Raw genomic sequence first — 288,358 nt, 5'->3', positions numbered from 1 at the left:
GGCCTCAAATTTGCAGTCCTCCTACCTCAGCCTTCCAGATAGCTTGGATTACAGGTGTGTGCCACATCTCCTGACTCCAACATGGTCTTTAAATTATTGCCTGTTTGGGGCTTTCTATCTTGCTTTCACCATCAGAGTAACTTTTCTGTACCTCTTTAGGCTTTTTCAAGTGTAGATCAGCTGTCTCCTGGTAGTCCCTGCCCAGGTGTGAACTTTGACTGTTTCTCTAACCCTGCTTCTCAGTTAGTACTCCTCCAGCCCATTTCTGATGGCCAGAAAATTGTTGTAATCTTTCCCCCACTGCCACTGATGGGAACTATTTAGAGTTTTAGGTTTATATTCTTAATTTCCTTCCTCTTATCTTATGGATGCTCAGGTGTTAGAGTAGACAAATGTATTCCACCTTCTTCACAGGGAATTCAAACCCACAACAGATTATCTGTGTATTCCATCTGTAGATCAACATTTGTGGACTATTTTTTTTTAACATTTATTTATTTTTTCTTAGTTCTAGGCGGACACAACATCTTTGTTGGTATGTGGTGCTGCTGAGGATCGAACCCGGGCCGCACGCATGCTAGGCGAGCGCGCTGCCGCTTGAGCCACATCCCAGCCCAATTTGTGGACTATTGAGAATGGCAAAAGCATAGGTTTGGGAATCTGATAGATTTAAATCTGAATTTTGACTCCATGTTCTTATTCAACTCAATTATAACCATAGACCTTAATTTTCTCCTTTGTAAAGGAGATATAATATCTACCTGATAAAGTTCTGAGAAAATTCTTTTAGAACCTATATGTACAGTATCCAACACAGAAGATGGCAGAGGGTAGATGTCAAAAATAAGAATGATTGCTTAATGGGAAAAGGTAACAAATGTGATTGAAAAATTTCTGGATTTTTTTTTCTTTTGCAGTGCTGAGGATTGAACTCAGGGCCTTGTATACTAAGCAAACATGCTACCACTAAACTATAGCCACAGCCTCTGATTATAAAGATTTGAATCAGGTTTTTAGAAGTCCTTGAATGTCAGAATTTATTTTTGTTGACAGGGACAAACCTTGGCAGGTTTGTGAGCAGGAGAGTGACTTGATTCCAAAGAATTTTCCAGATCTTTCCTTCAGTCTGGCCTGAGAAGGGAGCAAGAAGGCATTGGCCCAGCAGCTCTTGGGTTAAAATCTTTCTCTGCATCTGAGTTATTTGTAACCGTTGCCATGGCAACGAGTTTGGCAAGCGAGCCAGTGCAGCAAGCTCCTGACAGTGAGGAGGGAAGGGCAGCAGGAGCAGATGGAAGATTTGGAAGTGGGGGTCATCTGTGACCAGCAAAGCTTTCAGCTCTACATGAGGGTGAAAGTATCTCAGGGAGAATAATTGAACATTGACAACTCTCCTGTCCAATCAAGAAATTAGAGATATTTCTGATGTGAAAATAGGCTAAGAGAGGTCTGGTAGCTGACTCGAAGCTGCACAGCAAGTCAGGGGGATAAAGACAGAACTAGAAGGTTTTTTTTTTTTTTGGAGGGGAGGCTCAGTCTCATGAAGCTGAAGTATAACACACCTGGAGGACCTATTTGGAAATATTTCATTCACCTTTCTATCAACACACATGTGTATTTTAATTGCTTGTGTCATTCATATGGGAAATCTGGGATCCACAGTAGTTTATAACTGACTCGGTGTCATACAGCAATTTTGATGCTGACTTGAAATTAGAACCAAGAGGCTTTGGACCACCCAGGCCTGGGTACTTCCCAAGGAAGTGGCAGTCTGGGATTCATGGTTCAGAGAAACCCTTCTCTATTGATTGCCAAGATAGGGCCTCCCAGACAAAGAATGATTTGACTTCCTTGGCCCCTTATACCCCCAAATCCAACACCCATGTATTCAGGTCACATCTTCCCTTCCACATTCCTCCATTACATGTATGTATGTGTGTCCTGTTGCCTGTGGAGAAGCTGTCGTACAAATGTAGGCCCAGTCCCATCTTATCCTGGCCTAAACACAACTGCCACTCCCTCTCCAAATCACCCATAGCACTCAGCACTTCCTGTGTGTTGTCAAAGATAATTCATTCCTCACAATTACCATTCTCTGTCTGTCAACTTAGCACTGGAAACCTAAAGGACCAGAGAAAGATAATTTGACAGGCCCAGAGTCACACAATGAATCTTAGCCTGAATCCCTCCTTCAAAAAGGTATTTCTGCCCATTCTATCTCACATAGATGTCTCAGCCTTCTTCCTGACCTTATCTTTGTCTTACCCCCTTGAACTGGTGCAATACATTTCTGTGTTCTCTGTCATATATGCAGAATAAACTCCTCCTGTCTCTCTCACCAAGTCCATTTGATTTTCCTCCTTTCTGTTTGTCAAATCTCCCTTATTTCCACATCCTCTGCCACTGCCCTGCTGCATCCTCAATATCCTTCATGTGAATGATCCCAACACTACTTCCCAGTCTCTTTCTTCCAGACTGGCCATTCATTGTATGAATTCAGATGCGTGAATGGTTAGATGGTGAATGAAATATGGGATCAGCTCTGTGATTACACACTCACTCTGAAGGACCTGTATAATGTCACTTTTTGTCTGGCAGTTTTCCCTCTTTCATGGAAATTTCCTTCTGTATATAGATTTCCAAAAAGAAGATGGCTTAGGCTAGATGACACAGGGTGAGTTGTCCTAACAGTCTAAACCAACCATATATTGAGCAATGAGGCACGAAGGAAGAAAAGGCACGTGGAATGAAATTGAAGGGACTTCTGTGGTAGGTGCTATTTTTCCTGCCCCATAGCTAAGAAAACAGATATAAGGACACTAAGGTGACTTTACAAAGCCACATAGAGAAGCATGGTGTGGTGGAACTCCATCTCCGGTTAACTCCAAGTTACTTCATACACCTTCTTGTCCTTTCACAACATTCCCGTTGAACAATAGGATGGTGGTAGTTAATGATATAATCATGGCTTAAACTCAGGTCTTAGAGAATCAAATACCAATAGAGAGGAGAAAAAAGAAATCATATCCTAGAGACCTGCTAAGACTTTACTCAGTGGGGTTCCAAGAAGAATGGGGAATGGGGGTGGAGTTAGAACATTTTTCAACATCCTATTACCTACTTAGTTTTCTCTATAAATGGCCTCCTAACACTCAAACAGAACTTTACATAGAAATTATTAATATCCTATTTTACCTTTGAAAAAAATCTGAGTCTGGTAGAGAGAAAGAAGCTTATATTAGTTTAGGCTCCCAGTAAATGGCAAGGACAAACTTGAATAAGTGTGTCAGACTCAACAGTAGAAGGGGAAGAGAAGAGACTCAGAAGATAATGAAAACAACTGGGAAAATTTTGGCTTGGCCAAGAGGGGCTTGCCCACAGGAAGTAGTATAACTAGTGCTTGCCCACAGCAGTAGTTATGCCTGGAAAGGAAGGGTAAGGTCTGTTAGTGGATGACCTAGAATTTGAGGTTCATATTGTGTATTTTCTATTACAAATAGTTATACACACACAGACAGACACACACACACACAGACACACACACACACACACACACACACATATATATACATACACATACACAAACATAGACAAAATTTTCTGATTCTAAAATTAAAGCTAAGTACATTAAAATGTTTGTTTTCAGGGGGAAGAGGAATGAGAGTGGGGCATGAGAATTCTGGAGAATAAATAAAATGAAGAAACACAAAAATGAAGTGAAGACCTTTGAATGAACTAATACTAATAATGTGCCTGACTTAACTAATATTAGTAACCTCACCCTCTTTCCAGAAGTCTCACAATATCAAAAAAATATTATTTCTCTAATAGTGATGCAATTCATTTATAAATATTTAGGAAAGAAGAGTGAGGTCAACAAGGTGGTGGAATCATCCTTCTGAAGAAGCACTAAGTTTGACAATTACCTATGGATGAGAATACTTTTTTGGGAGTCTGAGAGTCCAGTGGCATATTTAGAGCAACAAATAAGAGTATAGATGCATTGAAGAAAGTAATAAAACTGATATGATTTTATTCACCTTATTCCTCACCTAAAGCAGCATAGCTCAGAGTAACAGAGAACCTCTGTTCCACAATTTCTCCCTCAAGGGAAAGTAAGAACAAAATGAGAATTGCCTGGTACTCTGACATTTGCAGGATGCTGCCCATGATGCCCACTTTTTCTTCTCTCATAAATATTACTCAGGTGATAATATATCTGAGAGGTTGGTAAAAGGTAAGAGGAGGAAAAGAGGCCACAGACCCTACTAACCATTCCTTGGACTCCATCAGGAAGTCATAACATGAACCTCAAAGGAGAGCTCACCTACAGACACTCTCACCTGGCCCATGTATATACCAAATGCTTGGCATATATATCATCCTTCTAAGGCCAGCTGCCCAAGCATTCTCCCTTGAATGGCAAGAATAAGTATCTTAGACAGTTCAATTCTACACAGTTGGGATAAAGCACAGAAGTTTGAGCATATGAGAGCACCATGCTACAGAAAACAAACAGAAGGCTCTTAGAACCTAGCCAGTATGTAAGATCAAGAGTCGTGATACAAGCTCAAGAATTACCTCTGACCAAGGAAGAAAAAGTTTGGAGCAGACATCTAAAGCAAAGGAATGAAAAAACTTAGGAATTCCTAGCTGGATTGACTGGTGATGGTGTTTTCCTCTCAAAGTCAGTCAGCAAAGATATATAATATAATTTCTTCTTCAGATATGAAAAAAGCAACACGAGACTTTGAAGAATAGGAAAAATCAAGGAAACATGACATTGCCAAAGGAACACAATAGTATTCTAGCAACTAACACCAAAGAATTAAAAATAATTGTTTTAAGGAAAGTCAGGGGCTGGGGATGTGGCTCAAGTGGTTAGCGCGCTCGCCTTGCATGCGTGCAGCCCTGTTTCGATCCTCTGCACCATGTACAAACAATGATGCTGTGTCTGCCAATAACTAAAAAAAATAAATATTAAAATTCTCTCTCTCTCTCTCTTTAAAAAAATTATTAAAAAAAGAAAGTGAGTTACAAGACAGCAGAGTTATACAATACAACAATAGCAAGAAAACAATGTTTGAATAAAATGAGAAGTTCAATAAAGATATAGAACTCATTTAAAAAGTAGTACACAGGGAATGGGATTGTGGCTCAGTGGTAAAGCACTTGCCTAGCATACGTGAGGCACTGGATTCCATCCTCAACATCACATACAAATATATAAATAAAATAAAAAATTTTATCAACAACTAATAAAATAATTTTTTAAAAGTACCAAACAGAAATCCTGGAACTAAAGAATACAATAAACAAAATGCAAATACAATAGCACATTTGATCACAAAGAAGAAATGATTTGTGAATTAGAAGACAGGCCTTTTCTAATATCCAGTAAGAGAAGAAGAAAGAATGAAGAAAGTCTGTGGGGTTTATAGAAGACTAAAAGTAGAGCTAACATTTATATTATGGAAGTTCAAGAAGTAGAATAGAGAAAAAGGGGGTAGAAACCTTCACTATTTTTTAGGAAAAAAGGTCTGAAAACTCCCCAAATATAGAGAGAGATGGACATCCATATATGCACATGGAGTTCAAATAACCACAATCAGTTTTGACTCAGATAATACTCTGAGATATATTGTAATTAAACTGTTAAAAATACAAAGAGAGACTTGAAAGCAGAGTGAGAAAAAATGGCTCATCACAGATAAGGGACAGTTTATGAGGTTATGAGCAAAATTATCAACAGACACTTTATAGGTATGGTGAGAATAAGGTGATATATTCAAAGTGCTGAAGGAAAATTATCCCAACCCAGAATAGCAAGCAAAGCTATCATTCAGAAACAAATGAGAGGTTGGGTGTAGTTCAATGGTTTAGTGCTTGCCCAGTATATATGAGGCCCTGGGTTTGATTCCCACTACCACCAAGAAAAAAAATGAATTGAAAAATGAAGATAGTTCCAAACAAACAAAAGCTCAAGGAGTTCACCACTATTAGACTTGCCTTACAAGATATGTTAAATAGAATTCCTCAAGCTAAAAGAAAAGGGTGCTAAATAGTAACATGAACATACAAACACTCTGGTAATAGAAAGTACATATTCCAATTCAGAATACTCAAATACTACAATGGATGTGTTGAAATAGCTGTATCTTTAGCACAAAGGCTACAGGACAAAACTATTTGAAATAACAATAACTACAATGATATGTTAATGGATATGCAATATAAAAATATAAATATTATATCATCAAAAACATAAAATGTGGAGGAGTGGAGTAAAATTGGTTTTCATGCAATTGAAGTTGTTTAAGTATCTTGTTAGAACTAAAAAATGTTTTATATAAACTTCATGGTAACCACAAAGCAAAAAACCTTTTGGACATACACAAAAGATAAAAATTAAGGAATTAAAGTATAGCACCGGAGAAAAACATCTAATCACAAAGAAAGACAACAATAAAGTAACAAAAGATGAGAAGACTGTTTTAAAAATGACATTATCGGGCTGGGGATGTGGCTCAGCGGTAGCGCGCTCGCCTGGCATGCGTGCGGCCCGGGTTCGATCCTCAGCACCACATACCAACAGAGATGTTGTGTCCGCCGAGAACTAAAAAATAAATATTAAAAATTCTCTCTCTCTCTCTCTCTCTCTCTCTCTCTCTCTCTCTCTCTCTCTCTCCCCCCCCCCAAAAATAAAAAATAAAAAAATAAAAAATAAATAAAAATGACATTATCAAGTTCTTACCTATCAATAATTACCTTGCAGATAAGTGGATTAAATTCTTCAATCAAAAGATATACAGTGTTTAACAGATTTTTAAAAAGATCCAAATATATGCTGCCTGCAAGAGGCTCACTTCAACTTTAAGGACAAACAAAGTGAAAGGATGGAGAACTATATTCCACACAAATGAAAACCAAAAGAGAACATTATAGTAGACAAATAGACTTTCAGTTAAAAATTGTAGAAAGAGATAAAGGAGGTCATTATAAATTGATAAATGGGTCAATTCATCAAAATGATAATAACAACTGGAAATAAATATGCACTCAACATTGGAGAAATTATATATATATAGAAAATGTTATCAGATTTGAGGAGAGGAGTAGACAATACTAAAATCCCAGGGGACTTCAATACTCATTTTTCAACAATGTATAGATCTTCTAGACAGAAAATCAATAGGAAAACATTGGAGTAGACTCAATATTAGACCAAGTGGACTAACAGACCTCTACAGAATATTCCATCCAACACCAAGAAAATATACATTCTTCTCAAGCACACACAGAATATTCACCAGAATAGATCAAATGCTAACCACATAACAAGTTTTAACAAATTAATAATGCTCAAATCATATCAAGCATCTTTTCCAACCACATTGGTATAAAACCATGAACCAGGCATATGCCACCATGCCTGTAACCCCAGCGGCTCTGGAGGCTGAGACAGGAAGATGGCAAGTTCAAAGCCAGCCTCAGCAACAGTGAGGTGCTAAGCAATTCAGTGAGATCCTGTCTCTAAACAAAACACAAAATAGTGCTGGGGATGTGGCTCAGTGGTCAAATGCCCAAGAGTTCAATCCAATCCTGGGTACTCACCTCAAAAAAAAAAAAATGAGGGCAGGGGATGTGGCTCAAGCGGTAGCGCGCTCGCCTGGCATGCGTGCGGCCCGGGTTCGATCCTCAGCACCACATACAAACAAAGATGTTGTGTCTGCCGAGAACTAAAAAATAAATATTAAAAATTCTCTCTCTCTCTCTCTCTCTCTCTCTCTCTCTCTCTCTCTCTCTCTCTCTCTAAAAAAATCATTCATTCTGCTTTAATAAAAAAATGAAGCATTTTAGAAAATTCACACATATATGAAAATTAAACAATGTGCTACTGAACAACCAAAAGGTCAAAGAATAAATCAAAAGAAAAATTTTAAAACATCTTTACACAAATGAAAATACAAATACAACATACTAAGACTTATAAGCAGCAGAAGCAATTCTAAGAGGAAATGTTATATCAATAAACACATACATGAAGAGAAAAGAAAAATTTAAAGGAATAACCTAACCATACACCACAAGGAGCAAGAAGAACAAACTAATCCCAAAGTTAGCAGAAGGAAGAAAATAACAAAGATCAGAGCAGAAATGAAGGCAATGGTGCCTAGAAAATAATAGAGAAAAAAATCAGTGAAACTTAGAGTTAGTTTTTTGAGAAGATAAAACCAACAAACCTTTAGCTAGACTAAAAAAATAAAAGAGAAAGGGAAGACTCATATAAAATCAGAAAAAGGAGACCTAATCACTGATACCAAAATATTGTAAAATGATCATAAGAGATAACAACAAATATGCCAATAATATAGATAACCTAGAAGACATGGATAATTCCTAGAAACCTACAATCTACCAAAACTAAACCATGAAGAAGCAGAAAATTTAAACAAACAAATAATGATTAAGGAGATTGGAATGGTAATTGAAAATCTCCCAATAAACAAAAGAACAGGATTCTATACCTAGAAAAAGCTCCACCAGAAAACATCTAGAACTAGTAAATGAATTCAGCAAAGTAGCAGGAATATAAAATCAACACTCATAAGTCAAAGGCATTTCTGTATAGCACTGACAAATTCTCTGAGAAGGAAATGAGGAAAACTACCCCATTTACAATAACCTCAAAAAAATACTTGGGAATCAACTTAATGAAAGAGGTGAAAGATCTATATAATGAAAACTACAGAGCCTTAAAGAAAGAAATCAAAGAAGACCTTAGAAGATGGAAAAATCTACCTTGCTCTTGGATAAGCAGTATTAATATTATCAAAATGACCATACTACCAAAAGCACTATACAGATTTAATGCAATTCCAATCAAAATCCCAATGGCATTCCTCATAGAAATATAAAAAGCAATCATGAAATTCATCTGGAAAAACAAGAGACCCAGAATAGCTAAAGCAATCCTTAGCATGAAGAGTGAAGCAGGTGGCATCACTATACCAGACCTTAAACTATACTACAGAGCAATAGTAACAAAAACAGCATGGTATTGGCACCAAAACAGACTGGTAGACCAATGGTACAGAATAGAGGACACAGAGACTAACCCACAAAATTACAATTATCTTATATTAGATAAAGGTTCCAAAAACATGCATTGGAGAAAAGATAGCCTCTTCAACAAATGTTGCTGGGAAAACTGGAAATCCCTATGCAACAAAATGAAATTAAATCCCTATCTCTCACCATGCACAAAACTCAACTCAAAGTGGATCAAGCATCTAGGAATTAAACCATAGACTCTGCATCTAATAGAAGAAAAAGTAGGCCCTACTCTTCATCGTGTGGGATTAGGCACCAATTTCCTTAATAAGGCTCCTATTGCACAAGAATTAAAACCATGAATCAATAAATGGGATGGATTCAAACTAAGACGTTTCTTCTCAGCAAAAGAAACAATCTGTGAGGTGAATAGAGAGCTTACATCCTGGGAGCAAATTTTTACCCCTCACAAATCAGATAGAGCACTAATCTCTAGGGTATATAAAGAACTCAAAAAGCTAAGCACCAAAAAAATAAATAGCCCAATCAATAAATGGGCCAGGGACCTGAACAGACACTTCTCAGAAGATGATGTACAATCAATCAACAAATATATGCGAAAATGTTCATGTCTAGCAATTAGAGAAATGCAAATCAAAACTACTCTAAGATTTCATTTCGTCAGAACCGAAGCTATTATAAAGACAAACAACAATAAGTATTGGCGAGGATATGGGGAAAAAGGCACATTCATACATTGCTGGTGGTGTTGTAAATTGGTGTAGCCATTATGGAAAGCAGAATGATGATTCCTTGGAAATCTGGGCATGGAACCAACATTCGAACCAGCTATTCCTCTCCTTGGTCTATATCCAAAGGACTTAAAAACAGCATACTACAGGGACACAATGTTTATAGAAGCACAATTCACAATAGCTAAACTGTGGAGCCAACCTAGATGCCCTTCAGTAAATGAGTGGATAAAAAAAAATGTGGCTATATACACAATGGAATATTACTCAGCAATAAAAGAGAATAAAATCATGGCATTTGCCAGTAAATGGATGGCATTGGAGAACATAATGCTAAGTGAAGCTAGCCAATCCCAAGAAAACAAATGCCGAATGTTTTCTCTGATATAAGGAGGCTGACTCATAGTGGGGTAGGGAGAGGGAGCATGGGAGGAATAGATGAATTCTACATAGGGCAGAGGGGTGGGAGGGAAAGGGAGGGGGCAGGGGATTAGCAAGGATGGTGGAATGTGATAGACATCATTATCCAAAGTACATGTATGAAGACATGACTGTATACAACCAGAGATATGAAAAATTGTGCTGTATATGTGTAATAAGAATTACAATGCATTCCTCTGTCATTTATTTTTTTAAAAAATCAATTGAAATTTTTTAAATAAATAAATAAAATAAAAGGATCTGATTGCTTTACTGATAAATTCTACCATGTGTTTTAAAAAGAATTATTATCAATCCTTCTCAAACTCTTCCAAAGAATTGAGGAGAAAGGAACTCTTTGAACTCATTTTATGAGGCCAGCATTACCCTGGTATCAAAACCATACAAGGACATTACTGGAAAATTATAGACCAATATCCATGATCAACACAGATGCAAAAATCCTCACAAAATACTAGTTAACTGAATCCAACAGCACATTCGTATCTCAGATGACTAAGTAGGATTTATTCCTGAGACACAAAGATGGCTCTACAAAAGCAAATCAATAAATGTGATACATCATCAGAATAAAGAATGAAAATCATATGATCATCCTGATAGGTCAGAAAAAATCATCAGAAAAAAATTTTAACATCCCTTCATGACAAAAACTTTCAGAAAATCAGGTATAGAGGAAGTGTACCTCAATAAAGTTCAGATCTGACAATCCCACAATTAACATAATGCTAAATAGTGAAAACTCAAAGCTTTTTCTCTAAGATAAAAAATGAGACAGGATACCACTCTCACCACTTCATGATTGTGAAATTAATCCCTTTTATAATCACTACAAAAAAGGAATAAATTTAACCAAGGAGTTGAAGAATCTGTGTACTGGAAACTATAAAACATTGATGAAAGAAATTAAAGAGTACACAAAAATGGAAAACATCCCATGTTCCTAATGGATTAAGTATTTTAGACTGTCCACATGGCCAAAAGTGGCATATACACTTAAAGAAATCTTTATCAAGGTTCCAATGCCATTTTCACAAAAATATTAAAAATAGTTCTATTCATATGGAACCCCAAAATACCTTAAATAGCCTAAGCAATCCAGGCGTCTGTAATCCCAGCGGCTCAAGAGGCTGAGGCAGGAGGATTGTGAATTCAAAGCCAGCCTCAGTAATTTATCGAGGTAGTAAGCAACTCAGTGAGATCCTCTCTCTAAATTAAATACAACAAAGAGCTGGGGATGTGGTTCAGTGGCTAAGTGCCCCTGAGTTCAATCCTTGGTACCAAAAAAAAATGGCCTAAGCAATCTTGAATAAAAATATCAAAGCTGGAGGTATCATAATACCTGTTTGTAAAAAGTACTACAAAACTATAATAATCAAAACAGACAAATGGATAATGAAAGAGAATAAACCTACACATATATCCCAGAAATAAACCTACATATATATGGTCATCTAATATTCAACAAAGGTACTAAGAATACTCAATGAGGGAAAGATAGTCTCTTCAATAAATGGTATTATGAAAAAAAATGGATGTCCATGTGAAAAAAAATATATTGACCTTTATCCTGTACCATACACAAAATTCAACTCAAAATGAATTAAAGAATTAAACATACCATGAAACTCCAAGAAGGAAACATAGGGGAAAGGTTCATGACTCTGTTTTTTTTTGGGGGGGGCTGTAACACCAAAAGCATGGGCAATAAATGCAGAATTAAACAAGTGAAACCATTTCAAACTAAAATGTTTCTGCACAGCAAATAATCAACAGAGTGAAAAGGCAAAATACAGAATGGGAGACAGTATTTTCAAGCTATATATCTGATAAGAGGTATACTATACTTTTTGGTGTGCTATATAAATCTAGGTAAGGAACTCCTGTAACTCACTAGTGTGCATGTATGTGTGTGGGTGTGTGGGGGTGTGGGAGAAATATAACCTGATATTAAACATGGAAAAATTTCAAATTAGCATTTTCCCCTTTTATAGTTTCACTTTGAAATTTTCAGGCTTACTCAAATGTTCCAAGAATATTCACCCTATTTTGCCAGGGAACACAGAACTTACTCCTTCTATCAAACTACAATTGTCTCTCCATCTCCTCCTCCCATACTCTTCTGTGTCTTTGGTAACTACTATTCTATTCTCTATTTCCATGGGATCAGCTTTTTTTTTTTTTAATTCCACTATGAGTGAGATCACGTAGGATTTGCTTTATCTTACTCTGTTTATTCCTCTCTCAAATATTTGTGTGCTTCTTTTTACTCTTGGACCTTTTGAGAGTTCATTAGGGTCAGTTGCAAACACGATGCCCCATTACCCCTAAATAATTTAGTAGTATTTTCTAAATCAAGGAATTACCTTACATAAATAATCAAAATCAGAAAAGTTTGAGGTATAACATTATTAAATATATAACCTATAGACCTTATGAGAGCTCACCAATTTCTTCAACAATGTCCTTTATAGCAAAATAATCCTGTGAATAATGTATATTTTTTGAGGAATCCAGGCTAGCAATTTTTAGACTGTGCCTCATTTGAGTTTTTCTGTTGTGGCCTTATGATTAGATTCAGGTTATGCATTTTGGCAGCATTATTGAGGCCCCTTTAGGTCACTGGGGAGTGTCCTTGAAGGATATTTTGAGACCCCAGCCCCTTGCTCTCTTGCTCATTGTTTCTTGGTTGCCATAAGGTGAAAAATTTCCTCTGACAAAACGAACACTTCCTCCTTTTAAGTTGATTATCAAGTATATTGTCATAGTACTAGAAATCTGACTAACACAGGTAGAATTATCACCAATGTGATCTGTGTCCTTTTCAGTACATCACATAAGGAGACATTCAATGTGTATTTGTCCTATTAATGGTGGTGCTAATTTTGATCACCTGGTTAAGGTAGTGAGCACCAGATTCCTTCACTGTAGTTATTGTCATTAGTATCTTGTGAAATGCTGCGTTGCACTTAGATGGGTATTCTGTTACTTGAAATTGAAACCATCAGTTTTCACGTTCACAGACAATTCTCACCAGAAATTATTATGGGCATGGTAGTCAAATGGTGATTTTCAAATGTCACCATTCTTTTGACATGCATTGGCTTTCCAGAAAAAGAGATTTCCTTTCTCCTACATGTATTTATTTATATTCTCATGGACCCATGGCTGTCTATTTTTATTTTATTTTATTTTATTATTTTTAAAAATAATATTTTTATTTTATTTTATTATTTTTCTATTTTTATTTTATTTTATTTTATTATTTTTAAAAATAATATTTATTTATTTATTTATTTATTTTTAGTTCTCTGTGGACACAACATCTTTGTTGGTATGTGGTGCTGAGGATCGAACCCAGGCCGCATGCATGCCAGGCGAGCACACTACCACTTGAGCCACATCCCCAGCCCAGCTGTCTATTTTTAATATCATTCTATATTTTGAGGCTAAAAGGTCCCAGTTTTTGCAGTCCTGGAAATTCAACCTAGCAGTGATCTACTATGAGCTGTACTCCCAGTCCTTTTAATTTTTTTTTTTTTAATTTTGAGATGGTGTCTTGCTAAATTGCAATCTTCCTGTCTATAAGCCTCCCAAGTCTCTGGGATTATAGGGCATGCAACACCAGGCCTGGCTTAAATGTCCCATATTTGATCAGTATGATAGGTTGACTCTTATGTACTGTCCACCCTGTTCCCCTATTTTTTATTGAACAATTAATGTTTTCTGGTACCACAAGATGCTCCAGGTCCATCTTGCACTTTCTGGGTCTCAACCTTGGAATCAGCTATTTTTTTTTTTGTCTTTTGTTTGTTTGTTTGTTTTTGTTTTTTGGTACTGGGAATTCAAACCAGGGGTGTTTTGCCACTGAGTTACATCCCCTCCCCTTTTCATTTTTAGTTTGAGACAGGATCTCACTAAGTTGTTTAGGAACTCACTAAGTTCCTGAGGCTGGCTTCAAACTTGCAATCCTCGAACCTTAGCCTCCTGAGTCACTGGAATTATAGGCATATACCACCATTCTTGGCAATAATCAGCTAATTTTTCAAGTGGTCCTGCATCTTTTCAGTAGAGAATAATTTTTTAAAACCAAAATTTGGTCATCAACAAGTATAACTGTATTTTAAGAAATTTCTTATAACTTGGAAAAATATAAAGCCACACTATTGAAAACAAAATGCTCTTTGATGGAAGTTTTGGAAGACAGAAGAGATCCACCTGTAAAAAGTTGTTGGATGCTGGTATCTTCTCAAAGCAAGTTGCTTTTTGGGATGTGGTACTACAGGGATTAAGAGGAGCAGAATTGGAGATGATTGACAGTGAATCTGGGTTGGAACATTTGAAAGGAAAATAAGTTAATAACTTACATTTAGTGACAACTTACTGTGTGCCAGACAGTGTGCTGATAGCTTTATAAACATTTTATCTGATCCCTTACAGTCATTCTAGAAGGCAGACTGAGGTTGACTGGCTGGCTAGTAAAAACTGAGCCAAGGCAAAAACTTAGGGAGGGAGGAAGATGGTGGGAGAGGACATTGATAGGGAAAAAGAATGTATCTCTGGGTTTTGGAGCAGGCAATCTAGTATCAGACTAGGAATTTGACTGAGTCTCTTGTCCCAGCTCTGTTACTCACTGATTGTGAGGTCTAGGGTGGCCCCATATTATTTTTGAATCTTAGTTTTATTATCTGGATACCTCACATTATTGTTAAATAATGATTCCAGAAGCAGATTTGTAAATCCTACAGTGCTACACAAATAGAAGTGGTTACTATTTGCCTGACCTCATGAGCCTAGATTCTCCTTGTTGACCAGGAACATAATTCTTTTTTGTGGTAGTGGTAGTGGTGGGGGAGGGTGCCAGGGATTGCACATAACCACTGAGCTACATCACCAGCCGTTTTTTAAAAATATTTTACTTAGAGACAGGGCCTTGCTAATTTACTTAGGGCCTCACTAAGTTGCCGAGGCTGGCTTTGAACTCATGATCCTCCTGCCTCAGCCTCCTGAGCTGCTGGGATTACAGGCATGCACCATGCCTGGACATATTATTTGGAAATGTAGTTGATATAGATCAAGGACCTATGTCTTTTTTTTCCCACATGCCAGGGGATTTCTCAAACATTTCTTTCATAAGTTTTTTTTTTTTTTTTTTTTTTTTGCAGTGCTGGCAATTAGACCCAGGGTCTCATGTATGCTAGACAAGCACTCTTCCATTGAGCTATACCCCCCAGCTCCCTTTGGTAAATTTTAAGTTAGTTAATGCTAGCAAACTTAACATAACTTACATTTCTTATGTAATGCCCTTGTGTAATGCCCTCTTCTTGAATTTGGGCTAACCTAGGTACTTGCTTTGTTTCAGTAGAATATGGCAAAGGTGATAGGATATAGTCAAATCATCACATGGGGATTTGACTACATAAGAGTGTGACTTCCAATTTGCTAGCAGATTCTTTCCTTTATTCATGTTCATTAAACAAGTTACCATATTGGAAAGGTCCATGTGTCAAAGAACTAAAACCAGTATCCAGCTAGAAACTGAAGCTTTCAATCCAATAGTCCTTGAGGAACTGAAACTCCATCAACAACCAGGTAAGCTTTGAAGTGGTTGCTTTCTCTTTCAAGCCTTTTGATGAGACCCTAGTCCTGGCTGACTCTTTGCTGCCTTGTAAGAGATCCTGAAGCAGAGAACCCAGATTAGCCAGAACTAGACTTAACCAAAAAATTATGAGATAAATAAACGTCATTTTAAGAGAATCTTGTAGTCATTTGTTACATAGCATTAAATAGCTAATACAGCAAATGCATTTTTATATAAGTTCCTTTAATTCTCTGTTTGCTCCAGAATTTCATAGAACACTGTACTTTCTCTCCCTTGATCCAAACTTGAACTCCTTTTCTTCCTCCAAAACCTTTTCACTGTACTTTCTGGAAACCTCAATTCATAATTAAGAAGTACCCTTAAGGAATATAAAATATTTGCAAAAACAGAGAGACATATCTGGTTCCTAGAGGGTCAGGTTCAATATTTATAAAGACAACAAATCTCTCCAAATCATCTTATAAAGTTAATGCAATACAAATCATTTTAACTGATATTACATTTAAAATGTATCTCTTTAGAAGATAAACAACCAGAAATAATGAGGACAATTCTGAAAAATGTGTTATGAGTCTTACCATTTATTGAAAGACATTGTCAAACTATAGGAATTAAAACACAGGAGTACTGACTCAAAACTGACAACTAGATCAGTGAAATGTAGTAGCACATTCAGAAAAAAATTCAACTTATAAAAAATTTTCTGCATTGAAATGATATTTAATTCACTGGTGAAAAGATGGATTATGCAATAAACGATGTTGGGATAACTGGCTTATGATGTGGCAAAAATAAAGTTGGATGTCTGTCTCATTCATTACATCAAAATAAATTTAAAGTGGGTCAAAAATATAAATTATTCAAAAATCACCTGTGCTTTATCTGTAATTGCCACACATGGAAAAAACAAATGTTCAACAGTAGGCGAATGGATAAACTATGGTACAGTTGCACACTGGAGGATAACTCAGCAATATAAAGGAGCAAATTCTTGATACAAGCAACAATTGGAATGAATCTCAAAATCATTATGCCGAGAGAATGAAGGCAGATAAAAAAGAACATGTACTTTATGATTCTAGTTTTATACAGTTCAATAGCAGCTAAAACTATATAAAACTGATAGAAGTAAGAACAGGGCTGGGGATGTGGCTCAAGCGGTAGCGTGCTCACCTGGCATGTGTGGGGTGCTGGGTTCAATCCTCCGCACCACACAAAAATAAAATAAAGATGTTGTGTCCACCGAAAAATAAAAAATAAATATTAAAAAATTCTCTCCCTTAAAAAAAAAAGAACAGTAGCACTTTGGGGATCAGGATGAAGCTTTTATGTTTTTATTAGTGCCTTGTAATTATACATAATAGTGGGGTTCATTGTGATATTTATATGTACACATGATATAATATCTCCAATTCATTCCCCCGTACCTCCCTTTTTCCTCTCCTTCTCCCTTCTCAACCCCCTTCCTCTACTCTGCTGGTCTTTCTTTGATTTATTTACATATGTTACTTTTTTTCATTGGTGCATTATAATTATACATAAAAGTAGTATTCATTGTGGCACATTCATATGCTTTTATAGCATAATTTGGCATATAGCATAATTTTAGCAAAATGAATTGAACATTGAACATTTCATTTAGGAACTGAGTGTTTAATTGTATGTAAATTATACCTCAATTTTAAAAGATTGGTTAAAATAATACTCATAAATTATAGAAAAAATATGAATAAATATTTTCATAGTCTACAGTGGTAAAGGTCTTTCTTGTTTTAAGACAAAACCCAGAAACTATAAAAGAAAGGATAGATGTTGTTTTCAGTTTATTTTGTCTTATTATATTATGCTATTAAATAAGTAATCAATTTACAGGGTGGGATAAGCTGAATCATGATCCCCCAAAGTTATCCACATCTTATTCCCTAGAACCTGTGATATGTACCTCACATGAAATAGAACACATTCCAGATGCAGCTACATTAAGGATGTTGAAATGGAAAAATTATCTTTGATTATCCATGTGGTTCCAATATAATCAGAAGGTCTTTAAGAGAGGGAGGGAGAAAGATTAGAGAACAGAGAAGACAAACAGGGTCAGAGAAGGAAACAGTTGAAGCACACCTGTGTCAGAGAACACAGATTTGACGATGCTATGCTGCTGACTTTGAAGAGGGAGAAAGGGGTCACAAGCCATTGTTTCTAATTTTAAAAATATTTTTATGCAACTATAATAATTCCATCAACAGGGAATCACTTGAATAAACTATGTTGCATCCATATAATGAAGGATGCATGTGAAAGGTAGAGAGGAAGTTAGAAACGGATGATGGTCTAAGAGAACTTTAACTTAACCTTAAAACTTTGAAAAAAATTTAAAGACTTATTCCTGTACACTTGAATAATTTAAAATTATTAAAAATGTAAAGGTGAAAAGAAAAAGTCTGTATCTATATGCCTTTGAAAGGTATCACAAATATAGAATGGCTAGGTGCAGTGGTGCACACCAGTAATCCCAGCTACTTAGGTGGCTGAGGCCCAAAGATTGCAAGTTGCAGACCAGCCTGAACAACTTAGTGAGATAGTATCTCAAAACAAAACATAAGTGGGCCTGGGAATGAAATTCAGTGGTAAACTTCTGGCTAGCATGCACAAGCACTGGGTTTGATTCTCTGCAGTAGAAATAAAAAGTAAAGTGTGAATAGAAAAAGCACTTGCAAATAGTGTTCTGTAGTGGGATCTTATTTTTTATTATATAAAAATGTATTAGTAGAGAAAATATATAGCAAAGAAGTATACCAAACTACTAATAATAGTTGTCTTGGGAGTGTGGGATTTTGAAGGAATTCTCACTTTCTACATCGAATATTTATATAATGTTAAATTTTTATAACATGTATTAATTTGTAAGCAGAAAAAAATTGAACGCATGTGTTTTAAAATATCCTCACCACCATATCCTTAACTAGTCGTAGTTCTTGAATGGAAACATCAGAAATGACTCTGGTTAACTGTAGTAGAAAATGAAATTATTGGAATTGGAAGATGTGGCAGTCATTTACTCTTTGCTTAATTTCCCAGTCCTCCTAAATTTAGATTGGGTCATGTGATTAGTTCTGGCTAATGGGCTGGGTGTTTAAGAAATTATGCTCAATCCTCTCACTCTCTGTCTTGTTTTTTCCTGTGGCAATCATGGAGGGCTAATGTGCTAGATCAGTCAACTACAAGATGTGTGGAGCATCCATCAGCCTGGATCCCTAGATTATGCTTGGAAGGGAGAATTCTAATATACATTAGACCTGCATTAGATTTTATATAAGCAATAAATAAACTGTGTCACATCATTGAGAATTTTTTTTTTAATTATCAAAGCATAAACCTACCTATCCTGAGTAATAGAAAAGGATATCAGGTAATCCACAAAATCCATGAGAAACACCTAGAGAACCAGGTAGGACCAGGAATCAGGGATGGAACAACATGAACCTAAGGGTGGCATGGCCGCTAAGATATTAACTACATGAATGATCTGGTAGGATAATGCTGTTACCCCCATTATCTGCTAAACACTTGCCACTATGCACCTAGTCCATACCATCCCTTCATACTGTACTATCAGATTCTTAACTTTGCAACAGCTGCCTTGAAAAAAAAATCACTCAATAACTCTACACATTTTTGTGTCACTCCCTTAACATTCAAAGTTTCAGGCAGGATCATGTGATTGGTGATGCTGAGTCCCCATGCCCAGGCACCAGCTACCAGGGGATGGAGAGAAACATGTGTCCCCTACTTTCTGGTTTTGGTAGTGCATGGTGGAACCCGGCCTCCAAGCCTGTCTTGGGATTCTTCCCAAATTGGAATTGGGTTTGAATGATGAGCCCACTCCAGTCTACATCTCCTTCACAGGCAAATACTTCACCTCTCTGACTTAACTGAAACTTGCATCTCCCATGAAAAGAGGAAATCTGACTAATCTGCCAATTCTCTAGCCAATAATATCCTCCACTCATACACCTTATTGTCCTTCCATCACAGCCCCAACACCAGATGAACACAATTCCCCAGTTTCCCTGTGCGAATCCTGGGCTCATAGGATTGCTCAGATGGGAGCCATTAAAAATTCATGATACCCCATGTCTCATGATACCCGTCTCACAACCCTGTTTGCCTAGTAATTTTCCAAGTCTTCATGGCAGCTCTAAGAAATGTCCATTATCCTCCTTCCCACAATTCCTTTTCACTCTCACTCCCAGCAGATGACCTCACCTCCTACCATACTGCAAATAGAAGACACCAGACAGCAAGGTCCTTAATTCCTCGCCATAAAGTATGTACAAACTCATGAGATCCCTACCTAACCACCCCTCACTCCTTCCCTTCTGTCACAGTGGAAGAGATATCTTTTATGTAGTTGCTGACTAATCCTTCCATCGGAGCTCTATGCTCCATTTTCCTCTAATTTCTCTGGAAACTTGATATATCAACTCCTTTTCTCCCTCCCTCCTATATCTTCAACCTTTCCCCTTCTTTTATTCTGCCTTTGAACATGTTGAAGTCTCTTGAATCCCTAAAAAACAAAACTAAAAAACACTGCCTCTGTTTCTTTAAAAGTCAGAATTTAATTTATCATGTGATCCAGCAATTTCACTACTAGGTATGTACCCAAGAGAAATGGAAACATGTGCAAAAAGACACTTGTACACTGGTGATCATAGAAACAAAATTCAGAACAGCCAAAAGGCAGGGGAAAAAAAACAAATGCCATTCAACTGGTGAGTGCATTTAAACAAAATATGGAATATCTAATATACAAAATGTAATTCAACAATTTAAAACAATAGAGTACTGATATATGATATATTATGACTAAACCTCAAAAATGGGTCAGTAAACCAAGTCAAACATAAAAGAACACATAGAAAATGATTCCGTTTCTATGAAGTCCCCCCCCCCTAAAGGGCAAATGTATAGAAATGGAAGTAGATTCATGATTACCTGGTGAGATGGAAAGTGAGTGAAAATGGACACAAGGGATGTTTTGGAGGTGATGGCAATGTTCTGAATTGTAGAGCATTTTAGTGATGGTTGTACTACTCTGTAAACAAGATAAAATTAGTTTAATTGTATACTTGAAGCAGGTAAAGTTTATGCTATGTAATTATACCTCAATAAAGATACTTAAAAACAAAACATGGCCCCAGTGCCTCATTGCTCTCTGGCTTCTGCTCTCTCTCTCTCTCCTTTCTGTCACACGCAAACAGTTTGAGAACATTGTTTTACTCCTGTCCTCACTTCCTCACCTGACATTCACTTTTGTATTCCATGTCCTCTATTATATATTAACCCATTTCATTTTGCCTTTTACTCCTTCCTCTTTAATCCATTTTAATTTGCCATCCATTCCTACTACTCCATGGAAACTGCTCTTTGCAAGATTCCTAGTGATTTTGTTACTAAATCTGGTGGATGGCTTTCAGACTTTGTTTTATGTCATATTTGGCACTGTGGACCACTCCTTCTATTCGGAATGTGATTTGCCCTTGGTTTTGGTGACATATACTCTCTACTCTTGGGCCACTACTACTGAGTCACTTGTAGGCTCCTCTTCCTTTGCTGGTTCCTTAACTGTTTTTATTTTACATTTTGTTAGGTTATGTCTAAGCCGTTTTTTCTTCTTACTCTGTACAGTACTGGTAGTCAATCTCATCCATTTCTATGGGCTTAATATCCATCTATTTGCTAATGGCTTTCAACTCTATTGCTTCAGCCTACCTTTCTTTTCTGAATTATAGATCCATGTGTTCAGCTGCCAGATGTTCTCCTGGATGCCTCTTTGGGTATCACACTGACACTTAAACTTCAGAGGTCCATCTTTTGTTTTTCTATTAATATATATGTTTTAGGTAACACATAGTAATTATACATATTCATGGGGCACAGCATGATATTTCAATATATGCATGCAACATGTAATGATGAGATCAAGACAATTCCCACATCTATCAACTCAGACTTAAATCATTTCTTTGTGTTGGGAACATTCAAAATTATTTCTAGGGGCTGGGGTTGTAGCTCAGTGGTAGAGCACTTGCCTAGTATGTGTAAGGCACTGGGTTTGATCCTCAGCACCACATAAAAATAAATTAATTAATTAAAGGCATTATGTCCATCTACAACTAAAACAAAAAATATTTTTAAAAATCTTCTCTATTAGCTATTCCAAAATATACATTTAATTGTTGCTAACCATACTTATACTATTATGTGCTATAAAATATTATTTCTCCTTTCCTACTGTGCCCCATACCCATTAATCATCTTGTCTCTATTCTTGCCTCCCACACACCATCTAAAATTGAATTCAGTGTTTTCCAACCTGAAACCTTTTTCTCTTAGGGTGTTCTCTTTCTCAGTGAATGGGTCCCTCATCTCCCCAGTACCTTAGCCATAGTCCCAAACTTCATTTGACTCACTCTGTTTACTACTACATATAATCCATTTACTGATCATGTTGATTTTTAAAATCTCCTAAATATTATCTAATACACACATTCAACTTAGGAATTGGTGGACCCTGGAAATTTTCAATTCAGTATACATGAATATACTGAATTGCAGGCAAAATTTGGTGTGGTAGGTAGAGTAGCATTTTTCTGGGGAGTGCAGGCCACAGTTTTCATCACATGCTCAGGCTGTGACTCAGCAAAAAGATAAGAACTTTTTTCTAAATCCAATCATTTTTCTTTAAACACACTACCACACTGACCAGATGTAGTTACTACATGAAAATCTCCCTATAAGAGCCTTTCTGCTGTCTTAAAGCTGCAAATTGAGAGGAGATCTTGCTGAGGTCATGAGGTCACTAAATCTAGCAGTGCTGGGTGTACTCTGCTCAGGGGGGCTCCTGATTGTAGCCTAAATCCTTATTCCCTTTCTGCCCACAGGTTTTTTATTCTCTTTTCTTTTTCCTCCCCTCTCCCACCTCTCTTTCTTCATCTTCTAGTCTCTTTTAACTCTTTCTAATTTCCTTCCCCAGCTTCAGCCTCATGCTTCATTAACAGAGATAATAGAGTAATCAGATCTCTGACACACAAAACTTGAAGCCTCTTAAAGGTAAGACTAAGGGCAGAAATCACCCTGCTCATTGAATCTCATTTGCAAAGTCCTCAATACCCCCTTTAAGTAAGAAAAGGGGCCTGAGCTTGAAGGTGTAGTGTCAGAAGTAGGGAAACCTTAGCCCAAAAAATAGCTGTACTAGGCTAGGAGAAATATGTGAGTCAAAAATTTTAACATTTTTGGGGGGCTGGGGATGTGGCTCAAGCGGTAGCGCTCTCGCCTGGCATGCGTGCGGCCCGAATTCGATCCTCAGCACCACATACCAACAAAGATGTTGTGTCCACTGAGAACTAAAAAAAATAAATAAATATTTTAAAAATTCTCTCTCTCTTTAAAAAAAATTTAAGATTTTAAAATCTATGATTAAAACTCCAAGTTTGGAAGATTTAAATTATCTAACCCAGTCTTCTCTTCACCTCTCACAAATGGTCCTTGATTCCTATCTTTTCTTCAACCTGTATTTCCGTCAAGTTCTGTTGGCTCTACATAAAAATATATTCTATTTTGTTTCATTGATCAATGTGTCCATTCTTTCTCCAATACAACTCTCTCTTGTTTACTGTCACTTTACAGTACTGTAGCTGTCTTGAAATTAGGTAGTGTGAATCCTTTGGCTTTGTTCTTTTCCTTCAGTGTCATTTATTTTTTCCACATAAATTTTATAATCTTTTTTTCTAAATATACAATGAATTTTGACTGAAATTATATTGAATCTGTCTATATATTAAATAAGGAAGAATTGGCATGTTAACAATATTATCTCTTCTTGTTTTTGAAAATGGAATAGCTCTCCATTTATTTAGATCTTTGATTTCTTATTTTTAAACAACCACCATTATCATTTTTAAAATATATTTTCTAATTGTCCAGAGATCTTTTTAAAATTTGTTTATTTTTATGTGATGCTGAGAATCAAATCCAGTGCCTCACACATGCTAGCCTAGGCAAGTGCTCCACCACTGAGCCCCAGCCCTAGCCCCAAGATCTTTGATTTCTCACAACAGTGTTTTGTAGTTTTCCATATTCAAACCCTGTACATATTTTGTTAGCTTTATACCTAAGTATTTTATTGTTTTGCTATTATTTTAACTAGTTTTTTAAAATTTTCAAATTTTAATTACTCATTCCTGGTACATAGAAAAGCAATCAATATGTGTATTGACTGGTATCTTGCAACCCTGTCATATTCTCTTATTTGTTTCAGGAAGATTTTTATTTTTTTCTTTTGTTTTAGAGTTTGTAAAATCCTACAAAATTTGATAGTTGTATTTTTTCTTAGTACTGGAACTGAACCCAGGGGTGCTGTACCACTAAGCCACATCCGCAGCCCTTTTTATTTTATATTTTGAGCCAGGGTCTTGCTAAGTTGTTGAGACTGGCTTTAAACTTGCAAGCTTCCTGCCTCAGCCTTCTGAGTCACTGGGACAACAGGTGTGAGCCACCATACCTGGCAAGTTGTAATTTTTTCATTAATGTATTATTATTATTGTTATACATAATATTTGGGTTCATTTTGACATAATCATACAAGCATGGAATATAATTTGCTCCAATTCAGTTCCCAGTACTTCCCCTTTCCCTTCCCTCCTCCTTCCCCCTATTCCCATTCCTCTACTCTACTGATCCTCCTTCTATTCATAGTTTTTTTTAAATTAGTGCTTTATAAATATATATAAAGGTGTATTTCACCTTGGTATATTCATATGTGTGCATAGCATAGTCAGGACATTTTCATTACACTGTTACTCTTTTTTCATCCCCACATCATCTTCCTCTGATCCACTGCTCTTCTATTTTAATGGGACTCCTCCACACCCTTTTACCCTTATTTAGGTCTAGCTTCTGCATTTGAGAAAACATTTGACCCTTGACTTTCCGGGTATGGCTTATTTAACTTAGTGTGATGTTTTCCAGTTCCATCCATTTTCCAGCAACTACCATGATTTCATTCTTTTTCATGGTTGAATAAAATTCCATTTTTATTTATCCATTCATCTGTTGACAGGAATCTGGACTGGTTCCATAGCTTAGCTATTGTAAGCTATGCTGCTTTAAGTAGTGATGTGCGGGGCTGGGGATATGGCTCAAGAAGTAGTACTCTCGCCTGGCATGCGGGCAGCCCGGGTTCAATCCTCAGCACCACATACAAACAAAGATGTTGTGTCCGCTGAAAACTAAAAAATAAACATTAAAAAATTTCTCTCTCTCTCTCTCTCTCTCTCTCTCTCTCTTTTTCCTTAAAAAAAAAGTATTGATGTGCCTATATCACTATAGTATACTACCTTTTACCCTGCACAAAAATCAACTCAAAGTGGATTAAAAACCTAGGACTAGACAAGAAACTGATAGAAGAAACATAGTGTCAATACTCCCAACATATTGGTACAGGCACTGACTTCCTTAACAAGACTCCTGAAGTGCAAGAAATAAAACCAAGAATCAATAAATGGGGATAGTATCAAATTAAGAAGCTTCTGCACAGCAAAGGAAACAAGAGCAGCAATAGAGAGATCCTACAGAATAGGATATCTTTGCCAGCTGCTCCTCAAACAGGGGATTAATATCCAGAATATATAAGCATAAAACACCAAGAAGAACAAATAACCCAATTAATAAATGGACAAAATAAATAAATAGACAGTTCTCAAAAGAAAAAAATATAAATGGCCAAGAAATACATGAAAAAAAATGTTCAACATTCCTAGCAATCAGAGAAATACAAATCATAACTACATTGAGATTTCATCTCACTCCAGTCAGAAAGGCAATCATCAAGAATACAAATAATAATAAATGCTGGCGAGGATGTGGGGAGAAAGATACACTCATACACTGTTCATGGGACTGCAAATTAATATAACCACTTTGGAAAGCAGTCTAGAGATTCCTTAAAAAGCTAAGAATGGGCTGGGTGTGATATTACATGGCTGTAATCTCATCAACCTGGGAAACTGAGGCAGAAGGATCCCAAGTTCAAAACCAGCCTCAACAACTTAGCGAGATCCTGTCTCAAAATAGGAAAAAGAAAATAGGGCTGGGAATGTAGCTTAGTGGTTAAGCAACCCTGGGTACAATCCTTGGTAACCTCCTACAAAAAGGCTAGGAATGGAAATGTGGAAAGAAAAGAAAAAAATTACAAACAAAAACAAAAAATAAAAAAACTAGGAATGAAACCACCATATGACTCAGCTATTTCACTCCTCAGTATTTATCCAAAAGATAAATTGTATTTTCATTGTAATTTAATTCAAATATTTTTAAAGCTTCTTTGATACCTCTATGACCTATGTATTATTTAGAAATGTGCTGTTTAATTACAAAATGCTTAGAGAAATCCCAACAATCTTTCCATTATTGATTTCTAGCTCAATTCCATTTTGGTATGAGAACATATTTTGTATGATTTCTATTCTTTTAAATTTAAGATGTGTTTTATGGCCCAAAATGTGGTTTGTCTTAGCAAGTGTTCCATGAAAGCTTGAGAAGAATGTGTATTCTGCTGTTGTTGGATGGAGTGTTCTATAAATGCTAATTAGTTCAAGGTGATGAATAATGCTATTTAAGTAAAAATATATTTGAAAATTGTCCACTTATCATCTTTCACCATTACTATCCTAGCTATCATGATCTCACAACTGATCTCATAACTAGGCTCTTCACTGGTGTTTGTTTCCAGTTTTGTCAGCACTACAACCCTCTCTCGCATATAAGATAGAATAATTATATAGAGGATCATATTATACCCAGCTCAAAACCCTCCAATGACGTTTCACTGTAACTAGAATAAAATCTGAATGCCTTCTATGACTGACATGGCCTTACATGGTCTTGATTCAGAAGTTTTTTTCCTGTCTCATGTAAGTGTTGCCTCTTGTTCTCTCTGGTCAGATTTCTTTCTTGCACCAAGCTCCTTCTTACCCCAGGGCATTTGTCCTTGTGTTTCACTCTGCCTGGGATGCCATGCCTCTAAACTCTCATGAAATGACTGTTTTTTTTTTTTTAAATCATTCAATTTCCCTTCTACTCTCACATCCATGGAGAGTCCTTCATTGATTAGTCTATTTAATCTTATTCCCTAGTCTCACTCCATTCATTTCCTTAACACTTTGAAATTATATTATTCCTGTTTTTGGTTGTTTATCATCTTTTCTCAAACTTTTTTAAAAAATTTTTTTAGTTGTGGATGGACATTTTATTTTTATATGGTGCTGAGAATCAAACCCAGTGCCTCACACATACTAGGCAAGTGCTCTACCACTTAGCCACAACCCCAGCCCCTTTTCTCAATCTTCTTCACCAAGTAGTTAGCACTGAGAACAGTGTCTGCATCCCCCCCCACACCCCCCCCATCAGGGACTAAACCCAGGGGCACTTAACGACTGAACCACATCCCCAAACCTTTTTTAAAATATTTTATTTAGAGACAAGGTCTCGCTGAATTGCTTAGTGCCTCACTAAGTTGCTGAAGTTGGCTTTGAACAGAGCCTCCTGAGCCACTGGAATTACAGGTATGTGCCACTTCCCCCAGATACCTTACTCTCTTTGATGTCAGGACTGAGGCAGGTGGGGAAGGGAGGAGGAGGGCAAGTCTAGTCTCAGGCAAGTGGAGATAGCCAGAATGGGAAGAAGGAGTGGAAAGAGAAATGCAGACAGACTGTCCTTCATATTTTTGCCTTCTTTATTGGCCTGGTTTTCATTACTGTAATAAAATAGATTCCCACAATTTTCTGTCTTTCCTTCAGTAAATCATTAAATTCCAAGAAATTAGGTTTCATCATATGTCTACACCTTGGCTAAAGGTAAGTAGTTCCACCAAAGTTGCTTCTCCACAAAATTTTTGTTGTTTCTGCCAAAAGTATCACAAGTGTAACATATATTTTAAAATAAATTTATGTATGTTTATGCTTTATATCTGGAAAGAGTAAGTTAAAACTTAATCTTCTTTAAAATACAAGGTTAAGAATGACTATATGAAAATTCTATTAAAATTTAATTTAAAAAAAGTTAAAAATGATAACATTTAGCTGTACAACTGTATTTGCTGAGAAACTTTTTTTTAAAATTATAGTTGTAGATGGACAGAATACCTTTATTTTATTTGCTTATTTTTATGTGGTGCTGAGAATTGAACCCAGTGCCTCATGCATGCTAGACAAGCACTCTACCACAAGCACTCTACCACTGAGCCACAGCTTCAGTCCCATTGCTGAGCAACTTTTAATGTAATTTGTTTATATATAAAAATTGAACTATATCAAATAAAGTATGCAACTAGCAATTTATTTAACTACATGACAAAAATAATAATCTAAAGTTTTAGAAATATCCCAATTTTGATTTTTATAAAAAAAAATTTAAAATGTATTTCTTATAAGTTTTTTTTTACTAAACTTAACTTTTTTAAAGTTTTACCTGATATGAGAAAAAATTTTTTTTGGTACTGGGGATTGAACTCAGGGGCACTCAACCACTGAGCCACATCCCCAGCCCTATTTTGTATTTTATTTAGAGATAGGGTCTCACTTTGTTGCTTAGCACCTCGCCATTCTTGAGGCTGGCTTTGAACTCATGATCCTCCTGCTTCAGCTTCCCGAGACCCTGGGAATACAGGCATGCACCACCACGCCCGGCAATAAAACATCTTTTAACATAACTAGGTAGTCTTTCAGGTATTATCGAAATTCTTTTAGTTCGGCACTTGACATAATTAATAATGAGCTGACTTTTGCAGAATTAAATTTAAACTGTTTATAATTTTCAAAAGTTGAGTAACATAAAAAGGCAATGAAGATAAACGAATTAGTTAATTTGCACAGAATGGACTGGACACACAGGCCAATGCTTGCAATGGAACTTTGAGAATTAGCAGTCAAAAGAAAGTCTTCCACGGTTCTATGACTGTAGACTGTAGCTCAGTGGTAGAGATTTTGAGATTTTTGGTTTTGGGGTTTTTTGTTTTGTTTTGTTTTGGGTTTTTTTTTGGTATAGAGAATTGAACCCAGGGACATTTTGCCACTGAGCCACACACCTTATCCTTTTTATTTTCGATTTTGAGACAGGGTCTTGCTAGGTTGATGTGGCTGGGCTCAAACTTGCAATTCCTCTGCCTCAGCCTCCTGAGTTGCTGGCATTACAGGCGTGTGAACTATACCCAACACAGAGCATGTTCTTAGAATATGCAAGACCCTGGGTTCTATCCACAACAACAAAAAGAAAAAAGAAAAGGAAGGAAAGGAAAAGTGGAAGGGGAAGGGAAGGGATGAGAGGGAGGGAGGAACAGAGGAAGAAATGAAAGAAGGAAGAAAGATCTTCCTCCCTAATTTATCTTGGCTTTATAGCACTGATCTTGCATATATTTCATGTGTCTTCTGCAAATTCAATGTCAATGTTATTCATACAATACCCAAGACAACCCAGCTAGACAAATTGAATACTCAAAAATAAGATTTTGTTGAGTAAGTTTGAGCTTTAGAGGGTCACACACCATTGTCAGTTAGAATCTTTTTTCTCATGAAGGACAAACTTTCACCCCTTTGAGGACAACATGACCTCTGTTGAGAATGCTTGCCCTAGAGTAATTTAGTTTTGAGTGAATACAGTAAGTTAGAATAAATACTAGCATGCTGAGGGGTGGGGATGGGGAAGAAAAACCAGAAGTATTTACTAGAGACCAGCCCTTTCTGACAACAGAATGGAGAGATAGCAAGCTTTTCCCTAAACTAACAATTTCAAAAATGTCTTTGTCCAACATATCACTACTAAAGCATTATGTTGTGAATTCCTTGTTATTCAAAAGTTAGTCAGCTCATTGTTCACTACTCAAAAACAATATTATTTAAATCTTACATATTATTTCCACTCCAAGGCCAGGAATTTCCTTTTACATTTCTTTGCAACCCCTTCCAGATATGCTGCAGGCTATGAACTAAACTATACATTTCTCCACCATTCAAACACTATATATTCTACTATGGGGTGAAAATGAAGAGAATGGAAATAAATGTATACATCTGCATTAAAAAATATCACACATACTCAGGCTGGGTTTGTGGCTCAGTGGTAGAATGGTTGCCTAGCACATGTGAGGCACTGAGTTCGATCCTTAGCATCACATAAAAAAATAAATAGAATAATAAAGGTATCCAATTTTTTTAAATCACACATACTCATATGCAAGGAGATACTAAGAATGATTATAGTTCCTGTTACAAAAACCAATTCAAAGAACAGAGTTTGTGTTTATAACTTTCCTTTCTCTCTATTGAATGTATATGTGCCTTCTTGCCTTTAATAGTCATAGCTGGTCATAGTCACTTTTGAGGTAGGGTGAGGCCCTTTAGGGTTCTTCATGTATATGGCTACTGTATTCTTTAATTAATATTTATTACTGGACATTGTCAGGATGAAAGCACCCAGGTCATAGCCTAGAACTCACATATAAGGTAAATTGAGCCCTGCTTCACCATGTCCAATAATCTCAAGCACGCCTTTTCAGACAAGTTGTGCCTTATTCTCCTAAAGGACCCAAGAACTCACCTCCAAAGTGTTTTAGTGGAATCTGATATCTCAACTTCATTGGGTTGTGTAATCTGCCATAACTTTTGCTACTGGACATGGCAATGCTAGGATCATCCAGTGAATCTTCTAGGTCCCAAACATGGCATTGATTCAAAGCCATGAAGTTCACCAAATGACCAGGTGGGAGTTTCACCCTCTTACGAATCAAAATGTTTGCAAAGTTTTGCTAAAGTCATGAGAGGTGTCACCTCCATTTATACCATTTGTTTCTTAGACATGTGTCCTGTTTATGAAAGAAACAGTATCATGTATAGGCGGATGTTAATTCACAATAAGGGGAGCTAGGGAAGAATAGAGTTCATTTAGATTAGACAGAGGGGAGTGAAGGGAGGGAAGAGGCATGAGGTAAGAATGATAGTAGAATGAATCAGACATTATTACCTTATGTGCATATATGATTACATGACCAGTGTAATTCTACATCATGTACAACTAGAAGAATGAGAAGTTATACTTCATTTATGCATGATGTGTCAAAATGCATTCTACTGTCATGTATAACTAATTAGAACAAGTAAATTTTTTTAAAAGCCGTATCATGTATTGGTCATTAATGCAGGGAGTGTACTGAATTCTAAAATGGCCCTCAGAATACATAAAGTTTTGTTCTCGGTCATCCATGAGCCATCCACCATTTTGTAAGGTCAATTGTTTTTGTGTAGATTGAGTATGTGATAATAACAGGGAATTCCATAGTCATGAGACCATTATTTATTTCACTCTGAATATGTTCCATAATCTGAAAAAAATATATATGTGATATTTCAATGACAATAAATTGAGAAAATTTAAGGATGATGGTGCTTGTAGAAACCCTATAAGCATGGAAAGCAAATCTATTCCATAATGCATTATTAATTCAGCAAAAATAAGTTATACTAACAATGTGATTGAAGGGGTCCAATTTAATACCCATGTCATTGAAGGACTTGTTTGTCTCACAAGGAATGGCAATATACTGGGGGCTTCTACTCCTGAGGGACTGGGCACTCAGTGTTGCTGGTAACCAAGTCAAATTAATAGAAGGTAAATCTATGTTGAGCCCATGCATAACACTCATCACTTCTACTGTGGCAATTTTGCTCATTGGCTCATTAAACAGACACTCTGGTGTCTGTAGAAGGAGGTTAACACAATTCCACACACTGGGTCATCATGGTCTTTTTGGTAAGCATTCACATGGGACCCAAATATTCCCACACAGCCCATTCTGTGAGATTTGTTCACTTACTCCTCAATATATACATGGGCAAAGCAATTAGAACTGTGTCCTGAACACAATGTGTGCTCACTATGTGTTTCATTGCATTATTGTTACTGCTATCAGTTCTCCAATCTTGTTTCTTCCTGGTCTCTGACCATCTGGCCTGACTTAATTGATATTGATCAGTGCTCCAGGCTAGGTTGCTTTCTGGATACAAAGATCTTTACTTCCTATCAGGGTCACATCAGTGGGGTTGTAGTGCCATAGATCAACTTCTGACCAGTTCTTAGTTATCAGGCCTGCTCTGGAATTCTTTTCTTTCTCAAGAAGTTGTTTATCTGAAAACTCCATATAAGGCCTAAGGCATGAGCCTAGGGAGCTAAGCAATTCAGTCAGCCCTTTGGTGAAAGAACATTGTCATTGCCTGCCAAACTTACCTTTGGTGAATCAGCTGGCACATGCTCAGGATGGGTGGCTCAGGTTGCAAGGTCATTTGGGATTCATCACTCTGTGTTCAAATTCTACAAAAACCCAGTAATTTAATTTTGTTGAATTGATTGTGAGGTGGCAGCGGTTGTTTCTCAAAAAGATAGTAGTTATTTGATGAAGAGAGCATAGATTTTGTGCCAAGATGCTAGGAGCTTATGCCTTGATTCTCCAACTGGGACTTGTCATACACCATCCTAATCTGTCACTCAACACATTCAACCAACACGTCCTACTGACTACACTGTTCATGCGCTGTGCTGGGTGCTGGGTGTTTTTGTTATTAACACATGGCCAGTCTGGGGAGGGAAGCAATGACAGCACTGAAGAACCACAAATGGCTGTGGGAGCCCAGAGGAGCAAGAGATCAGCTCTCCCTCTATGAATAAGCGTAATTAATCACAGATGGTGTATGCTAGAAATGTCCACACAAATGCATGCAGGTGCATTTATACCTACAAATATAGGCATTTTATGTTACAATTGATAATGGATATGAGTCAGCAGTCAGTGTGGTGTGTGTGGGTGGAAGGAGCCTGTGCCTTGGAAGTTGGAGATATGGTTTAACCCACCAGCTCCCTTACAAGGTTCCTGTATGCCCTCAGACACATTTCCGCCCCCTCTCTGGCCTTGTGTCTTGCTTATAAGAAGTGAGCAGTATTCATTCAGTGTCCTGGTTTCTGTAAGCATCACTTTGGATGGTGAGTGTGGAGCACCCAGGTCATACCTGGTACATAGTAGGTGCTTCATGAACAAGAGCTACAGTGATGGGAATGGGGTGACATTCAATGGAAAAGTATCTTTAATTATTTTTATCTTTATTTTTATTTGTTTATTTTTATGTGGTGCTGAGGATCGAACCCAGGGCCTCACACATGCGAGGCAAGAGCTCTACCACTGAGCTACAACTCTAGCCCCTGGAAAAGTGCTTTTAAACCAGGCCTGGTGCACTGTACACATAAGCATGAAGCTTGAAGCCTGGCATGTACATCTATGGGGGCCCATTTGTGTATGCAGGAGGCACACATGTAGAGATGACCACATGTCAAACTGGGCTCTGGGTTTGAGGGCAGGACAGGGGCCAGCTTCAGCCAAGAGACTCTTGGCACAGGTAGTACCATGGGGCAGGGTGACATGTCCAGTGGCCTCTGCCTCTACTCTGAGAAGCAGATGTCGGGAATCAGATCAGAGCCTACCTCAAGGGGAGGCTGCCAGTATAGAAGTAATAGAAGGAAGCCTGAGTTCCAGGCCTTCTGGGGCAGCACTATGTTTGGGACACTTCCCACCTGTATAGAAGGAACACTGAAGCCAGGCAAGAAGGCCTATTTTCAGTTTTGGCTTTGTCTTGTATCAATTGTATGACCTGGGAACACTCTGCTTCTCTCTGGGCTTCATCTTCCTCATCCATAAACCAGTGATGATAATGGCCACCCCACTCAGCTATTGTGAAAATTAAATGAGGCTACACATGTGGAAGCAGATGGCACCGTGACTGTGCATAGTAGTCTAATAAATGGCAATAATGACAATGAATGTTTTTCCTGCATTCCATTTCCCAAGTGATCCTCCTAGCAAGCAATACCTGTGCTAACAAGCCCAGACACAGGGCCAGATGCTGGAAAAATGTATCCCTTTATGCAGCCAGCACGTAGAATGCGCAGGAGACTATACCCCGCTGCTGGGAAGAGACTCATGCCCTGTGAGAGTCAGAGATTAGCCAGAACAGAGAGAGATGGAGTCTAGGCTTGGTGACTTGACTATAAGGCCTTCTTGGACAAGATCTTGGAGCAGGAGCTGGATTTTGGAAGGGAGTTGGGGAGACAGAAAGATGCAGTAAAGGGTGAGGACACAAGCTGCCAGCGTGATTCCTGCCATGAGTGCAGGGTCAGGGGCAGCATCAGCCCTGAGTTGGGGAGAACAGGGACTCAGGGTGGATCTCTCAGGGGAACTGTCTGTGCACAGGATGGACGCCAGATGACAGAGGGACAGAGGAGGGCAGCAAGGTGGGTAAGAGCAAAGGCAAAGAGTCATGACAATGATGAAGATACCTGTCAATCAGGGGCAAAGGGGGGTCATTGTGATGTGCTGAAGAAGTGGACAGATATGGCTGGGCCTGGAGGACCAGAATGAAGCTACTAGGTTGCAGGAGCACTTGGCTTATGGGAACTATTAAGTGGCTGTGTCAAGAATGAGTATCTGGCAGTGCAGAAGAGCAGGGGTGCTCAGAGTCTGATTACATCCTAACACTGGATTCCACCTACTCAGAACACAGGCAGTGGCTCTCCTGCCTGGACCACCTCAGTCACCTTACCTGAATGTATCAAACCTTCCCTACTTACTAGCCCCAATATGAGAGGCCAGAGTCACCTTCAATGAAGTCTCTGAGGTTGATTTTCCTATTACTGTGTTGGCATGGTGTACTGTGGATGTTCATAAGGTGATAGACTGTCTGGCTCTGAATGTGGTCCTGAATTTGATTCACTATGTAGCATGTGTCCACACCAAAGATTTTTTGTGTGTGTGACAATGAGGATTAAATCTAGGGGTGCTCTACTACTGAGCTTCATCCCTACACCTCTTCATTTAAAAAAAAATAAGACAGGGTCTTGTTTATTTGCTGATGCTAGACTTGAAATTGCAATCCTCCTGCCTCAGCCTCCTCCAGGGATTACAGGCATGTACCACTTTGCCCAGCTGCATTAAAGATCTTGACATAAGTTAGGTGGCTAGGCCAGACCTAAGCTAAGAAAAGGAATCCTAGGTGCTGATGGTTGGGGGGGGGGCTCTTTTGTGGTGCCTACTTGCTTCTTTAGGTCCTCACTCTGCATCTCAATTGAAAGAGCCTTATTTATTGCATCATGTGGGCTCCCTTGTTCTGTAAATAGGTATTGGTATTAGATGGACTGTGGGCAGAGCAAGAATGTGGGGGTATTTATTCCCATGCCTCCCTATATGCTGGGTCGTGCTCTGGCTTCAAAACTCTCCTAACATGTCCATAAATTGCTGTGGGTAACCTCTTTCCATGGCTGTGACTCTCACCACATTCTAATAACCTCTACTGCTCCTTGACCTTTTAGTTCTTAGAGGTTTAATATCTTTTAGCAGATGCATTTGTGGGGTATTTGACCATGCCCTTGAACTCCCTTAACACTGCTCACCTCTATGTATTATATCCCCATTAATGTGTCTGCAGTTTTCCCATTGAGAAGGCCATCTGCTTTTAATAGCAATGTGACTGTCACAGAGAGTGAATGTCACTGAAAAAAAGGAAGGAGTAAATGTGTGAGTAGAGGAAATAGTGAGTGAATGAAATGTGAGTAAATGCATGAATGGATGAGTAAAGAAGTGTGAATGAGGGAATGACTAAAAGAGTCAATGTGTGAAAGTTTCCATTTTTATCTCTCTGAGGGCAGTGAAGCCACACTGGCCAAATCCAGCTTTCCCCAGGATCACTGCTGAGAGTGGAAGGACCATGGGAAGACAGGGAGCATAGGCGCCCTGGAGGGTACCTTTGCAGGACCCTTGGGGCAGAGAGGCAACCTGGCTGCCAGGCTTGCTTCAGATTTCATCCAGAGGACTAGGAAGGCCTGGCTGGCTTCATCAGAATCACTGCAGGAGCTTTCAGAAACAGATTCCTGGGCCTCAAACTTCTGGCACCAGGTACACTAGGTTGTGGTAGGGCCCATGAATCTTAATCCTTAACCAGCTTCTGGACTCAACGTCTAACCAGGCTGGAAACCACTGAGCACACCTGTACAGATCTGCTGAGATGTGAGTGGACAGGCACAGAGAAGTCCCCCAGTTCAAGGGGCCACCTCACAGATCTGTTTAGCATTGGAGGTCCTGGTTGATTTCAACCTGCTGACCCGGAGAGGCGGGGTGGGGGACAAAGTGGGGAGAGAGACACACAGACTGCATTCAAATTGTGGGCTTGATGTTCCCCAAAGATGGGATCATCAAAGTAAGTCACTGCATGCTCTACTTTTACTACCCCATCTTGAAAACGGAGGAAATGTGTTAGTCCACAGCTGTGTTAGTCAGCTTTGCCTCACCATAGTGAAAACCTATGGCAGCTAACTGTGTGTGTGTGTGTGTGTGTGTGTGTGTGTGTGTGTTATGGCAGCTAACTTTATAAAGAGAAAAAAGTTTATTTCGCTTTATTTAACTCCCAGTTTTGGAAACTCAAATCCAAATGGCGTAACTTGGCACACACTGCCCCTTGAGCACAAGCAGGAGCATGCAATTACATCTCAAACAGTAAGCCAAAGATGAGAGAGAGAGAGAGAGAGAGAGAGAGAGAGAGAGAGAGAGAGAGAGAGAGAGAGAGAGAGAGAGAGAGAGAGAGATTGGCCTCTCATTAACCCTTTTCAGGGCATATGCTCAATGAGCTAAGGATTTTACTAACCTCCAGCTCCTGAGGGTTCCACCACCTCTCAATATTACCACCCTTGGAACTAAGCCTTCAATCACAATAGACCCTTGAATAGTATTCCAAGCACATCCAAACCATAGCAAAGGTCCAGGATCATTGGTGAGAATGTGAGAAAATCATTCCTTCCAAATTATTTGGTGCACAGTGATAAAAATTTGAAGAGAATTGTAAACAGAATTTATTTAGCACTCATGAAGATCAAAATGCTTTACATAAATGCTATTATTTAATTCTCATAAACACTGTCTATGAATCAGGGCAATTATGATCTCTGTGCTAGAGATAAGAAGACCTAGGCTTACAGAGAGTGCATTAAAAGTCCAGGGACACAGGGCAGCAGGAGAGACCTGGGCCCAAGGGCCATCTGAGTGTTGCAGCCTGCACTCTTAAGCCCTAAACTATAAATGGCAGCTCCCTCCCCCTTCCCCTTAAAGGCTAAAACAGAGGATAGAACCAATCCTGTGGGGATAAAAGAGAACAAAGAGCTCTGAAAGGAAGGAAGCCCAGGGAATGTATGTGAGCAGGCACCTCAGAGAGTATGGGGGCTCAGTTTGTCCCTCAGCTTCCTGACAGCAAAATAGTACAGAGAGGTAGGGTAGCAGAATTCCCGAATTATCATTTTCTGGATAAAAGGAGGCTCACAGACATGTCTAAGTGCACACTTACCTTGGACTAAAATTCCAGGGAAATTGATCTTGTGACCAGCTCAGGACTTATCCTGGAGCATAAATTCATCTGTGATTTCATGGGACAACAAAAGGTTTATTCAAAGGTTTATTCTGAGCATCTCACTTTAGAAGCAGAGGAAATAAGAAATTCTAGCCCAAGTCTCCACAGCAGTCTTGCCAAATCCTCATTCTTAGCCCTCTCATACCTACACTTCACCATCTCCTCATCTCCTAGTGCACTGAAAATAGACAACAGACAGCAATGTCTTCAACTCCTTGTGGTAAACCACCTACAAATTCATGAGCATCTCTAATTGTCCTATTATCACTCTTCCCTTTAGACACAGTGTAAGAGGTGCCTTTTTTTCCTGTTGACTAATCCTTCCATCAGTGTTCTGTTCCCTATTCCCTGATACATCATTAGGAACCTTGAAATATCAGTCACCTCTCTCACTCCTATATCTTTAGCTACTCCCTTTCTCCCAACTCAGCCTTTAAATATGTTCATTTATCTTGAATTATTTAAAAAACTGCCAAAAATGAACTAAACAGACACCATTCAAAAGAAGAAACACAGATGACCAACAAATATGTGAAAATGTTCAACATCATTAGCAATTAGGGCAATGCAAATCAAAACTATACTGAGATTTCCTGTCACACCTGTCAGGATGGCAGTCATCAAGAATACAAACAATAATAAATGCTGGAGAGGATGTGGAGAAAAAGGAACACTTTCACACTGTTGGTAGAATTGTAAGTTTGTATAACCACTGTAGAAATCAGTTTGGAGTTTCCTCAAAAGAGTAGGAATGGACCTGCCTTAAGACCCAGCTATACCGCTCCTTGGTATTTATCCTAAAGAATTAAATTCAGCATACTCTTAATGATACATGCATATCCATGTTTATAGCAACACAATTCCCAGTAGCCAACTTATGGAACTACACTAGGTATTCATCAACAGATGAATGAATAAAGAAAATATGATATACATACACACACACACACACACACACACACAATGGAGAATGAAATTATGCAATTTGCAGGAAAATGGATGGAACTTAAGAGCATTATGTTAAGCAAAATCATCCAAACTCAGAAAACCAAGAATTGTATGTTTTCTCTCATATGTGGAAGCTAGAGAGGAAAAAAGGGAAAGAAAGGTTGGGGGAAAATTTGATGAAAATTGAAAGGAGGACTGGGGATGTGGCTCAAGTGGTAGCGCGCTCGCCTGGCATGCGTGCGGCCCGGGTTCGATTCTCAGCACCACATACCAACAAAGATGTTGTGTCCACCGAAAACTAAAAACTAAATATTAAAATTATCTCTCTCTCTCTCCCTCTCTCCCTCTCTCCTTAAAAAAATACTAAAAAACAAAAAAAGAAAATTGAAAGGAGACCAGTAGAGGAAAGTGAAATGGGGGAAGGGAAGAAAGGGAAAATATTGGGGAATAATATTGGCTAAATTATATTGTTATATCATGTGCATGTACAAATATGTAACAATAAATCACACCGTATGTATAATTATAATACATCAATAAAATATGGAAAATAATAGACATAATGCAAAAGAAATTATATATTTTAAAAACACCAGTAAGCTGGCCATGGTGGTTCACATCTGTTATCCCAGCTACTCTGGAGGCTGAAGCAGGAGGATCAAAAGTACAAGGCCAGCCTTGGCAACTAAGTGAGACCATTTCATAATTAAAAAATAAAAACCAGGCTTGGGAAGTAGCTCAGTGATAGAGTGCCCCTGGATTCAATCCCTAGTGAGTTCAGGAGAAATACAAAGGAAGAGATAAAGAGAGGCAGATAGGAAAATGGGTTCCTGGGCAAGTTCCTGGGCAGCAGAGCATAAACAGCAGCTGCAAGGTTTTGCTGAGAAACTTACAATTTTTTTTTTTTTTAATCAGGACCTACGTGACCTAGAGTCCATAAGAATTCAAGACATAAGAGAGAGACTTGGAGTCTCTCCAAAGAAGGAAAATGCCTTATCAATACTTTGATTACACTAAAGGTTGCATGAATACCTCATGGACACTGAATGCCTTACCCAGGATTGGGCAGGGGCTGACTTCCTTAAATGTATAGATTCATATAAACTTTTAGACAATAGCTATTCACTGATAACTCTCTCTGGTCCCCTCCCAGTCGTGAGAGCTTTGTTTTTCTTTGCTTTAATATATTCTTATACTTTGCTTTCACCCACTGCCATTCATAAATCTCTTTCTTTGAATTCTAGAGACAAAGAACTGACCCAGCTCCACACTATATGTCAGACTAGTACAAGAAAGAAAGAAAGAGAGAGAGAGATTGGAAGTTTTAGAGTCCATTTTTATGACAGTAGGGTGAAGAACTCCATGGTCCACTTTCCAGCATATAAGCAAACCTGATGAAAAGATTATTTAAAATCTCCAGAAATTGTCCTTCTTCAATTGTATATGCAGTAAATGAAGATGCCTTTATTCAAGAAAATCTACTAAGAGAAGGTAGGAACAGTGAGAGTCTGTGTTTTTTAAGCTATAACCCACTCCTTCCTCTTTCTCCTGGACTCAACTTGAAGGACGATTTACTGGCCAGAGAGTGCGGGAATGGTTGTGACCATCAAAAATTGCCATATGTAACAAAATATTACCATATCTCACCTGGAGAGACAGGCTACCAACATTTTTCATCCCTTCCAATTTTGAGTTGAAGAGGAACATGTAGTCAAAAGGCAAGGGGGCTCTCTTCTTCAACTTTAGAGTAGACATATCTTCCAGGCATAAAAGTCCAGGACTACAAGTAGACCAATCAACTTCACACAGACCCACTCATGGGGCAGAAGTTTCACGCTGGGAGAGGCAAGCTGAAAAGACAAGATTCTGTCCTGCTGTGTACCCAGAGTAGTGGCTTGGAGATTTTTTTTCCTAGGGGGAAGGTCAATTCATAAGAAAATGAGTTCTAAAGCTCTCCCCAAAGGAATTAACTTTATTTGAAGAAGAACATAAAGAAATCAAAGACTAAGGATATTAGAAAACAATTGCTCTTCTTAATTAAATGCCATGAGGAAAAATCAGGACAGAATGGGAAAAAACACTTGCAAACTGTTGTGGTTTAAATATGAAGTGACCCCAGAATCTCATCTGAGAGACAATGAAAGGGTCAGAGGTGAAATAATTAGATAATGAGAGTTTTAACTCAATAAGTGGATGAATATCCTAATAGGGATTAACTGGGTGGTAACTGAAGGCAGGTAGGGTGTAGCTGGTGGAGATAGGTCACTGGGGGTGTGCCTTGGGATTTATATTTTGTCCCTGGTAAGTGGAGCTCTCTTTTTCTCTTCTTCCTGATTGCCACGTCCTGAGCTCCTTTCCTCTTCCACACACTTCTGTCATAGTATTCTGCCTCACCTCGGGTCTAGAGCACTGGAGTCACTTTTCTATGGACCAGGACCTCTGAAACCACAAGTGCCAAATAAACTTCCTCCTCTACATTGTTCTTGTCAAGTCTTTTGGTTATGGCAACAGAAAAAGTTGCTTAAGATTCATCTGACAAGGAATTAGTATCCAAAATATATAAAGAAACCAAATAACTTAATATCAAAAGTTATAATAATAATAATAGTAATAATAATAATGTGACTGGAAAACGAGCAAATGTGATAAATGACATTTCTCAAAAGAAGATATACAAATGGCAAACAAGTTTACAAAAGTGCTATCAAAACCCAAATTAGACATCACTTCATCCCAGTTAGAAAGGCCATTACTGTTCACATAATAACTATGTGCCAATTAAAAAATGCAAAAATAACAAATCCTAGTGAAGATGGGAAGAAAAGGGAATTCTCATACACTGTTGGTGAAAATGTAAGTTAGCACACCCATTATGGAAAATAGCATGAGATTCCTCAAAAATTAAAAACACAACAACCATATGATCTAGCAATTCCACTAGTGGGTACATATGCCAAAGAAATGAAATTCGTATCTGAATTCCCATGCTTATTTCAGCACTATTCATGATAACCAAGATATGGAATAAACCAAAATGTTTGGCTATGGATAATTGGATAAACAAAATGTGGTATGTAACACAATGAAATATTTGGCAATAAAAAATGAATGAAATCCTTATTTTTTTTTTGTGGCAACATGGTTGGAATCAGAGAACATCATTTTAAGTGAAATAAGCCAGGCACAGAAAGACAATAATTGCATGATCTCACTCACTCATGGAATCTAAAGAGGTGATCACATGGCAGTAGAGAGTAAAATAGTGATTACCAGAGGCTTCAGAGAGTAAGGAGGGAAGGAGTAAATGGGGAGAGGTTGGTCAACAGTTACAAAGTTAAAGTTAGAAGAAATAAGTTCTGACTTTGTATTGATCATTAGGGTGATTATAGACAATGATTTATTGTATATTTCAAAATAGCTAGCAAAGCAAAGATTTTTTTTTTTTTTTTTTTTTTTTTTTGGTACTGGGGATTGCACCACTCAGCCACATCCCCTGCTCTTTTTATTTTTTATTTTGAGACAGGGTCTCATTAAATTGCTTATGGCTTCACTAAGTTGCTGAGGATGACTTTGAACTTGTGATCCTCCTGTCTCAGCCTCCCAAATTGCTGGGATTACAAGAGTATGCCACCATGTCCATGCCCAGTACCAGAGAGAATTTTTAATGTTCTCACCACAAAGACATGATGAACTTTTAAGGTGATGAATATGTTATTTACCATGATTTGATCATTTTCTCAATGTATACATTACATTGTATCCCATAAATATGAACAATAATTAGGTGTCAATCAAAAATAAAATTGAAAAACATATCAGTTGAGCATATAAGGGTTTATTTCTTTTTCTTAATTGTACTGCTGTAGATTGAACCTAGGTCCTCATTCATGCTAAACAAGTGTTTTGCCACTGAACTACATCCCCAGGCCAAGGGTTTATTTTTGAATTGTCAATTCTATATCATTGATTTATATGTTTATCTTTTAACCAGTAGCACATAGTCTTGATTAGTGTAATTTTGTAGTAAGTTTTGAAATAGAGATGTATAAATTCATATTTGCAAAATTGTTTTTTTTTGCTATTCTGGGCATTCTGTATTTCCATATGAATTTTATTTTTTGAATAAATTATACTGCATATATGTGTGGCATGCAACACAATATTATAAACTACATATATAGTAAAATGGTTACTATAGTGGAAAAAATTAACATATCCATCATCTCACATAATCACTTATTTTCCTCCATATAGGAAGAGCAGGTATAATCTCTTTTAGTCAAAATTCTAAATGCAATACATTATTGTTAACTATAGCCCTCATATTGCATATTAACTCTTAATTTGCTCATCCTACATATTTGCTACTATGTAGTTTTTAACCCATATCTCATTTCCTTCCCCCAGCCCCCAATCAGTGGTAGCCATTAATTCTCTGTTTCTATATATTTGACCTTTAAAAATGCTACATATAAGTCAGATAATGAAGCATTTTTCTGTCTGTATCTGGCTTATTTCACCTAGGATAATGTTCTCCAGGTCCATAAATGTGACAAATGGCAGAATCTCCTCCATTTTAAGGCTAAATAATAACCAGATGTGGTAGCACATGCCTATAATCCCAGTGACTCGGGAAGGAGGCTTTGAGGGAAGCCCCAGCAATTTAGCAAGACCCTGTTTCAAAATAAAATAAAAATACAAATAAATAAATAAATATACAATAACATAAATATTAATAAATATATATAATTAATGCATATATACACAATAACAGAAATATGAAACTATCACTTGACAAATACCATAGGAATAATTATTTCAGGCTAGGTTCCTCAATGGATGCTAAAATGAATGAAAATATGATAGAGAACAAGACATTTTAATAGACACAAAGTATTTTGCAATATATTTAGTAATAACAAAGAAAAACTACTTTTTAGTAGAAAAACCTGGCAGATATCACCTTAACCAAGTGATCAAAAGAATTAGACAGATGGACAGCATTTAATCTCTAATAATGATGTACTGAAGAGGGCACAACATCACTTCTGTGGAATTTTTGCTAAGCATGCATAACCTGTATTTAAACATGAAGAAACATCAGAGAGACCCAAGTTTAGGGACATTCCACAAAATAACCAGCCAGTAGTCTTCAAAAGTATAAAGGTTGTACATATAAAGAGATAATGAAATAAAAGAGATACAAAGATCAGAGGAGATTAAGAATACATGACAGTATGGGATCCTGGTCCTGACATTAACAAATTTTGAATAAATGCTGTAGATTAATTAATAGTATTGCATCAATGTTAATTTCTTCTTTTCCTGAATTGTATTGTGGCCATGAAAGATGTTATCATTTGGAAAAACAGGGTGAAATGTATTTGGAAATGCTTTGTATTGATTTTACAACTTTTTGATAAATCTGAATCTATTTCAAAATGAACATTAACATTTTATCTAGTGCCGCATGCATGAGGGTTTGAGCCTCAGCACCACATAAAAATAAATAAATAAATATATTGTGTCCATGTACAAATAAAAAATATTTTTAAAAACATTTTTATCTAAAAATGAATGAATAGACTTACACTTCCAGTAGCATAGGTGAATACAAGTTCTTTAGGGGCCCTCTTAAAAAAAAAGATTCCAGATATTATGCATTGTACTTCTCACAATAGGTAAATGAGCTTTCCTGTCACTACCACCACTGCCAAATAATGTAAGCTTGGCATGGGATAAAGTCAGGAAAGTAGCGTTCTGGGTGTAATATTGTGTGAATATCTAGGAGTCATCCACTAAGGGCAAAACCCTCAGTGACAGGGAGCCTGGCCAGAACAAGAAGTCCAAAGCTCTGGAGCAAAAGTGGCAGGGAACTTGGAAGGATTGAGTTACCATGAAGGCTCAGTCCTCTAGCAATGATTTCTATAGATATTGATTATTGGAACAATAATACATAGGAAAGCTAAGTCTGAAAATAACTCAGAGCAACAACATGGGAGAGAGAAATTTAGGTGGTGCTAGAATGGGAATACTCACTTCCACCGGCAGATTTGTAGGAAACCATTTGAGGAAGAAAGGTAGACCCATAGAAATCACAAAGATAAATGGAACATGACCTCATTATTACCAAACATCTCCTCCACTGGTGAGAATTAATAGAAACAAGAGAAAAATACTTGTAAATCCTCAAGACAATAGAAGTTGGAACTATCCAGTCATAATAATGTACGTAATGTTTTCTTAAATGATATGTTTGCAAAGATAAGCATACCATAAAAATCAATAAGCAATGAACAAGCAGATTTGAAAAACTGAATTGAATTTCAAACAATGAAAAACATAACTGTAGAAATACAAAAAAGTGTGTTGAGGGCTGGGGCTGTAGCTCAGTGGCAGAGCACTTGCCAAGCATGTGTGAGGCACTGGGTTTGATCCTAAGCACCACATAAAAATAAAATAAAATAAAATAAAGGCATGCTGTCCATCTCCAACTACAAAAAAATTGAACAAAGTCCATTGATTAAAGAACAGATTAGAAAGGGTTGAAAACATAATTAGTGAATTAAATGATATACTGGAAGAATTTATTCCAAAATAACATAGAGAGATAAGGACATGTAAAATATTAAAAAGAGTTTAAGAGACATTGAGAATAAAATGAGATAGTTTAACTAATATTTTGAATCTCAGAAAGAGAAAATGGAGAGTCTGAAAGAGGCAATAGTGATTTCCTAGTTCTGACAATGCCAGGATAGGCTATTTAAGCAACTTTTCTACTGAAATTAAGGTAAACAGAAAGTATACGTTATATACTCTCTCTCGCTCTCTCTCTCTCACACACACACATACACACACACACACACACACACACACACACACACACACACACCCCTATCATCTATCTTTATGTTTCATCACAGAACCTAGAGAGATAAGGAGGATATCCAAACAATAGAGAGGTTTTTGCTCTGAGGATTTTCCTCACAGTCACACTTGGGCTTCTGTTTAATGGTGAAGGGAATGGAAGTGAAGACTCTGCTTCAGTCTCTGGGGATGGTGAGACCAGAAGAGACCCTTCTCACATTAACTGTAGACTTCAACTATCTATAGCATCAAGGTAATGACAAATAAAAACTAAATTCCTTTCTTAAACCTCAGGGGTGGGGAAGAGGCCACAGTGGCCTGTTGACAAATGAGTAGATGTCTAGCTCTTCTCCAATTCAAGATCGAGGGCAAAGAAGACATCTTCACAGAAATGACAAACTGAGACAGTTAACTACCACCACACTCTGACTAAAGAAAATGCTAAAGAATGTGCTTCTGGAAGAAAGGAAGAAACGCCAATGGAAAAATTTGAGGTGCAAGAAGAAATAAAATCAAGTAAGGGGCAAATGTGTGGACAAATATATGTAACCACTGATTACACTAAATGGCAATATAATTATATGTATGTTGGGAGGGAATAATGGGAGAGATCTGGAACAAGGGTAAAGGTCTGATCAATTTTTATTGGTTCTTTTTAGTTATACATCTTTATTTGTGATTAATTATACATCTTTTTAGTAGAATCCATTTTGATATATTTATACAAACATGGAATGTATCTTATTCTACTTAGGACCCAGTCTTGTGGATGTACATGATGGTGAGATTCACTGTGGTGTATTCATGTATGTATTAAGGAAAATTATGTCAGATTCATTCCATTGTCTTTCCTATTCATTTTCCCCCTCTCTTTTCTTTATTCCCCTTTGTCTAATACAATTAACTTCTATTCTTCCCTTCCTCAGGCCTTGTTGTGGATTAGCTTCCACATATTAGAGAACACTCTACCTTTGGTTTTTGGGGAATAACTTATTTCACTTAGTATTATAGGCTCCAGATCCATCTGTTTACTGGCAAATGTTATAAAGTCATACTTTTTAAAGGCCAAGTAATACTCCATTATGTGTATATACCATATTTTCTTTATCCAGTCATCTATTGAACGTAGGTTGGTTCCATAGCTTAGCCATTGTGAATTGTGCTGCTATAAACACTGATGTGGCTGCATCACTGTAGCATACTAATTTTAAATCCTTTGGATATCTGCCAAGGAGTGGAATAGCTGGGTCAAATGGTTGTTCCATTCCTAGTTTTCTAAGGATTCTCTATACTGCTTTCCAGAGGAGTTGCACCAATTTGCTGTCCCACCAACAATGTACGAGTGTACCCTTTTTCCCACATCCTCACCAACATTTATTATTGCTTGCAACATTTATTGTTCTTGATTGTTGCCATTCTTATTGGAGAGTGAAGAAATCTCAGTGTAGTTTTAGTTTTCATTTCTCTAATAGCTAGAAATGATGAATATTTTTCACATGCTTGTTGACCATTTGTGTTTCTTCTTCTGTGAAGTGTCTGTTCAGTTCCTTTGCCCATTTATTAATTGGGTTATTTGTTTTATTGGTGTTAAGTTTTTTTTAGTTTGATTTTTGGCTTTGATGAGATACACGGTAACCAGTAAAAGAACAGAAACAGGACCATAATTCCAAACAAGTAGAGAGGAAAATGGAGTAATAAAAATTTAATTGAAGAGGAATAAAAGGCAACAATGAGTATAAAAGAAACAATTGTTTCTGAAGAGAGCATACAAAATAAATTTAATGATTTAAATCCCAATATATCAGTAGCCACTTTAAAAATAAATAGACTTATATGTTTCAGTTAAGGGATAAAAATTATGTGGATAAAACATACAAACAAAAATCCCAAACAAAACAAAATAAAAAATGAAGTCTCTAATCTGATACAGTGATCTCCAAAGACCTTCAGTACATATAATACTTAATGGAAAATTAATGGAACTTTATTTCATTGAAGTCAAGAACAAAATAAGGATGCTTCTCTCTTCCATCTTGATATTGTAGCAAAGGGTTTGACCTATACAAAACAAAAAAGAAAAAGGAATAAAGTGTACAGAATCAGAAAATAAAAGACAGACTTATCACTTATTATTTGATAAGATTGTTTATGTAGAAAAACCAATAGAATCCACAGAGAAATTACTAGATCTAATAAGATAATTCACCAGGATTATTGGATAAAGATCAATATATAAAAATAGTGCCCTTATAACTACTAATAAGCAATTAAAGATTAAATTTTTAAAGAGACTGATTCACAGTGGTAAAACAAACCTATTTCCAGTAATAAGGAAGAGAAAACAGATATCCCATATATTAGTTTTCTATGTTGCATAATAAGTTATGATAAACTTAGAGTCACATGACCCATAGATTAGGAGTGTGGGCATAGCTTACTAGATCCTCAGTTTAGGGTCTTACAGGCCATAATCAATGTGTTAGCAGGGCCTGTGGTCTCATCTCAGGCCCAGAGTCTTCTTTCAGGCTTACGTAGTTGTTGGGTGAATTCAGTTCCTTTCTGTTAGAGTACAGAGGCCCCTGTTTTCTTTCTGGCTATCAGCCAGGCACTCATTCTAAGCAGTTAAAGGCCATTCTCGGGTACTAACTATGTAGCGGTCTCACAACATGGAAGCTTGCTTCTTCAAAAATCAACAGGAGAATTTCAGTTCAGTCAACACTGACAGAATCTTATATAATGTAATATAACCACAAGAGTGATTATCTATTACTTTGGCCATATAATGTAATATAATCAAGAGAGTACTCATATCTACACTCAAGAGAAGGGAATTATATGGGGGATAGAATCCAGGGGGTGAAAATCTTGAAGTCATCTCAGAATTCTATCTGCATAGTTAAGAATAAATCTAACAAAAAATGTGCAATTTTTTTTGAGGAAACTATGAAACATTATTAAAGGACATCAAAAAACCTATCTAAACTGGGCATGATGGTACACAACTGTAATTCCAGCAAACTGGGAGGTGGAGGCAGAAGATTACATGTTCCCGGCCCACCTCAGCAGCTTAGTGAGGACCTATTTCAAAATAAAAAAAAATTAAAAAGGACTGGTGAGGTAGCTTAGTGGTAAAGTGCACATGAGTTAAATCCCCAATACCAAAAGAAAACATAAATTAAAATGATGAAACATCATTTCATATCCATCACATTGGCAACAATTTAAGTCTTCTAATACAGGATATGTGAAACAATACAAACCTTCACATACTGCTGGTAGAATTACAAATTGCGAATCACTTCAGAGAGCAGTTTGCCATTATTTGTTAACACAAAAGGTGTATTTGCCATATTACCTTCCATGTTTTATGCTATATAATTTTGCTCCTGGTTACTTTCTATAGAAAAACTCTCCTACATGTGATCAAGGAGAATATATGAAGATATGCACTTCAGTATTATAATAGTATAAAATTGGATAATGTGTTCTATGCCTTTCAATAAGTGAAAAGATTAATAAAAATGTGGTAGAGACCTATAATCAAATACTATACAGCAGTTAAAAATGAAATGGATCCATATATTATCAATATTTTTTAGTTATAGTTGGACACAATACCTTTTTATTTTATTTTATTTTTTTATGTGGTGCTGCGGATCAAACCCAGGGCCTCATGCATGCTAGGCAAACACTTTACCGCTGAGCCACAACTCCAGCCCCAATATATTATCAACATTTAAGTGGAAAAAGTTTCACAATAACATATATTAATATATACATATATGCAATAATGTTTATAATCTGAAACTATTTCTGTAAAATTAAAAAACACACAATAAAATACTTCATTGCTTCTAGAGACATAAATATGTGTTAATAGTATTAAAATATGAACACTAAATTCACAGTAGTGTTTGCCTTCAGGTAGAAAATGCGGAATAGTATTTTTTTTAAGAGAGAGAGAGAGAAAGGAAGAGAGAATTTTAATATTTATTTTTTAGTTCTCGGAGGACACAAATCTTTGTTTGTATGTGGTGCTGAGGATCGAACCGGGCTGCACGCATGCATGTGAGTGCGCTACCGCTTGAGCCACATCCCCAGCCCCGCAGAATAGTATTAAAGACAGAGAAAAGAATGCTTCAACATACCTGCAGGGGATATGTGCAAAGATCCCCACTGAATGCCTGAAACCACGGAGAGTACCAAACCCTGTATAAACTATGTTTTCCCTATATGCCCTAAAGTGTTACCACCTAGTACCAGATTTAATCTGTCCTTCCATGTTTTATGCCATGCTGCCTCCTTTGTATCACCACTCTTGCACTTTAGGGCCATTATTAATTAACATAAGGGTTACTTGAACACAAACACTATCATACTATGACAGTCTAATATGATAACTAAGATGGCTTCTAAGTGACTAAGGGTCAGGCAATGTAGACAGGGCGGATATGCTGGACAGTGGGATGATTCTTGTTCCAGGCCAGTGGGAGAAGGGTGGTGCAAGATTTCATCATGTTACACAGAATGGCATGTAATTTAAAATCTATGAGTTGTTTATTTCAGGAAATTTCCTTTTAATATTTTCAGATAACAGTTGACCATGGGAAACTGAAACTACAGAAAGCAAATCTGTGGATGGGAGCAGCTACTGTAATGGCTTTTTTTTTTCTTTTTTCAGTATTAGGAATTGAATCCAGGGTCTCACATATTCTATGCAGGTGCTTTACCACTGAGCTACACCCCCAGCCCTTTATATTATTTTTATTTTGAGACGGGGTTTTGCTCAGTTGCCCAGGTTGACCTCAAATTTGTGATCCTCCTACCTCAGCTTCCCTAGGAGCTGGGATTACAGGCATTTGCCACACAAATTAATTGATTTTCTCATTAAAAAAAAACAGATTTGATGTAAAGGTGATAAGATAACAATAACTGAGAACCTTGGGTGGTGTGTATACGTGGTTTTTATATTGTTCTTTGTACTTTTGTGTATTTTTTAAGTTATAAAATAAAATATGTCATAGAAGGCAAAATTATAGAGATTCTTCCCAAATGATGCTGACAGAGAGGGTCACATTTTGGAGCCAATTGCAGGATGTTTGTGCTGAGCAGCAACCAAAAGTGTAAAGGGAACAAAAGGAAAAGAAGATGATATGCATAATCACCACACTGTTCCCATGGACACGCTTCTCAAGTATTCTTTTCTATTTGCAAATCATATTAGTCCTCCCAAAGCTCAAAATGATATGATGAGATGACTAATACACCATTAATATTCCTATGTGTTCTGTGAGGACAAAATTATCAGGTTCTGGGCAGCGATTTTATAAAAATGTCAAATTTTATAGGAAGATAAAATACATATATACAAAATTATTGAAAACCTTGCATATTTAAACAATTTCCAAGAGGGTACTTATTAGAGTAGAAGCCCTGTTATCTGATAAAGCTAATGGGAAAAGTCAGCAAAGGATAGAGTAATAGATGTGACACATTAATGAATTATATTTTTCATTTTGTTAAACATATAAATGTACATCACTCATCAATCTTTATTTAAAGATCAAGGCCTTTTCTTTCTGTAAGGTTTCACTGATTGGCCTTTGGCCTCATTTTTTCTGCATAAATCATATCCATGGTGGATTAAATATGAGTTATAGTTTTTATTTCTTCAAAATTGAGATAGAACTTCACAAGGATTCTAAAGCAATTTGAGAGCATAATCCTTTCAGAATTTTAAGTTACTTAATGTTTAGTAATATTAAATATTTTCATATGCTTATGTGTTAACCATACACCTCCTTCAGTGAAATGTCTCTTCTTTTGTTTATTTTCTAATTGGACTGTCTATTTTTCCCTGATGAGTTTTGAGATTTCTTTATAAATCTTGCATTTGTCTAACCCACATTTAGTATGATCCCATTTAAAAAAATGGATTTGCTTTTTTCAAGTGTTTCCAAAGCAGCCAACTTAGTTTTCATAGAAACTACTATTCTCATTCTTTTTTGGGGGGGGGGCGGTACCAGGGATTGAACTCAGGGGCACTCAACCACTGAGCTACATCCCCAGCCCTATTTTGTATTTTATTTAGAGACAGGGTCTCACTGGGTTGCTTAGGGCCTCAACTTTGCGGAGGCTGGCTTTGAACTCATGATCCTCCTGTCTCAACTTCCCAAGCCTCTGGGATTACAGGCATGTGCCATCACACCTGGGCTCATTCTTTTCATATTACCAGTTTATGTACTATTTAACTACATTATGTTATTACAATTACAAGTGCAATGGTACCCACAGTTTTGGGAATAACAGAACTGATTCTTGGTAATCATACAATCTACTTCATGAAAGCAGGGCCTACTTGAAAGAAGCCTAACAGCTGTGAGAATTTCTTACACTACAGGCATCATTTAGAGTGTTTCTATTTTTTAAAAAAGAGAGAGAGAGAGAATTTTAATATTTATTTTTTCAGTTTTCGGTGGACACAACATCTTTGTTTGTATGTGGTGCTGAGGATCGAACCCAGGCTGCACACATGCCAGGCGAGCACGCTACCACTTGAGCCACATCCCCAGCCCTAGAGTGTTTCTATTGAAGAGCTGTAGAGAATAAGTTAATCTAATATTAATTAAGATAGCTTTGAGCAATCATGCCCATCCTAGTGCTTGAGTTGAAGTAGCACCCTGTCTCCTAGAAATAGCTTGGCCATGCAAAGCAGTCACACTCCCCTGGGTCTAAGGTGAGGTTGAGCCCTATATCTCAGGGAAATGGTGCCTTGACCATCCAAAGCAGTCTTGCTCTCCTGATCCTGAGCTGAAATGATGTATTGCCTCCTGAGGAATTGGGGCCTTGGCTGAGTTGAGCAGCTAGGCATCCTGGGACTGAACTATCATGCTACCCTATGTCTAGGGAAACAGAATATTACCTAAGCTGAGACACTCTACAAGCCAAATAACATCCCTATAATGAACTAGCCCTATGAAGTCTAAGCTGGTGAGGCAACCTACTCCCCAAGGAGCAGAGTCATTGAGTCATTGTACTTCTCCTTGGACCCCAGATCCCGGCTGAGTGGGGCCTTGCTGTTGTTGCACCTGACCTTAAACAATATGGGATACTCCTATATACCACTATCCCAGGGCCCACAGTCATCACTACAAAGTGCTTCATCCCTTGGGACCTAAGTTTCCAGTATACCATACTGGCTCTGGTTCCTGAATTGCATCTATAACCTGCTCCCTGCACCGAAACCTCCAGAGTGCTCTTTCTTCTCTGGATTCAGGCTAGTACTGTGCCACCTTCCAGGGTCAGAGTCACAGAGTCTGTCAGCAATCTACATTCAATTTGGCCTCAGAGAGTGAATCTATAACTCAAGACCAAGGTACCACAATACATTTATGAGATCCTAAGCCTGGGATCACAGCTCTACAGCTGTTCTGAACACCTATGCCCTGGAACCCAATACCACTGCAGATGCTTTTAGGCCATGTCAGACCCAACACCAAGAGAAATTAAAGAAAACATCAAATCACAGAGAAAAACAACAAAATAAGAAAAAAGATATATATAACAATCAGAAAACAACAAGATGGCAGTAGAAAGTCCTTAATATTAATAGTGACCTTCTTTGTTTATTTAAAAATGTCAATGTCATGAAAGACAAAGAAACACTAAGAAACTGTTATAAATTTTTAAATCTAATAAGATGATAATTAAATGTAATCCTTGATTCTGTATTTTCTTTTTCCCATAAGTAATATTAGTGGGACAATTGGTTAAAATTTGAGTTAGGTATGTTGATTGGATAATAGTATTATATCAATATTCATTTCTATTTTGATAATTGTACTCTGGTTATGTATTTGTAGATGTTCTCATTTCTAAGAAATATACACTGAGCTATCTAGGGATAAAGTTGCCCCAGGCCTGAAGTTTATGTTCAAACATTTCAAGGGTATGTGTGTGTGTGTGTGTGATTTTAGATAAATAAATACATAAACAGATACATAGATAGTAAAAAATAAAATGGTAAAATGTTAACATTTGGGGAATCTTTTTTTTTTAAGAGAGAGTGAGAGAGGAGAGAGAGAGAGAGAGAGAGAATTTTAAATATTTATTTTTTTAGTTCTCGGCGGACACAACATCTTTGTTGGTATGTGGTGCTGAGGATCGAACCCAGGCCGCACACATGCCAGGCGAGGGCGCTACCGCTTGAGCCACATCCCCAGCCCCATTTGGGGAATCTTAATGAAAGGTATACAGAATTCTTTGTATTTTTTGCAACTTCTCTGTAACTTCAAAATTTTATCAAGCTGTGTGCGGTGGTGCATGCCTGTAATCCCAGCAGCTCAGGAGGCTGAGACAGGAGGATTGCGAGTTCAAGCCAGCCTCAGCAATAGCAGGGAGATTAGCAACTCAGTGAGACCCTGTCTCTAAATAAAATGCAAAACAATGGGGCTGGGGATGTGGCTCAGTGGTTGAGTGCCCCTGAGTTTAATTTCCAGTACTCCCCCCCAAATTTTATCAAGGGAAAAAATTAAAAACTCAATAATAAGGGCTGGGGTTGTGACTGAATGGTAGAGCATGTGTGAGGCATTGGGTTCAATCCTTAGCACCACATAATAATAAATAAAATAAAGATCCTTGGGCTGGGGATGTGGCTCAAGTGGTAGCGTGCTCGCCTGGCCTGCGTGCGGCCCGGGTTCGATCCTCAGCACCACATACCAACAAAGATGTTGTATCCGCCGAGAACTAAAAAATAATAAATATTTAAAAAAAAAAAGATCCTTCAACAACTTTAAAAATTTTTTAAAAACCCTCAATAATAGGGTTGAGGGTATATCTCAATGGTAGAGCATGTGCTTAGTTTGAGCTCAATCCCCAATACCAGAAAAGTTAAAAAAACAAACAAACAAACCTCACTTGTATGATTTTACAGCATGTTAAACATACCACAAAGAGGTTTAGAGAATTGGATATCAAAAGGGATATGCAGCCAGGCATGGTGGTGCATGCCTGTAATCCCAGCAAAGAAGGAGACTGAGACAGGAGGATAGGAGTTCAAAGCCAGCCTCAGCAATGGCAAGGAGATAAGCAACTCAGTGAGACCCTGTCTCTAAATAAAATACAAAATAGGGCTGAGGATGTGGCTCAGTGGTCAAGTGCTCCTGAGTTCAATCCCTGGTACCTCTCCCCCAAAAAAAAGGAAAAGCAGAAAATATCTACAATATATCATAGAGAGAAAGAAAGAGGTTACAAATATTACAAAGTTAAAAAAGACCTGGAGGACAGTGAGGTCTAAGATATTTCTAATTGGAATTCCAGAGATACTTGGGAAACTACAAAAGAGGCAATATCTGAAGAGATAATAACGGAGAACTTTCCATAAGTGATGATAAACAACCGGGCATGTGCCACCATGCTTGTAATCCTAGCAACTCCGGAGGCTGATAGCAGGAGGACAGCAAGTTTCAGGCCAGTCTGGGCAACTCAGAAACCTTCAGCAATGTAGAGAGATCCTGCCTCAAAATATAAAATAAAAAGGGCTGGAGATGAAGCTTGGTGATAAAGAAGCCCTGGGTTCAATCCCAGCACTGAAAAAGAAAATGACGATTAACATCAACATCTAGAATACTCTTCAAATTTCAAACAGGACAAGTAAAAAGAAACTTAAACAAGAAGAGAAGATCTTAAAAGAAAACAGGGAGAAAAGATAAACCAACTACAAAGGGATGCCAAGTAGTTTGACTTCTGACTTGTTAATAGTGGCATTGGAAGTCAGAGAAAAGTAAAATAATATTTTCATTGGGCTGAATAAAAATAATTGGCTACCTAGAATTCTAACTCAACAAAACTGTCATTCAAGAAAAACAATGAGATAAGGATAGTTTCAGACAAACCAAAACGGAGTTGTTTTCTTTTTTCACCAACAGATTTTCTCTAAAGAAAATTTTATTTTATTTTATTTTATTTTTAAGAGAGAGTGAGAGAGGAGAGAGAGTGAGAGAGAGAGAATTCTTAATATTTATTTTTTAGTTCTCGGCGGACACAACATCTTTGTTTGTATGTGGTGCTGAGGATCGAACCGGACTGCACGCATGCATGTGAGTGCGCTACCGCTTGAGCCACATCCCCAGCCCTCTAAAGAAAATTTTAAAGGATATATCTCAGGCAGAAGAAAGATGAATGCCACACAGAGGGTCTGGAGTGAAAAATCAATGTTGGATAAATATAATGTTAACAAATGAATAAAGCTAAAGGTTAATAAATATTGATTATATAAAACAAAACAATTCCTAATTTGTGGGAGAAAACAAAGTACATAAAAAACAAAACACCACACAAAATATTGCATTTACATTGAAGTATGATTGGGATTCTAAGTGCTCTAAGATTTTGTATGTTTAGGGAAGGATTAGAGATACTATAAACCTTGAATTTTGTTAAAATTCAGATTTTAAAAATACTTAGCATAAGCACTGAAAGAATGAACACTGAATGTAAAATTTCTAAACAAGTACAGGGAAAATAAATATCAAAAAGATTGAAAAAACCTAAATTCAGGGTTGGGCATGCAGCTTTGTGGAGGAGTGCTTGTCTAGCTCTTACAAGGCCCTGGATTTAATTCTCAGTGCTGGAAACAAACAAACAAACAAAAAACCCTAAATATAAAGAATGGAAAACTGACAAAGAAAAAGAAGCAGGACATGTAGAAGGTAAATGAATTGATGGCTGAAATATAAAATAAGCCCTTCATTTAAAGAACAAAAGTCACACTCAAGTTTTTTGAAGTCCATATAGGTGCCCATAGAATGAAAATCCAAGGATGAAAAAGTTATACAGTAAACCCCCTTTATATATTGTTTCATTTATTGTAGACTCAGTTACCTGCAGGCAATCACAGTCTAAAAATATCAAACAAAAAAATTCCAGAAATAAACAATTCATGAGTTTTAAATTACATACTGTTCTGAGTAGTGTGATAAAATCTGGCACAGTCCAGATCCATCCACCCAGGAGGTGAATCATCCCTTTGCCCAATGTATTCACATTGTTTATGCTACCCAACAGTCAATTAGTAGCCATATCAGGTAGTTGATTGACTTTTATTATAGTATATTATAATAATTGTTCTATTTTATTATTAGATATTATTGTTCATGTTTTACTGTGCCTAATTTATACATTAAACTTTACATTGGTACACATATATAGGAAAAAATATGGAGAAATACTTCCAAAAGATTCTGAAAGTAGTCGCCACCAGTAAGAAAGACCTCATCAGTCAGGCGTGTTGGCACATGACTACAATCCCAGCAGCTCAGGAGGCTGAGGTAGGAGTATCTGGGGTTCAAAGCCAGCCTCAGCAACAGCAAGCTGCTAGGGAACTCAGTGAGACCTTGTCTCTAAATACAAAATAGGACTGGGGATGTGGCTCAGTGGTTGAGGGCCCCTGAGTTCAATCCCCAGCACCCCCCCCCCAAAAAAATAGACCTCACCAGACAGGGCTGCCCAATCTTGAAATTCCTAGCATTCAGAATATAGGCCAAATAAATCTCTTTTCCTTATAAATTACTTACTTTGCAATTGCAGCAACAGAAAATAGACCATGACACTAGATTTAAAGAAGACCACTAGGGCTGGGGATATGGCTCAAGCGGTAGCGCGCTCGCCTGGCAGGCGTGCGGCCCGGGTTCGATCCTCAGCACCACATACCAACAAAGATGTTGTGTCCGCGGAGAATTAAAAAATAAATATTAAAAATTCTCTCTCTCTCTCTCTCTCTCTCTCTCTCTCTCTCTCTCTCTCTCTCTCTCCCTCCTCTCTCTTTAAAAAAAAAAAAATAAATAAAAAAAAAAGAAGACCACTACAAAAATGATAAAAGGTTCAGTTCATGAAGAAGATAGCTCAATTCTAAACTTGTTTGCTTTAAACAACGTTGATCCAAAATACATAAAGCAATACAATATCTAAAAATACACTTTACTCTCATGTATATCTAAAAAGAACAAAACAATTTTTAAATGGACAAATCTAAAAGGAGAAATAGACAAATTTCCAATCATAATGAGATGTACTGTGTGGGAATGGTACAATATCTTGGTGACTATAGATAAAATGGGCAAGAAAGCAGAAGGAAATAGAAAATTTGAACATCACAATTAACACTCTGGTTCTAATTAGTTTAGCTAGAACATTGCATCTAACCACTAGAGAATATACTTTTCAAGCTCACCTGAAGCATTTCAAAAATTGGCCAAATTCTAAATTGTAAAATTAACATCAACAAAGCTTAAATGATTTGTCATACAAGCACATTCTGTGGCCACAATTTTGGTTATAAATCAATTAAAAAATTAGAAAAACCCTACACATAAGTAAATTTTTTTAAATTTTTATTTATTTATTTATTATTTATTTATGGTGCTGGGGATCAAAATCAGGGCCTTGCACATGCTGTTTGAAGGTTCTTATTGCTCAGCTACAGGTGGAAATCTAAAACCATACTATTAATTCATGGGTCAAAGACAAATTATGAGAATTAGAAAATACTATATCAAAATACGTGGCTGGGCACAGTGGTGCCCTTCTGTAATCTCAGCACTTGGGAAGCTGAGGCAAAAGAACCGTGAGTTCAAAGCCAGCCTCAGCAAGTTAGCAAGGCCCTAAGCAACTTAGCAAGATCCTGTATCTAAATAAAAAATATCAAAAGGACTGGGGATGTGGCTCAGTAGTTAAGCACCTCTGGGTTCAATCCCTAGTACCGAAAAAAAAAAAAAAAGCTAGATGTAAGTTGTTTGTTTGTTTAATATTTTTAGTTGCCAATGGACCTTTATTTTTATCTATTTATATGCAGTGCTGAGACTTGAACCCAGAGCCTCACACATGCTAGGCAAGTACTCTACCACTGAGCCCCAATTCCAGCTAGATGTAAGTTTTGAAAGATTGATATGTGCCATAAATGCTTACATTAGAATATTTAAAAGGGTAAAACTTAGAAAAAAAGAACAAGAAAGACCAAAGGGAAAAAGAATACAGCAAAACCCAGAAAATATTGAAGAGCAAAATTTAATAAAATAAAGATACAATTGAGAGGATAAACAAATCCACAAATTGATAATTTTAAAAGAAAAGGATATACAAACATCTCGCACAATTGGTCAAGGAAAAAAAAGAAGTGACACAGACAATATTAAAAATGAAAAAGGAGAACATGACTCTAGAGGGCAGAGAGCAAATAGATAATATTATGAACAACCTTTGACAATAAATATAAAAACTTAAATTGAATAGATAAGTCCCTAGGAAAACATGACTTACCAAACTTTATTCAAGAAGATAGGTAAAACATAAATGGCACTAAACCATTGAAAATCTCAAAGAGTTGTTTAGAAATCTTCACATAAATACCAGGTCATGACAGCTTTATGGGGAAATACTAACAAACACCCAAGAAAAAAATATTTCTAATTTTATTGAAAGTCTTACAGAGGATTAAATCATAGAAACACTCCCCAGCTCTTTTTATGAGGCTAAGATAATCTTGATCACCAAATAAAATAAAGACAAAAAAGGAAAATTATGGATTAACTTTACTTATGCACACAGGTGCAAAAATCCTAGACAAAACATTAGCAAGCAAAATTTTTTTAAAAATTTTTTTAGAGACAGAATTTTTTAATATTCATTTTTTTAGTTTTTGATGGACACAACATCTTTTTTTTTTTTAATGTGGTGCGGAGGATCAAACCTAGCGCCCCGTGCATACCAGACAAACGCACTACCGTTTGAGGCACATCCCCAGCCCCCCAAATTTAAAACTATAATAAATCAATGTAAGAAGCTGCTAGGGTTTGAATGTGTTCCCTCCAAAATTCAGGTATTGAAATTAATGGCTAATGTGATGGTATTAAGAGGTGAGTAGGTAGCTATGATGGTTTTAACCCCTGTGAACAGGAGCAAAATGCTTATAAGACAGGCTTCACATAGCATTCAGCCAGCTTGCCCTTCCACATTCTGCCATGTGAGGACACAGTGTTCCTCCCTTCCAGGGAAGGTAGCAACAAGGCAACATCTTAGAAGCAGAGAGCAGCCCTCACTGGACAAGAGGAACCTGTTGGCTGCTGGCAACTTGATCTTGTACTTCCTAACTTTCAAAACCATTAGAAACTGATTTTCTGATTCTTTTGTTTTGTTTTATGGTACTGGAGATTGAACCCACTGAACTACACCCTCTGCCCATTTTATTTTTGATTTCAAGACAAGTTCTCGCCCAGTTGCCCAGGCTTGTCTCAAACTTGTGATTCTCCTAATTCTGTGTTTCATCCCAAAAGCAAAGGGGGCAGTAAGACACCATGTCCCTAAATGCCCTAGGTTTGTTCCCCAAACCGAGCAACAAGGAGATGAAGCTTGGGCTGGAAATTCTAGATACATATTATCTTGAAGGACATTGGCTTTCTCTTATGCACACTGGGAAATAGGGCAAGTTAGTGTTATCTTTAGAAAGCTACTTTCTTGCATTTACACCAGGACAGTTGCTCTTTGGGATGCTGACTGTACAAGCAAACCAAGCAAGTTAATGATGATGATGCCACTACTTCTGCAGTCTAAGATATAAAACCCCTCTTTGAGTGGGGATAGATGCAGAACTGAGGGCACTGTGGAAAGGATACATCTCACTCCTTCAACTGGCCACCACAGGACAAAACAATATGAAGAAGAGGAGGTACTGCTTGGCAAAATACCTTTAGAGGCAGAGGTGCTGTCAGCCTGATGACACTGAATTCTTGAAGCAGTCTCTGATCTCTTGTAAGTTTTCCTTGATAAATTACATGTCACCCATGTTATCTCCAGGCACTTTCTTTAGCCTGTCAGCAATGTATCCCACTGCCCTGACACAACTGGGCCGTGGACAAGACACTCAGCCTCCCAAGTTGCTGAGTTGCCATCACACCTACCAGTCTGTGATATTTTGCTTTCGCAGCACAAAATAGACTAATACATAAAGGAAGCAGCATTTATCGAGGAAATGTAAATCTGCAACATTGTTTTAGTGTTAGTTTATAGTACATTTAACTACATTGTCAAAATAAAGATGAGTCTTCATAATAAGCACACAAAAGTGGGTTGTTGGCACATAGATATTCATTTTATTATGATTTTAAAACCATTTATATGGTTTACATGCTTTTATATATATAATATATTTCATACCAAATTGCTTTTCAAAAGCTATGGTTAAAAAGAAAATTTTTGATAGATGTTACTATATACGAATTAAAACTTTGTCTGTACCAAAAATATCCAGTAAAAAATATTTGTACAACATATATAATATGCAATGGACCCCTATACGCTCCTTAAAAATCAATGAAATGTCTTCTGTGTGGGAAAAATGGAAACATAAACATTAAAACATTTTAACCTGTTCCTACTCCTTCACCAACATATCCATCCAAAGAATCCCTTACTATGCCCCATCAACAACCAGTAGTTATGCTTAGTGTGTACTTTACTACGTAGATTTTAGCTCAACTCCATTGTCCCCCACCAAAAGGAATCTGATTTCTTGAAAGGTAGTTGGCACCAAATCATACAACAGTAAAAATGCAAAATTAGCCAAAAACATCAGAGAACAAGTTTTCCCTTTTTTCCTTATGCTTTTATTTAAAATTTGAGTTTCAGAGACATCTGACATTAGTGTGGGAAAGAACAAAGAAGCTTTTGTGAATGAGTAATAAGGTGAGATTAGCCCACTTCTATCTGCAAACTTCACTCAATTCTTAAGCTCACAAGCTTCAATAGCCCCTTATTGATAACTTTAAAATTAGGAGCAGGTAAGTAGATACTTTTATAATACCAAACAACACTTTTAGATGCAACTACCATCAGCTGAAACCAAGACAAGGCATCAGCAGCATCATTAACAAAAGCTAAAAGAACAGATTTCCCCCCTCTCCCATCCCCCTGGAAGCTAGAGTTGCAGGCACATGACCTAGTTTCACCAATTGGGTGCTCTGGAATCTTAAATTGTCTGAGGTCTATCTTACAATGCAGTATTCCTCCCCTCCCCCACCATCCCCAGAACTGGTCTTAGAATGAAGGAATAGAACCTTAGTGGAAGTGGTATTTCTCACAGATATACTTAATTGCATTTCCAAAGCATTTCCTTGCTGTTCCTTGATACTTACAGCTCTGCTTTTTTTAGAGATGTTAACTCCCAAAGGTGATGCTTCTACCAATTGGAAGCTGAATTTCCCTGACAATTTTGGGCTCTTTATGCTATTGAACAAGCAGACATAAAAAAGAGCATTTATGGTGTTCACTTGGATGATCAATCTTGATTATAAAAAGCAGACATATCTGGGGTTGCCCAGGAATTGTTATATTTAGAAGTAAAAATTAATTTAATTTAATTTTATTTTTTAAATATTTATTTATTTTTTTTTTCAGTTTTTGGCGGACACAACATCTTTGTTTGTATGTGGTGCTGAGGATCGAACCCGTGCCGCACGCATGCCAGGCAAGCACGCTACCGCTTGAGCCACGTCCCCAGCACTGTAAAAATTAATTTTAAAAATCCATAGCAACTCAATAAGTTTAGGACCATCAAGGAATAAAAGTTGAGTCACCCTACTATTTGATTTGCTGTTCCAAGGTTAAGAGGAACACAAAATGACTAGAAAATGAAGAAACGTACCATTTATAGTCTTGTGGCCACATATAAAAGCAATAATTGTAGGCTGTACCTGAATTTGCTTTCTGTTATGCCACATATGTTTTTTTTTTAATATTTATTTTTTTTTAGTTCTCGGCAGACACAACATCTTTGTTGGTATGTGGTGCTGAGGATCGAACCTGGGCCGCTTGCATGCCGGTCGAGCGCGCTACCGCTTGAGCCACATCCCCAGCCCACCACATATGTTTTAACAAATTTTTTTTCCTTCTTTCTTGCCCCCCCCCATTACTTCAAGTGGAGGATGTTGGTAGTGAGAATGAATATTATAACTTATTCCACATGACATAGTATTGCATCAAAACTAGAGAAGGACTGAACATTATTACCCAGAGATCCTAGAACCAGAGCCAAATGCAAAAAAAAAAAAAAAAAAAATTGAAGAGGACCCAGAAACAGATCCACACAATTCCTGCCTATTGATTTTTGAAAAAGATGCAAAAACAATTCAATGATGGAAAGAGCCTTTTCAACAAACAGTGCCAGAGCAACTGAATATGCATAAGTAAATAAATGAACTTCAAACTAAACTTCAAATCTTACACAAAAGCTAATTAAAGTGGGTCAGAGATTTAAACAAAATATAAAATAATAATCTTAGATGAAAACATAACAGAAAATCTTCAAAATCTGGAGCTTGAGGAAGTATTTTTAGACTTGAAACAAAAAGCATGTTTCATAAAAGGAAAATTTCAATGAATTGGATTTCATCAAAATTAAAAATTTTGCTCTGCAAAACACCTTATTAAGAGGATGAAAAGACAAGTTATAGACTAGAAGAAAACATTTACAAACTGTATATCAGCTAAAGACATATCTAGAAGTTATAAAGAAATTTCCAAATTTAGCAGTAAAAAGTAGATAATCCAATACAAAAATAGCCAAAGACATGAAGAGACAGCCGAGCATGGTGGCACACAAATACCTGTAATCCCAGTGACTCAGGAAACTGAGGCAGGAGGATCATGAGTTCAAGACCAGCCTAAGCAACTTAGTGAGATGCTGTCTCAAAATAAAAAAAATAAAAGGACTGGGAATGAAACTCAGTGGTAAAGCACCCTGGGGTTCAATCCCCAGCACCAAAAATTAAAATTAAGAAATAAAAGATATGAAGAGACATTTCACTAAAGAAGATATATAGAGGGCATATAAATATATGAAAAGATGTTCGAATTATTAGCCATTAGGGAAATGCAGATTAAGACCCTGAACAGATAGCACTGTACACCTATTAAAACATCTAAAACAAAAACTAATGACAAACCAGTACTAGCAACAATGTGGAGAAACAATCATACCTGCATTGCTGATAGGAATGTAAAGTGGCCGTGACCACTCTGGAAAATAGTTTGAAACTTTCTTATAAAGGTAAACATGCAATTCTCGCATGACTCAGGAATTTTATTCTTGGATATTTATGCCAAAGAAATGAAAAGTTATGTTCACATAAAAACCTGTATACAAATGTTCATATCATCTTTATTTCTATAGCAAGAACATTGGAAACAATCCCAACATCTTTCAATGAATGAATGGATGAACAAACTCTGTTACATCCATATAATGAAATAATATTCAAGAATAAAAAAGAATGAATTATTGATTCATACAACAAATTGTTGGATATCAAAATCATTATGCTAAATGAAAAATAGTTTCAAGTGAGTTATGAACTCCCATTTTTACCCCAATTACAGATTGCAGAACTCACTTGAAGCTAATGCATGAAATATGATATGTCAAGAGCTTTGTAAGGTTTTGAACAACCAATAAAAAAAATAAAAAATAAATGAAAAATAGTTCTAAAAGGTCACCCAATATGATTCCATTTATGTAACCTTTTTGAAAAGATTGAAAGTATAGTTATGGAGAACAGATGAGATGTTAGGGGATGGGGAAGCGCTGGGTGTGATTAAAAAGTCATAGCACCAGGGGGCCATTGTGGTCATGGAATAGTACTATATATTGATCACAGTACTATATGTTATAGCAGTGATGGCTATACATATATACATATTTTATGCCAATGTCAATGGGGGAAACTGAGTAAAGATCTCTTTATACTAACTTTTAAAATTCCACTGAATCTACAGTTCTTCCAAGAGAAAAAGTTTCTTTAAAAAAATAAAACTGGTTGCTTATGAATCAAGCTGACCTTCCCTGTAACACTAAATGCCAAAAGACAATAGATTGATGTCCTTGGTTTTGAATGGAAATGGTTGATGCAAGAATTTTATTTAAAAAAAAAAAGAAGAAAATTGTCTTTCATATGTGAAGGAAATAGAAGGATGTGTTCAGTTTCATTTGTTTATGTTACAAGATATTTTGAACTCCTACTCTGTGCCAGATAACATGCTAGAGATAAAACAGTGAACAATTCAGATATGTTTTCTGACCTTATGAAGCGCCCCAAAATTCTTATAAGGTGGACTTCCAATAAGTAAGTAAAGAAGCAAATGAAGAGGGGCTAGGGTTGCGACTCAGTGGTAGAGCTCTTGCCTGGCATGTGCGGGGCACTGGGTTCAATCTTCAGCACCACATAAAAATAAATAAATAAATAAAATAAAGGTATTGTGTCCAATTACAATTAAAAAACTGGCCTATATTCCATATATATGAAAAAATATTTAAAACAGATCAATTTCATAAAGGAAACAAGTAGTCATGATTCAGAATAACATGGGGGAATCTCATTTAGAAGATGTGACAATCACAACTGGCTTTCTGCCCCAAACATCGTCATCCTTTTTCCTTGTTAACAGATACCATTTTTCACCACAGAGGCTGAGAAATTAAACACTTTTCCAGCCTCTCTTGCAATGAAAGGGTGGGCATATGACCCAATACTGGCCAATGGGATCTAAGAATTCTGTTGTGAGCCTTCTTGGAAAGGTTTATTCCCTGATAGAAATGCAGATTTAATTTTTGTCTTTCCTATTTTTGGGTGTGGTTTATGGGAGTTTGATATCTGATGCTATGACAACCACCTAAGAAGACCAAGTAGAAGATAAAGTCCAAAGGATTTTATCCTGTTGGGCCACCATTTGCCTGGTCCTTTATATAGGAAAAAAAGACTTTTCTTGCAGGTTTTTGTATGCCTGTTGAAAATTCAGGCTTGGAGCCTTCAGCAGTGCCCTGGACAATGAAGACATATGGGGAGCACTAAGGAGACCCTAGGAACACACCACTGTGTCATTCCTCAAGTCCCAAGATTCCTAAGCCATCTACTTTCTTTTTCCTCCTTTCAGAAACTTTCTATGCTTGTTGTATTCTATTCACAGTTTGTTAGTTCCAAGAGGAAACACTTATATACCCACTGCCTGGGTTCTAGAACTAATATTCAGCTACATTTGTTTTATCACACATATCTATCCATCAACCTATCTAATTTTTATGCATTTCAAAGTAAATTGGAGACAATAATATATTTTATTCCTAAGTACTTCCTTATGCAGAAAAGATAGTGATTTTAGTACATGTTAACCCCATTGAAATGAGTAAAAAACTATAAAATAGGGAAAGTCTTTTTTTTTAAAAGAGAGAGTGAGAGAGGAGAGAGAGAGAGGGAGAGAGAATTTTTAATATTTATTTTTTATCTCTCGGCAGACACAACATCTTTGTTGGTATGTGGTGCTGAGGATCGAACCCGGGCCGCACGCATGCCAGGCGAGCGCGCTACCGCTTGAGCCACATCCCCAGCCCAGGAAAGTCTTTATCAGTTAACAATGAATAGATCAGAAACTTTAAAACATATACAAGACAGTTTGGTAAAAGCAATGACTAGCTTACAATTCAATAGAAGCAAAATAGGAGCTCATCTAAAAAGTAAAAGATATTCCCCAGAAGACATATGAAAATGTCCAAAGACAGCATCAGGGATTTGGATCAGAAGAAGGCCCTCAAGACCAATGCCAGCGAGCAAGCCAAAAGACTATAGTAACTGTAGCTTCCACATGTGAGCCAATTGACTGAAGTCTGACCCCAGCTCCTATTTGCTGCAGATGATATAAAAAGTGGAAGGCATCAACACAGAAGATCATAAAGGAGATCACTGAACCAGGTAGAGAAGTGATACTCTGTCCCAATTTATTGCAGGCTAGCATAATAAACATTGGAACATCAGGAATGTCCTTCTTGTACCGTGGACTCTCTGTTTTCTGCGGGCAATTACATTTACGACCTGACACAGGAGCTCCAAACCTCAGACAGCAGGAGCCTGAAGCAAGAATGTAATGAAATGTCACTTTACTAAGAAATTTCAAGTCATGACAGACATTGACAACTATACACCATGGCACTGGCACATGGAGTAAGTAGAGGGGACTGGATACTGATTATTTGACAAAACAGTTTAAACTTCATGGCATATGACTACCTTTTAGTAGCTCATTTCATATTCCTCATGTCCCAGTTGAAGTCCTCAGCAAGGCAAAATAAAATGTAATATATAAATTTCTTCTTTTCCCCTTTGTATGAAATACCATCTCAGAGAGAATCTGCCTCTAATGCCAGTAACAGATGAACAGAAGCACCTTCTTCAGAATGAGCAGTCAGAGACAAATCATGAGTTCATGAAAAGACAAAAATTTAAGGGAGGAGACCAGTCTGAGGAAATATTTACCTTTAAAATAGACTTGCTTCAATACATAGGTGATAACTTTAGAAATTTGTAACTCAATACTCTTGATGAGATTTAAGAGGTTACTTCATCTCTGAAGAGGAGACTTAGTTTCACATGAAATTTGTGCTTACTGAATTTGGAAATTCAATAGAGATAGTGAACAGTACATTGGATACTGACACAAAACAAGTCACTTAGGTAGAACACAGGTTCAAGAAATTATTTTGAGTTAAAAAAAAAACAAGAGGCAAAGATAACAAGCCAAAATAAAGGTAACATTAAAGAATTTCATGGGTAAGGAAAACTTTTTCCTATACGAATCTAGGCAGAAAAAAACAGGTTAACCACAAAGGAAAAGAAATCAGGTCACCTTCTTCTCTTCCATGCCACTAAATGTAAAAAGATAATTGAGAAATACATAAGAATTGTGAGGGGGATCCAAGGTTCTGACCCAAGAATTGTATATCCCACCAAGATGTCACTCACAGATGATTGCAGATAAAAGATACTCAGACATACAGGGATTCAGGTAGTATACACATTCATTTCCTCTATGCCCACTCGTTCTTTGTAGAGAAACTTTCCTGGGTACAGGCCATAGAAAGTATCCCCAAACACCTGGTTACAGCTTCTTGGACCAATGCTGAACACATGCCCCGAATTAAGTCAGAGTATCCTGAGAACTCAAAATAGGATTCTAAGGGACTGATCAAGAAAATAGCTCTGAGCACTTACATTAAAAGGTTATTTAGTATCAGGCAGAGAATCACTGCATTGTAAACCAATGAGATTCTCTCTCTCTCTCTCTCTCTCTCTCTCTCTCTCTCTCTCTCTCTCTCTCTTTATCTCTCTCTCTCTCTCTCTCTCTCTCTCTATATATATATATATATATATATATATACACACACACACACACACACACATACAGGTGTGGGTATGTATGTGTTTTTTGTCCTTGGATCCTGGCTCATAACTCCCTCCACAAGGCAGTCATAGAAACTCTGATCTTCCCTCACCCTTTTCTGAGCTACCTTGTCTGATTGATAGTTGATGATAAGACCCCTATTTCAGAAATTCTATGCCATAGTTAAGAGGAAGGAATGCTGCACAAACAGGATAAGAAGAATCTGAACAGATAGCTTTTCTGAGTTTCCCTACCCAGTCTACCAGCATTATATATGCAATGAATTCTCCATAAAAACCCAAAATTACAGGGTTAAGAGATCCTCTAGATAGTTATCACGTGGAGGTTTTTGGAAGGTGGCATGCCCAGAGAGGACATGAAAGCTCTGCACCGCTTCACAGATATCTTGACCTACCTTGACCTCTTCATCTGTATCCTTTTTTAATACTCTGTACAAAATAATAAATGTTAATGTTTCCCTGAGTTCTGTAAGCTTCTCAAGCAAATTAATCAAACCCAAGGAGGGGTTTGTGAGAACCCTGAAGTATAGTTGATGGGTCAGATGCACAGTAAAAACAACGAGGGGCTTGTAACTGGCATTTAAAGTGGAGAGAGAAGCAGTATTGGGGACTGAGCCCCCAACCTGTAGGATCTGACACTATCTCTCTATAGATAGTGCCAGAACTGAATTAGATAAGAGGACACCTGGCTGGTGTCCAATGCTGCTGAATTAATTGGCAGATTTGTGGAGAAAACCCCTTACCCATCTGGAATCAGAAGTGATCTGTGTTGTGAGTTTAGTTTTGCTATTCCAACTCAACCTGAAAGTTGAAATTATGATAGAACCGTATAGTTCTGAGAGGGGAAAATCTGATTTGCAGAAAGAAGCAGAATAGAGCCAATCCAGAGACAGAAGAAAAGACAATACTTCTTTCCTGTCCTTAGCTGTCTACAGAGGTTGTATGTTGCATTTGCTTTATGGAACCCCTTTTTGTCACATTTCATGTTTTATTTCTGTATTGGTTAGTGTTGTTAAAGTTCGAGTAACAGAAACAAGTTAAGATTTATTTATGCAAAAAAGAGACTATATAAGGATACATGAGTGGCATGGGGAATCCAAATACAGGAAGAAACTGGGCCTCAGGAAGGAACTATGGTCTTAAACACTGTAGAGAACCCAGGAAGATGTCTTTTTCCATTTCCAATATCTGCTGCTCTATAAATATTTCTTCATTTTTCTACTTCCTATTGTCAATTTACAATGCTTCTGGTCCACAAGGTGATTACTAAAATTATTACCAACAGATTTAGAGATTCCATCTCCTCCATCATTTAAGACAGCTCTCAAACTAAAAGACTGGAATCTATTAGACTCGATACCAAGGGCCCCAGAGAAAGGACTTATTGGTTCTGTTTGTATTAGATGCACATTCCCAGTCCAATCATCTGTGTTCAGAGAACAAGGATATGTGTACAAATTTGGAGTCTGGGATGACACACCTGTGGATCCAAGGCCAGTCCAAAGCTCTCCTAAGAGACATTGTATTAGTCCATTTTATGTTTCTAAAAATGAAATACTTCAGGCAGGCTAACTTAATAAAGAAAAGAAGTTTATTTAGCTCTCAGTTCTATAGGTTTAAAGCATGGCACCAGCATTGGCTCAACTCTGGTAAGGAGTTCTTGGGGAGAGCATCATAACACAGGAGTGCATGTAGCAGGCCGTCTCAAAACAAGAAGCCAAAGAGTGATTCAGAGATCAGCCTTGTTCTTATAGCAACTTGTTCTACAGAGAACTCAGGGCTCCCCAAAAAAGCTGGCTTAATTCTTTTTTCAGGTAGCACTCTTAGTGACCTAATTACCTTGCACTAAGCCCCACCTCTTAAAAGGTCCACCACCTCCCATATAGCCACGCTGAGGACCAAGTTTCCAATAGATGAAACTTTGTGGGATACATTCAAATCATATCCAAACCATCGCAGGTTTGGGATTGTTTTAGTTCCAAAAATGAATATATTGACAATAACAAATGCAGTGATGATATGGAGAAATCAGAACCCTCACATAGTTGGTGGAAATATCAATACATGACTCATATAACTCCACATGATGTACAACCACAAGAATAGGAAGTTATATTCCATGTGTGTATGATGTGTCAAAATACACTCTACTGTCATGTATAACTAAAAAGAACAAATAATAAGTTAAAAAAATTAAATTGATAAAATAGAAAAGTTTGGGATGCACCTCAGTTGTAGAGCACTTGCCTAGCATGAGGCTCTGGCTTTGATTCCTAGAACTTCCAAATGTTCATGAATTGATGAACAGGTAAAGTATATATTTAATAATTTAATATTATTTAGCTATGGAAAAGAAGGAAGTACCAATGTATGCCACAAATTGGATAAATCTTGAAAATATGCTAAGTAAAAGAAGCCAACGTAAACTGGATGTGGTGGTGCACATCTGTAATCTCAAGATGCTGAGGCAGGAGGATTGCAAATTTGTGGCTAGCCTGGTCAATTTAGCAAAATTCTGTCTCAAAATAAGAAATAAAATATCTGGGGTGTGTCTCAGTAGTAAAATGTCCCTGGGTTCAATCCCACTACCGGAAGAAAAATAAGAAACTAACATAAAATACCACATATTGTAAGATTTACTTTGTATGCAATGTTCAGAAGACGGAAATACATAGAGATAAGAAGTGGTAGCTGGGGACTGGAGGAAAGGAGATATGGAGTGACTTTAAAGGGATACAGAGTTTCTTTATGGGATGATAAAAATGTTCTAGAACATTCAATAGCTAAAACTAAGGATTGGTGATTATTGTACAACCTTGTAGATACACCCAAAACATTGAATTATGCACTTTAAAATGGTAAATTTTATGGGATGTGAATTATATCTGAATAAAAAAAAGTATGAGAAAAAATAAATAATGATAGAATCCTTTAAAACACATGCTTGTTCTGAGAGAGGGAGAGAGAGAAGGAGAAGGAGAAGGAGAAGAAGAAATCTAAACAATAAAAATCCTATAAAGTAAAAAGTAGTAGTTTTCATATCCACCTCTTAGGAGTAGCTATTCTTAATAGTTTGCTGTACATTCTTTCAGACCCTTTGTTATGCTTGCAGAATGTGTATATTATCTCAATGAATAAGTTTGGTGAGGTTTAATTCTTTCTCACAATGATCAAACAGAGGAATTGTACTAAATGCTGATGTTTTTCTGAGCCTTGTATGAGTGCTTCATTGTGTTAACCAAAGCCTGTGCCCTATATTGGGAGCGGTGTTAACAACAGATGTACTGCTGGGCAGAGCGCACTTGTAGGTGGCCTTCTGAAGGTGGGAGAATTTATTTTGTTTCAGGGTCCATAGTTTCTTAGATACCACCTTGTTTCTGCAGTCCAAGGACTTCTCCTCACATGTTTGTCCTTATTTTATCCTTTAGGCAAAAACCCTCAGCTCTCTTTTGCTACATATTTCTATTATCTCTAAGCTTGGAACAACCTCTCCTTTAAGATGCCTTCATATTTTGTAACATATTTTGCCTACTTGTGTACTTTAAGGGTTACATATACTTTGTCTTTTCAATCATATCTGCCTTTTCCCCTCTGTCATAGATTCCTTTCAATTCAGAGTCTAATGGAGTAACTCTTCTAGTTTGCAAGCACTGTATTACTATTTCTATTTTTTTTTCTTTGCAGTACTGGGGATTGAACCCAGTGGCACCCTGCCATTGAGCTACATCCCCAACCTTTTTAAATTTATTTTTTGAGACAGGTTCTCACTAAGTTTCCCAGGCTGTCCTCTAACTTGCAATCATCCTACCTCAGCCTTCTAAATTGCTGGAATGATGGGTGTACTATATTTCTAAAAATATATCATTTCTGTTACTTCCAAATATTTGGGTAGAAACAGGATGCTAGAACATGCTCAGTCCTCCACATTGATCTACTCTCCTCCACAGTGTTTTTTGACTTGTCTTTTCATTCATAAATAATACTGGAATATTAGTTATTGCAAGAAACAAAACTTGATTTATTCTAATGAAAGAACAAATGGGATTTACTGGAAGAAGTATGAAATAACTCACAGAATCAAATTAAAAAACTGAACAATTGAGCCTTAAAAAGGACATAAATCAAGACAACTTCTAGGATCTAGGTATAATAGAAAGGATACCAATGTTGAGATGAATCAGTTCTAAATATCCCCCCCTTGTGTCATTACATTCAAGTTTCAAGTTCCTGAGAGATTCTTATTGGCCTAAACTGGGTCACATGCTCATCCCTTCACCATGGAAAATAAGAAAACTTACTGGGCAGATTCATCAAGAGTGTGTGCAATTATCTGAGTGGGTAGTTCTTAGAGGAAAAAGGAGTTGTCACAAAAAAAGAATAATACATGTCAATTTTGCACTTAGGCAAAAACAACATTGTCCATCACAGGCCATTCCTTTTCTGCCTGATAGTTTTCCTATGCATACAGTTTCAAAAATGCCTCCTAATGCAACAATTCCATTTGAATTGTTGCTGAAAGTGACCTACTTCCTCTAGCCATGTGAAAGAACACTCCAGCTGAAAGGACACTCACCCTTTTATCATAGAAAGTCAACAATATTCTCCACTGTTACTGCATCTAGGGTCTTTGGGTGATGTCCTTTTCTTCTCCAGCTCCATCCTGATCCCTATTTTGTATAATTTATGGACTAAATTATAAAGTTCACCACCACATTAATCACATCTTAAAAGATAATGGAGTTTTAAAAAGTAATTTTAAAACATGTAAGTATATACACACTTATAATTAACACATACAGTGAAAATATTCAAGTGGAAATCTTCATTTCTAAAACTGGTTAGGAGGTTGCAGTTGGTATTTATGACTTCTTCCTCCACTATCCATTCTAAATTCAGAGCCATTAGTGGTCCTGCCTGTAAGGTGTTGCTCTAGTCTTACATTAACTTTTACTTATGAATACAGTAGCAGCAGGAAGTGCCTCAGAGGATTGATTCTCTGAGTGACTTCCTATTACAGTTTGGATCTTAAAATGTCCCCAAAGAGATCATGTGTTGTTAGGCCATGTAGCAATGTTCAGAGCTAAAAAGATTGGACTGTGAGAGGTGTAATCTCATCAGTGGATTAATCCACCCAATGGATTAATTAATCATTTGAATGTACTATTGAGTGATGACTGTAGCAGGTGGGACATGGCTGGAGGAAGTAGGTCACTGGGGTAGGATCTCGGACTATATCTGACCCTGGCCTCTTGGTGTCTCTGTCTCTGTCTCTCTGTCTCTCTGTCTCTGTCTCTCTGTCTCTCTCTCTCTCTCTCTCTCTCTCTTCTGTTTTCTCTCTCTCTCTCTCTCTCTCTCTCTCTCTCTCTCTCTCTCTCTTTTCTCTCTCTCTCTCTTTTTCTCCTCCTACTACTTTCCAGCTGCCATAAGCTGGCAGCTTTCCTCTACCATGCCTTTCTACCATGATGTTCTGCCACTCCTTAGGCCCAGAGTAATGGAGTTGACCAACCATGGACCGAGACTTCTGAAACCACATGTCTGGAATAAACATTTCCTTCTCTGAGTTGTCCATGTAAGGTATTTTGGTCTCAATGACAAAAGGATGACTAACACAAAGACTTCCATACTCATCCCTGCATAATTGGGCAGTAGCAACCCTATTTCCCTTTGATAGAGCCAATTATGCTAATCTAATCAGTAATTCCCTCCTTTTTCTTCTGGCCTATTTTCTGAGTACCATGAGAAGTTGAAATAATTAAATGGCTGTTGTCAAATGTACTTCATGTGGAGCATTACTCTCTTAAGTACTAAAACCTCTAAACTGGAGGAATTCAGACTCACAGGCATAGGAAGCAACATTTTTCCAAGTGATACATTAAGGGTCATAGTGAGGGGGATTGATTGCTCCTCATTTCATCTCTTGATTCCTCAATCCACATGTTCTGGCTATGAAAGAAAAAGCACCATGTAATATCAGTTACTGTAGGATAGCACCCCCAACCTTTCAAAGTGTTCTCTCTCAACTGGTATTATAACTGCCCTTTCCATTCCATAAGACCAATTGTTTTGGGGTGCTAGAATATGTGGCAAGACCTGCAAATTCTATAAACATTGGTTTATCACCTGTTTCTGCAGGGAGTTCCTTGGACAATCATAATGGTGAATGAGTTATTTGACAAGTCTACAGATGATGAGATTTGGAGAACTGTGGTGGGAAAGGAAGGTCAATTCATTCCCAATATAATGAGAGACATTCCAGTGACAATAAATCACTGCCTTCTCCATGAGTGAAGGAGTCTAGTATAATCAACATGCCACCATAGAGCTGGTTTATCCTGTCAAGCCATAATCTCTCATTGGAAGCTCATGACAAGTGACTATGATTAACAAATTGGTCACTCAGCAAAAACCAATTCAACCTTATGAGAAGTTGGTCTTTTGTTGATGAGCCCATTAAGCAAGCACAGGGTGGCAAGGAAAGGGTCATCTTATGCTGTGTCATCTTGTCTACCTGATTATTGAAAACATCTTCCATAGTTGGGGACTTTGGTGAGTATTCTCAAGTTACAGAAACAATCTCAGGTACCTAGCACACAGGCTCACAACTGTAGTCCCAGAGACTTGGGAGGTTGAGGCAGTAGGATCACATGATTGAGGCCAGCCTGGACAAGTTAGCAAGACTCTGTTTCAAAATTTAAAAATAAAAAATAAATAATCTCAAACTCTGGGATCATTGTAACAATTCTATATTCATGCCTTATCTCCAGATTTCTATGGCATCAAACCTCTAACCTTTTTCCTTCCCAGTTCCTGATCCTCCAACCAAACCCTTAGAAATTGCCTATAAATCCATGTAGATCCACACTTCTATTTCTCATCCTGGCAAAATGGACAACCAGATTTGTTCCTTAATTTTATGCCCACTAAGTAGATATCCCTTCACCAAGATTATTTGGAGCTATGCCTATAGCAGTTTATTTCTGACCAATGCCAACTTGGCCCAATTGGTTTTCCTTGTTTTTGTTTTGTTTTTGAGATAGGGACTTGCTGTGTTGCCCAGGTTGACATCAAACTTCTTGGCTTACTGGATCTTTCTACCTCCGCTTCCCAGGTAGCTGGGACTACAGGTGCATGCTGCTACACCCAACCTAGTAGATTTTCTAAATTCCCATATAATCTGATCAGAGGTAATTCTTCATGATCTAGTAGGTATGGAATCCAGGGAGCATGAACTACTTATTCATGTAACTTACTTGTGCCTCCAAGGTCACTTGAGCCAAATCTTGTATTTATTCCCCTCTCATTATGGAATACAGATGAGTGATATATTTTATCACTTGGTAGATCAGAAAAGATTCATGAAAGGTATCTTAGATTGTATGCCTCAAGGTGTCCTAGAGGCAGGCATTGAATCTCCATCAAAGCAAACCCAGATATGTTACTACAAAAGGAGGTCAGGGCTTGATAAAAAGGGCACAACTTTTCTCCAATACCTTAAAAATGTCTCAGCTGTGATTCCCCTCTCAGGGCCTTCTGTTGGATCCCTTTCCAGTGCAGATTAAGCTTTTATTTTATTTTGTTTTATTTTATTTTTTTCTATAAAGGAGATTGTAGAAAGAGTCTGGATGGATTTCAGATTTCCCAGTAACTACTGTGCTCCTATCTTAGCACAATGGACAGGGAGCGAAGAGGAAGCGAAATTTCTCAGGATTCATCCCATCCTACCTGAAAAAGCCTGGAATGCACAGGTTTCTGGAAGATTGGGAATGTCCCTGTCGTTTCAGCTCCCAGATTCATACTCTCAAGCTAGCTCACACTCCAGCAATCACCTCTGGCTATTTGTCAAAATTTCTAATTTAGGGGCTGGGGATGTAGCTCAGTGGTAGTGTGCTTGCTGAGCATGAACAAGGGCCAGGGTTTAATCCTGAGCACAGCAAAAGAAAAATTTCCAGTTTAATGTAGAATCTGCCCCAGGTAAGCAAATGCTTGAGTCTTCTGTCTCCCTGAGGGCTCCTATCTTTCTCTAAGTTATTTGGCCTATGACCTCAGTTCTCAGAAGGGTTCATGAATAGGATGTTGAGTTTTTACTTCTTATTACATTAGGAACAATATCTTTCTACTTCCCTATGTAACCAAGTTGAAATGGGAAGTTGTCTGAATGCTGAAATTTGAATTTCATACAATTTTCACATCATAAAATAGTTTAAATTTTTTTTCAACCACTTAAAAAGGTGAAAAAACATTGTTATCTCATGAATTGTACAGAAACAAGCAGGAGGCTGGATGTGGCCTATTAACAGTAGTTTGCCAACCTCTGATGTCATGCTAGTTTCTGGGTGGTCATATAACACAGTGCTGATCAATGAGATGTCAGGAAAGGTCTGCTGAGGATCTTCCAAAAAAAGTGTCCTCATTCTTAACGAGCAACACTTACAAAAGGAAGTCCAGATTTTTCTTTTTGGTGATGTCTCTCTGGATGTAATTCATAGAACTTCAGCTGCCCACCTTGAAACCATGAGGCAAAGGGCCTAAAGTTCTCTTCAGGGGAAGAAGTCAGGAAGCTGAGGATGGCATAGTAGAAAGATGAAAGGAATCAGAATCCTTTATGACATTTTTGAGCAGCTATAATAACAAACACTGGGGCCATCCTACTTCTAAAATAAGTTAGATATAATAAAATTTTATTATCATGAATTATTATCTTCTTGTAGGTTCTATTTTCTGTAAAACATTCTAACTAAAATAATGAGTCAAGGGCTGGTAGTGTAGCTCAGTGGTAGAGTGTTTCCCTAGCATGAGCAAAAACCTGGGTCTAGTCACCCAGCACCACAATTAATAAGTTAATTATTTAAATAATCAGTTAAAAATCTCTTTCACTTCAATAAAATATAATAGCTATGATTTCTGAAATGACCTATCTTTTGTCAGGCATGTTGACACACACCTGTAATCCCATCTACTCAGGAGGCTGAGGTAGGAGAATCTCAAGTTTGAGGCCACCAGGGCAACTTAGCAACACCTGTCTCAAAATAAAAAGACTGGGCATGTAGTTCAGTGGTGGAGTGTCCTTGAGTTCAATCTCCAGACCCACCACAACAAAAAAGACACTTTTTATCACTGTGCTGGGCATCAAACCTAGGGCCTCACAATTGTGCTTACTACTGAGCTACACCTCCAGCCTGAATTCTGCTCTTTGAAAGACACTGTTGAAAGAACAAAGTGATATGTCACTGAGAAGGAATGAACATTTGCAAATCATACACTTGATAAAGGACTTAAATCCAGAATATATAAAGAACTCTCAAAACTCAATAAAAAATAAACAACCCAAATAAAAATAAAAATGGGGTCTGGGGCATAATTCAATGGTAGAGCACTTGCCTAGCATGTATGAGGCCACAGATTTAATCCTCAGCACTGCAAAAAGCTTTATTTATTAATTTTATTATTACATTTTATTAGATACATATGACATTACAATGATCTTGACAATTCAAACATTTGACTCAATTGGGGTATAATTTCTCATTTTTCTGATTGTAGAGATTGCAGAATCACACTGGTCATAGAGTCACCTATATACATACAGCAATCATAATGTCTATTCTATTCTGCTGCCCTTCGTATACCCCCTTTCCCTCTCCTCCCCTCCCATCATTTCTCTCTATCCAATCTAATGTTACACACTTTTTTTCTCTTTTTAAAGTTGCAAAAAGCTTTTTAAATTAAAAATTAAAAAAATTAAGATAAGCAAATTTTAATTGTTTAACAGACACTTCACCAAAGAAGATATACAGATAGCAAATAAGTACATGAAAATGTACTCAATGTCTTTAGCCATTAGGGTAATGCAAACTAAAACTACAAGGGATACTAATACTCCCTAACTAGAATGGCCAAAATTAAAAAGACTAAGCAATTATTGGAGAATGCAGAAGAATTGGAACTCTGATACATTGCTTGTAGAAAGTAAAATGGTATAGTCACTTTGGGAAAGAGTTTGGTAGTTTCTTTTTTTCTATTTTTTTTTTCAGTTGTGGATGGACACAATACCTTTATTTTATTTATTTATTTTTTTATGTGGTGATGTGGATCAAACCCAGTGCCTCACATGTGCTAGGCAAGTGCTCCACCATTGAGCTACAAACCCAGTTCTGGTAGTTTTTTTAAAAAAGTTAAATTATTCATGCAGTCCTAGGTTTAATCCCCAGCACCATAAAAATGTTAAGAATGTTAGGAAAAATATATATTGAAGAGACAAAGATTATCCTTTTTTCTCTGACCTAATAATAAACAGCTATGCCTGGTGAAATAAAAACTTAAATATATACGTGCCATATGATTCAACTATTTTACTCCTAGAAATTTACCCAAGGAAAAATGAAAGTATATTTCCACAGAAAAATTTGTACAAGACTATTTATAGGCACTTTACTTTTAGCAGTTTCAAATTAGAAACAATCAAAAGGTCCATCAATAAGTGAAAGGATAAACAAATTGTAATATGTACATATGATGAATTCTACTCAGCAAAAAACAAAAATTTAATGAACTACTGATAAAATAGCATGAATGAATCTCAAAGTATGCTGAATGGAAGAAAACAAAAAAAAATTACATACCACATGGCTCCATTTATTGAAAAATCTGGAAAGTACAAATTAATCTATAGTGACAGAAAACAGATCAGTGGCTGCCTGTGGATGGGGGCAGGGTGGCAAAGGTGGGAGGGTGGAATTATAAACAGTAAAAGGAAATTCTGGATGGTGATGGATATACTCATTATTTTGATTTTGATATGTATGTATATGTCAAAACTTAACAAATTGTGCATTCAAAATACATGCAACTTATTATGTATCAATTAGATCTCAAGAAAACTGTTAAATTTTAAAAAATCTTGGGCTGGGTCTGTGGTTCACTTGCCTAGCACATGTGAGACACTGGGTTATATACTTAGCACCCCTACAAAGATAAATAAATAAAAATAAAGGTGTTGTGCCCATCTACAACTAAATACACATACACACACACACACACACAAACACACACACACACATAAATCTATACTGAGGATGATGCCACACACCTGTCATCCTAGCTACTTGGGTAGTTGAGGCAAGAGGATGGCAAATTTGAGGGAGGTCAGCCTGAGCTACTTAATAAATATATATATTTGATATAATTATATATTTAATAATATATAAATATTTATTAAATATAGATTTATTTAGCAAGTAGATATGTATACTTAATAAATAAATATATATACTTATTTATTAATTAGCCAAGACTGAACTTTCTCAAAATTTGAAAAAAGTTCAGTGATACAGTGCTTGCCTAACATGTATGAGGCCTTGGGTTCAGCTCCCAGTACTGCAAACAAAATTTTGCTTAAACAAGTTTGTGGGTTTCTATCACTTTTAACAGAAAAAAAATTAAATAGATGCAATCCTCATGTTAGGTAACAATATTTAAATGATACACTTAAAGAACTCCCTTTCCCTAGTGGTAGAATGAGTACATTGATTAATCCATCTGCTCCCATCTTTGAATCTGTCTTGGGAGAATTTCTCTGGCCTGTTGTCCTCGTTGATTGCATGGGAAATGATTGTTGGGGAGAATTCTCCTCCTTGGGATTATGTCACTTTATTGACCTATTTCTTTCTTTCATTCTTTTTCTTTTTTTTTTTTGTACTGTGGGTTGAACCTGGGGCAATGAATCCCTGAGCCACATCCCCAGTTCTTTTTTTTTTTTTTTTTATTTAGAGATAGGGACTTGCTGAGTTGCTTAAGGCCTTGCTAACTTGCTGAGGCTGGCTTTGAGCTTGTAATCTTTTCCCGCATCAGCTTCCTGAGCATCTGGGATTATTTATAGGCATGTGCCACTGCATCCAGCACTATTAGCCTATATCTTCTTTGCAGATTCAGAACTTCAGAAAATATGACCTGAATTTTAATCCAAATCACTTGTTTAAAATATATACTCCTGAACTACAGAATCTGAATGAATGGGAGTAGGGCCTAAGAATCTACATTTTGCCAAGCATTTTTGGAAATTCTTTTGTTAAGGCATACTTCTGTTAAAACAACAACAATGGATTAATCTTAAATTGTATATCATGCCTTATGACATATAAAGAAAAGTTCAATTTAGGCTTTAATATTATTTCATCTCATACTGATAAATCTCTTTAGAGACTGCTCTAACCTAATGTCTCTCAAACTAGGATCCACAGTCTTTTGGGGATTCAAAAATGTAATCTCAGCTGTCCATAAATACTTTATGAAGAATTTTAATTTTGTATTTTCCCTTCAATGATAATTTAAATACAATAATTACAAGCATATTCTAGATTTGGATGACTACCTTATAATCCAGTACAGCCGTATAATTTTAGTACCCACATTGCTGTTGTTTTTTATAATAAGGTTGGTACCAAAGCATATTATTTCAGTTGTTAGAAGTATAACAATGTCTATGCCCCTCTGTTTCTAGCTAGTGATGTACTAATATGTCCCAGTCCTTGTCTCAAAGTATAGGTATAGGAGCTCCTTTCTGACACCAGTAAATGTCTAGGGTGACCTGAAAATGACCTTTCAAGTTCTATAGATAAAGGTTCTCATACATTGGCTAGCTGATTGTGGTGTAAGGTCTTGAAGCACAAACAGTATATTTCCATTTATGTGACAAGAGGGTAGTGAGGAGACAAGGTCCTGGGGTATAGCCAGGACCACTATTCCCTCATACAATGCAAATGCTTAGGATGGATAGGTCTTCAAGCACAAGTAAGGTGATATTTCCATTCATTAATTGGATGACCTTGAGACAGCCCTTGCCCATGATACTGGGTTTGGTTCTCTGGTCCCAACCAATGCTTCTCATGGCACTCATCCTCCTGGTTCATCAGCATGGTCCTTCTCAGGCTACTAACCATCTATGTTAGTATATTCAGTGGCAGGTCTAAACACACACACACACACACACACACACACACACACACACACTTTTCAGTCCCCATCACACAACTCTTTCCAAGATCAAAAGGAATGGGTCATTTTCTATAACTGGAACAAAAAAATTCTGTTTGGTGGTTTCAGGGCTGATTGAATCAGCAGTCAAATGACATCATCAAAGGCACAGGGGGCTTTCATTCTTTTTTTTCCTCTGCCTTTCTCTGCTAACAGCTTGTCTTGCTTCCTGCTTATAAGATGGCTACAGCAGTACAGGCATTACATGCAGACTTGACAACGTATTAAGAGGGGATTTCCTCCTATACATCTCTTTTTATTTCTGAGAAAAGCCTTTCCCAAAAGTCACCTAGGAGACTTCCTCTCAGGTCCCATTTTGAACAAAGCTGTATCCTTCAAGGGATTTGTTCTTTCTTTCTCTTTTGTGTGGGTTGGTGTAAGGCAGGTTGTTCCCTCTCTACCTTGGAGTATGTCGGGGGATAGCTTTCTAAACTAATTCCTTATGAGAAAGTTACCTTGGTAGATTATTTTATCTGGACTTGCCCCACTTTCTGACTACACTTTGTTTATAGTAGAGGGGCCCAAGTTTCCTTACCACATGCTAGGAAGTAACTATTTAGTGATTACTCACAGGGTAGCCCCAAGTTTCACAGCAATACTCAGTCCCCTTTTCCTGTTGTTACCCTTGTTTTTTGTTCTCTTCTTTTTTTATAATGAGCAGCAGTAGTGGCTACCTGGTAGGATTCAGGGTAGCAGGATACTGAATTGAAATTCCTATAGTCTTGCCTTCCTCACCCATTACAAATTAGAGATTAGTAAATTGCTAATGTAAGAGTCACACACCAAGAAGCAATAAAAAAAACCCTACAGCATCCATTCATTTAGGTCATATTTCTGGTATATACCAAGAATATCTCATATGGTTTCCATCACCATTTCTGATCTGGCCTGAGTATCCCAAATATGTTTAATAAAAGTCAGTCAAACTCCTCTGAGTGTGGGTCTCCCCAGGAATGGTAAGACTGCTGAACTTCTGCATTCCATTTGATGGAAATACTATTGTCAACAAATGTAAACCTAGCAGGGCTGGGATGTAATTCAGGGAAAGACCACTTACCTAACATGCATGAGGCCCTAGGTTTGATTCTCAACACCTCAAAAAAAAGTAAATTTAGGGGGGAATTTATATGCTGAAATTTTTAGGCAGAAGTTCTATAGAATTTAGAGCTTTCTTAGTCATCGTATCTTTGGAACCAAGTGGCTACAGCCAGGAAATACACTGTGGTTCCTGACTTTAATCCCCAGTTATGTTCAGGTGTAGCTCATCAAGACATCAAAAGCAATAACATGCTGAGAAAAGTATGAAGCACTCCAAAAATCTCTCTTTCCAACCACCACTACTACCCGCTTGCCCACAGATCACCCAAGTGATAACACCAGGCTCTCTAGACAAGGAAGGTAGGAAGGTATATTCCAGGGACAACACCAATTGCTTTCTCTGCCTTGTACTGCTCCCTGAAGTTCCCAGTACAGTCTCTCCACTCCTCAGGCATTTCTAATTTGCTCCAATCTTGCAGCAAAGTATTAGGGCCCTGCAGGGAAATGGAGCTCTGGCTCAACCCACTTTGCCTTCCTCTACTTTGCCCCTAAAATGAGGTAGCAATGACTAACTTGATACCACGTGACACCAAGCGGCCCCTAACTGTCGACAGAAGTTATTTGCTATTCATTTTGGGTGTGCACTTGAACCCACTTCCTCTGGTTGGGGACTTCCCCATCTTATGATTCTTGGAAGGTGGCAGAGCCCATCTCTCTCTCTACAGACAAGAGTGCCACATTCACTCTTCTCCAAAGCTAGGATTCTGGAGTACAACCTAATCAAGTCACCCTAGACTTTGTCTTAGGAGTTACAGGCAAAGAATTGAGCACTCAGAAAGTCTTTCACAGGAAGTGTTAGCAGCTGCAGCAAGACAGAGCTCCCTGCAGGGTTACAGCAGTGAAAACTGGAGACTGGATTGCTCTGAGGTGCTACAGTGGGCTCCTCACCAGACAAGTTCTACAGCGTGGTTTAAGTGTTGTTCCTGGCTATAAACCTGCTTCTCCAGCCCGCCTACTGATTCTGGAAGCTGCCCAGTATCCTTTTAATGCATTCCTTTTCTGCCTAAATCATCCAGATTCCAATTCTGTTGCATACAATCAAGGGTCTAGACTGCTGCACAGCTATGCCTCCTTTAAGAATTTGGCTTACTTCTGAAAAGTTCTGAAGGACTTTGTCCCCAGGGACAGTTTTTTTTTTTTTTTTTTTTTTTTTTTACATCGAAGGGGATTCTTTGCAAATGTCCATTCTGTTATGAATACTAAACATAGAGACTGTATGGCTACCCACTCTTTTCCTGCAGTATCTATTTTAGCACCCATGAGCATGTATGTTCTGAGCAATGCTGGAAAGCCCCTTTCAAAGAGTTCTTGCCCTGGTAAAAGACTTTGTAATGATTCTTGAAATAAATAGATTCATGATGTTCTTTATATAGTAGACTTGATCTCTGTGAACGTATTATTTTGAAATGAGGATTTAAATTGTTCTTTGGCAGGAACTGAATATTCAAATGTAATGAATTTAATTGATTATGAGTGTTTCTTTTGAGATGATGCAATAAGTGCTTGGTATTGGCTGCTCCAGAGTGTGCTGGCAGAAAGGCTTTCAAAGTTGAGTTTGGTACAAATGAAATCTCACTAGAACTACTTTAAAGGTCCTATCTCCAAATATAGTTTTATTTTGAGGTATTGGGGTTAGGGTCTCAGCATATGAAGTTTGGAAGGATATAATTCATCCCATAACTAGGGAAGTCATAGTTCCTCTAATATTCTTCAAGCCTTTTAAAACTTAACCTACCAGGTTTAACACATGGGGTGTAGCTGTAGCTGCTTGGCTCAGGAGTACAAGACTGGAGCTTAACAGGGCAGCCCAAGTTCCACCTTCATGAGATTCTTCTCCCAATACCAATTACTGTTCCTCTTAGGACCATTGTTGGGTAATTCTGTTTTGCCTCCAGAAAGCTCCAAAGTGAAACATAATAAGAAATTAATTAAATTAACTCCAAGTTCCTTGCTAAATCTCAGGCTGTAAAGTCTATCCCCATGGTATTACTCATGCTAAATTATGCCTGGCCACATTATCCAAATAGAGTTCAGCAGAAGTTGCATGTTCAGCCCATGTTCCAAATAATATATAAATGTCCAAAATTTGAGCAATATGAAATCTCTCCAATTGTGAGATTTTTAGGAGAAAGATTAACTCCAAAATTCCAGAGAAATTTAAGTTCAAAATTATTTTCTCCCCAGTTCTGTTTCTGCTCAGTCTCAGGAGGATTTTACTCTGAGATGTGGGGAGAGTCAAAGTTCCCTTAGCAACTGCAACCTGGGCTGATGACCACTGGAATTGGTGATGTTGTTGCAGGACCTCCAAGACAGAAATAACCCAACACTAAGATTCTCATATGTCCCACTTTCTAAGAGTTCAAAAAGTTAGTTGGGCACATAATCTTTCCCCAGTACCAGTGGCACATGTACAGAACTTTGAAGAAAATAAGTCCATGAAGGAACCAGACAAATCCAGTATGTAGAACATTTTGCAGAACAATTAGCCTGGTATCTTTGGCAAGTCAGTATCATTAAAAATGGTGTCTGTACTAGATTAAAAGAAATTTAAAGGACATAAGAGATAGATACAATGCATGGTCTGGGTTGGGTACTGATTTGTATGAAACTGTGAGAGACATTTTTAGGTCATTTGGAGAAATATGAATAGAAGCTGGGTGTTAGACAAGTGGAAATTTTACTGAAATAGCAAAATGAAGGTTGATGACTAAAAAAAATCAGTCTGAAGAACATTGTGCATAGTATGTTTTCCATTTGGTAATAAAATAAAAGCATGCAGACACAAACACGCACACACTCTAAATTATGCACTAAGGTCTTACAGGGTTGATCTCTGGGTGATGGAAATTTTATTTATTCAGTTATTTATTGTATTTGTGCCTGTCTATATATTCTAATTTTCTACAATGAATATGTATTGCTCTTGTGTTAATAAAAGGTTATTTAAAAAATTCTTATTAGTCACCAACAAACCTCACTCCCTGAAGCAGTTATTCCAAACAAAATTATATTACTAGAAACTAGTATAAAATATAGTCCAGACCCGTGGTGCTGTCAGAAAGCAAATTTTACAGTGCATGCAGTGATATCTTGAGAAAAGAAGGGTAAACATAGCAAATGTGAGAGAAAGAGGAAGTTATCTTACTTTCTTTTTTGCATTTCTTTTTCTATTACTATCATAAAATACCCGAAATGGGAAATTTGTAAAGGGATTTATTTAGCTCAGTTGTAGAGGCTGAAAGTCCAAGCTCTGGAGGCCCCATCTGTTCAGCCTCCGGTGAGGGCCACATGATGGACAGCATTATGGCAGGACCACATATGAAAGGGAGATGTCACATGGTAAGACAGGAAGCCAGAGAGTGTAGGGGTCAGACTCCCTCTTTTGTAACAGTTCACTCTTATGAAAACTAACTCACTCCCCAAAACCAGCATTAATTACTTCTAAGAGCAATATCACCAATGACTTTATTACCTTGCACTAAGACCCACCTCCTCTTAAAACTTCCACCACCTCCCAATATCTCCACACTGGGGATCAAACTTTTAAGACATGAACCTTTATAGACACAAAGTTTATGCAAACCATAGCAAGCTTTGACAGGTGACAAGTTGGGTTGTGTTAGTTGTCTAATTGTTTGCAACCTCTGAGATTTAACTCTGCCTGAATTAGTTTGTTTGTTTCATAAGAAATATCTATGAGTTTCATTTATTTTATTTTTAAAGTATAATTATTTTTCATAGATATTTTTTTCTTTTTTAAAATTTGTTTTAATTAGTTATACATGACAGTAGAATGCACTTATATACTTTGGTGTATCATACATAGATGGGATATAATTTCTCACTTTTCTGAGTATACATATTGTAGAATCACATTGGTTAAAGTATAATTGTTAATACCTATTAATTGTACAAATCAATGGAGTTCGTTCTGATATTTCCATACATGCATACATTGTGAGTTGATCATGTCCATCTACCCTTCTTCTGACCCTCTCCCTTGGCCCCCTTCCCAATCCCTAGTAATCCCTCTTCTACTTTCAGGTCACTTTTTAAAAGTTTCCACATATGCCATACTTGTCTTTCTAACTCTGGCTTATTTCATTTAACACAATGTCTTCCACTTCCATTTTCCTGCAAATGACAAGATTTAATTTTTCTTTATGGCTGAATAATACTCCATTGTGTATGCCACTCAGTTTGCCATATAGGGGATATGAGTGGTTTCTATCCATTATTACTATTCCCTCTCTCAGAGAGGGGAACTAGGAACATTTCTGTGTTTTGGGAAAGTTAGAGAGGTGATACCCCTAGTTCTCAGGTCATCCTCAAAGCTTCCTTATTCAACATCCAGTCTATTTAAAACCTCTTAAATCCCCATCTTGAACTTTTTGCTCCTGTCATCCAAACACTGCCCTGAGGATGGGTTTGGTTTGGTGACACAGCCTTCATATCCTCCTGTAAGCATCCACACCCTTTTGGAGTAGGCATAGCTCCAAGCATGGTTCAAAATCTTGCTGTTGTTGGGCTGGGGATGTGGCTCAAGCGGTAGCGCGCTCGCCTGGCATGCGTGAGGCCCGGGTTCGATCCTCAGCACCACATACCAACAAAGATGTTGTGTCCGCCGAGAACTAAAAAATAAAAAAAGATTAAAAAATTCTCTCTCTCTCCCCCCCTCACTCTCTCTTTAAAAAAAAAAAAATCTTGCTGTTGTAGTTTTCTATTGCTACCTTAACAAATGATCATAAAGTTGTTGGCTCAAAACACACATTTATTGTTTTGCACATCTGAGGTCGGAAGGACACAAGTCTTATGGGGCAATAATCAAGATGGTCTTCTTTCTTTCTGGAGGCTTGAAGAAAGAATCTGTTTTATGCTCAATTGCTCCATTACCAGAATGTAGCTCCTTATGACTGTTGGACCAATGTCCTCATTTTCTTTCTGGCTAGAAACTGTGGCACCCTATGTTTCCTCATCTTTGGGGCCCTCCTCCGTCTTCAAAGTCAGCAAACATAGGTTGAATCCTCTTACATGGCTTCTCACACAACCCAATCTTCTTCCATTGTTGTCCACTTTTAAAGACTTTTTGTGGTTAGGTTGGATAATCTCTCCCTTCCCAAGGTCTTTAATCTTAATTCAGATCTATAGATTCTCTTTGGCTGTGTAAAGTAACATATCCACAGGTTCCAGGGATCAGGACTTGGCCAACTTTGGGGAATCATTAATATGCCTACTACACTGCATTCTCTGCACATAGTCTTCTTTTGATCTTGGATCAACATTTCTCACATTCAGTCTTGTGCCTCAGTGATTGCTGCCAATTCCTCTTGCTCTGGAATTTCTTGAAGCCTGCGTCTTAGTGGTGGTTTCCTCTGTACATCCAATGTATTATACTTGATGAATTACCCTCAGTGGAGTCCTAAACCTACATTCAGAAGCTTCTGCCCTTGGGTCCTGGTGAAGAAAAATGCCTCTGTTTTGGGCTTGTTGCCCTTGCGAAAGCTCTTTGAATTTTCCAGGCCTTAAGTAGAACTTTAACAATAGCAGAAACAGTTCTTTCTGTCCACTCTGTGGCTCCCATTTTCCTTTGAAGCAGGCTTAGCTGTTTCCTCTTTCTTTTTAATTGTGAGAAATGTAAAAACTACTGAAAAAGTACAAAGAATATTATAACAAAACCCATATTCCCATCACTCAGAATTGTACATACTTTGTCATATTTGCTTTCTACAAATAAAAAATCTTAGATATAAAGCTAAAATTTCTCATTTAACCACTACCTGCATTGTCATCCTTTCCTCAGGCACCCACTGTGACCTGGAGTGTACTCTCATCCATTTTTGCATTTTATAAACATATATATATGTCCATAAACTATACGTGGTATTTTTGTGCATATCCATTTACATAATTGTGTCATTTTTGTTCAATATTATGCTTTCTTTTGATACCTATCCATATTGCTATATGTAGATCCAGCACCACCTCTATGTTGTTCCATTGTGTGATATCATCCCATTTTATTTTTTTACAACATTTTGACATATTGCTCTCCATAATGGTCAAACAAGACAATATTTCCACCAGCACTGTAGGAGTGTGCTTAGTTCATCCCATTCTCCCCAACACTTCTGAAAGATTTTAAATATTTGTCAGTCTAATGTGTAAGAAATGATACATCATTATTATTTTAATGTTCATGTGGGAAGTATTGCTCACTTTAAGCTTATTTCCTGACACGTGAAGTTCTGTGGCTCCCCAGGCTAAGCAGGAACTGAAACTCAAACCCCTAGACCCCATGTCAGTTCTGACTCCCTTATCTTCACCCATGTCTTTTTCTCCTTTATGAATTCTTTTTATGTTTCTAACTCCTGAAAACAATCTTCTTCATATGTTTTCAAGTGTGGATGTTCATTTTTTAACTTCAAAAATATTTCATGAAAAGATAGAATAAAGTGTTGTAAATTCAAACAAACTAAAAAAAACATAACCAAACTGCAATGCATAAACCTTAATTTAATCATGTTTTTGTTTAATCTATAAGAAAACATTTGAGGAACAATTACAGAAATCTAAATATGGTCTGGATGATAATAGGAGATGATATTAAAATATTATTGATAACATTATTGTTCATGTCTTAGATGTGATAATGGTTTTGTAGTTATATAGGAGAATGCCCTCTCAAGATGCACACTGAAGTATTTAGGGGTGATACAGTCAATCCTCTTTCAAAAAATTAGAGTAGTTTAAAAAATTAGATAGATTGATAGTGTCGTGGTGTAGATTTTTTTTTTGTCCCCATTTCCTGGTGTACAACTCCTAAAATACTTGGAATCTCTGAAGTGATAGTGTCTTGGTGTGCTAATAGACTGCCTGATAACTGGCACTCCCTAAGTGGTTTCAGGATCTGAGCTGGTCACCTGAAAGACCAAGTTAGGATTATAGGGTTGAGATTTTCATTCCCACCCCTCAACTTTGAGGAACGGGGAGGGCTGAAGGTTAAGTTGATTGTCAATGGCAAATGATTTAACCAATCAGGCCTAAGTAATGATTGATTCTTATGGAGGCCTCTGGGGCTCAGAGATTTTCAGATAGCTGCAGAAGTTCCTGGAGGGTGGCACACATGAAAAACGCATGAAAGCTCCACACCCCTTCTCCCATGCCTTGCCCTAGGTATCTCTTCATCTATATATTCTGTAATACCGTTTATATGAAACCAGTAAATTTAAATAAGTATTTCTGTGAGTTCTATAACTCACTGGAGCAAATTAATCAAATCCAAGGAGGTGACTGTGAGAAACTTGACTTATATCAAATTGCCCATAATCACAGATAAAGTCACTTGGGACTTTCAACTGGCATCTAAAGGGGGGGGGCGATCTTAAGGACCAAGTCTTCAAAAATGCAATCTTTCAATAGGATCTGACACTATTTCTAGGTAGACAGCATCAGAATTAAATTAAAGAACACTCAGCTTGTATCCTCTGTTTCAGAATTGCTTGGCTGCTAATGGAAAGAAATCCCCACACCTTTTAGGGTCACAGAACTCTGTTAATTTTGTGTGAGAGTCATGGAAAAGTGGTTTGTTTTTTCAATAGTGTTAGAAAAAACATGACAAAATGTTAACAATTGTTGAAACTGAGTGGTGGCATAATGATATTCATTGTACTAGTTTGAATTTTTCTATATGTTTGATATTTTTTCACAATAAAAAGTTAGGACATGTTTTTTTTTCTTTTGGGGATATTTTACACTAGATTTCTAGGTATTAGAAATAGGGCTGATGGCAGGTTTTAGTAAATGGCCAAATCACCATTTTGAAACAGAAACTCACCGAACTTTTTAACAGTTTAATCTGCTTGTTAGGTTGGTTTTCCAAATGAATTTTTAGCACTACTTTTTTCTAGTTCAGTGAAGAATGTCATTGGTATTTTGACAGGCATTGCATTTAATCTATAAAATGCTTTTGATAGTATAGCCATTTTATCAATATTCATTCTGCCTATCTGTGAACATGGGAGGTTTTTCAAGTTTCTGAGGTCTTCTTCAAATTCTTTCTTCATTGTTATATAGTTTTCATTGTAGAAATCTCTCATTCTTTGGTTAGATTTATTCCTAGATGAGTTGTTTATTTGTTTTTTGAGGCTACTGTGAATGGAATTGTCTTCCAAATTTCTCTCTCAGCAAGTTCATTTTTGTTATAGAGGAATGCTATGATTTTTGTATTTTGATTTTGTAATCTGCTGCTTTGCCAAATTTGTTTATTATCTCTAGCTATTTGGTGGAGTTTTTTTGGATATTCTAGTATAGGATCATATCATTTGTAAACAGTGATAATTTGACTTCTTCCTTTCCTATTTTTTAAACTTTATTTTATTTATTTGTTTTATGTGGTGCTGAGGATCGAACCCAGTGCCTCACATATGCAAGGCAAACACTCTAGTAACCGAGCTACAACCCAGCCCATTCCTTTCCTATTTTTATAACTTTTATTTCCTTCTCTTGCCTAACTACTCTGATTAGAATTTCTAGCACTATATTAAATAGGAGTGGCAAGAATGAACATCCTTGTCTTTTACCAGAATTTAAAGGAAATATATTCAGTTTTTCTCAGTTGCTATGAAGTTGGCTTTTGATTTTTCATATATAGACTTAAGATGTTGAAGTAGTTTCCTTCTATCCATAGTTTTTTTCAGTTTTTTTTTTATCAATAATGGGTGCTAAATTTTGTTGCAGACCTTCTCTGCATTTATTGAGATGATTAAGTGATTTTTGTCTTTAATTCTATTTATATGAATTACATTTATCCATTTGTGTATGTTAAATCATCCTTCCATATCTGGAATAAAATCAAATTGGTCATGATATAAAGTCTTCTTCTTCTCCTATTTATTTATTTGTTTCTTTGTTTATTGTGGTGCTGGAGAGCATACATGCCAGGCAAGCACTGTACCACCAAGCGACATCCCAGCCAATCTGCTTAATATGTTGTTGAATGTGATTTGCTAATATTTTATTAAGGATTTTTGCATATAAGTTCACCAAGGATATTGGTCTGTAGTTTTCTTTCTTGATGTACCCTTGATGGTTTTGGTATGAGTATGATACTGATTTCATAGAATGAATTTGGAAGTGTTCCATCCCTTTCTATTTCATGGAATAATTTGAGGAGTATTAGCATTAGCTCTTCTTTTTTTAAAATTTTTTTGGAGTTGTAGATGGACAACATGACTTTATTTTATTTGTTTATTTTTTTGTATGTGGTGCTAAGGATCAAACCCAGTGCCTCATGCATGCTAGGGAAGCACTCTGTCACTGATCCCCAGCCCCAGCCCTGGCATTAGCTCTTCTTTAAAGGTCTGATAGAATTCAGTTAAGAATCCATCTGGTCCTGGTCCTTTCTTTTTTGAAGCTTTTTTTATTGCTTTGATCTCAATTTAAGTTATTGGTCTGTTTAAGTTTTCTGTCTTCTCGATTCAATTTTGGCAGGCTGTATGTAGAAATGTATCTATTTTTCTAGATTTTCCAATTTATTGGAGTATAAGTTTTCAAAGTAGTCCCCAAGGATCCTCTGGATTTCTGTGATGTCTGTGGTGATATTTTCTTTTTAATCTCTAATTTTATTATTTGGACTTTTTTCTTTTGGTTAGGTTGGCTAAGGACTTATCAATCTCATTCATTTTTTTCAAAGAACCAACTCTTTGTCTCATTGGTCCTTTGTATTTTTTTATTCTGAATTTCATTGATTTTTGTTCTGATCTAAATTATTTCCTTCCTTCTATTAGTTTTGAAATTGGGTTGTTCTTCTTTTCCAAGGGCCTTGAGATGCATCATTAGGTTATTTATTTGGGATCTTTCTGATTTTCTTAGGTAGGCACTGATAGCTATAAACTTTTTTCTTCAAGTTGCCTTCATAGTGTCCCAGAGGTTCTGGGATGTTGTGTGACTATTTTCATTTCAGTCTAATTTTTAAACTTCTCCCCTGATTTTTTCCATTATCCATCCATTATTCAAAAGTGTATTGTTCAGTCTCCATGGACTTATATAGTTCCTATAGAGTTTTGTGTTCATTTCTAATTTTGTTCCATTATGATCTGATGAGATATAAGGGATCATATGGGGTTTTTTTTTTGCATTTGCTAGTAGTTGAAAATGTGTGTAATATACCTTCCCTCTCCTACATCACAGCTAGTCTCAAATGTGCTCAGAACACTTACAGTAGTCCACAGTTGAGAAAAATTATCTAACACATAGTTTACTTTGTAATAAAGTATTAAATATTTCATGTACTTTATTGAATAATGTACTGAAGTGAAAAACAGAATGGTTGTATGGGTACTCATCATTGACATACACTGCTGAAAGCAGACTGATTCTGAAGAATGTTTGAAGCATTGAACTAAAATTAATTGCTGGAGGACAAGGATGCTACAGTGACAGTTTCATCAATTACTCTTTTGGACCTTGAGAACAGCTGGTAGAAAGCATAGGGTCATCAACACTTGTTGATGGATATAGGCACAATATTTTTCAGGAAGATAACAAGTTTTGACTGGACAGTTTGTTTCTTCCTTTCATTATGTATTTATCTATATCAAGAAATAATACTGTATCCACCTGTCAGCTTTTGTGAGTCTGTTGCAATTGACTTCCTCTTCTTGTAACACTGTAGGTCACTGTTGATAGTAGCAAACATCTCCCCCACACCCCTCCTATAAATTCTTTTGCTTTTTGTTTTTGTTTTTGGTACTGGGAATTGAACCCAGGGGCACTCTACCACTGAGCTACACATCTCCAGCCCTTTTTCTTTTTTATTTTGAGATAATCTCACTAAGTAGCACAGGCTGGACTTGAATGTGCCATCTTCCTGCCTCAGACTTTCTGTGTTACTGGGATTACAGGAGTGTGCCACTATACCTGATTTGCTGTAAACTTTCTTGATGCCTCCAGTATAACTTTTTTCTTGGTCTCAAATTTTTAATTTCTTTCTCTTTTTTAAAATTTTGATGTGCTAGTTCTAGCCAACTACTTTACCACTGAGATACATCCCTAGCCCCTTTTAAAATTTTATTTTGAGATATTATTTCACTAAGTTTTCCAGGATAGTCTCAAATTTGCTGTCCTGCTTCAGTCCCCCAAGTATCTGGAATTATAGACATGCACCATCATGCCTGGTTTTTCTTCTAGTTTGATCAGTTTGTCATTGGAAATCTTTGTTAGCTTCAATGCCAACAAGCTCATGAATCTCTTTGTTAATGTCCAACTCTAGATGTTCCCAAGCCCTAATATCTAGTTTTCTATTTAATTAACAGCAGAATCTTTGTTAAAGCCTTGAATGTGTTCACATATGTCTTCAAAACTTTCTTCCAAATTCTTCTCAAGTAATGCTGTATGACTTCTTCCCATGCTGCAGCAATATTCCAAATAGCAATTTGAATGTTAAAGCATTTCCAAAACTCTCAGAATATTCAGCCAGATTCAGCCACTTCAATAGCCTATGCAAATGTTTGTCATCCTTTGGACACAGCTAGTGTACCTTGGTCCATTGGTCAAATGAGTGTAGTTGTATTCAGTGGCAAATGCACAACCTTTACACAGGATGCATGTCATTGATATGCTGTGTTTGCCCTGGAACAATATATAGGATCAGAAGAATCTTGAATGGGATGTGGTTTTGCCTGCAATACTCACTTGACTGCAGAAGGCTGATGTCATTCAGGCTTTCTTGTTATGATGATAATAAATGGAAAGTGTACACTTGCTCACATTCTTGAATGCTCTAGAATTCTCTGAAAGGTAGACTAGGAAAGACTTTAATTTGAACCCTGAAACACTTTCACCCCAAAGCAGTGTTATACTGTGTTTGAATCCTAACACTATCTTGGATTCTTTGTGGATGTATGAACACTCCAGCATATGCTTGCATAACAAGGTCATTTTATTGACATTAAATATTTCTTCTGGTGAATTTTTCTCATCCACAATTATCCTGTTCAGCTATTCCTTAAAAGGCTCATCACCTTCAGTACTGACACTTGTTGACTCACAGCTGACCTTCACTTTAGGAAAGTCACAATGCATTTTAAAATGTTGGAACCATGCATAATTTGCTATAAACATTTTCATAAACATGGGATCATAAAACATGTTTTTAGTATACCAAAAACTCACCTTTGCCTGGATCATCAATAGACTAAGTGATATGTTCTTATGTATCTGTCACGTATCCACATGACACAACATTTTTCTATATTATCAACCAGCCTAGTTCTTCATGATGACAGTAGATTTAACTAATACTGATGTGTTCACTGCATCACATTCATAAGAGGGATTCACTTTTTATCATTTAATATGTTTGAGATCATCAGTTGTGAACATCCTAACTCAGGCAATAGTCATTCCTGGCTTCGCTTTCAGGCTGGCCAATTATTTGAGTTTCATCTCAAGAGTAATCACCTTCCTCTTCTCTACAGAAGCAGGAGACACAAATGGCCTTTTGTTTGGACATGATAGTATGAGAAAACATATAACTCGATATAAAACAAAAATGCTGGGGGCTGGGACTATAGCTCAGTGGTAGACCACTTGCATAGCACAAGTGAGGCACTGGGATCAATCCTCAGCACTGCATTAAAAAATAAATAAATAAAATAAAGTTTTAAAAAATGCTAGCAACACAGTGTACTGTACAGTATCAATTGTTTACCATTGTGGTCATGTGCATGGCAAGAGAATTATATCACATATCACTGTCCCAGAAAAATATCAAAATTCAAAAGTCAAGGTTGGGGATGTAGCTCAGTGGTCGAGTGCTTTCCTATCGTGGCCAAGTCCCTCAATTCAATCCCTAACACCATAAAAAATTCAAGCTTCAAGTATGGTTTCTACTGAGTGAATAGTGCTTTCCCACTATCATAAAGCTAAAAAAAAAAACAAACAAAACCCTAAGTCATATCATCATAAGTCAGAGACCATCTGTAGTTTGAAAGAAGATGAGAACAGATATGAGAAAATAATTAGGAATGTCTGACCTGATGACTACTACTATTTTTAATCACAGTGTGTTCCTTTCTTTTTCTTTCTTTCCTTGCTTTAGGTGCTGGTGATTGCACCTAGGGTTTCACACATGCTCAGCATGCACTCTATCACTGACTATACTCCATATACCTTTTCTTTAATTTTGCTTTCAGACCCAGCCATTTGTTTTCCTAACTCCTCTATATTTTGCATTGTGAAGTTAATCATAGTGACAGTTATGCAATGAATAAATTTCTGAATCCTGCAAAAATATCCACTGTTCAACAATTCTTGTCTACTTTCACCTAAGCAGAATTGGATAATTCCACCAAGAGGTATTCTCCCACTAGTCAATATCTGTCCGAGGCTTAATCTATAATTGGCTTGTTTGATTCCTCTGTAACAAGTTTCATCTTCCCTGTTACTTTCTCTTAGAGTCCTAACCCCATACATGTCATGAGAATGTATCCATAAAGACATGCCATACTTGCTTCTCCACTCATTATTGAGTTGCCTTGATATGCATGATGCTTTACAAAGATCTCCTAAGTCTTCCCTTCCTAAATATGTCTAAATATTGTGTACCGGGCTGGGGATGTGGCTCAAGCAGTGGCGCGATTGCCTGGCATGCGTGCTGCCCGGGTTCGATCCTCAGCACCACATACCAACAATCAAAGATGTTGTGTCTGCCGAGAACTAAAAAATAAATATTAAAAATTCTCTCTCTCTCTCTCTCTCTTTAAAAAAAAATATTGTGTACCCACTGAAAATGATGATATGTAATAATTTCCTATTGCTGTTGCAATAAATACCACAAACTTAGATGCCTAAAAATATAAATTTGTTCTCTTACTGTTCCATAAATCAGAAAACTAATATGGCTTGACTGGTTTCTCTACTATTGGTTTCACAAAGCAATAATCAAGATATCAGGCATCTGGGCACTCATGGGGAGTTTAATTTGAGTTGTTGTTCAAATCCACTCTTTATGCTGATAGGACTGAAGGCCCAGTTTTCTTGTTGGCTGTCAGCTGGGGACCATTTTTAACGCCTAGAGGCTTCTTCTCCATCCTGGCACTTGGTCTCTTCATTTTACACTCGAAATCTCTCCTTCTACCATATCACTTTCTCTGCCTTTAAGGGCTCAGGCTAAAATGAGACTGGGCCTATGTGGATAATCCAGGATAATCTCTCTATTTTAAAGTCTGTGTCTTTCTTTTACTTTTGAAAATATTGACATTTATTTCCAAATTTAAATGTTTAATAAAGTGAGGACAGTGGTTATTTCTTAACATTGTAACTATACACACATCCATAACATGTATATGAACATATATATAAAAGATGTATGTGAATATATGAAGACAGATGAACATTGTTCTTCGTTGTGAGAAAACTGATATTTTCAGAAAACTGATATTTCCATTGACAAGGAAACAAGTCATGGGTATCTACTAGTTCAGCTATTAACACTCTTTAGATATACTGATTTAATAGAACGGAGAGCATCAAAGGTAAAAACTTTAGAAGAAGGAAACAAAATCATTACTAATTGACACATTAAGATTGAATGATTGAAAAGTTGTGATCTCTATCTTTTTTTTATATCTGCAGAATCTCTTTGTCATGTAATATAGCATATTCACAGGTTCTAAGATTAGACTTTGAACGTGTTCTGGGTGGGGTGCCTACCATGTGATTTTGCCCAATTGATTTAAGTGTGGACTCTGTAAATGGCACCTTTAGAAGCATATGGCTCAACAGCATTTTAGATATCAACTCTCATTACTAAAATAATTGGGCTTTTTCCCCTATCTTTTCTTGGTCCCTTTGAGACCCAGAAAAACCCCTATGACCTGGTAACAATTTAAATATCTCCTCACTTTATAGTTAAATCTTTTTAATACTTATTTTTTAGTTTTTGGTGGACACAACATCTTTGTTTGTATGTGGTTCTGAGGATCAAACCCGGGCCGCACGCATGCCAGGCGAGTGCGCTACCGCTTGAGCCACATCCCCAGCCCTATAGTTAAATCTTTAAGACCCTTCAGATCTTGATGTATCTTCTTTGCTCTTCATCTATGTTTAGCCTGTTCCCCAAAATCACTTTTTTGTATGAGAACCCCTCTTGTTCTCCAACTTAAACAGCATATCTTTCTGTATGTTTTTCCTTTCATTCTCTCACTGTTCTTTGTTCTAACAGAAAGAACAAAGCTTACCTTTTTTCCCTAACATTTTATTATGGGAAACTTCAAACATACACAAAATTAAGGAAGATACTATATGAACTACTATAATGTATAGTAGTATAATGAATCAAGCACTTGGCTTCAACAATTATCAGCACCTTGCCAATTTTAATTCATCTATTTATGCATTTTTTTCTAGAAAATATTAAAGCAAATCCCAGACACTATATTATCTCCTTCACAGATAAGTCAGCACAAAGTATTGTTTTAAAAGAAATATATTACTTCCTTGATTTCATGAGTAAACCATATTCCTAGAGAAGGTGGTGTTTAAAGATTTTTTTCTTGCTTAGCTTTTGGAATTTTAATAATTTTATGACTTGTTTCTCCACCTTGATGCAATAAATTGATATATCTTTTGTATAAGTTCTCCCATCCCATTATCTGTACCTGATAAAAATCACCCATCTTACTAAATTAAGCCCATAGTCTAGGTCTTTAAAATTCCAAAATCATTGTCATGGCTTATGTAACTAATAAATCTAAAGCCAACCTGTGTCTATGTGAAGGTGATAGTAGGGGAGTGAGTCTAGGATTCTGCAGATATGCCACAAAAATTCAAGAAGGCAGCTCCTTCATAGCTTTTTTGCTTTCCTCAAGAATGAGCTAGCCTGGGGATGTAGCTCAATGGTAGCGCAGTTACCTAACATGTACAAGGCCTTGAGTTTGATCCCCAGCACTGAAAAAAAAGGCAACAATTCAGAACAAAATAGAGGTAGAATGCCACCTATTAGAACATAAGAGATATAATCTTACTCTTTAATATTCTGTGGTTCACATGGAGTTTGACTAATTTGACAGTTTAAAGTTCCAACCTATAATCCTAGCTGAGAAATAGGAAAAAAGGAAAAAAAAATTCAGTCTTCTGATGGTGAAAAGTCCTAATTATTGAAGCTCTTTTTGAGGTGAACCTTAAACAAGACTAAAATATTCTTTTCCTAATACTCCAAGCCCTGCCTTAAGCCACAAAAGCATGGACAGTCTGTTCTCACTCTGAGTCCAGATAGGCCTGGCTGCTTTTAGACAACAACCAAAGTGTAAGGTCAAAAAAGTCTGAGAACTGTTCTTTCTAAGGCTGCTATTAAAAACAGCTATTAGTTGGGTGTGCACCTGTAGTCCCAGCTACTTGGAAGGTTGAAGCAGGAGGATTGCTTGAACCCAGGAGTTCAAACACAGCCTGGGCAACATAATGAGACCCATACCTGTACAAAAAAGGTAGACACCATAGACACCATAGACAACAATCATCATATAAACTGCTGTAAACTCTCAAAATCAATGATGTGCATGGCCAGTACTTTATATGGCTCCTGCCCTTATGGGGGAAAAGGCAGCCATAACACCTGTACATATTACTTACCACATTCTCATAAGGATAATTGTCTCCCTCAAATGCCAGCCATTGGATCCATTTACCAAGATTTCTGCAGCCATACACAGTGGAGTCTCTCTAAAGGTAATGTAATCACTCTATTGTCTTCCCTGAATTTGGAACGAATTGAGAAATCGGCCCAGAATTCAAAGAAGGATAAGAATATTGAGATGGACTGTTGACAAGGCTGGCTTAGAGAATAGGTCCATGGTCTGCAGCCTGAATCAGTTTTCTAACTTGTTCATTCCAAGCCTCAACTTCTGCACCCTTCTCAGAAGATTCATGGATCTCTAAAGCAGATCCTCACCTTTCCAATGGCAGAAAGGATACTCATCTACCTGCAAGTCTCTTTATCATTGTGAGCTGACCACAAAGAGGATGGAGAGGAAACACAGGTATGCTAAGGGCAAGAGAACTCAGCAGAGGTTGAGCAACAAGCACTCAGTTGCATTTTGGAGACTTCACCAATCAATTCATTGTGGAGAGGAAGTGAGGAGTGAAAGTCAGGGAGGTGGGTGCTGGGAAACTCTCTTTCAATACTTCTGAAGGGCAGAAGTTTCTATTTAATGGACAAGTGGGAGTACAAAAACTGAAATACTACTTAACTGATGGATGTGGTCAAAGGGAAGAACCAAAAGAAGTATCCCTTTCCTGAGAAGGCAGGGATTTCTGGTAGACCTTACATTTTCATTGTATGACTAGAACAAACTGGGAACAGAATAATGGGTAGAATTGGGTTCACAGTACCCAGAAGGGATAGTGGATTAAACTTGTTTTGCCCCATGTACATCTCTTAAAAGTCTAGCCTGATTAATGTGGCCATCCATCTGAGAGGGAGAGAAATTTAGAGCTAATTTAAGCAGTTACTGTTTTTGTTTTTGTTTTTGTTGGCCCCAGATGGCAGAGGACATCAAGTCCAAATGCAAGACAGAGGATAAAAGAGAGCTTAAAGCAGAACTGGGAAACTGGTAGCCTGGTGAACAGATCCAATCCACAGATGTGTTTGATTTTGCCCATAAAATTTTTCAAAAATATTTTTGCAATTATTTGTCAGCATATAAAACTTGGTAGAGTTCACATAAAGATGCAGATTTTATGGTTCCCCTGGAAAAGTTCAAAGATTTTTGCCATGTGAATATGCCTTTCTGTATGGCAGACTCAGAGGGACAGAGTAGCCACTGCTTCTTTTTATAAGGGGTACAGTTCCTACCTAGACTTTTGTGTGACCTGTTTAGTCCTTGCCTACATTTGAGTTTGTGATCTTTGAGTTAAACTGACCAACACTAGAGGTTGTTTGTGATCTGAAAGAAATGCAAATCATCCATCTCTGCTAGTGTTTAATCATGTCAGAGCAAGTTTTTGGCAATATGGACAGTACCAGGGAGGTATGTGCCAAGAATCTGACCATTCATAGGGGTGGGGAGGGAAGAATAAGGAGACATATGTCTATATAACAAGTATGAAGAAATTGTTATGAAAAGCAGGAGAAAAAGGGCCACATCCCACAGTGCAGAGAAGCAGGCTAGGCAGGAGCAGGTGACTGCAGGAGTCAATTACAGCCAAGTGTTGCTAGGGCAACTCAGGCTACATGCACAGCCTGAAGGGCCTCTGGCCTTAGCTCTGAGGTCAGGGAAGCTGATGAGGAAAAAGATAAGGTTGCAGAAGCATTGTTCTGAGTTGGGGCTCAGGTCCTGAAACTGATGAAAATGGTGCTATGACATCCCACACAGGGCTACTGGTGGCCACTCTAAAGGCCTCTGGAAGTGGGAATCATCACACCTCACCCATTAGGGCAGTTCTTTCTAAACTGCAGGTTGTAAAGCATTGGTGGACAGTGAAATTAATTTAGAAGGATGAAACAACATTTAAAAAATGAATAGAAAAGTGAAAACATAACTAGAATTTATTTATTTATTTTGCAGTGCTGGGGATCAAACCCAGAGCCTCATGCATACTAGGCAAAGGTGGGCTTTTTGAAAAAATGCAGTTCATTTACATAAAAAGGTAAATAATGTTTTACTTTGGTTTCAGGTATGTATGTGTGTGTATGTGTGCCTCATGCAGAGTTGTGATGTCAAATGTTTCTTATTCTGTGAATTGAATTAAAAAACATTTGAAAGATGGTGTCTCAGGCCACAAAGTCACTGTGTCCAACTGACTGGATGTGCCTAATTTGGCATGTCTAGTGAATTTTTTATACTTTTTTTGTTTTGTTTTTATTGTTGTTGTGAGCAAGATGGACAGATATAAGCCAATCATGCCTTTCTAAGGAGTAACTCTCAAGTATCAAGAAAAACCACAGGTAATGTTGGGCCAACTGGGAAACAGGTTTTGGGGTGTGGCTTCTCAAAGAGGTGACTGTACTCCCTGGGAGTGGTGGAACTGTAGGTGAGTGCAAGTAAAGCCAAAAGGAGAGCCTGCTGTTCAGTGCTCAACCCAAATTAATTCTTGTCAGAAAATTTCCAGGGTTTTATGGAACAGCAGTATCCCCACTATTTTTTTTTTTTTTTGCATGTATGTGTACCAGGGATTGAACTCAGGGGCACTTGACCACTGAGCCACATCCCCAGCCCTATTTTGTATTTTACTTAAGACAGGTTCTCACTGAGTTGCTTAGTGCCTCACTGTTGACAAGGCTGGCTTTAAACTTGCAATCCTCCTACCTCAGCTTCCTGAGCCACTGGGATTACAAGTGTGCTCCACCTCTCCTGGCCATCCCCACCATTTTTGTTTGTTTGTTCTTACATGGCCCACATTGTTGATTCCCAACCTAATGGCCATCCCTTACTTTCTTCCTTCCTAATGGAGACCTGATTTTTGTTTTCATGCAGGACAACCCTGTGCATCAAAGCAACTGGGATTCTCTAATGAAGATCTACAAAATACAAGCCTCAAATTTTTATCAAATTAAAAAGATTTAACAATCACTCAGTGAACTTGTTATAAAAGTTTCTAAATGTATGTATTCCCAATTTTTGTCACAGTCAGTTTTTTAGACTGGCACCAGTCCAGAGAATGCGCTATAAGTGGCACTGGTCTGAGCTAACTAATCATGCTGATTCCATTTCCCTTGCCCAATGATTGGTTTAGGCATGAGCATGAGACATGATTTCTATTTAATAAGAGGGTATCTCTACTGGAGGCATAGGGAAACGTTTCTCTTAGTCTTAAAAAGGAACAGTTATATTCTTTTTTTCTAATATTTATTTTTTACTTTAGTTGGACACAATACCTTGATTTTATTTATTATTTTATGTGGTGCTGAGGATCAAACCCAGGGCCTTAAATGTGCTAGGTGAATATTCTACTGCTGAATTACTACCCCAGCCCCAGTTATATTCTTTCTTCTAGCCTCTTGATGTTATTTTATGACTATGGCATGCCTAAGTAGCTGTAGTGATCTTGTGATCATAAAGTGAAGGACCAACTGACTAAAGAGTGTGAATAGGATAAAGGGAAACTGGGTGCTTAATGATTTTGCTAGATAAATTACTTATTCTGGAGTCTCTCAATATCTGCACTTATAGAAAATAGTAAAATGGCTTATTGATTGATTCTCTTTGTGTTGACTTTGCTATTATTCTCCACTGAAATAATTCTAAGTGATATACCTTGAGGAACATATTAGGGTTCACTAATTTGGGCACATGGGACTTACTTGAATTTAGGATATTTTACAGTGACCTTAGAATTCCCAGAAAAAAAAATGTAAGGAGAAGAAATGGTTAGACAAAGCTGTATTATGTACTGGCCCACCAATCATAACAGGTATCATTCTATTTCTAGAATCTATTTTTATTCTGCTTTATTTATTTTTATCAGTATATAGCAAATCTGATTGTGTGTGTGTGTATAGTTCCATAAATTTTAACACATGCATGTATTTGCAGAACCACCACAATCAGAATATAGGACAGTTCCATTGCCCACTAAACCTTCATCATGTGATTGCTTTGAAGTCACAGTCCCCACTTCTAATCCCTGATCTGTTTTCAATCACTAGTTTTGTCTATAGAAAAATGTCCTATAGGGCTGGGGTTGTGGCTCAGCAGTAGAATGTTTGCCTACCACATGTGAGGCCCTGGGTTCAATCCTCAGAACCACATATAAATAAATAAATAGATAAATAGATAGATAGATAGATAAAATTAAAAGAAGTAACTTTAAAAAAAGTCCTGTAAATGGAAACAATGTGACCTTTCAAGACCATCTTCTTTCACTCCATATAATGCCTTTGACACTTAGCTAAGTTGTTGCATGTTCAATACTTTTTATTGCTGATTATTATTCCATTGCATGTATATAACTGTCTGTTTATTCAATCACCCCTTGAAGGATATTTGAGTTATTTCTGAGTTTTAACAATTTTTAATAGAGCCTTCATAACCTTTTATGTACAGGTTTTGTTTAAGTATAACTTTTCTCTGGGGTAAATATCTAGGATTGAGATTGGCAGGTCACATAGTATTATGTTACTGCCTAAGTGCTTCCCAGAGTTATTGTACCATTTGGCATTTCCACCAGCAATATATGAAAGTTACAGATTTTTCCTTATGCATTCTTTGAAAAAAACTTCTATTTTTATGATTTACATTCACTTCTATCATCCATCTTGAGTTTTTTATTTTTTATTTTTTTGCTTTGGGTTTTTGGGATAGAACCCAGGGACTCATGCATACTAGTCACATGTTCTACCACAGAGGTATGTTCCAACCCCCATCTTTTTTTTTATTGGTTGTTCACAACATTACAAAGCTCTTGACATATCATATTTCATACATTAGATTCAAGTGGGTTATGAACTCCCAATTTTTACCCCAAATGCAGATTGCAGAATCACGTTGGTTACACATCCATGATTTTACATACTGCCCTATTAGTAACTGTTGTATTCTGCTACCTTTCCTATCCTCTACTATCCCCCCTCCCCTTCCCTCACATCTTCTCTCTCTACCCCATCTACTGTAATTCATTTCTCTCATTGTTTATTTTCCCATTCCCCTCACAACCTCTTATATGTAATTTTGCATAGCAATGAGGGTCTCCCTTCATTTCCATGCAATTTCCATTTTCTCTCCCTTTCCCTCCCATCTCATGTCTCTGTTTAATGTTAATCTTTTCTTCCTACTCTTCCTCCATGCTCTGTTCATAGTTGCTCTCATTATATCAAAGAAGACATTTGGTATTTGTTTTTTAGGGATTGGCTAGCTTCACTAAGCATAATCTGCTCTATTGCCATCCATTTCCCTGCAAATTCCATGATTTTGTCATTTTTTAGTGCTGCATAATACTCCACGGTGTATAAATGCCACATTTTTTTTTATCCATTCATCTATTGAAGGGCATCTAGGTTGGTTCCACAGTCTAGCTATTGTGAATTGTGCTGCTATGAACATCGATGTGGCAGTATCCCTGTAGTATGCTCTTTTAAGGTCTTCAGGGAATAGTCTGAGAAGGGCAATAGCTGGGTCAAATGGTGGTTCCATTCCCAGCTTTCCCAGGAATCTCCATACTGCTTTCCAAATTGGCCACACCAATTTGCAGTCCCACCAGCAATGTACAAGTGTACCCTTTTCTCCACATCCTCACCAGCACTTGTTGTTGTTTGACTTCATAGTGGCTGCCAATCTTACTGGAGTGAGATGGTATCTTAGGGTGGTTTTGATTTGCATTTCTCTGACTGCTAGAGATGGTGAGCATTTTTTCATGTACTTATTGATTGATTGTATATCCTCCTCTGAGAAGTGTCTATTCAGGTCCTTGGCCCATTTGTTGATTGGGTTATTTGTTATCTTATTGTCTAATTTTTTGAGTTCTTTATATACTCTGGATATTAGGGCTCTATCTGAAGTGTGAGGAGTAAAAATTTGTTCCCATGATGTAGGCTCCCTATTAACCTCTCTTATTGTTTCTCTTGCTGAGAAAAAACTTTTTAGTTTAAGTAAGTCCCATTTGTTGATTCTTGTTATTAACTCTTGTGCTATGGGTGTCCTATTAAGGAATTTGGAGCCCGACCCCACAATATGTAGATCAGAGACAACTTTTTCTTGTATCAGACGCAGAGTCTCTGATTTGATATCAAGCTCCTTGATCCATTTTGAGTTAACTTTTGTGCATGGCGAGAGAAAGGGATTCAGTTTCATTTTGTTGCATATGGATTTCCAGTTTTCCCAACACCATTTGTTGAAGATGCTATCCTTCCTCCATTTCATGCTTTTAGCCCCTTTATCAAATATAAGATAGTTGTAACTTTGTGGATTAGTCTCTGTGTCCTCTATTCTATACCATTGGTCCACCCGCCTGTTTTGGTACCAGTACCATGCTGTTTTTGTCACTATTGCTCTGTAATATAGTTTGAAATATGCTATACCACCTGATTCACACTTCCTGCTTAGAATTGCTTTTGCTATTCTGGGTCTTTTATTTTTCCATATGAATTTCATGATTGCTTTATCTATTTCTACAAGAAATGCCGTTGGGATTTTGATTGGCATTGCATTAAACCTATAGAGAACTTTTGATATAAAATCAACACGCATAAATCAAAGGCATTTCTGTATATCAGCGACAAAACTTCTGAAACGGAAATGAGGAAAAACACTCCATTCACAATATCCTCAAAAAAAAAATACTTGGGAATCAACCTAACAAAAGAGGTGAAAGATTTATACAATGAAAACTACAGAACCCTAAAGAGAGAAGTTGAAGAAGATCTTAGAAAATGGAAAAATATACCCTGTTCATGGATAGGCAGAACTAACATTATCAAAATGGCGATATTACCAAAAGTTCTCTATAGGTTTAATGCAATGCCAATCCAACCCCCATCTTCTTTAAATTTTTAAATAAAGTGTAAAATTTTGATCAAGATTTTTTGGGGTCTATTTTTTCATTCTTCATTCTGTTCTATTGGTTTATTTGTGTGTCTCCTCTAAAATACCATATTGTGGCTATTTAACAAATCTTAATATCCCACATTAGTAATCTTTTCAGAATAATTTTGATTATTCTAAGTCCTTTGCCTTTTCATATAAATTTTAGAGTTGACAGGTCACAACCTTGTTGTAATTTTGATAGGAATTATACTAAGTCTATAGATCAATTTAGGGAGAACTTGAATCTCTAATATTTGACTATTTCAATCCCTGAATATGAGGTGTCTCTGCATTTATTCATGTCTTTGGAGATTTCTTTCATCAACACTTTGTAGTTTTGAGCATAAAGATCCTGTAGATGTTATGTTATATTTGTACTTATTTCATATTTTTGGAACTACTATAAATAGTATTGTTTATTGCTATTATATAAAAATGTGATCGATTTTTGCATATTGACATTGTATATTACAACCTTGCTAAATTGACTAAGGATCTGTGTGTGTTCATGTGTGTGGTATTTGAGATTTCTGTGCAAACAATCATGCAATTTGTGAAAAGGAATGGTTTTATTTTGTTCACTACTCTTCTCCTTTCTATCCCTTCCTAATTGCCTAGAGTTAAGATGCCTACTTTGGATACAATATGATGGTGGAGGATAACTAGAATTGTTATAAAATATCATTGTATGCAGATTATGTGATAATTTACTGTGAAAACTGATAAAGCAATACAAAATTTAAATAATAAATACTAAAAAATACAAGGTACTTATTTTGTGCCAGGGACTGTTCCTAGATGAAAGAACCCATCTAGGACTGAGGATGTAAATCAGTAGTAGATTACTTGCCTAGCAACTCATGAGGTCTTGGGTTCAATCTTCAGCACCACAAAAATTTTTAAAAAAAAGAAGAAAAACAAGCAAAAACCACTGAAGTCAATAAAACAAAATGTAAGCTTACATATATATTTATGTCCCCTTTTGAATTAAAAACTATATATATATATATATATATATATATATTTAGAGAGAGAGAGAGAGAGAGAGAGAACTTTTAATATTTATTTATTTTTTAGTTCTCGGCTGACACAACATCTTTGTTTGTATGTGGTGCTGAGGATCGAACCCGGGCCGCATGTATGCCAGGCAAGCGTGCTACCCCTTGAGCCACATCCTCAGCCCCTAAAAACTATATTTAAATGCAAATATTTATAAATGTATAGATAGAAAATGATCTGGAAAAATATACACTATACCATTAACTGTTGCTTAATTGAATAATTTATGGGTTAACTTGACATTCTGTAATCAATACAAAACTTATATGATGGCATTAAACATTAGAAAAATTAGTATTTGAGGCAAAATTCTTTAGGATAAAGAGAGATACTGATAAAATATATTATTTACAAAGAATCTACAAAGCATATCTTCTGAGCCAGGCATGGTGGGACATATCTGTAATCCTAGTGGGAGTTTGAGGCAGGAGGATCACAGGTCAAGGTTAGTCTAGGCAATTTAGTGAGACCCTATCTCATAATAAAAAAATAAAACAGTCTGGGGGTGTGGCTCAGTGGTATAGTGTCCCTGGGTCAACCCTCAGTAACACACACACACACACACACACACACACACACACACACACAAATATCTTCTGTCTTGAATACACACACCAAACAATATTCCATTAAATACTACATATAAATAAACTATTTAAGAATAAGATAAATCATACTCTATAAAAATTTTTAAATGGCTATGAAACTCTCGAAAAGATTGATCATATACTGAGTCATAAGAGAAAGCACATTTACTAGAAATCATAAAAGTCACAGTATTAGATAATAGTGCAATACAGGGGCTGGGGCTGTAGCTCAGTGGTATAGCGCCTGCCTCACACATGTGAGGCACTGGATTCAATCCTCAGCATCACATAAAAATAAAGATATTGTGTCCATCTACAACTAAAAAAATATTTTTTTAAAAAATAGCGCATTACAATTAGCTTCTACTCACAAAACAGCCAAAAATGAAAATAGAGTCACCTCAAAAATAAAATACAATTTTAAATACCTCATGGTCAAAGAACAAATCTAAACTAAAATTATAATCTAGATATAATTGAGAATGAAATCACTACATATTCAGGTCAAATACAGAAATTTATATATTTTCAAAAATAAATAAGAAAGACTGAAAATAAATAAGTAAATCATTTTATACAAACCATCACAAGGAAAAAAGCAAAACAAACTTAACAAACACTGGAGAAAATGTTAATAAACATGAAAGCTAAAAAATAATGTGTTAAGTCAAGAATAAGGAGAAAATGGCAGAATAGAAAAATAAATTTAAAATATTTTTTTGAAAATTTTGACAAGATAGAGAAACCCTTAAAAAGTCTAGTTAAATGTGAAAAAATGCATCAAAAAAATAAGATGATTTGACTGATGGGTAAATAGATGCTAGATCTATAATAGAGCAAATATAGTAGAACAGGGTAGGCAGGTGTAAAGTTCTTTCAACTTTGATGTATGTTTGAAATGTTCATAATAAGATAGATTAAAAAAAACTTATCAGGGGCTGGGATTGTGGTTCAGTGGGAGAGTGCTTGCCTTGCCCATGTGAGGCACTGGGTTTGATCCTCAGCACCACATAAAAACAAATAAATGAAAATAAATAAAAAGAAACCATTTAGAAAAAAAAACCTTCTCATCCAAAATATCAATTTTGGAAATATTGCACTAGAAGTTCATTCAAACTAGGAGAAAGACAAAGATGTTCATTATTCCCTCTACTGTTGAACATTTTTCTTGTTAATAAAACATAACACATCAAGTAAATGCATTTAGGAATATAAATATTATAAGAAGGGACAAACCATTATTTGCAGATTGTATCATTACCTATCTGGAAAACCAAAGATTATGAATAGAAAATCTATTAGAACTGAAAAGAAAGTTAAGTAGGATGACCAGTTACAAAAAGATTTCTTGCTATGCACAAAAAATATTGAGGGCTGCTTCTAAGCAGGAGTGATAGTGAAGACAAAGGTGGTGAAAGACAGCTTTTGTTTAGTTCCACATATAGTACTTCTGCGATGTTTGATATTTGCACAACAAGAATGTATTCATGTAGTTTCTTGAAAGAGGGAAAATAAAACAGTGGTAGGCAGAATTATGAAATGACAAGATTTCATGCCCTAATTTCTAGTTCTGATTATGTGATGATATATGATGCACAGGATAACTTACATTATCTGGCAAAAGGAATTTTGAAGATATAATTAAGGTCACTGATCAGTTCACTTTTAAATAGGGAGATTATTCAGGATTGTCACAATGATTCTAATCTAATCACATGAACTTTTTAAAAGCAGAGGATTTTCTCAGGCTAAGGGCAAAATGAGAAGTCAGAGAGATTCAAAGCAAGAGAACAATTCAAGCTGCTGGTTAGAAGATGGAAGTGACTACATGAGAAAAAATGCGGGTAACCCCAGTAAGGAAGTGGGGGACCTCAGTTCTACAATGATAAGGAACTGCATTCTACCAACAGTGTGAATCAACTTGGAAGTAGGTTCATCTCCAGAGCCTCTAGATAAAAGCCTACTTTGGTGACACCTAGGTTTAGGTATTGTGAGACCCTAAACAGAGAACTCAAACAAGCTCATCAGATTTCTGATCTGCAGAAATATCAGATAATAAGTGGGTTTTAAGTTGCTGAATTTGTGATAATTTTTGTGCACCAATAAAAAAATATAAAATACATCATCAAAACAATGAGATATACCAAATTTCAAAACCAGTTAATGACCCAGTAGTATTATGGGACATACCATGCCCATAGGAGTGTAAATTGGTAAAAATTTTACTCAAAGTAAATTGAGTAATACTTGCAAATCCCTCTCTAAATATGGATATTCTTTGACTTACTGAAATTCATTTTAGTTAAATAATCATAGTGGTAAGCAATAATTTTCTTAATGTCTGTCACGGAGTTGTATATAATAGTGGACAAATAGAAGCAACATAAATGAATGGCAATAGGAGATTGGTTGTCAAATGTAATACATTATGCCCATTTGATGAAATAATTATGCAACCAAAAGTCCAATATAAATTGGACTTGTATTAGAAAATACAAATTAATTTTAAGATTCATCTGGAAAAGAAAATTCATGAGAACAGTCAAGAAATTTGGAGGATAAAAAGAAGAGCTTGTCACAGAAGATATAGAAATATTAACTTAAATCTTAGGTAATTAAAATAGTTTGGTATTAAATATTTAAAGGAAAACTAATGCCAATTCTTCCCAAACTATTCCAGAAAATTGTAGAAGAGGGAATACTTCCAAACTAACTCTTCAAGCTAGCATTACCCTAATACAAAACCCAACAAGAACACATGCAAAGAGGAAACTATCAGCCAAAACCTAGACTATTAAATATAACAGTGTATTAACAAGATTATTCACTAAATAGAATTTATCTCAGGAAATCAAGGATAGTTCAGCATACACAAATGAATAAATATGATATTTCTCATTAACATAACAGACAAAAACCTTATGATTATTTCAATAGACATAGAAAAATATTTGACAAAATACAACATCCCTTCATGATACTTTTTTCCCTCAAATATTAGCTATAAAAAGTATGTTTCCCAACACAATAAAGGCCATATATTATGTCACAACAGCTGGCATTACTGAATAGGAAAAGTTGAACCCTTCCTATCTAAGATCTGAAAGCAGACAAAGATGCCCATGTTCAATGTTTTATTCAGTGTAGCACTATTAAGAACAATTAGACAAGAAAAAAATAAAGGCATCCAAATTGGAAAGGAGAAGGCAAATTGTACCTATTTGCAGACAACATTATTTCATATATAGAAAACTCAATGAAAAAAAAACTGGGCTGGGGATGTGGCTCAAGCGGTAACACGCTCGCCTGGCATGCGTGGGGCACTGGGTTCGATCCTCAGCACCACATAAAAATAAAATGAAGATGCTGTGTCCACCGAAAACTGAAAAATAAATATTAAAAAATTCTCTCTCTCTCTTTAAAAAAAAAAAACTCCATGAAAAAAACTGCTAAAAAAATGCATAGTTTTCTTGGGAATGAGATGAACATCTAGACACAGAAGGCATTCAGAAAACCAAGTAGACAAGATAAAAAAGAATCTCTCCACAAAAAAGATTATAATTAAAATAACTAATATATAAACAAGATTAGAATTTTAAAACCTCAAGAGAACACTGTTATGTTACATTTACAGGGAAGCCAATCAAAATTATTTCTGATTTTTCAGTACCAGATCTAAAATGCAGGAGAAGATAAATGCTAATCAAGATTTATATATATTTATATATATATATATATATATATATATATATATATATATATATATATATATATATATATATCTTTACAACAAAGCTGTCCTTCAGAATTGAAGAATAAATAAAAACTTGTCAAGATAAGCACACATTATCCCAGTAACTAGGGAGGCTGAGGCAGGAGGATCATGAGTTCAAAGCCAGTGTCAGCAACTTAGTGAGGCCCTAAGTAACTCAGAATAACCCTGTCTCTAAATAAAATACAAAAAAAGAGCTGGGGATGTGACTCAACAGTTAAGCATCCTTGGGTTTAATACCTGGTACTCTCCTGCCAAAAAAGATAAGCATAAATCAAAACAATTAATGACTACTAAGTCAGCACTACAGAAAATACTTAAGGAAATACTACACAGAGAAGGACTTAAATAAACATCTCAAGAATGGGTAAATCTCATCAGAAGAGTAGCTGAGCTAATAAGAAATAGGACTTATTTTTTAATATTAAAAAATAAAAGTGGCAGGAGTTAATAAACATCTATGATAAAATTGAATGTGTATGGTCTCAATTCTCCAGTTAAGATGTATACTGGCAGAATGGATTACAAAATAAGACCAAACTTAATGTTGTTTGTAAGATACACATGTTGCCGGAAAATTCAGCCACATACTGAAAGTATAAAGATGGAAAATTATATTCCGTACAAATGAAGCCTGAAAACAAACAGGAGTAGCAACACTCATATCTAACAAAAGAGAATTCAAGCCAAAATTAATTAGAAGAGACAAACAAGTTTTACTCATACTGCAAAAGGGATTAATCCTACAAAAAGTTTTAAGTACAGTAAATATTTATGATCCAAATATCAGTGCACCTAATTACATAAAACAGGCACTACTCAACATAATGACTCAGATAGACACAAATACAATAATACTGGATGACTTTAATACACCTATCTCACAATAGTTAGGTCATCCAGACATAAAATCAGTAAAGACTCTTGAGAGCTAGAACATATTATAAATCAAATGGCTCTAACAAATGTCTATAGAATATTTTATCAAACATCAGCCAAATTCACTTTTCCCTCAGTTGCTCTTTGAAGTTTCTCCAAAATACATTGTCACAATGCAAGCCTTACCAAATATAAAAAAGTTATATGATTCCTTACATATAATGTAAGGAAATTAGAAACTAACAGCAAGAAAAACTACAGAAACTATAGAAACACATGGTGATTGAACAATACACTTTTGAACAAGAATGAGTCGTAGAAAAGATAGGGATTAATTTAAAAATAAGAGTAGAGATACAAATAAGAATAGAGATACAGCATTATCAGAATTTCTGGGACATTGGGAAGTCTCTAAGAAGAAAGTTTATAGCTAACAATGCCTACATGAAAAATCAGAAAGATCTCAAATAACCAATGTAATGATACATTTCAAGGCTCTAGTAAAACAAGAACAGAACATTTCCAAAACCAATAGAAGGAAAGAGATAATTAGGATCAGAGCTGAAATGAATGAAATAGGTAACTTTTAAAAAATCAATGCAAAGAATCAATGAAAAGTTGTTTCTTTGAAAAGATAAACAAGATTGATAAATCCTTTGCCAACCTAACAAAAAGAATGAGAGAGAATATTCAAATTAATAAAATTAGAAATGAAATAGGAGATATTACCAAAGACATCACAGAAATCCAGAGGACCATTAGGGACTATTTTCAAAACCTATTTTCCAATAAATTGGAAAATCTAGAACAAAAAGAAAAATTTCTGGACATACATGACTTACCAAAATGAACCAAGAGGATATAGAAAATCTAAACATATCAATAATAAGCAGTGAGGTTGGAGCAGTAATAAAAAGTCTTCTCACAAAGAAAAGCCCAGGACCAAATGGATTCTCATCTCAATATTACCAGATCTATAAATCCTAATGACAATTGTTCTCAAATTATTCCATGAAACAAAAAGGAGGAACGCCCCCAAATTCCTTCTATTAGGCTACTATCACCCTGATATGTCAAACAGATAAGGATTCATTAAGAAACGAACATTATAGACCATTATCATCTATGAACATAAACACAAAAATCGCCCCCCCTTTTTTTTGGTACCACGGATTGGACCCAGGAGTGCTTAACCACTGAGCCACATACCCAGCCCTTTCTAATTTTTTTTTTTTTAATTTTGAGAAGGGGTCTCACTACATTGCTTAGGGACTTGCTAAGATGATGAGCCTGGCTTGAACTTGTGATCTTCCTGCCTCAGCCTCCCAAGCTGCTGGGATTATAGGGGTATGGCACTGTGCCCACCACAAAAATTTTTAATAAAATATCATGAAATCATACTCAACAGCATATTAGGAAGAATATCTATTGTGATCAAATTAATTTCATTCCAAGGATTCAATGATGGTTCAGTATAAGCATATCCATAAATATAATTTACCACATAAATAGAATTGAGGACAAAAGTCACACAAACATTTCAACAGATGCAAAAAAAAAAGCTTTTGAAAATATTCAGCACTCATTCCTGATAAAAACATTGAAGAAACTAAAGATAAAAGAAACTTCACTCAACATTATACAGACTATATAAAACAAACCCAAAACCAACATAATAGTGATTGGTGAAAAACTGAAAGCATTTCCTCTAAAATCAGTAGAAAAGATGTCCATTCTCACCACTCCTATTCAACATCCTACTTGAAATTTTAGCAGGAGCAATTAGGCAAGAGAAGGAAATAGAAGGGATACAAAGAGGAAAAGAAGGAAAATTATCATTGTTTGCAGATGACATGATCCTATACTTAGAAGATCTAAAAAGTACTACCAGAAGACTTCTAGAGCTAAGAAATTCAACAAAGTAGCAGGATACAAAATCAAACAGTCAATAACTTCTTTTGCATACCTTTATTTTATTTATTTATATTTGGTGCTGAGCATTGAACCCAAGGCGTCATACATGCTAGACAAGTACTCTACTGCTGAGCTACAACCCCAGTCCCAACCAACAACTTTTCTATATACCATTAAGGAATCTGCTGAGAAAGAAATCAAACCAATTCCATGCATGATAGTCTCAAAAAATACCTAGGAATAAATCTAACCAAGGAGGTGAAAGACCTTTTTAATGAAAACAATAAAAGACCCAGAATAGCCAAAGCAATTCTAGGGAAAGAGAGCAATGCTGGGTGCATTATTATGTTCAATTTAAAATTATACCATAGAGCTACAGTAACAAAAACAGCATGGTACTGTCATAAAAACGGACACATTGCCTAATAGTATACAATAGAAGAATAGTTGACAAACTTACACATATGCAGTCATCTGATTCTTGACAAAAGTTGCAAAAATGTGTTGGAGAAAAGACAGCCTTTTAAACAAATGGTGCTAGAGAAATTGGATATGTAGAAGAATAAAAGTAGATCACTGGGCTGTGGTTGTAGCTCAGTGGTAGAGTGCTCACCTTGCATGTGGGAGGCCCGGGGTTCAATCCTCAGCATCACATAAAAATAAAATAAACATATTGTGTCCATCTACAACTAAAAAAATATTTTTAAAAAAACAAGTAGATCACTATCTCTCACCCTGCACCAAAATCAACTCAATGTGAAACAAAGACCTAAGATTTAGACTGGAAACATTCAACTGCTAATAGAAAACATAGGTTAATACTTGAACATAAACACAGGCAACAGCTTCCTCAATAGGACTCCTAAAGCTCAGAATATAATACCAAGAATTAATAAATGGGATGATATCAAGTTGAAAGTTCTGCACAGCAAGCAAGAACATGAAGAAGAAGCCTACAGAATGGAAGAAAATCTTTTCCAGTTGTTCTTATGTTTTAATAATTGTTTTTATTATGTTTATTTATTTATTTTGCAGTGCTAAGGATTGAACCCAGTGTCTCGCACATGCTAGGCAAGAAGCTCTGCCACTGAGCTATAGCTCCAGCCCTTTCCAGCTGCTCTTCTGACAAGGGATTACTCTCTAGAATATATAAAGAAATCAAAAGTTTAACACACCCCATAAAAGCCCAACAAATAACTTACTCAATAAATGGGCAAATGAAATAAAAAGATATTCTCAAAAGAAGTACAAGTGGCCAACAAACATATGAAAAAAAATTTCAATATCTTTTGTAATCAGTTCAATACAAATCAAAACTACACTGAGATTTCATCTCATTCCAGTTAGAATGTCAATCAATAAGAATACAAAAAATAACAAATGCTGGTGAGGATATGGGGGGAAGGAACACTCACACTTTTGGTTAGAATGTAAATTAGTGTAACTGCCACAGTCTGGCTGGGCAAAATAATGGGGTGGGGGGTGACAAGCAACTTGTGAAGGTTGATACAGTGGGAGCCGCCTTATTGTAGGACAGCAGAGGTATATATACATAACTGAATACACAGCTTGACTCAATTTAGCATCATCCAGTTACAGCAATCAGTCATTAAGGAATCCTCATCATCTTAATAATTATACACAGCTTAACTTAATTGACATAATCTAGACACAGCAGTCAGTCATTAAGGAATCTCCATCATCTTAATGGCTCAATGGCGTTGGCTCAGAAACCACTCCTCCTAGCATACTGCCAGGTGCCATCTTAACTTGCTTGTGGCCCTCATCAGTAACCACAACAGAAAGCAATAAGGAGATTCCACAAAAAACTAGGAAAGGAACCACATGTGACCTAGCTATACCATTACTTAATGTTCATTCAAAAAATTACTCAGAAGAGTATAGTCATATGCATGTTTATAGCAGTGCAATTCAAAATAGCCAAGTTATGGAATCAGTTAGATGCCTGTCAATGAATGAATGAATGAATTGAGAAAATGTGGTACATATACACACAATGGAGTTTTACTCAGTCATAAAGAAGAATGACATTATTTCATTTGCAGGAAAATGGATGAAACTGGAGAACATCATGTCAAATGAAATAAACCAGACTCAGAAAGTCAAGAACAGTATGTTTTCTCTCATATATGGAAACTAGAGAGAAAAAATGAAATAAAAGGGATTTCATGAAAATATAAGAGAGTCCAGTAGAGTAGATAAGGATATTCAGGGGAGGGAGACGGGAATGGAAAAGGGAGATACTGGGCCATGAAATTGACTTAATTATGCTATCTGCACTTATGAATATATCACAATGAATCCCACTATTTTGTGTAATTTTAATGAATACAAAAAAATGATTTAAATGTAACACCTGAAACTATGAATTTTCTAGAAGAATACAGGGGAAATACTACATGATATTGGTCCGGGCAAGGATTTTTTAGACAAGATTCTAACAACACAGGAAACAAAAGCAAAACAGACAAATGTCAAATGCACTCTCAGGTTTATAAATGCAGCACTTTTCACAATAGCCAAGATGTGGAAATAAACCTCAGTATGTACTAATATATGAATGTGCAAGGAAAACATGATATATATTCACAATGGCATATTGTATAGTGATAAACTGAATGAAATCCTATCATTTGTGATAGCTTGAAAAGACCTGGAGGATATAATGTTCAGTGAAATAAGTTAGAAATGGAAAGATAATTGCATACTGATAAAAAGATAACTGCATACTCCTCACTCATGAGGAGTCTAAAAAAGTTAATCTCATGGAAATAATGAGTAAAATATCTGTTTCCAGAGGCTGGTGAGGGAAAGGAGGCTGGGAGAGATTGTTCAATGGGTACAAAATTACAATTACATAGGAGGAACAAGTTCTGGTGATCTGTTGCACAGTAGGATGACTTTAGACAACAATAAGGCATCTTTCAAAATAGCTAGAAGAGAGGCTTTTGAATGCTTTCACTATGAAGAAATGATGTGTCATGTGATGGATATGCTAACTATCTTGATTTGATAATTACACAATTTATACATGTATCAATACACTATATTGTGCTGATAAAGATGTATAATTATTGTCTGTCAATTTAAAAAATAGTTTGATGTTGGTGCTGGTATGGATTTTAAGACTATTAAATAGATGCTTTATATATTTAAGTCCATGTATATAGTCATAACAATTTTTATTTTTGTTTTTGTTTATTTTTTAATTATGGAGTCAGGAATTATGTACATATTATGCATGTGTTCTACTACTGCACTATATTCCCTGACCCCAGTTTTTTTTTTCTTGGTGCTAGGAATTGAATCTAGATCCTCATACATGCTAGGCAATCACTTTACCATTGAGCTACATACCCAGTCCCAGGAATTTGTTTTTTGGTAAAAGGAAAGAATGATTGCTCGGTAAATGTTTAAGACCCTAATAAGTAATTAGTATTGTAATGGAATAATATTAATCTATAGAAGATAATATCATGAGAATATTTATTGACTTAGGAATGTGTTAACAAAAACTTCAGATGATTTAAAGAATTAAACATAAAGCATTCTAAAATATTATCAGGAAATTCAGGACAATGTTTCTAATCTTAAGAGTAGAAAGGACAGACTGGGGATATAGCTCAGTTGGTAGAGAGCTTGCCTTGCATGCACAAGGCCCTGGCACACCTCTCTCTCTCTCTCTCTCTCTCTCTCTCTCTCTCTCTCTCTCTCTCTCTCTCTCTGTAGAAAGGCCTTCTTTTGCAAGATTCCAAAATGCAAAAGCCATAAAAGAAACTATTGATAAATGTGTATGCATCAATATCCTTTTTTTTTCCATATTGGGAATTGAACCAGGGGTGCTCTACCACTGAGCTATCCGCCTAACCCTTTTAATTTTTTTATTTTGAGACAGGATCTTGCTAAGTTGCTGAGGCTGGCTTCCAACTTGCCTTCCTCGTGCCTTAGCCTCCAGAGTCACTGGGACTACAAGTGGGAGCCACCATGCCCAGCTTATATATTTAAAGCATCTATACCCCAAATGACCTCATGAACAAAATTTTAAAATAAGCAAAATGCTGCAATAAAATTTCCCCCATGTCACAAAATTTACATCCTGACTCCATAATTCAATAATAAGACATGCAATAGGTAAAGGGTGTGAGCAGGAAAGCCACAAAATAAGGTAAGTAAATAGCCAACAAACATACAAAAGATTCCTTAAACTTGCTAATCATGAAAATGCAAACAATGAGAGATTTTTTCATCCATTACAATGGCAAAATTTTAAAATGATTCATCAATATCCAATTTCATTAAGAACATTGGGGAGATATAAACTGAAGTAGGTTTTCTAGAGAGCAATTTGGCATTATATATTAAAAATTCAGAATGTGATCTTTTATCTATTTCATTTTTATGCATTTACCTTACAGAAATATTTTAGCATATGCACAAAAAAGCATGTAAAAAGATATTCATCACAGGGCTGCTAATAATAACAAAAAGCTCTGTAAAAGTAAAGGATTGAAGACATGTTTATCAACAGGTGAATGGTTAACTACATACACTCATTCAATAAAATAGTTATGTAGTAGGTAAAGTGAATGAAATAGTTTTTTATATCCTGACATGGACAGATCTTTAAGGTAAATTAAGTGAATAAAGTTATTAACAGAACAGTACATCAAATACAATTTATATTTTAAAAAATAAACAACATAATACTAAACTATGTATTTCCATTTGTGTGTGTATGAATGTTAGGTGAATTTAAAATTTATCTGTGGTGAGCGTTTTATAATAATTCATTCACATAAATTTAGGAGAAGATTTTTAAAATAAAAAAAGAACAAAACCAAATTTAATTATATGCCCAAGAAAGACTTGCTTAGCTGGGTACCAAGGTACTCATTTAAAATCCCATATATTCAGGAGGCTGAGGCAGCTTCAATCACTTAGCAAGACCCTGTCTCAAAATAAAAATAAAAAGAGGGCTGGGGGGGGAAAGGCTGGAGATGTATTTCAGTGGCAGAGTGCCCCTGAGTTCAATCCCTAGAACTGCAAAAAAAAAAAAAAAAAAAAGGAATGTTTCATATTGCCATTAAAATGTTATAGACAAATAATCAGTGACATGACAAATACTTGGTTATTAAATAACAATATGCCATGATAATATTTTTGTTTAGAAATGTGTGTGTGTGTGTGTGTGTGTGTGTGTGTGTGTGTTTATAGAAAAGGCTGGGAGGACACTAAACCACAACATTGTCTCTCTGGGTGATGGGACCGCATTTTTTATTTTTTAATTTTTTTCAGCACTGGGGATCAAATCAGGTCATCGCACACGGTAGGTAAGTGCTCTGCCACAGAGCTACATCCTCTGTCCCAACCTTTTTTCTTTTGGCATTTTCTTTATGCTTTCATATATTTTCTGGATATTTTACAATAAGAGAAATGAAAATGGTGTGTGTGTTTGTGAGGGTGTAGTATTGGTGGGAGTTAGGATTGGATCAATGGAGTTAGCAAGAGAACTGGCAACTGCTGCAGATTTAAATGTAAACTAGGGTTGTGGGGTATGTGGGATCTTAGAATTAGAGATGGGGAACTAGATTTTATGGGACTAGGAGTTAACAGAAGAAAGGTAGAGTTTAGAGTTAGCTGTAGAGATCATGGCTTATTGAAATTAAAGAAGATGCTGTGAGAGTTGGGAATTAGAATTAAAGCATTTATTAAATTGAAAAAAATTTTAGAACTATACTAGTAATATGGGTGAGGGTATAGAAATATTGGTATGAATCGAATTTTGGGGGGGGTATTTCTGGTGGATTGCATATTGTTAAAACTATTCTGGAGATCCTGTTCTGTATTTTGAGGAATGATGACCTTTCAACCCTAGCTACTCCATTTCTACAAGTTTCTTCTTAAGAAAAAATCTTAGAAATATGCGTTTAGTTACATTGACATTCATGTCTGCGTTTCCTTTTTTTTCCTTTTATAAAGATTTTATTATGTATAGAGGGGAGAGGGGATTCAATTCTTCTTGCAAGCTGCTTTTCTCATGGCAGCCAGTATTTTGCTCAGCATCTCTAGCTTTACTTTTGGCATGAGTGTGTGACCCACCCTTTTCTTGATGAGTCTATTTATCCTTGGAGACCTGGAGCAGTGCCATTTCATGCACCTCCTAAGAGGCAAAGCTACACACCTTGAATCATGTACTGCACAGATTTGGTGTGCTTGTCTTGTTACCCTATGGTTCTTCTTGAGGCCCATGGTGATGCCATAGGGCAGAGCTATGGTTGTTGGCCTTCAATGACTGCTGCAGAAGCTATGTCTGTATTTTTTATAATAAAAAAGATCTAAATATAGGATTTTAGTTAAATAAATAATTAGCCTTAGAGTGAAAATACATTTACCCATTAATAATAACATTAGAGGTATATTCAATGAGACAATCTATCTCACAAGGCTTCTGTACATTTCCTGAGATTTATATACAAAATTTAGTGCGTAAGTTTACATAGGTGGTGGTGGTGGTGGATCCACTCCACAGATTCTGAACTTCAGGCATGAGCCAGTTTTACAAGGATGGAATTAAAACTGAAGGATATGATTACAATTTTTATTTCCTTTATATTTCAAGTGTTCTTTGGTTAGTGCTTTTGAATTTATACTTTAAGACATCAAGTTAACACATCCTTTTTAAATAGTTCAAACCTTATCAAAGTATGTAGAGTTGCAAATTAAAGCCTACATCTTCTTACCCCTCAATCTCATTCTGCACTCCCAGAAGAAGCACAATTAATAGGGGATCTCCTACCAGATTCGTTGTATGCCAATGCATTTATAAATGTAGATCCTCTATGGATTCCTGGCCAATTATACTACCCCAAATAACACCAAGGAGAAAAAGAGAATGTTTGAGGACTTACTATGTGTCTGAAGTATTTTAAGAGTTTGCCCTGTGATCTCACTATGGTGTTGTTATCCTGCCATCCGCAGTCTGGGTTTGCCCTCTTGACCCCCATCCCTCATTCTTCAAGGCAGCTGGAGAGGTCGATAATTTTTAAAACGTAAATCAAATAAAATCATGTCCTTTTCAGCAGCGTTCAGTGTGCCTAGAGTCAAATCTCAGTTCTTTAGAGACCCTACTATCCTTTTTGGTTGCCTTTATTGGGCAGAGAGTAAACTGGAGGGGTCCCCTGCAGGAGACCCAGCTTCACCGCGGAGGGAGCGCCCTCCCAAGGGCCAGGGGCGGGGCTTCTGGTGTGGTGGGTGGAGCCTCAAATCGAGTGTGAGCAGAGCCGCAGGGGGGAGGCTTTCGACCGAGGGCGAGCGAGGGGAGCTGGGCTGAAGCAGGGCCGCGGACCCTGCACGCTCCTGCGGGCCCTGGGGAGCCATTGCGGCCAAGGTGAGCTTCTACCCCTGGGCAGGAAAACGGGTTCTGTTTGCGCCGCCGTCTTTGGTTCCTGGGGGTAGGGGGGTCAGTTCTCACGGGACCCTGCGCGAAGGCACGGAGGTGGCGGCCTTGGGGAGCCTGCGGGAAAGGCTGCTGAAGGGGCCGGGCGGTCTGCCCCAACCCTCCCTGAACCCCGCCTCCTCTCCCCTCCCCCAGGCCCCAGCCGGCGCCAGTAGAGAGCTAGCCGCATCTTCAGGGACAGCGGGGCAGCTGCCGGCAGCGCGAACGGAGAGCGGCCGACAGTGGGGATGCGAGGTACCGGCGTTAGCCATGGCCAAGTGGCCCTAGAGAGGGTGTAGAGGCCAGGCCTCAGGCGTTTCTCTCACGGGTTCGAGGAAGGCGGCCTCAAAGGGAAGGTGAGGGGCGGGCAGGCAGGCTTCGCGGGTAACTACTAGGCGGTGTGTGTGTGTGTGTGTGTGTGTATATATGTTTTGGTATCTAAATGGTACTACACACACACACATGCACGCACGCGCGCATTCATTTCGGATGATTTAAAAATTTTTAACAATGTCTTGTAGATCTTTATATATCGGGGAATCAAAATTTATCCCAGCTTTTAAACAGCTGCATTGTATGATTGTACTACAGTTTATTTAACTATTTCCGGATGGATGTACATTAGCTTGTTTCCTTTTTAGGGGGGAGGGGATTATTGCAAGCAACGCTTTAATGAATGGGTTTGTGTATATGTTTCATACACATGTATCAGTATTTCTGTAGGAGAAATTCTTAGGATAGTAATTGCTGGGTCAAAGTGTGTATGCATTTTGAATTCTGATAAATTTATTCCAAATTACTTTCCCAAAAGGCTATACTAATTTACACCCTCCAGTGTTGTGAGTGCCTATTTTTCTATAGCTATGCCAAAATGAATTGTTATCAATCTTTATAATTTTAGCCAATATAAAGGATGAAAATTGTATGTCATTGTTTTCATTTGCATTTTCCTTATCATTATTAAAATACAACATTTTTATTCGATTACAAAAGTGGATAGGCAAATATCAGTAGTCTTCTTATCTATAGCAATAAGAATTTTGAAAATTTAATACTAAAGAAAAACCTCACTCGCAATAGCAAGAAAAACGAATAAAAATACCTGTAAGTAAACTATCAAACTTTATTGAAGAATATAATAAAAACGTTTTCACAAGTGGAGAAGGGACACCATGCTTCTGAATAAGAAGGCTCAATTTCGTAGTGATGTCCATTTTGCGATATTGACATGCAATTGATGCAATTTCAATAAATATACCAAGTTTCTGGAACTTAATATGATTCTAAAGTTCATCCAGGCGAAAAATTGCTAAGAATAACCAAGAAGATATTTTAAAAGATAAGATGGGGGTATTTGTACTACTGTCTATTAACATTTACTCTAAGGGAATAATATTTAAATTAGAATGGACAGAACAATGCATTAGAATGGAAAAGCCCACAAATCGAGCCAGATTGGATCCCAAGATTTATTGGAGAAACATTGTGGGCTGGACGTGGAAAAACTGCCATATTAAAAGCTTCAAGCACTCACCCCCTTCAATGCCCCCCTCCCCCGCAAGCTTGAATTTGCCTTTGAGGGCAGACTCCTTTGTTTGGCGAAAACCACTTTATTGGGTCTTTTTGGTTATGCCAAGGTAAAGCTTCAGTAGTTAAAATTGGTGGCTTTGGAGCTAGAACTAATGATACGAACCTTTAGTTAGATTAAGATGGATTCAGGTTAGCCTGCAGTGCGGCGAGAGAAGGAGTCTGGATGTTATAGGTCTTTTAGAAATTTTACCGCTCTAATGTGCAAAAAATGTTATGTCATTGTTTTCATTTGCATTTGCGTGCTTATTGTGAGATCGAACATCTTTTATGTGTTAGTCCAGAATAATATTTTATTCCTGGAGGTGGGTAACAATGGAGGACCTATTGCTCCCCTTCCAGAATGGAGTTTGGCTAATTGGTACAATCCTGCCCGGAAGCGTGAGAATAAACAGGTTGACTTTTTAAAATTTCCTCAAGCACTAGGCAAGCTCTAGACACCTAGATCGGGGGCGGAGGCAGTTTTCAGGACATGGCCGAGATTTGGCGCTGAGCTGTGTCATCGCGAGGTTTGGCAGCCAGCTCCGCAGTGGGTCGGAAACCTCGTGGTAGGCGAGATCCCTGCAGGACCGGAGCTTCCTCCCTTTCCCCGAAAAACTCCCAGTCATTTTCATGAAGCCCCGCCTCTCTCCTTTTTAGGAGCGTACGGCAGGTCTCGCGAGATCTCATGTTTCCTAAAGGCGAGGCGCGGGCGGCATCCTGCGGTGAATTTCGAAGGTCTCGCCGAGGCCAAACGTAATATCGCGATAATTCTCACAGCGCATGCGGGAGCCGGCGGCGGCAGGTTGGCTCCGCCCCGTGGTGCTTCGTGCGGTTGTGCGTCATTTGCTTTTAGCTTCGCGTAGGGTGAGAGCGGAGCCGTAGCGACTTCGGCTTTGGTGGGAGGAGGGGTCTGGGAAGGGCTGGGCTCAGGCTTTTCCCTGTCCGGTAGAGGTTCTCGCGGGATTGCGCGGGCGGCAGCAGTTCGGCTACTGACTGCAGCAGCCGCGGAGGCGGCGGCAACGTCTTCTGCTCGTGCAGTTCTTAGCCGGTGAGTTCTCGCGGGAGCAGGGTTAGGTCCTCGTGGGATCCGTTGGTGGTGGCAGAGGTAGCTCCGGAGTGGGGGGGCAGTGACTAGGGTCGGTCCGCCTGCTGTTAAGATGGCGGCGGAGGCTGATGTCTGTCCGGCTAGGACCCGGGACTGAGGTGTTGGTTATCCGCGCTTGTGACGCCTTTCAGGTACCCAACGTTAAGGAAGTGACGAATGGCAAAACGCCGAGGTGCCGGTAAACCGTACCTGACACGAAGATCATCCGTTTCTTGTCGGCTAAGGCGACACCATTTCCCGGGCCTCAGCCGCGTGTGGGCCTGCCTTTGCCCCACCAATCAATCGGTCAACGCCTCCGTTACCGCCGCAGTGGGCGGATTGGGAAGTGTGGGAGGGGAGTCTGGAGTTGGGTAGTGGGATTGGGGTTAGATTGGGCTGTGGAAGAGATGTGGGGCAAGCCAACAACGACTTGTACCCTCCACCCTACCATTTTTGTGAGCCCGCCTCCGATTTCAGCTCTTGGTACGACCTAGATGAATCCCCTAGTTCTTCATGAGTTGAAGTGAGCTCTATCTACCTCCCCAACTCTCATGCTAAGGTTTAGGGTCAAGCTGTATAGTGTCTGACGTACTCCTCCCTCTTTACAAATTCTGCCGTCCTGTCAAATCTCGCTCATTTATGTGGATAGTTGGGGTGCGTATTTAAGGGGGAAGTCAATTTAGAGTCTAGCCTGAGTCCTCCAACCTGTCCCGTTCCCTACATTTACTCCCATCTTTGTGGATGGAGTCATAGTAACCTTCCATTTCCTCGGATCCTCACACTTGTATGACCTGATCAAAGCATAGGGTACTGATTTCTTCAACTGCATGCTGCTAGACTGCTCCTGGGCGTAACAATGCATTCATGTTCAGTGTGGTCAGTGGTTAGATGATTGCAGTCTTCCATTGCTGCTGCTTTCACAGCTGTTAGCATTCCCTTCTTTGTACCCCTCCCCATAAAAAGGCCCTCCACTAAACCAACTTTCTGTTCTCTGTCCCTTTCCCAATCCTCCTGCAAGCCTGCCACCCATCTTTTTTTCCCCCTGCCTTACACTGCATTTCTGTAGCATTTTTGTTTGTGGATATCTATTTTTGCTGCTAATCACTTCTTTCTTACCTGCATCACGCTTATTAAATCCTTCTGTTCCCTGCCCGCTCCCCATGCTCTTTTTCCAGGAACTGAATCCCCTAATAAGGGGTCAGGCTCTGCTACATTATCCTCCTTCCATGTATTAGAAAATAGCATTGATATATCTTGCCCTTTAAACATTGCCCTGTTCTGCTCTATTTTCTCTCTTCTCCATGTCACTGTAACTGAGGCAATTAATTCCCTATCATTTGTTTCCTTTATAGATTACATGTTCAGCATTGCTTTCTTTTAGCTCCAATGTTGCATAGATTGAGGAGACACCAACATTTCCTATTCATGGGAGGCAGCCTGGTATGGTGGAAATATTGTGTGCTTTGGGTTCACGTTGAACTTTGCGACCTTGGGCAAATTACTTTTCAGATTCTTAGTGTTTATAAGGATTGTTGCTAAAATTAATGAGCATATTTGTAAAGTACCTTGCTCATGGTAGGCACACAATGAATTGTGATGACTTTTTCTTGGTGTAAAAATACATTGGTATGGGCTGGGTATGTAGCCCAGTGGTAGAATGCTTGCTTAGCCTGGGCAAGGCCTGGGTTCAATCCCTAGTATTGCCCAAAAAAAAAAAAAAAAAATATATATATATATATATATATATATAAGTATTTTGGTAGGTGCACCTGTGTCATGCTAGTTTTATTACCTGGGAAAGAGTAAAGTTCATAAGCCATTCTATCTCCAGGGGTTCCTAATGTTTGAACATTGTAATCCCTGCTCTTTTCTTCCACTAGTCTAGAAATTTCAGTGCAAAATCACTCTCCTAGAATGACCGCCAGTCATTAATAATGTTCTTGTTAAGTGGTACATCCAGCCGTTTTACCTTTCGGAAGGGGTCCCTTATCCCTTAGCTACTCCTTTCTCCTACTCCTTTAAAAGCAATCTGTCCTGTAAGTCACTCTACAAAAGTAGTGAAATTTGGTGCCATGCCTTTTACAATGGTAAAGGAAACTTCTGCTAGCTACTTTTCAGGTGCCTGTGATGTTTACTCCTGCACATTTATTTGTTCCTAAAGATCAGTGTGGGGATCTGCTCTTTGGCATCTCCTTACCTGAGCAGAGTACTTCTTAGAGATGTCAGAAAGGTCAATTGGCATACCAAGCTTCTTTTCCAAATGGAATCACTGCTTGTTCTTTAATATACTACTTCCTGTTGTGCTTTTGTCATTTTGTGTTTTCTAGCATACTTAATAAGTATGTGATTTGGAGTTTCCCTTACTGTTAATATTTTGATTAGGCCAATATTAAAGTGAGTGATTATTTTCAATTATTTTTGGTTGGATTTTGGGTGAAGTAGGAATATGGTGGCAAAAGGTATACAGTGATTGAAAATTTACAGTGGGTGATCGATCATCTGATAATTAGCTGTGTGTACTCTATTTTTGAGTTTCAAGGTTGGCTTAAATTTGAAGTACTTTGGAGGCAAATACATTTCTCTCATTTGAGTTCAGGTGATCACTTTGTTTTGAGATTTTTGTCTTAGTGCCTTTTACAGTGGGTTAAACAGTGATCACAAATTAACTAATCTTCAATTTGACTCTTTGGCATTCAGCATGAGAATAAATCTGGGAATGATCATCTAGGCATGACCTAAAAGGTTTAATTTATTCTAGGTAGATCTCTGAGAAGAGAGGAAGGAGTGGCAATACCAAATAAAAACTTTGTCTAAGGTTCAATGGCAAAGTTCAACCTGAGTTTCCAGGATGTTTATCGTTTGTCTCCCAGTATGGCCAAAAAGCATGTATGAAGGTGAAAATTAATTTTTATGTGTATAATTTTTTCACAGATATAATATATTTTAAATTTCCTTAGTATCAGTTTATAGAGAGGATATAATTTTGTCTATAAGATCAACACTGTCCTGTAATTTCATTTTGGATGAATACTGAGTTGAGTTTTCAGAGGTGTTTTCTAAGTGTCAGTTTGTAAGTATTATAGCTATTGGTTTCTGAATGCTTCAGTTACAGCTCAAAACAGGTCCTAAAAAATGCAAATTGATATGTGAGGATTATTGCTTCAGAAGTAATAATTGATTATGTTTGAACATTTATATAATGATTAACTCCCCTACTCTCTAATAAATGCATTGTGTATCTCTCCCCCACCCCACCTTTTTTTGTAGGTCCTTCAATAGCCTGACCTGAGGGGTTAGTGCTCCAGAGGAACCAGTGGACCAACTTGGTCAGGAAGGTTCAGAAGGCTGTTGGAGCCGTGTTGGGATTTCCCACCAGGATGAGTATGATTGGCTGTGATTTTAGGTTCGTTTTTTTGTAGATCTTTGTGGGTAGTATGAGATGGTGGGGATATTTTCATTCTGTGATTGAGCTACTTGGTTTCTTCCATTGTCTGGATCTGATGTGACACTGGTTGCTTATTGTGTTTTAAGTGGGAGTTCTGTATATGACTTTTTTTTAATATTTATTTTTTTAATTTTCGGCGGACACAACATCTTTGTTTGTACATGGTGCTGAGGATCGAACCCGGGCCGCACACATGCCAGGCGAGCACACTACCACTTGAGCCACATCCCCAGCCCCTGTATATGACTTTTTAAATCATTCTAAGCATCATTCAAAAAATGAAATTGGAAGATTTTATGTCATCAGTTTTAAACAGTTGTGAAAAATTTCAAACAAAAAACGGAGTCAACATTTTCCCCATCTCCTGGATTACTTTGAAATAACTCTTTGCTATCATATCATTTTATTTGTAAAATATTTGTATCTTTAAAAGAATTGGGCTGTTTCAACATAACTTCAAAATTATTACAGCTTAAAAAAATGTGATTCTTTTTCTTTTTAAATAAGAAATATGCAAACTAGTGTTCAGATTTCCCTGATTTTCTCAGCTTTGGTTTTGTTTGTTTGACTCCAGATCCAGAGAAAGATCATTTATTGAAAATAGTTGGTAGAGCTCTTATATGTGATTTATTCTGTAGGTTCTGTCATTTTTTTTAGTTCTAATTTATTTGTTGAAGAAATTGTCCTATAGTGTTTCCCCTACATTTGGGAATTTTAGCCCAGTAGTGGTGTCTAACCCATTCTTGTTAAATTAAAGACCCTGGAGGATCCATTATAATGAAACAATGGTAGTAATCTCCTGTATCCCTGTTGGAGTTGATACTGCTGGCCTAATCACTATCCTAAAATAACTAGTCATGTATTCCTTTTTTGTGGTAAAGTCTGATTTGATATCTGAATTCAGTTCCATGTCTTGGCTTTGTTTACTGTTCCACATGAAAAGTAGGCTTCTTGGTAGTAGCAGCTAATGTTTCCTAGATATGACCTGATTATGCCTTTGGGGTTTTTCATGCATGGTTTCAGTGTCCTTAGGTGATTTAGTTATTTTTATATGACATTATAAAGTTGCTTTTTATTCTTTTGATGATGATATCTCTGGTGCTCTGACCCATAACTTCTAAGCTATTAAGACAGTGATGAGTTCCTCTGGCTGTCATACTGTTCTTGAATTTGCAATACAAAAACAGTATTTGAGAGCTTCCATTTAATATTCTGATTCCCAGCTATTAAATACAATACTTTTATTTATACTTTTATTCTTGTTATTTTTCATTTTATTTCATCTGGAAATGATGGTCCTTTCAGGATAAAGTCCTTTAAACTGTTCATTTCTTATGCAGCATTAGCCATTCCTTGATCTACTCCTTCCATAGTCAAAACCAGAGAATGGAAATTGAACACACAGGCCTGTGTTTGAGGCACAAAATGTGGGAAGAGCAAGGCTACTTGTTTCTATCTTTAAAACAAGAGTATTTTCTAGTTGAAGGGACAGAAAGGGGAGAGGTCATCACAATTGAAATCTTTAATTTTTTTTAGATGAAATGATTGAATCACCAATCTATGGATTATGCACTCAGATCTTTCACTTGAGGAATTATAGCAAGATCATACTTTCAGTAAAAACAGTTTGGAACATAATGGGTATAGTGATTAGATATTTTTGAATTTTCTGTAGTAGCCTAAGTTTGTGAAACTAGGATAATTGTAGAGTAGTGGTATAGAACTTTGTGTGTAGTAGCATTCCACTATTTGAATGTTTTCCACAGTTTTGTTTTTGTTTTGTCTTAAAGTGAATTAGTGACAAGCCACTTTATTTGTTTTCTATAGTGCTAGAGATTGAACCCATAGCCTTAAACTAAGCTATATTCCCAGGCCCTTTCACAGTTTTTTAACAGCTGCCATTCACAATGGAAATGCAGTTGTTGTTGTTTTTTTTCTTTTGCTGTGTGTTTTCAACCAAGAGTTCAAAGTATGATTGAAATGCAAAATTGGGTAGCTTTGAAAATATTTGCTCTTGCATTCCATGTTACCTGTCCTGGAGTAAGATAAGTTGTTGAATTCTGTTGTGTAGCTGTAACCATATTAGGCTGTTTTACAATGATCTCACCATATATAAGGTAATCACAAGCACTTGGACTCTTTGTGTTTTCCTGTATTGTTCTCTGACTCTTTCTTCAATGACTGGTTACCAGATGTTTATATATGTTAATGTCCGGGATAATTCAGCTCTTAAGATTCTTTGGAAGCCCTCTTATTTGATGTGTCATAGGGATTGAGTTGCTAAAACTTGATGTACTTGTTGACTAGCTTGGTTTTCTGGTTATAGAAATGCTTTCAGATAGTGAAGGAGTGGCTCTGAATATGAGGAAAACAACTGTAGCTTTTGTTTGGGCAGTTAATCTGAAAATTTTCAACTTTGAGTTCCCTAAAGTTGTTAGTCATTTTGCTTTTTTTTTTTTTTTTTTGGTGGGGAGGGTATCAAGGATTGAACCCAGGGGTGCACAGCCATAGATACACATCCCCATTCTCAGCCCCTTTTTTTTATTTTGAGACAGTCATTAACAGTGGTGACATTGATCCTAGAATGTGATTTCATAGAAAGTGGGAATTTGTCTTTATGGAGATTGGTATTGCAAATCTGATTCAGTTTGGATTTCTGATTGAATTAGATAAATGTTAAAACCAACCCCTCGATTCTGGTTGTATAATCTTAAGAGTTGAAAGAAGTTTTTCCTTTTCAAAAGTCATTAAGTAGTGACTAAACATAGGGAGGATTTAAATTGTTCTAGAATGATTTAAATTAAATCTAAATTAGATTTTAAAGATTGGCAAGTTTGAATATACTGCCACTGGCATAAAATAATGGTTAGCACAATTTAACTATTTTTTTTCTGGACTCTACTTTCTCAGAATTAAACACTTTACTCTTCAATGCTGTTTAGTTTTGCCTTCAGCTGGAAGTAATTTTGAAATCCTTTATTACAATGGTTCTCAAAATGTCTCTAAATCAGTGTTCCTATTTCCTGCATATTGGCAACTGGATCCAGAGGCTTGATAAATTCAGGTTCATTTCCTTTGGCAAGCATAATGGTGGGGATGTGTTCATTAACAACATTCATTATGTTTTGATGATTAGATTTTTAAAAATCCATTAATTCATTGTGGGCTGCCAAATAGTGAAGTTTCAATGCTATCATTTTGTTTTCATCTTTTAGCTAGAATAATTTTGTTTCCCTTCTTTTATTTGGTTACTCAGTGATACAGTTTATATAGGAAGGACAGGATAAATGCTCACTTAAAAACATTGCTTTCAATATAAGGAATTGGTTCTCTGTCATCACAAAGGTTACATATAAATGTAACTCTATAAAACCTTGCATTAATGGATATCAACACTTGATGAGTTTTAATACACTTTTGAAGCTGATGTATTAAAGTTCAAATTGTCCCCCTTTTGGCTAATGTGGGACTCTCTTAAAATTGGCACCTGATTCTTCTTGACATGATGTATAGTAGTAGTCTTTGATAGCTTCCTGTGTCAGGATGTTCCAGGCTTAGTCTTGTACATTTCTGTCGTAGAACTGGAATCAGCCAATGAAATTAAGATAAAGGGTAAAATCAAAGGAAACTTTTTGCCATGGGTAGAAGCTTTGAGCTTTTTACTCAGTCCATCTTTTCTCTTTCTACTTAATTTCCCCAGGATTCCTCTTCATTATATCTTAACCTATTTTTGTGAATATAAAATCTTTATTAGAATTTGCTTTGAAAAGAGTAGAAGGACCATGCAGCCCATTTAGAAGGAGCAAGCAGCCTAGACAGTTCTAGATTTGGCAAGAACTGGTCACTTATTAGTTTTATCAGTTTGGGTAAGTTAATTTAATTCTGTCAATTGTTTCATCTGGAGAAATACCTTATTCCTATGGTTATTGGAAGAATGATGAAATGTAAGGTTTTAATACCCAGTAAGCAATAATAAGTGAATGGTAATTTATTAAATATACTAGTTTGATCCACTCCTCCAACAGGTCAGGTGGGCAGTCAGGGTGATAAAATGATGGCCAATTAACTAAACATGTCTCAGGACCTTAAGATCTGTGTTGAATCAGCAGTGGTGTGGAGGAATGGGGTTTGTTCTTCAGTCAGTTTGAGTCTGAGTCTCTGGCCATTGATAGCTGAATGTTCCACTAGAGTAGCTTTTCACTTTACAAAATGTTGGGAGTCCCATTTATACTCTCTGAAATGTCTTACCCAGTTCTGTGGGTTGCCTTGATCTTTTTCCATCTATACAGCCCCTACTGTTCAGGGTTCTTATGTTCAAGATTCTGCTGTAACCTTAGAAACTCATAATGAGTCTTCCCAATAGACATCAGGTCACCACTATTAACATACTTGAGTAGCACCACATATAGCAGGTTAGAAAAGAGGTAAATATTATCCCTTTTAACATTTTACATAGTATCTAAAGTACTGTGTGAGGCATATAGCAAGTGCTCAATAAATGAAAATCATGGTTACTTTAAAATTTATATCTATCTTTTCCCTTCTCACATCTTACCTCTCTTCATTAAGTTGAATAAGCATTTATTGAGTGTCTATAAGTACAAGGACTTGGGGATATTAAATGAATGAAGCTTGATATTGGCCCTTGAGAAACTCAATAGTCCAGTCAAGGACTGTAAATAAGATCATGTTTAAAGTTTCTTAACCTTTTTCTTTGTGTCATTATTTCTTTCACTGCACTGTCCATGCATTGATATAGCCTATCTATTGTTTCTCACAGCTCTCTTAATTTTAAGTGCCTCCCCAGCCTTTGAGACTGTTGATATGTGAGAAAGCCTGCAGTTGTCTTCTATGAATACAGGTAATATTGAGAAAAACCTCTGGGCCAAGGTTAGATTTCAAAGTGGCATGTGCAGTCGATACTACAAGAGCTGTTTATGGTCTTTAGATGAATATACCTACACCTGGTCCTCAACTCTGTTGTTTTAACTGCTGCTGTTCTTCCTCTCTTCCCTCTTTATCTCCTCTCCCCTAAAAATGTTTTCTGCCTATAGAGGCTCCTATACTCAGTTAGTGATCAACCAAGCCTGTGAAGAGACAGCTGTATTTCATATTATAAATTAGGATTTGAGTGGGCTTAGAATGTATTGCAAAATTTCCATTCTTAGCTACAAAATTATATTCAAAAACCCTAATACAGGATATTGTGAACATTTAAGTACAATGATGTATTTTAAATGTTGAAATGATACAGTACAAAGATAAGCTTATTATAATTTATGTGAAATAAATACATAATAGCTATGTTACTTGGGGCAGATTACTTCATCACTGAGCCAGTTTCCTCATTCTTTAAATGAGGGTGATGATATTCATTCAACAAATATTTATTGAGGACATACTTGTTGCTGCCATATACCTGGAACACAGAGATAAGCAACTACACAATGGACAAATGGGTGGTCTTTTAGGGGAGACTTGTAAATCACACTCAAAAAGATCAGTATAATAATATGAGGAATGAATAGAATGTGCTATAGCAGGATTGTGCTATAGCAGAACGTGCTATTACAGGATTGTATCAGAGAATGTAATATAGGATTTTGTTACTGTTAAACAAGATATATGAAAAATATGTCATGGGCAAAATGCTATGTACAGGAAATTAAGTAAGTATATTCCAAATGAATCAATAGCATAAACGATTATTTTGTCACAAGATATATACTTTAAATGCATTTTTATCTTTGAGCTAGATTTATCATTAAGGATGTTAATGTAGTCCTCTTATAAAGTACTCTGAAAGTAATGTTCTTGTTTAAAAGGACATTTTCCATTCCTTTTGTTATCATTTTCTAATGTATCACTAAATCAATTTTAGAAGATGTATATATATTTTAGTATGTCCTCTTAATGATCAGGGTAACATTTAAAGGATAAGAAAAGATAGTCCAGTAGAAAATTAGGGACAGACTTTTTTCACAATAGGAAACTAAAGATGTTCAATAACAAGAAAAGATACTCAAACCAAGCATCAGAAATGCAAAGTAAAATTGGGTTTAAAAAAATCATTATATTGGCAAAATAATTTGATAGTATTGAGTCAAGGCAAAGAATATAGGGAAGAGTTTGGTTTTATAGTGCTGCCCATGACTACTACAGTAGTGAGTACAGCTAATTTCAAGGTAGTTTAAGTAAGTTGCAAGATAGTACATAATCAAAAACAAAAACAAAAAAAAAATAGAGAAGGGGTTTAGGGATTGTGGCTCAGTGGTTGAGTGCTTGCTTAGTGTGCAGGAAGCCCTGTGTTTAATCCCCATCACCCGTGGCTGGGGTAACTAGAGCAAACTGACACTTTTTTGAAGGGGAGGAGTCGAGGAGGAATGTGCTTTTTTTGTAATGTTTGCATTCTGTTTCTGAGAACTTTAAAATATGCTGAAAAGTACAAAGGGGAATATAAGAAAAACCCCTATTCATACCTCCTCTTCCAGAAGATTTTTTTGTCCCGGTACTGGGGATTGAACCCAGGAGTGATCCGCCACTTGAGTTACATCCCTAGCCCTTTTTATTTTTTTATTTCAGGACAACATCTAAGCCTGGCTCAAAATTGTGATCTCCTGCTTTAGTCCACCTAGTAGCTGGGATTAGAGGTATATACCAACAAGCCCAGCCAGAATTGGTCATTATTAAAATTTATTTTTGCCTCAAAGTCTTTTTGAGGAGGTAACAGGTACTAAGGGAGAATACTATTTAGTATTTCCTCTATCCCCTGCATTCTACCATCAGTGGACACAAGTTTTATACTGTGTGAGAAGGGTATAAATTATTCATATAAGTAAAAATTTAAAAACTAGTATCCTCAAATCTATTATTACTTAAGTAACAATACATTTTTATAGTACTTAGAGTTTGCGAAATCATTTACTAAGAAGGCTTTGGGAATGGGACTTTTTGTATATTCATTTTATAGTAACTTATTTGAAAAGACTTCTGACTTTTTTCATGATCATAGAAGTAGACATAATATTGATGAGAAAATACTGATAAATATATATCATATTACCAGTTAGTCTTAGAAACTGTTAAGAATTTGCTGTATTAGGTTTTTATGTACAGTTGCCCCTTTGTATGGGGTGGTGATGGTGGTGGTGGTTCCAGTACACACCCTCCTGGAATTCCAAAATTCACAGATGCCTAAGTTCCTTGTATGAAATGGTGTGACATTTGTATGTCAACTATACATATCCTCACATCTCTAAATTACTTAGAATATCTGATAATATGTAAATAGTTATATCATATTTATAAGAAAATAATTGCACATGTTCCATGGAGATATTTTTCTTCAAATATTTTCTTTTTTTATTATTTTTTTAAAATTTTTTTTAAGAATTATTTTTTAACGTTTATTTTTTAGTTTTTGGCGGACACAACATCTTTGTTTGTATGTGGTACTGAGGATCAAACCTGGGCCACACGCATGCCAGGCGAGCGTGCTACTACTTGAGCCACATCCTCAGCCCTCTTCAAATATTTTCTGTGGTTGGTTGCTGAACCCAAGTATAAAGAGCACCAATTGTACATAGGTTTTAATTTTTCTGAATCATATGAAGTAAGGATGACATTTCATCCTTTAATTCTTTCACATATAAACATTTATAAAACCATAATATAATATCATTATTACCTAGAGAACTTATTTTTCTTAATATTATGTCATGTCCAGTCCACATTCAAATTTTCTTGGTAGTCTCCAAAATGTCTTTTTAGTATTTTCCTCCAAACCACTATAGAAATGGTATTTTTATTTATTTTCACTTTTTGAATTTGCTTATTTTGTGGTACTGGAGATATGGAACTCCGAGGACACGTCATGCTGGTCATGTGCTCTACAACTGAGCTATAGCCTCACCCCGAAAATAGCATTTTAAAATTTGTTGTTTCCAGTTAAGATAATGATCTGTTCCTTAATCAATGCCACTATGTATACTTCTATAGCATTTTAGTGGTTGTATTATATTCTGAATTATGAATGATTCTTAATTTATTTAACTAGCTCCCTATGATCAAATCTTCAGGTTCTAGTTTTTCATCTTAAACAGTGCTTCCCCATACATAAAGTCTTGAATGAATAAGCAAAGCTTAGCAACATCTAATATATGGAGTTCATGTTTATTTCCTTAAGGAAATTTCCAGAACTGGAATATAAAACTTAAGGCTTTTAACACTTATTGCCACATTGCCTTTTAGAAAGGCTGTTCTACATTTTTCACTGTGTTCAGTATATAATGCTTTACAGTATAAAAGTACCTCAAGAAAAACCTTGGTAAATTAGTATTGTTGAAGAACATAAACCTGGCTATATGCAGTGTCATTGCTATATAGATGCCTCTCTGTACACCTATATCTGATTCCATATTTTGCAGGTGCTAGCTTGACTCCTCCAGATTGGAATGTCTTGTGTTTTCACATAATCTGGAGTCTAGGTCCCTACTTGTCAGATTCCCTTATATATCTTGATGAGGTTATTCTCATCAAGATACAGTCAGACCTTAAGCAGTGGCGCAAGCCTGTAGTCCCAGTGGCTTGGGAGACTGAGGAAAGAGGATCATAATTTCAAGGCCTGCCTCAGCAACCTCCAAGGCCTTAAGCAACTTGGTGAGACCCAGTCTCAAAATAAAAAGGGGTGAGGGCTGGAGTCTTGGCTCAGTGGTATGATACTTGACTCATGTGTGGAAGGCGCTAGGTTTGATCTTCATCATCACATAAAAATAAAATGGCGGTATTGTGTCTATCAACAACTAAAAAGGTATTAAAAAAATAAAAAGGGATGAGAATGTGGTTCAGTGGTAAAGCACCTTTGGGTTAAATTCCCAGTTACCCGCTCCCCCTCAAGAAAAAAGAGCACGCTGAGTGGTAGAGTGATTCCCTAGCATGGGAGAGGACCCAGGTTCAAACCCATCACCATGGGGGGGGGGAAAGAAACAGTCTGGAGAATGAAGACATTATTTGAAAACAATTTTTTACATCAAGAACTTTTTTTTTTCTTTTTTCCATTTTGTTTGTGTTTTTGCTTTTAAAAAGTAAAAGACTGCCTTCATGGATGAATTCAGATCTGTACATACTGAATAGCAATGTTTCAGTCAATGATAGTGGTACCATGAGAGTATATTGCCTTCTGACATTGCAACCATCGTAGTAAATACACTATAGAATGTTTTGCACATCAATGAAATCCCCCTGATGGCATATTTCTCATACCTTAGCCCCAGTGTTAAGTGACACATGAATGTACAGAACTTGTGTCTATTTCTAAATGTGACACCAGGTGTTATCCATAAAAGTACAGAATAAGTGGTCCCTTTTCTGTAAGAAAATTTAATTAAATACAGGGAAAGTTTAATTAAAAAATAAAGTTGCCTGAGAAAGGCAAAAGTGCAAAGAATGATCAAGTTTTTTTTTTCCTTTCTAACATGAGGTCAGTTGGGAACTCTATCTTGGGACAATTTGATTTGTTTCTGTGTTTTCATGCATAAATTTGGATGCCATAACCAGTAGATGGGATTGAATTTCTTGCTTGTAAAACTTTGAAATTTAAGTGATGTTTTCTGAGTTGGGAATATAGCTCAGTGGTAGAGGGTTTGCCTAGCATGCACCCTGGGTTCAATTCCTCAGTAGGACAAAAAAACAAACAAGCAGAAAAAAAGGAACTTTTCTAAGCTCATCTTTTTCTCTTTCCTTTTCAGCTGTTTGTAAATATGACTTCTTATTTTTAAAAGTCAAACAATAAATAGTTCACTTAACAATTAGTCCTCCCTCCAAATGGCAGTCCACTTTTATTTATATCAAGCTTCAGAAGTATCTGTTAACAATTTGTATATATGATTTTATATCTGCTAGCATTTATATACCGTGCATATCCATGTATGAACTACATGCATTTTTATATGCTAGAACACATGGCTTGACTCCTCCTTTAATGGATGCATTGCACTCCAAAGTATGAGTCCCTGTAATTTAATCATTCCCTTTTGTTGAGTCATACAATGATAGAGTTGTTCATAGATCAGAGTGTGACATCAATTTAAATTTTTACAGGTACTTGCAAAATGACCCTTAAAAAGAATTGTATTGAATTGACATTCCCACTGACAATGTCTCTGAGTTCCCTATTCTCCACCTTTACCTACCAAAGCAGGATTTTTTTTTTTATCTTTTTAATTTTATCCAGTCTAGTAAGTGGGAACTCGCACCTCCTTGCCTTGCTAATGTGAGGGTGAGCAAATGTTTATACCTGCAGTTTGCAAATTCATGCCCCTTCACTTAGTTTTCAGTTGGATTATTTGTCTGGGTTTGGGAAATCATTTGTATTAGAAACAACCTTTTTTTATCCTTTTGTAAATATTTTTGTGTTTATGATTTGAAATTTTTGTGTAATCAGATCTTATTTTTTAATGATTTCTCTATTGCATGGCTTTTCTTGGAAGGTTCTTTCCCTGCCAAGATTATAAGAATATTTTCCTGTATTGTCTTCTAATACTTTTCAAATTTGACATTCTCTGTTTAAGTACTGTTGAAAACTAGTTATGTACTGTTATTTTGGTCCAGATGGTCACCTATTAACTCCTATTTTTTTTTTGAGAGAGAGAATTTTTAATATTTATTTCTTTTTTTAGTTTTCGGCGGACACAACATCTTTGTCTGTATGTGGTGCTGAGGATTGAACCTGGGCCGCACGCATGCCAGGCGAGTGTGCTGCCGCTTGAGCCACATCCCCAGCCCCAAACTCCTATTTTTTATTCTGGGAAGGACTGGTCAAATATACTACACTTAAAAATGAATTATGGAAAAGTGTAATTTTTTTAAGGTTTGGAATTTGTGCTAGGTAGAAAACTTGCTTATTTTTTAGCTCCTTAGTTTTTGAGAATAAGTCAGATTGTTTATGTTTAATACTCAACATTTGTTTGGATTGAAAGCTAAGATTATATAGATACCATTTTAAGGGATCTTAATTATTGCTTCTCCTTGATTGTTGCTGAGAATTATAGTATCTTTGCATACTGCAAGCTCCTTTTATGTAATATAAATATTTTAAAGTGACAGATTGGTCACATTGCATAGTTTATTTAAAAGATGTGAAACATGGGCTGGGGTTGTGGCTCAGTGGTACAGTGCTCACCTAGCATGTGTAAGGCCCTGGGTTTGATCCTCAGCAACACATAAAGATAATAAATAAAGGTATTGTGTACACCTACAACTAAAAAAAGAGTATTTTAAAAAATGTGAAATACCTAGGTGCTAGGCTATGCATGGTGCTCTTCAATTAGTATCACAAAACCGTTTTGTCTATACTGTATATTGGGGTGTATACTTATTTATTTTTGGTACTGGGAATTGAACTCATAGACACTTCACCCCTGAGCTATATCCCTTTATTGTTTTTTGTTTGTTTGTTTGTTTATAATTTTGAGACAGGGTCTTGCTAAGTTGCTGAGGCTGGCTTTAATGATTCTCCCATCCCAGCCTCCCTTGTTACTGGGATGAATAGGCATATGCCACAGTGCCTGGCAGTGTTTAATTTTAAAGTCTTTGTTCTGCAACTTTCTCATCAATGAACTAATTTGATCCTCATAACAATCCTGTGAAGTTGGAATTATTTTGATAAAAATGAAGAGTTTGCTGCCTCAATAATTACTAAAACTAATTTGCTCTTTTAAACGATGCAAAAGAATTTTTTCCTTCCATATTCATTTGTACCAGCCCAAAATAGTTGATCTGGTTCATATTTTTTATTGTCACATGGCCTACACATTATTTTTTTATTTAAAAATATGGAACACTTCACGAATTTGTATGCCATCCTTGCTCAGGGTCCATGCTAATCTCTGTGTTGTTTGAAGTTTAGTATACGTGCTACTGATTGGGAGCACAAAGCCTACACATTATTTAGTAGGCAATATTTACCTTTGCAGAAATGTAATTTGAGAATGAGACTGCAGCCTCCCAATCTCATTGTTTTCAGTTGAACTTTTTAGTTAATATCAGCACTTAACAGTCTGGAGATTCACATATGCCATGTCTTTATATGTGGTAAATTTGTAGAAAGGTTGAAAAAAAAGTTCTTTTTTGCTTTTGATTAGATCTGTATGTATTTATATCTATAGAATATCTGGCAAAGAGGGCTGGGGTTGTGGCTCAGTGGTGGAGCACTTGCCTCGCATGTGTGATGCCCTGGGTTCGATCCTTAGCACCACATAAAAATAAATAAATAAAATAAAGGTATTTGTCCAACTACAACTAAAAAATAATAAAGAATATCTAGCAAAGTTGCTACCTTTAGATTAAGGTGGAGCTGAATGGAACAGAACAAGGAACAATATGGCTTATGCTTTGCCAGGCACAATCCTATGACATAAACTGTGTTATTTTACAGAAGTGACTGAGTTAGGAACAGTAATTTGTCTGAGAATATACAGCTAGAACATGGAATTTAAGCCCAGGTCTGTTTGTTTCCCAGGCATTTCCATCATGCTGTTGTCCTCTGCTTCATTTTTTTTCTAGTAGTATTCCTCACTTCTGCCTTTAATTTATTAAAAAAAAATCCATTTGGATGGAAGCAAATCACTGAAATTACTGAGAAAAAAAATCACTGAAAGTTCTCCTTCCATATAGATAAAACTTTTGTTAGAATCCATTAAGGCATGTAAAGTCTAGACTTAGAAATCTAATTTCATCCAGCTGTTGTTTGTTGTTATATAAGAGCTGTGCTTCTTATCCACCTTTTTTCAATACAGGACTAGAGGACTTAATCTAGGCATACAGATTCTCCCATTATATATAGGACGCTTGATCTTTAGAGATGCTACTTGTTTCTCTGTAAACTTAAGAACATAAGAGAATTGGAGCTAAATATTGCAAAAGGTTTAGAATTCTGTTTCTTTGGTACCCGGTATTTTCTTTATTGTATTTAATAGTAGCTTATCGTGTAGCTTTTGGGAACATACCTTATACCTGTTCTTCACAAATCAAAGGGATATAACAAGTAAAAACATTGTAATGGCTAAGCATACATACAATGTTTTAGCTGTCTTTCAGGTGTTTCAAGTCATGGATCCTTAGTCAATGAAACTATTGACCATCTTCACGGAAAAATATACATGCAAAATTTTCCATATAATTTCAGGGTTTTGGTAGCAGTCCTACAATAAAGGATGATGAATTCTAAAGATTTCCCTACACTTATTTTTTTTTCTGTGTCATTAAGTATGTCCAGATTGATTTGTTGTGTGTTCTTATATTTCCTAGTAGATATTTTTCTATACTTTGGCCCAAGGTGAAAGCTGGGCTTATTGTTTTGCTAAAGGTATGCTCTGCTTTATGCAAATATAATCTATAAAAATTTAGTCTTTGGTGCCTGAGTTGGAATCCTGGGTCTCATGCGTGCTAGGCAAGTGCTCTCCCACTGAGCTACACTCCCAACACCCCAAACATTTCCCCAACTTTTTAATTGGTGGATTAGAGTTGTACATAATGATGGGATTTGTTGTTACATATTAGTACATGCACACAATAGGCAATATAATTTGGCCATTATTACTCCCCAGCACTTCCCCTTTCTTCCCACCTCCTAGCCCTTTTTCTACTGATTTCCCTGAGATCTACACCCATCTTTATTTTCCTCTATTGTTGCTGCATATGCACAAAAACATCCTTCCATTGACCTTCTGAGTTTGACTTATTTTGCCTAACATAATGGTCTTTATTTCCATCAATTTTCCTGCAAATGCCATAATTTCATTTTCCTTTGTGGCTGAAAAATATCCATTGTGTATGTATACCACATTTTCTTTTTAAATTTTAGTTATAGGTGGACACAATATCTTTATTTGTATGTAGTGTTGAGGATCAAACCCAGAGCCTTATGCATGTTAGGTGAGCGCTCTACCTCTTAGCCACAACCCTAGCCCCAGTACCTTAATTTTATTTACTTTAAATACCACGTTTTTAAAATCCATTTATGGACATCTAGGTTGGTTTCATAGTTTGGCTATTGTAAATTGCAGCACCCCAAAATATTAAAAGGCAAGAGGATCATGGTTTGTGTTGGGATAGGGTTTATCTTATTACTGTATCAGTCTTATGATTTGTGTTTTCACCTTTGGCCGCTAGAAGAAAGATACAATTTCTTTGTATACTAATTTTGTTCCTTTGTAGTACTGTTGTCTTTAGCCAACCATTTCCCCTTATTTTCTACATTTCTATATACCTGGTTATCTCATAGTACCTATCTCAATGTCCTGCATGTAATATTTTCATAACTATTGAGTGGAAAAATGAGGATTAAATAAATCTTGTTAAGTTGATTTCTTCAGTTGAAAATTTCACCAAGAGAGTTTAATATGACTTGGATTTTTTTTAGCTTTGTTTTACATTTACTAGCTATTCGTTTTTTTAATTGACAGTACCTCTGCTGGTGACAGGAAATATAAAGGCAGATATGACATGAGTTCCCCTTGAGTAAAATTCAGACTAGTGGGGAGACTGTCAGGTAAAAAGTTGTGTTGATTGAGGTTGTATTTGCAGGATACCATGGATGCACTATCAAGGGGGTGGGGTCAGTTATACTCTGGGGGAGAGAAAAATCTCAAAAGGCCCCAGAGAAGAGAGGTGTCTTAAGTTGAACTAAAGGGATAGCCAGGGAGCAGCCATTTTAGCAAAGAGCAGTGAGTCAAGATATCAACTCTTGAGTGTTTGGAAAACTAAAAGGCTTGACATGGCTAAAGCATGCAGGGAGTCCTACTGGAATATAATGTAATATGTTGCTGATAGAAAATAGGCAGGGAACTAAGTCCCATAAGTCTCAAATGCTGGTTTAGGTAAAGCGTTTGTATTTGGTTTAGGTAAATTTTGAGTTTTAGAAGGATTGCTCTAGCAGCAGTGTGGAGGATGGGAATGGAAAGATCTGACAGGTTAAAGTTAATTTAAAATTTCTTTCATATGCAAGATTGCCCAACATATCTCAGAATAGAAAACAGTATAATGAATTCCCATGTAGCTGTCACCTGAGTTCAACAGTCATTTGGAAACAATTATTTTGAAACAAATTCCTAATGCATTCACTCTCAAGGGTGGCCTGTGTAGACAAATAAACTGTACAGCTTGAAAAAAAAATCCCTACCTCAGATCTGAGTTAGATATTTGTTTCACCAGGCATTTTTATTTTTCAAAATAAATTTCAGGTGAAGTGATCTTTTTTAAGTAAATTGACTGCTGACAGATGAAGATGTTTTCCTGAAGTCACTGAATGCTGACTATGGTCTTTTGGGTCCAATTCACCTTGTTAGAATGGGGATAGCTTTTCTGTGGGATTTTGACATTTGAATAGAGTATTGGTTTAAAGCTGATTTCTTAATTTTCTGTTAGAAATGGGAAAGGCGGGAGCCCGGGTTCGATCCTCAGCACCACATAGAAACAAAAGATGTTGTGTCCGCTGAGAACTAAAAAAAAAAAAAATTAAAAAATTCTCTCTCTCCCTCTCTGTCTCTCTCTCACTCTCTCTTAAAAAAAAAAGAAATGGGAAAGGCAGAGAAAGCATTTGTATCTTTGAAACAGATGTGATTAGATAAAAAATACCAGTCGTTGTTATAATTGCTCTTTTACACCAAGTCTGGCCACAAATAACGAAGAGTATTGGAAACAGATTCTTAAAGGGACTGTTTTGGAACATCAATTTAAAGTTTTGTAAACAGGAATTTTTCCTTTCCTCCATCATACACATAATTTAAAACTTGGGCATTGCTGTTTTTATTTTTTGTTGAGAATGCTAAGAAGGACTTCTTGGCATGCTCATTTCCTCTCTTCTGACAAACTGATAATCTACAACGTTGGTGAGCCCTATTCTGTTGCCTAGTTGTTTTGATACCAGTTTCTTTAAAGTAATTGGGAGTAAATGGCCAGAAGGATAATTCCCTCATTTGTAGCAGTTTCCCAGACTATAGAGTAGAGGATATGGCTGGGATGTGTTCTCAGTTAACATTCTCACCTCCAAAGTCAATGTTGAAAATGTCTGATTCCACTTTGTTTCCCTTCCCATATTTTCTTTGCATGATAATACTGCAGTGCAAAGAACCCTGAGCAAGCATGCACACTTAATCTGAGGTGTTCAGATTCTAAATGAGACTGTCATAGTATTTCTGCAGATAATTTCCAGATTTGTCTTGGGTGAGTCAAGGTTATTCTAATGTTGCTTTTTTTTTTTTTTTTGAGAGAGAGAGAGAGAGAGAATTTTTAGTTCTTGGCGGACACAACATCTTTTTTTTTTTTTTTGTATGTGGTGCTAAGGAATGAACCCGGGCCTCACGCATGCCAGGCAAGCGCGCTACTGCTTGAGCCACATCCCCAGCCCCTCTAATGTTGCTTTATCATTACATCTTGCTGTCAGTTCCCAATAAAAACTATGTCAGCAAACTTCAGGGCACCAATGAGAGTCATGTTTTATGTATCTATCTGTCTATAGGAGAGGGGAGGGTGTAGGGTTGGCTGTGTAAATAGATATTATGTGCACTGTAGAGTTGTGGGACAAATTTGTGTTTTTTAAACACAGTTCTTCCATTTAACTAGCTGTGTGGCCACTTTTGGCCTCAGTGAACTACGTACAGTTTTCATTTCCATGTTAAAATGATTAGAGACAATGCATGGTAGGTATAGAATAAAGTTAACTGTTCCTGTTGCTATGATCATAAATGGTTCTTAAAATATTTGCTGACTGGATATTAATGTAGGTGATTAGAATGTCTTTGTCTCTTTCTGATATAATGGATGGTCAGGACAGCTCCCACCTGAGTTTACATTTGGAGACTGCAAGAGGCAAAGGGAATCATTGCAAGACCCAAAATAATAATAATAATAATAATAATCAAGTATTTTGCTATTTGGGACATTGGAGTTTAATGTCCTCTAAGTGTTTTTTTTTAAAGTCTCCTAATGCTTTTCCACAATATCAGTGCTAGTTTGAGGCTGATTTTAATTTATCCTCACTCCCATGCATCTGTGTGATACCAATAATTTATCACATCTTCAAAAATCGATTGCTTCTTGTGTACCAAGCTCTGATGGCAGCTAATCCAAGCCTTTGTTTAGATGATACTGTTTTCAATTTGGTGTATGTCCTTAGGCTGAGGGGCCACTGTCCTCTTCCATAAGAAAAATTTTACAAAAGAAAGAATTCTGATTATAAGTGACTTAGAGAAAATTTGGAAGGATCTGGAAAGCATGAAGTGTAAATAAAAACTGTTTTGTTCTGCCATCTAGAGGCAGCTACTGATAATGTATATTTCTGCCCTTAGGTTTTTTCACCTTCTATATCCTTTGGCAGACATTTTCTCATTAATAATCTGGAACTGATACGTACAGAGTGCTGTGTAAATGCATTCAAAGTGTTACCCAGTCAAGATTTAAGAGATTAGGGAGAGATTGTGCTAATTCTGGATAGTGTTTGGGTTATTCAAAACCCGTTTTAAGGAGAAATAATGAAAGGCTAAATGCTTCTCTTTCTATAAGTTTCTTAGGGATTCTTTTCAATTATCTCCCCTACAATATATTTTGGGTCTATTTAAAAAGTTGTACTAGTGTCGTCCCCCCCCCCCCAATTCCTTTCTTTCAATGAGTTCATAGTATTCTGCTTCTGTTTATAGCCATCCTTTTCAAAAAAAACTTTTATACACATGCTATCTATACTTCTTCACCTGACTCCAGTCCAGCTTCTCTTTCTACCATATCCCTCTATCACCTTTCAGGTTATGTCCAATTCTAGTGCACATTTCTCTGCAAATTTATCTCATTTCAACAATTAATGCAGTTAATCACTTTTACCATCTATTGTCTTTCAGGATACCATGATTAACTAGTCTTGCTCTTTGCCAGCTTCTCTATTGCTGGTTCTCCTTCCTTTGCCTTGCCCATTAAGTGTTAAAAAAAATAATTCACTTGTGGGCTTTCTACCTTTCTTCTCTGTGAGCAGTCATTTCGAAACCCATGGCTTCAAGTACTGTCCTGTATGCTGAGAGTCACAGGCTTCATTTTCAGTGCATACTTTTTTCCTGAACTCCATTCTGCAAACATTTACATACCTATCATGTGGAAAATAAGGTGTTAAGTGCTGAGAAGTTAACATTCTAAGAAATCAAACCAATAATCACAGTTAGATTGTGGGGTGTTGTAAAAGAAAAAAATAACAATGGGACCAGAATTAGGTGGATTGCCTTGAGAAGCCTGAGTGTTAGTTTTAATGTAAGCTCCTTAAATCGAACTAGTTGGGAGGGAAGAAAAATATTCCAATTGAAACAGTACTTGTAGTGGAGTATGGGCCAGAAAGGACTTAGAACATTCTGCAAATTAAATAGGCTAATGTGGTTGTACAGAGAGAAGGGATTGGAGAGAGTTCCAGGAGCCAAATCATACTCAGACCCCCATGGGTCATGATTAGAATTTGTATACAATTGGGGAAACCATTGAAAGATTTTAATCATGGAAGTAACATGATCTGATTTACGTTTTAAGTAGATTACTTTTGCTGCTGTCTGGAGAATGGATTGAGAATGAAATTGGTGAGATTAGTTATTCCTGTTTCAGTTGAGAAAATAAGCACACAGGTGAATTTGACCATGGTCATGTAGTGAGTTAAGTGATATGGCAGGGATTCTTACCCAGGTGTACTGATTCTGAGCCTGGATCCTGATCTGATGCTTTTCAGACTTTAATATGTGAATCATCTAAGGATTTGTTAAAGTGCAGATTCTGAATCCTCAGGTGTGAGTGGGTCTTGATGATAAATAGGGCTACCGACGTTGGGCCACACTTTTGAGGAGTAAAGCTAGTCCGCCATTACACTCATGTGCTACTGACTCAGATTTCGGAACTATGGGTATCCTCTGCCCTTAAGCTGGTTCAGTACTAGATTTTATCAGAGATGATAACTACAGAATAAGGTCACCCTTTTTAAAAGAGTGACTTCCCTTGGTATATTTTAGTTGTACACATTTGTTCCTGATGTAAATGGCAAAATAAAATTCAGACCTTAAAGGTAAGGGAAAGTTGAGGAATGAGGAATTTAAAAAGTAAATGCTCAATTAAATAGAAGTATTTAAGTAATGGTAATAGTTATGGATGGTGAGTCATAGTTCATTTTCTTAAAGCTGGTTAATTTTCTTTTTTAAATATTTTTTTTTAGTTATAGATGGACCTTTATTTTTATGTGGTGCTGAGGATCAAACCCAGTGCCTCACAGATGTGAGGCAAGGGCTCTATCTACTACTGAGCTACAGCACCAGCCCCATTAAGTTTCTTTCTAACCTAAATTTAGGAAGAAGTATTTATTACCCATACAGATTGCTAAGTGCTTAGAGTTCTGATTCTGACCCCAAAAAAGGCAGCAGTCCATTCTTGGGGATTTGTTTCAAACTATTTTTTGATAGAGGATTTTTATGTAATGGAGTTTTCACCTGTTTAACTTCCAGAAGGTAGAACTCATTCTCCTATTAGTCCCCTTCCTCATTGAGATTGATAACTTAGCTTTTCACTTTGTACCCCAGTCTCTTCCCTCTTGAAATAATTTTTTGCACAGTAGGATCTAACAGTGTATAAGGATCTGTCACAGATTTATATTTCATCTGAAAATATTTACTTTGTGCCAGAATTTATTAACCAGGCAAGGTACTTTTCTCTTAGCCTCAATTTGCTCTCTGTAAATTGGGACAAAACTTGGCTTGAGGGTTGAGGACTGCATGATAGAATATCATATGCACCTGCTGGGCAACAAGTCAGTGTATTCTTTGGAATACTTGAATTGGTACACTTGAAAGTATGTTCTATCTTCTAATAAGCTTTCTTTACGTAAGATTTCTTGGAACTATTAATGTCAGTCAGCCATGTGACTGTCCTACAGGAAAGGAAATTCTGTTCATAACATTTCCCAAATTATAGAGCAAGATGCTCTAACACACTTTAAAAAAACTAGCTCAGTATTGTCTGGATTATAGTGGGCATTCAAAAATATTCTCCTCTCCCACTGTGAAACCAGCATAGAAATTTAAACTAAGTATTTCTTACAATAGAATTATAGAAACCAGTTTAGCTTTGTACTTGTTAGAGAGACATTTGTGTTTGCTCATTCATTTGTTTTGGCTTGATTTTTTTTTAATTGGGTGTATCAGATGCTCACACTTGGTACTTAGAGTATAGAGCCACTGATGTAGATAACCTGAGACAATTTACAAATCTTATGCAACCAACAGCAGTTTGTAGGCATCCATAGTCTGGTGTTGGCAGCAGAAACACCAACTAAGCTGCTTTGTGAGAAATGCTTGGCTGTAGTTCCTGACTGCCTAACTTCCTTGGTTCCACCCCATATTCTTTTTTTATTATTATTATTAGTTGTTCAAAACATTACATAGCTCTTGACATATCATATTTCATACATTTGATTCAAGTGGGTTACGAACTTCCATTTTTTTCCCCCGTATACAGATTGCAGAATCACATCGGTTACACATCCATGTTTTTACATACTTCCATACTAGTGTCTGTTGTATTCTTCTGCCTTTCCTATCCTCTACTATCCCCCCCTCCCCTCCCCTCCCATCTTCTCTCTCTACCCCATCTACTGTAATTCATCTCTCTCCCTTGTTTTTTTCCCTTTCCCCTCACTTCCTCTTATGTAATTTTGTATAACAATGAGGGTCTCCTTCCATTTCCATGCAATTTCCCTTCTCTCTCCCTTTCCCTCCCACCTCTCCCCTGTTTAATGTTAATCATCTTCTCATGCTCTTCCTCCCTGCTCTGTTCTTAGTTGCTCTCCTTATATCAGAGAAGACATTTGGCATTTGTTTTTTAGGGATTGGCTAGCTTCACTTAGCATAATCTACTCTAGTGCCATCCATTTCCCTGCAAATGTTTTTTTGTCATTTTTTAGTGCTGAGTAATACTTCATTGTGTATAAATGCCACATTTTTTTTTTATCCATTCATCTATTGAAGGGCATCTGGTTTGATTCTACACACTAGCTATTGTGAATTGTGCTACTATGAACATCGATGTAGCAGTATTCCTATAGTACGCTCTTTTAAGGTCTTTAGGAAATAGTCCATGAAGAATAGCTGGGTCAAGTGGTGGTTCCATTCCCAGCTTTCCCAGGAATCTCCATACTGCTTTCCAAATTGGCCGCACCAATTTGCAGTCCCACCAGCAATCTACAAGTGTGCCCCTTTCCCCACATCCTCGCCAGCACTTCTTGTTGTTTGACTTCATAATGGCTGCGAATCTTACTGGAGTGAGATGGTATCTTAGGGTGGTTTTGATTTGCATTTCTCTGACTGCTAGAGATGGTGAGCATATTTTCATGCACTTGTTGATTGTTTGTATGTCCTCCTCTGAGAAATGTCTGTTCAGGAGCAATATTAACAAAAACAGCATGGTACTGGTACCAAAACAGGCGGGTGGACCAATGGTACAGAATAGAGGACACAGAGACCAATCCACAAAATTACAACTATCTTAATTTTGACAAAGGGGCTAAAAGCATGCAATGGAGGAAGGATAGCATCTTCAACAAATGGTGCTGGGAAAACTGGAAATCCATATGCAACAAAATGAATCTGAATCCCTTTCTCTCGCCATGCACAAAAGTTAACTCAAAATGAATCAAGGAGCTTGATATCAAAACAGAGACTCTGCGTCTGATAGAAGAAAAAGTTGGCTCCGATCTACATACTGTGGAGTCGTGCTCCAAATTCCTTAATAGGACACTCATAGCACAAGAGTTAAAAACAAGAATCAACAAATTGGACTCACTCAAACTAAAAAGTTTTTTCTCAGCAAGAGAAACAATAAGAGAGGTAAATAGGGAGCCTACATCCTGGGAACAAATTTTTACTCCTCACACTTCAGATAGAGCCCTAATATCCAGAGTATACAAAGAACTCAAAAAGTTAAACAAGAAAACAAATAATCCACCCCATATTATAATGTGGATCTCTAGCCTCCCCTCAATTCTTTGAGCTATCAGATATCCTAGTAAATTACTTTTCTGCCTTAGTTAGCCAGTCTTGCTGTTTGTATATTATTCTTAGTCAGAACAACTCTACCTAGAGCAAGAAGCTTATTTGTGTGAAGATTTACCAGTAACCTTATCTGTGTTTTGTAAGCCATTAAAATGGTTGTGATTTTATTAACTCAGTGCATATATTATTTAGTGCTTTTGTTTGATTAATTGAATTGAGAATTGAATTTTTAAAATATATTTACTTTTATAATTTTTACTTGGTGCATTATAATTACATATAGCAGTGGGATTCATTGTGACATTCATACCTGCCCAAAATTTGACAAAATTCACTCCCAAGTACCTCCCCATCTACTTTCTTCCTCTCCCTGATCCCCTTCCTATATTCTACTAGTCTCTTTTCTATTTGGTGAGATCCCTTTTTATTCCTTTTTTTTTGGTCTTCTGCATGAGAGAAAATATTTGACACTTGACTTTCTGAGTCAGGCTTATTTCATTTAGCATGGTATTCTCCAGTTCCATCTATTTGCCAGCAAATGCCATAATTTCATTATTCTTTATGGCTGACTAAAACTTTTATTGCATTTATATACCACATTTTCTTTGTCTATTCATCTGTTGACTGACACTCAGGCTGGTTCCATAACTTGGCTATTGCAAATTGTGCTGCTGTAAACATTGGTGTGCATATATTGCTATAGTGTGCGGATTTTAATTCCTTTGGATAAATAGCTAGAAATGGGAGACCAGGATCACATGGTGGTTCCATTCTTTGTCTTTTTTTGGGGGGAAGCGGGTACCTGGGATTGAACCTAGAAGCACTTAACCACTGAACCACATCCCCAGCCCTTTTTTTCTTTGTATTTTATTTAGAGACAGACAGGGTCTTATTGAGTTGCTTAGTGCCTCACTTTTGTTGAAGCTGGCTTCGAACTTGTGGTCCTCCTGCCTCAGCCTCTGGAGTGGCTGGGATTATAGGCATGTGCCACCTCACCTGGCCATTCTTTGTCTTTTGAGGACTTTCTATAGTGGTTGTACCAATTTTTTAGTCCCACCAACAATGTGTGTTCCGTTTCTGCTCAACCTCACCAGCATTTGTTATTTGTACTTGTTGATTGCCATTCCAACTGGGGTCAGATAAAATCTCCATGTGGCTTTAATTTGTATTAGCAAAATTGAGCAGAAGGTACAGAAATTTACCATATACCTCCTGACCCCACATGTGGATACCTCCTCCAATATCAGCATTTCTTCCCTGGGGTGATGTGTTTGTTATAAATGGTGAACCTACCTTGACATGTGAAGACCACAGTTTAAATTAGTGTTCACCCTTGTACTTTTTTGGGTTTGGATACATTTATAACAACATGTATCCACTATTATGGTATCATACATAATAATTGGACTGCCCTAAAAGCCCTCGGTTTTCCACCTCAGTCATCTCTTTCTCTCTCTCTACTAACCCCTGGGAACCCCTGAAGTTTTAACTGTTTCCATAACTTCTTTTCTAGAATGTCATGTAGTTGGAAGCATATAGTATGTATGTATAGTTTGTTTTTTCAGATTGATGTATTTCACTTAGTAATATGAATTTAAATCTCCTTTATGTCTATTTTTTACTTGATAGCTCATTTCTTTTTAGTGCAGAATAATATTACATTGTCTAGCTGTACCACAGTTGGTTTATCAAAAGACAACTTGATTGCTTCTAAGTTTTGACAATTATTAAATAAAGCTACTAGAAACAGTTGCACACAGGTGTTTGTGTGGACACAAGTTCATTTTGTTTGGGTAAATACCAAGGAGTGTGATTACTGAGTCATATGGTAAGACTATGTTTACTTTTGTAAAAAAACTGTCTTCCAAAATAGCTGTCCAACCAGCAATGAATGAGAGCTGTTGTTCCACATCCTTGCCAGCATTTGATGTTATTAGTGTCATTGTTCTGGATTTGCTCATTCGAATAGGTGTATAGTGATTTCTCATTGTTGTTTTAATTTTCATTCTCCTGATGACTATGATGTGGGGAATATCATTTCATATGCTTATTTGTCATCTGTATGTCTTTGAGATGTTTGTTGAGATCTTTGACCCACTTTTTCATTGGCTTATTATCTTATTGTTTTCAGAGTTCTTTGTGTATTTTGTATTTATCCTATGTCTTTGAAAACATTTTCTCCTCTCAGGGCTTGTCATTTTATTCTCTGGAAAGTGTGTTTTTCAGCAAAGAAGATATTAATTTTAATGAATTTGTGTTTAAAATTCTTGCTTTCATGGGTGATAGTGCCTCGGTTATATCTAAAAAGTCATCACCAAACCCTGTGTCATCTAGATTTTCTTCTTTGTTAACCTTGTAATCTAGAAGAAATCTAATTTTACATTTACATTCAGATTCATGATGCAGTTTGAGTTAATCTTTGTGAATAATTTGAGTGTAAAGGTCTAGGTTTATTTTTGCCCAGATATGGATATGGACTTGTTCCAGCACTATTTGTTGGGAATACTTATCTTTCATCATTATGTTGCCTTTGTTTCTTTGTCAAAGAATAATTGACTATATTTATGTGTCTAGTTTTGAGCTTTATGTTCCATTTATCTGTTTGTTCTCACTAATATAACACATTCTTGATTACTGTGGCTTTATTATATATATATTTAGTTGTAGGTGGACACAGCACCTTTATTTTTTATTTTTATGTAGTGCTGAGGATCAAACCCAGTGCCTCATGCATGCTAGGCAAGCACTCTACCACTGAGCCACAACCCCAGCCCCTCTCTGTATAAATTTAGAATCAGCTTATCAATATTAACAAAATAACTTCTTGAGATTTTTAGTCGAAGTCTCATTGAATGTATAGATCAAGTTGGGAAGAATTTGTCAGTATTGAGTCGTTTTATCCATGGACATGGAATCTGCTTTGTTTAGTTTCTTTCATTACTGTTTTATGGTGATATTGTGCGAAATTTGGTAGATTTTTGCCTAAGTATTTTGGACATGAATATAAATGATATTGTTTTTTATTTCAAATTCCACTTGTTTGATGCTAGTATAGTACATAAGAAAGCAGTTGACTTTTGTATATTAGCTTTATATCCTACAACCTTGCTATAATCAATTACTTGTTCCAGGAGCATTGCTATTTTCTTTGTTTTGTATCTTTAGATTTCGACATAGATGATTATGTCATCTGTGAAAAAGCACAGTTTTCTGTCGTCCTTCCCTATCTAGGTACCTTTTATTTTTTTCTGTCATCTTAATGCATTAAGTAGGACTTGCAATATAGTGTCAAAAGCAGTGATAAGGTGGGTTGCCCTTGCCTTGTTCCTGATCTTGGGGGCAAAACTAGTTTCTCACCATTAAGGTATGTATTATTTGTACTTTTTTAAAGTTACTCTATATTGGTTTGAGGTATTTTACCTTTTTTCCTAGCTTACTGAGATTGTTTTTTCACCACTGAATTTTTAGTTTTTTTGTATATTCTATGAATGGTTTTCAAATCTTTTCTTCCAGTAAGTTTTATCATTTTACATTTAATTCTGTAATTTATTTTGAGTTAATTTGTATGTAAACTATGAAACTTAGGTGAAAGTTAATATTTTTTACCCATGGATGATTTCTTGTTTTGGTACCCTTTGTTTATAAAATATTCTTTTTGAATGGCTTTTTCACCTATGTGAAAAAAACAGTTGGGCATATTTGTATGGGTCTCTTTCTGGGTTCTCTATTCTGCCATATTGATCTATGCTATCTATTCCTTAGCCAATAATACACAATCTTGATTTTTATGTATATATATGTATGTGTGTGTGTGTATGTGTATGTATGCATATACAAATGCATGCATATGTGTATATAATTATAAATTGAGTAGAGTGACATAGCAGTGGAATAGAATAGTATTTGCTGGGGTTAGAGAAATGTTGGTCAAAGTATACAAAGCATACATTCCAGGAGGTATGAATTCAAGAGCGATGTTGGACAACATAGCAATTATATAGTTAATATCCCTGTATTATATATATGAAAACTGCCAAGAGTAGATTTTAAGTGTTCTCACCACAACAAAACGTATGTGAGGCAGTATACAGGCATTAATTAGCTTGATTTAGACAATTTGTAGTATTTACCTATTTCTACACATCATATAAATACATATAATTTTTACTAACACTGAGCTACATCCATAGCTCTTTTATTTTTTTTTTTTTAATTTCAAGACAGGGTCTCATTAAGTTGCCCTTGCTAGCCTCAAACTTGAGATCCTCCTGCCTCAGTGACCTGATTTTGCTGGTATTATAGTTCTGCATCACTATGCCAGCTTTTCAATTTAAAAAGTAATTGTGAGATAATAAATTTCTCTTTTTAAGCCCCCCAAATGTGAAGTGATTCATTACTCTTTCTTTTACAAACTTGATTCAGCTGTTGTTATTCCTTTGTAATTCCACATACACTGTAGTATAATCTAGGTTTATTGACCAAAAAATTTTCTAGGTTTTGTATGATAAACATATTAAACACACAGAAACACACATAAATTTTAGGAGATGACATTTCTGCTATGTTCTGTCTTAGATAGCTTCATATATTGAGATCATCTTTTTTTTTTTAAATTAGCCTTTGTAGTTTTCAGTGCATGTTTTGTAGATTTACAACTAGATGTTTCACAGTTTTTGAGTGATTGTGTATCTTTAAGTTAGGAGCTCACATATCCATTTTTCTACATTTTATCTTGTATCCTATGACTACTGAGATCATTTCTTAGCTGAGAAGGTTGTTTTTGTAGATGTTTGGGGGGATTTTCTATGTAAATAATCCAAATAGGAGCCGATTTTTGTTTCTTTCTGGTCTGCATGCCTGTTATTTCCTTTTCATGCTGTATTATAATGGCTAGAACTTCAAACCTCTGTTGAATAGAGGTGGTTTGAAAAGATCATTGCCATGTTCCTAATCTTAAAGGGAAAGCATCAGTTATTTGGATGGTGTAGGGTTGAGGCTGATTGCTATTTCATGCAGCAGAGGCAGTGTAATTGCCTCCCTGCAAATGATAGTAGTCCCAATAATGTGACAGCCACAGTGGGTGTAGGAAGTTTTCTAAGCAAAGGAGAAAAAAAAAAAGCAAGCTTGTTGGAAGCAGGCATTTTGTTCATTCTGTATTAGATGCTGAGGTAAGCTTTTTTGTTTTTTGTTTTTTGTACCAGGGATTGAACCCAGGGGTGCTTAACTATGAGCCACATCCCCAGCCCTTTTTATCTTTTATTTTGAGACAGATTAGGGCCTAAGTTGATTGGGGCCTTGTTGAATTTCTGAGGCTGATTTTGAACTTGTGATCCTCCTACCATAGCTTCTGGAGTTGCAGAGATTACAGGTGTGTCCAACTGCAGCCAGTATAATTACATACCCTAAATACCAACTATAGAGGGACAGCATCTTTTTTTTTTCCTTAATAGAAACATTTTATATTGATAAATGTTTGAAGTAATGGATGTTAAGTACGCTGATTTGATCACTACACATTGCGTGCATGTGTCAAAATATCACACTGCACTCCATAAATATCTACAATTATCTTGTATCAATTAAAAACAAAATGTTTTAGCTAGGCTTGTGATGCACATCTGTAATTCTGATGACTTTGGAGATTGAGGTTGAGGCGGAAGGATCGCAAATTAGAGGCCAGACTGAGCAATTTAGCAAGACCCTGTGTCAAAATTTTGTTAAAGAAAGCACTGGGGGTGCAGCTTGATGTTAAGAGTGCCCATAGCTTCAATCCCTAGTACTGAAATAGATAAATTGAATTAAACAAAATTAAAATGTTTTAGAATTAGAATATATTCTGGATTTTTCGTGAACCCTTCCTGAATGCCTGTTGATTGAATGAACACAGGTTATGTGAGCAAATGCAAGCTATTTCCACAGTACTGAATGTATTGGACTAAATTTAGACCAAAGGCTGGCAGAAATTTGTACTTAAACTGTCACCTTTATATTATGACAACCTTCTTTGTAGGACATTGACCTTTGGTGATTGCTATAGTGAGTACATTGTTACTTGCAGATTTTTTTTTTTAAATAAAGAACCTGCAATCTCTCTCTACCTCTGTGCATTTGTCCTACTTTCTAATGGTAGAAAACTTCTCTACCATCAGAAATCACTCAGAAGAGATTATACTGTGGGTCCCATCAGGCTATTTCTCTGCTTTTTTACTAAAGTGATTGTTTTCTGTGCTCAGGACATTTCTGGTAGGAGTCTTAACCTCATTTACTAATTTAAAAAATAATCATATTGCCTTTGTAAAAACAACAAAAGAAGCATATGGCAAGGGCTGGGGTTGTAGTTCAGTGGTAGAAAGCTTGCCTAGCATGTGTGAGGGACACTGGGTTCGATTCTCGGCACTGCATATAAATAAAATAAAGCATTGCTAAAATATACATTCACAGTCCTTGTTTTGCAATGAATTAACATTTTGATGCACATCCTTTCTAAATTGTTTTCTTCAGATGAAGTTTATATTATGCATTCTATATTTATATTGTACATTCTACCTTTTTGTAGCAAGGATCTCTGAATTTTATTTATGTATTAACAGTTATATAACAATATTCTACTATTATATATGATCATACAATATGGATTCTTTTGGTTAAATATTTGTGTGCATCCTTACTACTTTCTTTGAATAAATTTATAGAGGAAGAATTGCTAAGTTTTACAGTGAATTGCAGGACTGTTGTGAATTCTTCCATCCTGAGTTGTTGTAAACATTGTACACTTTTATTTTCAACTAATGGTTTGAGAGCCTTGTAAAAGAAAGACAATTTTGTTTTGGCTTAATTTGGCTTCAGGCTTATGTAGCAGGGATATGGGTTAGTTTCATCTGAGGAGATTCTTTACTCTTCTCATGTTCATAGATGTGTCTATATGAGTTGACATAGCATTGTAACTCTAGTGTTTTTACTTTTAAGCATTTCATATGCCCTTCATTCTATATTGTATATGGGTAAGCCTGTAGAGCTGAAGACTGCAACTTTTAAATTCTAAATTCTTTTGGAATTGTTTTTTTCAGGTCATAAAGCAGAAAATCGAAAACATGAAAGTAGACAGGACTAAACTGAAAAAGACACCTACTGAGGCTGTAAGTATCCACATGTTTGCTTTGCCAGTTTTCTTCATTTTAGAAAAAAAAACTTTGTGATCAGTTCACCCATGTTGATCTTCTAAAAATGTCTTTGCTCATACAAACTATAATAAAATAGCAATTTTTGGATGCTGGGGGGAATAAAGAGCCCATTGTAGAGCAGTTTCCTAGCATATATCACACCCTGGGTTTGAGTCCCATCACAACAACAATAAAGAAAAAGAAAAAAACCCAGTAATTTGTTTTTGAAACAGATTTCATTTGGAACTTTTGTTGGTTTTAAAAAAAAATGGCCAAGTGACCATGGAATGTGACCAGTGGCATAGTACTTTGTAACTGTGTGTATCTTACATAGGTTTTCAAGCTGTTATTCCTATGCACTGAAAGGCAGTGTAGTACAATGGAAAAAACAGATAGAGATTCAATTTCTGACTATAGCTGTTGGACCATTCTTGGTTTTGTTTTTTACAAAATGATAGTGACAATACATGCTAATTTTCTTCTGAGGTCAGTTGTATTTTTCCCATGTTTTATTGGTTGTTCTTAGTTATACATGATTGTAGAATCCATTTTGATAAAATTATATAAGCAAGGAATATATCTTATTCTAATTAGGACTTGAGGCCAGTGTTTTATTTTTATTTTTAAAATATTTTTCTAGTTGTTCATGGACATTTATTCATTTATATGTGGTGCTGAGAATTGAGCCCAGTGCCTCACACATAGTAGACAAGCATTCTACCACTGAGCCATGACCCCAGCCCAAGGCCATCGTTTTCACTTTCTTTTTATTACTGATTTTTAAAAAAATACCTTTTTAGTTGTCAATGGTCCTTTATTTTATTTTGTAGTTGTTGAAGGACCTTTATTGTATTCATTTATTTATATGTGGTACTGAGAATTGAACCCAGTGCCTCACATGCTAGGCAAGTACTCTGCCACTGAGCCACAACCCCAGCCCCAATATTGATTTGTTTTTGAGGGGTATGACTGGTGATTGAACCCAGGGATGCTTTACCACTGAGCTAAAGTCCCAGCCCTTTTTGCTTTTTATTTTGACACATGGTTTTGCAAGATTGCTTAGGATCTCACTAAGTTGCTGAGATTGACAGGCTTCTCCTGTCTCAGCCTCCCAAGTTCCTGGAATTACAGGTGTGTGCCACTTCACCTGTATTATTACTGATTCTTTTTGTTTGTTTGTTTTTGGTACCAAGGATTGATCTCAGTGGTGCATAGTCACTGAGCCACATCACCAGATCTTCTTATTTTTTATTTTGAAACAGGGTCTCATGAAGTTGTCTAGGGCCTCCCTAAGTTGTTTTAAATGTGTAATCCTCCTACCTCCGCCTCCCTGGTGCTGGGATTACAGGCATGCACCACTATTCCCAGCTTATTACTGATTCTTCATCATACAATTCAGTTCATCCTATGTATTGGGTATTCATGTCAGTTGATTCTAGGTCAAGAGTCGAAATTCCAGCTTTAGTTCAGTGTTCCATCAGTTATCTACAACCACATTGTGAGGTTAAAGAAGGGTTTTTGAAAATTCTCACATAGACCCTATTTCCCATTACAATTAATTATCACAAGCTTTGGAATCAGATCTGGGTTTTAATCTTACCAGGCTTTTGTTGCCTCATATCCATAGCTACAAAATAGGATTGATAATTCCTCCCTCTTTGATTTGAGACAGTTTCTTAGCCTAGTATCTGGCATACAATAAATGAGATCATTTTCTAAAATACATGCCACTTGGGTGTTTTTTAAGAAGTCTAACCTCTGTCAAGTATCACTGAAAACATTTTGCTATATTTCTTACAGTCTTAAAAAAAAATCTGCTTTTACACTCACAGTCATTCTGCCCTTTTCACTTGGCAGTTGTGTTAAGGAGGATGATAAATACTGTCTTCTCATCCTTGACAGTATTATGCATTGTCTTTTTAAATTTTTGTAAATTTACTAGGTGGGGGAAAAAGGATTCAATTATTTTCTAACTTGGATTGCTTCAATACCTATTTTTAAATTTACCATCTTGTTCCTTTCATATTTCAAATTAGAATACCTGTGCTTATTACTCAATGCTTTATATATGTGGGAGGGGATTCATTTTCACATCTGTTGCTGATATTTTTCATTAACTTTTGATTGGGTTTTCATGTGTTTTGGCATCTAGAAGTTTTGACAGCTGTGTTCTAAAATATCTTTGGAACCTGAAGAGCAAGAAGAAAATTCTCAGGCAATGAAAATTAAAAAATAAAGACAGTGGCATCAGCTTTAGAATTCACTAATAAGAGACTTAGTGTGTATGAAGACTTATATGGTAGTACAGGGGTTATATATTATGGGGAGCGATGGTATTAGTCATTGTTTGGCTGTGTATCATGGGGACTATTGCACCGCAGTAAATTCTACATAAATCAAAAGTCAGATATTTTTTAAAGAAAAAAGTTAAAGGAGAAGAAGAAAATATTGGTGAATGTTTACCTGGTCTTAGGGTGGGGATTGCCTTTTCAAAAATTAAAGGAAATGGGAAAAAACAATGGAAATGAAAAATACCATATCTTTGGATAAAAGACAAATGACCCATAACCATTGTAACAAGTACGAGGCAATATCTTATATCTGTTGGACATTTATATGTCCTCCCTGGATAAGTATCCATTCAAGTCCTTTGTGGTTTCTTTTTTTTTAAGTTATTGCTTTGACTTCTTATATTTGTTTATTTGTTTTTTGGTACTGGGCATTGAATCCTCTGGGGTTCTTAACCACCAAACTACAATCCAATCCTTTTTTCATTTTTTCTTTTGAGCCAGGCTCTTGCTAGTTGCTAAGGACCTTGAAATTTTCATCCTCCTGCCTCAGTCCCTAAGTTTCTGGAATAGGCATGCACCACTGCTCCTGGCAGCCTTTTCCCATTTAAAAAATTGGGTTATTTGAGGGGTTTTTTGTTGTTGTTGTTGTTATTGAGTATGGGAATTTTTTTAAATTAACCCCTGGTATTATGAAAAGTGAAATAAGTCCATCACAAAGAGAGAGTCTCAAATAGTAAGAAGTATGGATTTAGGCAACAGGGAAAGTGGGGAATTAGGGAGGAGTTGTTCAATGGATTCAAATTTACACTTATGCAAGATGAGTAAATTCCAGATCTTTGCTGCAGAATATAGTGCCTATGATTAACAGCAAGATATTTTGTACTTAGAAGATAAGTGTTCTTATCGAACTCAGAGAAACTTGGCTATTACCTGGATTGTTGTCATGGTGACATGAGTGGATACATACATCTAAACTCACCAAATGTATATGTTAATTATATGCTGTTTTTATATGCCACTTATATCTCAGTAGAGCTCATGTGGCTGGAGGAGGGCACATGACAAGCTGGAGAAAATACTTATAACCCCATGTTTAGTAACTAAGTCAGTAGGAGAAATGAATATCCCAATGACAAAATGGGCATGAGACATTTCAAATAACAACAACAAAACAAAACCAGTAAAAGTAGAATTTTCAAGTCACTGTACTTTTAAGGCTTTAGTTGCCCATTTTTTTCAAGTTGCAGATAAGAAGGCTCAATTTCTCTTACTGTGGCCAATACTTGGTGTTATTTTTTAGAAAGGTTTTTAATTGATCACTTTGTATATTGGCAACAATAAAGATAATTTTACTCTAGGTTTGATATTTATTGGCATAAGTCAATATAAACTCTGGTATGCAGCTATTGAACTAGCAAGTGTTATTCTCATTACCATAAATAAGAAAATCACACTTCCTTTGATTTGGGGGAGGCGGTACCAGGGATTGAACCCAGTGGTGCTTGTCCAGTGAGCCACACCCCCAGCCCTTTTAAAAAAATATTTTATTTAGAGACATGGTTTCACTGTGTTGATTTAGGATCTCGTTGAGTTGCTGAGGCTGGCTTTGAACTCAAATCCTCCTGCCTCGGCCTCCCAAGCCATGGGGATTACATGCATGCACCATGTTACCAGCTTGTTTGCATTTGTATAGCATGGATAAGATGGTAAATATGCTATTGTGCTAACTGGATGTTGTGAGCAGAAAAAACAGGTACTTTAGATGCTCAGACCTGTGCTAGAATCAGAGATGAACCCTGTGAAAACTTGAGGGCCTGCCACATTGTAAGATTCTTGGGGTATGGGGAATGTTGCAATGTCTCTTCAAAAATGAGTGCCAAGTTGCTGCACACACCACAAAGAAAGAAATAGCATTTGGGGTGGCTCTTTGGATTTGGAGCCAACATTTTGGGCCTGCTGTTCTGGTCTACTTTCTTGATAATTTAGTGGACAATGCTGAAATGTTAGTGAAATCTGGAACTAAAAAAAATCTCTGCCCAGAAGTCCAGGCTATGATGCAAGGTACCCTGCCAGTTGTATATTAAGACCAAGTAGACCCATATGCCTGACTTAAGTGTTAGCCAAAGATGCCGTATAGTGCCTTTGGCAAGGCTCATTGCCAGAATCACAGCTAAGACCCCTTAAGTTTTGGCCATACTATTTTCTGCCAATATCTGTTTTACACTTAAAAACAGTTTCTAGCTTATTACAGGGCCTTATTAAAAACAATGCTTGATTATGGGACACACCAATAATGCATCATGAAAAAGGTATAATCTAACTTACATAATCATAAAAATGGATTTGCATAGCTGCATTCTATTAGAAAGGAAGCAGTATATTTGTTACTGGGCCGAAGTACATCCAGAAGGCACAAAGAAACTCATGAGCAGATGGTTCACATTTCTCATGGTATATGTCTCTGCTTCTTTGCCTCTTCCCCAGCTTGTAGGAAAAGGTGCAGGCCTGGCTTTTGGAAGAATTTTGTCATACATTTTATATACATTTAATCGTCAAAAAAATTGTGATGAATCTTAATGTTTACTTTAGGAAAAGTTGGGGGCTTGTCTTAGAGAAAACTATCATTTTATATTCTTTTATATTTTTATATTCCACATTCTGTTTTAGATGCCAAAATTACATTTACTTTAGTTTAAATTTCACCAGTACATTGCTACATGTGTAAGTGCTTTTATTTCACTTTGTAAAAAAGGATGCTGAGATTCAAAGAGGGAGTTTACCAACTACCTAATTCCCAAGCCCATTATTTTTGCAATAGTAAGCTGCCTTTCACCATTTAAGCTCTTTATTATATGAGATAAGTACTTTATTTATATGGCAGATACTTGAACTTTGTCTCTAAGGTAGCTAGTAAATCTGTTTTCCTGATAAGAACACTGGCTGAGAGGTTGGACTTGATCATGATCAAACAGCACAGTAAACATATAATGAAAAACTGAACCCAGATTTGTTTGGTTTCAAATGTGGGCATGTTCCCAGGACATCATATTGCGTTTAAGAGTTAAAAGAACAAATGTAATCACTTCTCTCAGCTGCCATTCATTAGTGGAATGCTTCTCTCTGCCAGCCCGTATCTCATTTCTCCTTTCCATTTTTGGGAACTTTACTATAAACTCTCAATCCCCTCCTTCTTACCTGGCAATCCCATTCATCAATACAAGAGAACAGGAATGTATGTAAATGGGAATCCCAAGTAAGAATAGTCTTAGTTTTTACAAAATTCTGAAGCTCTTTACCTTTACAAAATTCTTAAACTCTGGTCTCCAACTGTTGGGGGTTTTAATGTTGCATAAAAATATAGTCCATGACATTCTTCTCCATTAAGTCAGGCTTTTCATTGTTTCAGTTTCAACATATCTCACCAGGCACACTGTTTCAGACCATGGTCCAGATTCATTAATTTTGTTTATTGTAGATGTTTAGCTTATCTCCTTTTGTCTGTTGTCTGTACCCTTCAAGCTAGTTTGTCTACATCTATAGGTGTATCCTTTTTTTTAAGTGCATAGATAGATGGGTTATTGGGGAAAACAGTATTTCTTTATAAAGGAAAGTAGTGTTTCTTCACAAGGTTTCCATTTTAACCAAGTGATCATCTGGCAGATCTCCAGTTTTATATAAGCAAAAGTTAACTGTGGCTTCAAGGGTTACTTTTCCCTTATGTCTTCCTCATTCCAAAGTACCTTTTGTGAATTCTTTCTTGTTTTTCTCAGCCTGCAGACTGCAGAGCCTTAATAGACAAACTCAAAGTTTGTAACGATGAGCAACTTCTCTTGGAACTACAGCAAATCAAAACATGGAACATTGGAAAGGTATGTGATTTATGCTCCCAAAATACAGGACTCACTGTACTGATAAATCATTTTTGTGTGTACTATGTAAAGAGAAATGACAATGGCGTAGTCCGATTCAGCACTTAATAAGTAGTGTCTAGCAAGCATAGCTTTAGACCAGTGGCTTTTATCCTGAATTGTTGCCAAGAAAATTCTGTAGCAGAAAATGAGGAATGCTTGCACATCATATAAAGAGTTTTGAGAGTCCTTTGATTTTTACTTGAAGATTAAAGGAATATTCTCTTTTTTCAATAATTTTTTATATGTTGATGGACCTTTTATTTTATTCATTTATTTATATGCGGTACTGAGAATCAAACCCAGTGCTTCATGCATGCTAGGCAAGTGCTCTATCACTGAGCCACAACCCCATCCCCAGGAATATTCTTTAGACGACTCCAAAAATGAACTTTGGATAAAATGGGTTTAGAATGTAGATAGTCAGGATTCTTCCTTTGAATATCTGTCTTTAGGGATTTGGTGGTGTTTACTGCTGGTAGTATATTATTTTGATGGGTGTGTAACAAGGAACTTGGGCCATTTTCTCTCGGAGTATGATGTTCTCATAGATGGGAAGTGAACTTGTCTAGGCATCATGCTTAGCAGTTTCTTGTAACAAAGCAGCCATGCAGTGCTTTTCTCTTATTCTTAAATACTCTTTTCTCCTCTCTCTACAGTGCGAGTTATATCACTGGGTGGACCTGTTGGACCGCTTTGATGGAATTCTTGCAGATGCTGGACAAACAGTGGAAAATATGTCATGGATGCTTGTATGTGATAGGCCAGAAAGAGAGCAGCTAAAAATGCTGCTCTTGGCTGTGTTGAACTTCACAGCCTTGCTTATTGAGTACAGCTTTTCCCGGCATCTGTACAGTTCCATAGAGGTAGGAAAGGTTCAAGTCTGTGTAATATGTTCTTAACTAGAATTGTGTATATCCATGGGAATTGCTATTTTTCCCTGATGCTCACTTCTTTCCTTTTAATTATGGAGCTCTGGGTTTTTTTCATTATTAAAGATAATGATAAGAGCTGAGGATGTAACTCAATGGTAGTGTACTACCTAGATTCAATCCCCAGCACTGCCCCCCCCAAAAAAAAAGAGAGAGAGAGAGAGAGAGAGAATGGTATGATGTTTCATTGGTATAGCTAACACCCCTCTTAGAATTGATTGAAAGATTTTATAATGTTGCCTTCACCCTACCTTTTCAAGAATCAAGAAAAATGTAGTACACATATTGAAGTATTCAAGGGAATTTGCAGAAATTGATCTTTGTTTCAATTTATTAGAAAAGCTCCAGATTACTTTTAAACTATTAGAAATAATTGAATTTTGTTAATTTGTTAATGTATTTACTATTCTTTTAGGTTATAACTTCATACTGCTTTTTGATTATTTCTCCATTCTCCCATATTCTCCTCCAAATATATACAGTCCTCCCTTAGTACCTAGGAGGGGATTAGTTCCAGGAGCTCCTGCATATACCAAAATCTGCTGTCTCTCAGGTTCCTTATATAAACAGTTATTACACTGTATTGTTAGGGAATACTGACAAGGAAAAAGGTGTGCATGTTTGGTAGAGATGCATTTTTTAAAATTTTTTTTTTAGTTGTAGATGGACACACAATATTTTTTTAATGTGGTGCTGAGGATCAAACCCAATGCCTCACACATGCAAGGCAAGCACTTTACCACTGAGCTACAGTCCCAGCCCTAGAGATGCATTTTTAAAAAATATTTCTAATCCGTGGTAGATTTGATCAGTGGATGCAGGACCCAGAGCTATGTATGAAATGCATATTCATAGCATACTTTATCTCCTTGAAGTAGGCAAAGAAATCAGTGGAATTTTGATTTGGTCAAAAATCACTATAAGAAGAAATTGTTTCACTGTAGCTCAACGTTGGACTTTTCATCTCTATTAGTTAGGTACCCCATTATTTTTTAGGTGTGTTAATTTTTCCAAAGAATCAGAATCAGTAAATAAGCAGAAAGAAAATAGCTTAGGAAAAGATTTAGGATAAGTAAACAATAGCAAGCACACAGGTCTAAGGAGTGGATAAGCAATTTGGTGAAGGTGAAATAGGTATGATACACAAGGAAGACCATGGTCTTCAGGGAAATCAGCAAATCAAAATACCTTGATTCATTTCTAGCTAAATTACATGCTGGCTTTATATCTGACCAAATTCTTCAATATAATGATGAAATTTAATGTGTTTAAAAAGCAAAATAGTTACTCAGGTTACTTTTAAGCATACACTGTAACTTAATAGTCTTATTTTACATAATTGCCACCAGGTGTTGATATCTTTTGCTTCTATTTGAAGGACACTATGTTTTAATACTTGTCATAAATCTAGTAGGAGTATAGAATTATAATACTTTCAGTCCAGTTGGAAACTTAATGTTCTTGAATTCCACATGTGTATTATATCACATTTGTCTCTTTTATAATCTCTTCCTTCCTATGGGGACATCTGTGCAATTTTGAATTGCTATTTACAGATTTTACTTTTCTTGTACTTTCTGGCCAGCTGCTAAATTGTAAACTCCTTGTGGACAAGGTTGGATGATGTAGGTTCTCAAATATTTATAATTTGTATTGTGAGAAAACTTTTTGATTGCTTTATGAATGTTGACAATTAACATTACATTAGCATTTTAAGTTTGGCAGTTTAAGTTTTCAGGGTTGTGTGTGCCTGATTCCTTGAACTTTGCCCTGTTTTCTCCCTATAGCATTTGACAACTTTGTTGGCTTCTTCTGATATGCAAGTGGTGCTGGCAGTCCTTAACCTTCTATATGTATTTAGCAAAAGATCAAACTATATCACACGTCTTGGATCTGACAAGAGGACCCCACTGCTAACACGGTTGCAACATTTGGCAGAGGTGAGTTTGGGTGAAGAGTGGAAGAACACAAAAATTAGAACATATAGTCCTTTCAACAGGTGTTTCATGTAATATCAAAGTGGATCAGAATTCTCTGTGTTAACTTTCTTAGCTTAATTGATCAAATCTATCTGGGGCAATAGCTAAATCCCTCCCACCCCACCCCACCCCCCAAAGAGTGAGTGTTCTTAGTTATTAAGTAGTAATTTTGTGGAATACACTTGTAATACCAATGGCTCTGGAGACTGAGGCAGGAGGATTGCAAGTTTAAAGCCAGCCTCAGCAAAAATGAGGGGCTAAGCAACTCAGTGAGACTCTGTCTCTAAATCAGATACAAAGATAGTGCTAGGAATGTGGCTAAATGGTCAGGTGCCCCTGAGTGCAGTTCCTGACACCACCCCACCCCACCCCACTAAAAAGAAGTAATTTTGAAGGATTTTATGAATTTTTGCAGGCAAAGCAGAGATTCTGCAAATCTGGCTGCTTCAATTCTGGAAAAAACTTTTAGAATCCGATTCTACATAACAAAGTATAAATCAAGATCTGAATTTGAGTCTTAGCCCTGCTTATTACCTCTGATAACAGTTTTCTTATGGAAAGCTTAGTAGTATATCTATCCTCAGAGTTGTTTTAGAATAAATTTGTGGTAATTAGTGCTGTGGTTAGCACTTAGTTTATAATTGTAATCCTTGTAATTGAAGTCAAAAGCTTTTACAGGAATGTTCGATTCTTTCAAGCTATTTTCCAATATTCCTAGAGGCTTATTGATAATTCATACTTTGGGTTTGAGAAACAGCCATTGATAGTGTCTTCAAAGAAAAATGTAAAGGTTCATTTTTAAAAGGTAACTTAATGGTCACTTCACAATTGACAAAATTAACAAAACAATTTTGGGGCTATTTTTAGATGCTATGATGACTTAAATCATTTTTGTATGATTATGAATATAAATTGTATAGCAAAAATTCTAGGACATAGGAGAGAAAGTATAAACACCACACCAATCACCTATAATACACTCCAGATGGCCTCTTTTAAAATTTGAACATTTTTACTTAATTCACAAATAATGTATATATGGATGCACCATGTTTCCTTTTATATTTTTAAATTTTACTTAAGTTTTTAGTGGTGCTGGGAAATTGAACCCAGGGCTCCACACATGCTAGTTGAGCACTCTGTCACTGAGTTACACGCTTACCCCTATAATCAGTTTTCTTAACATAGTAAACATTTTCTCACATTATTAAAAGTGCAAGGCAGTTCAACATTTGGTCTCCAAGTAACAGAATAATCCATACCTCAACTGATGCCTCAGAATCATTTGATAAAATTCAGCACAACTCTGAGAAAGGAAAAGAAATTTTAAATTTATTTATTATTCGTTATTATTTCTTTCTTTATCTAAATTTGTATTAGAGGTTCTAACCAATAGAAGAGAAAAGAAATGAAGACTATGAGGCACTATATATAAAGGCATTATCCATCACAACTAAAAAATAATAATAAAAAAGATACTTTTAAAAAAGAAAGAAATGAAGACTGCTTAATAGAATTTCTTCTTTAGAGGTGTTGGGGTTGAGTCTTTTGGTTCCCTGGTGAGACAATATAAAATTATGTGAATTAATAGAAATATAATGAGATAGCCAAGAAAAAGATCAATACATAGAAACAATTAACTTCTCTGTGCATTACTAGTAATGACCAATAAAGAAATGATTGGTTAAAAATACCCAACTTAGCTGGGCACGGTGGTACAAAGATCACAATTCAAAGCCAGCCCCAGCAACTTAGTGAGACTCCAAGCAACTTAGTGAGACCCTGTGTCTAAATAAAACACAAAAAGTGCTGAGAATGTGGCTCAGTGGTTAAGCATGTCTGGATTCAATTTCTACTACCAAAAAAAAAAAAAATTCACAGTATGAAGTAGTATCTATGAAATAAGCTCTATTGGGTAAAACTTATGAACATAAGAAAAGATGATATGTGATCTATTGTTGGGGAAGGAATTTAGATCATTAAAGAATAAACCGAAAGGTAAAATTTTGAATATTATAATAAAAAATAAAGACTTCCTTTTCAGTGAAAAATGTCATCACTTAGTGCTACTTCTTGGGCACATAGACGGGAACGTAAATCAATACCTTCTACCTTCATTGAGAAAAATGTCACTTGTACTTAATAGTGTGCTTATTGATGTGGTTAAATAACATTCTGGTACAAACTCATTTTATCACGGACTGGTAATACTTTCAAACAATGGTTGAACACAGCTGTTCTGTGGACAAAATTAAGCAGTACTATCAAAGACCAAAGTCAGCAGACCCATGGTAGATTGAGAGATGTTTAACAGTGTTTAAAAACTGACACAGGACTATTAACATTGTATATCCGAGGAATTCCTCCAATTCAACAAGGATAAACGAAGGATATAGATAGGTGGTTCATATACCAGGAAATCCAGCATGTGAGTTCATGCCCAAACTCATTAATAGGGAAATAAAAATACAGCAAGATGCTTTGAAAGCATCAGATTTGAGAAAATTAGAAAACTTTATAATGGGCAGTGTTGACAGGTTTGTGAGCCTATAGGAACCCTTATGTATTTCTGATAGGAATGTAGACTGATACTTCTGGGTATATATCACAAATATGGTTTCTTATCATTCCATAAATGTGACATATGTCAGAATATTGTGTCATTGTTCGTGGTAGTGAGGAGTTGCAATCTATCCTAGGATCTGTCATAAGTAGATTAAATATGTAAAAAGTGGTACATGGTCATGGTAATATGTAGCAGTTAGAAGTAGCAAACCAAATACACATAGGAACCTCAGTAGCTTTTAAACAGTTCTTGGTAAACAAAAAAAGTGTTTATTGCTCCATACTGTTTCTGAAACTTAAAAATATGTGCACCTGAAGCAATATATAAGTTGAAAGTGTATATATACATAAAATATATAAGTTAAGTTTGCCAGTGGCAGGGAAAAGTAATCTGAATGATCAATAATGGGATAGATGGTTATATAAATAAGTAAAAGAAAATAAATCTAAGCAGCAATAGTTAATTTCTATTAGAGCAGTAGACCTTTGCTTTTTCTTAAGGTAATCTAAGTAGAGACGTACCATTTTTTTTTTGGCATGGAAAGATTGAATATAGTAAAATACCTCTGATGAAATCAGAATCAACAGGTGGTAGATTAATTATTTTAAAAATCTTGTTATAGCAGGAAATGTTTAAAAGTAATTGTTGTTTAGACTTTTTTAAAGTCTAAAGCACATGGCAGTTTCCAAGTAGGGCCAAAGACTTGACTTTGAGTAAGAAAGTCTGTTACCTCAAAAAAACTGATATAATAATCTAAAGACACTTGTAAATGAACCTGAATACAGAATCCTTTATTTTTTTTATATTTTTCCCCTGAATATTTCGTCCTTAATTTGACAGCTGTTTTTAAATTTAGTACCTTGTCTTTTAGTCTTTTTTTTTTTTTTCCTCTCCCAGTGCTTGGTATTTATCCCAGGCCCTGGGTCTTAATAAAATAATTCCCCTTAGTTTACATACCTTTCCCATTTAAATCATTGTTTTACAAAGTGGTAGAAATTATATAATTATAATACATAAAACAGACCTAACATGAATTGGGGGGGAGACATACCTCACTTGACACCCATACAGTTAGTTAATTGGTAGGAGCAAAAGAATGCCTGCCATCAGTGAATATGTTGAACAAACATCATGAAGAATGCACTTGATCTAACTGGCTAAGTGGAGATCTATTACATCAACCAGAAAGTATCTGAATCAGGTTCGTTTGCTGTTATAACAAAATGTAAAGCCACAGCAGTTTTAAAAGTTTGACACATGGTACAGAAATAGACAAACATTTTCAGAAGGAAATAACCTCATATTGCTTATGATGAAAATTGTAGGACAGTTGGATATTTGAGGGGAAAATGTGTTTAGATCCTTTCTTCTACCACATAAATCCTGGAAGCATTTACCTTTAAAAATACTAGTTACTTTTGAACATCTTTGATAAGGAAAGCTTTCCTAAGGAAGTCAAGAGAGGTAGAAACCATATTACAAATGCTGACAGATTTGATTTTGTGAAAATATAGGATTTCTTTATGATTAGATAATTAATACAATGAGGGAATAATATGTACACAGCTCCTACAAATCAATAAAATGGATGTAATTCAGAAAAATGTATGCAAAAGCATATAAACAGTTCACAGAAGAGATTCAGTATTTAAATTTAGTCAATAAAACATGAAAAGATCACACTAGGAATTATTGTAAAATACACAGTGAAGTGACGTTTAACCCTTAGACTGGGAGTAATATCTCATTGGCTGTGTTTGTGGGAAACAAGTATGGTCTGTTGGCATATGAATAACCTTTTGTAAGGTTTTGTGACAGCATCTTTCATTTTAAAATGTGTACATTTTATACAGCAGTTTCATCTTAAGGAAACTGTGTACAGATGTATTTAAATACGCACAAAAACATATGCTTAAAAGATTTCCATTGTAGCCTTGTTTAAAAACATTTTGAAATACTTATTTAAATTTATGTGGTGTAATCCCATGTATGACATAGAAAGATCTGACTGAAATGTTCTCTAAGCAAAAAAAAAAACTGCTAGTTGTCTAGACATATATATATATATGTCTAGACAACTAGCAGTTTTTTTTATATATATATATGTCTATATATAGAGAGAGAGACACAAAAGGAAGTACATTTGGGAAGAAGATAGTTTCACTTTTTATATTCTCAATATATTTTCTAGGTAGAATGTGTCTATTACATATTACTTTTACAGTTATGTATAAGTATTGGTGATGGCTCTGTGCAGATATATTTTAATGACTATTATGCTCCATCATACTTTCTTTTAATAAACCATTACCTGATTTCATACTATTAATATATACTCCTTAACACTCTGAGAGTAGGAATTATCCCCATTTTACAGATGAGGAGTGTGAGAATTCCCAAGGTGATGTGAATTCCTTATAAATCTCCACAATGAGGAATTGATGAAACTGATTTGAATCCGGATTTATTTGCTTACTCGGGCCATATCCTTTCCAAGGGCTACACCATATGTGATGTTTTTGAGATTTCAAAGTAAGCTTTACATTTAATAGAAGAGGACTCTACAGTTAATTTGTTCTTCACATAAGAGTCACAATATCATCCAAGGGAATTCAGCCTGCTTTTAGAAACTGATTATCACTATTTCATATCTTTGTTACATTGAATGTTCTGACAATTCAGAAAGTAAGGGTTAAGATGCAGAATGTACTTTTAAATGACACACATGAATATTAAAGTATGAATTTTTGTCAGTTTTAGTTTTTGTGGAAGGTAGTTCCATTTTGTTCCTTTGCATTTTGCAATACTTCAGCCTTTGACAGGTGCACTGCTTTTTGTTCTGGTTTGGGCTAACAGAGAGTATAGATCAAGGTTGGTTTTTAGTCCTGGACAATTTGGAATCTTGACATGTGTAGTATACTGTTGCCTTTGGTCTAATATATTTGTGTGTTTGATGCTTTGGTGTGCTAATATAGTAAAAAGAATCTTGCAGGTTTAAGAGAAGATAGTGTTATCCTATGGGTTTAGTAACAGTAGCTCCCATTCCTAGTACCCCTTATTAAATTTTTCTTTTTCTTTTCTTTTTTTTAGAAAAAGGAAAAAGTTGTATTCCTTTGCTAGTGAAGGAGCAGGATCAGGGGTATTTTTACAGAAGTGATTCAAAGACTATATTTCACATGTTTTTGTTCGAATTGAAATTCTTTTGTTATTTTGGGAGGTAGCCATTTTTGAAATCTCTGGTGCCTTCCCCAAAATCTAGATTACTTCATTCCTACAGTGGGTGTGTGCTCAAGGACAGATAATTGATAGGATGGGGAAGAAAGGTAATCCTGTTTCCCCTGAGATTAGGGAGAAACAGGGAGCAGGGAGAGAGGAAGAGAAACATGTCCATTTTAAAAATAAGTTACAGTGGCAGAACAGCAAGGGCTATATTCAAAGCATAAAAACACTGTTACATTTCTCCACCCCTCCTCATTAAAATTCAAAACCTTAATGTTTCTCTAAAATGTAGAATTTCCCGAGAAGTATATTTTGTGGGTGTGGGTTGCCTTTCCTATATCTTTGGATATATAATTCCAGTTTTATAACAGTGATATTAATAGAAATCTTGGTTTATGTCTTTTCATCTTCTATTCAGCCTCCTGAATATGAAATACTTTTTGTTATCCCTGCTTTGTGCAACAAATATGCATTCACTTGCATGTTGAGAAATCTACATTTACTTAATTCTATCAGTAAATCAAGTTAATATTGTTTTCTCTAACTATAAAATGGAAATCGTAGTATCTGTAATATTATCTTGGAAATCTCTAATATCTTGTATTACTCTGAATAGAACCATATAATAATCAACATTACCTAGATTCATCTTGTTGACAAAGTAAGTTTTTCTTCTAATAAAAATGTGTTCAGTATTTTAAAAATTTAGAAATACACAGAAGAATATTTATAATCATGCTGTATCACTTTGGTACATTTTCTTAGTCTTTATGTATATTTTATTAAATGACTCAGTTATATACACTTTTATATCCCGGTTCATTTACTAAATGTGTTAGCATCAGTGTTATTTCCATATAAACTTTGTGTAAGTTTGTAAGAATCCATTTTTTATATTTATTACAATGGTACTATTCCGTAAATTTAACAGTTGCCAACATTCATGAATCAAATTTGGGTTGGCCTTTTAAAGGATTTAATTAGAGTGGCTTGGTTCTTTTTTAGGTACCAAGGATCAAACCCAGGAGTATTTAACCACTGAGCCACATCCCTAGCCCATTTTAAAATATTTTATTTAGAGACAGGGTCTCACTAAGTTGCATTGGGTCTTGCTAAATTGCTGAGGCTGACTTTGAACTCTTCCTGCCTCAGCCTCCTGAGCCACTGGGATTACATTGCTTGCACTGTTGATGGATGATATTTTAACAGCTTGCTCACTGTCCAGGGGGCAATGTAGAGAGATCCTACCTCATCAAAGTAAAATTAGGGTCTACTACGTGAGTTCAGTGTTTAAAAACATGAATCTATAAAAGCATTGACAGAAATAAAGTATAACTGCATGCTTTTATGTTGTTCAGAATGGGGAAGATCTTTTCAGGAACAAGATTAATACCATGACAGAAGAAAACTTTTTTTCTGTTACAGTATGACCCTCTTCTGTGTGTGAATATTTTAAATACTGTCAAATGATGTCAACAGTGGTTATCTCAGGTTTCTTCATATTTCTCATTATTTGGGTAATTTCTAATATTTTTCTATTATGAATAATGCTGTAGTGAATACCTTTAATGCATGAATATTTAATAATATTTTACAATAGGTGTTTTCCATTAAGTTCTTAATGAATATTGGACCTGTACTTTAGACATTGTTGTCTCATTGAATTCTCAGAAGGATGCTTTAGGCATCATTTTCTCAGTTTTGAAGTAAAGGTCACAGAAATCAGTCACTTGTTCCTGGTGTTGAAGATGAGCATAGCTCCCTCTTTAATCATTCCTGGTTCACTGATTCCTCCTACTTATATGCATACTTAAAATGAAAGAGAAAGCAAGAGCAGACATCTTTTTTTTTTTCCTGCTCTGTCTAGCAAAAGATTTGTCTGTTTTTGTTAGATCATTTGAAAGAACCAATTTATGGTTTATTTTATATTCTTTCGTATTTATCTTTGCTCTGGTGTTTATAGTTTCCTTTTTTCTGCTTGTTTTTGGGTTTAATTAGTTCTTTTTCTACTTAGTTGAGTTTAAGTTACTGATTTGTTTCATTTTAATCCATTTATCCCATGATTTCAATTCTGTGCATATTTCACAAAATTGACACAAGTGCATTAAAATAGTTTAGAAATCATAATCTGGAGTGTATAATCCTTTGTATATATTCTCAGATGCTTTAATTGTTCACCCATTTTTTCAACAAGAAATATTGCAAGTGATATATATTTTAAAAAGTTATACATCACCCAGTACCTTTATTTTGTTTATTTTTTTTATGTGGTGCTGAGGATTGAACCCAGTGCCTCACACATGATAGGCAACCATTCTATCACTGAACCACAATTATAGCCTGCAAGTAATATTCTTAAATAAAGTTTTTAAATAGGTATCCTAGATGTGGAACAATGAGACTTAACAGGTCAATGAACATACTTTAATTTATGGCATATTGTGTTTTGTTTTCATTCATTTTAAGGAATTTTCTAATTTCCATGTTTTTTTTTCTTTGACCCATTGGTGGTTAAGAATGTACCTGTACATTTTTGTTACAGATTTCTGATTTTTTGTTTTCTTTGGAGAAGATATTTTGTGTGTTTCATTTGTTTTAAATTTGTTGAGGTTTTTTGTAGCCTAACATGGTCTATCTTTTAGAATGTTCCACGTGTCTTGAAGATAAAGTATATTCTATTGTTGGATGAAATATTCTTTATATGTCTGCTAGGTATAGTTAATTTAGTGTTTTTTAAGTCTTCTGTTACCTTGTTTGGATTTTGTCTAGTTACTTGTGCTTGCCCTGGAAATTACAGCAAGTGTTACTTGTTAATTCAAATTAATACCAATTTGCTTTTAATTGTAAATAAAGTATTAGCTGTTGCATTGCTCTGGTTCACTTCATCCATTTTATGTTGTTGTCTTCATCCAAATTATGTATTTGTATATTGTGTGCCCATCAATGCAGTTGCATGTTTATTGTTTTATGTAGTAATCTTTAAAAGCACATTTTTAAAAAAGGAGTTCTAAACTAAAAGTACATTAATACGAAGTTTTTCTATTTATCTATGTAGTTAGGTTCTCAGTTTCTTTGAGTGGATTCTTGTTCTGCTAGTACCCTTTCATTTCAGCTTGAAGGACTAGCATTTCTTCTAGGCAGGTCTGCTTGTAGTGGCTTCTCACAATTTTAGAAGGATAGTTGTGTAATATATAGAATTCTTGGTTGGTCATTTTTAAAGCCCTTTGAATATGTCATCCCACTGCATTCAGGCATTCATGGTTTCTGTAGGAAAACCAGTTGTTTGTTCTTACTAAAGATGCTTAATTTAATAATAAGTCACTTTTCCTTGCTGTTTTCAAGATACACTCTTTGTCCTTAGCCTTTGTCAGTTTCATTATAATGTACTGTTCTCTAGGTTTAAACTTCCTGGAGTTCATTGGACTACTTGGATTTGTAGATTCACATATATCTTTTGTTAGACTTGGGAAAATCTCAGCTATCATTTCTTTAAATGGCATCTCTGTCCCTTTCTCTTCTTTCCTCCTAGAAATACTGATGCATACGTCGGAACTTTTGTTAGTGTTCTACTAATCCATTAGATTTTTCCTATCTGTATACTTTTATCTGAAGTGATCTATTTTCATGTTCACTGTTTTTCTTCTGCCTGCCCGAATCTGCCACTGAATCTCCTTACAAATTTTTCATTTATGTCATATCAATTTCTCTCTCTTTATTGATATTCTTTGGTGAGACATCATTCTTGTCATTTTCTTTAGTTTGTGTGTGTGTGTGTGTCTGTGTAATGATTTCTTTATCTCCTTGAGCATATTTTAATGTAATTTGTTTTCTGTCTTTGTCTATTGTATCCAATGTCCATATTTTTTGAATGGTTTGTATTTGTTTTCTCTGTGTATAGGCCATTTCTCTTGTTTCTTTGCATGCCTTATAAATTTAAAATCATTAAGTCCAGTCATTGTGGTTCCAGATACTCCTCACCTTACATTGGGGTTATTGCCAATGATCCTACACAAAGTCAAAAAGTTGAAACATCATTGAGCATCTACAATTCCATAAAGTATGTGTTATGTATTGCCACTGAATTAAGCTATAGTAGCTTAGTGATCATGTAGTGATTTGCTTTAAATACCTAGAACCAAAAAATAAATTAAAATCTTCTGGTCTTTGTAGTGAGCTCTGTGTGATTGTTGGGCATGCTTTTGCCAGAAAAGCTTATAGCTCTTCGATAGCCTTACTTGCATAGAGCCTGTCAGTCAGTCACAGGTGGAAGTTCAGGGACTTTCTGGGGTCTTTGCCAAGAATGTGCTAGGCCTGTCATGAAACCTTTTAGGTTCCCAGTAATGTGTGAAACTTTCCAAAACCTTCATTCCACTAAGAATCTCATACTTCAGCCTTTCTTCCCAAGCCTTTTCAGTTTGTTGTTTGCTTGAACTGTATGTCTTAATGTTTTCAGCAAGTTCCTTCCCTTTTCCCCACCTGTAAGAGAGTTCCATATTAGGCTAAATAATGGCAAGCCCTTTGAGCTTCTTCTTCGGGAGTATACCAGACCAGCCAAAATGACCACAATTATTTGAGAGTTTCATTTTGCTTACTACAGGAATATGTCCTTTTCTCTAAGGCTGCTGTGAGCTGGGGTGTGTGGGTTAATTATCATAAAGCTCTCATACTGAGATTCAGCTGTTTTTGTTTTATTTAATAAGGCATTTCCTGGTTGCCCTAAACTTGATGAGTTTCCAGAGTTGTGATAAAGTTGATGGCAAAAGTTTTTGCCAATATATTCACTAGTTTTGTAAAGGGATGGATGGTTCCTTGGGAGTCCCCTGCTCTGCCATTTTCACTGTCATCACTCCCCAGAACAGTCTATTGTTAACCAGCTGGGAGACAGGAATTTCCCTGTGTTTAGACAGGCTTTCTAACCAGGGTTTCCACTAGAGAAGAAAGCCCTAATGTTGTAATGTGTCCATTGTAGGTAACAGAATGTCTTCTGTGCTTGAAAGTGGTACTAGTGGTATACCATCCTTTGGATAATTAATGAGATAGTCATCATTTTTCTGTTTATTCTTTGTTTCATATATGATACCTGAAGCAAGAAAGGCTACCATAGTATGAAAAAGCTTATTTCTCAGTGGATAAGCAGATTGTTTGGACCCCTATCCCCCAGGTTTAGAATAGCATTGTATAATGGAGACCTCTATGAATGGCAGCTTCAGTACTTAACACCATTTATTTTAAAGATTTCATTGAGAAGTGATAATATGGTAATAGCATTTCATAATGAGGACACATTTAGATGTAGAGAGGATATACACCATATTAGGATGCAGTGATATCCCAGGTGATTGACCCACACTGGGTTCAAATGAACATATTAAAGACATGGATTTAAGGAGCAATTTTGCTTAAACCATGGCAGACATGAGTTACCTACAGAAGTAAAGGAAGCATGGAAGTGATTTACTTATATTTTTGTAGTTATGATGACTGGAAAATATTTAGGCTTAAAATACAATAATGAATATAATGCTAAAATGATATTTCAAATGCCATTGAAGATGTAGTCTGGTTAGATTATATGGCTGGATTTTGGATTTGGAAGAAATTGAGCCATTCTCCTTAGGGTCTTGTTGGTGAGCTTTTAGACTTTGGTGACAAAGTACAACAATAAACAAGGCAGAATCTTCTGCCAATTCAGCTCACTTCAAAAAGAGAGGTCCTAGAAATTGAGTGATTTCACTCTGATGAGGAAGGTGATCAAGGCAGTGCATAAATGTAGGCATGTTGGGATATTACTGAACTGTCAGCAGGCATGGGTGCAGGCATGTGGAATGCAATGGCTCGCTGTTGCTGCTTGCATTCTTACCAGGAGCAGCCTCATAGAACTATGAAATTGATCTCACTGAAGGAATCTCCTTTAGATAGACCATCTTGCTTTGAATTCTAAGTTCTTGCTTTTATATTGTTCCCTCTTTGTGTTTGACCTTTCACATTTGATGTCTTCTCAATAGAATGCTGCAAACAACTACGTACTCTTAAATATTTTGTACATATAAGAACATAAGACCATATGCATTGTCTTTACACTGTCTTTTTCCTTTTCAAAGAGCTGGGGTGGAAAAGAGAATGGATTTGGACTTGCAGAATGTTGCAGAGACTTGCATATGATGGTAAGTAACCTTCTAGGATGTGGGTGTCTTGGCAGGTCTGTGGTCTTTCTACACCTTACTCTACTTAATATCAGGACTTAAGGAACCTGCAATCAGTTGAGATATAGCAGACCAGGAAGGAGTCTAATAATGCTTGGACTCTCAGTGTGCTGATAGTAGATAAAGAATCTCAGATACAGCTCTGTATGCCCATACCTATTTCTTGAGTGGGAAGTTTCATTTGTTGAATTAGTTTGAAAATGATTTTTAAAACACTGAAAGTTCAGTTGCTTGAATTGTCACACTGGAACTATCAGAACTCTGGGCAGTATTTAGGAAGGGCTATTTGGAAAGCAATTCTACTTTTAGGATTATTGAGAATTTAATACTGTCCTTTATGCGTTCACGTTTACCCGTCTATCTTTCACCCATGCTCAGGTTGTGCGTGCAGGGAATCCTCCCCTCTGTTTAGACATGTTATTGTGGACTCACCCAGTTGGATTTTCGATAACAGTTCTGTGTCTAGGGTATATTGACAGCTGTCATGTTTTTTGTTTTTAATTTTTATAGCTGTTGATACACCTTTATTTTGTTCGTTTATTTATATGCAGTCCTGAGAATTGAACCCAGTGTCGCACATGCTAGGCAAGTGCTCTACCATTGAGCCACAACCCCAGCTCAACAGTTGTCATATTTTACAGAAATGAATGTGAGCAAATGAAGCAAATTATTATACCAAGCCTCCCCAACTTCCAGGATAAGGGTTCCTTTTCTGGTCACAGAAACCCACAAATTAGAGCAGATTAGTTTCCCACATTATCTGGTATACTTTCTTTAGTATTTTGTGAATGGATATTAGTAATACAGGAGATGAATGTTGTCTGAGTTTGGAATTTTAATTTTGAGAAGATAATTTTTGTAGAGGATTAATTCTGAATCTCCTTATGCATATTTGAAATTATTCTTTGCCACTTAGGCAAAACACTGGTATACTATAGTAGGCTTGCACGATGTGTGTTACCCGTTTTAATTTTAGCTTATGTTGGGAAATTATACACCCTGTGTTGGAGATGTAGCTCAGTTGGTAAAGCACATGCCTAACATCTTTGGGACCCTGGGTTCTACCCCATCACTGCAAGAGGGGAAAAAAAGAGGAATTGTACATCCTTTTATTTATTTAGATTTGACATGTCATGAAATTTTGAAAAGCATAATGTGTATTTTCAGTGAATGTAATGCATGACATGTTTAAAAATTCAGAGTATAAAGGGGTATGCAAGTGGTTACCTCATCTTCAGAGGCAACTATTCTTAGTGGTTTCTTTCAAGGAGACACCTTAATGGGCATGCTATTTTGATACCAATTTTGTTAGTCATGTTGTTTTTCTAGAATTAAAGAGGATGTATTGTCATGGTTTCTTTGTATGTACCTTTGCAGAAAAATACATATCGTGAGATGTGTAGAATAGTACAGAAAGAATAATTAGTATTATGAAGAAATACTTCAAATAAGTTATTTAGAGAAGGTTTCCGTGTTATTTTGCATTCATTAGATGATGTTGGTATTTCTTTCTCCACCCTTTCTTGGATTCTTACTCATTATTGCTTGGTGGATTTGCTCTTCTGCCTGTGCCACCCTGGAGAGTAACTGCAATATAAATTGATCTCCTGAAAGAAAGGGCTACTGGTAATTTACAAATAAAATATATGGGTGATTTTTGGAGCTTTGGGCTCCAGACTCCTGATTCTGTTTTGGACAAGTCTCATTTGAGCCCTGGTATAAGACAAGGAGTTAAAGGCACTGTAGGTGCTAAATATGCTGCTCATTCTTCTGCCAAAATGAGTTGGACACATGGCTAGAGTTTGAGGGAGAGTTGGGAGTCTTATATCAGTTGAAGCTCAATATCTTATTCTTTGATGTTCTTTTATGCACAGAAATACCCACCCAGTGCAACTACACTACACTTTGAATTTTATGCAGACCCTGGGGCCGAGGTCAAAATCGAGAAAAGGGTGAGTCTCATTCAGACTTGTTCTGATACAGTCTGCAATCTACCGTAATTCGGTTTGACTTTTCTAGATCATCTCCTTTTTAAATAAGAAAATGTGTTGAGTTGCATTGTTGACCTCCCAATCTAAGTATATCTAGCAGCTTCTTTAGGAGTAAGTAATTACTTATAGAGCTCTACTCTGATAGAATTGGGTCTTAACTTACATAATGGCTATAATTTATTTGGTCGTAATTCATATGACCAAAAGATAGGACTCCTGTATAGGATATTGCTGTGTCTTGTGTTTTTCTTACAGCCCCAATAGAGAGTTCAGGTTTCTCTACTTAAGCCAATCCGCAAGAAGTCTCTATTATGTTACACGTAGGATTCTCTTCTACCTATAATATTTAATAAATAGTCTTTCTACATTAATGTTGCCTTGTAAACAATTAAAGTGTGTTTCATGGGTACAATCTTTGCTGTGAATACTAAAGCTGTGGAGATTAAGTCAGTTGAGGATTAATAAGGAACAAAAAGAATATGAAATGTGCCTGGATTTTGGCATTGTTCTTTAATATATTGGTTTCGAAGAAGCTTTCTTGTTAATATCCTATATGTAAAGTGGGTGTTTTGGAGGACTTGAAAGTTACCTTGAGTTTTTAAGAATGTTCAGTTAGTTTTCAACCCAGAGTGTCCTCTCTTATTTTGAATGGCTCATGAAACATGGTGGAGAGAACTAGAGTGCTTAGCGACTCCTGACAGCTCTCTTATCTTTTTAATTTCAGACAACTAGCAACACACTACATTACATTCACATAGAGCAACTTGACAAGGTAAGAAGGATCTTCAGTAGCTAGTTGTTTAATGTTTGACTGACTTCTTATTTCTAACTTTATTTTTTTTTCCTAATGCAGATTTCAGAAAGCCCTTCTGAAATCATGGAGTCCCTTACCAAAATGTACAGCATTCCTAAGGATAAGCAGGTATATGTCCAAAAAATGTCCATGTGTTAGTTGGCCAAATAGACTAATAGACCATGTGCTAGGGGTTATGCATAGTAGAAAGCCTGTCATCTTTTGAGTCAGACCATAGTTAATTAGGTTCTCTGAGCTTTTAGGTTCCTCATCTTTTATAAGACCAACATTTAATAATTTATTGGTAGTTAGAAGAGTTTGAGGAAAATGTAAACTAACTCATTATGCATATCAAAATAGTGGTACATTTCTCAACATTTTGTATTAATGAGAAAATGTTAATTGTGTTAATTTTTTTCTGCTCATTTTGGCAGTGGTCAAATACTTGTGCTGAATTTCCCCTGTTTATCACCTATAGATTTAGTGATGGTTCTTGGCTTACCTTGAGGTGTTAGACTTTTGTGAATCCCAGTTTTGTCATTCCCATTTTTGTTTGTTTGTTTTTAGTTTTTTGTTTTGTTTTGTTCTTTTATTAAGCTCAAATTGGATAGTGTAAATTCAGCTTGGTACTTTAGCAAAATAGCAACAGTAACCATGTTACCAACCACACCATTAGGAAAGAGACCAGAAAGAATGTTCACCTTTTCCAGTGATTTCCTAATACAGGCCTTCTCTCTGTATAGATGCTGTTATTTACACACATACGGCTGGCCCATGGCTTTTCTAATCACAGGAAGCGATTACAAGCTGTTCAGGCCAGACTGCATGCGATATCTATATTAGGTAAGAGAAAAACACTATAATTAACTGATCCTAATTGAGCAGTTTGAACTTGGTTTCCCTTGAACTTCATCTCTCTTTTTTGCAATGAGGCTTAATTGTAGTTTCCTAGGTGGCAGCTTTAATTGAAAAATCACCAGCATTCCCAGGGTTCACAGTAGTCATTCATCATTGTTGAACTTCTAGTACAACTTCTAGTTGTACTAGAAGAAGATAGGATATGATATGAACTTTATTGACGTGCCACATGGGTGTTGTCTTTTTTTTTTAATAATGTATAAATGCATAGTCATTTCCCACTGGTCCCTACTCTTCTTGATGCTATTTCATCTTCCTATCTCCCATCCTCATAGTGGTACAATTTTAAAGTAATTGAGAAATTATTCATTAAATAATTAATACTGTATACCTAACTGCTTTTATGGTGGGGGTACTAGGATGGAAAACATGGCATTTGGAATCAGTCCTGGACTTTTACCCTGATTTTGCAGATTATTAGCCATATGTTTATTCCTCTCAGCCTCAGTTTTATTTGTATATTTGTATATAGGCTGGTCTGAGGTTTAAATGAAAACCTGGAAAACAACCTCATGCAGGCAAGGCATGTAGAAAAAGACAGCTGCAGTTATTACCTACCTTCATTATGTTTTTACTTGTTGTTCTTCTAAACTATGAGTTTCTTTGCATAAAATTCCTTCTCTCATACTTTTAGTCATACCCAGCATAACTTCTGGCATATTAATGGGTGCTCAGGAAATGTTTGTTGAAAACTAAATAATGAATTCTAATAAATCATTTGTTTTAACTTTAGGGGATTGTGTTCAGTATTACCTTGCTGTGGAATTGATTGAAAGTGGATTACATGCATTCTCAAGTTTTACTATAGTATCACATATATTCATAACTTACTCTGCAATAGTCCATTCTCTTTTTTATAACATACATTAGTGTTTTCAGTAAAAACAGAAGCATATTAAAAGGCTAAATGGAAGTCTGTGTTCAAGGCATAGTGGAGTTATATCAAATTATGATGTTATGAAAAATTAACCCCTCTTTTCCCTACTTCCATCCCCAAATGTCATTGTTCAAGATCACTGATACTTTTTAATTGGGGGATCTATGGATAGGGTAGATATGTAGAGCTTATCTCACCATAGTTGATACAGTTCTCTTGAATTCAGTGATTCTGTCCTCCATTGATGTTTGTTGAAAGAGAATTCTTTCCCAGAACCTTGCCAGAAGATTTTTTGTTAAGCAGTGGCTTAACCCTGCCTTGTTGCTTAAAAGTGTTTGTTTCTCCCTTTGCAGTGTATTCCAATGCCTTGCAGGAATCAGCAAACAGTATCTTGTATAATGGGTTGATAGAGGAATTGGTAGATGTCCTTCAGATAACAGATAAGCAGCTTATGGTAAGTATTAATAATCTCTTACATATAAACAATTTGCCTTTTTGTTTTTCCCTGGGGATTTGAGCTTGGGATATTATTGTACTTTATTTCAGGACATTATGTATTTTATTTATAACCTTTTTGACACATCCTCTGTTTACTTTGTACTCTTATAGGAGATCAAAGCTGCTTCTTTACGAACATTAACATCAATTGTACATTTGGAAAGAACACCCAAACTCAGCAGTATTATTGACTGTACTGGAACTGCCTCCTACCATGGATTTTTACCTGTACTTGTGCGGAACTGTATCCAGGCCATGATTGGTATGTTTTGATGGTGATTACCCTAAGCAAGAAAAGGATCCTGCCCTTTGATTGGGGGGGGGGGGGGCTTGGTTTAACATTCTGCCAGCTTCGACCAAATTGTGAGCTTATTCTTTGTCTCCCTCTCTCAAACTCCCTTGCAGATCCTTCCATGGATCCATACCCTCACCAGTTTGCCACTGCTCTCTTCTCTTTTTTATACCATCTGGCTAGCTACGATGCTGGTGGTGAAGCCTTGGTCTCCTGTGGAATGATGGAAGCCTTACTAAAGGTACTCTTCTTTTTAAAAATTCATTTGTGAGGAAATCTACTAAGAGTATAGAATTGTACATTTTGAGTGTTTCACACTGAGATCAGATAAGACATTGCCACGTTAGCATCATGTTAGGAAATACCCTGATGAGAATGTATTTTAAGGTACTTTGTAAATTGTGCTGCAATAGTAGTAGCCTTTAGTATGTGCTGAGCACTGGGCACCAACTTTTTTCTCCCTATATTATTTAATTCTGTTAATTAATTGGTGTTCACATTACTTCAAGCAGGTTGAGTTCCTGAAGAAATGGGGCTATCATTGGCAAGAACAAAAAGTAGAACACATGCCTTCCCCCAATACCTCCTAAGTGCATGTTTATAAAGAATGCAGTTTTTACTGCTTTGTTAATTTTTTTTTTTGCTTCTTTATTTCTCCCTGGTAGGTTATAAAGTTTCTTGGTGATGAACAGGACCAGATAACATTTGTCACAAGAGCCGTCAGAGTGGTTGACCTCATCACTAACCTGGACATGGCAGCTTTTCAGTCCCATAGTGGACTTTCTATCTTCATTTATAGACTTGAGGTACTGTTATCCAAGGAACACTCTGCATAGGGTTTGTGTACTGTGAGAACTGAGCCTAGAAATTATGCTAATCACTTAAAAGAACCATCTTATCTCTTTCTTGTTTAGAAACCAATTCTGTAACCTGCCTGTGGTGTTCTTCATTATTGTTTTTTCTAATTCTTGAAAAAGAAAAAAACAGAATTTTCTTATTTTTCCTTGGTTGTAGCATGAAGTAGATTTATGCCGAAAAGAATGTCCATTTGTGATCAAGCCAAAGATCCAGAGACCCAGTACAGCCCAAGAAGGAGAAGAAATGGAAACTGATATGGATGGTAATTAACTTATTAAGTCCACATTTTTGTAAAAAATGATTATCTCATTGAAATCATTTTGTTCAGGTGTGTAAAGTACAAATGAAACTAGCTACAAGTTTGGTGTTCTTTTCATGCCAAGGTCAATGCTTGGCACCAGAATCACGAGGCACTCACAGCTTTGTAGGTTCAAACAGCAATTCTTTATTCCTGCTCTCACACCACCTCCACACAGGTCCAGGGGCAAACACGTTCTCCCGTCTCCGCACAATTCACCTACTCCACGAGGCTATCTCCAAATCCCATTTTAATCTCACGAGAACTCAACGGGAACAAGCAGCAGGAACACCCTAATCCCAGCAATAATCTTCAATCTCCAACTTCCCTAAAACCCATTATCTTAAACTGGCAACGCCTTAAACTCAAGGAGCCGGTTACTTCCTCAAACCTGATCAGCTCTAAACCCGGATCTGCCTAGGTCCTTGAGCAAGGTCACCTCATTAAAGCATGCATGCAATGTCCCATCAAATGTCCTCTAAGCAGCATGGGGTACGCTTGGCAAGGAAATTTCGATGCGTCATTCCTACTTGGTAATGGCCCTCAGCATTTTCAGTTATTTATCTTTCCATGTTTGCTTTTTTAATCACGGGAAGATGAGATCATAAATATACTCTTCAATTTGCATTCTTCATTCAGTGTAGCATAGAGTTCCTTTCATATCAGTATATTGAATATTAATGTCCCAGTGGCTTTTATTTTAATTACCTTCTTTCAAAACCTCTACTTATTATCTACTACCTACAAGTAGTATAAGAAATTGCATGTTTTACCTGTCACTTCCCTCTAACTCAATTTGGTGAGAAATATTGAAGAACTTCTTTTGCATGATTGATTTTAATTTGTATGTTTTGAATAAATTGTGATGTTAAACACCTTTCTATTTGTGTATAACTTTTTTCACAAACTTTTTTCGTTTGGGGGTTCAATATCCTAATTCTTCTTAACTTGTTCTTCAGTTGCAGATGTGACTATGGAAAGCAGTCCAGGCTCTTCCATATCTATGGAGCACCGGCTGGAAATTGAATTAAGGGCATCAAGTTCCAACAGCAGTACTAGCATCTCTGGTCCTGGCCCTGGCCCCCGTCCTGGTGCGTAGGCAGTTAGATACATAGTCTTTCAGTGACTGATTTGTTGAACAAGTCAAGAAGAAAGCTTTAGAGGGAGCTTATTAAGTGGTACATTGAGGAGTTAGCTTCCTAAGATTGTGCATGTTACTTCACCTTCTGGTGTTCCATTTTATTATAATAACGTGTCTTATATAGCATTTTACAGTTTTCTAACAGTTCACACATTGATTATCAAATGAACTGTGTTGGAGGGCAGATAATATCCAAAATAGTAACTGTGTAAGGCTCAAAATTGAATATTTTACTTGGTAATTTTTCCTTTTTACTTAAGACTTCTAATTTTATACTGCTCCTATGCCATCCTTGGTGATTAACTTTTCCATTTTCACTATATTCTTCCCAAAATGTGATGACTTCACTTCTATTACCTGCTACTTTGGCTGTGGTAGATATAGGTTTCTTAGAACTTGTGTTATGTGCCTGCTCATAATGGTTTAATAATTCAGCATAATTCTCTTGCCTTTTTCCCTCATCAGGAGTCCAGTGTATTCCACAAAGAGCAGCACTTCTCAAATCCATGTTGAATTTCCTCAAGAAGGCCATTCAAGACCCTGCTTTCTCAGATGGCATACGGCATGGTATTTGATTCTAGATGCTTTTTTCAAAGGATGTTTGTCTCTTACAAAAGATTGTGGTTTTTTTTTTTCTACTCTTCTTACACCTGCTCTAAATGGCAAGTTTAGGAAAAGGTCATATTATTTTGAAGCTTTTAGTTGTTTCGTATCACTTTTCTTAGATCTGAGAGTTATTTTCATAATGATTAACATACACACCAACACCCCCCTTTTTCCCCCTCTTTTTCTAGCTTTGCACTTTCATTCCACTACCCATCTCTCACATTCTCTGTCTTTGTTCTCTTCTTGACCCAGTGTTAGAAAGTTTATTGCATGGATGATGAAAAAAATAATAGCTTGAAAAGACAAGTAGAGAACATTAGGTCAGAATCAAAACGAACTCTGTTTACCACAGTTTAACACATTTCTCAATTATCTCTAGTCCTATGGTACTCTCAGACTAATCGTATACTCTTTAATGTTAACTTTTTTCTTAGTGATGGATGGTTCTCTGCCTACCTCCCTAAAACACATCATCAGCAATGCAGAATACTATGGCCCATCACTCTTCCTCCTTGGTAAGTGGAATTGAGAGTTGGTTTTACTGAGCTGGGATAACATGACAGAACTCTTTCTGTTTCATATATACTTACAGGCAATCACTTGTAATAAAAAGCATTACTGTACATTTGGCTTATGTTATGCTGTATTTGTACTTTAGTGTGCCATACAAAAAGAAAACATGGCTCTATTTAATTATTAATTCCTAACATTAGTGTGGGAAATCCAAATGGAATAGTTATAGTCTCATAATTGAATTTCAGACTCTCAAACTGTGATAGAGAAAATTTTTTCACACTATAGAAAATGCAATTTTAGAGTTTATGGATACTTCCTAGTTATTTGCCAAAAAAAAAGTCTTTGACATTGACATTCCTGTTAAAATCTGACTTTTTAAAATAACATATTTATTGAGCATTTTAAATATTTGGGATGTTGTGCTAGAATTCTAGAATTCTCCTTAAAAATCTAATGGGGAGCTGTGGTTGTGGCTCAGTGGTAGAGCACTTGCCTAGCATGTATGAGGCACTGGGTTTGATTCTTAGCACCACATTAAAAAATTAAGGTACTAAAAATGAAAAAGTCTGCAGGTATGGCTGTCTCAATGGTTAAATTCCCCTGGGATCGATCCCTGGTACTAAAAAAAATTAAAAATAAATAAAATTATATTTTTAAAACATCTAATGATATTTAGGGAAAATATGGAAATACTGAAAGTCTCCTTATACTATAGTTGTGGGTTGCTTGAGGAAGTTTTCTTATATTGTAGCATCTCCACCTGGACATGGAACTTCTCCAAGGTTAGGTTCGATGGCAAAACTCAGCACTAGTCCTTTGTTATGATTTTTATTTTTTAAATTTTTGTACATAGGTGGGGAAATTCAAGGTCAGGGGCAGGGATGGTGGCAGGGTTTAGGAGAATGTCCAGAACTGAGAGAAAGTAAGTGCCTGGGTAATGGTCGTTTTTGCTTTTGTTTCTTCGTTTAATGGAAAGTTTAAGAGGCGGTAAGATGATACTTGTGCTTCTTAGGTGTGAATGTGGAGCATGTGAGTCCTATCAGGATAATGAAGGAGGAAATTGAAACTTAGAGCACCAAGTCCAATATATTATTGAAGGTCCACATTTCCTCCTCTGTGGTCTTCTTAATTTATCTCTTGACATTTGAATTACTACAGCAACCCTCCTGTAAATAATACTTGGACCAAATTTACAAAGACAACTCAAAGTAATGAGGCTAGTAGATGTTGTTTTATTTTTTTCTTTTTTTATTATTAGTTGTTCGAAACATTACAAAGCTCTTGACATATCATATTTCATACATTTGATTCAAGCGGATTATGAACTCCCATTTTTACCCTGTATACAGATTGCAGAATCATATGGGTTACACATCCACTTTTTTACATACTGCCATACTAGTGTATGTTGTATTCTGCTGCCCCTCCCCTCCCCTCCCCTCCCCTCCCCTCCCCTCCCCTCCCCTCTTCTCTCTCTAGTAGATGTTGTTTTAGCTCTATAAATGATAGTAAAAAGCCCTTCACTTAGGTAGGAAGAGATGGCCAGGAAGAGAAATAAAAGGGTATCTGTGAATCTCTTGGAATATTTTAATAATCAGCTGTTTTGGTTTGTTGTCTTACTTACTGAACGTTTTGACCATCTTTTCTTGGTTATTATATGAGGAAGTCCCTTTAAGGTACATGTTCCAGCTTGAAATGCCAGTGGGTGATTTGTTGCCAGTGTGGGTTTTTTTGTTGTTGTTGATTTTCCTAGTCTTGTGCATGCTAGACAAGTGCTTTACCACTGAACTGCATCCCCCCCCCCATTGCCAGTCTGTTTTCTCAATTGTCATAGTAAATCTATTGTTTTGTCATATATTGAGGGCTTCTAAGGCCTGTACTTTGTGGTTTATACAATGTACCAGAAGTTGTGACATTGTCTGAGTGACCTCTATGAGTTGAGTGTGTGTTACAGAATTTGATTGTGAGCCCATTACTGCAAAGGTAGAGATGAGGGGCTTTACATATAGTTCAGTTGGTAGAGTGCTTTCCCGCATGCACAAGGCCATGCTTCAATCCCCAGCATCACGATAAATAAATAAGTAAATAAGTAGAGATTAGTCCCAGTGTTATAGGTAAAAAGATGGCCAAGTGCCCCTTTTGTGGCAAGAAATGATGAAACAGCTGTACTTTCTAGTTGGATCTAATGTGTTCTTTGTACTAAATGGCTATAGACACAGGTTAGGTTGTATAAGCTAGAAGGAAAGAATATTCTTATGAGTAGCATGTGTGACAGTATTGATTAGGAATTGTGACACAGAATTGGTAGCTCAATACAGGTGGGAAGGTCTAGTTTTTAGCGAGTGAATTTATATTAGGATAGACATTCAAGGATAAAATTGTCTCAATAGGGGGACATCATTGTTTTATGTTGTCAATTGGTGGGAGAGTATAGGAAGGTCCTGGAATTTAGGAATAGGAAATTAATGGTTAAGTTCAGTGTCCTGGTATGATAATTTTGTGTTGAAACCCAGCCAGTAAAAATTTTTACTCCTTCTCCTTAATGCCCAATCCCTGGCTCTTCTACACTACCTACCTTTATCCCCTTTACTGTTTTCTCTTTAACCTCCCCAACTGCCTTTTGCTTGCCTCCTAATCTTACCCCTTGAATCGACTGTTTAGGTCTTCTTATGCTATTTCTAGCCTAATTCATGCCACTTGCCATCGTGGTTTTTATACATCTCTTAACCTGAGAGATTGACAAGTTGTTGTAAATATTAAAGACTTCAAGGGGGTAATAGTTCATTGTATTAAGTGCTTGCCTTGGCTAGGGTACCTTTTAACATTAATGGAGGTCTAAGGCTCAGATGACATTCTTTGATAGTATTACATAGATAATGTTTGTCAGGTTAAGGAATGTAGATGTGTGTAGTGATTATAGAATTGTGGGGAGAGTCAATTGTGAAATTTGGAGCTGATGACTGGAGTTATGATATGTGATGTGGGACAGTTTAGGAGCAGTTAACATTGTGGGGTGGGTCAGCATGGAGGCTGGCCCTATAGTTGTACTGAAATCATCTAGAATGCTTTGGTATGATATGTTGATAGGAGTCCTGGGCTAGGCCCAAAACCTTGGTGCAGATTTTTATACTTTTGAGAAACTATTACAAAAGTAGCCAAAGATGAATACTCCTTTGGCTGTAGAGTTATGGAGTAATTTCTCTTACCCAACTGGGATCACAACATGGTCAAAAAGCAGCCAAACGAGAATCCCAGACCTAGGCCATGAGGCATAGACTGGTGAACCAGAGCCAAAATATTCCACAAGCGATATTTTTAGGCCTGTGGTATATAGATTTTAGAATGCTAGAGGTGCTGTGTCTCATGGGTATTAGCAGGTCTTGCCATTCCAGCTTCTCTCGTGTCTTCCCATTCAAAATCTGTGTAATAAACTGGATCCAGAACCAGCATCAAAAATATTTTGAAATGTTGGTGCAGGAAAGTAATTTAAGTTCTTCCTTTCCTCTTTGGAAGAAGCAATTTTTGATACCAGGCAGGTATCAAGACCTACATTTCTTGAGAAGTAGAAAGCTCCTGTTATCAACCTTTACAATTAACATGTTAGGAAAGACGGTCAGAGACATATCTCATGGCATAAAAAATAGTCTTAGTAGGGTGAGGGCCCTAATTTTCATTGGGACTGGTTTTATTATCCAGTCTCAGTCCAAGCACTAGTACATCATGGATTGAAACACAAGCAAAAGAAGGGAGAGGTGTCATTAAAGTGAATGTGAGAGTTCACAGTAACTAAGGCAGTGGACAATGGAGGAACCCATTTAGGAGACCATTATCCATTTTGCAAATTTAAAGGGTGTCTGTCCTTGATTGGACCGTATGTCTCTGTTAGGCTTGCTGTCTGTGGACAGATTTTAAGGGCCATGCACAGACTTAATGAACAGGAAAGTGTGTACCCTGATCAGAGTTATTGGGATCAGGAAGTCCAACTGGCATGAACCTTTGTTGAAGTCTAATTGTGAGGGCATACATAGTGATTTGTGCCAGGGTATTGGGGCAATGGCTTCATTAAATTGTTTTGCAAAAGAGAGAGATGTTTACTCATCGGCACATTCCTGTTGGCAATTCTCTCAGTGGCAGGATGGCACAATATCACATTAGGAGGTTAAAGGTTGGATAGGGTCAATGGTATGGGGATGCCATTGTCATTTAGTCCAGAATTTAAGAGCTCAGGATATGATGGCCAGAGATCTCCATGGACCCATTGAGCCAAGAGTCAGGATAGATATTATGTGTTTATCTGAAAAATGTGAGCAATTGTCCAGCTATGACATTAAAATGAGTTTCCTCTGTGGGAGCCTTGATGTGAGCTGAGACATGGGAGACTTACTGGAATGTGTGAAGTATGAGAAGCAATATATTCCTAGCGTGGAAGGCACTAAAGGAAATGATCCTGAATTTGACAACTATTCTGAGCTCACTGACCTACAGTCTGGTTATAGATCTGCTTGTAGTAAACAGCAGTTTTCTACAAGAACTTCAGTTCTCTCACTTGTGATTGGTGTCATTGCCATATGTAAAATAAACAGACTTTGTTTTTATACTGAATTTCCTATACAATAAAGGTACATCCCTCTGCTTTTGTGTCTATCCCAGATACCTGAAACCCTCCTGAACCCCCAAGTCACCAAGGCTCCTATGAAGACAGAAGCATAAAACTGAATCCCCATTCATTTAGTTTGGGCCTTAGGCTATAATTTACCTTGTCTATTCTTCACATTTTAAGATTTTTCAAGGGACTGGGGATGTGGCTCAAGGGGTAGCGCGCTCGCCTGGCATGCGTGCGGCCCCGGGTTGGATCCTCAGCACCACATACAAAGATGTTATGTCTGCCGAAAACTAAAAAATAAATATTAAAAAATTCTCTCTTCTCTCTCTCTTCTCTTCTCTCTCTCTCTCTCTCTCTCTCTCTCTCTCTCTCTCTCTCTCTCTCTCTCTCCTCTCCCTCCCTCCCTCCCCCTCCCCCCTCCCTCCCTCTCTCACTCTCTTTAAAAAAAAAAAAAAGATTTTTCAAGTATTTAATCTAGCTTTAAGTTCTTTCCAGCAGAACAACTTCTTATATTAATATATTTCTTTATCTTGGATAATTTCTATAGTTGTGTTGTTCATGATTTCCAATGTTTCTCTTAAAATCTATTTTTTTAAGTTAATGTGTTTTCCTTTATTCACATTGTCTGAGCCTTTTTATTCCAGTTTTTTGTAATGGTTACCCTCATTTGGGGTTGGGGGCTTTAAACATTTTAGATTTCTTACCATGTCTTCTGCCAGACATGACAAAATAAAACCTTAGCCTGCCTTTAAACTCTCTTCTACTACTAATATTATTACTCCTTCCCCCCTCTCCCCACCCTTATCTTTCACTCTCTTGGATTCATTTTTAATTTTATTCTATTATACATCCTTGAGTTATTTTAAAATGTTATATTTTCTTTAAGAATTTACCTATTTTCTATTGCTACTTATTGTAGATAACCATCTTGTTTAGACTGGTCCTTGTTCTTTTGTAGGCCTTTTCTCTCTGAAAAATCTTTGGCATTTTCTCTTTATCCTTGGACTTTCCAAATTTTACCAGGATGTATTTAGTTCTGCCATTATGTTTTCATTCCTCTCACAGAGCATTACTAGATAAACCCTTTTTAAAAACAATTTTTGAATATATTTTTATGCTTCTGGAAGTTTTCTTCAACTTTGATGTTTGATTCTACCCAGTCTTGATTGCTTTGTATATGTGTACATCTTTACTTTTAATTATAATTCTTGGTGAACTAGTAATATTTTCAAATAATTTTTTAAATTGTTAATGGATCATTTATTTTAGTTATTTATATGTGGTACTAAGAATCAGACCCAGTGCCTTGACACATGCTAGGCAAGTGCTCTACCACTGAGCCATAACCCCAGCCCAGGTTTTTAAAGAGAATATAAACTGTCCCACAAATGACATACATTATGGTATTATTGTAGTTGGATCCCTTTTTGGGGGCAAAGGGGATGCTGGGGATTGAACCTAATGGTACTTTACCACTGAGATACACCCCAGCACCTTTTAATTTCACTGTGTTGCCAAGGCTGGCCTCAAACTTTAGATCCTCTGGCCTCTGCCTCCCACGTAGCTGGAATTCCAGGTGTGGACCACCATGCCTGACTAGACCTCTAGTAGAATGCTAATTTTAGTTCATACTCACTTTTAGTAATTATAGAGTTCATACATTTATACAGTCAATGAGAAGGTGTGTTGAATACTGGTAGAAACCTAAAAAAGATGTGAGGCGGAAAAAAAAAGAATCCTAAAAAAGGCAATCAAGAATCACAAAGGCCGTTGACAATTGGTAGTTTCCAATAGTTGTCATGTGTCTGCTATTTCACTGGAATTTGTGATAAATGAAACCATCTTGAAATGAAAATCCTATGGTTTCTGTTAGATTTTAGGCTTCACCATAAACAAGTTTGTTTATTATATGTTTTATCGATGTTATGTTTAAGCACTTTGTTAGGTTTTAAAATCTTAAGTATGGTGGTCTTAATTGTATACACAATGTAAGTTTTATGGTATTGAATTGGTTAGGTTAATATGTATTCCAAGGATTCTTAAAAGTGCTGTTGGTGGTTTAAAAATTACTGAATATTACTAAATAACTTTGTTTATTTTGATAACAAGGATATAAGAGTGCTTTATATCCGAAGCCCTTTTTTTGTTTTTTATTTTCAGACAGGATTTCACTGAGTTGCTTAGGACCTTACTAAATTGCTGAGGCTGGCCTCAAACTTATAAACCTCCTGTCTAAGCTTCCCAAGTTACTGGGATTACAGGCATGTGCCACTGTGGCTAGTCTGAATAACCTTTTCTGCAGTATGCTTTGTACGTGTTAATCAGTTAAATTTGTATTTGTTTTAACTCAGCAAATTTGCATCTTAGATTTTTTTCCCCCACTTGTGCTTACAAAGGATCTGTATTTAGATTTATCAGTTTTCACATTAACTGGATCAATTTATATACACAGTAAGACATTTATTTAGTGGAATACTATGTAGCCATTCAAAATTGAATGGGTTGGTGAACTGTGTATACTGCCATTGAAAACAAAGGAAATTATATAACATACATATGTAAAAATATGCCTGTAAAAACCTTGAAGGGTAGTTACTAAATTCTTAATTGTGATTTATCTCCAATGTAGTTGTGTTAGGAATTTTCATTTCATAGTAAGCACAAGAGGCTAAATTTTTTAAAACTTTTTGGTGTTTTGCTTTTAATGCTTATGAGGCATATCAGGTTCCCATATTTTTCTCATCTTTTTATAGCTACTGAAGTGGTGACTGTGTTTGTATTCCAAGAACCATCGCTGCTTTCCTCTCTCCAGGACAATGGGTTGACAGATGTCATGCTGCATGCACTGCTTATCAAAGATGTGAGTCTCCCTGCTTCTCTATAAAGAATATTCCATGTATACCACTCTATGACATGGACATGCGCATGCTTAACCAGTCTTACTGCATAACTCTTTTGTATAATGTTGAATCTGAGTGGGGTCTGGTAGTTAATTCCTTCTGTTTCTCATTGGAATAACCATGGCCAAATTTTCTTAGTATTTATATACAGGAACTCTGTTTTAGATTGCATCTAAGCTCACTTAATCTTCTCTCTAGGTTCCTGCTACCCGTGAAGTCCTTGGCTCCCTCCCAAATGTATTCAGTGCACTCTGCTTGAATGCCCGTGGTCTTCAGTCTTTTGTACAGTGTCAGCCGTTTGAACGTCTCTTCAAAGTTCTTCTCTCTCCAGATTATCTCCCAGCCATGCGGAGGAGGAGGAGTTCTGATCCCCTTGGTGAGTTGCTAGGATTTATTTTATTTATTTTATAATAGAAAATTATCCATTTGGCAAGAAACCCTTCCTTGATTGCACGTTGTGTCTCTAGCTAGACATGTTAAGCTTATTGAGAATGAATCACCATAAATTTTGCTGTAGGTAAGAAGGAATACTTGAGCCTCTTTTCATAATATTTCCATGCTTCAGAACAGTTTACCTGTTTGTCATATTGTTGTGGCATTGGTGAGCAGCAAGTGATAGGGAGCAGGGTTGGATTTCCAAGTCCACCATCTAGTGTATAGTCCATGAGAAATTTGGAGTCCCAAGGTATTGATCTTTGTAATCCGATCTTCTGATATTCAAGTCTACAACATTGGCACAGATTAAATAGATTTCTTTCTCAGTGTGCTTAAGAACATAACATCAGTGAACAAGAAAGTAGGGCTTGGAAAGATTCCAGTTTTCAAAGATATTATATCTTATTCAGGAGACTGAGGCAGGAGGATCACTTGAGTACAGGAGTTTGAGTCCATTCTGGACAACATAGTGAGACTCTTCCTTGTTAACATGTCCATGTTTTCCTCTCAAAAAGGAAAGCAGTCACAAGATCTTTTTTTTAAGTCTTAACAATTCACATTTGCTTTTAGGTGATACTGCATCCAACCTGGGGAGTGCTGTAGATGAGCTCATGAGACATCAGCCCACCCTCAAAACGGATGCAACAACTGCCATCATTAAGGTAGGACATGATAAGGCTGTCATCATGATCTTGAGAGAATAGAGAAAGGGGACTTTGTAGAAAAAGTGTAGGCCTATTGGAGGTCTTCTGGATTCTCAGACTATGTTTATAAGAGCAAAATGTCTGACCCAGTTTTTCCACGTTCTTGGGCTGGTCTTTTGCAATGTAAAAGAAAATGAAGCTATTTAGTTCAAGTCTAATCAGAAAGAAGTCTGTTAATTCCAGTGTTTCATATTGAGAATTATTTTCCTTTTAACAAGAACTCATTCGTTTAATGTAAGCTTCTATATATTGCTTTCTTATATATGATATACAAGCAGACAAGACTTGGGTTCTGTTTATAAAAGCATATTGCCCTTTATAGACATTTCTTCCTGCATATATTAACCCTGCCAGTTGTGTTTGAGATTAGTTGAGACTACTACGAGTTCCTTGAGGTTGGTGAGTTAGGACAGGGAATCTAGTCAGTCACTGAACAGCTATATATCCTAAACAAGTAATTTGATGTTGTAGAACTTTTGTTCCCTTGTTTGTAAAATGGAATTAATTACTTCATTTTAGGAATGGTGTATCATGTATATTAAGTGTTTTGCAAATACATAGCTCACAGAAGATGCTCAGGAAATGTTAGTCATCCTCTACACTTCCTTAATTACTAACAAGTGATCTTGTTCCCCTGTGCCTTTCAGTTACTTGAAGAAATCTGCAATCTTGGAAGAGACCCGAAATATATCTGTCAGAAGCCATCAATCCAGAAGGCAGACGGCACTGCTGCTGCTCCTCCCCCAAGATCTAATCATGCTGCAGAAGAAGCCTCTAGTGAGGATGAGGAGGAAGAGGAAGTACAGGCCATGCAGAGTTTTAATTCTACCCAGCAGAATGAAACTGAGCCCAGTCAGCAGTAAGTGTTCACAAGACCAGTTTGTGATCTGGGGCATGTTACCACCTAAGTCACTCTGTTATTGCATATTTTGCAGTGCTGGGGATAGAACCCAGGACCTTGCACATTCTGTGCAAGGGCTCTACCACTGATTTTAAACCTCAGCCACCTTATTGTCTTTTCATCTATTAAAAAACAGTTATATAAGATCTTTCTGACTCTTGAGTACATAATTTGTTTTTGTTTCACTCTTGTAGTGTCTTTTTTGTATTTGGTAATTAATACTGTTGGTTGCCTTAGGAAGCTGTCCTTTTAAAGGCTATTCTTGAAATTGAATCAAAAATCAGTATGTCAAATTGATGGACTTTGTGCACAGAGGATTTATTGTCACTGATTTCATATTCCATGTCACTGTTGATTCGAGCACATAAAACATGTCCCACATTTGAAGCCTGTCTCCAAAGAAGTTTATAAGAGTTGTGGGCATGTTTTGTTTACTGGTGTTTGTTTTGTTTTTTGGTAGGTTAATTTTTTTGGGTTTCATTCTGTTGATTAATCAGAAGACTTTGGAATGTAGTTCATGATTGTACTCGGGCAATAATTTTTTTCTCATTTTTATTTAACTAATGGTTCTGCATAAGAGTTGACTGACTACCTGGATGCCATGGGGCATGGGACTCAAAAGCTGCTGTGTGGTCCGTTAGGCACTTTCAGCTTTCAGGATGCACATACAGCAGATCTCGTGTCAACTCTAGTAGTTAAACTTTATCACCATTATAACAGAAGTGGGAACGATTCCTCTGAACAGGCATTTGCTCATAATACGTGTTCTTTGGAGTATAGATCAGTAGTTCTGAGAAAGGGATATGCATTTTAGATGTGACTATGAGTGGGCTTGAGCTGGTACTGAAGGTTGGCTTGGGAATTAAAAGATTGTGGTGGAATGGATAGCAGTGGTAAAGGCCAAAGAATCCAAAACCAATGTGTCCTCTGGGAACTCTAGATAGCAATGAGCCTGCTGGTGTCAGTAATTTGGGTGGGGAGGGGGGCATTAACTACTAGTGTATTGCTTTGTTGAGCAGATATCTTATTCTTTCTGAGAAAGCAAACCTACCTTTGTGCAGCATCTTCTATTTATTTTAAAATATTCTCTTTCTGGAACAAGACAATACCCTGGAAGAAAAGCAAGATACTTTTTACAAAGTCTCAGTACTTCTTTGCCTAATGCTTAATTCTTAGTGGCCCTGCTGAGTTGAGTTCCTTTCCCTGGCTACAAAGAAGTTTTTATTTATTCTTTTTATTTGCATTAACTTCTCTTCTTGACATCTTATAGACACCTTTGAGCTGCATTGCCCAAATTAAAGTAGTTACTATAAAGTGATATATTTTTTTTCTATAGTCATCATTTCTTCACCTTGTATTCCTTTCTTGGGATGTCTTGTTCTGTCCACATATGTCCCCCATTCCCAAATCATCTTCCCCTTTATCATCTTCCAAATTTCTTCAAGTAGCCTTTTTTTTTTTAACTTAATGGAGCTGAATGTTAAATTCTCAAAATGGTTTTATGTGCTAAAGGATTTCATCACTAACTTTTAAGCTTCTCAATGGCTGTGATATTGTTTCATTCAGTAGTCAATTTCTATCTCTATATTTAGTAGGTGTTTGTTTAATGGAAAGAATAAAGAGCATTAAGTTAAGGATTTCTTAAGTCTTAAATGCCCAGAGAGCTAGGTCTAATGAAATGTGAATGAGAATGAAAAGATCTAGAACCATAGCATTCATAATCTACAATTCAAATGGAGCTTCTAATATACAAAGGGCTCTCTTAGTTACTATACCATAGTATCAGTGTTTTTCTACACTCCGTGGCATGGGAGTTTGCCACTACCTCCAACAATCGCACAACAATTGACATATACTGTGTGTGTAATTTAAAAGTCCAGTTTTTGGGTTACCAAGTAGCTAATAGGGATGAAAGAAAAAGCAAGAATCTGTCTAAACTCAACCTTCATTTTAAAGTCCAATCTAATAGAAGGAAACTTTTATCCTAAACAGTTTTTATATTGGAAGTTGTACATTTTCCAATGGAATATTCCATAGGAATATTATTCCATAGGAATATTCTATTTCCAATGGAATATTCCATTTGGAATATGTATCACCTCTCTTAACCCCAGTTTTGTTTATCCCCTCTCCCAGTTACACAACTCTTTAGTAAAAGCTCCCAAATTCTTGTTTCCCATCATCTCATCGATTTTCCAATGCCTTGTGCATGTAAGCTAATTTTTTTTCCTAATTTTTATTGAAGTACAATTTCCACACACTAAAGTGCACAGATTTCTCATTTCCCACACCAAAATGAGACAGCTAGCTATTGACCTTATTTCTATCATCATAATTTTTCTCAAGATCTTCCTATTAATAGAAAGTATATGAATGGATTCTTAACATTTATTGTATCTGGTGTATATACTTGTTTGTATTTGAGTTTGTTTGATGTGTTTTTGAGATTCGCCCATGTTTTTGCATCTAATGGTTCTCTATTTTTCATCCATTCTCCCTGTTGATGGTCTTGGGTTTACAGTTTTGTTTTTTGTTTTTCAAGCATAGGCAGTATTCTTTACCCTTATTTTTTCCCTATACCAACAGCTGTTATATGAAAATGGTCTTTGTATGTATTCTTGAAATAGATCATTTTGTTTTAGAGATCTGAAATAAGGAAACATAGATACTTAGTACTAGGAGTGCTGCTCTGTATTCATGATTGTTCGCTGTGGTAGTTCTGAGTACTTGTCTTTGGACTTCTTCTGCCTTCTTAATTATTTGCTCTCAGAAAATTTGATACTGTTGGGGAAGATTATATTTTTTAGTAAGTAATCAGGCATTGTAGTTTGGACATTAATTTTTATTTTTGTTTTCAGTTCCATTTAGTGTGCCTAGTTCACCATCCACCTCTCTTGAGTAACTTAAAAGAAATGGATTATGTACTGTCATATGGTCTTTAGAACTTGAATAGCAATTGTTTAGGTTTTAAAGGCAATGAGTAGAGAAACATTTGTTCCTGAAATGTGGCCCACTGGGAGGACTATTTTTCCAAAGGCGTCTGTATTAAGAGCTGGATAAAAACACTCACCCACCCCCCAAAGCACATGTAAGGATGATCAGGATAAAATTGAGCTGGGGGTATGTGTTTTGAGGGAAGAAAAAAGGCATAAAAGTTTTAATCTGACAATTATGCTAAACCACTTCATTTGTCATGAGAATTTACTTTTTTATTGTTTAAAAGATGCTATGACTCATTGTTCAAATAAGATTAGAATCAGTTCTCTTGAAACAGCTGGTAAGTGGAGTACTATTGGAGAAAGCTGACAATTTATGTAGTATTCCATATGGCTTCTCGGGCCTGGTAGTCAAAAGATGAGGTTAGGATAGGGAGAAAAGCAGTTACCAAAAAACTTTGTTCCTGATATTATAGTAAGAACCACCATTGTTTTGCTTTCTCTGTTGCTTTTCTATAGCAATGAAGGGGGAGCATCTAGATCTTATTTTATTATTCTCACTTATGCTCTTTGCCATCATATTTGGTTTCTGCAAAGGGGCAGATGTTTCATTGGGCTGGAGCCTCATCTGCATTTCTAAACTATAGAGGTAGATCTCTAGGTTCTTCCCAAGGAGGTGAGATGAAGTTGGGATGGATCATTGGTATAATAACAGGAGAGGCTAGCTGTACTGATTCTGGGGAGAAACATGTTCAAAGACATGTTTGTGGTTTTCCCATGGAATCATTTCAGTTCTGTATTATAGCTCCCCTTCCTTTATATACAGTTCTTCCGCACATTTTTCATTGAGGATATTCACAACATCCTACCTAAATCCTGGAAAACCCTGGATATTTTTATGACTGAAACCATTCATGATACCTATTCATTTTCTTTGCTTGTTCTGCATTTTGCTGCCAATGTTCTCATGCCTACCATATCATCATTCACATTTTTTTTTATTGCTTCAAGGTGAGAACTATTAACATCTTGCCAATGTTCTTGCCTTCTCTTCTCCCCCTGCCTCTCACTTCTGTCTCTGCCCCCTTCCTTCACTCCCTGCTCAGATTTATTCCAAGGGCCTATCTCTAAAATGTTCCATTTTTCTGCTTATCTTTTTTTCCTGTAGTTTATCTTAGTTTGTTTCATTTTATTTTACTGTGTGGTGTTTTTTTTTTCCTTCTGTTGCTTTCTTGCACAAGCCAAGATAACATCCATTGAGCTAAAGAGTTCATTTTTTGCAGTTATAGCATTATTGAAATCTTCTCATCTACTGTGTTGTATTGAAGCATCTGAAAAGATGAAGCATCTGAAAATGCAGAACACCTGATCAGTTGTTTAAAAGTTCAGTAACTGTCATGCTGCAAGTACATATTGTTAGAGAAGGACTTCAATGTTTGACCAGCTTTAAGTATATGACCTGTCAATAGGGATTTCCAAACAAAATAAATCCCCTTTCCTACTTTCTGTAATTCTAAACCTTGATGAAAGAATGTGATAAGGTATATTTGTTTCTTGCCTAGCCCCTCTTTTAAGCAGATGTTTAAATCATCTTTCAAGTGAACTGGCTTATTTTTAATATTTCTATATGGATGAATTCCTCTTAATTTTCCTAAGAAGTTAACATAACTGTCTTTTTTGATACATACAAATGGGCTGTATTTTTGAAGGCTTTTTTTCCTCCCCTTTATGCTCTTAAACTTAGGCAGATATATTAGCATCAGGATTGATTTCAGCTCTGTTTTTTCCCTGTGGTATGAGTCTGTTGGTTCATAGGCTAAAGACTATGATTCTAACTTAGAAAAGGGCCTAGAATTTCACTGTTTCCCTTTCCTCACTTTGTTCTCTTGCACTGGTATTGTGAATTTCTGTGTAACTCACTCTTTTCTCCCTTAACAGGGTTGTTGGTACAGAGGAACGTATTCCTATTCCCCTCATGGATTACATCCTTAATGTGGTAAGATTCATTGTAGGGCAAACTGAGTTAAAGGTGTGCTCTTTTCTGGAAAATGTATGGGATTATCCATGAGTCTAATTTGTGTATTTATTTTCTCTGGGGCCCTTAAAATGCACAAGGGAAAGATGTACAAAACTACAGTCCTTTTGTTTTTGTTCTGTTAGACTAATTTGTCAAAATCCAGCCAGCACCCATACCCCTTAGTATTCTTAATTTTCTGTTCATTGTTACCAATCCCCATTAGAATCCAAACAGGAAAAGCATGGGCTTTGTTATGCTAGTCCAGTATTATGTTTTCTGAATGTATCCAACATGTATTTTTTTCCCATTAGCTTCTCTTCCCTCCACCTTCCCCCACACACCTCAACTCTTTAAATCAATGTGACCTTTTCTTTTACCTTCCTGAGAATTTCACAGGAAAATTTGAAGTGTTTGAATTTTCCCAGAATTGTTTTCTACCCACTTAGCATTTGTTCTAGCATATTAAGCACTTTGAAGACTTCCAGAGATGGTTTTTCTTGTGCCTCTGTATTTGTTGCCCACATTTTAATTTCTTACTCTTAAAAAAATGCTTTGTTTGGTCAAAATCACTCTTGCGGAGTTCTGTGTTCTATTTGCTTTATAAGCACATTTGGGGGAAGTATACATGATGTTTGCCTCTGGAGGAGGCATGCAAGAGCACTAACTTAGCAAATTAAGAAATTAGACCTGAATTCTGCCACTAATTCATAGTGTGGCCCTGAGCAAGTCACTTAACTTCTTTGCTCTCAAATTATCCAACTCCTGGTGTAGTTAAAAAGGTAGAGTGGGAAGAAGTTGTAATTATTCTTTATTTCCTGGATCATACATCTGTCCCTGCTCACTTCAGGTCAGTAGTCGAGAAAATACTGGGTTCAGGAATATCAGGCCACCCCTTTCCTTACTCCCAGCTGGCCTTCTAGTTCTGTCAGGCTCTAACTTTTTTAAAAAATTTTCATTACCTAGATGAAATTTGTGGAGTCTATTCTGAGCAACAATACAACAGATGACCACTGCCAGGAATTTGTGAATCAGAAAGGACTCTTGCCTTTGGTTACCATTTTGGGTCTTCCCAATCTGCCTATTGACTTTCCCACATCTGCTGCCTGTCAGGCTGTTGCAGGTGTCTGCAAATCCATATTGGTAAGAAGCATCCGGCCAAATATTTTCATTTCCTTTTTTAGAAGTCAATTTTGCAATAGTTCTGTATGTGTGTTTTCACTGTGGTCTCACCTTCGGCTAAAAATAATGAATAAAATTTGTTTTATGTTCTACAAGTGAATTTTAACTAATACCTAGTGTGCCATGTTATTTCTCATTGAAAAGTCAAAGTATTGTTTCTTTGTTCCTGAGTTTGCTGTGCAGTTCTAACATCATTTAAGTTTATAGGAGGGGAAAGTCTGTCTTCACCGCCCCCCCCCCCAAAAAAAAAAAACCTTTGTAGCTGGATTTATTAGTGTGTCATCCTGATTTAGGTTGGATGCTTTTTAACACATCTTGGTATGGTTAGTGATGTATTTTTCTCCCCCTTTTAAGCTTTGATCATCGTGAATTGGCCTGTAGTTCATTGCTCACATTTTACCCCCCCCCAAAAAAAAAACATAAAAGCTCCATTGTTTAATTTTTTTATAGTGATAAATTATTCCTAATAAGACATTTACCATCAACCTTTTGAAATGAACAGTTCAGTCTATTTAAGTGTATTCACATTGTTATACAATCAATTTGCAAAATACTTCATCTTGCAAAACTGTAACCATACCATTAAGTAATTACTCCTTATTCTCCCCTCACCTTGGCCCTTGGCAACTACCTTTCTATTTCCTTTCTCTAACTGCTCTAGGTACCTTATATAAGTAGAATCATACAGTATTTGAGATTTTGTTATGTTCTCAGGATTCATCCATTTTTGTACTATGTGTCAGAATTTTCTTCTTTTTTTAGGCTATATAACATTTTATTTTGTGTATGAACCACAATGCACCAGTTGATAGATGCTTAGATTACCCCACCTTTTGGTTATCGTGAATAATGCTGCTATTAACATGGGTATACACATATCTCTTTTTAAGACCCCCCTTTTAGTTGAGTATGATGGAGATTGCCTATAATTCCAGCTTCTTGAAACGCTGAGGCCTGAGGATCACAAACTTGAACCCAACCTGAGCAACTTCATGGACTGTGTCTCAAAATCAAAAAAAGGGCTGAGGATCTCGCTCTGGTAGAGTGTCCCTGGGTTCAATCCTCATTACCAACTCCTCACCAAAAAAAAAAAAAAAAAAAACTCACAAAACTTCTTTTAATTCTTTTAGGTACATACATAGAATTACAGTAACTGGGTCATATGGTAATTCTGGGTTTAATTTTTTAAGGAACCTTCATAGTGTTTTTTCACAAAAGCTAGAGCATTTTACCATCTCAAATAGCAATACACAAAGATTCTAATTTTTCCACATCCTTGCCAATACTTAATGATTTTCTGTTTTTTGGATGGTAGCCATCCTAGTGGATATAGAGTGGTTTCTCATTTTCATTTACCTTGCCTTTGTCTGATCCTTATTGGTATTGAGCCTCTTTTCATGTGCTTGTACCCATGTATATATACCTTCTTTTGAATTATGTCTTTACATCCTTGGCTCTTTTTTTAATTGGGTTATTTTTGTTTTGTTTTGTTTTTGTTGTTTAGTAATAGGAGTTCTGTATATAGTGGAATATTAGAATATCCCTTAGCAGATAAATGAGTTGCAAGTATTTTTCCCATTCTGTGAGTTCATTGGCTTTTTGTACTCTGTCGACAATGTCCTTTGATGCACAAAAGGTTTTGATTTTGATGAAGTCTAATTTACCTTTTTTGTTGTGTTGTGTTGTGTTGTGTTGCCTGTGCCTTTGGTGTCATATCCAACAAATTGTTACCAAATTCAGTGTCATGCAGCTTTAGCCCTATGGTTTCTTTTGGGAGTTTTATAGTTTTAGGTCTTTGGTCCATTTGTAGTTGGTACTTTATATGGTATTGAGGTAAGGTACAGCTTCATTACATGTGAATACCCAGTTTTCCCAGCACCATTTATTGAAAATACTATCCTTTCTTCTTTAAATGGTCTTGTCACCATTATCGAAAATCATTTGGCTGTAAATGTGAAGCTTTATTTCTGGACTCTGTATTCTATTTCAGTGGTCTTTATGCTGGTATCACAGTTTGGATTACTTTAACTTTGTAATGTTGGAATTCAGGAATGTGAAATCTGCAAATTTAACCTCAGGATTGTGGTCCTATTTAGGTTCCTTTGAGATTGTATATGAATTTTGGAGGGATTTTCCTGTTTCTAGCTGTGCCCCCCCTCCTACCCATGATTGGGTGTTTTTTTTTTTTTTCTTTTTTAATGGTGATTGCCTTAAATCTGTGAACCTCCTTTTTGAGAGGATTATACAGTGATGAGTGATTTCTGCTTAAACAAAGGGACTGGCTTATATATAGACTTATGCATTTAATGTTTTGTTTGTAAATATTAAGTAATATTAAGAGTTAAAGTATGATCCAACTTTATCCTACCTCTCGGGTGTTAGGCTAGGAGATACAGGTTTATTTAAAGCCATATAAAGGCATATGATTTCTCTTATCTTTTCATGGCAAACAATCGTATTGGTTTTATTGTGAGATTTTTCTCCAGATTTCAAAAGAAATTACAAGGGCTATATATATAATCCTTTTGTATTCTAATGAAGAAATGTCCTTGCTGATGCCAATCTCAGAATCATCTCTCTTGGTTTGGGAAAAAAGAGCATTGTAATAGTGATTAACTTCCATGCTTTGGAAACTTACTTAACGTCACTTCTTGTTGAGCAAAATTTAGAATTAACATCATAACATAGTCATCAGTATAACAGTGATTAACTCACCAAGATTGAAAGTAATCTGTTGCTTTGGAGGAGGTATTGGGATATGTCATACCTGGATTCATATTTTGGTGCCACTGATTACCAAGAGACATGGCCGTGTCTGAATTTGGAAGACTTCCATTGTGACTCTTAAAAGACATGTATATGAAGTTATTTATGTATTATTAACACATTAATTGTTCTTGTTTCAGACACTGTCACATGAACCCAAAGTCCTTCAGGAGGGTCTCCTTCAGTTGGACTCCATCCTCTCTTCCTTGGAGCCTTTACATCGCCCCATTGAATCTCCTGGGGGCTCAGTTTTGTTGCGAGAACTGGCATGTGCTGGCAATGTTGCTGATGCTACCCTCTCAGCTCAGGCCACACCTCTACTACATGCACTCACTGCCGCCCATGCCTACATCATGATGTTTGTTCATACTTGTAGAGTTGGACAGGTAAGAATGATCATAGAGGCAAACATGTTGGTTTAAAGCCAGTGAAATACTTAGCCTAGCAACTGAAAAACCATTCCCATTTAAAGTGAGGTGTTTTTTTGTTTTGTTTTGTTTTTGGTGTGGGAGGGTGCCCATTTGGTGGGTGGTTTGCATTTATGCTTCAAGTTACTATTTCACTTTCCCTTAGGCTTTTTTTTTTATTAGAAGTTGTGTGACCATAAAAGTCATCATTTGGATTGGACCTTCTTGAGACTGAAGAGAGGTTTTAATAATCACCAGGCATTAATAGAAGACAACTGGCATGTGTAGTCAGTTACCAAAGCACATAAACCTCGATTACATGTTCATCAGGCCTCATTTCTAATCTTTCTGCAAGTTAATGTAAGCCTGATGATGGAATGGAATACAGAACATTTAAATCAGTAGTAATTAACAAATTGCTAAAAAAAAAAATATCCCTGTGCCTGCAACCCATGATATCTCTTGTGGTTACTTAAAAGAGTATTTGTGTGTGCACGTGCGTGCACTCACAATTTTGCTACCTTTATTTCTCAGGTAATTGGGTTTTTTTCTTCAGTTGTTGATAGACCTTTTATTTTTATTTATATGTGGTGCTGAGAATCGAACCCCGTGCCTCACTCATGCTAGGCAAGTGCCCTTTTGCTGAGCCACAGCCCTAGCCCCTGATTCTTAAATTAGTGTTGTAATAGCTCAAAAGCCCTGTTTTATACTGTTGAGCAGAAATACATTCTCTGTCACCTATGAATCAGTCAAATAAGAAATCACAAGTACAATTATAAACTATTCAGGAGATTATTACATAAAAAGGCTAATGATTTATTTTCATTTTCTTTATCAAATGGAAATTAAGCAAAAAACATTCAACAAATTAAATAAATCCACATATTTGCTGAAGGAAAGAAATTGGAGAGAAATAATAAGCCCACTCCCCCACCAACCAAAAAAAATTAGGAAATAGTTTTAAACTGTTTCTTTTGTTTAGAACAGTTACTTTGATACCTGTCTTTCACTTTACAAAAAGCAATGAGAAGGCATATTAGACAATCATATGTAAGTACTCTAAGAGAATACCTTAAGGAACCATGATCTTAAATGGGGATATTTTGATGAAGTGTACAATTCTGGGAGAATAGCATTGAAATAAAATAGAATTTTTTATCCTTCGAAAACAGATGAAAGTTGTTTTTTGTATATAATTGTTCAAAAAGACTATCTCTTATGTGAAATTCTTTCTGGTTTGTTTGCAGAGTGAGATTCGTTCCATCTCCGTTAACCAGTGGGGTTCCCAGTTGGGGTTGAGTGTTCTGAGCAAGCTGAGCCAGTTATACTGTTCTCTGGTGTGGGAAAGCACTGTCCTCCTCTCCTTGTGTACCCCAAACAGGTAAAAGAATGGTCATCTCTCTTAATATCCCTATTACATTTTCTTACAAGACAACTTAAGCTCAGTAAGCATGGAAGGATAGCTATGGTCAAGGGTGGACAGCATGATAAAATGTTGAGTCTTTCTTGTCTTGCACACTTAACTGAAAAATTATACCATCTTGTGTGTCTTTGATTTGATGTCCCAACTGTTTTGTGTCAGTATAGTAGGTGTTTAATATTTGATTCTCTTTTTATTAGCCAGATATGAAAAAATTATGCTAGAAACTTTGTTGAATTGCAGGTTTATTACAGTAAGGATAACTTACATACTCCAAGGAGGGATAATATTGGTCAAGCAAGTTAGAGACCATGCACAGTGAAAGTAGCTCTTTTTCTTTTTTTGCTGACTGTTTCTCTTATTGCAGCCTACCATCTGGGTGTGAATTTGGCCAAGCGGACATGCAGAAACTGGTTCCAAAGGATGAGAAGGCAGGTACGACCCAGGGCGGAAAAAGATCAGGTAACTCTAAGAAACTAAAATCTTAGTCATTAATTCTTCTAAGTTCTGTCCCTGTGTCTGTAGGTTTATTGTGAAATTTTAGTTAGCTCTTTTCATACATAGACCTCAGTTTTTATCCTTTCACTATTTTAATTAAATTTTAACTATTTTTATCATTTTCTCACTAAAAGACACAATTTTAAAAAATTAGAAAATACAATAGAAACAAGAACCCATATTTATGCCTCTAAAATCACACACAGAATTTTGGAATGTCTGCCCGATCATTTTTTTCTGAGAACATTTATAGTAGTCTTAGATAAAACATTTTCATAGATCTTTCTTTTTAACTAACAATTAAGTGTCATGTAAAAGTACAAAAATTTCTTAAGTTTATAATGTGTTATTTTGAAAAATGAACATCTTTTGTAGTAGTTTCATGAAATATAATATTGATTTGCTAAAATTCACTCCATCAAAAGATTTTAATTTTCAATATGAAATTTCAATATTTTTTACAGGTTGAAATAAAAATTTTGACCATATTGGATTAAACAATATATTAATATAAACTTCACCTATTTTACCTTTTACTGTGGCCACTGAAAATACATTTCTATTAAACAGTACAGCTTTAGAAATTTTTTTTTGTTATCTTGCTATAAAATTTCCATAGCACAGTAAGCAGAAATCACACAAAATTCTCTGACCCTAATGCAACAAACCTAGAATTAATAAAAACAACTTTTCAGAAAGTTTAAGATCTCTTATATTCTATTTTGAGCAAATGAAAATTGATAGAAACTATTAAGAAAGCAATTTAATACATTCTATATATAAAATTGTATTTGAAAGGCTTAATAATTCATACTGAAATTAGTAAGGAGAAAAAAACTTTCAAGGATGAACCAGTAAGCAAGGACTTGTATGACAGCTTGTTGTTAGGGAAGTGGAAAAGAATTATACCCACCTCTGATAGTTAATTTTGGAGAAAATGTACCCACTTAATCAAAAATGATACTCTCAAATTTAGTCAGAATATATCAAATTTAACTCAGTGAATAAATAAAATAATTTGTTAAGAACTATGAATGAAATTAGATTCATGGTAAAAGAATTGCCTTTTATAATACTCACTTTAGCAACCAAAAAATGTACTTGGTTTCTATGTAAATTTTTCCAGAACAAAAAGAAAACTTGATGACTTATTTTATGAAGTTCACAGTTAATTCTTAAACCTAAGAGTGCACACACCAAAAATTAAGTACACATTACCCATTCATGTTCAAAATTTGTAAATAATAGGAAATAGAATTCTCTAGTGACATTCTATGATATCCAATTTGAGTTATTGAACAAACTACAAAATTCTAAGGGACATCCACATGTAACCATCATGCCTACAACAGTAGTCTATGTGAATGGTATTCCATTGGTTAAGACTATCCATGTCAGCAGTAAGCTACTTAGTAGAGTTCCATAGAGAATATCATATAAGTGCAGGTTTTGGGATGTGTTTTCTTTTCTTTTTTTTTCCCCAGATTTAGGAAGTCATTGAAATTTAAAGAGTAACAAACACCATAGGTAGCTCTTTCTTGGGATTCTTCAGAACAAGGAAGCAGGTAAGTGCTGGCTGTACATGATCTTATTGCTCACCTCTATGTCTGCAGATGGGGAACAGGATGGAACAGCTGGAAGTATGGATGCTTCTACCCAGGGCTTATTGGAAGGCATTGGGCTAGATGGTGACACATTGGCTCCCATGGAGACAGATGAACCTACTGCTTCAGATTCTAAGGGCAAATCTAAAATCACACCAGCCATGGCAGCTAGAATTAAACAAATCAAGCCGTTGTTGTCAGGTGAGTGATTCATTTCTTTCTACTTCCTTTTCTGGCTTTCAGAGGCTTAGCCAGCCCTCAAGCAAATTGAGTTGCAAAGGCTGTATCATTTCATGTAAAGAAATACAAAACTTCTGTGAATCACATAGTTTGATAAGTCCCTACTATGATATGCTCTTTGTTAGCTTCTAGGGATGCAGAGATGAGAGAATCTCTTTCTGAGAGCCATCTATACCCTCCCTTATAATTCCTTCTCTCCTTACTCACTCTTCAACTATTGCAGATGGCTTCTGCTCCTACCATTCCACTGAAATATCTTGCCAAGGTACCTATTATAACTTCCTTATTGCTGAGTCCACTGAATAATTCTTAGTTCCCTTTTCACCTTTGTGCCACATGTTAGCTGACCTACCATATCCTTGTAGAAATAACTGTTCCCTTGGCTTTGTTACCAAGCTCTCCTGATCACTTGTCTGACTACTCTACCAGTCTGATCTCTTCCTTTCTTTGTCCCTTAAAGAAAACTTTGGAAAGTGACATGACCTATATTATGTATTTTGTCATCTACATGAAGACACATTGATAAAGTACAAAATTTCATTAAAGATGTGTACTTGTCTGTCTTTGCTCTCTCTTGCCGTGAATGTAATGTCAGCATTTGGGGAACCTATTTTGTGTGTTCCTCAATAGTTACCACTTTCTGACTCCTTAATACAAATATGAAGAAAAGCAAAGACATAGCTCTTTGGAGTCTGGGGCCCTTCCAATTAAGCAAGCAGAAAATGGCCTTTGGTGTTGGTTTTTCTCTTTCCATTTGTTATCCTAAATCCCCATGAGTTTTATGCTTTATTGTGATTTATTTCATTTTTTTTAATTTGAAAATCTACCCCAAATTGAAGTAAAATTGACCATCCAAATAGTTGTCCTTGTTGTGTTACTCTTTGTTGATAGGACCTTGGAGTTTTCTGGGGTTTCTATGTGGGCCTAGTCATAGTCCATGCTTGGTGGTTACTGGCTTATTTTCCTCTTATCCTTTAACTACCTTTGAGCCACTTTGCTACCTGAAATCAGGGGCATGAAAGCATATGCATTTCCCCATTATTTGAATTTGTTGGGTTTTCAAGAGTCTGAATATACTCGGCTTCCAACCACGCAGTACATATATCTTTAGCCCATTTAGGACTATTTCCTGTCCTCCTATTCTGTATACCTCAGAGATAAGTTTTGAACATGATATGTGACATGAGCTCAAATAAAATCTACACAGTAGGTTCATAAGTGTAGATACATCCTTATAAGACTTAGTTTGATTCAGACTTACTCCTACTTGGCTCTGGATAAATAACGTTTATTTCAAAGGTGCTATAACAGCATTGTTTTTTTCAGAGTAGTAGTCATTGTAGAAATAGAAAAAAGTAATGTTTCAAAAAAAAGCAAGAAAGCAATATTTGGGCTTTTTTTCTTTACAATACAATTTAAAAAAAAATTCCCCCAGTACTGCGGATAGAACCAAAGGCCTCACACATGCTGGCTAGATGGGTGTTCTACCCCTGAGCCATATGTCCTCAGTCCTTCTTTACCTTTTTATACGTTTTTCCTTTTACTTTTGTTTCTATTTATATTCCTCTCTTTTGTGTTTTTAAACATATACTGAAAACTATCCTATAAAGGAGAGTTTGCAGTGCCTATAATCTAATTCCTTAAGAATCCAGTTTTAAAATTGTTACACTTTTCCTAGCAATCTTTTTTCCTTTAGGCCTATGTTTTATGTTGTGATCAGATAATATATAGTGTATGTGATCTTTTCTGCTCCAAATCATTCAAGCATTTTTGTCAGCATAAAGTTGACTTGTAAGTGACTCCATAAGTCAGTAGATGTATCATTTAGTTTATCGATGCACCTTGCTATATTACTTCTACAAAGGCAGTTTTATTTTATACTTTCTATAACATTGTTTGGATGCTTGTCTTACACATTTGTTATGTATTGAATGTCAGCATACTTCTGACTCCTGCTTTCAAAAGAGGCACTTTTCCCTTGTGAACTTTTTGTATTGTCATGTGGAGTTTCCTAGGTGTTGTTCAGAGTAAGTGGTCAGTCATAAAAATGTATTAACAGTAATGTTTCTGTTGGAATGAAACTATTCTGAGAATACTATACACCATTATTCTGATTTCTGGATTCCAGCTTCCTCCAGATTAGGCCGAGCACTTGCTGAGCTATTTGGACTCCTTGTTAAACTTTGTGTGGGGTCTCCTGTCCGCCAGAGAAGGAGCCATCATGCTGCTAGCACCACTACAGCACCAACACCTGCTGCTCGATCAACAGCTTCAGCCCTCACTAAGCTCCTCACAAAGGGCTTATCTTGGCAGCCCCCACCATATACACCTACTCCTCGCTTCAGGTGAGGTTCTGCATGAGATTCAGGGACAAGAATGTTTCCTTAAAACTAATATAACTTGTTCCTATTCTACTTAAATGGAGAGTCAACCACTAAATGCATGGACTAGGTCCCTTGTTTGTTGTAGATGTGTACCTCAAATAAATTGTAAGGCCCTTGTTTTTGTTGTACCTAGTTTTAGAACATGGAAATTTTAAAAGCATTTGCAATCAAACTGCACATCCATGACCCTATATTCTTTATTAGGTGGCAAGTGTCATGTTTGGTATCTGATTTTTCTTTTGGAGGGATTGAACCCAGGGACACTTAACCACTGAGCCACATTCCTAGCCTTTTTATATATTTTTTTTTATTTTGAGACAGGATCTCATTAAATTGCTGAGGCTGACTTGGAACTTGTGATTCTCCTGCCTCAGCCTCCCAAGTCACTGGGGTTACAAATGTGCTTCTGTTGTCTTTGAAATTTTAATAACTATACAAGTTACCCACCTGCTTTTCAGTCAGTCACTTTGGTGCATTGTTAAATTTTACATTTAGCTTCTATGTGAATTTCCCAATTGCTTTTTTGTCTGCCTCAGAAAAGGTTAAACTTTTGCTTTCTCCCTCTTTTAGGCTGACATTCTTCATCTGTTCAGTTGGTTTCACCTCCCCAATGCTGTTTGATGAAAGGAAGTATCCCTACCACCTCATGTTGCAGAAATTTCTCTGCTCTGGAGGCCACAATGCTCTTTTTGAGTAAGGGTCATTTTCTTCATAGAGAAGCATTTCTTGAAGTTTGGTCTTTTCTGTGTGCCTTGCTATCCCACATCTTTCTGAGTCACCTATCTTGTGATAGTGTGATGTATCGAAATAGCCATTAGTTACACTTTCATATTCTGGGAACCAACCACATGTGTCTCCATTTTCCTTGAAGGGTGCTGGGTGGTATTTAGCCTGTTCCTAGGGGTGTTCATCAGGCCTTCTGCTTTTACTCATTTGGCTTCCAGTTCCTGGTACATATTTTTAATAGACTTCTGTTTATGTTTTTCTGAATATGATGAAATTTTTTTACTTTTCTTGATCAGAGGTTTTCTATTCTGAGCTTTAGTGGAGTGGGGGATGTGTGTATGTGTGTCTGTGTATGTGTTTAAGGCTTTCAAAAGTAAAGCTAATAAATGTTGAACAAATTTAAAGTAGTAACTCCAAGAAGAAGATCATATATTCATATAGACATTGGGGACCTTTTAAATGTAAATCCTCTGCCTTATCTAAAATACTAGTATTTTATCCCCATACTTTCTCGTATCTGAATTTAGAACTTTCAACTGGGCTCTATCCATGGGAGGCAAAGTTCCTGTGTCTGAGGGATTGGAACATTCAGATTTACCTGATGGCACAGGAGAATTCCTAGATGCCTGGCTTATGCTTGTGGAAAAGATGGTGAATCCCACTACAGTACTTGAATCTCCACATTCATTGCCTGCCAAATTGCCAGGAGGCGTCCAGAACTTTCCACAATTCAGTGCTCTTCGTTTCCTTGTGGTAACTCAGAAAGTGAGTATTCCTCATTCTAAAGCCAAGAGGAATTTCTTTTGCTAACTGGATAATTCTCACTCTCCTTAATAAAATAATATCAGGTTTTGTTTTTGTTTCACAATGATTGGGATCAAACCCAGGGCCTTGTTTGTGCTGGGAAAGTGCTCCTCCACATGTATGCCAGGCCAATAATGTGATTATTTTTTTAAATATTTATCTTTTAGTTATAGGTGGACACAGTGTCTTTATTTTACTTTATGTGGTGCTGAGGTTCGAAACCAGTGCCTCACACATGCTAGGCAAGTGCTCTACCTCTGAGCCACAACCCCAGTAATAAGATTATTGAGTAACGTTGGATTCTAGGCACAGATAGGGCTGTTTACAGAAAAGTAATAGAGACCATTTTTGAGTTTTCTTTATTATGTATATATAAACTATGAACTTCAGATTGATACTTCCAGGATAAATTAAATGCTCCTTCTCCATGATTACTTGGGCTCTGGCAGTAATTTTGTGGACACTAACTGATTGTGGAAGGATTGTCCCAAAATTTTGTCACCTATATTTCTCCTGGGACTTTGAATTCAGGCAGAAAAGATCTTCATACACTTTTTAAATGACTTCCAGGCAGCCTTTACTTGCATTAAGAACCTGTGGAATCGCAAACCCCTGAAAGTCTATGGCGGGCGAATGGCTGAGTCCATGCTGGCCATTCTGTGCCACATCCTCCGAGGAGAACCTGTGATTCGAGAAAGACTAAGCAAAGAGAAAGAAGGGTCTCGAGGAGAAGAGGATTCAGGGCAAGAAGAAGGTGGATCTCGCCGGGAACCTCAAGTCAACCAACAGCAACTGCAGCAGGTAAATGGCTAGCCCTACACTTCTAGAACCTCCACTTTGCTCTAGATGAAGTACAATGCTTGTGAGTTTTCTATGCTCATATGCCACTAAGTGTCTGGTTCTGTTAACCAGGAAGTAGGTTAAATTCCCTGCTTTCTTAACATTTTGTTGTTGTTTTCCTCCCGAGGGAAGCAGTAGTATAGTCTCTGTTCTTGGCATAGGTAACACAAATTTGTGTCCTCCTAAGCATGTTCATTCTGATGTTCACACTTGCCTGTTCTTTGGAGTCAAATTTTGCGCAGCTGCTTTCCGATTAATCTGTAAAGGGAAGGATTCTTGTAAATCATTTGTTCTCCAACAAGAGCCATTTTTTTGAATTTTAAAAATTGGGTAGATCCACTTTAGCATTTCTCCCCTGAATTTTATTATATGGAAGTTCTCTTTAAGTCTAGAGTCCTATTCAAATCTGTCTTCTGTATATACATACCCTTTTGATTATGAAAGTAATACTTACTTTAGAATGTTTAGAAAATATAGCAAAGTATTTTTAAAGGCATTCCCAAGTTAATTGCACAAGATACTCATTGCTTCTTTCAGTCACTTAGTTCTATGCCTAATTTTTACATATGCACAGTCAAGTAATATGTTAAATCATTGCTGTCATTGAGAAATTTTTGCTAATTACTTTTACTTTAATTTTTGGATGTTAATTTTCTTATTATTGTGAAATTGTGGTATATATTTTTCTTAGGTAATGATCACTAGGTAAGTTTTTTTAGGTACTTCTTCTGTTGCCAGTTTTCCAGAAAAATTGGGATCCACTTGTTTTTCTTTGTATGAATCATAAAGTTAGAAAATTTTTGAGTTTCCATTCTGAAAATGTTCCTTTCTATTTTATTTGCATTTGTATTTTCCTATTACTGTGGTGCTGAGCTCTTAAATTATTGTTATAGCTCATGGACATGGGTTTCACAAGAGAACATGCCATGGAAGCCCTGTTGAACACCAGCACCATGGAGCAGGCCACAGAGTACCTTCTAACCCACCCTCCTCCAATCATGGGAGGAGTCGTTCGGGTGAGTTGGTTTAGGAGCTTTTATATGCCAGAGTGACAGTTTGGCTGTTGGTGTCATTTTTTTCCTTCATTCTTCCATCATTGGTCTTTCTATAAACCGCTTCTCATTTTCATCCTTCTCCATTGTCGATATTTTCATTTCATGATAACTCAGTGTTTCTGAATGTAATAGTCATTCAGACTTCCTATCCTGTAGCTACGCAAATTATTACACTTTGTAGAAGAGCCAAGAGTCAATAACCAGCACAAAATACATTCTTTCATGGTGTACACAATATGTAGTCACATTGAAGCTTTAATTTTCATTGTGATTTCCCCTATTATTCTTTTCAGGGGCAGTCAACCACTGAGCCATCTCCCTAGCCCTATTTTGTATTTTATTTAGAGACAGGATCTCACTGAGTTGCTTAGCGCCTTACTTTTTGCTGAGGCTGGCTTTGTACTTGCCATCCTCCTATCTCATCCTCCTGAGCCACTGGGATTACAAGTGTGATATGATTATAAGTGAGACCTCTATTGTTGTTCTTATGTGGTTTGAGTAAACCTAGTTACCTAGTTTTTTTATATTCTTTACTATTGAGACATTCAGAGCCTCTTCCACTCTAAAGCTTGAATAGACTATCTTGATTCCTTGTGAATTGGGTTGCCTTTTTTTTTCAACATGTTGATGGACCTTTATTTGTATGTAGTGCTGAGAATCAAACCCAATGCCTCACACATGCTAAGTAAGCGCTCTACCACTGAGCCACAATCCCAGCCCCAGGGTTGCCTCTTTTTGTGTTTCTTTCTTTAGGTTTTGTGTAAGTATTGGGTTTTCTGTTGTCACTCTAGGATCTCAGCATGTCTGAAGAGGACCAGATGATGAGAGCAATTGCGATGTCTCTAGGACAGGATATTCCAATGGATCAAAGGGCAGAGTCACCTGAGGTAAACAGGAAACCGCATCAGTTACTTCAGTCCACTACACTTATAGAAAATACAGGGCAGTACTAAAAATGATTTGGGGGCAATATTATCGGATACTGCAGATAATTGGCAATGCTTTGGGGTATTGGAGTCATCCTCTTTAGCCTTCTCTGTCTTGGCCCAAGCTCTGTGACTGTCCTTGTACTTATTGCTACACCCTTACTAAGATATCAACTGCTAGAAAAGCTAGAAGGATATTCATATTGTAAGGTTCCCAGGGTCTCCATATCTTTCCTCCTTCACCTGTCCTATGTACTACGCTTTTTTTCTCTTGTCTCCAGGAAGTTGCCTGTCGAAAGGAGGAAGAGGAACGAAAAGCTCGGGAAAAGCAAGAAGAGGAAGAAGCTAAATGTCTAGAAAAGTTCCAGGATGCTGACCCATTGGAGCAAGATGAGCTCCACACGTTTACAGATACCATGTTGCCAGGCTGCTTCCACCTTCTTGATGAGCTGCCAGACACAGTGTATCGTGTGTGTGATCTGATCATGACAGCCATCAAACGTAATGGAGCAGACTATCGTGACATGATTCTGAAGCAAGTAGTCAATCAGGTGAGCTCTCAAGGGACCAGAAGAAACAAGTATGTGAAATAATTTTCCTGCCATCTAACATCCCGAGTTCTGGAAATCTAGGATTTCTGCAATCTAAATATGGTTCTATTTGAATTGTTTTGAAAATAATCTTGCTTTTGCCTGAATGTTTCCTACAACTATGAATTTAATTATGTTACCAAAATAGCTTTGGGAAAATTAAAACTTTTTCTAGTTGTCTCTTGGGTTCATCTAAACAGTCCAAAATGTGTTTCACTCCTGAACCAAGTTAATTGCCCCCCCCTTCTCACAAATAAGTGTCTTTTTCTTCCTATTCAGCCACCATATCCTTTCCCCTACCTGGCTTTTTTTTTTTTTCCTTTTTAGACAATGTTTTCCCTCATTATAAAATATATGCTAATTGTAGAAGTAGGATAAGAAATAAATTATCCTAAATCCCCATATCCAGAGATAGCCAGTTAATGTTTTCATTATATTTCCTTTATTATTTTAATCAGCGTATATATTTAAATCATTAAAATATTTTGTATGATTTCTAATTCTAGAATGGGGGGGAAACTCAAAATTGGAAAAGTTTTTGAACTACATAACTTTAAGGCATAAAAACATAAAACTAAAGAAAAACTGCATAAGATATTTTCACAGAAAGGTTTGGGTTTTTTTAATGTGTATCAAGAGCTTAACAAATGATTTTAAGGATTAATAGATTACAGAGTAGACTAAAACCAAATTAAAATTTCTTAGCATTGCGAGGGGTTTTTTTATGATAATTCTGGGAGGGTTATTATGAAAGCTTATTGAAAGAGTATAAATTGGTATGACTTTTTTGTTATTGACTTTATGCCCCAAGAATTTTTTTAAACATTGATTTCCTTTAACTTAGAATGTAGCCGTCTTAAAATTAAGCCCTTGTGCTGACTACATCACCTTTTCTTAGACATTAAATCCCTGTGGTAAATATGTTACTATTTATCTACTTTTCCTTGGTTAACATTTTGGGGGTGGAGGGAGTATTTTAAAAGATTGAGGGTGTTTTCACAAACCTCACTTCTTTGCATAACTTGGAACTTTTCTGCTTTTCTAGGTATGGGAAGCTGCTGATGTATTGATCAAAGCTGCTCTTCCCCTAACAACAAGTGACACAAAAACTGTGTCAGAGTGGATCAGTCAGATGGCCACCTTGCCCCAGGCCTCCAATTTGGCTACTAGAATCTTGCTTTTGACGCTACTTTTTGAGGTAAGATTTAGTTCTTTCAGGCCCTATAATCCATTCATTAAAAAATTATCAAAGAAATACCACATAGGACATCAAAGGAGAAGTATAAGCTATGATCCCTGCTTCTCATGAACCCAGCTCCTGAGAATTAAGTATGCATGGTTAAGAACAAAATAAAACTATTCTGTGGATACATAAATTGTATCATTAGGTTTTTTTTGTGAGTTTAGGAAGGACATACTACACATTGCTTAGACAGTATGAGAAGGTCTTCAGAGAATAAGTCTTAATTAGTTGAATCAACAGATTGTGGGGTGGTAGTTTAAAAGATGAATATTTAAATGATTATCATACTTGAGTCATGGACTATTTTTGCTTCTCTTAGGAAATCTAACTGGCAGCGGCATTAGTGAGATAGGCTATGGAAATTTGATGTTGTCAGTACTGATAGGTGTTAAGTAGTCAGACTAGTTTATCCTTTCCCTACCCTGCCTAGTCAGCAGATTATTTGAGTTAAGAGAATGATTTGGTCAAGACACATTATTATTCCAGTAAACACAGAAAGTCCTTAGGAAGCAGTGACTTTGAACACCTGGTTCTTCATTTGTAACTCATCATGTTTTGATAGCAACCTGAACTCAATGGAATAAACCCTTTGTAGCAACTCGAGATACATCCAATATGTATTAAGTTCTCATGGGTCTTTGTGTTCTAAATAGGTAGTTGTGAGAAAGGTTTCAAAATACTGAATATAACATTTAAGTCACTCATGGGCCCCCTATCTATAAAGAATCATAGGTAAAGTCTTGTATTTTCTTCTAATCCGTTTCCTGTCCATTTGAACAATTTAAATAAGTGTATGTAGACAGTTTTGTCCAACATTGTAATTATAACTTCTCCCATATCATACATACATTATTGTATGTTTTCAATGTTCTTGGTTTGTTTAAGTAGTCACTTTTTATTGGACATTATTTCATCTTCCTTAGAGATGGGCATAGTGGCCCACACCTATAATCCCAATAACTCAGGAGGCTAAGGCAGGAGAATGGCAAGGTGTCCTCAGCAACTTGGTGAGACCCTGTGTCAAAATAAAATATAGGACTGGGGATAGATTTTAGTTAGTATAGAACCCTTGGATTCAATCCCCAGTAACACGAACATAAAAAGTATTATAAAACTTATATGCAAATCAAAAGCTTTAAAGGTAGTCAAGAAGCTGGGGCTGTGTCTCAGTAGCAGAATGCTTGCCTAGTATGTGTGAGTACTGGGGTTTGATCCCAAGCACCACATATAAATAAAGAAGTAAAATAAAGGCATACTGTCTGTCTATGTCTACAATTTTTTTTTTTTAGAAAAAGTCATAGCCAAGACTACACAGTCTACATGACAGTCCCTAATGATGTTAATAACCATTTCCATATTTTGCACATATAAAGGTGCTAAAGATTATGTTGGAATATATTATATGGGGGAGGGGAGATTATTTGATCATCATAATTATTCTAGAGATATAAATTATGGCCCCTTTGAACCATGAGAAAACCAAAGCCTACAGAATGTAAGTAATTCATCTCAGATTATCAAACTGATAAATGCTAAAAGGTTGAATTTGAATTCAATAAATTCTGTTTGTTTTATATGATGCTACTTGTTGGTACTGGTTGGAAATTTGTATGTCTTTTTTTCCCCCCCCCCCCCCGTTGATGAATCAATCAGGAGTTGAAGCTACCTTGTGCTTGGGTTGTTGAATCAAGTGGCATCCTTAATGTCCTAATTAAGCTCTTGGAAGTAGTTCAGCCCTGCCTACAGGCTGCCAAGGAACAAAAGGAGGTCCAGACCCCAAAGTGAGTGATCCTGTATCTATCTTGGTTTCATTTTGATCCCTTAGGTATTGGCCCATTGATCTCAAGGCCTAAATCCACTCTTCTGGGGCATATATGGGGCAAATCTTGAGTACTTTTATGACATGCCTGATGAAGGCAGATTTTTCCCGGTGTGCAACAGATTTCTGGCTTGCCCAAAACAAATCATTTCTCCCTTTTAGGTGGATCACTCCAGTGTTGCTCCTGATTGATTTCTATGAAAAGACAGCCATCTCCTCAAAAAGGAGAGCTCAGATGACTAAGGTGTGTGATACATAGTGTCTTGTAGTGGAAAGGATAGTTTTACCTTGAAGCAAGAGTAGACCAGAAGAGAATATAAGAGAGTAGTGAAGGATATAAAGGTCTCTGACCAAGGTTTAAATCTTGGGGAATCTTCTCTTCTAAATGGGGAGTTAGAATTGTTTTCTTAGGGAGCTGCTTGCTAAGAGCCTCAAACTTTTGTGGAAATGGCTCTTAAGATGCCTTAAGAACTGAGCAATCAACAATGTAACTGAGTAACCAAAAGCAAATACTCCTTATTTGAAAATTATTACATACCACATTATGTTTCTAACTTCTTAGAAACAAAATTGTTGTTCCAATACATCCCAAAGGAGCCTTCTTTTTGTGAGGGAAACAAAAGGGAAATAAAGGTGGAGGTTTATTTGCCTACAGAGATGTTAGACAATAAGAGGGTAAATGTATATGAAAACCCTGTCTGTTTTCAGAATTTATTAAATGTCCAATGTGTTTCTTTTTCCTGGCTTAGTGTTAACAGTGAGCACTGATAAAGTTATTGTTTCTGGTAATAGTCAACCATGAAGGAAATACAAAGAAAGTTTATATTTTATATTTAGTACCTGCAGTCCAACAGCAACAACTGGCGCTGGTTTGATGACCGCTCTGGGCGTTGGTGTAGTTACAGTGCAAGCAACAACAGCACTATTGACTCTGCCTGGAAGTCTGGAGAGACAAGTGTGCGATTCACTGCAGGCCGAAGAAGATACACTGTCCAGTTCACTACTATGGTGCAGGTAAAGTTTATTGAAAAGGGGTTTATATTGGGTATGCCTTTTACTTCCTCTGAAGCAGCATTAAGGAGTAGAAGTAACACTTCTAATTTGGATATAGTTTTCAGAGAAGTGAGTCTTAAACTCTATGGATTATATCATTGGTCTGTGGCAGTTTGATGCTGCCCTTCCTGAAAATTATTTTTTGAATGTTTAATCAAAGGTTAGAGAGTGGTGAATGATGGTTTCTGCTCTATTGGGATGGAAGTTTAGAATTCATTAAAGGGCCTGTGTTTAACTCTTTACCTCTGGGAACCTTAGTGTTTTCTCTCTTTACCTCTGGGAACCTTAGTGTTTTCTCTCTTTACCTCTGGAAACCTTAGTGTTTTTTCTCTATAAAATATGGGATAAATTGCCAAGGTTCCTTCCTATTGTAGCATTTTACCTGGAATGTCTCCCTTCCATACACCCTTATAATTCCTTTTTGTTGTTGTTGTTGTTTTAATGGGGTCTTACTATTTTGTCCATGCTTGACTCAAACTCAGCTCAAGTTATCCTCCTGCCTTAGCCTCCAGAGTTACTAGAACTACAGGCATGTGCTACCTCAGTTGGTGAGATTTTTTTTTAATCTGTTTGAATTTTTAGGTTAATGAAGAAACTGGAAACCGACGACCTGTGATGCTGACTCTCCTCAGGGTACCACGGCTGAATAAAAATTCAAAAAACAGCAGTGGGCAGGAATTAGAGAAAACACTGGAAGAAAGCAAAGAAATGGACATCAAACGTAAAGAAAATAAAGTCAATGGTATGGAATTTTCATTTGGAATATTTTAAGGAGCATTTGGTTATTGGGGGGGGGTTTGTTTTAAGCTAAAACTGGGGTGGCTTTTGTGACTTAAGGTCTGGTCAATTTTATTGCAAGTGATACTCTATCAGGTTGCTTAACAAAGATACATAGTTTTCCCTTATGTATGCATTTTCATCCTGCCTAAGAATTGGTGTTTGCTGTGGTTCTCCTAATAGGATCTAAGTTCTTGGCTGGTTACTTCAGAGGGAGAGGTGTTGAAACAAACATCAAGTTAAACTGTCTAAACTTTTATTTTTCTATTTGTAGAAACCCCCTTGGCCTTAGAGAATACAAATACTGATAAAGAAACAAGCCTAGAAGAAACAAAAATTGGGGAGATCTTGATCCAAGGCCTAACAGAAGATATGGTGACTGTTTTAATCCGGGCCTGTGTGAGCATGCTGGGAGTACCTGTGGACCCAGACACTTTGCATGCCACCCTTCGCCTCTGCCTAAGGCTAACCCGGGACCACAAATATGCCATGATGTTTGCAGAGCTGAAGAGTACCCGCATGATCTTGAATTTAACCCAGAGCTCAGGCTTCAATGGGTTTACTCCCCTGGTCACTCTTCTCTTAAGACACATCATTGAGGATCCGTGCACTCTCCGTCACACTATGGAAAAAGTGAGTCCTTTTGGTGTCAGATACTGCTTTACCTCATACCTTTGGTCTCCTTGGTCTCAGAACCTGCTTTTGATTCCTCATAGGGTATATAATTAGCTGGATATATTGCATACATTTTTTTACCCTCCCAAGGTCATGCCTTGAAATTCATTGTAGGAATGCCTGTGAGGTATTCTCCCAAGAATCTGTTTTCAAAATATTGTATTTTGGTGTATAAAAGTAAAGTTTTTTGAATGTTTATGATTTGCCAGGCACTGTGATAGGCATTTTTTAAAAACCTATTGTGCAGATCAGAAAACAAGTTTGTATGTTTTAGGAGATTTATAAAGCAGTAGAAGAAATGACAAAGTAAGAATTAAAAAAATAAAATGTTTGGAACATAAACATTAAGACAACAGCAGAGAGGTGGAAGACAAATATCTTACTAGTAAAGCTTTTCCTCTCTGTACTTTATAAAATACTCTGTCCTTGGTAATTCTTTGTCAGTAGTCATCATATGACTGTGAACAGATTTCATTTTCATTTCACTGTCTTGGGATAATGTTTCGCACGCTGATAAATAGTTAAAATACACATTTTTGAACCTAGCTTTGTATTTGAGACACGGGGAACAAAAAGAGATAAGTTGTAGTTTTAACACATCAAATTAGCAAAGCACAAATGCTTCATAATATTCATTGTAGGTACAAGTGTAAAGAAATAGCCATACTCTTATTTTTATTTTTGATGCCATTGGAAATTGGTGCAGCCACATTGGAAGGCAGTTGGATGCTGTCAGTGTAATATATCCTTTGATCTAGAAACTCTAAATAGTATTTTGAAGACTAAAATTGACTGTGCCAACAAGTGCACAAGAATGTTCTCTGTGGACTTGCTTATAATGTCAAGAAACTAGAGATCAAATGTCCTGCAGTAGAAAACTAGATAAATAAATTATGGTTAAAGAAATGAAAATTATAATTATGACCAGATGGGCAGAACATAAGGGCCATAATGTCCTAAAGAGCATGGGTCATTTTATTTTTTTATAAAAAAAGGTCTTACCATATCAAAAGATGACTGTCAAAATGGCACATACCTGTAATCCCAGTGACCCAGAAGGCTCACAAGTTGGAGGCCAGTCTGAGCAATTTAGGAAGACCCTGTCTCAAAACTAAAAAGAACCTGGGATTTTAGCTCCAGGGTAAAAGGGCCCCTGGGTTCAGTCCCCAGTACCCTCTAAAAGACATCAAAAAGATGTTTATCTTTGTGAAAATCTTTTCACAAAGGAATAGATAATAAGAAGTACTTTAAGTTATTTTCTTCATATACTCCATGGCTGACAAGTAATTTTATTAGAAGAGCAAAATCATGGCTATGTCTAAGCCCTATGCTGTCAAAAGCAAACAGTCTGTAGTTTGATATGTCCTATACTGTGATTATTTTCTCAGACTGGTTGACTTTAGGCATAAAGAAAACATTTGATTTTGTTCTTATACACTAAGTGGTTATCAGTGTTGTATACTTGAACTATTCTTGTTTAAAATTCCAATACCATTTGGAGAGGCTAGGAGCCGACACTTAAATGTGGAAGCAATGTGGGATTTATTGTCTAGACCCATCTTCTAATTTCTGTAAAAGATCACATGCACTCTGATCTAAGAATTGGTAGTTTTGAGATGTACTGTAACTTTGTATTTTTTAATTGAAAGGATGGGTTGGACCAAGTATATCATTATCTCAAATCTAAAGCTATCCACTGTTTTGAGCCAGAGCTTGTTTTGTATTTTAGTCTTTGTTAACCCTTCCATGGCTATAGTTGTATTTTAAGAAAGTGGCATTTAGTCAGCAGTGTTTCTCCCTGTCTTTGCTAGGTTGTTCGCTCAGCAGCTACAAGTGGAGCTGGAAGCACTACCTCTGGTGTTGTGTCTGGCAGCCTTGGCTCCCGGGAGATCAACTACATTCTTCGTGTCCTTGGGCCAGCTGCATGCCGCAATCCAGACATATTCACAGAAGTGGCCAACTGCTGTATACGCATTGCCCTTCCAGCCCCTCGAGGTTCAGGAACTGGTGAGTTTAATTTGTTTCTGGCCTTTGAAACATGTCTGTGGCCTGGTATAATTCCAGAGATTTTTCTATGAAGAGATCTATAACTTAGAAAAATGTTGGAATATTGGCTGGTTGGTCATTTCAGTCAGTCAATTCAATAGGTAATTAAGTAGCTTCTCTGGACCCTGTAATAATCCCTTTTAGAAATATAAAGACTCATTCAGTCTAGTCTTTGCTTTGAAAGGGGAGAGGCTAGGCACTGGAAGCTTTGTGGAACAATAGAGCTTATCTATAGTTTATTTGTAAATAAAATGATAATTAAACATGAAGCAGATATGTGACTAATGGATTGCAGTGGGAAGTTTGCAATCTCAGCTGCGTATTCCTGCCAAAAAGCTATAGCTTGTATTTCATTATCATGGAAAAAATTATATGAATGCATGTTGTGTATTGTTTTATAAACAAACTGACTCAGACTCTTTGAAAAATATTAATTTCATGAAAAGGGAAAAATGCAAGCATCTCTTTAAGATAAGAGGAGACTAGAGCAATTATAGCCACCATCACTTTGATTGTGTTCTGTATTCAGATAAAGGAGTTTTGGGAAAAACTGAATAATATGTAGTGGATAATATGATTGTTTCCTGTGTGTTACAACAGTATTGTACTTACATAGGAGAATATTCTTGATCTTAGAAAGTGCAAATAGGCATATTTAAGGCTTATCAAACAGTATGTGGATGTTTATTTTACTGTCCTTTGAAATTTTCCACTGTTTTATGGGATTTTATTTTTAATATAAAGTTTAGAAAGGGCACTAATTATTTGGGGAGCCCTAGCTATGTACTTGGCCCCATACTGAGCATTTCTCATGCGTGTTTCATTTAACCCTCTAAATAAACAAAATTTAAAAATAAAAAACATGAGGTTTGTTGAAGAAAGGGAACTATATTTCAAAATAGAATTTCTTTAACTCTAAAGCCTATACTCCTCTATTCTTTGGAATTTAGGGAAGGCCAAAACCAGATTTTGTAGTATACTACTTGAACAGTGGTTGAAAATGCCCCTCTTTCCCTAACTATCCAAGCCATCTTTTGACTCTTTGTTGCCAGCCTAGTTTTTGGTGCTGTTTCAATATTAACTGATTTTTTTTCCTCTCATTTTGGCTTAGCTTCAGATGATGAATTTGAGAATCTTAGAATTAAAGGCCCTAATGCTGTACAACTGGTGAAGACAACTCCTTTGAAGCCTTCCTCCCTGCCTGTTATTCCTGATACAATTAAGGAAGTGATCTATGATATGCTGAATGCTCTGGCTGCATACCATGCTCCAGAGGAAGGTATGTGATTAGCCTACCTCAAGATGCTCACTGGGCACTTTAAGATATATGGTTTTGCCTGAGTCATTTCAACCAAGTCATGGCTTAGACTGGGTATATATGTTCAGTCTGGGTATCAAGATGAAGAAGACACAGGGCATATCTCTAAAGAAACTGATATAATATCTGTAAATATAGTGTTGAGAGATATTAGGGTATTGAGGCCTGTGGTAAAGCAGCTGACTCTGTGAGAGTAAGCTAAGTAAGAAAGTTTCTTAGAATAAGTCAGTTCTGACAGGAGAATGAAGAGTTTGCCAAAGATTCATTGTGTGAGAGTACAAAGATTTTAAAAAAGATAATTGCCCAGGTGTAGTGACACACAACTGTAATCTTAGCTACTTAGGAGGTTGAGGCAGAAGGATTTCAAGTTTAAAGCCAGCCTCGGTAACTTAGCGAGGCCCTAAAGCAACTCGGTGAGACCCTGTCTTTAAATTAAAAATAAAAAGGTCTGGGGAAGTAGTTCAGTAATAAAGTGCCCCTGGTTTCAATCCCCAGTACTACAATCAGTCAATCAATGGAGATTATAGCATCATGTGAGCAGATTGAAAATTTAAAAACCAGGGCTGGGGATGTGGCTCAAGCGGTAGCGTGCTTGCCTGGCGTGCGTGCGGCCCGGGTTCGATCCTCAGCACCACATACCAACAAAGATGTTGTGTCCGCCGAGAACTAAAAATAAATGTTGGAAATTCTCTCTCTCTCTCCTCTCTCCTCTCACTCTCTCTTTAAAAAAAAAAGAAAGAAAAAAGAAAATTTAAAAACCAGGAATTCTCTAATGTTTTCATATTAAAAAGCAAAACATCTTTATAGCCCAAAGAGCTAGGGCCAACATTAGAGGGTATGGCATGGCTTCCTCACTTTTGAGACCACCATTCCAATCCATCTTTATTCTTAGTTAAGAGGCTACATATAATTCATGTAGGCACTTAGAAAAGCATGAATGACTTGCTTAGAACCCAAAGTTCTGTTCTAATCAGGTCCTTCTGGATTCTATTTAGGATATACTTAAATGAGATGTCTACAGAATTGCACAAAATTTATGAATATTGCCTATAGTAAATTTTAAAAATCTGAGACATTTCTTTGCTTTTTATCCTTACAACATTCTAAACTCTTTAGAGTTCCTTGCATCTCTTATCACCACAGAACCTTTACCCAATCTCATATATATTTATTTTTTATGTGGTACCAAGGATCAAACCCAGTGCCTCACATGTTAGGCAAGCACTTTACCACTTACAACCCCAGCTCCCCAGGTGTGTTTATTTAGGCTTGGTAGTGACATCTGAGGAAAGTGAAGAGCCTAAGCAAATTGTCTGTGATCATGAGACTAGTGAGTATTAGAATGAGGATATCAGTCAACCAAGCTCTAATATAGTCATACATTGCTTAATGACAGGGATACATTATGAGAAATGTGATTTTGTTGTGCAAACACCTATACTTGCACAAATTTAGATGTTAAAGCCTACTACACACCTAGACAATGAAACAGGTGTTTTTTCTGCTTTTCTAGCAGACAAATCTGATCCTAAACCTGGGGCTATGACCCAGGAGGTTGGCCAGCTCCTGCAAGATATGGGTGATGATGTATACCAGCAGTACCGGTCACTTACTCGTCAGAGCAGTGACTTTGATACACAGTCTGGGTTTTCCTTAAATGTAAGTCAATTCCAACTGCCTTCTATCTTCTCTTTTTCCATTGCCTGTACACAGAATTTAGAGTTATGCCAGGGGAATTTCAAAAGTATTGATTATGATATATTTATAAATTATCTGTTGCCTGAAAATGAAGATTAGAGTCTTCCTTGGCTTTCCCTGCTTAGGTTGGAATGTCCCCTGAGTCTCTTGCCCCTTTTCTTACTCCTAATCTCCCAGTCACTATGTTATATGTAGTTAAAATGTTAGCCAAAGAGAATCTATAGCATTTGCAAATGATACCCTGGAAAGGAGTCCTGTCATTTGGGGACAACTGTCTTTGAATTTCATGATAGCTCAGGAATTTTCTTCTTCCACAGAGTCAGGTCTTTGCTGCAGATGGTGCCTCAGCTGAGACTTCTGCATCTGGGACTTCCCAAGGAGAGGGTAATGGTTTCCTTTCCTCCCTCTCATGTTATTATTTCTTGAGAAGGCATTTTGAAGATACTGTGGGTGTCCTGGGCAGAGGGTAGGCGAATACAGGTGTAACTCTCAGATTGTCTTGTCTAAGTGAACTTTGTCAAGGATGTACTCAGTGTTTAGTTAAAATATATATCTATATACTAAAGTAATGGGACTATAATTTCCATTACCTGTTAATGGTTGCTGTGGTAAGATCCTTCAGTTTTACTCTTTAAATCAGCCCCTTATTTCTTTTGGTTGTTTTCATAAGCTAATCAGATGCTTATGATACCATTCTAGCCAAATAATTAGTCTATTGTGGTTAATTCATTTTAGTAGGCTTACTGCCCATGTGAAATATATAGTATGGGTGATGATGAGAGTCAAGGGGAATATCCATGCCCACTATGCAGGCAAACTCTAATAGATTACAAAATGAATCCCTGCACTTTTAAGAAGTTGGTCTAAAGAGGGAGACTTACACAAATCGTAATGCAAGATAACTGCTGGAGGGGCATTCTTAGATAAGGCATAGTGGGCATGCAAGATCTTCATGTATCTAGATAATTTATAGAAGTCAGTATTCAAGCTGAACTAGATAAATGTGTGCCAGGAAAACAAAAGTGAAGGAAGAGATGAAAGAGGGTACAAGGCATTTTGGGAGAACTATTAGTGCACTTTTGCTGGAACATAAAATTATAAGCATAGGGAAATGGTGAGGGACATATTAACAGCTGGGCAAATCCTCCTTGGTGTACTATATCTACATGCCAAGTCTGAGACCAGAGTCATCCTGGTTCTTTGTCCTTCAACCACAGTGTGACAAAAGTGTCTAGTGACTTAAACTGGAAGAGAACTTGTATTCTAAGACTTGACTTTGCATTATTCCAGTGTGGAGTTGAACCAGTGTTTGGTTCTTTCTCAGGAGCTTCAACTCCAGAGGAGTCTCGAGATGGGAAGAAAGATAAAGAAGGGGACCGTGCCTCTGAGGAAGCCAAGCAGAAAGGCAAGGGCAGCAAACCTTTAATGCCTACCTCCACTATCCTTCGTCTTCTGGCAGAGTTGGTGAGGTCCTATGTTGGTATTGCTACCCTGATTGCCAACTACAGCTACACCGTGGGCCAATCTGAGCTAATAAAAGAGGTAATGTTTCCAGTTTTTGCTTAAGCTGTTATACTTCCATTACCTAGGTACCTTACTATACATTGGGCACTTTGCTAAAGACCCCTGCATGCTGAGTGGTTGTGCAATGATGAATAAGTCAGAGTTAGGCATCTTTTCCCTGTGGTATGGAGTCATTAGGGTCACTATCGACAATGATCTGATGTGACTCATTCTGTTGGAAATCTCTTGGCCTACAGTGTCTCCATTGCAAAGGGTAAGGCTGAATTCAGAGAGACCAGTTAGGGATCTGATATACTAATCCAGGTAATACATGATTTTGGTGAAGCTGATGGAAAATGAATGAGTTAAAGAGATATTTTAAAGGTAAAAATGAATAAGAATTGGATTTGGAAGTATAAGGAAGAAGTTCTTGTTTTTTTATTATTTAATTTGATGGTCATCTGATAAGAGCACAGAAGGGGGAAAGTTTGAGAAGAAAATGTAGAATTTGAGAGATACTTGGTACATCTAAATAAATGCATTGACTGAATCAAATATATAAAAAATATAGGACTTTCATATGTATTTACACATGTGCAAAAATACCAGATGTGCTAGCAATATTGGTTATAAAAATATCTATCAGAGCTATGGAAGAGAATGAAGTCATATTTTATATGTCCCAATATGGAATTGTCTTCAGGTTAGTAGGCACTTTGAAAAAGTGTATCATGTTACCATATATGTTAAGTGAGTGTCCCGGGATTTTTTTCCATAGACGGGGTCTCATTTTGTGGGTCACACATCATATTTTATGGTTTGTAAATGAAGATTCTGAGGATGTGCAAGGGCACTTGCATGTGAAAACAGCTCCATTTTTTAAAAAAATATTTTTTAGTTGCAGATGGACATAATACTTTTATGTACTTATTTATGTATGTATGTATGTATTATTTGTATGTGATGCTGAGGATCAAACCCATCACCTCACACGTGTAAGACAAGTGCTCCACTACTGAGCTACAACTCCAGCCCCGCAGCTCCATTTTAAAAACCATTTTTTACTTTAATCCATGTTAGAAATACACAGATCCTAAGTGAGTAATCAGTTAATTTTTTCGTGCAAACAGTCACCCAAGTAAATAATGCAAACTCCCAGAGACTTCTAAAACACACAGTGGTTTTGCACGTTATATAAATGTAATATTGTTACATGAATTCTTCCTTGTGACATTTCTTTTGCTTAATGCATTGGCAAGATTCACTTTTGTGTATAGTTAGAGTTTCTTTTCATTACTGTTTAGAAATCCATTTTGTGAATGTACCATCATTGTTGTTCCATCCTACTGTTAATAAACAGTTGGACACATTTCTCTTTGGAGCTATCACAGACAGGGCTAGTATAAGCATTCTTATACAAGTTGGTAAATATATAGAAACATCTCTTTGGGTGGTATGTATGACTATGAGCAGAATTGCCAAGCTCTTGAGCGCGCATTTGTTAAACTTTAGCAGATGGTGCCAGAAGTTTTCCAGAATGGTTGTATCAACTTATTTTATCACCAGCAGCATATAGAAGTTATGATTGTTTCTCCTCCGTGCTAACCCTTGGTATTTTTTCATTTTACTCATTTTAGCAGGATTATAGTGGTATTATGGTTAAAATTTGCAGTTTTCTCTTGTCCATCTTTTTTGTGTGTTTATTGGCCAATTTGGATATTCTCTTATGGGAAGTGTCTATTGAAGTCCTTTGTTTCTTTGAGATGAGGTCTTAGGTGTGTTGCCCAGGCTGGCTTCAAACTCCTGGGCACAAGTGATTTTTCCCAGCCTCCTAAGTAGCTGGGAGTACAGACATGTGCCACTATGCCAGGTTTCTTTTATTCTTGTTTTCTATAATGTTCTTTGTATTTTCGGGATATAAGTCTTTTGTGGCATTCACATTAAATATATACACTAGGCTTTATTTTAAAGCCTTTTACACATTTATACCACTTGTAGTCATAGTTTATAATAGTTTGACCTATTAGTTATAACTATCTTTAGTTGTTAAGTATTTTGTATAATATGTGTCCAGTCACCTATTGATACTGGTTATCTTTAGATATAATAAATACCATTGAGGGCTAGGGTTGTGACTCAATGGTAGAGCACTCACCTAGCATGTGTGAAGCCCTGGGTTCGATTCTCGGCACCACATATAAGTAAATAAAATAAATGTCCATTGACAACTAAAAAAAATGTTAAAAAATAAATACAATTGATAGTCCTCTTCACCGCAGTGGTAGATTATTGGTATTTTCTCTAATATAGGAAAGAAAGCTTTCAAATATTCCCAAGGTTACACTACACGATAGCATGGCTGAAACCAGAACCCAGATCTGGTTCTAAAGCTGTGTGCTTTCTAGTTGTTCATATTATTTTCCCAAACTGTAAAGCTTTTTCTAGTGTTTAGTGTTTTCTAGTGTTTACCTGACTGCTTTTATTCAGAAAGCAATTTTAACTTTGTATTTTATTGGAAATTAATTTTTATTTCTAATATTATTGGATCAAGCTTACTTGATCCAATTTTACGTACTCTAAAATTCTTCATCCTGTTTTCTTAATTGAGGCAAAGTTCACATGAAATTGACCATTTTAAAGTGTGCAGTTGAGGGGCTGGGGTTGTGGCTCAGCAGTAGAGCGCTCGCCTTGCACATGTGAGGCCCTGGGTTCAATCCTCAGAACCAGGAGACCCTCATTGCTATACAAAATTACATACAAGAGGTTGTGAGAGGAATGGGAAAATAAACAAGGAGAGAAATGAATTACAGTAGATGGGGTAGAGAGAGAAGATGTGAGGGAAGGGGGGGGGTAGTAGGGGATAGGAAAGGTAGCAGAATACAACAGTTACTAATAGGGCATTATGTAAAATTGTGGATGTGTAACCGACGTGATTCTGCAATCTGCATTTGGGGTAAAAATTGGGAGTTCATAACCCACTTCAATCTAATGTATGAAATATGATATGTCAAGAGCTTTGTAATGTTGTGAACAACCAATTAAAAAAATAAGTAACAGAAAAAACATAAATAAATAAAATAAAGATTCAAGTGTGCAGTTGAGTGGCATTTAGTACATTTAAAGTGTTGTGCAGCCATCACCTTCATATAGTTTCCAAATCTGCTTGAGTGACTATAGAACTTAATTGTTTCCTAAGATAAGAATTATTAGAACAGAAATTAGAGAAAAAGACTTTGACCTAATTTAACTTCCCCTGGTTTTGATCCTTCTTTGCTACTTTAGGTAAACCTGCATTAAATAATTTTACATATCTGTGTCTGTTGGCTACACTGTCTCTCATTTAGCTCTTCATAGTTTGTAGCACAGGGTTCCGGGCACATTGTAGATGTCAGTAAATATAATTTAATTTTGGAGGAATTATAGCCCTTCAATTAAATCAGGAGTTGAATTCTTTTCCCTTGACTAACTTTTTAGTGCAAACCACTTTTCTTTGGGCCTCAGATGACCCATCTATCAGATAGGGAAGTATTTAGTGTGTCCTGGTACGTTTTATAGGTTTTGTTGTGAACAATTCCACTAAATATGCATAATAATATTAAGAAATATCAGTGATATCTATGTAATGATATCTACATGAAGTTTTGGAAGTTTTTAATAAAGCTCCCAAAGCTTTGTCATTGGTTTGCTACTTTCCAAGCTTGTACTTTTGGGCCATGGTTTCCATATATAAGGTGGGCCTGATGATCACACCTTGAATGACTTAAAGGAAAACTTCAGTGTGTTTCTACCCTATTGTGTGGAATAATTGTGCTTATGAGTAAATGTCACAATTAATGACTTTTCAGGACTGCAGTGTGCTAGCTTTTGTTCTGGACCACCTCCTCCCACATACCCAGAATGCAGAAGACAAGGACACACCTGCCCTGGCCCGACTGTTTCTTGCAAGCTTGGCTGCTGCAGGGAGTGGCACAGATGCCCAGGTGGCCCTAGTGAATGAAGTTAAGGCAGCCCTGGGACGAGCACTGGCTATGGCTGAGAGTACAGAAAAGCATGCAAGGTAAAACCTATACCTGACCTAGTGCTAATAACCAAAAGTGTTCCCTTATTCCATTCTTGGTCCAGGAATTCCTTGCACTTGAACAAGAGTTCTGGCCATACTGGCATCATATACTTTGGTCCATTCTAATAATTTTGGTACTTCAAATACCTAGAGCACTGAGTATATTTGGAGGAATTGGGCAAACAACATAGACAAACCAAAGGGATGTTTTCATTTTATTGCTAGGGTCTTCAGGCAGGATATTAAGCAGGTTCTTTAGTTTTATTTAATTTAAATATACTTTATTCTTAAAGAAAATTATGAATGCTAATGCCCAGAGAGTGAATTCTTACTTTTTTAGATATTATTTTCACAAAAGATACAAGAGTTATCTGAGACAATTTAGTCATGGTTTAAGAATGGGAAGGCATGGTTTAAGAATGGGATATGATTCACATGATAGAGATATAATACTTTTTTCCTAGGCTTCAGGCAGTGATGTGTATCATCAGTACTATCATGGAGTCCTGCCCCTCCACCTCGAGCTTCTATAGCAGTGCCACAGCCAAGACTCAGCACAATGGCATGAACAACATCATTCGACTCTTCCTGAAGAAAGGGCTGGTTAATGACCTCGCCAGAGTGCCTCATAGCCTGGACCTGTCCAGGTAAAGTCATTTGTCAGCCCCAGGGGTTTGCCTTGTTGACCTCATCCATATAAGTGGCAAGGAGGCAGTTTGTGGTGGTAAAACTTTGGATGTAAATAGGAAACCCACATTCTTTGTATTTTGACTTTGAACAAGGCAAAGGCACTTGCCATTCTGTATACCTTTGTTATCTCTACAAACTCAGGAGTTGGACTATGTTAGTGATGATTTTTTCCCCACACCCCCCTCCACTTTATAACAAATCTTTTATTATAAGAACATTATATGTGTATTATAAGAAATACAGATCGTCAAAAAAAACACATAGACACTATTCTAGCACCCAGATACCACCATTATCTTATTAGATATCTTTCCATGTTTTTTGTTTTTGTCGCAAACATAATGTATTTTGTGCTAAAATGATATTATACTATATATGCTCTTGTGTGGTATGAGGGTGTTTATTCTGATACAGCTCCTAATTGTTTCAGTTTTTTTATTTTGTTGTTGTTCATGATCCTAACTTAAGTAACCAGACCAGCTTTCCTACAGAAGGTTTTACCTACTAGACTTGGTCCAGTTGCTTCCTTGCATTAGAGTTTAAAGTTGTTATTTTACTCCCTGATATTTTCTATAAACTTGTAATTAAATGTAGAGACTTTTTTGAGCAATTTAAATCTTTCTTCCTAGAAAATATATCTTAGGTAGGTTACTTATAATACTTCACCTAACTATATACTTAGGTGAAGTATTATATCCCATATTGTGTTATGAGGAGTCATGATCTCTTTGAACTTGCCATTAGCAATCCTTTTAAGGCTGACCACTAAATTAATGACAAATCAAGCATATGCCTAATTAATAGCCTTAACATCAGTTGAGAATCCTTGCCTGAGCACATTATGAATGACAGCTTTCTGATTTCTCATTCCTTCTAGTTTATTTGCTAGGCGTTTTTCTGTGAGAGAGCCCTGAAGAGAAAGTTTGGTTACTTGAAATATAGTTCCTCCTGAAAAGGCAGGATACAAACTAATTTTAAGTTTTTTTCTAGCGTTCTGTTTGCTAAATTGTATTAAAGACTCATGAATTTTTGTCAGTTTTAAAAACAAATGACTGAATTCTTTAGTTCACTTCCATCATTCTTTACTTGCCCAAATAATTAAACTTTTGGCCTGTGGGACACTTTCAAGGCATCTTTAGCTTTTTGATACAAACCCAATAATTTTTTATGACAATTAAAAATTCCAAACTCATCTGGGGTGTGGCTCAGTGATTAAAAAATTATTTGCATAGCATATATGAAGCAAAGGGGTGGGATATAAAAAATTCAAACTCAAGTACTATGGTGAACACAATGTATCTACCTGTATTAACCAATGCATTTTGCTCCGTTTGCTTTACTACTACTTTCATCCCCTTTCAGGCTTCAGTCATTAAGAATTAGTTACAGGGGCTGGAGTTGTGGCTCAGTGGTGTAGCACTTGCCTGGCATGTGTGAGACCCTGGGTTTGATCTTCAGCACCATAAATAAATAAATGGTCCATTTACAACGTGTGTGTATGTGTGTGTGTGTTTAAGAATTAGTTACAAACAACATGATTCTTTACCTCCAGACACTTAAGCAAATGTCTTTTAAGAGCAAATAATATCTTACTTGCCTAGAATTCCATTATTATATCCTAGAAATTTACCATTAATATAATATTCTATTTATTTTATATTTTAAATACCCCTAATGTTTTAATTATGTATTATAGCCAGGAGGAGAATGTTTTAAACCAGGATTAAGTGAGAATCACAGTTTAGTTCAGGTTAAACATTTTTTGGCAAAAATACTACATAGATGATATTTACTCTTCTTAGCTCACATCAGGAAATATATGATATATTTTATCCCATTATTGGTGATGCTAAATTTGTTCACATAGTGTGATGTGTATTGGATTACTCTGAGATCATGAGAATAGTAAATACTCTCCACCCTGAAGATTTTTAATTTAATAGTTCTTTGACATAGGTGATCCTTGACTAGATCATTTACATTACTGGTCATACCACTGATTTTCTGATTGATTCTTATTTTTCAACTGGCATTCTTCTGTAATAAAAGAACCCCCTACTCCCACTTTTGTTTACCTGACAATATAGACTTTTTAATTGCTACCGTTATTCTCTTTGATACTCAGATTGGTCCCCCTGATAATAATCCCATTAAACCCTCTCTACCCCATGCCACTGCTTTAGTTTTAGTGCTGGGGCTTAAACCCTGGCCTCATGCATACTAGGCATGCATACTGTGTTGCCCAGGCTGGCCTTGAACTTGCCTCAGCCTCCACTGTTAATTTTTTTTCAGTACTGGAGATTGAACCCAGGGCCTTGCACATGCTAGGCAAGCCCTCCATCACTGAGTTAGATCCCCAGCTCTCCATTCATTTTTGAAAACCAATGAGATCCCAGGATTACCTTTTGCCTTCCATGCCCTGTCCCTGGGATCAGTTATTCTAATGATCCTTGGTTCCTTTTTAATGTTGTTGGGATCAGAGGACTCTATCTGGGCACTAGGGATCATGCGTACACACACATGTATACATCTATGTATATGATATAAAAGATATTAAAAACATAACTGCTCATTTTGGTGGGCACCTGCTTGGCCTCACAAGCCTTATTACACTTAGAAATCATTTTACACTTCCCCACTACAGTTCCCATGACACTTGCTAAATCCTAGAATGCCCTATATAGTTTGAAATCCACAGGACTTAAAACTTACATCATGTTCCTTTGAAACCTTTTAATATTTGGTTATTAAATGCTGGTGCTTTTCGTTTCAAACCATAGGTCTAAGAAGTGGTTTGCTACTTGGATGTATTCGTGTATGTAGAATATCTTCTGGTTTCTAGTCAAGAATTTGTTCCTCACATGCTTATTACCACAGCCCTATGAAATACAGCATTGATTTAACCTTTGCTTTGGGGATGGGTTCTTTTGAAGACCTTTAAGTCAATTTTTTTTCCTTCTAAATAATAAATAGAATATTAGTTCTTTGAGCTCATGCCCCTTTCTCTCCTAGTATCTTCTATTGTGGGAACCTTAGTGGGCTTTGCAAAAAGACACCTAGTATTTCTGTTCTCAGTGTATCACTTTATCTTCCTTTACTCAGCCCCAACATGGCCAACACAGTCAATGCTGCTTTGAAGCCTTTGGAAACACTTTCCCGCATTGTGAACCAGCCCAGTAGCCTTTTTGGCAGCAAGAGTGCTTCTAGCAAGAGCAAGACTGAACAGGATGCCCAAGGAGCTTCACAGGACTCTAATAGCAACCAGCAAGACCCAGGTAGGGAATCAGTCAATGGCCTGGAGAGCTGGATGGGTGGGAATTTGTAGTTGCTTTCCGGGCATGGGGATTACAGCTGTTCTGGCTTGGTGTTGTTTCCCTGGGAACTTGCTGGCCTTCCAGAGATCTGTCATAGTGGTGTGGGAATCTGCCCCACAAAGAATTCCTTCAAATTGCAGCCTTGTTTGGCTATCCTCACACGTAGCCTTGTCTTTTCCTTTGTCACCCATTCGTTTATTCTCTGAGAATTTGTAAACTTGCCCGAGGAAGGGACCTTATTGTCTTCATGCTTGCCTCGTGGTGCCCAGCACATAGGCACCCTTTGATTATTTTGCTGGTTGGTTGATTGTTTCAGGCGAGCCTGGGGAAGCAGAAGTGCAGGAGGAGGATCATGATGTCACTCAGACAGAGGTGGCAGATGGGGATATCATGGATGGGGAGGCTGAAACCGACTCAGTGGTGATTGCTGGGCAGCCTGAGGTGCTCAGTTCACAAGAGATGCAGGTAGGGAGGCAGATCATCCAGCATTCCCTGTTGCGGCGCTGAACCAAACCCCCAGGTGGTGTGGGTGGGTGAGTACTTTAGATCCTCGCCTCAATGCTGTCTGCTTTGCAGAGGAGCACAGATGATATGCTTAGTAGATGCTCAGCAAATGTGTTTGAATTGTATTAAAGGAGGGATGGGGGCAGGGCCAAGGCGCCATGTACTATGAAATGGTATAGATCCCAAGCAGAAAACTTAGACACAGGTGAAATGTTGATGTAGAAAGCTGGCCTGAGGGCTTTGGGCCCAGGGTCTTTGATTTACTTGGCTCTGGTGATTAATGGAAGCTCCTTAACACCATTTTATGCCATAGCACCAGCTCTTGCTGGGCCATTAAAATGGTCTTCCACGGACCCTATAGAGAAAGCATTGTAATTTCTGGAGCTGGTAGCAATGGATAAAAAACTGGGCCTATGGTCCTTAGCTGCTGGCCCTAAGGAGATCTGCATGTATTCCTGGACAGTCTAAAGACTAACCTGGTATCAGCTAACTGGGATGGACCCATTTGATGGACAGTCTGAGTGTGGATTGGCAGCATGTGGTAGTTTCTGTGCTATTAGCACTAAGTGTGTGGTTTTTATGTAACCTCCTCCGTCACACATTATCCTAGAAACGTACGCTCCCTTGCTGGCTTTTATTAGGGTTTCGGTGCTAGCACAATGATAGACTTGTGTGTATCCATATGTATGTTCTATTTCTCTCCAGGTTGAGAATGAGCTGGAGGACCTGATAGATGAGTTGCTTGAGAGGGATGGCGGATCTGGGAACAGTACAATTATAGGTGAGAGCCCCAGAACTGAGTATAGCCTCTTCCTTTGCCTCAGTCTCTCTTGGGAGGACCCTTTTTCTCATCATCTGCTTGCTCAGCTCTGCCTAAGGGCTCATAGCCAGCCTAGATTGCTGCTTGTCTTGATGTTGATGGTCTTACAGATGAGAAATTCACAAGCCATATACAGGCCTGTGGCAGGTCTGAAGCATTGCCTGTGTGGGGGAGGTGGTGGGGGTAACCATCAGTATAGATAACATCAGGCACATCAAGAGTGTTTATTCATGGAGGCCTAGAGGAGGCTGTAGGGTGAGAAAAGTGCTTTCCTTTCAGTTCTTCAGTGAAGTCCAGGGGCTTTCTGCCTCAGTAATGTTAAAAAAAAAATGTGATCATCCCCTAAGGGTGGCCCTTTTTAAATCTTAGAGGGAAAGTGGCTAAGGTACCTTACTGTCACCTGGCTTTGAGGGTGTATGTGTTGTCTTTATTTTACTGATCAAAGAAAGGAAATAAAGGAAAAATGGAAGTAGACATGTATTCTGAAATTTTACAAAGCTTTTTCACACCCAGTATTCTTTGTGGTTTCACAATTAGTGGGATTGGCAAGACAGATGTGATCATCCCATTTTACAGATGAGGAAACTGAGACTCAGACAGGTAAAGTGACTGGCCAAGCTCACCTAGCTAGTTGACAGAGAATCCAGGTCTTGTCCCTCAACAACAAAAAAAAAAATGGATATCTGCTAGGTGTACATAGCTACTTAGGCGCACCCAATCTGGAAAGGGAAGTCCTCTGTTGTTCAGTGAAGGCTCTGCTCTGTAACCTTCAGTGAGCAGAAGTGGAGAGGATGAATCACAAGAGGACGTGCTGATGGATGAAGCTCCTTCCAACCTCAGCCAAGCTTCCACCTTGCAGGCCAACCGAGAAGGTGAGAGTGCCGAGGCCAGAAAGGCCTCCCTTCTTGCCCTGCACGTCTGGCAGACACTACACTAGGGTTTTCCTGGAGGCAGCTGCCCACATGTGCAGAATAAGGAAGCATCTGTCTGCATGCGCTGACATACACCATCCACTTTATCCTCAGCCAGTTTTTCAAATAACATGTTACTACTGCTTGCCCAAAGTTTATCACTTCTTACTTGGTTCGCTTTCTTCTCACCCACCTGCTGTCATCGCTCCAGATTCCCTCTTACCAACAGGATGCAGTCAGTAGCAAATTAGGGCTGGAAAGGAAAGGGGGCACCAGCAGACTTGGCCAAGTCCTAGACCGTGGCTCCTCAAGCACCAGCCTGGTGCCAGCCTCCACAGTCAGCCACCCTGCTCAGCGTGTTGATGCATTGATTGGCACTTTCAGGAAATCGGGGATGGCTCACTAAGTCTGTACATCACCCCAGATCTGATTCTTCCTCTCGTAGAGTCAGATACCCCATCTCCTTCCCACTCAGTCTGCCGGCCTGCACAGTAGCCTGTTTTCTAGCTACTCAGTTTAGTCCTCCAATGTGCTCCCTTTGTTTTAGATTCCATGAATATCCTGGACCCTGAGGATGAGGAGGAGCACACTCAGGAAGAGGACAGCAGTGGCAGTAACGAGGATGAGGATGATAGTCAGGATGAAGAGGAGGAGGAGGAGGAAGATGAGGAAGATGATCAGGTGAGGGGGGACTGTGTTTGGGTTGGTTCAGATGACCTCTTCCATGGGAACAGAGAACTGCAGAAAACCAACAGTCTGGGTTGCTAGCTAGCCTCAGCGCCTCCCTCCCTCATGTGCACATGTGGCCACTGACACCAGGCTTCAGAAAACCCTTACCTCCAGCAATTCTCCATCTCCTATTTTCCCTTAAGGAGGATGATGAAGGTGAAGAGGGAGATGAAGACGATGACGACGATGGCTCTGAGATGGAATTGGATGAGGATTACCCTGATATGAACGCTTCTCCCTTGGTCCGATTTGAGCGCTTTGACCGGGAGGATGATCTCATCATTGAGTTTGACAACATGTTCTCCAGTGCTAGTAAGATACAGGGGCTCAGCTGGGTTTTCTCTCTTGATTCTTATACCCTTCTCTAGGGTAAGCCAAGCAGTGAACCAAAGCAGCTATTGATCTGATACCAACAGCACTCTTTTCCTATGCTGACTCCCTGGGGCAAGGGATACCTGAATCCATCTCTCTCAATAGCGTATTTCACAAGAAGGAATAGCAAGAGGCTGCTTTTGTTTGCTCCACCTCAGTAAACAGGCAGCCATTTTGGAGCCTGGACAACTTGATGATTTACTTGATTAAAAAATGAAACCAAAGCTGACTGCATCAGGCACCCGAATGCACGCTACAGTGGATAGGGCAATCAATAATCTTTTTTTCTCTAACACTGGATCTTGAGGGTTTGGATGGAACACCTTTGAGCTTGGAATTGGGGAATGGATTTGAACATTCGCTCTGTTCATCAAGGATGCATCTTTTCAGGGAAGAGAATGAATCTCTTCCCTCCTCCCCCATCAACGTCAAAATTCCCTTTTAGCATCAAGTTAGATAGTCAAGTTCTTAGACTCAAGCTGTCTTGATAGGACAGGTCTTGACCTCAAAGCACAAACATAACAGAAAACACTGGACTGGTCTGGTCTGTTGTCTTGGCCAAGTAATCTCTTACCTCTTTGAGCCTCAGTTTATCACCTGTAAATGAAAAGTATGAAAAGGAAAAAAAATGGATTGGATTGATAATATTCAAGATATCATCTATGATGGTGTTTGAATTTTTGTGATTTTCATCGGTCTTATAGTTGAGCCTCTGTGCATTCAGCAAATTGGACAGATATTTGAGATGTGCCTACTATGTCCTAGGTACCGGGGATGAAGCAGTAAAGAAGAAAGCAATCCTTGGCCCTTATAGGAGCTTATGGTCTATTAGGAATTATAAGTATAGGCATTACATTGTAACATGGTAAGAAAGAAAGCACAGAGTACAGGACTATCCAACCCAGTCTATCAAAGTGAGACTTCACAGAGGAAGTGACATTTTAGGCCAGAAGTAAAAGCAGATGAGGGAGAGGAAGGAGTCTTCAAGATGAAGGGAGCAGCATGTGTCTGAGGGTCCTAGAAGCATTACTGTGGCTGTAATTTGGAGAGTGAATTGGGAGAAGTTACAATTTAGGAGGCTGTTACAGTATCTAGATGAGAGATGATTGTATAAGCTATGGTAGTATCAGTGTTTGTAGATCAGGTGGTGTGGGAATGAGGGAGAAAGGACAAAGCTCAGGTTTCCGTGTGAGGAAGTAAGGCCCAGGAGACATGGTTCTGCTTGAACAATCATGGAAGAAATTTCTTTTTGGCACTGATCCCTTTGCATATTGTCCTTGCAGCAGACATCCCCCCATCCCCAGGAAATATCCCTACCACCCACCCACTGATGGTACGTCATGCAGATCACAGTTCGCTGACACTGGGCAGTGGCTCCTCCACAACTCGTCTCACCCAGGGCATTGGACGCAGTCAGAGGACCCTAAGGCAGCTAACAGCCAATACTGGCCACACCATTCATGTTCACTACCCTGGGAATCGCCAACCCAATCCTCCTCTTATACTTCAGAGGTGAGTTGTAAAGAAGATCAGTTGGAGTTACCAGAACTCTCATAAAAATCTTTACTGAGCTTCAGCATTATTTGACTAGGAGAGGGGAATAGTCATTCATTTAATGTTACCACAAATAAGGTGTGTGTGTATTCTGATTATTGTAGGTTATGTGTGCAGCTTTTAGAGGAGTACCAAACTGTGTGACATGTCCCATGCAGACATTCAGCAATTATTATTCATCTCATGTGGCAAGCTTATCAGTGGTGCTCGGTCTATGCTTATAACAATAGAGTAATATGCAATCTCAACCCAAATAAAGCTATAAAACTGATATAGTAATCAGAAGAGAAAGTAAGGCTTATATGCAGTGTGATAAGTTCCATAATTGTGTTATAATTTTAATAGAGGATCTGGATGGAGGATTTCATGGTAATAGGTTGCTGCAGACTTAATAGTGACCATGGTACTCCACCATCACTCTAGGTTGCTTGGTCCCTCCGCTGCTGCTGACATCCTTCAGCTGAGCAGTAGTCTTCCCCTACAAAGCCGGGGTCGGGCCCGCCTCCTGGTGGGCAACGATGACGTCCACATCATCGCCCGGTCTGATGACGAACTGCTGGATGACTTTTTCCACGACCAGAGCACAGCTACCAGCCAAGCAGGCAAGTTTTGTGGTAAGGGAGAGAGTAGAGTTTGGGAGTTTATCGGGGTTTTTTCTCCCTAGCTGAGGAAAAGCAGAACAGTGTCTACCCTAGAAGTAATACATTTTATAGGAGCTGGGACCATTCTGTGACTTAGCCAAGGACAACAAAATGGTCTAGGTACATGTTAAGTACCAAACCTTGTGATAGCCCTTGGGCCATGTTAGGAAAATACTAACATGGATCTTATTTTTTGGATCATTTGACACTTAACAAGGCCAAAAATCTTACTCCCCTTTATTCCCCTACAGGAACCCTGTCCAGCATTCCCACAGCCCTGACCCGCTGGACAGAGGAATGCAAAGTTCTTGATGCTGAGAGCATGCACGACTGTGTTTCAGGTGTGTGGTAGCTTGGTTATTAGGGCAGTAGTAAGCCTTCCAGGGCTAGGACGATTGTGTAGAGTTATTTCCCTGGTTCTCTGTGGCCACAAGCTCTGCCTTTTGGCTTCCTTCCCAACCCACCCACCCCACAGAGTAGCCTCTGATCTCTGCCTCTTTGATGTAGTGGTTAAAGTGCCCATTGTCAATCACCTGGAATTCCTGAGAGATGAGGAGCTGGAAGAGAGGCGAGAGAAACGCAGGAAACAACTGGCTGAGGAAGAAACAAAGATAACTGACAAAGGGAAAGAAGATAAAGAGAACAGGGATCAGAGTGCACAGGTGATTACCAATGGCTGGGAGGGTTCATCTTCGGCCAGATCTGCCTTAACTTTCCTGTGTTTTGGGCATAAATATGGTATATAACTCACTGAAAGAATCTCAGGGTGTTCGCATTGAACATGGGAATCACTCATTGCAAATTAATTATACTTGGTTTTGGGGGGTAAAAATTGAAACCCAGAGGGAATGTTTTTTCTCCGTGTCTCAATGGGGGAAACTGGAGCCAGAACCACAATTGGTCCTCAAAAATCACATCTCATAATCCACCTCCAAGGACTACAACTAGACAAGGAAGAAACCCTGATCAGCTCATATTCTTATTCATTTTCATTTCTTAGTGGGGCGCCTTACCAGAATGACCCTATTCCATCATTTGAATAAGTTTGACTTAGGTGTCAGAGAAAAAGTTCATATCTTGAATTCTGTCACCTCTATGTCATTTTTCTAGGGTTCAAATTTATATCTAACATGATTTTAGTTTTAAAAAGAAGCTACCTGAGTGGCTGGGGCTGGGGCTCAGTGGTAGAGCTCTCGCCTGGCACGCATGAAGCACTGGGTTCGATCCTCAGCACCACATAAAAAAATGTTTTAAAAAATAAGTTAAAAAAAAAGAAGCCACCTGTTTCAGAAACTTCTGTGACCTTGGATAGAAGGTCTACTCATGTGGTTTTTACTTATAGATGAGCAAAAAGGGACATTGAGGACTGAGGGTATAGTTCAGTGGTAGAGCACCTGCCTAGCATGCCCAAGGCCCTGAGTTTGATCTCCCAACACTGCAAAAAGAGGCCATTGGATGTTCAGTTATAATAATACGCTTGATCTAATATATCTTTATATAGAACTTTGGGCCTAATAAACAATATAGTTTTGAACACATGAAAAGGAATGAAAGAGAAGCAAAGGTAGCATATTGCTTAAAAAAGAAAAAAGCTGAAATGGGACTAGAGAATGTAGCTCAACAGTAGAGCACTATTCTAGTATATACAAACCAGCCCCTAAGTTTCATCATCAGCACTGCAAGAAAAAAAAAAAGCTAGAGTGTGCAAAATAAGCCCAAGAAGGGGGTTTAGATGAAACTAAAAATTTATGGCTAGTCTGGTGATTATGCCTATCCCTAATGTAATTTTTATTATTGTTGTTCAGTAGCACCTCCTCCAACAGTTTCCCTTTCACCCCCAATCCATTCAAACCCAGGCTTTGTTGCTAAAGTACAAACTCTAAGTATGTATAGAGAAATTAGATGTATATTTGCATACTGAAATGATCATCTTCTTTTGATAACATAGCAAAATCATTTTCTATCAGATCACTCAACTCCTAGCTGGTCTAGGTCTAGGTGAGGGATGGTGACTCACACAGTTTGATCTTTATCTTGTGTTCTTAGAATATTTCCACACTGGTCTATCCCTTCTCTTTGCAGTGTACTGCATCTAAGACAAATGACTCCACTGAACAGAACCTCTCAGGTAACTCTCCCTCCCTTTCATCCTTCTTGCTAATTGATAAATATGTTCTTTCTCGTGACCCTTCTGAATAGCTGGCCCACCTGGGCTGAAGATGGACACTGGTGCTCTGTGGGATGAGGTAGTAGATTGTATAGTTTTAGGGTCATACCCCATCTTGGAGATAACTATACAGTCTACTGTCTTTCCCACGGTGGTACACTTCCCCTCCAACTTGGCTGTGTTTAGGTTCCTATTCTGGTTATGCAATGCTTCATTCTGACAAGGTTATGAGTCCTATACCTTTCCCCTGAAACTCAGTATGTATATCTTTGAGACAGTTGGTCCTTTGGTAAACACCATAGGATGGCACTTCATGAGAACACCTGATGACACTACTCAAATGGCAGTCCTCAGTGGAAATGAACAAAATTTAAAAGGTTTAATATGTTTTTCCTGAAGCTGAATTTAATTCCATTCATAGAGCTGTTGTTTTTTGAGGTTATATTCTTTCTAGTTCTTCGGTGTCAAAATATTCTTATTAAATCATATTGATAAAATGTTTTTTTCTTACATGACGAAACTAAGTTAATAACCCCTACTTTAGTGTGTGTGTGTGTGTGTGTGTGTGTGTGTGTGTGTGTGTGTGTGTGTGTGTGTCTTTCTCTCAATCTTAAACTCAATTATTCTGTGGAATCTAAAAGTCTAAGAACACTGTCTTGGACATCTGCTTTTGGGGAAGGTAGCTTTGTGGGCTAAATGGTATGACTATATGCTGTCTATCCTATCTTAACAATGGTCAGTACCAATTTTGTGATTCCAACAAATGGTCCATATGGTATTCTATCTCCCCTACTATTAATTTTGTCAGAACTGTCTTCTACTTTCTTTTTTTTTTTTTTTTTTTTTGAGTTGGGAAAAGAAAGCCTACACAATTTTTTAACGCAGTGAAGGAGGGTAGGTGTCCTTTTTCCTACTACCCTTACTAGAGGATTCTGCTCATGTCAGGGTGAGGTAGTAAGTTGTATTGTTGTGGGGTAGGGATTTTAGACCCCAATAAGAAGATAACTATACAACTTACTACTTTCCCTGGTGTGTGGCATATTCACACCAAGTCTTTCAATGTTATCACCATTTAAGTTGTAAGTGTAGGTGTTCCTTGGAAAATCAGGGAGTAAAAGGGTAGAGATGATATTTAGGGTGAGGCAGATTACCAGTATAAAGTGGCTTGACTTCCATTGATTCAGGCATTAATTGGTTAACTCAGTGGGCATAAATTCAAATGTGTTGTTCTTCAACTCTAAGATAACTTCATTTATTTAGTAATAGAACAAAAATATGCAGAGGGGAATAGAAAGTGTACTTTAAGAGCTTTGAGGTAAATTCTGACCATTTCTTGCTTCAAGTACATAAGGAAATGGGGGTTCTGTAGGTTTTGGGGAGGTAGATTTTTCTGGGTAGCTTCAGAAAAATCTAGCCTCGCCCTGCCTCTGTGGCCTGAAATCTTCCCCTTTCACCTTCAGCACAGAAAAGATTTTATTAGGATCCACAGAATTAGATATCTAGCTCTTGGTTCAGTGACAGCACCATGCTTTAGTCCTCATCCTGGGTATACTAGACGAGCCAAGAACTGTTCTTTGGAGGGTTGATTGTGGGAAGGGGTATAATGTCACTGTCTGAGTAGAATATTGGTCAAGCCACATGTGCTGATTAGGATTGTTCCCTTGGTCATTGGCTGATTTTCCCCTTAACCTCCATTATTATTCTTTCCGAGAAAGATGGGACTCCAATGCCTGACAGCTACCCAACAACCCCTTCTTCAACTGATGCAGCTACATCTGAGTCCAAGGAGACCCTTGGCACTCTTCAGCCTTCTCAGCAGCAACCAGCACTCCCACCCCCACCATCCTTAGGAGAGGTTCCTCAAGATTTGCAATCCCCAACTGGAGAAGGAGGAAGCTCTACACAGCTATTGATGCCTGTAGAGTCAGAGGAATTAGGTCCCACGAGGCCAAGTGGAGAAGCAGAAACGACTCAGATGGAGCTATCCCCAGCTCCCACTATAAGTGAGTAAAATTTTAACTTTTGATGGAGATGGATGGAACAGGAGAGAAGAATGGATGTCTTTGTAACTTTGCTGTTTCTTGAGAGAAATAAGAAGGACTTGAGTGTGCACACATTAGCTTTGTTAGGTGAAGTTGAGGTTTCTTCTCTATCACTTGAAGTGATTGTAGTTGAGCATCTATAATTCTAATGAGGATATCAACTGTAAGCTACAATGACTGTTCATAGATTATCATGTCAGGTTTATTATTTAACTTTGAAAACAACTCTGTAACGTAGTTGGTGATATCTCCATGAATAAACTGAAACTCAGAAGGGAAATAATTAGTCCAAGGGCATTCAGTAAGCGGTTAAACTGGGATTAAACAACAGTTCCACAGATGGCAAGCACGTAACCTCAAATACACAGCTTTCACATTCTCCTGGCAAATGCTCTTTATCTCATGACGCTCTTTCCCTCTAGCTTGAAATGGGGCCTCAAAATTCTCAGCACAGTAGTATTCCACCTGCTTACTGTCTGTGCTGTATAATAAGCTGCCTGTGATATGCCCTGGAAAGACTGTTGGGGTTTCCCCTTTGAACCTAGTTTATTTAGATAACCATGCCTGGAAATCTTGGAAAGTGACAGGATCCCTCATCTAGGGTGTCTAGGGAAGCTGTTTCACAAACATGCCTAGAACAGTGAACTTCAAGAAATGAAAGAAAAGACTTGAGCTGAACCTTCCTTAAAAAGCAAGTGAAATAAAGTAGGAACAGCAGATCAACAGGGGATGAAGATATTGGCCTGATTCCAAGCAGAACTCTAACCTCTCCCTGTGACTTCCTCCTAGCTTCTCTTTCCCCAGAGAGAGCTGAAGATTCTGATGCACTGACTGCTGTCAGCAGTCAACTGGAAGGCTCTCCCATGGACACCAGCAGCCTAGCTTCCTGTACTCTAGAGGAGGCTGTAGGTGACACTTCAGCAGCTGGCAGTTCTGAGCAGCCCACAGCAGGCAGCTCTACTCCTGGGGATGCCCCACCAGTTGTGGCAGAAGTACAAGGCAGGACTGATGGGGCAGGGGAATCTACCCAGCAACCTGAGGACAGGTAAGCACTGCATTGGCTAGAAGAGAATAGAGATGTGTTGGGTGTTGCATTCATACCTGTTAACTAATAGGTATGCTTATTGTACTGGGAAAATTAAGTTGGTTTTGCTGAAAAAGGGCTGTTGATGTTAGGAGTATTTTATAAATGGGAAAATGTATGGCACTAAGAAAAACTGAGAATGATTTCCCTCAGCTCTCCCCCTGCATCCTCTGAGAGTTCTTCCACCAGAGATTCTGCTGTGGCCATTTCTGGAGCAGACTCCCGAGGAATCCTGGAAGAGCCACTGCCTTCAACAAGCAGTGAGGAAGAAGATCCCCTTGCAGGTGAGTTCCCTATGTGCTCAGGCAGTCCTGAGATTGTTTCAGCTTCCAGTAGCCCCTGGCAAGGGAATGTCCACCAGCCAAATACTTCATGTATATGTGGGAAAAGGATTAGCAGTGAGAGGATGCTGGTATATAATGTAATAGAATGAGCCAATTTAACTTAGTTCACTTATTCTCTCACTATGACACTTCCTAACTTTACAACATATGACCTTTATTTAATTTCTCTGATCCTCATTGGTATCTGTTAGCCTTTCATTACTGTTAAAATAAAATACCTACCTGGGCTGGGGTTGTGGCTCAGTAGTAGAGCACTTGCATGTATGAGGCACTGGGTTCAATTCTCAGCACCATATATAAATAAAATAAAGATTCATCAACAACTAAATTTTTTTTTAATTTTTTTTTTAAAAAAACACCCAAGGTAATCTATTTTAAAAGGGGAAAAGTTTATTTTGGAGATTTCGATCCAATATCATTTTGGCCCGGTTACTTAAGGCCCTGTGGTGAGGCCAGTACATGATGGTGGGAACACATGGTAAAGCAAGTTGCTTATCACATGGTGCCTTGAAGCAGAAAAAGGAAGAGGAAGGACCAGCTATCAGTAGAAGTGTGAGTCCTTCATATCTTATATCTCCTCTCAGGTATTAGTCTTCCTGAAGGTGTGGACCCCTCTTTTCTGGCTGCTCTTCCTGATGACATCCGTCGGGAAGTCCTCCAGAACCAGTTGGGCATACGTCCACCAACCCGAAGTGCCCCCTCCACAAATAGCTCAGCTCCTGCAGTGGTGGGGAATCCTGGTGTGACTGAAGTGAGCCCTGAGTTCCTGGCTGCCCTGCCTCCAGCCATTCAGGAGGAAGTATGTGAGCAGGGAGATGGTGGGGCCAAGCTGCCTGGGTAGGAGTTACGCCCTCATTGACAACTTCCATCCATAGGTACTGGCACAGCAAAGAGCTGAGCAGCAGCGACGGGAACTAGCCCAGAATGCCAACTCTGACACCCCCATGGACCCTGTGACCTTCATCCAGACTCTGCCCTCAGACCTGCGCCGTAGTGTCTTGGAGGACATGGAAGATAGTGTGTTGGCTGTGATGCCACCTGACATAGCAGCTGAGGCTCAAGCCCTGAGACGAGAGCAGGAAGCACGTCAACGACAGCTCATGCACGAACGTCTGTTTGGGCACAGCAGCACCTCTGCGCTCTCTGCCATTCTCCGAAGCCCAGGTACAAAGGGAGGCAAGTGGGAAGGCTCTGAGATATCTGGCTTTGGCTAGATATGAGGCTCTTTTTGCTTTTCCTTATATGACCTAGACCAAACTTGCCACCACCCTTCCCCAATCTCAGTTTCCTTTTTGTTTTCTACCAGCTTTTACCAGTCGTTTGAGTGGCAACCGTGGGGTCCAGTATACTCGCCTTGCTGTGCAGAGAGGTGGCACCTTTCAAATGGGGGGTAGCAGCAGCCACAACAGGTATTTTTTTCTTCTTTCACTTTATGCTATATCATCTCTGAGGCCCATTAGTCCAACTCCCTTAATTTTATAGGTAGAGAAACTGAAGTCCCAAGAAGCAGGCTGGGTGACCACTTTTAAGCTGCTTCCTTCCATGGACAGGAGACCAAGATCTTTGAACTACCCCTCTCATAAAGTTATACCTTTGAGTTGGTCTAGCTTCTGAAAACCAGAATCTCAAAAGCAGGATGGCAGTAGGCACTAGTGAAGTGGTTTTAATAAGAAGGCAGGCTACCTTTTTCCCTTCAGATTGTATCATCAAAGCTGAAGAAGGTAGAGAGGAGTTAATAACTGAGCTGAAGTAGAGTGGGCGCAACATGCCAAAAGGTGAAGGGAAAGATTAGCTCCTATAAGATAAGCAGCTCTCTAGTAGTCTAGAGAAAGCAAAAATAAGCATTATCTCCTAAACTTCAATGTAGTCCAATTTTTACCAATCAATGGATGATACAGACCTGGGCTGGGGATCTCTTCTCTATAGTAGTCACTTAATTTGGTTGAGCCTGTAGTTCATTAACTCAAAAATGGCCGATTCTCTATGCTGTCCAGCAGCCCTATGGGAAAAAGTACATATACAGTTGACACATTGAGGGCAGTTGTTGTGGACACCATCCCTTCTTTAGTCTTCCTGGAGATATCCAGCATATTCCATTCCCCTGGGCTTATGTTTTATCCTGGAGTTCTAGGTTAAGTGTTACTCAGAAACCATACTTTCTTTCTAGGCCTTCTGGCAGTAATGTGGACACTCTTCTCCGCCTCCGAGGACGGCTTCTTCTGGACCATGAAGCCCTATCTTGTCTCTTGGTCCTACTTTTCGTGGATGAGCCAAAGCTCAATACTAGCCGCCTACACCGAGTACTGAGAAATCTCTGCTATCATGCCCAGACCCGCCACTGGGTGATCCGCAGCCTCCTATCCATCTTGCAACGCAGCAGTGAGAGTGAGTTATGCATTGAAACACCCAAGCTCTCCACAAGTGAGGAAAAGGGCAAAAAGTCAAGCAAGAGCTGTGGGTCAAGCAGCCATGAAAACCGTCCCCTGGACTTACTACACAAGATGGAGTCCAAGAGCTCCAATCAGCTTTCCTGGCTCTCAGTATCCATGGATGCTGCCTTAGGCTGTAGGACTAATATATTCCAAATCCAGCGTTCAGGGGGGCGCAAACATACTGAGAAGCATGCAAGCAGTGGCTCCACTGTCCACATCCATCCCCAGGCTGCTCCTGTTGTCTGCAGACACGTTCTGGACACACTGATTCAATTGGCCAAGGTGAGCTTGAAGGAACCCAATCCCTGGGAACGGGAGAGGGGTGGCAGCAACAGCCTGGTTGAGATCCGGACACAAGTCTTATGTCAAGCCCTATATTGTTTCTGTATTGGGGAAATTGTCCAATAAATAATTTTGGGTTTTTTTTTTAATCTTCTCTCTTTGTAATTTCTATGCATTATCTCATTCAGTCATCAAAGCAGCTGTCTGCTTTGATGATTGAATGAGATAATGCATAGAAATTTTATAGATGAAGAAGCTGGAATTCAGAACATTTTAGTGGCTTTGTCATGTGATTAGGAAGTGATGGAGCTGGACATAGAACTTAGTGCTGATCTTGTCACTGTTCTTTGAATAATAAACATTGCTACCATGTATTGAGGACCTACCTTGTCCTAGGCACTGTGCAAAAAGTGTGGAGTCTCAAACAAGTTGCTATTCAGTCTTGCACAAAGCCCTTATTTGTTTCTCTAGGCTGCTTCACCATCTGTTGGTTAAAACTGTATGCCTTCTGCCCATTGTTACCCTAGCTGTCCAAAGGAGAGGAGAGTGTGAGAACTAGTTGTCCTTCCCTCTTGGGAAGGCTAATCCTGTATAGAGACCCCCTAGACCAAGCCTATCCTTCTTTTCCTGGCAGGTGTTTCCCAGCCACTTCACACAACAGCGGACCAAAGAAACAAACTGTGAGAGTGATCGGGAGAGGGGCAGTAAGCAGGCCTGCAGCCCGTGCTCCTCACAGTCCACTAGCAGTGGCATTTGCACAGACTTCTGGGACTTACTGGTAAAACTGGACAACATGAATGTCAGCCGGAAAGGCAAGAACTCTGTGAAGTCAGTGCCAGTGAGCGCTGGTGGTGAGGGGGAAACCTCCCCATACAGCCTTGAGGCCTCCCCACTGGGGCAGCTCATGAACATGTTGTCACACCCAGTCATCCGCCGGAGCTCTCTCTTAACGGAGAAACTTCTCCGACTCCTCTCTCTCATCTCAATTGCTCTCCCAGAAAACAAAGTGTCGGAAGCACAGGCTAACTCTGGCAGCAGTGCTTCCTCCACCACTACTGCCACCTCAACCACCTCTACCACCACCACTGCCACCGCCACACCCACACCCCCTGCTGCAACCACCCCTGTCACTTCTGCTCCAGCTCTGGTTGCTGCCACAGCTATTTCCACCATTACCGTAGCTGCTTCGACCACAGTGACTACCCCCACGACTGCTACCACTACTGTTTCAAGTAAGTTTAGATTTAGTCTGGGGGCTTTGGGGCGTGTACTGTGTCTCCCACCTCACACCTCCCTATCCAGGTGATCCTCCCTAAATGGATTGTACGTGTTAGAGCAGTGTGTTCATTGTCACCCTCATCTGCCTTGTTTTCTCTGAATCTCTTTTCCTCCTCTTTCCTCCCTCTCACACAAACACACTCCAGTGAAGATCAACAGGTGTTCACTGAATGTGGTTTCCCAAGCTAGGCACCAAAAGAAAAAAAAGAAAGCCTCTGTCTTCACGGAACTCTGAGCCTTTTGGGCCTGGTTGAGGGGGCCACTTCTCATAGGATATAGTTCAAAATCAGGCTGGATGCAGTGTGAATCAGAGTAGCCAGATCATCCCAAGGAATGTAGCAGATAACTTGAGAATTATCTGCAGAAGTAGGATTTAAAGAATGTGGGGGGGGTAGCTATGGTGATAAGAAAATAGTTGAAAAGTATGCATGGGGTTGTCACCGTAGAAGGCATAAATAAGGTCCTCCCAGGTCATTGAGATTTGGCTCTGGTAGGTGGATTTTCATTTTCACTACTTTTCTGTTTTGAAGCTCTGGGCAATTCAGCAGTTCCTTGGTTCTGCCACTTCAGAGTCTGGCTTGTGTCACAGAGACTTATGTTGTTCTGTTTCCTCAAAGCGTCTACTACTACTAAAAGCAGCAAATCTCCAGCAAAAGTGGGTGATGGAGGCAGCAGTGCTCCAGACTTCAAGATGGTATCCTCTGGCCTCACTGAAAACCAGTTACAGCTCTCTGTGGAGGTGAGTCCAGGCTCTTATGATCTGCCAAGGTTTAAAAGAAAGGGTAGATAGGTTGGACATGGTTTGGGTTCTCAGCTTGGGGCTTACTCCTTCTCCCCCACCCCTTTTTTTTTTTTCTCCCAGGTGTTGACATCTCACTCTTGTTCTGAAGAAGGCCTGGAGGATGCAGCAAATGTGTTACTACAGCTCTCTAGGGGGGACCCTGGGACCCGCGACACAGTTCTCAAGCTGCTACTGAATGGAGCACGTCATCTGGGATATACCCTTTGTAAACAGATAGGTAATAACAGGAATAAAGCCTTTTGTCTTTCTGAAACCTTCCATTTATGTGTCTTCCTTTTCTGGAAGCATTCCCCAGTCCCCCAGTCTGAATTAGATTACACTAGGCACCCACAGCACAGCCCCTATTTGGAAGCAAAGCTGGGCTTCTCTCTCTCTCTCTCTCTCTCTCTCTCTCTCTCTCTCTTTCAGTTTCTGGTATGTGGTTGGTCATCCATGCTTAGTAAAGAAACAAGTGAATGCATGGAAACAACAGAACCTACTTGAGCACTTGTACAAGCCCTATAGTGAGGCTGTGAAGGCAGCTTCACTTTCTCAAAGATATGCCTGCACTATATTCAGGCTCTGGAATTGCGAAGGCAGAATGATGCCCTCAGCTTTTGTGTAGTTTAGGTGATAAAAAATTCTAACAGTTGGAAATCATCTATTTACATTGCCTTCCCTATTTTATTGAGAAGAAAGCTAAAGCCCAGAATGATAGTGATTGGACAAAGGCGTAAAACCAGATTTTACTTCAACATGAAGAGCCTCTGATTTTTTCCCATTCCCATCCCAACCATTTCGGTGACAACCTCAATCTTGTCACCCTACTTATACTTGATTATCTGTCTTCTTCCCACAAATGTTTCTGAAGCTGAGATGAGTTGACTAGCGTGTAAAACCCAGGGTATTCTTTTTTACATTAGAATTAAAAGGTTCTTCCTGAAAGAATTTGACCTCCAGTCTCTGACCTTTCTTGACTTATTCAACAGCTGTGGGCCAGATATCATCTAGGCACTTCACCATACAATTTATTCTCACAGCCACTTTAAGAGGTTAGGCAGTATTCACTTTTAAGATGCATAAGCAAACTGGGAATGGAGTCAAGGAATTTATCTGAGGTCACCACAAAACCTCAGTAAGTTTAAGAAATATATAGGACATAGACCATGATCTTTGTGACTCCAAAAATGATGTGTGTTTTTTTTCTTTTCTACATCAAGCTGCATTATGTGTAGATTGAATAGGTTCCTGAGACCAGCTAAGTCAGTAGTCACCATGTGGTTGATCATGAGCACACATAATGAGCTGTTGAATTTTTAAAAAGCTACTAAACAGAGGAAATTTCCTGCTCATCCTGGGTTCTCTGTACAGAGGATGGCCTGCACAGATTTTTTGGAAAGGTTTGACTTTTCACTAGGGAAGTCTCTGAACACTTGATAATTCCTTTATCTACCCAGGTACCCTGCTGGCTGAACTACGGGAATACAATTTGGAACAGCAAAGGCGAGCCCAGTGTGAAACTCTTTCTCCTGATGGCCTGCCTGAAGAGCAGCCCCAGACCACCAAGCTGAAAGGCAAAATGCAGAGCAGGTGGGTGGTAACCACCACTTTGGCTGTGGGCTAGGCTCGGGGGCATTCTGAAAGGTGGCTCTTGCTGGTTTCCTGTTCTATATTCTTTCTCTGGGCAATTTTTCTATCAGTCCTATATATATTCTTGACCTGATTTTTTTTTCTGATTTGCCCTATTTGTAAGATTTTCTTCTGAGATTTCTTACCCCCCTGGTTGACAGCCTACTTGCTCTGGGTGTTAATTGTTAATGCTTTTATGTTGTCAATGTACGCAAGCCACCTTTATACCATCCAGGTTTGACATGGCTGAGAATGTGGTAATTGTGGCATCTCAGAAGCGACCCTTGGGTGGCCGGGAGCTCCAGCTGCCTTCTATGTCCATGTTGACATCCAAGACATCTACTCAGAAGTTCTTCTTGAGGGTACTACAGGTCATCATCCAGCTCCGGGACGACACACGCCGAGCTAACAAGAAAGCCAAGCAGACAGGCAGGCTAGGTATGGAACTAGAGTGTCTAGTTTGGGGGCAGGGTTGGTGGTGGAAAACCCAGAATCCCTGGAAGGACAGGGCTCAGTGTCCTGTTTCCTTCCTGTTTTGACATTTCCTAAAGTAAACTGCTAATCCTTTTTTATAAGTGTCAGAATGTTGATGGCTGCATTTTATATCTCATTCAAGCTGTCTACATAGGAAATTGCTTAGGCAAGTGGGAATTAAAGGGAATAGAATCTGGCAAGGAAATTGGGGACCAACCTTTTGCTGAATAAGATTTAACTCACTGGGTGTGCACTTCCTTTCTGCTTCCTTGATCACTCCTAACTAAAACACTATAGCCATGCTGCCTCAGCCATAGCCTACCACATCATTTCCCTCTTTCCTCCTGTCCCATAGAACCCTCCTCACATGCCACCATCTGTTTGTCTAACACCATGCCCCCTGTCCTATCTGTAAAAGTAGATCTTAGTGCCTGATGATGAATATTCTCAAGATGCCCCGTGGCAGCCCAGGAGATAGGAGAGAGTATTGGGCATTCCTTCTTCCTACATTTTATATGTTGCCTTCCTCTTTTTTCTTTCTCCCAGGTTCCTCCGGTTTAGGCTCAGCTAGCAGCATCCAGGCAGCTGTTCGGCAGCTGGAGGCTGAGGCTGATGCCATTATACAAATGGTACGTGAGGGTCAAAGGGCGCGGAGACAGCAACAAGCAGCAACGGTTAGCATGATGCCTGTGGCCCCTCATTCATTTGTCTTTCCCCCTCCCCCCACCATGTCATCAGTGGGGTTCCATTGCCCTTACCTTGTATGCTTTTGCATTAAGTTTGCTATATGAATGCTTCTGGACAATAGGGTTATTTTCTGTTGGTGTTTTCCTTTACTGTTTGATTTATTGGTTTGGTTTGATTTAAAGCTTGGCCATCATACCCACTCCCAGCTATCCATTCAGTAGTGGCGCTTTTGCAAACTGCCTAATGCTAAGTGTCGGGTTCTGAGTGGGGGGTATGGGGTAAAGATTTTTTTCAGTCTCATGGAATAATGCAGGTACATCAGAGGCATCTCAGGAATCCTACTCTTGAAAGTCCCCCAAGCTTGGTACATATCCCACACAGCCATTTGTGTTTATGGCTGATCTCTCTGCCCAGGCCTCTGCCTCTGTTCTCTGTAATCCTTGGCACCTAGACACTGAGGCACTTTAGGAAGAACCCTCAGGTACAAAAGTAGCTGGCCCAGTGTTGGGATCCCAGCACAGGCTTCAGTAAAAGCCCTAGAACTAAAGTATTTTATGGCATGCTCTTGTTGTCTCTGTCTTGGAACATGCAAGTTACCATCTCAGAATTCAGGGATTAAAGGTGTCCTGAGGCCTGATTTTTCTTTATGTGGAATTACTGTTAAAACAATATGGTTTTTGAGCATACTGGGCATAGCCTATAATTTGGGGGCAGTAACTCCAGGAGAATAGAGACAAGTAGCTATTTTTCTGCCTAGTCTCATTCCCATCATCTGATAGACAAATGTTGACTTTTTAAATAATCCATCCTGAGAGGTCACACTAACTCCCATATTTGAACAAATAGCATGTATACCTTCCCTTTAGCCCATATGAGTTTACACACCCACACAACCTGTCCAGGAAGAAGATTTGAAATGTGTATCCAGGAGATATGTTTCTGACTGATCATAGGAATGGAGTAGAGTGTAGGAGGTGCAGGCATCCCAGGAGCTGTTTGGAACATTTGGAAGCTCAGGGTAAAGGCCAGCAAAGTAGGTTGAAAAGCCATTCTTTGGTCCTGGAGTACTACAGTGTTTTCTCACCAGATATGGGAAGCCACTTTCCAAGCTCCATGTATAAGAGGTGGAAGAACCAACCTTTAGCCTATCCCTGAGGAAAGCAAAGTTGCACCCTTTATAAAGTGGCTTTGTCTCCCTTTTATCCAGTCGGAGTCTAGCCAGTCAGAAGCATCTGTCCGGAGAGAGGAGTCGCCCATGGATGTGGATCAGCCATCTCCCAGTGCTCAAGATACTCAGTCCATTGGTCAGTACTACTTCCTCTTTCCAGCCCAGCAGAAGGGAGAGCCAGTCTTATAGAATATCTGCTGGATCTCCTGTTCCCAGCATATATAAACTCAAGTGTTATCCAGTTCAGTGAACACTGGTCTCTGTAAATACTAAAACAAGTATTAAAAACCAAAGGACACGGAGATTAGGATTAAAGAAACTATGATAGGGTATTACACATGGAGACAGCATATGTTTCAAGTCTTGGCTCCTTTATTTATTAGCTTCTGGGATCTGAGGCAAACCTTTCTTGGCCTCATTTTCCTTGTTTGTAATAGGGATATTCACAGTTGTTAGGACTGAATGAGTTAATACATATACAGTGCTTAGTGAAGTACCTGGCACATGGTAAAGGCTATTATTAGTGACATTTCTCAAACTTGTACATAGAATAATTTTGGGCACTGTTTGAACACATTCCTATGGAATAGTGTTCTCATAGGACACCCGTTTTTTAAAATGCTGTATTAAATCATTGACTATTCATCAGGACTTTGGGAGGTAGATATTATTCCCATGTTCTCTATCCATCTTCTTTTACCCAAGGTCACACGATCTGCAAGTGCCAGAGCCAGGATTCAAACCTAGGGCTGTCAGAGCCTTGAAGAATAGTCAGGATTTGGGTAGAGGATGAAAAGCAAAGGTCAGGAAGAAGCCTAAGCAGGGCAAGGGTGTGGTGGGGGTGGGAATAGAAAGGGAGAGGGAGGGGGGAAGGGCTGGTGAGGAAGCAGTTGCTTCTCTCCCACCCAGAAGATGAGGCTGGTCTTGCTGCTTGGCTACTGAGCAGAATTCAGAATAAGCCCCCAAAGGGTACCAGGAAACATTCCAGCCGTGGGGATCCATCTGTTGCACCATGGCTTCTTGAGGTTTTAAACTGTCCCAGGACAAGATGACTAATTCAAAAAGCATAGAACTAGAGTCAAAAAGATGTTTTCTAAGTCCTGGCCCTGTCCCTTGGGGAAAAAATAGGGAGAAAGCAGCCTGATTCCAAGGGCAGCTGTCAGAATTTAATGAGGATAATGTCCTGAAACACACTTTGTGAACTGGAAGGCAACCATCCAGAGTTCCACCGTTGTTGCATTGCCCTCAGGTAACTTATCCACAGGTTCTCTGGGAGCTAATGTGGCAATGATTAGACTAAACTAGATGACCACTAACCACATGTGGTTAGTGAGCACTTTAAATGTGGCTAGTGTAACCAAGGAACCGAATTTGTTATTTTATTAAATGCCATCCAGTGCAGGACTAGACCTTGCTTTAAGATATTGCTCAGTGAGTAGTACTCTGTGGCCAACAGTCCAGTCTACTTGATCTGTCTAGTAGCCTGTGCATTTGGGCTGGGAAACAACTCTTAAGTTGGAGAGGCACCTCGAAGGCCTTCTAACTCTATCTTCTGTGTGCCCAGTAGCCTCAGATGGAACCCCACAGGGAGAGAAGGAAAAAGAGGAGAGGCCACCTGAGTTACCCCTGCTCAGTGAGCAGCTGAGCCTGGATGAGCTGTGGGACATGCTGGGGGAGTGTTTAAAGGAACTGGAGGAATCTCATGACCAGCATGCGGTGCTAGGTGAGTTGCGTTCTGAGGGCCCAGGTCATCATCTCTCCCCTCCCCCCCCCAGTCTGATCTGGGATCCTTTCTGTCAGCTTAAGCTTCTTTCTTTCAAGTTAGTCCTTTCTCTCAGTGTCCCTGTGTATTCAAAGGAGAGTTACTTTTTTCCCCCTCTGGCTCTCGGTATCATGAAAAGATTTCCTTATCTCTTGGGGCTGAGGGTGTAGCTTAGATAGAGCATGTGCTTACCTAGTACGTGCAAGGCCTTGGGTTTGATCCTCAGCATATACCCGCCAAAAAATGATTTCTCTCTTAAGAGCTGGGGTCTCCATTGTACTATCATGTGTAACTAATTAAAACAAAAAAAGAGCTGGGGTCTCTCTTTTTAAATCAGAGGAATCTTTATAACTGGTTGCCTATCCCTTTTTTCCCCCCTCAATAAAACACTGACTTCCACTGTGGCTTTATTCTTTTGCAGGCCGGGTTGGGGGGTACCAGGGATTGAACTCAAGGGTACTCGACCACTGAGCCACACCCCCTGTTTTGTACTTTATTTAGAGACAGAGTCTCTCTGAGTTACTTAGCACCTCAGTGTTGCTGAGGCTGGCTTTGAATTCGTGATTCTCCTGTCTCAGCCTCCCGAGCTGCTGGGATTACCACCTTGTCCAGCCTCTGTGACTTTATTCTATCATTATATTTCCCTGCAAGTTTTTTTTATTTCCTCCTCCATACTTTATTTTTATGGTTTGTTCACAAAGGTGAAAGAGCTTATATATTGAAGTTTGTAAAATAAAGCATTACCTCCTTCTCATTTCTGCCCCCAGTGCTACAGCCTGCCGTCGAGGCCTTCTTTCTGGTTCATGCCACAGAGCGGGAGAGCAAGCCTCCTGTCCGGGACACCCGTGAGAGCCAGCTGGCACACATCAAGGATGAACCTCCTCCACTCTCCCCTGCTCCCTTAACCCCAGCCACCCCTTCTTCCCTTGACCCATTCTTCTCCCGGGAGCCCTCATCTATGCACATCTCCTCAAGCCTACCCCCTGACACACAGAAGTTCCTTCGCTTTGCAGGTACAGGGAACTCTCAGACCACCACCACCCCAAATTCAAAAGGCTTTATTATATGCAGGGTTGTTTTATATATTTTATGCTTAGCCTGTTCAGCAGAGAGGGAATGTGTGCGTGTGTTTTTATCTGTGTGTGGGAGAGAGTGACCCTAGAGAGTTCAGTAGGGATCTGGTCTGGAAGCTCTTATATGCTACTCTGAGGGGATTGGAGTTTATCCTGAATCCATGGCAAGTCAGGCTGGTATAGAAATGCTCAGATTGGTGTTCATACCTCAGGACTGGCCCCTGGCATTGTCTGGTTCCTAATTATGACCCCTAAAATGAGAGTTGCTTGCTGATGGACTGTTTTGCACCTTTCTGGGACCCATGATATACCGATCCTGTTATTGTTTTTCCCCTCAGAGACTCACCGCACTGTGTTAAACCAAATCCTACGGCAGTCCACCACCCACCTTGCTGATGGGCCTTTCGCTGTCCTGGTAGATTACATTCGTGTCCTCGACTTTGATGTCAAGCGCAAGTATGTGCCCTGGAGTTTGGTGGGGGAGAGGAACTCCCCAATGTGTATCTCCTCTCCCAGAAAGGAGCCAAAGTTTCTCCTAGGCCTAGAAGTTTCTCTTGCTGGTAGCATATGAAATGGTGCTGGTAGGCAGGGAAGAGACTCAGCTGTGATGCTCCTTGTACCCTAAATGTTCCCTGGTCTTCTCCATTCCTCCCCCACCCATCTCCATTCTTCATCAGTGAAGTGAGAGCCACATGATTTTCTAAAGTCCCATACCATTCTTTGGAGTTGTGCTAGGGTGCATATGGCTGTAGTACACACTTGGACGGTGCCTCTGGAATCATCCCTGTGCCTCTCCTCCTTCATACGCATATTCACATCTTTACCTTCTTGCTACGGAGATCCCATGCTATAATCTCAGTGAGCCCTTGTTCAGTGGAGATAGGAAAAAATTTCAACTAAATAACAGATGACTTACTTCTCCCACCTACTGGACATGGGAGCAGAAATTAGAGTGTTTGGAGGATGGAGAGAATGCCATTTGGGGTTTTTCATTCTGATCAAACAAATGGAAATTTGCCACCCCAAATCCTATTTTCCTTCCTTTCCTACCTCCCAAGATATTTCCGCCAAGAGCTGGAACGTTTGGATGAGGGGCTGCGGAAAGAAGACATGGCTGTGCATGTCCGCCGTGATCATGTGTTTGAAGATTCCTATCGTGAACTTCATCGCAAATCCCCTGAAGAAATGAAGAATCGATTGTAAGAGCCCAGAACAGAGAACAGACCAGATTGGTGTGGGCAGGGCTCTTTCTACACAGTGACAGTGACTTATTCTGGCCTCAACTTTAGGGCAATTAGGGAATTCCTGTCCTCCTCAATAGGAATCTGGCTTATATTATCTCACTGAATCATCTTTCATCTTCTGGGTCTGGCCTGCTGATTGGCCCTTTGGCTGAACTGCACAATTCTTGAATAGACTGGAAAGTCATTGGTGTTTGTAAGGGTACACCTGAGGTTTTGCAATGAGAGCTTTCACCATTGTTACACTAGGAATGGGGAGCCTGCTAAGCAAATGGTACCTTGGGTTGGGAAGACTATATGCAAGAATGGCCTCCACCAAGTGGGTAACTGCTCACTGGTAATTCTGAAGCCACTTAGACCACCCAGAGATTGGTATTCTGTAAAACCAAGTGTCACAGGAGCTAGTGAGATGAGAGATGAGTTATGTGATAATTCTTCTCTTATGACCTGGATCTACCATCCATGTAATCACACAGGGTCAGAGGGTCTTCCCAGAGTTCTGCTGGCAATCTCTGGTCACCTCTTCATCTGACACCACACTCCCCAGATTGTTTCACACCCTCTCCCTTGCACATATAATGCTATGCAAATAGATGCATCTGTCCTGGGCTTTCTGCACAGTTCTTGTTTCTGCTCTTTTATGCAGGTATATAGTATTTGAAGGAGAAGAAGGGCAGGATGCTGGGGGGCTCCTGCGAGAGTGGTATATGATTATCTCTCGAGAGATGTTTAATCCTATGTATGCCTTGTTCCGTACCTCACCTGGTGATCGAGTCACCTACACCATCAATCCATCTTCCCACTGCAACCCCAACCACCTCAGCTACTTCAAGTTTGTTGGACGCATTGTGGCCAAAGCTGTATATGATAACCGCCTCTTGGAGTGCTACTTTACTCGATCCTTCTACAAACACATCTTGGGCAAGTCTGTCAGGTGAGGGAATGGTGCAATCCTAATACTTTCTTCAGCTCTCGGGGTCAGGTCCTTTACTTTTATCCCATCCCTGTGCTGCTTCTCCTCCCATCACCAACTCATAACCCTGTTTGTGTTTTTCTAGATACACGGATATGGAGAGTGAAGATTACCACTTCTACCAGGGACTAGTTTATCTGCTGGAAAATGATGTCTCCACACTTGGCTACGACCTCACTTTCAGCACTGAGGTAGGTCAGGAGATTGTGACCATAGCACATCCCAGCCAGTCCAGGAGACCATGTTGAGATCACCTTGGCATTGTCACTGGGCAATCTCTCACAGTTCTAAGGACACATCTCCATAAAGCCCAATACCCTATGCCCAGTTAGGCTGACAGTAGTGGGTATTTGTATCACAGACAGAAAAACCAGAATTAATAAAATAATCCAGAATGTTTCCTAGTTAGTTTTTCCCTTTTAAAAATGCCTCAATATAATTCTTTATCCCTGAATATAGTACACTATAGAAAAAATACATAATAAATACATAAGCAAAAAACAAAAATTAAGGTTGTCTTTCCCCAAATTTGTTTTCTACAGATATTACGTTGTGTTACATTACATCCCCTGTTCCCTTTTCTCATTTGACAGTTTACTTCCTTTCTGCCTTCTTTATGTGTTTTAGAACCAAAGACTAATTTCCTTCATTCCTGTCCTTAGCCTTTCTGTATCCAGGGAAGTTACGAGCTAATAAGTTTTTAAGAAAAGTCATTTTGCTATGGACTTGCCTCATCTTTGCCCAGTACATGGCAAGCAGTTTGACAGTGTGTTCCCCAGTCTCTGTGTTTGTTATATCCTAGCCCAATCCTGATGTTTATGGCTGGTGTTTTGGGGTATTCCAGGTCCAAGAGTTTGGAGTCTGTGAAGTTCGTGACCTCAAACCCAATGGGGCCAACATCTTGGTAACAGAGGAGAATAAGAAGGAATATGTTCACCTGGTGTGCCAGATGAGAATGACAGGTAGGAAAAATGTCCTTTAAACCTCCAGTTCCTCAGTATGGGAAAAGGTCATCTCTCATTCCTTTTAAATTTTTGTTGTTGTTTTTGTTCTTGTCTCCTATGACACAACCACAAATGTCTTAGGCAAAGGGAGACAAAACCCTGACCAAAAATGTTTAACTTTTCACTCTTTCTTGCTTTGTTTTGTTTTGTGGTACTGGGGATTGAACCCAGGGCCTTGTGCATGCAAAGTAAGCACTCTGCCAACTGAACTGTATCCCCAGCTAACTTTATTCACTCTTATAGGGACCTAAAAACAGAGTGGTAGGTGCAGCAGCCAAGACCCACCAGCATGCTAATAGCATCAGAAGCCAGATTGGTGATCTCTGATCTTTAGTAATTGTGTGAGTTCATAAGCTATGTGACTTTTTTATTCTCTCTCTAGGAGCCATCCGCAAACAGCTGGCAGCTTTCTTAGAAGGCTTCTATGAGATAATTCCAAAGCGCCTCATTTCTATCTTCACTGAGCAGGAATTAGAACTGCTCATATCAGGACTGCCCACCATTGACATTGATGATTTGAAGTCCAACACTGAGTACCACAAGTACCAGTCCAACTCTATTCAGGTGAGCTGCTGCTGGCATCCCTCTCCACGTGCTTCTCTGACCCTAAACCAGTACACTTGGAAGAAGGGGGTTGTCGGTGACAATGTACCTGTACCTAATTTTTCATTCTTCAAGAGAGTATTTTCAGGTGATAATTATGTCTGTTCTATGAATGAAGGAACTAAATCTAATCCCATGGAGGGGATTTGCCTAAGATTCCAAGTCCAGTTCTATTTTCCAAATTCCATTCCTCTACCTTCTAGGAGTTCGTTTTCTTTCTTTTTTTTTTTTTAAATGTTTGTAGTTATAGATGTACACAATACCTTTATTTTTTTTAATTTGATGCTGAGAATTGAACCCAGTGTCTCACTTGTGGTAGGCAAACATTCTGCCACTGAGCCACAACTCCAACCCTAGGAGTTCTTTTCTAATACTAGCTTCTCTCCAATCCTGCAGATCCAGTGGTTCTGGAGAGCATTGCGTTCTTTTGACCAAGCTGACCGTGCCAAGTTCCTCCAGTTTGTCACCGGTACTTCCAAGGTGCCCCTGCAAGGTTTTGCTGCCCTTGAAGGCATGAACGGCATTCAGAAGTTTCAGATCCATCGAGATGACAGGTCCACAGATCGCCTGCCTTCAGCTCACACATGGTAAGAGGGAAGGTTTGATTTCTCTTTTTCAGCATCCACATTGAAGTTGCAGACTCAGACTTTCAGGCCCCTACCCAAGGCTGGGAACATAAGTCTGGCCCAGTTCTGGACCTTAGGTAACTCACAATTTGGTGATTCTGCAGAGAAGGTGATAGTTTAAGAAGAGAGGATGGGCTAGACTCATAGTAGGGTATTTGACATTGGTAGGTGAACACATAGGAGGGAATAGTACATTCTGGAGCTCTGCATAACTGAGCAAGGAGGAGTTGCAGGGATAAAGAATTGGGCAGAGGTCAGATCACTAGTAACCCTGAATATCTCCTTAGAGGTTTTAAGGAGGAGTGAAAGGGTCTGATTTATATTTCTGGTGCCTAATAACCTGTATTGGAGCCATATTAGAAAGAGGAAGACCAGACTAGGACAAAATCAAAGAGTTAGCAAGAAGTGAAGAGTAGGTAGGATAGGTTCCCTCAGGGAAGATGGGCCAGTAGAAACACAGGGATTTAGTGAATATCATTCCTTACAAACTGATCTTTCTTTTTTCCCCTAGTTTTAATCAGCTGGACCTGCCTGCCTATGAGAGCTTTGAGAAGCTCCGCCACATGCTACTATTGGCCATCCAGGAGTGCTCTGAAGGCTTTGGGCTGGCCTAATTAGGCCCTGCCCACTTCTGTGGGGTTTTTCTACCATTGTTGGACCTGGGGAGGGGGGAAATTTAAAAAGAACCAGAAAGAAAATGTCAAAAACCAATAAATGAAATCCACCAACTCACCATGTGTGTGTCCCAGCTACCCCATCTTCCCCAATGCATACCTGTTCCCCTTTTCCTGCTCATTCTCTTTTCTTCCTCTCCTTTCCTCACCTCCTCTCCCCTTTCCATGCCGTCCATGACCCCCACCCCATGTGTTAACAAAGGCAGTAGCCTTTGCAGGGACCTGTTTGTCCCAACTGTTTGAACAGTGTGCTCCTCAGATTCTGTGTTCAGAAGGATTTGCTGCATTGAGACTTGAAACCTTTGGATAGGGGAAAAATTATATATATATATATTTTTTTGTTCTGTTTGCATTTCTTAATTTGTGCTTGGAATGTGTTGATGTGCACAGCTAATGATTCAATGCGAGACAAGATTGGCGTCTGTGTTGTGGAGGTTTCAAATAAAGAGCACTCTTCATAACTCACTTTTCACAATGGAGTTTTTTTCAAACTTAAAAAAACTCTTTAAGCACATATTAAGACATCTGGAGAAAAGATCCAAATGGACTCTCCAGAAAACCATCTCTGCCCTACCAGCTTGCCCACCTTCCTCCACCATTGGCTCAACTTCCTCCTTCAAAGTTGGTTTCCCCACAGTTAAGAGAGAACATCAGCCACCAGGAATTTGGGGAGGGATGAGTCTTTTTTTTTTCTTTTCACAATGGGATCTGTTCTTACGAGATAGTGATGGTGAGAGAGATCACAGTGGCAGAAGAAGCCTCATCTAGTTCAAGGAGAACAAACTGCAGCAGGTTGTACAAAACTTACAGAGACCCAAGGGTTTTATTATTTGGTGAGCCTTTATAATAGTCTCAAGTCTAGGGCTCAGTTTAAAATTTGATTTACTTTATTAATATTTTAATTCGTTTCTAATAAAATTTTAAAAAGAATTTGACTAGCTTTCCAGAAGACTGTTCTGTTTGTTTTTGTTTTGTCTTTCCCTTGTCATCTGCCTGCCTGTCTGCCAGTCTGTTCACAGATCACCTAGTAGTCTCTTGTGGTTTTTACTCCATCCAGCACTTAAAGCTAATCTAAGGACTTTGATGGTTTCAGCCTTCAACAACAAAAAAAAATAATTTAATAAAAGTTTAGTTAGAAAAATAACCCCAAGTGGTTTTTGTGTGGTTTTTCTAATTCACTAAGGTACTGTCTCCTAAAGATTTCCCTGTGGCCTTGTCTCAAAGTGTAGGAAAGGAGAAGAGGCTTAACCTGATACACTGAGCCTAATGCAAGTGGCTGCCATCTATTTACTTCTGTTCAATATTAACATTTTACCTGGACCCACCCCGACAACCAACAAGATATGGATTGCCCCATCCCTGTTACTGAGCTTCTAGTTGGAGGAGACAGTGATCAATTCTGTAACATATTAATGTAAAAAGAGGTCTCAGCTATGACCCACACTTCTAATCCCAGCAATTTGGGGGGCTAAGACAAGAGGAGTACAAGTAGCAAGACCATTTCAAAAAAAATAAAAAGGACTGGGGAGGTAAAGCACCCTTTGGTTCAATCCCCAGTACCAAAAAAATGGGCCTCAGTGCACAGAAGTACTCTACAGCTTAGAGGGTCAGGGCAGGCCCCTCAGCGTTGGTGGCCTTAGATCAAACCCTAAAGCTGTGTAGGAGTTGTGGTAAGAGTCACCTACGTCAGGACATCAAGAGTTCCCTCCCCGGCTGGCTTGAGAAGGGATGTTGGCCTGAGAGGAGGCTGGGAGTTTAGCAGGGTTCTAAACTGGAAAGAATGAATAGGCAGAAGTGCCCTAGAACTGAATGACTAAAAACTGGTTATTGGAAACAATAAAGGTCTTACAAGTCATTTAACTTAAATTTCAAAAGGGTGCGCAGGTTGGAGTTTGGGAGTGGGGTGAGGAAAAGGAGTACAGATGGAATAATCCTGAAGGAAACGGAAGCAAATGAAATTCAACGGCATATGTCAAAAATATGAGGGCTGGGACTAGCATGTGTGAGGCACTGAGTTCAATCAGCATCACATAAAAATAAAGGTATTCTGTCCATCTACAACTACAAAAGAAAATTGAAAATATATAACATAACCTCAGCAATTTCGTAAAGGCCTAAGCAATTAGCAAGACCCTATCTCAAAAACTAGAGGGCTAAGGGGGCTGGGGTTGTGACTCAGTGGTAGAGCACTTACCTGGCACATGTGAGACACTGGGTTCAATCATCAGCACCACATAAAAATAAAAGACTGTCCATCTACAACTAAAAAATATTTTTTAAAAAATTGGAGACTGGGGTTGTGGCTCAGCGGTACAATGCTCGTCAAGCACGTGCGAGGCGCTGGGTTTGATCCTCAGCACCACGCAATGTGTCCATCTACAACTAAAAACTATTTAGAAAAAAAATAGAAGGCTGGGAATGTGTCTTGGTGGCTAAGCACCCTTGGGTTCAATCCCCAGTACCAAAAAATAATAATAATAATAATAACATTGAATTATGTTGTAACATGATTTACCTCTGATATGTACAGTCAGCATATATCAACATCAAACAAGAAAAACTGTCAATTCAGTAGATGCAAGGCATTTTCTAACATTGAATAACCAGTTCTGGTAACTTATCTTGATAATGTAATCTCAGACTAACAACCAAACTAGACTTGAAAATAGTTGAAGAGAAACTTTACTAAACCAAGTGAAGCAAAAGTTAATGGAACAGTCCAGCAAGAGGCTTGGTTAGAACTTTTATTGTCCAATAGAAATGTAAATTAATTGTAAAAATACATGTGATGGGATCCATATTACAGTAAAATGTACTGCATACTGATTATACATGCACAGTCTCAATGATAAAAAAAAAAAGTTTGAGGAATTAAATACAGTGAGACCTGTTTAAAAGTGCAAATAATTGGACAAGCCTCTAATCCCAGCTGCTTTGGAGGTTTAGAGGTTGAGGTATGAGGATCACAAGTTCCAAGTCAGCCTGAGCAATGTAGCAAGACTCCCTCAAAATAAAGGTCTGAAGGTACACCTCAGTGGTAGAGCACTTGCTTAGCATGGGTAAGTGCCTGGTTCAATCTCCAATAAATAGCAAATTCCCTTCACAAGGGGGAAAAAGTTGCAAAATAATAAAAGATACATATGTATGAAGAATATGAAAAACCATGTATGATAATGACAAAGTTCTGCAAATGTTCAGTCTGGGCTATTAGGGGGTGTGGGAGTGAACAGAATACAGCTGAGAAAGAGATACATAAAAGGGCTTCATTGGTGGTTATTTCCTAGCTGAATAGTACTGGATGCATGGATGTTCCCCATACTATGGTGATTTATAACGTCCTAGCAGTGTTTTATATCTTTGCTTTTGTTTTGAGATGGTCTCCCTGTATTGCCCAGGTCAATCTTGAACTCCTGAGCTCAAGTGCTCCTGATTCAGCCTCGAGCTGGTGGCACTGTGCCCAACAGTGCTTTTTTTTTTAAAAGCTTAGCCTACCTCCATACCTTTGGGAACAAACTGACATGTTAATCAAAGTAATCTTGTTAACACCTGTGCACAAAGATAACAGCAGCCCCTGACTTCCAGGATCTGGCCGCTGCCTTCATAGCTGCCTTCATTCCTGTCCTCCTGTTGAACACAATTTCACAAAATGTCGATATCAAACAAGGTTGCTTTGTGACCAAGATGGATCAAGACAAATTTGAGAGGACTCCATAACCATGACTGAACATATAGTCCAAACCACAAAATAACCAAACATCCCCTATCCAGACTAAAATAAATGGCTGCTTGTTTTATTCTGACCAAGTATAATTTTAGCATGTCTCTAGGCTGCCCTCCTAGATAAGATCTATTAACATACCCAATCAGAAAATTAACCCACTTCTGGATAGTACTTAATCTAGAAAACCTCACTTGCTTAAACCCTCCTCCCCAACACCCAACACAAGGCCAAAACATAATACATCTTTTCTAACACCCTCTTTCTGAGATGCCCCACAGTTCCTCATGGTGTCCATTCTCTCCCATTGCAAAGAGTAATAGATTCTACTTGTTCAACTCAGGGCATGTTCATGTTCTTGATCTTTAGCTATGAAGAGCCTTAAAACATACATAGTCAGATGCCAAATAGTAAAAACCCTAGGCTTCCATTAATGCTTTGTAATATTCACAAGTTTAGACATCAACTGATAGTCCAAACGTTTTAGCTTGCAGACATGGTGTGTGTGTGTGTGTGTGTGTGTGTGTGTGTGTGTGTGTGAGAGAGAGAGAGAGAGAGAGAGAGAGAGAGAGAGAGAGAGAGAGAATATGAATGATTTGGAGTGGGACTGTTGAGAGCCACAGCTGAAGGGGCCCCAGCAAACTTCCAGCTGCCAGCAAACTTCCAGCTGCCAGCAAACTTCCAGCTGCCAGCTGATGATTGGCTTACAGCGGCCCCAGCAACTTCTAGCTGCCAATTGATTGGCTCCTCTGTGGTGATGCTCATTGGGCTCTTTCCCCGCCCTTTCAGACTACGGAGATGCTCATTGGGGGACTTTTTTGGCTCCGCCCACACGACCTAGCCAATTGGCCTCAAGAGCAGGAGGAGTGGGGGAGAGAGAGGCTTGTGAGAAGCCGGTGGTGGCAGCTGGGCTCTGAGGGTTTTTCCTGAGGAGCTGTGTGGTTTGGCGTGTGTGGTTCTAAAAATAAAGTTTGTTTCTTTTGACAAGTGGCTCCTGAATTGTGCCCAGCCAGACTGCGGCATTTGGTGGGCTGCACAGGGAACTACTGAGGGTAAGTCATAAGGTAAACTGCTCGCACCTGAGGGCAGGGTGAGAGGATGGGTAGCCATTTTAAGATTCTTCTTTTGTTTTGTTTCGCTTTTGCTTTAAGTTACCTGTCCCTGGAGATGAGTGAGACGGAAGAAAAACCGCTCACATCTGAGGAAAAACTATTTGCGTCTGAGAAACAGACAGGGAGAAAGGATGGATGGACATTTCAGGAGGACAGAAAGGCTATAATGATTTTTTGTTGTTCCATTTTTGTTACATTCTGTCTTGGTTTTGTTTGACGTCATCTTGTTGAGTTGTATTATAGTAGAAATATGGGATCAGAAATTAGTAAAAAACAAACTGAAAGAGTGTTAAGTAAATTGTTAGAGGAAGGAGGCATCCCAGTAAAATCAAGAGCAGTCAGGGCATACGTTTATACAATACAAAAATGTAGCCCATGGCTTTTTAAGGAGGAGTTGTTAAATATATCACAATGGAACCATCATGGTAAAGATTTAAAAAGAATAGAAAAGAAAAGCCCAGGGACTCTGCCAATTGGCACATTGCCATTGTGGACATTCATATCTTGTTTGCTTAGTACAAAGCCTTCAGTTCAGACAATGGTAGAGGAAAGAGAAGACATATTGATTCAAGTAAAAGAGAAGGTCTCTCAAGTTAATCAGAGGAAAAGATTCAAGTAAAAGAGAAGGTCTCTCAAGTTAGTCAGACAGAGGAAAAGACTCAAGTAAAAGAGAAGGTCTCTCGAGCTAGTCAGACAGAGGAAAAGATTCAAGTAAAAGAGAAGGTCTCTCGAACTAGTCAGACAGAGGAAGAAAGTTTAGAGCAGAAAAAGCCATCAGGGGAAAAGTTACAACAGGAGACTGCTACTAACACCTTTCTATCACCAGAGGGTGTAAGTGTCCAACCAACAGCGCCACCTCTACAGGAGACTGCTACTAACACCTTTCTATCACCAGAGGGCATAAGTGTCCAACCAACGGCACCACCTCCATATGCTGGGAGGCTCCCAACCCCCGCAGTTGATAGTTGGGATCCTGAGACAGGATCTCAAATATTAACATGCCCTGTATTTGAGGCAGGAGGGCAGCAAATTCACCATGCTTTAAATTTCAAAAAAGTGAAGCAGCTAAAAGAGGCTGTAACAACCTATGGTCCTCAAGCACCCTTCACTGTAAGCATGGTCGAATCCATTACCAACTTGAACATGACACCAGCAGATTGGGCTAATATGTGTAAAGCTGTGCTAAATGGAGGACAATACCTGTTATGGAAGGTTGCCAATAAGGAATTTTGCAAGGAGATGGCTAGGCAAAATGCAGCAGCTGGTTATCCTCAGAGAAATCTAGATATGTTGTTAGGAAAGGGACCTTATGAGGATCAGCAGCAACAAATTGCACATGATCCTGGTGTATACGCACAAATTGCTGCAGATGCGGTTAGGGAATGGAAGACTTTACAAGGACATGGAGGTTTACAAGGTTAATTATCTAAGGTAATATAAGGAGCTAATGAACCTTATGCTGAATTTGTAGATAGGCTTATTCAAACAGCTACCAGAGTTTTGGGGAATACAGAACAAGCAATGCCATTAATAAAACAACTGGCTTATGAGCAAGCAAACCGTTGGTGCAGAGAAGTCATTAGACCATGGAAACATGAAGATTTAAACACATATATTAAATTATGTAGAGACATTAATGAACAAGGGCAAGTCGTGGCAGCTGCAGTACAACAGGTTTTAGATGCCAGAGACATTAATGAACAAGGGCAAATCGTGGCAGCTGCAGTAAAACAGGCTTTAGATGCTAGGCCAAGAACATGCTACAACTGTGAACAAACAGGACATTTTAAAAGGAATTGCCCCATAGGAGGAGGGTTTAACAAAACTAGGTATCAAAGGAGTAGAATACCAGGTATTTGCCCACAATGCCATAGAGGGAGACATTGGGCTAATGAATGCCGTTCTCAAACCACCATAGAGGATACTCCATTATCAAAAAATGAACAAGGACCAGGTGTTTATCCATGATATCATGGAGAAAGGCATCGGGCTCCAGTGCCAAAAAATGGATGGGGGGCCCAATGTTCCGGGGCCCAAAACCACAAATATACGGAGCACTGGAGTAACCCAGCAATCCCATCAGGGTAGTGCCCAGGACACATTGTCCATTAGATCCCTCATCAGACAAACCAGAGGGAGTGCAGGGTTGGACATCTGCACCTCCGCCAGAACAGTACTAACTCCAGAGATGGGAGTTCAAATCATTCCCACAAGGGTAAAAGAACCTCTTCCCAAAGGAACAGTAGGCTTATTGTTGGGACGCAGTTCTTCTACTCTAAAAGGACTTATGATAAGTCCTGGGGTAATTGATCCTGATTATTAAGGTGAAATAAAATTTATAGCCAGTTCTCCAAAGGGTATATCAGTAATTTCACCAGGAGATAGAATAGCACAGTTACTAATAATACCCAGCCTACATGATAAATTTTCCAGTCATACTGTAGAAAGAGGTTCCAAGGGATTAGGCTCCACAGGTGTAGATTGGGCTATGATTTCTTTAAATTTAGATTCTCGCCCCATGCTACAACTAAATATTCAAGGGCATGAATTTAGTGGGCTACTGGATACAGGTGCAGACTTAGCATCATCTCTCGTCAAGAATGGCCAAAACATTGGCCATTACAACAAGCCACTCAAATGCTTCGAGGCCTAGGAGTGGCAACTAATCCCCATAGAAGTGCAATGGTATTAGATTGGAAGGATCCTGAAGGATGTGAAGGAACTATACAGTCATATGTATTGGATCATCTCCCTGTAAATTTATGGGGATGAGATGTCCTAGATCAATTAGATTTGACATTAACAAATAATATCAATCAAAATGCACCCACTATTATGGCTAAACAAGGTTTTAGGAAAGGAAAAAGATTAGAAAAACAAGAACAAGGTATAGCAGCACCAATACAAATAGATCAAGGAACAGACAGACATGAGTTGGATTTTCAGAAAGGGCCACTGAGACAATAAAAATTACTTAGAAATCAGAAAGACCAGTATGGGTTCCTCAGTGGCCCCTGACTAAAGAAAAGATACAAGCAGCCCATGACATGGTCAAACAACAATTAGCGGAAGGACATATACAATTTTCTGTATCTCCCCATAATACTCTCATTTTTGTCATCAAAAAGAAATCTGGTAAGTGGAGATTATTGCAAGATTTAAGAGCCATTAATAATGAGATGGTTATTATGGGACCTGTTCAATCGGGGATTCCTCAATTGTCTGCTTTGCCAAAAACCTGGTATGTTGATATTAAAGATTTTTTTTTCAATTCCAATTCATCCTGAGGATAGTCCATGTTTTGCATTTACTATCCCTGCACTGAATCATGAAGGTCCTGATCAGAGATATGAATGGAAAGTACTCCCTCAAGGGATGGCTAACAGCCCAACTATGTGTCAAATTTATGTTAACAAAGTAATCCAGCCACTTAGACATCAAAATCCTGAACTACAAATATTTCACTATATGGATGATGTATTATTAGCACACAAAGATAAAAACACATTGCTAGAATGTTATGCCACACTTACAAACTTATTAAAAAATTATAATCTAGAGATAGCAATAGATAAAGTACAATTAAATTTTCCAATTAATTATTTAGGAGTTCTATTATCCTCAACCATGGTCCGTCCACCAAAAATTCAAATACGAGTAGATCAACTCAAATCACTTAACTACTTTCAAAAGTTATTAGGAGACATAAATTGGATAAGGCCTTATCTAGGTATACCAACAGGAGAGTTGGTATACCTAGATATCCTAAATATCTTTATTTGATATCCTAAAAGGTCCATCAGATCCAAATTCACCCCGAATGTTAACCCCTGAAGCAAGAAAGGTATTAAAAATCATTGAAACATATATGGAAAATATGCATTTGGATAGAATTGATATAAGTTTGCCTTTATTATTTATTGTACTACCAACAAAAAATATTCCTACAGGAGTATTTTGACAAGAAGGTCCATTATTATGGATATATTTATCTTATTCCCCTAACACTATTCTTACTAGGTATCCTGAGGCTGTAGGACAATTAATACTCAAAGGAATAAAAGCAGCAAAGGGAGTGTTTGGAATTTCTCCCAATAAAATTATTACTCCATATACTATTAATCAAATTGATGAGTTAGCTAATGAGTTAAATACTTGGGCAATAATCATGTGTAAATCTAATGTTTCATTTGATAACCACTTACCATCTAATCCTTTATTGTCTTTTTGGTCATTGCATCCTGTAATTTTTCCAAAAATGACAAGAAAAACACCTACCATGAATGCTCCAAATATATTCACTGATGGGTCAAATAATGGTACAGCAGCAATAGTTACACCTGATCAAACTTTTACATTTTTAGTACCCAAACAATCAGCTCAAAAGGTAGAGCTTAATGCAGTATTACAAGCTTTTGTGATTTTTAAAGATTGTGTATTTAATTTATTTTCCGATAGTCAGTATATAGTTAATGCTATAATATCCCTTGAAGATGCTGGTAGGATTTCCCCTTCCTCTACTGTTTTCTCTTTGCTTTCCACTATACAAAGTCTAATCTGGGACAGAAAAGATCCGTTATTTATAGGACATATCAGGGCACATACAGGATTGCCTGGAGCCCTTAGTTTGGGCAATGATTTAGCAGATAAAACTACACATGACATACATATTTTCTCTACACTAGAAGAAGCTACAAATTTTCATAAAAAGTTCCATGTCAATGCTAATACTTTACAAAAGCATTTTAAAATAACTAAGGAACAAGCTAGACAAATAATAAAACAATGTCAAAATTATGTGACCTTTTTACAACAAGTTAATCTTGGAATCAATCCTAGAGGACTGATACCTAACCATATTTGGCAGATGGACGTCACACACTTGCCAGAATTTGGAAAATTAAAATATTTGCATGTTACAGTTGATACTTCTTCTGGATTTTTGATGGGCTCCATTCATGCCGGAGAAAAAACTAAAGATATTATAGCTCATTGCTTACAAAATTTTGCCACTGTGGGCATTCCAAAACAGTTAAAAACAGATAATGCCCCTGGTTATACTTCTACCTCTTTTAAACAATTTTGCTCATCATTTGGTATTACTCCTATAACAGGAATCCCATACAATCCACAGGGACAAGGCATAGTTGAAAGAGCTCATTAAACTATTAAAATGTACTTATTAAAACAAAAAGAGGGAATTGGGAAGGGGTATATATTCCCCAAAGACAAACTTAAAATAACCCTTTTTACTCTAAACTTTTTAAATTTGGATTCATCAGGGCTTAGTGCTGCAGAAAGGCATATGTGTCCAAAAAATGTACATAAGCCCAAGGTACTTTGGAAGGATATTTTAACAGGACAATGGAAAGGTCCTGACCCAGTAACTGTCTGGAGTTGGAGGTCTGTTTGTGTGTTTCCACAGGGAGAACAGCAGCCAATTTGGATTCCAGAGAGATTAACTAAAACAATTTCTACAGACCAAAAAGAAGATGATTTGGCTCAAATCCATAACAGCTGATATCCAAAACTCCAGTTTGGCTATCCTTACATCTGCGACAGAACCAGGATGCTTTTTTCAATATCTATTTTATTATTACCCTTTCCCACATCATGAAGGTCTATTTTGTTTTTTGAGCTCATACAGACCTAGGTTAATGTTTTGCTGACCAGTTCTATTTTTTTGACTATAGAGTTTTTAAACATTGCAATGGAGATTTCACCTGTAAAAAGTTATAAAGCCTTTACTATTATGTTATGTGTTGTACGTATTATATGTGCACACTTGTGTTTTATGTTGTATATTTGTATGTACGTATGTCCACATATCATATATGATGAGTGCTCATGAAAAAATGGATCCAAATAATTTTTTTACTCACGTGATTTAAATGGTTTAATTTAAATTGGGTAAACAGCTGTTGAGGATTGTTTTAAAATGTGAACAAAAAAGGAGGTTTTTAGATCTGTTTCTTTACTTTCACCTTTCCTTTTCATTATATTTAATAATTCTGTTCAGGATAATGTGAATTGTTAAGAAAATTGTTTTCTTTTAGTGCCTTCTAAAATGTTACATAATTTTTTCTTTAGCCATTATTGCCAGAATTCCTATCTTCATCCCAGTGCCGATGAAGACAAAGATAAAACCAATCTACGGCTTCTGCAATAGCCATCAGTGAACTGCTTGCAGAACTTCCCTGGACTATGTATCACTTGTATGCATTATGAACTCTCTTGTATGCATTGTGAATTATCTGTTAGTGCAGCGACTTGTGGTAGTGTTGGAGTATTTTGCTGATGGTGTCATCGGTGGTACAATTTTTCCAAAAGGAGCTATCACTGAACTGCTTGCAGAACTTCCCTGGACTATGTATCACTTGTATGCATTGTGAACTCACTTGTATGCATTGTGAACTATCTGTTGGTGCAGCGACTTGTGGTAGTATTGGGGTATTTTTGCTGATGGTGTCATCGGTGGTACAATTTTTCCAAAAGGAGCCGTCAATTGGCTTGGTGTATCTTCCTCCCTTCTGCTTGTCATGGTAATTCTGTTGAGAGCCACAGCCGAAGGGGCCCCAGCAAACTTTCAGACTGCCAGCTGATGATTGGCTCACAGCGGCCCCAACAACATCTAGCTGATTGGCTCCTCTGCGGTGATGCTCATTGGGCTGTTTCCCTGCTCTTTCAGACCACGGAGCTGCTCACTGGGGGACTATTTTGGCTCAGCCCACGTGACCCAGGCAATCGGCCTCAAGAGCAGGAGGATTGTGGGAGGTGGAGAGGCTGGTGGTTGGGAGAGAGGCTTGTGGGAAGCCGGTGGTGGCAGTTGGGCTCTGAGGGTTTTTCCTGAGGAGCTGTTTTGTTTGGCGTGTGTGGTTCTAAAAATAAAGTTCGTTTCTTTTGATAAGTGGCTCCTGAATTGTGCCCAGCCAGACTGCAGCATTTGGTGGCCCGTACGGGGAACGAACCCGCGACCTTGCCAGACTGCGGCACACTCAGGTAAAATTTGGGGGCCAACAGAGGTGAGGCAAAGAACCTCACCCCCCCCCCGCTGGTACAAAGACCTATCCACAGGTGTGGCTGTATACTGAACCGGTAGTCAATAACGGGTAAGATCCAATTGCAATCGTACCAACCTAAGACAGGAGGCTGATGCCTTGAGGTCAGCTCATCCGATTACAGGTAAGGACCATATGTACTATTGGACAACCTAAGGCAGGCACGGTCCCTAAGCCACATGCTTGTTGTTTAAATAGAGAGGGGGAGATGTTGAGAGCCACAGCTGAAGGGACCCCAGCAAACTTCCAGCTGCCAGCAAACTTCCAGCTTCCAGCTGATGATTGGCTCACAGCGGCCCCAGCAACTTCTAGCTGCCAACTGATTGGCTCCTCTGTGGTGATGCTCATTGGGTTGTTTCCCTGCCCTTTCAGACTACGGAGCTGCTCATTGGGGGGACTTTTTTTGGCTCCGCCCACGCGACCCAGCCAATCGGCCTCAAGAGCAGGAGGAGTGGGGGAGAGAGAGGCTTGTGAGAAGCCGGTGGTGGCAGTTGGGCTCTGAGGGTTTTTCCTGAGGAGCTGTGTGGTGCCGTGTGTGGTTCTAAAAATAAAGTTAGTTTCTTTTGACAAGTGGCTCCTAAATTGTGCCTAGCCAGACTGTGGCATGGGACATTCTTCTCTAGGTCTCACAGTCCCCACCAATACTCATTATGGCTTATACCCTCTGTTTATTCGTTCATTCAACAAGCATTTAATTGTGCACCTACTATGTGACAGGCTGGAGATGCAGCAATGAACATACATATCAGGCATAAATTCCTACTGTCAAGAAGCATTCTAATGAAGAAGGCAGACAATAAACATGTTGAGGAGTAACATGTTTTCTTCTCTGAAGTGAAGGGATAGAGAGTTGAGGGGGAAAGGTGTATTTTTAGCTGATGTGGTCAGAGGAAGGTCTCTAGGCAGAGGTGATATTTGGCGTGGAAGACTTGCTTGGAAGCAGGATAAGTAAAAGTCAGTGGTGAATCTCAAGGAAGAGGGAACAGCCAATGTAAAGGCTCCAAAAAAGGGAATAAACATAACATCTTTGAAAACTAGAAAGAAGACCAGTGTGTCTCCAGGGAGGAGAGTGATAGGCAGGGTCAGATCAAGGGCTCCTACTGAGTATAAAGTGGGAACTACCAAAGAGTGTTTCAGAGGAAGTGCCGCCATCTGAAACTTGTCTAGAAGCTGTGGAGAGTGGGTGGGTGAGGCGATCGTGGAATCGGGGAAAGTCCGAGGAGTTTCCTCGTTGGTAAAAACACAAATCTTTTCTACCTGATGAAACATAAAATGAAGCAATGTTTACCTGGCGCTCAGCACAGTGCCCAGTGCAGAGGAAGCAGTAGGTAAACATTAGCTTATAATAACAGATGTCTTATCTGCAAGAGTATACCCCTGTGATTTTGTCTGCATTTCAGAGATCATGCATCTCTGGGGTTAACTGTTGCAGTAGTAGGGATTGAACCTATAGGTGCTTTACCACTGAACCACATCCCCAGCCCTTTTATTTTCTATATTGAGGCAGGGTCTCACTAAATTGCCCAGGCTAGCCTCAAACTTGTGATCCTTCTTCCTCAGCTGTCTGAGTAGTGGGGACTAAAGGGATGTGCCACTGTGCTCAGCTCAAGAAATGTTAATTGAATACCTACTAGATACCAGGCACTGTAGTAGGCACTACATATGCAGGAGTTTTTTTTACATTTATTTGTTAGCTGTAGCTGGACACAATACCTTTATTTATTTATTTATTTATTGTGGTGCTGAGGATCGAACCCAGGGCCTCGCACGTGCTAGGCAATCACTCTACTACAGAGCCACAACCCCAGCCCCTATATGCAGTTTTGAGGAAAGGAAAAAAGTGAGCCACAACCCTTGCCTTCAATCAACTGCCACCTTCAGAATCTGGGTGCATTGACCACCTTTAACACTACAGATGTACTTACTTGTGAGCAAAATGGCATGGAAACAAATGTATTGCAGGAAAGCATTGAAGGTGACGAGTTAATCCATTACAGTTCATCCTCATTAAGCCCTCTAAGACTCTTGATATCAATAATCCCTCACCGTCTGATTTCTTGGCTCTTACTCTCTCCCATGCAGATACCACAGTGTTTTGATTACTGTAGTTTTATAACAAACCTTGAAATTGGGGTATTGTTAGGTTCTTTAACTTCATTCTTTTCTTACAACACTATTTTGGATATTGTAGGTCCTTTCTGTTTCATATGAATTTTAGAATCAGCTTGTAAGTCCCCTCCCCCCCAAAAAAAAAGCCTTCTGGGGTTTTTTATTGCAATTGCATTGCATTTATAGACCTATTTGGAAATGACTTTGCAACAATATTGAGTCTTCCAATCCATGAACATGGCATATCTCTCTATTTATTTAGATATTATTTAATTTATCTCAACACTATTTGGTTGTTTTCAGTGTGAATGACTTGCAAGATTTTTTAAAAAATATTTGTCTTAGTTGTTGATAAACCTTTATTTTATTTATTTATATGTGAGAATCAAACCCAGTGCCTCACACATGCCAGGCAAGTGTGCTACCACTGAGCCACAATACCAGCAACTTGCAAGATTTTTACCAAAAATTTCCCTACATATTTCATATTTTTATGGTATTATACTTTAATTCTAGGTTCTGACTGTTCATTGATAGTATAGAAATACAATTTATTCTACAATCTAGCTAAGCCTATTTATTAATTCTAGTAACTTTTTTATAGGGCCTATGTTGGTTTTCTACATAGACAGTCATGTGATATGTAAATCACAAGTTTATTTCTTCTTTTCCAATCAGTCTGCTTCTTATTTCTTCTTCTTCTTGCCATAGTGCCCTGGCCCCACCCTCCTATACATTGTTAACCAGAACTCATAGGAGTAGGCATCCTTGTCTTTTTCTTGATCTTAGAGTGAAAATACTTTTACCCTGAAAAATGAAGTTAGCTGTAGTTACTATGTAACACTCTTTATCAGATTGAGAAAAGTCCCTTCTACTCCTAATTTTCAAAGGTTTATTTTTATCAGTTTTGTGTTGTTTAGTCAGGAATTGATATCAGATCTTGTCAAATGCTTTAGTGATATCAGTGGAAATAATTATATGGTTTTCCTTCATTAATCTATTAATATGGTAAATTGCATTGATTAATTTAAAAGTATTAAATAAATCTTGTATTCCTGGAATAAACCCTGCTTCGTCATGAGTTATTACCTCTTTTATATATTATGTTGGATTTGAGTTGCTCAAACTTGTTAAAAATTTGCATATCTAAATTTCTGAAGAATATTTGGTTGTAGTTTCATTTTCTTATAATATCTTTGTCCTGTTTTGATGTCAGGATCAGGGTAATGTTGAACAGAAGATTTTGGGGAGCATCCCTTCCTTGTGGTTGGCAGAATTCTAAGATGGTCATCAAGATTCCCAGCCCCTGGGGGGGCTGGGATTGTGGCTAAGCAATAGAGTGCTCGCCTAGCATGTGTGAGGCCCTGGGTTTGATCCTCAGCACCACATAAAAATAAATAAATAAAATAAAGATATTGTGTCCAATTACAACTAAAAAATAACTATTAAAAAAAGATTCCCAGCCCCTGGCGTACAAACAATTTCTCCTAATTATTCAATTAAATGTAAATCTAGTTATTGCTGTGAAGGTTTTTTTGCAGCTGTAACTAAAGTCCCAAATCAGTTGGCCTTTAGACAGAGAGATTAGCCAGGTGGGTCTGAACTAATCCTATGAGTCCTTTAGATCTGGCTCTAGAAGTCATAGATTAGATGTATTTGACACTTGATGACTTGAAGACAGAAGAAATCACATAGCAAAGAATGCAGGTGGGCTATAGGAGGTGAGAGTAGCCCTGACTGATAACCAGCAGGGAAACAGAGTCTTTGTTCCTATGCAATAAAACCTGAATCTTGCCAACAACAAAAATGACCTTGGGCCTGGTGCAGTGGTGTAATCCTGTAATCCCAGGGGATCAGGAGGCTGAAGGCAGAAGGGTCATGAGTTCAAAGCCAGCCCCAGCAATGGTGAGGTGCTAAGCAACTCGGTGAGACCCTGTCTGTAAAAAAAACAAAAACAAAATAGAGCTGGGAATGTGGCTCAGTGGTCGAGTGCCCCTGAAATCAATCTCTGGTACCCTCTTTCTTCGAAAAAAAAAAAACCCTTGGAAACCTATTTTCAGACTTCTAGTACCATGAACAGAGAACACAGCCATGTTGTTCTGAACTTCTGACCCACAGAAACTGAGATAATAAATGCATATTGATTTAAGTCACCAATTTCATGGTAATTTGTTATTCATCAATGGAAAATGTATACATTCCTAATTCCTGAGAGAGTTTGTGCACAACCATTTTTTTTTTCCTTACCGTTTGGTCAAATTCACCAATGATGCCACAAGGGCATGGAGTTTTCTTTGTGGGAAAGTTTTTAACTACAGAATAAATTTCTTTCAAGACTTAGGGCTATTAAAATTCTCTTCTTTTTTTCTGGAGTGAGATTTGGTAATTCATGTCTTTCAAAGAATGTGTCTAAGTCATCAAATTTATGAATAAAGCTGGGCACGGTGGTGCCTGGAATCCAAGCAACTTGGGAGACTGAGGAGGAGGATCACAAGTTCAAGGCCAGTCTTGGTAACTTAGTGAGACCCTGTCTGAAAATAAAAATGGCTGGGGATGTGGCCCAGTGGTAAAATACCCTGGATTTGATCCTGAGTACCACAAAAAATTATGAGCATAAAGCTCTTTATAATATCATAAATTAATATCCTCTTAAGTTTTGTAGAATCTATAGTGTTGTCCCCCATCTCATTCCTGATATTGATCATTTGGGTCTTCTCTCCTTTTTCCTTCATCATTCTGGACAGAGGTTTACCAATTTTACTGATCTTCCCCAAATACCAGATGTTGGTTTTTTATTTTTTCTATTGCTTTTCTGCTTTCTTTTTTTTTTTTTTTAAAGAGAGAGTGAGGGGGACAGAGAGAGAGAGAGAGAGAGAGAGAGAGAGAGAGAGAGAGAGAGAGAGAGAATTTTAGTATTTATTTATTCTTTCTTAGTTTCGGCAGACACAACATCTTTGTTGGTATGTGGTGCTGAGGATCGAACTCGGGCCTCACGCACGCCAGGCGAGCGCGCTACCGCTTGAGCCACATCCCCAGCCCCTCTGCTTTCTACTTTAGTGTTTCCCACTTTTATCTTTATTCCCTTTCCACTGCTTACCTTAGTTTTAATTTCCTCTTTTTATCATAATTTCTTAAAATGGAAGCTGAAGTCATTGATTTGAAACCATTCTTCTTTTCTAATATGAGCAATTTTTTTTTCACAGTGCAGGAGATTGAACCCAGGGCTTCATGCATGCTAGGCAAGCTATTTCCCAGCCCCTCTAAATATGAACACTTAATTCTATCGATATCTTTCCATGCACTGTTGTTGCTGCATTCCATAAATATTGATATGTTGTGTTTTAAAATACTAACTTTCCTTATGATTTCTTCTTTGGCCTGTGGTATGCTGGTTATTTGTTTCATGCCTCTCAATTTCAAATCCACCCTTTCTGCCTGCTCTGTGAAAATAGAATGCCTTTGAATATTTTCTCCTTTGCCGGCTGGCACTGAGGTTTTCTCAATAGAGGGTGCTAGAGAGATACTGCAAAAGGACAAAGGTTCCTGTGCTCACTTGGCAGGCTCCTGCTGCCTGGCTTTTTCTAGCTTCAAAACTCCTGCAACACTCACAGCTTTTCCATTCTCTGGTTCCTGCAAGTGCATGGTGGTGGCCAGTAGTAGCCTTTAGTGACCAGTAGCTTTCCCCACCAGCAGTTGCTATCAGAAAGTTTAGATTTCCAACAAGTCCCACTGGTGCAGCACCACAGTGACTTTTGTACCATTTGGTGAACTAGAGTCATGCCTCTTCTGACTCTAGTTGGGATCTATGGATCCCAGTCTCATAGCCTCATATCATGGCCTAGGAAGGGTGGCTGCTCCCTATATCTGCTATTCCTATATTCTGTAGAATTCTCTTTACATCTTATTAGCCAATCCTTCATTATTCCAATCCCCCATTATAGGTAATTGCTTCTATTAAACACTCCCTATTCAAATTACTGTGTCATCCTCCCCTGATGGGATTCAGACTGAAACAAAATTGTTACCAGGAGGGGGTCCCAGAAATATACTGGCAGAAATGGGACTCTGAGGTTGGTCTGTTCTTGCCTCTAGGCTTGAGCACAGTGCTAAACTCTTTTTTTTTTTTTTTTTTTTTTGAGAGAGAGAGAGAGAGAGAGAGAGAGAGAGAGAGAGAGAATTTTTTAATATATATTTTTTAAGATTTTGGCGGACACAACATCTTTGTTGGTATGTGGTGCTGAGGATCGAACCCGGGCCGCACGCATGCCAGGCGAGCATGCTACCGCTTGAGCCACATCCCCAGCCCCACTGCTGAACTCTTTAGCAATGATAAATGGATGCTAGTCATCCATGGCATGAAGAGGCATCACAATTAGTCCATCTATTGATTATGATGAAGTGACAACCTTCCTCGAGAAATTGAATGGCTGCTGCAGTTGACCATCACGGCAGTAACCAGGACCATAAAGACTGTTGTGGTGCTGATTTTTTTAAAATGCACTTGAGCTCTTACAAAAAGAAAATGACAAACATAAGCCCATTAACATCTCAGCTCAAGTCATAGTGTGAGAACCAGAGAGGTTTCATGGTGTCAAAAAGAGGCACCTATTCATCTAGCCGCAGGGTTAATATTGCTGAAAAGCAAACAACATTTATTTGTGTGGGTTGCCAAGTTACAATGAAAGTTGAATTCACAGTCTTTTGTAAAGACTGTAAACTTGTAAACTTGTAATTTCTCAGGTGAAAGTTAGGGCAAAGAATGGGATACTAGGGCTGGGGTTGTGGCTCAGTGGTAGAGTGCTTGCCTGGCATGTGTGAGGCACTGAGTTCGATTCTCAGAACCACATATAAATAAATAAAGGTTCATCAGTAACTAATAAAAATATTTTTAAAAAAGAATGGGATTCTAGCCAGGAGTGGTGGTGCATGCCTGCGATCCCAGGTGATCAAGAGGCTGAGGCAGGAGGATGGCAAATTAGAGACCAGCCTGGGTAACTTTGTCTCAAAATAAAAAATAAAAAGGGTGTAGCTCAGTGGTAGAACACCCCTAGGTTCAATCCCAGCACTACTCAAAAAGAATAGAAAAGAAAGAATTAGATCCTGAAACTTGGAATGAAGATATCTGTGTGGTCCCAGATGAAACCGACAATCTTGAACTACCAAGTCATTTTGAGCCTCCCTTACTAATGGAAGTAGCTTGCCCTTCAGTATCTGAGACTAGCTTATCTTTTCTTAAAAATGCTGAGATAAATTCACCTGAGAAGATGCCTTGAAAGAAATGCTCATTCTCTGCTTTTCCCACCACAACAACCTTCTACTGCCACGAGACTCATAATCAGGTTCAAATCTCAGTACAAACCAAGTATGAACAAGAAGCAAATAACTTATTCAAACACGGTATGAAACACAGTATGAATACAGCACAAACACAGTATGAACAAGAAGGAAATAACTTATTCACTAGAAACATTGCAAGTCTTTGCTAATGTCGATTAACACAAACCTGAGGAATAGGTAAGAAGTGGTTTCCAAAGATGTTAGAAAAAGGAGGATGGGATATTACACTAGATTGGGCAGAATTCATTGATATGGTACACTTATTAGAGATTCTCAATTTACTATGTCAGCTCATGTAACTGGAGGTGGCTCTAAGAGATTATTTTGTTGGTTAACTAAAACTTGATCTCAATTGTGACCTACAGTTAATGAGGTTGAGATGCCTTCTCTTTCTTTTTATTCTTCTCTTCTTTCCTCCTCTCCCCTGCCCCCCCCCACTAAGATGCATCTGCAACAATGATTCCAATGAATTGGAAGATAAAACATTTTGGACACTGTGGACTATTTATGCCAATTAAACAACAAGCAAAAGAAGGAGGAGGTAAAAGAATTAATTTACTGGCTTGAGTGGTTGATCCTAATTACCATATGGAAATTGGGCAGTTGCTACACAATGGATGCAAGGAGGACCACGTATGCAATACAGAGAATTATCTAGAATGCTTCTTAGTACTTCCATGCCCAATAGTCAAGGGTTAAGGAGAACTATAGCAACTAAAAACAGGCAGGATAGCTGAGTACAGTGCCACAAACCTATAATTCTAGCAGCTCTGGAGGATGAGACAGAAGGATTGCGAGTTCAAAGCCAGCCTCAGCAACTTAGTGAGGCACTAAGCAAATCGGTGAGACCCTGTCTCTAATAAAATAAAAAATAGGACTGGGGATGGGGCTCAGTGGTTGAGTGCCCCTGAGTTCAATCTTCAGTACCAAAACAAAAACAAACAAAAAAACAGGCAGGATGATCAAGGACTCAGACCCTCAGGAATGAAAGTTGGGTGGCTCCAAGTGAAGAAAAAGAATTTGAGATTCTGGATGACAACAGGCAAAATAAATAAGGAATGTATAACAGAAGAAAGAAGCCAGAGCTGTCAATTACTGCCTTATGATCAATTACAGAAACGAATACTAGAGTAGCTTTGATAATTTTCTTTTTGTTTAATATGCATGTGCATTTATTTGTATATGCTAACCATTTTCTTTCTCTCTCCTTCTCATTTATATTTTTTTTAAAGAGAGAGTGAGAGATGGGGAAAAGAGAGAGAGAGAGAGAGAGAATTTTTAATATTTATTTTCTAGTTCTCGGCGGACACAACATCTTTGTTGGTATGTGGTGCTGAGGATCGAACCCGGGCCGCACGCATGCCAGGCAAGCGCGCTACCGCTTGAGCCACATCCCCAGCCCCTATATTTTATATATTTATTTTATTAGTGCATTATATTCATACATAGTAGTGGAGTTCATTTTGACATTTTCATAAATGAATATAATTTTCCCCATATCAAATCCCAGTATTGCCCCTTTCTCTTCACTCCTCTCTCCCCTGATCCCCTTCCACTACTCTATTGGTCTTCCTTCTATTTATTTTTTTATATTGGTACATAATAGTTATACATAAAAGTGGAATTCACTGTGACATATACATACACACATATAGCATAATTGGATCAATTTCATTTCACAGTTCCTTCCCCTTCCCATTCCTCCTCCCATCCCCTGAATCCCCTTCCTTTCTATTCCACTGTTATCCCTTCTGTTTTCATGAGATTCCCCTCTTTTATTATTTATTTCTCTCTACCTTCCACATATGAGACAAAATATTCAACCCTCGTCTCCCTGAGTCTGGCTTATTTTGTTTAACATAGTGTTCTCAAGTGCCATCCATTTACTAGCAAATACCATACTTCATTCTTATTTATGACTGAGTAGAACCCCATTATGCGCATATATAACACATTTTTTTTTATCTACTTGTCTGTTGATGGGACCTGGGCTGGTCCCATTGGTTGGGCTATTGTGAGTTGAACTGCTATAAACATTGATATGCATATATCACTATAATATGCTGATTTTAGTTCTTTCAGATGAATACTGAGGAGTGGAATAACTGGGCCATTCTATTCCTAGTCTTTTGAGGAACTCCCTATTGATTTCCAGAGTGGATGTACTGATTTGCAGTCACAACCAACAATGCATCAGTGTACCTTTTTCCCCCACATCCTCATGAACATTTATTATTATTTGCACTATTGATGATTGCCATTCTATCTAGAGTGAGATGAAATTTTAGTGTAATTTTGATTTGCATTTCCCTGATTGATAAAGATGTTGAACATTTTTTCATGTATTTTTGACTATTTATTTGTATTTTTTTCTTTTTTGGGGGGGTATCAAGTTTTCTGAGTTCTTTATATATTCTGAGTATTAATCCCTTGTCTGAAGAATAGCTGTCAAAGATTTTTCTCCCATTCTGCAAGCTCTCTCTTCAAGCTCTGAATTGTGTCCTTTGCTGTGCAGAAGGAATTATTGCATTTTATCAGTTCACAATAGAATGAAATTATGAATCTATAACAAGATAAGACAAATAATTTTAACATGTGGAGATTGAATAATATGCTTTTGCATGAGGAATGGGTCCTAGAAGAAATCAGGGGAGAAATAAAAATTATTAGAAACAAACAAGAATAGATACACAGTACATCAAAATCTCTGGGACACCCTGATTCTAAGAGGAAAGTGTATAGCATTGAGTGCCTACATTAAAAAAAAAAAAGAAAGATCCCAAATAAACAATCTAATATTACATGTCAAGTCCCTAGAAAAGCAAAAACAAACTAATTTAAAAACCAATAGAAGACAGGAAATAATTAAGATCAGAGCCAGAATTAGTGAAATCAAGAATAAAAATACAAGTGATAAATGTAACAAAGAGTTTCTTCTTTGAAAAGATAAACAAGATTGATAAACCCTTAGCCAAACTAGGCAAAAGAAAAAGGAATCCTGAATCAACAAAATCAGAGGTGAAAAAAGGAAATATCAGCACAGACATTTATGAAATCCAGACGATCCTTAGGAACCATTTTGAAAACTTATATTCTAATAAATTGGAAAATCTAGAAGATATTAACAAATTTCTAGACACATATGACCTACCTAAATTGAACCAAGAAGATATAGAAAACCTAAACATACTGATATTAAGCAATGAGATTGAAGCAATAATAAAAAGCCTTTCAACAAAGAAAAGCCCAGCATCAGATAGATTCTCAGCTAAATTCTACCATACCTTTGAAAGAAAAACTAATGTCAGTCCTCGTCAAATTATTCCATGAAATAGAAAGGGGAGGAACACTCCCAAACATTTTCGTTCTATGAAATCAGTATCACCAAGATACCAAAACCGATAAAGACATGTCAAGGAAAGAAAACTACAGATGAATACCTCTCATGAACATAAGTGCAAATAAATCTTTAATAAAATATTAGCAATCTACATTTGAAAATGCATTAAAAAGATACTATGCCATGACCAAGTGGATTTCCTCACAGGGATGAAAGGTTGGTTTAACAAATCAATAAATGTAATATATCACTCATATAGAATTAAGGACAAAAATCATATGACCATCTCAATAGATGCAGAAGTAGCCTTTGACAAAAGTCCAGCACCCATTCATGTTAAAAACACCAGAGAAGGAACTTACCTCAACATTGTAAAGGCTATATTATATATGACAAACCCAAAGCCAGCCTGTACTGAGTGGAGAATAACTGAAATTATTTTCTCTGAAATCAGGAACATGACAAAGCTGTCTACTCTTACCATTTCTATTCAACATAGACCTTGAAACTCTAGCCAGAGCAAATCAGGCAAGAAAAGAAATTTAAGGGAAAGAAGAAGTCAAACTCTGTTTGCTAATGACATGATTTTATACTAAGTAGACTCAAAGAACTCTACCAGAAGACTCTTAAAGCTGATAAACAAATTCAGCAAGGTAGCAGGATTCAAGATCAACATTCATAAACCAATAACTTTCCTATACTCCAATAATGAATCTGCTGAGAAAGAAATCAGGAAAATAATTCTATTTATAATAGACTTTAAAAATACTTTGGAATAAATCTAACTAAGGAGGTGAGACCTCTACAATGAAAATTATAAAACACTGAAGAAAGAAATTGAAGAAGATCTCAAAAGATGAAAAGACCTCCCATTTCCTTGAAATAGGCAAAATCAGTGTCATCAAAACGGCCATATTGGGGCTGGGATTGTGGTTCAGTGGTACAGCACTTGCCTAGCATGTGTGAGGTACTGGGTTCAATTCTCAGCATCACATATAAATAAATGAATAAAGAGGTCCATCAACAACTAAAAAATAAAATAAAATAAATGGCCATATTACCAAAAGCATTATGTAGATTCAATGCAATCTTCATAAAAATATCAATGATGCTGGATGTGGTAGCACATGCCTATAATCCCAGTGGCTCAGTGGGCTGAGGCAAGTTCTCAGTAGTCCTGAATCACAAGTTTGAAAGCCAGCCTCAGCAATTCAGTGAGGTTCTAATCAACTTAGTGAGACCCTATCTCAAAATAAAAAATAAATAAATAAGAAGGGCTGGGGATGCGCTTAGTAGTAAAATGCCCATGGGTTCAATTCCTAGCACCAAAACAAACAAACAAATGACAAAAAAACAATGACATTGTTCACAGAACTAGAAAAAAACTATCCTAAAATTCATTTGGAAGAACAAAAGACCCAGAATAGCTAAAGCAATACTGATCAATAAGAATGATACTAGTAGCATAACAATACCTGATCTGAAATTATACTACAGATCTATAGTAACAAAAACAGTATGGCATTCGCATAAAAGCAGACATGAAGACCAATGCAATAGAATAAAGGACACAGAGACAAACCCACATAGATACAGTCATCTGAGAACTGACAAAGGTACCAAAACCATATGTTGTAGGAAAGACAGCCTTTGAAACAAAGAGTTCTGGGAAAACTGGATATCCATATGTATAAGAATAAAACTATGGG

The 288,358-nt window shown here is 37.6% G+C and overlaps 1 protein-coding gene and 1 non-coding gene across 19 annotated transcripts; one reads left to right on the top strand and one right to left on the bottom strand.

Moving 5' to 3' along the window:
* Positions 1-120,607: 120,607 nt before the first annotated feature.
* On the top strand, positions 120,608-264,436 carry Huwe1 (HECT, UBA and WWE domain containing E3 ubiquitin protein ligase 1). Of its 18 annotated transcripts, XM_040281137.2 has the most exons (86): positions 120,609-120,742; positions 120,947-121,045; positions 126,711-126,846; positions 131,669-131,749; positions 156,011-156,079; positions 162,165-162,263; positions 162,962-163,168; positions 165,022-165,174; positions 177,100-177,162; positions 179,076-179,153; positions 179,917-179,964; positions 180,046-180,114; positions 180,729-180,828; positions 182,134-182,234; positions 182,390-182,540; positions 182,684-182,811; positions 183,236-183,376; positions 183,585-183,690; positions 184,686-184,817; positions 185,333-185,434; positions 185,908-185,988; positions 193,346-193,452; positions 193,691-193,868; positions 194,498-194,589; positions 195,279-195,490; positions 200,407-200,464; positions 201,449-201,625; positions 204,571-204,816; positions 206,085-206,218; positions 206,625-206,719; positions 208,369-208,560; positions 210,728-210,944; positions 211,554-211,676; positions 212,237-212,474; positions 213,084-213,314; positions 214,247-214,369; positions 215,200-215,295; positions 215,616-215,885; positions 216,970-217,122; positions 218,821-218,948; positions 219,149-219,230; positions 219,824-220,000; positions 220,622-220,781; positions 221,091-221,449; positions 223,303-223,498; positions 224,649-224,816; positions 226,369-226,514; positions 226,871-226,937; positions 227,878-228,095; positions 231,902-232,113; positions 232,581-232,763; positions 235,909-236,081; positions 236,437-236,585; positions 237,330-237,405; positions 238,218-238,316; positions 238,903-239,036; positions 239,228-239,396; positions 240,740-240,968; positions 241,434-241,612; positions 241,903-241,992; positions 242,159-242,313; positions 243,734-243,779; positions 245,534-245,821; positions 246,650-246,905; positions 247,098-247,228; positions 247,873-248,087; positions 248,164-248,452; positions 248,595-248,697; positions 249,456-250,002; positions 250,637-251,234; positions 251,898-252,019; positions 252,143-252,299; positions 253,519-253,651; positions 253,926-254,128; positions 254,711-254,838; positions 256,059-256,155; positions 257,584-257,742; positions 258,549-258,794; positions 259,193-259,310; positions 259,913-260,053; positions 260,742-261,029; positions 261,154-261,259; positions 261,913-262,030; positions 262,455-262,636; positions 263,072-263,262; positions 263,813-264,436. In XM_040281137.2, exons 5-86 carry the CDS (start codon positions 156,035-156,037, stop codon positions 263,913-263,915), a joined length of 13,260 nt encoding a protein of 4,419 aa, XP_040137071.2. In that variant the 5' UTR covers positions 120,609-120,742; positions 120,947-121,045; positions 126,711-126,846; positions 131,669-131,749; positions 156,011-156,034; the 3' UTR covers positions 263,916-264,436. The 18 variants fall into 18 exon arrangements, with proteins under 18 accessions (XP_040137133.2, XP_040137122.2, XP_040137071.2 ...); XM_021719788.3 differs by lacking the exon at positions 131,669-131,749 and having other exon boundaries at positions 206,625-206,692; XM_078034767.1 differs by lacking the exon at positions 131,669-131,749 and having other exon boundaries at positions 226,372-226,514; positions 254,711-254,793; positions 257,587-257,742.
* On the bottom strand, positions 138,714-138,818 carry LOC120890945 (U6 spliceosomal RNA). Its single transcript, XR_005735418.1, has one exon. It is a non-coding gene; the product is annotated as a U6 spliceosomal RNA (small nuclear RNA).
* Positions 264,437-288,358: the final 23,922 nt, after the last annotated feature.

Source organism: Ictidomys tridecemlineatus, chromosome X, assembly GCF_052094955.1.
Source record: "Ictidomys tridecemlineatus isolate mIctTri1 chromosome X, mIctTri1.hap1, whole genome shotgun sequence".
In the NCBI taxonomy this organism is placed as follows: Eukaryota; Metazoa; Chordata; class Mammalia; order Rodentia; family Sciuridae; genus Ictidomys; species Ictidomys tridecemlineatus.
The sequence above is the reverse complement of the archived record's forward strand: the minus strand, read 5'-3'. Positions and strand labels throughout refer to the sequence as shown.

What these genes read in the sequence shown, in the direction of transcription:
- Huwe1 (XM_021719781.3), top strand. Translation starts at nt 156,035, where the DNA reads ATGAAAGTAGACAGGACTAAACTGAAAAAGACACCTACTGAGGCT. An exon ending in ATCTTGGGCAAGTCTGTCAG is followed by an intron (nt 261,030 to 261,153) that starts GTGAGGGAATGG and finishes GTGTTTTTCTAG; the next exon opens with ATACACGGATATGGAGAGTG. An exon ending in CTGCCTTCAGCTCACACATG is followed by an intron (nt 263,263 to 263,812) that starts GTAAGAGGGAAG and finishes TTTTTCCCCTAG; the next exon opens with TTTTAATCAGCTGGACCTGC.